Consider the following 285,496-nt stretch of genomic DNA (forward strand, 5'->3'; position numbering starts at 1 on the left):
TTTAATGTCTCAACTACAGGAATTTTACTTGGAAAGTAGTATTTTTATATTTTTTCTATTAAAGATCTGAATATTTCTACTAAACTTCAGAGTTTCAGCGTCGAATCAAATCTTTTAGCCAAAGTGAAATAAAGATAATATAAAAGAACTTAATTATCCTTGATGTCAAAGGTCAAGTCATTTGTCACCACGACAAAATGGCCTTCTGGATTATTCTGAATGTTTTGTGTGGGAAGTTATTGCCTTTTTGTTCCTAAGATGCATGTAGCTCGTGTTGTTACAATGTCAACCTCTTTTAAACAATCCTCTCCGGTCAAAGAGGCTGTGTGTGTGTGTTCGTGTGTGTGTGTGTGTCTGTGTTTGCACCTCTGTGAGCAACTGTGTAAGGCTCATTGTCAGGGCTCAATATATCACTTGGCATTTAGTGCATTCACCCAGACAGCTCGTCATGGTAACCGAGTGTCCCGAACACACAGAGGAGGCGAAACCACGTGTGTGAGCCGGAGCCGGACAAAACAGACAGTAAAAACAGAGGCCTCCCGCTCCGTTTAATAAGATCCTGCTGTGTAACGACACAATGAATGACAACGCAGTAATTTTACTCATCTTAAAGGACAAGTAGAATTTATTGTATTTTGACACAGATCCTAATAAATATTGTTTCCCCAAAAGTTATTACACCTGGCAGCTTTACTTTTGAGAAACCCCATAGGACAATCACTTTAAAAATCCAGGCTAAACAGCTGTTTGCTACAAAAGCTCAAACTTTTGAATATCACTGGTCTTTATCAGCAGACGGTGTTTACCTAGTAATGATGGAAATAGCCTTGAAGTGCAAATTTACAGTTTTTCTGAGCACTTACCCTGTTAAACCTGAGCAAATTGATTTGAAGGCAATGAGCAACTTAACCAGACATGACCCAAAAAAAAGTAAAAAAAAAAACTGTGAGCAACTGTGTAAGGCTCATTGTCAGGGCTCAATATATCACTTGGCATTTAGTGCATTCACCCAGACAGCTCGTCATGGTAACCGAGTGTCCCGAACACACAGAGGAGGCGAAACCACGTGTGTGAGCCGGAGCCGGACAAAACAGACAGTAAAAACAGAGGCCTCCCGCTCCGTTTAATAAGATCCTGCTGTGTAACGACACAATGAATGACAACGCAGTAATTTTACTCATCTTAAAGGACAAGTAGAATTTATTGTATTTTGACACAGATCCTAATAAATATTGTTTCCCCAAAAGTTATTACACCTGGCAGCTTTACTTTTGAGAAACCCCATAGGACAATCACTTTAAAAATCCAGGCTAAAGCTCAAAGTTCATTTAACAGCTGTTTGCTACAAAAGCTCAAACTTTTGAATATCACATGGTCTTTATCAGCAGACGGTGTTTACCTAGTAATGATGGAAATAGCCTTGAAGTGCAAATTTACAGTTTTTCTGAGCACTTTAACCCTGTTAAACCTGAGCAAATTGATTTGAAGGCAATGAGCAACTTAACCAGACATGACCCAAAAAAAAGTAAAAAAAAAAAATGCTGAGAAATTACAAGACAAATTAACTAATTAAGCAAAACAAAAACAAAAAAGAAAAAAATAAGAAAAACAAAAACCAAACCAAAAGAAATTACTTGGAAAAATAGGCTGAAAAATAAAAAACAAAAAAACAAAAAAGTTGATATTTTTTCCAGTAAATATAATTAGAATAATTCTAAATATAGTTTTTTTTGTCATTTTGAATAAACTCTGTGTTTTTCTGTAGGGATCACAGTTGAAAGTTAGTCAAGTTGGCTAAACTGGCACATTTACAGAAACGTGTGTTAATGTGTGCTGTTCATGTAATCACAAACCATATCAATTAATTGATTAATAATTAATTAAAGCATCAATGTTAAATACATCTATTTATTTATTTATTCATTTATTTATCAATCAATCAAATTCAGGATAAAAAAGCAGTAATTTCTTGTAAATTCAAAAATGTCTACCTGTGAATAAATATATTTGTCCTTTAAAAAAAAAAGAGTGGATTTACTTTGAGCTTTCTATTTTCAAAAAGTACATTTTTCCTGTTTTTTCAAAGTCTGAGTCATTGCCCCATTAACTGTGGGGGAGAAACGTTACAAAATCATCACTATTTTGAAACTATTGTCTATTTTGAGAAATTTTGATCACGCAGAAACTGCAGTTAAAGCTATCAGTTATAAACTATTCTGTGTGTAGTTGTTATGTGTAAAAGACACACCTAAAAACGCCAATATCTACACCTCACACTCACTAGTTAACCTGGAGAGGTTTGGTGAGAGATCCAATTTCTCTCGGCTGCAACTCAGCACAATTTTAGACAACCTCTATCAGATGCCACCATTACCTCTAATCAAACCCTGAGGTGCTGTGTTCAAGTTTTCCAAAGGAATAAGACAGTTTGTAAAAGCAAGAAGGATGGCCGGTGCTCTGTTATCCACATAAAAACCTCTTGATTTAGACATTTGGTCTGGAGAGTTTACAGTGGAGCAGTAAAGAAAAGAGACAGATGCAGACACACACACACACACACACACAGTCCAGCACATAATTTGAAAAGAACTTGGAGGAAAAAAAGTTCACATTTCTTCCCTCTTTCCTCCAAGTGTCGACAAAAGCGACATCTTTCAGCCGGAGCCCGGTCTCAGCCTGGTGCTGTAATTAACAGAGAAAAGAAATGCAGATGGGCCCAGAAGGTTTTTTTGTTTGGGACATTCCTCTCTCCTCAGGACAAACTTGGACTCTGAAGTTGGTGGAATCCTGAATATCTTATTTTACAAGTCTCTGCAATTAGACAGCCTCTCATAAAAAAAAAAAAAGGAAAGAAAGAGAACGGCAGAAGGATGCATTTGCATTTGAAAGAAGGCAACACTCGAATGAAATGGCTGCGGTGTCACACTGAGCATGAACCCGCTCAGCTTGATCACGAAAAGGCAAGAAAGTCTGTAAAGTTCAGTTTCTTTAGGGGTAGATTATATATCTGTTTTCCTTTCTTTATACCAATCAAAATGCATACAAATAAAAACTATATATTTTTTATGTGTGTAGATGGAAATGCGTTCCCAGGACCAAGCTCTGATCCGGCAGCTGATGGAGCTGCACTCCGGTATCCAGGAGCTCAAGCAGGAGTTGTCTGAGGAGGAGCAAGAGGACGAAACAGACGAGGAGGAAGAGGACGGCAGCTACTGGGACTCTGGTTCTCTGACTGAGAGCGACAGAGGAAGTGGCAGCGTCTACTCCGGCTCAGGGGAAGTGGGCTTTTCCGTTTCCTACCTGAAGACACCCCCGCGCCTTTACTCAAGAGTTTTGTCGAAGAGGGCATTCAGCAGGAGGAGCTCTGTGCCGTGAAAAATTCAGTTATACTAAAATAAATGTAACTTTTAAAGCTGCCCCTCAACTTCCTTCCTTCCTCGAAAACAGACAACAAAGACAAGGTGGAGCAAGCTAAAAAATAATTGCAATTTCCCACCATGAATTATTTTAATGCCAGACAAGAGGATGAATGAAGTGGAGGGTAAAAAGGGGAAAGTTTTACCATGTTGATGCAAAAGTAATTTCATTTAAATACTTGCACAAAACACAGTATATGTCACTCTATAATAATGCCTGCTTAAGGTTATGATTTCATGTTGTCTTTCAAAAACATGATATAATAAATTAAAACACAACCATTTCTGACAGATTGCTTTAAATTTAAAAGAAGTGTTTCACTATTTGGGAATACGTTTATTCGCTTTTTGCCGAGAATACGTTTGGATTCGGCTAGCTTTGCTTAGCATACAGACCAGAAACAGTGAAAACAACTAGCTTGACTCTGGCTCTTTTCACTTTTTTTTTTTTTAACACATTACAACATCTATTAGTGACATTTAATGGTACTGGTAAATTTTGTTTCCATTTAAACTAACCCAGTTGCTATGTTGGCGTTGCACGTTTCTGCAAAACACAGATGTATAGTCTAACGAATGTTCATTATTTTGTAGCAGATAAAAAAATGGAAAACATGTGGTCGGGTTTATACACAAAAAAGCATTTGGGTATGGTTGAGAAAAGATCATGTTTTGGCCTAAAATACTCAATTTTGGTGCCACAATCACAGTGATGTCTGTGCTTTTTGTAGCACAACGCCCAAACAGTGTTTTTATAAGGTAACGTTTTGCAAAAGATTTGTATGTACATCAAGCAAAAGTGGTCTTTGTATGATCTACTTAATATTTTGTATGTAAGAAATACATTTTGCAAGTAAAGTCAGCGTAATTTTTCAAGTTAAGTCAACTTTAGTAAAATCAACGTAAATGTACTTGTAAAATTAAGTTGACTTTACTTGAAAAATTAAGTTATTTTACCGGAAATATTAAGCTGACTTTACCTGCAAAATGCATTTCTTGCAAACAAAAGTGCAAAAAGTTGCCCTCATTTTCTTAAGCAGATTAATGTTTTATGTGATATATCATGGCAATCACGTTATGACATTTTTTGATACCTAAAGACTAAATAACATCTTTATGCTAAGCTAAGATAACTGACTGGTGCCGTTGCTAAAGCTTCATATCTCGCTGACAAAAAAAAAAAAAACAGACGGTGTTATCAATCTTCTCATCTAACTCCCAACAGGAAAGTGAAAAGGTTATTTCCAAAATATCAAACTTTGCTTTATGCTAGCATAAATTGTGTGACAGAGGATAATATAAGTCCTGTACTAAATTTTGACTTAAAGGCAGTGATTGTTGTCTTTCTGTAGTATTTTGTGTGTCAGGAGGCGAGAGTTTTCTTTGCGTGGACACACAGTGATGTTAACAGCTGGTGAGAGCTAATTTTCCAGTGCAAATGTTGAGTTTTGTATTTCCTGATATAAATATGTATGTATGGATTTTATTTGTGTATGTGCGGCTCACTGACCTTTAACAACAGTAACCGTGTGCAGAACGGACTCAATGCAGCAACAGGACAGCCTGGAGATGATTGCATCTATATTGTGCACATTCAGAATGACATTATTCCAAGTATTATTGTTAAAGGTCCAGTGTGTGCTATTTAGGGTCCAGTGTGTGCTATTTAGGGTGATATATTGGCAGAAATGGCATATAATGTAATAAGTATATTTTCATTAGTTTACAGAGTTATTTTACGGAAATATTAAGCTGAGACTTTACCTGCAAAATGCATTTCTTGCAAACAAAGGTGCAAAAAGTTTTGCCACTCATTTTCTTAAGCAGCCATTAATGTTTTTTCTGTGATATATCATGGCAATCACCGTTATGACATTTTTTGATACTAAAGACTAAATAACATCTTTTATGCTAAGCTAAGATAACTGGACTGGTGCCGTTGCTAAAGCTTTCAATATCTCGCTGACAAAAAAAAAAAAAAAAACAGGACGGTGTTATCAATCTTCTCATCTAAAAACTCCCAACAGGGAAAGTGAAAATAGGTTATTTCCAAAAATATCAAACTTTGCTTTATGCTAGCATTAAATTGTGTGTGACAGAGGATAATATAAGTCCTGTACTAAATTTTTGACTTAAAGGCTGTGATTGTTGTCTTTCTGTCAGTATTTTGTGTGTCAGGAGGCGAAATTGAGTTTTCTTTTGCGTGGGACACACAGTGATGTTAACAGCTGGTGAGAGCTAATTTTCCAGTGCAAATGTTGAGTTTTGTATTTTCCTGATACTAAATATGTATGTATGGATTAGTTTATTTGGGTATGTGGCGCTCACTGACCTTTAACAACAGTAACCGTGTGCAGAACGGACTCAATGCAGCAACAGGACAGCCTGGAGATGATTGCATCTATATTGTGCACATTCAGAATGACATTATTCCAAGTATTATTGTTAAAGGTCCAGTGTGTGCTATTTAGGGTGATATATTGGCAGAAATGGCATATAATGTAATAAGTATATTTTCATTAGTTTACAGCTGAAAATAAGAATCATTGGGTTTTTGTTGCCGTAGAATAAGGCAGATGCTGCCTCCCATTTAAAGTCGGAAGTCGAGATACCTCCTACTACAAAAAGTAAAATGTAACTCGGGGCAAATGCATATATCCCGACCTCTGCGTTCTGACGGCACACCACAATGGCAGCATACATGGAGGCCACCGAGGTGCAAAATAAAGGAAGGCGGCTCCACTGACGGTGCAATTGTCCATGAACACGCCACAGAAACATCAGTTTGTCTCTGTCTCTCATGTATTTTCTTTATGTTTGGTGTTGTGCACCTAGAAGGCTAAAAGTCTGAAGTTGTAAGTTAGAAACTTCAACTGGAAAATTACGACCTCCGACACTGAATGGAGTGCAGCATGAGTCCTCTTTCACGGAGTCTGCCATGTTGGTCTACAGGAACCCAGACAGGACAAATAAAAAACTGGCTCTAGAAAATGGCCAACTGCATTTCGTGTCGGCCACTACAAGGTTGGCACATAGAAGAAGTTTCAGTTTTGCAACCTCATGGCTGATACCATAAATTATACACACAGAGACCTTTAAATATGTCTTTGAGAAAGTATTATTAGGTTACCTGAGTTAGTACAATGAACCATTACGTAACATTCATGTTTTAAAATTTAACTGGCTGTGTGTATTGAACATATTTAGTAGAGTTTAGTAAACTAGCAATGTTTAAGAGTGATACATGAATGCCCGAACTTCTGTTCAAACAGGTACTAAACAGCAGTAGTGCTGTACAGTATGCCAGCACAATAAAGACATAAAATCCCTCATGGTTCACATTTTATTTTTGTCAAATCACAAAACATGTCAACATAAAAATTGTGACAAAAGCTCATTTTTACATTCATTATGCCTTGTTTTCTGACCTAGCAAAGAAACAAAATATGTACAAACAAGTTTCTTTAGGAAAAAAAAAGTGCAATAATATCTAAAAAAAAAAAAAAAAAAAATCACACAAAAGATTTTACATGCAACTGGTTTTTGTTTTTCACCATGACACATTGATATGATAATGAGCCAGTGTTACAAGCAAATCCAGTTTATCTTTTCTGTTGCATCTGAGTCATTTCCTCGTCCACTGTGGGTTCCAGTAAGAGCATTTTACCACCTGCTCTCCCTTTAAGTGCCTCTTAAAGGGATAGTTCGGATTTTTTAAGTGGGGCTGTATTTATAGTCAGTGTTTTATGTACAGCAGATGTCTTTCAGCACGCCCCCAGTTTGGAGTCCGACATGGAAGCAACAAAATATATTTTAACCACCTAAAATATTCCACCCTAAAACAAATAAATATCAGTTGAAGTGAAAGCTATATCTGGAGAACTTTCACCTCTTTACCGTTCGTCCATCGGACAACCTGATCCGTCGGAGAAGCCGTTAATTGTTTCCCATCTATGCTCTCTCCAAAGCCACCAAACTCCACTGACAAAAATAATCATTCAGCTCTCTGAGCACAGACGCTGCCTGTCTAACTGCTCCATCGATCAGTTGTTTTGTTTGTGTTACTGTGCGACTTTGGTGAATCCCAACTTACTCTTTTTCAATGCGAAGCTCAAGCAATCACACAAACTGATCGAGGCAGCAGCTGAATCACAGTTTTCCTAAATGGAGTCTGGCTTTGATGAGAGCACTATAATTGCATCATTTTATCATTAGAAATCCATGTTGGAAATGAAAGTAAAGTAGTGGAAATACTCACAATATAGTGTACACTTAAATTTTGTTGATTTTTTTTTCATTGGGACTTTTTTTAGGTGGCTAAAACATGTTTTGTTTCGTGCCTCCACAGCTCTAGATTGCTTAACTTCCATGTGGGACTCCTGCCTGCTTCTCCAAACTGACATTTAAGTGCCGTACTGTCTGTGGATAAGTACTCCAAACAACCCAACTTCAAAAAATCTGATCTATCACTTGAAGTCTTTACCCAGAGGAAGGGCTCTCTACTGGTTACTGCTGATCGTCCCCCTCTACCTCCACACCTCCGAAACTCTCCCTCCTCAGTCTCTGGATCTCTGTGTTGAGTCCCAGTAGCGTCTGAGCCAGCTGGAGGTCCTGAGAGCGCATCTCCAGCTGCAGGAAGACAATGAACTGACTGGATCAGCATGTTTGGATGCAGAGACACAAGAGACTTTCCTCAAAATTCTCTGTGCATTCATGAACCAACATCAAAAAACAAAGCAGAGACATTTCTGAACATGACAACTGTTGCAGACTACAGAGAAAAAAAGTACAAAATGTCAAAGCTTACCAGCTCAGACCTCAGCCAGGTTATCGCTCCATCTATCTGCGCCCTCCGCAGCTCCTCATTGGCTTGGTAACTCCTGCCGATGCTGACCGGTCTGACAGTGGAGCCAGAGTCCTGAGGGTTTTCTCTTGTCTCTCCTGTCGCCCTGAAGGCATGAATCAGTTTGTTTTTGATGTTCTCCAGAACCATGGTGGACAAAGTGTCCTCGCTGTGACTGTCCCGGTCCATGCTGGGAGTGTATGGATGTGAGGGCAGGTACAGTACAAGTGTGTGCCTCTCTCACGTGTTTCCTCCCAGGATTTTCTTTGACAGGATCGTCCACGCTTTATCATAAAACTCTTGGTTTCTTCTCGTTTCTGAGATGTCCAGCTCTCCGAAAAACGTCCTCCTATGTGAACAGAACTCCACAGCACAAGTGTGTGTGCTTCTGTCCCGCAGCTGCAATCATCCCTTTTGCCTGCCTGCTGTTGAACTGGCTTGTTTTGTCATTGTTACTATGGAGAAACAGCCCTCCGCCTGCATGCCCCATCTCCTCCTCCTCCTCCTCTTTTCGGTAACCCTAATAAGAATGGTGGAAGATCTCGGACAAAGACTATTGTTGCCTCCAAAAAGAACTGAAAAGACCCCCCCATCCACCACCACTGCACCCTCCCTCTCTTCCCCCCTCTTTTTTCTCCATCAATCCCGCCCCCATACAATTGTAGTGTGAGAAATGTGTTGTGAGTGAGCTCTCATTTGGAGTGTAAACCTGTGTGTGTGTGTGCCCTGCGTGTACACACGAAATCCATCACACCCCCAGTGGACTTTCTCCCTAAATAAGACCTGCTTGTCAGCTTAGGAGACAGACAGGTTGGACGAGGACGGAGACACAGCCTCAGTGTTAGTCGATTCACAGGCACAAAGGCCATCCTACGGTGAAATATAACCAGGCCCTTTGTGCACTAGTTAAGCCCGTCCCTGTGGGGTTTGTGGGATGTTTTTTTGGCGGCTGTTAGGAGTTTTTTTTTCTCAACTTCTGTGCAGATGAGACAGGGGGCTAGTGTATTTTCTGTCCGACTTATGAGGCCTGGCTGTGAAGAGTGAGAGGGCACATTTGGAGGGGACACCAAACTCAGTCAATGCTTTTTTTTTTTTTGCCCAAGGGAATTCTTCACTTTGAGGAAATGTTTTGCTCTTTTTAAGTGCTTTGTCATAGGAAACAGAGAGAAGTAAAGTGTGTGAGAGACAGAGTGAGACCTTGTGATGTCCGGCACCATATTAAAAAACCTCTCTGACCATTACATAAATGGCTTTGATCTGCAATTCTGTCATAGAGTAATCTGTAAAGACGGATGGATGAGAAAGTCGGGGAGAGAGACAGAGGGGTGCACTTGTCAGAGCTCATAAGATGTGAGCTATGACTCCATTTGTGCAGAGGTCTGTGGAGCGTGAGAGGAGGTCGGAGGGATTTCTTGAAGGTCAAGGAAAGCAGGGCGACACATGACAACAACGACAGGGACAAACAAGCTGATAAATACTCAGGCTGAGCCTCAGGTGGCGGGACAGAGGGATAAAGCAGTGATGTCATTGCTTTAAGATACCACCACTGTATTACAGTCATTATTTTTAGAAAGGGAGACAGGGTTGGTTGGGGCAGGGGGACAGTTGGGACAGTCCCTTTTTAGCAAGCTAGAAGGCATTTATAGGCCCATTTCCATTGCAGGAACTGGGGGGTAGTTTAATGGGGTATCGCCCATGTCTCCACTGCAGGAACTGGCCCCGTTGGACATTTTTGAGAACGTTTACGGGGGCGACACAAGTCCCTGTCTCGGGGTAGGCCTTGAAACATTGCTGGGTGGGACATCTCATGTGGTCTCATGTGTGTGCATGTTAGAAATAACTTAGCTATTCTCTTTTACTAATTATTTATTTATTTTATGCCATTTTATTCTTTTTGCGCCCCGCTCAGGCAGTGCAACTGAATATTGTTGTATTCACCTGTTCAATGACAATTAAAATATTATATTCTATTCTGTTCATTTTTATGCTGCGTTCATGTGATGTTGGAATAATCCTAATGACGACTTTCCCACTGGGGAATTTCACATAAACAGCTTCATGTCAGAAAAACAACTCTGCAACTTTGATATCATTTTTCCGACTTGACGTCACAAATGCATAAACATGGCTGGAAAAAGTCAATGTTTGGCCAATTGTGAGAAACTTTGTATTAATTCACGTATAGAAACTATCAACCTCTTGTTTAAACGCTCATTAAAATCCAAACATTTCTTTGTGGCTTCCACATTGTTTCCACTTTATGACGTCAAAGCACATGAACGCAACAAAGTCGGAAGAATGACTTCCCAGCACGGAAACTACGAGATCAGATTAACGCAGCATAAAATACAGCAGAAGAAGACTGAATACTCAGCACATTATCCATATTATAATTTAAATACTCACATATTGCTTATTGTCTGTTACTGTATTTCTTTACATTTATATTATTACACACTTACATACTTAGCATATTACACATACTTTATTTTAAAATATTAAATTATTTACATTCTAGTGCTAATTGTTTACTGTATTTCTATTTTTATATTTCTGCTTTTATAAACTGTGCTTGTACTTATTCTACTTGCGATAATTCTCTATGCTGGCATCAAAGCGACTGTAACAAATCACAATTTCTCCCCCGGTATCAATAAAGTTTCTGATTTTATTTTATTTAATCTGCCACGGTCTGGTGATTTTTTTTCTCCACTGAAGAACACTGTACAATTTTTACACCTGACCTTTCATAAGCCTGCCATATAAATGCAGTCCTGATGGGCTCTGTGTGGGATATGAGTGGTGATACATTTTGGACATCTTTGCTGCCTCCTGGTGGCTCTCTCACCCACTGGCAGAGTGTCACAAGTGAAGCCTCGAGTGGACTGCTTCCTGTGTAAATGTGGTTAAATGTGGCGTAAACCTTTGAAACTCGAGCACATCGGTTTGACTTTTGTCAAAAAAAAAAAAAGCGATTATGAAACTGGCAGAAATGTCTCAGAAATGACAAAAAAAAGACAGAAAGAAAAAAAATACAAATAGACAAAAGACAAAATAACGTGAAATTTATTTAAATTGGAAAATTATCAAAAACTATGGAAAATATCAAGAATACTATAGTTACAATTATCATAAATATATATAAATGTAAATTTAGTTAAAGGTGGCAATTAGTCATTCTCTCAGCTACAGTAGGTGTTTCTGTCAAGTAAAAATATTTACCAAAATTGAGTACTTTCTGTGTAAATGTAGTTAATGGTGTAGTAGGTCATTTTGTTTGGTGGCGTAGGTGACTCTGTCAGGTACAAACATTTATCAGAACAGAGTACTTCCTGTATAAATGTAGTTAAATGTGGCGTAGGTGATTCTGTCTGGTGCAGTAGGTCATCCTTTCAGGTACAAACATTTATCAGAAAAGAGTACTTCCTGCGTTTAAAAAGCTAATTTACTGCAGTGAGATTAAGTGCAAGATCAAGTTGTCATAAAATGTATTATAGAATGACAGTTTTTGTCCACTCTCCGTGGACCATGGGACAGAAACGAGGTGGACAGACTACAGAGGAAATGTGAGAGGAAACCACGAAAAAGGCCAGTGCATTTTAAATATCATCAAAAGAAACTGTCCGTCAAAAGAAAATAGGAAATGTGGGGAAATAAATGTTGCTCTTTTTGTGCCTGACTCATTTTCCTGGACTGAAAGCCACAGTGAAGAGAACAGTGTTAGCTTCAGACTGAAACTGGGAGGTAAGGAAATCATGTTATTAGATTTTTAAGCTCTGAATTGAGGTGTAAAAACTGATTTATTTTTTAAGTGGGTTTGCTCCGGCAGCCTGAGGTGCTGCTCAGCTGTCTGTCAGCTGATCTGGTTCTGTGTCACATGAGCAAACTGCTGCTCTCTTTGCTCTGCTCCCGGCCTGATGTGGCCTGATAAACCTGCTTTACAGAACAGAGCTGTTCACACCAAACACAATATTTGCGTAAGACTTCAGTTCAAAATTATGCAAGATTAGGGCTGAGATTTAAAACACAGAGAGAAAGAGTGCAAGTAAGGACAAACAACTTTAAGAGAGCCTTTACAGCTATAGATGGTTACTGAGAGGGTTCATATTCAACAAACGTAATATATCAGCTTTTTTATCTATTATTGTAAACTATATTACCCAAAGAAACTCTATTAGGCTGCTGTGATATAATAATGTAACACTTTGAAAGGATCATTCTGCATAACATGAACTTTGGTCCTTTAAGTAGGCCAACTTTTTTTCTGTCCTTCTTAAGCAATCATTTGAAGGAATATTAGTAGGACTTTAATACCGTGGAAGCCTATTGCTGTACCCCTGTTGAAGTATTTGATCTGAATACCAGTGTTGAAGTAAATAAGTAGGCCTACATTTCACTGACAATTGAGGTACTTGTAGCCTACTTTGCTGGAGTATTTCCTATTTTTTAATGTCATAAACCTACTACTATTCCACTACAATTCAGTTTAAAGACTTTACTTTTGGTTCAGCAGCTAAAGTTAATAGTTAATTTGATATTACATATAAAATATATGCTGAAATGATAAAATATGATGCATTTTTACAGATGAAAGGCCATGCAAAACCTACTCATTATGGAGCTGTGCAAAGCTATATATGCTCACATTTACATGATGTCACCATGTTACTGTAATAAGAATAAATATGTTACTTGTTTGACAATAACATTAACAAGAGAGCGGGCTGTGCAACAGGAAATCAAATATTATGAACATTACTTTTACATGGGTACATCTGTATAACGAGTACGAGGCTACTTTTGGTATTTTGACCGTTCGAAACCTGAAATAAATTGGTTTGATTTCTTTCAAAAACATGAGAGGATGGCGCAGGCAAGTTAATAAGAAACAATATAACAAGAAATGAGTGAAAAGTTACCCAAAAAAATAGACAAAATAGTTTAAAATTAGCACAAAGTTACAAGAAATTTACCCCAAAATAAGCAACAACAAAAGAGAAAGTTTTAAAAAAAAAAGGGGGGGGGGGGGGGTGCTTGGAAAAAATGTCCACTGAACTATATTAATTATTATGTTTAAAATTATTTTACAGAATTATTATAATTTTTTAGAGTTTTCTGCAATTGTCTTGTACTTACAAAATTCTTGCTAACCTCATGAATTATTTCATTATATTTCCATCTTTGCTGAGCAAGTTTTGTGTGAAAGGAAATAAAAGCTCGTCCCAAATATGAGCCTGTCAGAGATTTAAACTAATAATAGCAAGGGCTAGTCATTGAAGTGTAGGCAATATTTTAACCCTTTAAAACCAAATTGGTTTGATTTCTTTTAAAAACATGGGGAGAAGGCAACAAGCACATGGCCCGAAAATGAGCAAGAAATTAGTAAAAAAAAAAAAAAAAAAGAAAGTCCTGCATGACAATAAGCAAAAATTGATTATAGAATAAAAAAAGTTAAAATCAAACAAAAAAAATGGCCCAAAAAACTGAAAATCCAAAAATATATGTATTAATTTTATTATTTTTTCTGTAACATAATTTCGAATCTAAAATGGTCATATTTTATAAACATAGTTTTCCAGACATTTCTCTCTATTTAAAAAAAAAAACATTTTCTGATAATTCTCCCCTCTTTTTAAAAATCACTTTCTAGGTAATTTTCTTGTCACATTTTAATTTTTTTTTAGCAATTTGCGTGGCATTTTTTTTGCCAGGTTGGTAATCGTGTATTTCCCCCCCCCCCTTATTTTTTGGAAACAAAATAAAAATAAAAATCGACTTGCTCAGGTGTCAAAAGGTCAAATAGCTTAGAGCACAGCACAAAAAAACTGATGTCGAACCAGGTTTCGAGGGGTTAACGCAATATTTTGTACTTTTACTCAAGATTTTGAATGCAGGTGTATTCTTTCTCTGTAGTACACTGCTATGTTTACTTGAGTAAAACGCCTGAATGTTTCCTCCACTGTTGACGGTCCGCAGGTAAACAGCTCAGCATCCCTGCCTCCATCAGCAGCACTCTGCGTCCTGCTGAGGTGTTCAGACCGTGCGGTCCTCCAGGCGGGGAGACGGAGACACAGCGCCATCTTGTTTGTTTTAGTCGGAGGAGGGGTGGAAAACAGCCTCCACCATCACCCGCAGCAGCAGCTCCACCACGGCCGGCTGAACGAGAAAAACCCCAAACGGCTCACCGGTGAGTCGATTAGCCGCATGTTTGACGTGATTTTTACTCAGTTTGTCGGTGTCAACCGAAACTCGCCGGTGGCTCTGCGGCGCTCCGGTGGTTTTCTGAATGACAGCGGCTAACGGTTAGCTTGTCCGCAGCATCACCTGTTGTGACCCGGAGGAGAGTCGACCGTTACTGCGGTTTACCGGGACTGTAACGCCAATCACGGCGATGTAACGGTCGTCTCCTTTGAACGACGTTAACGGATAGAAAAGCCCGTGTTGTTGTTTTCTCAGGACGCTGTACGGTTAACGTTACCGGCGTGTAACGTCTCCGTGGACGTGTTATAGTCAAATCTAATGTCTCGCGGTGATAACAGTTACCGTTACTATCTGCGGTTGGTGTAACGGTAACGTTACAGGGGACGTTACAGTTACTCTGGTGCAACCAGCAGCCTTTTTTTGGGGGAAAAAATTTTAACTATCTGACGTTACTTGATAAATATTTCCGTCCACAGTGTCTGGGAGTTACTAGTTACATTTAACGTAATTACAAATACATTTGTAATCAGTTACAGTTACTCTTTCCATCTTTTCTTACTTGATTTAAACTCAACACTTTCTTTTTTGGCTCTTACAAATAAAATAAAAAATAAAAAAAACATTTTCAGACTGTATTACATAAACTTATTTGGTGAAAGGCCCTAATGTGATAAATTACTTTTGTTTTTGTTATTTTTTTGTTATTTTTGTCTTTTGTTTCTGTCCCTGTCAGTTCTTTTTTTCATTATACGTTTTTTATTGATTTATGTATAAATATTATGATTATGTATTATTATTATTATTGTTGTTCTTATTATTTATGATCTGTGTAGAATGACAATTTTCTGTGCTCTCATGTATGTTTTTGTCTTCTTTTTTACCTGACATATTTTGTACATATTTTTGTTAAATAAAGCAGTTACTGAGAAAAAAATATGTAATTAAGTTATACTTACTAATCAAAATGTTGGTGGTTACAAAGTGGTTACATCTGATTATTTCTGGACATTTTTTAGCTTTGTCACTCCGTTTAAGACATTTGTTGGAAATGTAATTAAAAAAGTAATCACATTTAATTAGTTACATTACTTCAATGAAGTTCACTCTTAATTTTTTTAAAGGGTAACTAGCACAGTAATCTGTAACCTATTACATTTCAAAGGTAACTGTCCCAACAATGTCCCTCGCTTAGAGATGTATAAAAACCACATATCCTACATCCACAAATGAAATAATGTAATGTTACAGAAAATGTAAATTTACAATCATCACAACACTGTGCTAAAAACAAAAACACATGATGTAGCCTACAGTATGATAAGGTAGTTAGAGCAGAAATAGCCTAATCTGTTACAAGTAAAAGTCCAGCATTCAAAATGTTTGTTAGGTAAAAGTACATACAGATTAACCTCAAGCTTTTCACTCATTTTACTTAATTATTTACTTAATTGCTTTTTAAAATACATATAAAAACATACTTTATAAGAGATATGTGTATGATAAGGCAGTTTCCAGTGGTGGAAGAAGTAGACTTCTTAGATCATTTTACTTGAGTAAAAGTTGCAGTATCACAGTGTAGAGACAACCTTTTTTTAAATTGTCACATTTACATTGTACAGCAAGTAAGTAAAGTAAAAGTCCTGCATTTAAATTATTTAAGTAAAAATACAAACAAATCAAGCTTGTTACTCATTTTACTTAATTACTCTGCTTTTAAAATACTATTTTGAAAATAAGTACGTATGAAAAGGCAGTTTACAGTGGTGAAAGTAAAAGAAGCAATACCACAGTGTAGAAATACTCTGTTACAAGTAGAAGTAATAATATCTGTAGATCATTGTACAGATAGTGTACAGCAGATTGAGGAGTCTCACCCAGCCTCATCACAATCTGCAGGGCGATGTCGTCCTGATTGGAGCGGGGTTTTTTTCACACAAAGTCATGGTTTAGAAAAGTCTCAATTAATCAGCGTGCACCCTGCTGTGAACTGCTGTCAACACTCCAGTCTAGATCGACAACCATGTGTGCATCTTCAAAGAGTCTGCTCGCAAAGGCTTTAAACCACACACTGAACGCGTCTTTTCAACTGTCATGCTTTGTTTACTTCTTCAGAGCTGTGATTCCAATCATAAACAGTGTGTTGTTTGTGTTGTTTCCTCTCTCCAGGCCTCCCCCTTTCCCCTTTCCCTTGAAGTGAGGAGGCCCTGAGACGATGTTTTATGCCCACTTTGTCCTCAGCAAACGTGGGCCGCTGGCCAAAATCTGGCTGGCGGCCCACTGGGACAAGAAGCTGACCAAGGCGCACGTGTTTGAGTGCAATCTGGAGAGCAGCGTGGAGAGCATCATCTCACCCAAGGTATTCTCTCAGGGTCTTCACTGTCACAGGACAAGATGGTTTTACGTGTCCTCTCTTTATTACTGCGTGTTTATCTATCTTCAGCCAGCCACCCTATAACTACAAAGTTTTGTTTGTGTGTTTTGGAGACGTGATTAGTATGCGAGTGCTGTCCTTTTAGGTCTCTCATGACTGATTGTATCCTCCAGCTTTCCATACAAAGACAGTTTTACATCACCGAGCGGAAAATTTTAATTGATTTTGTCTAATAAAATATATTCTCATAATTTTGATCATCAGTGGCTGCTTATTAATCCTTTGAAACCTGAGTAAATTGGTTTCTTTCTTTGAAAAAAACATTTGGTAAACTGCATTGACCCACCTGGCAAGAAGTATTCCACAAATTAAAAGAAATCAGTAAAAGGTGACAAACAAATTACCTGAAAATTGGGGTATTAAAAAATGAGGGGAAAAAATATGGAAAAATGTCCAGAAAACTATATTTATAATTGTTCTAATTTTATAATTTTTAAAAGATATACATATAGGATTATTTCTTTAATTTTCAGTAATGTTCAAGTCATTTTCCTTTTTTTTTTGACAATGTTCAGGTGATTTTCATTATACGTTTTACTTAAATAAAGCTACCAAGCAGTTGGTTATATTGTCTCAAAAATGCAAAACATGAGAAAATCTGATAACTTCAATATCATATCTTTATAAATACAGTATTGAGTCGTACCTGCTGGTTTTATCCAAGTAGGCAAATTTACAGATAATTTATGGCCTTTTTAGCAGGTGACTGTCATTGGCTTTGACCTTTATTTAAACATTACTTATTGTTTTATAAGTTAGTAAAATAAAATAACTCTTGGTTGCTGCCCCTAGCTTCTCATTATCAGAGTTGTATTGCATTGCTTTTGTAACGTAATGTCAGGACAACATTGATGAGAACACATTAAACATTTTATCAATTGTACGACAGACAGAAACCTTGCAATAGTGGTGGTGATTTGGACTATGGACACAGAGTTTATATAAAAAGCTGCAGATGCATTTTACAGTAACATCATGGATCGTTTCTTTTCTGCACGTACCTTTTTTATCCTTATTTTCGCAGGTAAAAATGGCTTTACGGACATCAGGGCATCTGCTGCTGGGGGTGGTGAGGATCTACCACAGGAAGGCCAAGTACCTGCTGGCAGATTGTAACGAGGCCTTCATCAAGATCAAGATGGCATTTAGACCGGGTCAGTTCATGCTATGTATTCATCTACACAAATGCATTCACACATGCCAACATTTTTAAAAAAGTCTATTGTGTAATTATGACAGTGTGCCGAGTTTTTACATATAATATATTAAAGCAACTCATTTTCACTTCTAAGTCTGGTTCATCCACGTTCTGTAACGCTCCTCCTACATTGTGGTGTTTCAGGTGTGGTGGATCTTCCAGAGGAGAACAGAGAAGCAGCCTACAACGCCATTACTCTGCCAGAGGAGTTTCATGATTTTGACCAGCCACTGCCAGACCTAGAGTGAGTCCTCTGTCAGTCTGTCTGTCACTGAGAGAGCAGTAATGTCAAAATGTGTCGTCACACCCAACTAGAAAAAGGGACTGGGCGTTTAATTGGGACTAGTCTTTTATTTGAAGTTTTGCGGTATTTAGTTAGTCAACAGTAGATATCACAGGGGTGAGCGCAAAGCGGCAAGAAATACGAGCAGCGCACACAGGAACAGTTTGGAGACTAAATAATAAAATAGAGATATAGCTTACTATGATGTGAGCTTAATGGCATAGGTAGAAGAGCCCAAACAGAAGTTACAAGAGTCCGAACTGGATCAGGGGCCGGATAAAGATTCAATTAAGGTACAAGTGTCGAGATTCAGGTGGAAATCTGGCAGCAACAGCCTGTGGGAAAGGGAGGTGGTGTGTGTGCTTCAGGGCTGATGAGGGGAAGTGGAAACAGGTGAGCTGACAGGGGTGCATCCTGTCCCGCTAAAATGTAAAAAAATGTTTATTTAAACGGAAACGATGGTGCGTTAAACACCTTGTTGCTGTGTTACACAAGCGCACTTTTACCATCGCAGGTTTTAGATAAATGCGCTGCTAATTGGTTAACAAAAGAGAGAAAACGTACCTCAAAGCATGTTGCACAAGTCGTTCAACCCAAAGACCGTAGTGAAATGGTGCACACTGTTTACAGATTGAATGTGCCTCAGGTGACAGGAATGGCTGAGAGGCGTTACTGCAGGGCAGGACGGAGTGGCCGGATGTGAGTCAGGTGACCGAGCAATAAAGGCACCTGGGGAAGTGGAAAAATGAAGATAGAGAGATGACAGGGAAAAAAAACATTAATTTAAATTTTCTTTGCAGTTAGCTCAACTCAATTTAAGTTATTATTCTCTATTTGTTTTGCAGCAAATGTAAAAACCTAATAAAAACACAAAGCACAAAAAATATGACACAGAAACATACAGTTGGCATCAATCTGTAAACAGGCTGACTTGCACCTTTGCACATTCAAACTCCACAGGAGCAGATTAATAAGTGTCCACCATAACTTCATAGGGCCTATAATAATTCAGTAGGTGTGAAATATGACAAATATCTCCTAATAACGTAAATCATTTCATATACTGCACCTTTAACAGGTCATGAGGGTCACAATAATGCAGCATCAGGACCGGCACCATAAAATATGTATGTGCAATATAGCATACAAGTACAATATGTACTGTTACTGTCACTCTCACATCAATACTACAGTCAATACTACAGTTACAATATGTAAAGCTACTGTCCCCCAATCACAGTCATCAGCATCAACATTATTAATACTACAAGTACAACATGTACTTCCTGCCTATTATGTTGATTCCTAAAAATAATGATTGTAAATACCGTAGAAACATCCGTTGCACTGTGCCTACACATATCACCAATTCAGATATTCTGGGAAATGTTAATAATCACTAACAACTGTGTTAGAAGACTGACAGGCACTTCATCACAAAATAACTGCTTGAAGGCCTCGAATAAGCATCAAAGTACAGAAATGTTTGAGCATCGATTTTTTTTTCTACTGTGCTTTTTCAGATCCATAGAAAATAAAAACTGAATTGACTGTTTGTGTGGTTTGTACAGTGATATTGACGTTGCCCAGCAGTTCAACTTGAACCAGAGCAGAGTGGAGGAGATCACCATGAGAGAGGAGGTGGGCAACCTCAACCTGCTGCAGGATAATGACTTTGGTAAGCACCTGTCCTCTGAGCAGACGTGCTTTTCTACACTGATCATTTTCTTTAGGTTATTAGTTGATGGTGTAGCTCCCTTCACTCGCCAACATTTCTCACTATATACATTAACGACACACTTCTTTGTTGCGCAGCTGACTTTGGCATGGACGACCGGGAGATGATGCGGGAGGAGAGCGCTTTCGAGGTGGACATCATGGCAGCGTCAGCCTCCAACCTGCTGCTGGAGGCTGAGGGCGGAGCTAACGCCATGGCTGACAAGTCCAACCACCTGGAGTACGACGACCAGTACAAGGACGACTTCGGAGACAACCCCATGGAGAGCAACGAGGGAGGCATGCTGGGTAGGATCCTGTCAGTATTATGGACAGTGATGTTGGCTATGTTGATGATGAGTGCTGATAGTGTCGACGTGTATATTTGAAGTGTTGGTGTTTAGTTGGACTGTTGATTGAAGTGAGTGATCTTGACTGTAATTACCTCATCTCTCTGTGTAGTGGACAAGCTGCTGAGTAACGAGGATGGAGGCGGCATCTTTGACGACCCTCCTGCAATCGCAGAAAGTGTGATGATGCCTCAGGACCACGGGGACGACGACGACGACTTTGATGCTCTTTCAGGTCAGTCCCATAAATGACCTCAGCACCACATCCTGGAAAAAAAGCTTCATTGTTTCATTTTGCAGAATCTCGGCTGAAAAAATCAGGAGTCTGGACTGAATGCCATTCATTCTGTTCTCCATTTCCTCCATCGGTCAATGTAAGACCTAAACATCAACCAAACTGAAAGCAAAGTAATACGTTAAACTATGATTTGTTCACACCAGAATATTTGCAAAATACACAACTAAAAACTATTAATTAGTTTACTTAAATATCTTGCATCTTGTTTGTCTACATGTTAACATTACTGCAGTGTTTACCCTTTTTTTTTGTTATTTACATGTTACATATTGTCTACTGGCTCTTGAAAATCAAAGCAACCTCGTGTTCATAGAAAGCAAAAAATAAATGCATAACAAATACAAAACAAATGCAAATTTAACACTTGAACTGCTGTGTATTGGAGTTATTTACACAAATTGTGTAGCAATAATTTTGTTTATATACAATTGAGAGTCGTCTAATGTCATGACACGTCTATCTAACGTGCTGTGACTGTGTGTCGTTAGCGGGGGCCCCAGATAGTCCGGACTCAGGCCCCACAGAGCCCCTACCAGCCATGGCAGACCAGACTGAACAGACCACGCTGGTTCACAACGAGGAGGAAACCTTCGCTCTGGAGCCAATTGACATCACAGGTAATGCAGATGATTTTAAGACCTGTTGATACCTGTAATTTACATTTTTACACAAACAGTACTAGATCCCTTTTAATGGTTGTCCATTCATGAACAAATTATATCTCGGACATAGTCTTATGCCAAATTGCACGGATGGCATAAGGATACAAAAATCTGAGACGAGCAGCAGATAGAAAAAGTAAAAAAAAATGTGTTGAAAATGACGAGTTTTGTGATAATCGTATCATGAATTCAAAAGTCTTTTAACATTTCTCTTGATAAGTTATGAGTAGAAATCAATCAATGATAACACATGAACACACCAGCAAATTTCCAAAATAATAACTAATAAGAGAATTTTACACTTCTGTCTGCATAAAAACACTGTGCTTATATGGAAGGGCCTTTTTGCTCCAAGTATCAGAGCGACTTTTGTTTACTCAGCTGATTTGTCTCTGTCTCCCTTTGGACTGTGCAGTGAAGGAGACCAAGGCGAAGCGGAAGAGGAAGCTGATTGTGGACAGCGTGAAGGAGCTGGACAGTAAAACCATCCGTGCGCAGCTGTCTGATTACTCTGACATCGTCACCACCCTGGACCTGGCGCCTCCCACGAAGAAGCTCATGATGTGGAAGGAGACCGGAGGAGTGGAGAAGCTTTTCTCTCTCCCTGCTCAGCCTCTCTGGAACGCCAGGCTGCTGAAGGTAACAGAATGTAAAAGATGCGCCTTTTTCAGGGATAATTGTACAAAAAGTGGAATTAAACTACTGTATTTTTCTCAATGTTTCACTCTCTGTAGATGTTCACAAGGTGTCTGACTCCTCTGGTGCCGGACGAGCTGAGGAAGAGGAGGAAAGGTGGAGAGGCTGACAGTCTGGATGAGTTCCTCAAGGATCTGGAGAATCCGGAGGTGCCCAGAGAGGAAACAACAGGACACCAGCAGAGAGACATCATGGGTAAGAAATGGGTCTTTGAATTTGAGCTTGATTTATCTGTGGAAAGTCATAACAAAAAAAAAAATGTGGATAATTAGATTTTCATGCATTACTTTTTTTTTCCTTGGCGTGGGATGAAGTTGTGGTAGTGCTTGAATTCGGTTTGTTAAAGGCTTGGTATCACATTCACAACATTGCTTTTAGAGAATAGCATGCGTTTGGGTTGAAGAAGTGGTGATTACTTGAAATGCAAAATAAAACCAAACTTTTTTTTTTTTTTTTTTTTACGGATGTCTGTTTTCGAGCCACAACAAAGGTAAAAATGTGTCCTGTAACAGACATCGGGCTTGTTTTTTTAACAGAGACGATTTCCGGAAAACATGCAGCCCCTAAAGATAAGAAGTTAGCAGTTAATCATGGTATGAAACAGTCAATTAAACAGATTTTTTCAACAATTTTGAATCACTGCAACCATGAGAGATTGAGTACACAGGCATACATGTGCACACAAATAAATAGGCTAATAGGTCCAGTAGTTTGAGGGATAAAGCGCAGACAGACACTAAGGCTGGAAATGAACTTAACCTTGTGTTTGCGTACGCGTCCAGCTGCATCATGTGCATTTTGGCATATATATACTTGCCTATACATAACGTGCATTTCTGGATTATACCTCTAGAGGCCACATGAGAGAACTCAGGCCGTATACATCTACTGGATGTGTGGGATGTAAACAACAGACATTGGGACACACATCTGCTCTGCCTCTACACTGCCCCTGCTGTTTACATTCATACTGCATCTTGTGTCCGCATTGCGTTAATTTTGAGGACATGCACAGCCGACGTGGCATGCTGACGTAGGGGTCATGTGGCAGCCATCATGCGTACGCAGACGTGTAGTTAACAGCAAGTATATCTCCAGCCTCACGCTCACCGTAAGTTACTAATTCTCCATTCAGTAGGAAAATTACAACAAAAAAGGTTGTGTTATTGTTAATGGCCACAAATCAATGAACATAAACATTCAGCGTTCCCATGTCCCAAAGGTGTTTTTTATATTGTGCTGTATGTCCACATTTCCCCTCTAGACCAGACCATCATGGAGGAGGCCAGCGTTCTGGGTGCTTCAGCTGTGGAAGGCAGCAGGACGACGCTGGACGAGTCGGTCATGCCCCCTCCATCGTCCCAACGTGGCCTCAAACGTAAAGCCCAGGACACAGAACCAGCCCTGCCTGTGAGTACAGATGTCTGTATATACTGAATAAAATGCATCGTTATATTCACAACGCTTTCCCAAATCTATTATCACCAAATATTTGATGTCAGGACTCCAATAACTGTTTACTATCTGCTTTTTTTTTCTCTTGGCTTTCCTCTGTAGTTCTGTTTTTCTCTGTCTTCTCCACCAGCTCCACTAACCGCGCTCTGTCTTTCTATACTTACACTCTTTTCTCTAGATGGGAGCTTTGGACCAACAGCAGCAGCAGCAGCAGCAGCAGCAGCAGCAGCAGCAGCAGCAGGCGGCCCGAGCCTCTGATGTGCCCCAGCAGCTGGAGGCAACTAACGTGGAGCTGCCTCCAGAGGAAACCACCACCATCAGCCAGCTGATAGAGCTGGACCTGCTCGGAGACAAAGACAAGAAGAAGAACGATGACGAGTCTGATGAAGAGGTGAGACAAAGATTCACAAAAACGTGTTTAATACACTTTTACCTGTGTGATTCTAGGTGCTGCATCATAGGCAACTGGACTTGTTTGAGTTTGTTGAGGACGTTTCACCTCTCATCGGAGAGGCTTCTTTAGTTCAGAACTGAACTGAAAATCTTCACTAACACACAGGTTTTGTTTGGGGTTTTGGGGTTTTTTTACACACATTTTTTTGTATTTATTCACAGTAAGTTAACAAATCATTGACACAGATTCATATTTCCCAGAACTTTACAACACAAAGCCTTTTTTTATTGTTTGTGACTGTAACTGTTTTTGTGTGTCAGGAGGAGGAGGCGCAGGGAGGAGACCAGGACCAGGAGGAGAGGAGGTGGAACAAAAGAACCCAGCAGATGCTCCACGGCCTCCAGGTATGTATCTATTCACATCTTATAGAAGAAACGGAGTATCAGGACAATATCTTATAACTATACATCACTCAGAGTTCACTCACCAACATGCCCACTTTTTTGGGGAAAACAATCAAACCCGAGGATAGACGGAAAAAAGCACACTGACGAGGTTGAAACAAATTTCTGCTTTAAACAAACCAGTTGAAGAGTTGCAGTCTAGTTTGTTAAACTAGAAATAAATCCAAATATGCTGATTTCCAATTATTCTAGAAAAAGATAGAATATTGCAGCTCAGGATTTGGCTCTGAACTATGGGCCTATGGGTAACCTTTCACAAGCATTTGAACCTCTGAAATATGAGCAAATTGGTTTGAGGTCTTTTAAAAAACGTGGGAAACGTGTTAGCAACTTGGCATTAAATGTCCCACAAATTGCAGAAAAATAGTAAAGGGTGACAAGAAAGTGACCTGAAAATTATCTTTAAAAAAAAAAGTGAAAATCATTACAGAATGATCAAATAACTAGGAAAAATATCAAGAAAATGATATTTATGATTATTTGAATTATACAGTATAGAGTATGGAAATATATACATTTATTATTAATATTAAAATTTAGTTATGTTTTATTTTACCAATTTTTGGTTTTTTTTTCTTATTTTGTGCTAATTTCTTGCTAATTTTTCAGTCATTTCTTGTTAAGGTGCTCATTGCCTTCTGTCCATGATTTTTTAAAAGAAATCAAGCCAATTTTCTCAGGTTTCAAAGGGCTAACAAAGGGTTTCACACTGTGATTTGACACATAAAATAACACATAAAATTCCTATTTGACTGAATATTTCATCTCCTAACTCCTGTCTCTCACCTTGCCGCAGAGGGTGATGGCCAAAACCGGCACCCAGTCGGTCGGCCTGCTGGAACTGTGCAGGAACAACAACAAGAAGCAGGCGGCCGCCAAGTTCTACAGTTTCCTGGTTCTGAAGAAGCAGCAGGCGGTGGAGCTCGTCCAGGAGGAGCCTTACAGCGACATCATCGCCACGCCTGGACCTCGCTTCCATATCATCTAGAAAACACAACTTTACAGTATGAAAAAGAAAAACAAAAACTCTGCAGTTTACACACTGAACAATCACACGGTCCGTTAAAGGTGAAGTCTGCAAATCTACTCCAAAACACTAATCTAGCTGTTCGTTCTGTGTGCGCTAAAAAAATGCAGGTTTCGTACGCAGCTCTTGCTCTGTATATGGGAAATAAAGACTGAAAACACAACACTATGCAGGCTAATCTCCCTCCTCCACGTCCTCGCACATGAGGCACGGAGCTACAGCATTAGGAGCACTGACAGCTCGGTGTATTTGTTTAGGTGTTGAGTTCAAATACCAACAATCTTCCAACAGATTCGCAGACTCCACCTTTAAGTTTTGTTTATTTATTTGAGTTTGTTGACTTTGTTTTGTGTATGATGTGGAGTTTTATCTTCTGTCTGCAATATTTTAATGTTAAGCAGTGGTGGGAGGAAAGACGTCCGAGCAACATGGTTAGATTGTAACGAGGTTTCTTCCTTAACAAAGTCCACATGGACTGGTAGATAGACATTTTCATACGCCTCTCTAGTCTTCCGATCCCAAAAGCGCTTTTTACAAGTGTGACTTCACACACATATTCACACATCAGTGGCCGAGGCTACCGCACAGGGCGCCACCTGCTAATCACTGAAACATTCACACACACACACACACACACACACACACACACACACACACACACACACTTTGATGGCACATTCGGTCGAGACGCTAAAATAAATGTATCCACTGATTTACAGACATCTTTCCCAATGTAAGTCTTTAGGGGAAAGTCTTTTTGAGACCAACAGCATCACGTGACGGACCCGGAGGTTATAGTTACACTGTTTGGCCACAACAAATTGACTTCAAAGTCCAGCGCACTCTCCGCCGGCTCGGCTCTACCTCGTGAGCCACAGCCGCCTTAAAGTAAGGATGAACGCAACGACAAATAATGAGGGTTCCCGCACATTTTCATAGACAAAATATCCATGAAAATGTAAATAGAACATTTTTTTTTTCTCCAAATAAGAAATGCAGTAATAGGAGAATATCAGAAATTCTGGCATTCGTGACATTCACATCATTATTATTTTTTTCTTATTCAAACAGATCAAACTATTCAAACTTAATTCCAGCTAGCTGCCATACATGAAGACAGAGAGACGTAACGCGTTAGAAAATGGAAAAACGTCTAAACTAAACGTCACATGGCCACATATTGGAGCTAAGGTGACAGCTACAGAAAAATAAATTTGCTTTTATGTCACATTATGTAGAAGGTTATCCTCTATAACAGCTGATGTCACTAACACTCATGAGCCGTTCTTCCCTCGTGAAGCTCTTGTGGTGAAAGGAGTTTGTTTACAGTGGGAGTGATGACTCATGTCACTCGGAAACTCGTCCGTCCCACCACTGCGGGAAAAGAGTTCTCATGTACACTGACACTAGCCAAAAGGAGCATGCACGATATCCAGAGTACATTTTAACAGTTACTACAGTAGTGATTTACAGACGTAACCAGCAAATCATGATTATACAACTGTAGTGTAGCACTTTAAACATGACAAACTACCAAGCTGACGTTTTTGCAAATGCGTTGTTTGCATCAACTGTTTGCACAAAACTAGCTGTGTCCCAAATCTATAATACTCACGAATTCAATGCATTTTTGCTGCCATTGCACACTGTTCTTCTACAACGTAACGCACAAAGAGAATACAGGAGATGCTCATTCGGGCTGCAACTAATGACTTTTTTCATTTTTAAATAATCTGTCGATTATTTTCACGATTAATCGATCAAGTGTTAAAAATGTCCTTGATGTCCTCAAATGTCTTTTTTGTCCAAAACTCAAAGATATTCAGTTTTTGGTCACAGATGAGTAAAGACACCAGAAAATATTCGCATTGAAGTATGTGTAATCTGAATTTTGCATTTTTTCATAGAAGATTTACTAAAACGGATTCATCATTCATCAAGTACCAGTCGACAGCTAATCGATTAATCACTGCAGTTCTAAGTTCTCCACAAACACTCAAAAAAACAAACACCTCACATTTCTACACAAACATTTTGCTATCTTAAGTCTACAGTAGCATTAAAAGGCTGCAATTTAATGCCCAACACCGGACTTTCTGTATCACTGTTACGGTGATTTCTCGTACATACACTGCAAAATTATACTATAAAAATAGTATATAGCACATACAGTATATAAGTAGTATGTACTATGGAATTGGGACACAGCTTCTATTTAAAAAAAGCTTCAGTTTCAACCTATAAATCGTGTAAACATCAGTGGTCCACCATACTTGCATGCTCTGTCCTTAAATATTTCACTAGAGTTGAATTTCTCCAGAAATCATTTTGATTGCCGTATTACTCTTTTATTCTCAAAAGATTTGAAGTTTGTGACACAAACTCAGCGTATCCAGTGTCTCTCTAATATATGGATAATCATTTAGTTACAAGTAATGAGTTACAGTAATGTATGACGGTGAAAATCAAGTAGATACTCTGTTCAATATTCATTTGTTGATGTTATATGTATCAGAAGAATTCACTTTTTTTTATTTTAAAGCCTGTTTTTTTTTATTTAAAGAATGACTTGATAACACGATCAAATGAAGTCTGAATGGACGTATTTGTTATGAACGCTGTTTGGACTCTAAACTCATTGTAGGAGAAAATACTACAGTTTGAACTTAGAGGACATCGAAAATGTCAGCATACAGTAAAAACAGACCACCGAATCATTGTGACCACACTCCTTGTGCTTCTGCAAAGACCGCCGGATGCATCGTTTTTGATATCTTCTTCCATTTAAACTGTATATTATGTAACGTCTGAGTGCATCTTATATTCTGAACTATGTGCCTGTAAACCTGCTTTTTTTATTTTATATAAAAGCCAAGACAAATCTTCTCGAGCTAAAAAATATTGCTGTTTCTGAGCAGTTTCAGTCTTATGCCTGTTAGTCCTGAGTCATGAAAACTGTTGCAACATTTTTCAAAATAAAACAAACACAATGAGCAGTATTTTAAAATGTAATTTGTGTGATAAACATTGACTTATTCGATGCTGTAATGTCGGAAAAATGTACCAAAGTAGTAGAAGTCTCTGTCTTCCTGCTGGACTATGTATTTGTGACCACAGGAGCAGACATGTCTCCTCCCTCCGTCCTTCGTTTCTTGTGTCTACTTCTTTTCCTCTTCTCCCCCTGCTCCGCCGTCTTCTTCGGTGGTGTCGGCCCCGCTTTCTTCTTCTTCTTCAGGCAGCTCAGAGGGTTAGGATTGCTCTGTTTCCTCTTCCTCTTCTTGCCCCGCCTCTCTCCGTCCTTGCCGATGCCCTGCTCCTCCTTCAGGCTGCGGATGCTCTGCTGCTGAGCCGGGCTGACCAGCTCGCCCAGCTGGACGGCCTGGACGTGGTCGAGGGACGTCTGGCAGGGCTTGTCCAGCACGATGGTGTTGAGGATGATGTAGAGCAGAGGGACGCCCGGGATCTTCTTCAGGCCTGTGGTCACCGTGTGGTCCTGGAGAACACACACACACACACACACACACACACACACACACACACACACACAGTAGATTTGTGTGAGGGAACGCCAAATGTATACATCAGTTACATCAAAAGCAGCTGCATCAAAAGTACTTTATTTAGCAATAATTCAGTTTGTCCTCAGAGATTTGTCTTCCTACACTTGCCAGTAATTAAGTGGCAGTTTATTAACATCTTCACACTCCTACAGTCCAAAAAATATTCAGCCTGTTTAGAGGTCAAACTGATTATATTCATTATTGGTTTTTTTGTATTTATATGTCATGTTATTTACCTGTGTGGCAACAAAGTAGTGGTGTGGGTTCGTGTCCCCCAGCATGGACAGCAGACACTCTGAAGCGGGGACAGGCTCCTTGAAATGTGGACACCTCCTCACCTGAAACCTCTGCAGGATGATTTTAGCTCCGTACAGCTCTTTGCCCAACGTCTCCAGCTCCTTCAGGGCACAGCTGAAAATAAAAAAGACACATGAGCAGACGTGATGAAACTATTAATTAACCCTTAAACAACCTGAGCATATCAGGTTGGTTTTTTTTAAAACATAGGAGGAAGGCAGCTTATCAAGAAAAGATCCAAATACTAGCAACAAATTAGTAAAAAAAAACAAAAAATGACCTAATACAAAAAAAAGAAAGTAAAAAACAAAAACAAGCAAGGCACTTAGGGGTCGACCAATATAGGTTTTTCAGGGCCGATACTGATTATTAGCAGTTAATGAGATCGATGTCTAATATTTGGAACCAATATCAATTTGCAATAAAAATTTAAATATTATTTAAATATAGAATTTGTTACCAAAAAAAAAACATCAACACAAAACCTTGATTAAATGCCTTTAGCAACAACTTCCAACAGCATAAACAGCAAGTTCCCAGCAACTTTTTTATATGATGATTTAAATATAAAATAGCAATAAATGAAAATAGCAACGGAGCCAAAGCAGCACGCTTTTTAAATGATTTTATCACAGATTTTTTTTTTTTTTTTTTTTTTTTTTTTTTTACAGATAATCGGCAAAATGCCAATTATTACTCAACCCCTAAAGGAAATAACCTGAAAAAAAGTTCTTAGAAAATTAAAAATGAGATATTCTGCAACATATTCTGAATGTATAATTCTTATGGATATTTATTATTATTATTTCTGGATATTTTTATTTATTATTGATAATTTTCTAATATTTTTCTTTCTCTCTCCCTTGCTTCTGACATTAATTTTCAGGTTCTTTTCTTGTCACCTCTTACCAATGTCCTGCAGGTTATTGACATTTAACCTGTCCGTACATATATACAGTAGGCGGAGGAAATGCACTCACCTGGTGGTGCAGAGCTGCACCTCTCCCATCAGGTATTTGGGCATCTGCTCTTTGATCTGGATCTTGTTTTTCAGAGCCGCCTGACAGAAAGTCCCGTCGATGAGGATCTGAAACGGCTCTCTGAAGCTGAAGTTGTATTTGTAGAAACTTAAGGTTTTCTTGGCTTGTTTCTGTCGTTTGATCTTCATGGTGGCTGAGAGGCGAAGTCACGGGGATGAAAAGTTGTTTTCTTTTGGTCGAATAACCGTTTACGTTTGCGACGCACCGTTAAAATGTCCCTTACGTTGTTCTTCCGGTCACATTGACTCGTTTTATGATCGCCTTTCGTAATTTTTTTTCTAAATGATCATTATCCGACACTTAAGCATGGCAATTTCTAATGTACACACAGCACGCTTTTAGTTCCTACTTCGTACGACTCCGGGCGGAAACAAGATGTACGACAAAGGTTCCGAGTGTCGTGGTTTTAATCGTCATGCAATAAAATATATTTACAGCTGATTTGTACCCTGAGGTCAATTAACCCTTTGGCGCTTTCCATTATTTTTTTCCTGCAATATTTCTAAATACACTGTGTAAACAAACTTGTTCCATTCGTACTGTTAAGTGGAAAAAATGCACCACAGAAAAAAAAAGCAAGAACTATTTACCTCAAACTGGATGATTTATCACGTACACTTCAGTATAAAGAGTACAAATCCATTTTTACAGGTCAGTCTCTTTATGAGATGAACAGTGATGGGTGGACATTTGATTAATTGCACCTCAAGAGTGACCAGAGATAATCACCAAACAAGAAATTTAGAATCTACTAAATAAATTCAATTGGGGCCACATTTACACAGAAACCCATGACCCATTTTTGATCCCACAGCCATCAAATCATAAATACATGCATTGTATTAATTCTGGGAGTCATTCTGGGCTTTGTAATTTATTTATTTTTTTATTATTTTCCACCTGATCACATAATTTTTATCATATCCGGCATTTGGAGGAAACACCTGCTGTTGTTTTTATGTGAACTATCACAATTGGTGTAGCTGCAAACCATTCACATATCCCAGGCTGTGATAAAACATTTAATAATATATATATATATATATATATATATATATATAATATATATATATATATATATATACACACACTCTGCATGTAGTAGGTCATAAATTGATTTTTTTTTTTTTTTTAATTTGATACTTTTTTTGGCCATACTTTGTTAATAAATTGATTTATAAACACATATTTTGAAAAATTAATTATTATAATTGGTAGTAGTTTTGTTATAATCATTAGTAGTAGCTTTATTATTATTAGTAGTAGTGGTTGTTGTTTTTAATATATATTTATTTTTGTCAATTCTTACTTTTTATAACTTTTTCGTCCGTATTTTTGTTCATAAATTGATTTATAGCTACTTTATTTTGTTCATTATTATTAGTAATAGAAGTTTTGTTATTAGAACTAGTAGCTGTTTTATTATTATAATTATTATTATTGTTATTATTATTAGTGGTTGTTGTTGTTAATATATATTTATTTTGTCAATTCTTACTTTTTATTACTTTTTCGTCTACTTTTTCTGTTTTATTTTTATTATTTTTATTATTATTATTATTATTATTATTATTATTATTATTATTATTATTATTATTATTATTATTATTAATATTATGGGTTGGCGTTTATTATTTTCCCCGCCCCCTGCTCAGTGTTTTTCCCGGAAGCGGAAGTCCTCACTCAGGTAGAGCGACAGCAGCAGCAGCCTCGCTCTGGTGTGACACTTGTCGTCGCCTCTGCCTCGCGGCTAACGTTAGCTGGGGTCGGGCCCGGTAGGGTTGGGTCGGGTCGGTACGTTATCTTCCACACTCGCACAGTAAACACCATGGCGGCCGCGGATCCCCGGTCCTCGAGTGACGGCGGGCCGGCCAACAGAGGAGGATTCCCGGCCGGGGAGAGCAGCAAGGACCGCGACGGGCCGGGCGGCAGCAGCAGCGGCGGCGGCGGCGGGGAGGGCGACCGGGAGCGGGACCGGGCCACCTTCGAGTGCAACATTTGTTTGGACACTGCCAGGGACGCTGTCATCAGTATGTGCGGCCACTTGTTCTGGTATGAGGCGGGGGAGGGGACAGTTTGATTTGTAGAGGAGGTTGTTGTTGTTATGTTGTTATTGTTGTTGTTGTTGTTGATCAGACTGTAACGTTAGTTTTACCGGCTGTGCGGCCTCCTTTAACCGTCAGTTTGACTTATTTAACGGCGGAAAAAACGCCCCGAGACGGTCCATTATCTCCTCAGTGTGTAGGACAGGGACAACCAGCTCGCTTTGCTTGGGGGCCACTTTTACAAAATGACAGCAGGTCAGGGGCCAGTCACAGCAGCCCTTTACATGCTTTAAGGATTTTCGGACGTTTCCGGGACTTAAGGACATTTGTAGGATTTTAGGACGTTTTCTTGAATTTGAGGACATTTCAAGGAATGAAGGGCAATTCTAAGTATTTGGTACATTTCTCGGACTTAAGTGCATTTCTAGGATTTCAGGACAATTCTCGGACTTCAGGCGGTTTGTCAGACTTAAGGACATGTCTAGGATTTCAGGGCATTTCTAGGATTTTAGGACATCTCAGGGATTTTAGGACATGTCTAGGATTTCAGGAAATTTCTAGAACCATGGGATGTTTCTAGGATTTAGGTATATTTTTTTGTTTTTTGTTTTGTTTTTTGAATTTAAGGACATTTCACAGACATTAATAGGATTTCAGAACATTTCTAGAATTTTGGGACGTTACTACGATTTTAGGACGTTTCTAGTAGTTAACATTTCTAGGATTTCAGGACATTTTAAGACTTATGATGTTTCATGGATTTTAGGACATTAGGGGCTTAGTTAGAACCTCAGCCAGGGTTTTTTGGGGGGGATCCTCCACTGGTATATTTTTTGTTAAACAAAAGCTCTGTTTTGTTGCTGCTTTATGCACTTTGGCACCTTATTTATACTAAAAGTAGAAAAATAACTCTCAGTGTGAATCATTTTTCTTGTGAATCAGAAAATGGTTGGTGGCCCAATCACCACCCTATCGGAGGGCCAGATTTGGCCGCGGGCTGTAAGTTGAGTGTCGGTATTATAGGTGATGACAACAGCCAAGATGACTTAAAGATATTTGGTGAGTGTGTAGTTTTTGCTGTCAGTGATGAACTTTAAACCTCATTATGAGCTGTATTTGTGGTCCTGATGTCTCGGATGAAGGCGGATCACCGTATTTAGAAATTACTGGTGAAATTACTCTGCTCTGATCTTCAGAGGCGTTAAATCATTCATATCATATGGGTTCATGTAGGTCAGAGGTCACAGTTGTTCTCTCTCTGTGACACATTAACTTTCTGTCTGGTGATCATTTGCAGCTTTGAGATCAAGTCCACGTTCACGCAGTGAAACGTGACTCCACACGTGTGTCACAATATAATATTACTGCAATTCGTTGCAGTATTGCAATTACAAATATTGTGATATATTGCCATATAATACCTTTTATCACAGCAGATAATGTGCCCAATTGAAAACTTTGTCATCATTTTTTTATCTAAAAAGATAAGATTTTAAAGATAAATTTTCTCACTTCTTTTTCATTTGCAACAAAATGTATCTAATAGACTATTAGATACTACTACTAGTTATTCTAGTAGGTTACCAAAATTTTAATTTGTATTTCTAATTTTAGTCATTTGTGTAATAAAAAAACATTGCAATACTCTGCTGTATCGATCCCCCCACCCCCCCACCCCTATTATATACACTTATGAATGAATTGCTTAGTAAAAAAATATATATCAGATATAATGAAAATAACTTGGCTGTAGCCCTTTTAAGTCAAACTTTTGAACAATAAATTAGTGTATCTGCCAGGATTTGCTTAATGCGATTATACTGGTAAAGCCTTATTAAGGGACTGTTAGTTATTCTTGAGAGGGAAGGAGTTAATGCAAAGTTACGTTTTATGCTATGTTTTCAATTTGGCTTAGGGGAGGGACATTCAACTTTGAATTATCATATTTTGTATTTATCTGAAATACCCTCAGAACCCCACAACCCACAAGTTGGTTTGTAAGGTAGGTTTTTAAAAAAAAAAATCTCCAAAATCACACCATTTAGGTTAAAAAAAAAATTGTAGCTCCAGGAAAGGTCATAACAAAAAAAAAATGAAGTCACACTATAGCCACCTCCATATTTCAGAAATTACAGTGCAAAAATGCCAAAAATGCAGTATGTTTGAGGTAAATTATAAACAGAGAGAAGTCACACATTTATTTTACAACTGTAAAATATCCCGCTCAGTATGTATCGTTAGGTCAGTAGATGAGCGAGTAATGAAAGTAACTAACCAGGTTACACTGTCACTGTAATTCTGGTCCCTACTATCACCGTTTTAATCAAGACTTGTGCAACACTCAACCGTCAAACGGCTTTGTGTCGAACGTCTACGCATGCACGCAGTGACGCGTTTCAAGGCTCATTCATGAGTTGTTGACTGATGGCCGTGCACGCTCGCAGGTCGAGGCTAATGTGAGATTAGAGCCAAGACGCCGGGATTGGGGTCAAGCCTAAGGGCATTATAGTCGGTAGTAAAAGTCGTATCACAGAGGAAAGAGTAACGGCTCTTTACCAGTTAATGACGCATGTTTTGTTAGTGATAAGTATCTGCGTGAGTGTGCACGTGTTGTGGAAACAGAGGTGGAGTTTTAGGATATTCCTGCTGCACTTTGTGTACAGAAATCTCTTTGTGACTACGGATGTTTATTCCTCCTCAGCGTTAAGGTTTTTTTTCAGTGGAGAAACTCTCTGTGGAAAACACACTAAAGAAGACCACAAAATGTTTTCATGAACAAGATGACGCATATCTTGACCCAAACAGAGGTTTCAAACTGCCGGCCCTGCATTTTTCAAAATAAGTGTAAGTGCAAATTAAACACTTTTGTGTTTTATTTTCAAAATAATATTAAAAAATATATCGTCTGACAATAAAAAAAAATGTTTAATTTTATTTTTTTTTCTATAATTTTTAATTTATTTACATCATCTGATAATGATTTGATTATTTTAGTTATAACAAAGTTTATTTAACTTTAATACAGCAGTACTTTATTAAACTTTATACTTTAACATTATAACAGTATTTTATTAAACTTTATTTTAACAGTAGTTTATGTAACTATTTTATGGCAGTCGCTACTTTATTTGTAACTAGTTCATGTAATAACTGTGTTTTTTAGTAGTTTACAGGAGATATAAAATATTGGAATATTTATCGTGTATTGTAATATAGCCTTAAAAATATTGCAATATTATTTTAAAGCCATATCTCCTAGCCCTATTTTCATATAGTTATCATATTTTTGTTGAGGCTGCAAAAATCAAAATCAATTGGATATCATTTTTTTTTTTCCAGTTTTTAAAAATTAACAATTAATCTACAACCAGCTGCAGCAAACCTGACACCAAAGTCTCACTTTCCAAACCTAAATTAAACATTGTCTTGGCGGACGGACAGCTTTTAGCGATTTGGGCAGGAGGGACGTTCCTAACGACTAATTTTTCTGACCTTTAGTCGACGGGTCTGAAAGAAACCACGCAGAAAACAGTCAGAACTGAGCACAGTAAAATCTAAAAGCTTAATAAAGATTGTCAGAAAAAAATATTGCGTGGCTTATAGGAGCCATTTGAAATTGTTAATCACAGTTTTTAATAATTAAATTGTTTTTTAAATGTCGCCAAAATGTGTGGCACTTTGCACCCTGCGTTATGAACATTTCACATTATCGTACAATACATGACAACTCACTAAAGAAAAGTAAAGAAAAGTAAATAAAAACAATATTCTTTGTAAATCTTTAGTACCTGATTATTATAACAGCATTTTCATCGAGTGAAAACTGAAAGGCGATCGCATTTAGGTTTAACTGACTCGTGTTTGTGGTGCTTACTCGTGGGAACAACGTTTAATTGACTCGTGGATTAATTTATTATTTGAACAAATACATGTTCATGTAATAAAAGCAACATTTATTTACCAAACCTACAGAGCAGTTTTCGATGCACAAAGGAAAATAAGTGGTTTGTTTAAATTTTGTAAATTATATTTACTATTTATTTTTGTTCTAGCCCCTCCAACCAAAGTACACAGGACCACAGTGCTGGAGGCCTAGAAAAACCTTGTAGGGAATAGCGCAGGAATCTTAATATTGTATCAGCTGTTGATTTATTTCATATTTAATCTGAGAAATTTCCCTCACAGTTACATGTGCGGTTGCGTTCAGGCTCCACTGTTATGGGAGCTGATGTAACTTAGTTGCTATGTTACCTGCGTCCCCCCTCGTCTCTCTCATGTTCTGAGTAACGTGATGAAACTGTGATGAAACTACCAGCAAGGAAGAAAAGTGCTGATGTCAGACAACTGTTGCAACTTCAAATCAAAATTGCAACTCAATGGCATCTCGTCATTTTTTCTAGAGGAAATTGTTTTAAATCGCAGTCTGTCACATTCATTTCGAAGACGTCCTCACTGTGAGTTCAACTCCTAACTCTGCATCTGTTCAGCTTTTATTTAACTTTGACACAGTTTGTCTTTGAACCAACTTATCTGGCTTTTCTCCACTTGTCAGCTGCAGCCAAACAGCTGCACTTGTTGCCAAAATGCTCACAAAGTTTGCACAGCTGAAATGCTGTGTTAAATTTAGCTAGAGAAACTTTTCTCAAATGAAAAACCTGTGATATTCACAGGTACTAAACTTGCATTTTACCCTCGTTAGCGTTGACATGTGACAGAAAAACTGTCCAGTTTCTCGTAAATCAAAAGTAAACTGAGAAGCAGACCTACAAGCAAGCTGAGCAAGAGACTCTAGATGAATGAGGTGTTAAAGAGACGTTAACGTCACTGACATTTTTCTCTGACATCTTTAGGTTAATGAGCAGAACTAGTGTTGACTTCAACACTGGCTGCGGTGAATTGAAGACTGAATCAGAAATGGAGACGGGTGATATCAAAGCATGAATCTGCAAAATGATACCATCTAACAAACCTCTGACTTCAAGGTTTAGAAAAAGAAGCTTTTTTCAAAAGTGTGTACATACGTGAAACCTAAAGAAACATAAAAACAGGTTTAAACAAGTGGTTCCACTTTTCCTTGTAACAACTTATGTCTGATACATCTCAGTGTTATATGTACGTCTAAAGACAATCTGAGTTTTTATTCACACTATAAGATTTTGCAAAGGCGGAGGATCTTGCAGGGTCACTTTTTTCAAAACTACAACTAGATTCCTCTCGAGATTATTTCCCATCCTGCCTCCTGGTGGGAAAAATTACACCAAACCCCCTTTAAGAAATACAATATATTGACAATTAATTACATGTCTGTGAAAACACAGAACTCCAGAATGGCGTCATATGTCAACAGTATTCTTGTCAATTCGGTGTCAATATAATCCATAAAGATAAACTTATTTTTGTTTAAACTTTATATTTTGGATTTTTACACCTCAACTTGCCAACAGCCTTTTGCAGTAGTTTGCCCAGATGTGGGCAAACTACTGCAAAAATTACGATTAAGTGCTGGTTGGTGGATCAGATACACAGAGAATTAAAAACCAACTTTTGTCCACCGCAGAACTGGACCAGCTTCGTTTTTCACGGTACGAGAGAACCGAGACTGACTCATGTTCTTTCACCTCCTTGTTTACTGTCTGGTTTGTGTTTGCTGGTTTTCATTGTCCTATGTGACAGTAAAATATTGTTAGGGTTTGGACTTTTAATAGGATGCAGGAAAGCAATTTGATTACCCTACCTTGGGCCGCAGGAAGTTATAAACAGGTATTTTTCACTATTTTCTGTTATTAACATTTGCAGCATCAACCACATGGAGTAGCAGAAGGTGGGCAACTTCTCTGCTCACTTCTTTTTAATGAAAACGGATGGGTTATTAACCATTATCGATTGACTCCCTAATTCAGAGTATAGTAAAGTCAGAAACTATCTATTATACAGAAAAGAAAAATAATACTTAGAAATACACACTGTGCCGTTAATACTGGCTGCATTTTTTTGCATCCACAGGAACATGTTGTCTTAGCTAATAAAAGACTCTGCTTACCTCGTGGAAACTCTGACCTTTGACATTTAAATCTTCTCTAGTGGCTGAACTGTTTTATCTGCACTGTGCTCTAATTAACTGAGGTCTTGAGGAGAAAAAAACTCATTTATTCACGCAATTAATTTATAATTCACTAAAGACTAAAGTGTGGGATTAAGTACTTCTTGCAGATAGGGCTGTATGATTATGGGCTGCATCATTATGGCTAAAATGATAATCACAATTATTTTTATCAATATTGAGATCATCATCAATTTTTCGCATGATTATTCATTAAAATGAACAGAGCACTGCTTTCACTCAACTTGTGCTTTATTCCTGCTAATTAACCAATCTATGCATCAAAATTAGACTTAAAATAAGTTTCTTCTCTCCCTGAACTCAATGCATCTGCTAGAAGCAAAATATATGTAAAATTCTGCCCAAAATATAGGCCGACCAAAACTAAATATACCATTACAGAATCCAGCCCAATTAAACTTAATGAGCAGAGCAAACATTAACGTAAACATTGCAGTCGGTGATGTTTATTTAATTGTGGGAAGATAAATTTTAAATCATGATTAATGTCCGATTAATTGTGCAGCCATACTGGCTGATTAGTTTTGTTAAATTAAAAACAAACTTTGCTTGAGTCCCTTTCGCGCCAGTTATGTTTGTCTTTAAGTTTACCCTGTTTAAATAACTATTTCACTGCTGTAAAGATGTTTTTCCTAAAACTGAGCTGCCTATGCAGTACAAAGATGCAAATACTTTGAAGCTGGTGCTACATGACCAGAGAAAACAGACAGTTTTGGCTCAAGAGGTAGAAAACCTGCAACTACCAGAATGCACTGCGCCACACTGAACCAATAAACACTTCCGCTGATGGATGACATTAAAAAAAAAAAAAAGTTACATTTTAATCAAACTACAGTAGAATCTGTAGTTTGAGCAACAGCGTCAGAGCCAGCAAATTTGTTAGATCTGGTTAGATAGAGGAAGGTTTTACACAGTTGATTTCCACACACTGCTGCCCATTGTGCAGCTTCCCCCCTCATAAGTAACAAACAGTCCCTAACCTTAACCACCGAGGAAGAACATGACAGAAGTTCGACTTCCCGTCGCATTATCTGGGTGTGTTAGTCCGATTTCAAGAAATTTGATTCAGTCCGACTTCAGTCAGACTAACACGTCTGCACGTATTTCAAAAGTCCAGTTTTAGTCGGACTAACAATAATTCATCTTTTCCTCACATCATGTAAATGTATTGATTGTTATGATACAAAGCTGGTTGAAAATTGGCAATGTTTAAGTATCCATTTATATAAAGGTTACACTAATACACTTCACCAGTTTGTCTATTATCCTAAATAAATCAAAGTCGGAACAACAAATTATTCAAACTTTCCAGAAGGTACTTTTGAACTGTCGTGTAAAATCACCTTTTTTTGTGTCACAGTTCTTTTGTAGTCACCTGATCTATTTTGTAGTTTGTTCATCATTTTTAACACCGTTCCAGACGGTAACAGTAAATCATAATTAATTTTATTGGTTATATGGCCCTTTGCATCCAGTTTGCTTAACCCTCTGAAACTTGAGCAAATGTGCTTAATTTCTTTCAAAAACAAGGACAATAGACAATGAACACTTTTGGAAATGACCCAAAAATGAATAAGAAATTAGTAAAAAAAAAAAACAACAAAAAAAAACGTTACAAGAAAATTATCAGAAAAAAAGAGCAAAAATCAAAGAAGAGAAAAACAAGGAAATGTCCTGGAAAAAGGGTAAAATAAAAAAATCTTTATGTAACATAATATTAAATAATAATGATTGTTTTCTGGATATTTTCCCTAGTTGTTTTGATAATGTTAATAATTCTATCTTTCCTGCTCTCCTTTCTCCCCTTTTACACATTTCTTGTTATTTGTGGGACATGTTTTTTAAAGAAACAGAAGTTTCAGGGGTTTGAATGTTTGTGAAAGGCAAGAAAACTGATGTCAATCCAGGTTTTAAAGAGTTTAAGCGGCTATGATGGATATTTTTATTTTAAGGTATAAAAATGACAGTATGAAAGTGGTCAGTCATTATGATGAACTAACAGAGAAGCATCGCCTGAATCCACAGAGCTGTGAGGTGTGAGAGACGTAGAAATACTCACCTCCGTATCGTCGTCCATCTCCTGAAAAGCCTCCGTGTTTGGCACCAGCTGATGCGGCGTTTCCTCAAACCTGCATCCTGCTCTCCCACAATGCAGCAGCAGGTCGGCCTGGCCGTCAGCCACGCAGGCGAGGCCCACTGTTGTCGCTATCTGCTGACAACAGATGGAGCCAATTAATACTAACGATGGGGAGCGGGGACGAGATTAATCAGCCACCTCGTTAGGAACAGGTTTTTCTGGCCAGGTGGGCTTCCATAGGTGTGAGATTCACAGGTGACAAAGAAAAATCTGACAAAAAGAGTAATTACAAAACGACTTTATATTCAATCTGTGCATTGAGATTTATATAATTCATATTTTTGTAATCGTTTTCAGGAAAGTCGGTGTCGTTATTGAGGCGAGCTGCTGACATTTACAGAGAAAGGAGTCATTGTGAGAATGCAAATTAATCTTTTGTTTCTCTCTGTGTCTCCACAGCTGGCCCTGTCTCCATCAAGTGAGTATTTCCGCTCCTGTCAGCCTTTGTTTTGTAGTGACTCGTTGAACGGACACACAGGTGTTTTAAATACTCTGTGCTGATGAGACTTGTGCTTCAGGTTGGGGCATCGAAAGGTCAGCTGACTCTCTGCAGTAATAAATGGATCTAATGGATGATAATTTGACTGATAGAAGATAAAGCAGCAACAGTTTTCATCACTGATTTAGGGGCCTCTTACACAGCAATGGTTCCTGCATGAAATGTTAACCCTTTCAAACCTGAAAAAATTGGTTTGATTTTCTTAAAAATAGCACAGAGAGAAGGCAATGAGAAACTTAACAACAGATGGCCCAAAAATATAGAAAAATTAGTAACAAGTTAGAAAATGACCTAAAAATAAGCAAAAGAAGTAAAAGAAAACAAAACCAATCAGAAAATGACTAAAAAATATAATAATTATAGTGATTATAGATTTCTGGACATGTTTTGCTAATTTTGTTATTCCCCCTTTTTTTAAAAAAACAAATTTTCTGATCTCTTCAACACCTTTAACATTTTTTTCTTGCAATTTGTGGGACATTTCTTGCCAAGTCAATCAATGTCTGACTCAGGTTTCAAAGAGTTAAATAGCTCGTGACAGGTATCCGAACGCAGTACAAGAAAACTGATGTCGAACCAGGTTTTGTAGGGTTAAACTTTTGTTGCAGTGTGGCCTTTCGTCCACACAACAACAACGTAAACAAATACAACTGCAAAAAAAATAAATTAAAAAAAATAGATTTTCAGCAGCTGATGCAGGATGAGGTACGCACACGTGTAATGAGACATAAACAAAAAAAGAACTTGAATTGATCAGCTCCAGTCATCAATACCTGACTCGTGTGTTTAAGTCAGTTTTGGGCCAATATCAGTGTCAGATCGGTGCATTTGTAATATTACCTCCACCTCATTTCCACTGAAGCCTGCAGAATGGATTAATTACAGATGTTTTTGCAGGTTTCTGTGCGAGCCCCAGCAAGCTCAGACCGTTTCACGTGTCAAAACGTACCTGTCGTATCACGTGTTTGTGGCCGAGTCACAGATTCAGGCATTGTCCCATTAACCCTTTTTTTTTAACACACTACGGGACTGCAGCAAAGCTCTGTCTTGTTTGGTTGCATGATGCCAGTCAGCGTGGTCTGAAAACATTAGGACAGTGAGCCTGTAGCTGCCCGCACAGTCCTGAGAGGAGCCTCTAATCAGAAGTGAAAACACCTGTGTGAGTGAGCTGTCACTGAGACTCAGCAGCACGTTAACCTAAATGTAATCAGCAGCAGGTAGTGATGTCACCTCAGAGTGGAAACCACACGAAACACGCTAAAGCACTCAATGCTTCTGTCTGCTGCTTTTCTGCAGCTTTCACTTTTCTGCTTCTCACCAGTTAACCTCATAAAGAGCTGCACATCGCTCTCAGTGCAGCAGCATGAAAACCACATAGATTCTAGTGCAGGTTCAAAACCATTGCAACCATTTGTGGAAAATCATTTTTTGTTTTGAATTTGCTGCTGGTAGCTGAGATCTGTAACATGCTCCAGGTCACTGGATGAAATCTGAAGTTTTAGGCTGCTGCAGCACAAGCTTTTCCTATAAAACTGTTTTTTGCTGCTGAGTCCAGTAATTAGACAGTAGATAAAGGAGGTATATCTTACTGGTTACTAACACAAAAGCTTTACGAGGGGTCAAAAGGCCTTCTTTAGTTTAAGTAGCATAAGAAAACTAAAAAAAAAAATACAGTGGGCTTATATCTCAGCATTCATTTGTTTTGGTAAAGAAAACTAAATTAAATTGTTGTATTTAAAGTTTAGATTACTATTTAAGACATAAAAATACCTTGTCCTTGTCACAAAGGCCGCAGCTTTGTCTCAGACCTTTGGCCCTTTGCTGCATGCCATCCTCTCTCTCCCTTTCACGCTTTACCTGTCCTATCAAAGAAAGACAAAAGAATAAATACACAATATGAACAGAGAATTGTACAAAAAGTTTCTTAAAAATATCAGCTCAGATTTCATCCATATTGCTTGTTTTTAAATAAACTTCCTGCAGTTATTGCGTTCACAGTTTGGGTTGATTGTACAGTTTATCACTTGATCTGTGCTGTTATTGTTATGCACCTAATATAATGTGAAAAATATGTTGCACTGTCAGGGGTCATCCATTTACTCCATGATAAAGAAGGGGTCTCTTAAGGAACCACAAGTATATCTGATCTGTTTTATGAATATTTTCACGTCTTTGTTGCTCCTCTCAGTGGTTGGAGACGCGGCCCAGCAGGCAGCAGTGTCCCGTATGTAAAGCGGGCATCAGCAGGGAGAAAGTCATCCCGCTGTACGGCAGAGGGAGCTCCAGCCAAGAGGACCCCAGGTACACCGAGAGTCTCGTGTGTGTGTGTGTATTACGTGTGACGGCCTCATGGTTTTACTTTTACTGGTTTATCTATTTTTTTTTTTGTTGGATTTACTCATGTGTATTCATCTTTTATTGGTCTATATATGTTACTTTTACCCTTTATTTGTAGCATTTTTTTTTTAACATTTATTTTTTGCCACTTCTGACTTGCATGTCTTTGTATCTTTAACGGGTTTACTCTTCATCTTATTTATTATTTTATGAGGGTTTAACAGCAGTTCGGTTGCTTTGTTCTCTGCCTTCAGTTTGTATCTTGCACTTTATGCAGCGAATTGTTCTTCCACCTGGAGTAAAATGTGCTATACAAAAAAAAGAGATTTGCCTGTTTGCTTGTTGTGTTACGATTTTATGATCTGATGTTTCTGCGGTTGCTCAGGTTGAAAACTCCACCTCGGCCTCAGGGACAGAGAACAGAGCCAGAGAGTCGAGGAGGAGGGGTGAGTCCGCTGATATTATTCTAAAAGTCAACACATCGCTCATAATCAACAATGTTCTCTTTTATGTTTTTATAATTTAAACTTTTTTTCTGTCAGATGTTTCAGGGTTTCGGAGACACTGGCTTTCACATGTCTTTCGGCATCGGTGCTTTCCCTTTCGGCTTTTTCACAACAGTCTTTAACGCCAACGACCCTTTTCACAGAGCAGGTAAACGCAGAAAAATACACACACCGTTTTGTCAAAATCAGTCAGAAGGTGTTTGATAAACGCACAGTAAAGTACTAAAAAGGTTATTGTGCTCTGGTGGTTGCTGCATTTCTATCCAATTTTGAGGCCCTGTTTTATAGAGGGTTTGTCATTGTTATTGAGGGTTTGTTTTTGTTTCTGGAGTGAACGTTCCCTGTAAATTTTATTTTGTGAACACTGCAGAAACCCTGTAAGTGGATTATTTTGATTAATGGGTTAAAAGCAGCATATAAACACATCTGTTGCCTTCAGGCGACATAATTAGATTCAAAGACACTCTCCCATGAGACACTAATAACCTTTCCTGTCCACCCGTCAGACCAGTACGCAGGTGATCACCAAGGCAACGGCAACCTCAACAATGGCAATAACAACTGGCAAGACTCCCTCTTCCTCTTTGTGGCCATCTTCTTCTTCTTCTGGCTGCTGAGCGTGTGATGGAGGCCGGACATGATGGACGAGAAGACGGATGAGCAGGAAGGAGGAGTGCAAAAAGAAAAAAAAAAAAAAAAGAAAAACAAACTCACACTAAACTCAAGCCACAGACACACACTCATTTTACATTTCTGAGCAGGTACTAACTTGGGAGAGAGCGGAGGATTGTGTTTGATCCCATAACAAGAAATACAGGATGTATACTGTATATTTGGTTTTCTCCTCCTGGCGAAGGCAGATTCACTGCAGGATTCTCAGCCCCACCCACCTGCTTCGCTGATTTTGTTTATGCAAAAAGCACTCGCTGGAAAGCAGTAGTGTGTGCGAATCCCCAAAATAAGTCCCTCTCTACACGCACCTGTAGATATATGCACACAGAAAAACAACTTCAGAGACAGTATTAAGGGATCGGTAAGCTATGTAAAGTTTTTTTATTGCAGAAAAGAGGTGGGTGGAGGATAATTCGGGGTAGTTCTGTTTTCACATTCCTCTTGAAGGTTTACTCCTTAAACAGAGAGAGGGAGGCACGTTGTGGAAAGTTCGGTGGGGTTTTAAGGCCAAAGAGTAGCAGATCAGTCACATGGGGGGGTGAAAAATATAACTGAATTATGTTCCTGTTTACAGTTTCCTCGTGAATTGAACAAGTCCTCCTCAAAAACAGACGGACAGATAGGAATAGCACAGATGGATGCATTTTTTTTATATACATTTGTCTTAACAAAACCTGCCATTGCACTGTGAAGTCATTGGAGCTGGTGTGTGTGCTGGTGTTTAACCACTTGTTGTGTCTTTCCTCACAAAGCTGTACAAACATGGATGGTTGTGCCGTTAAAGGGCCACTTCGGGAGATTTATGAGCAACTTGAGAGAGTAAAAAAAATAATCTGACACATACACAGTTTGTTAATTATGGAGCAATTTAAGAAGAGAGAAAGTTCTGGCTAATAAAGGAGCTCGACAGCAGATCGACGCAGCGTATCGAGTGCGGAGAAAAAGCTCAGCACGCTAAGAATTTACAGGAATAACAAGCAGCAGTTGGACGAACTTTCTGTCACAGTTTTGTTTTTCCCGACTGTATGTGTCTGTGTGTCTGAGTGAGTGTGTAAACATTATATATTTGTACATATGAATATTGTAAATGCTGTTTTTACATGTTTTTTGAGTGGATGAGCAGCCACAGAGGGCAACAGAGGACGAGATGAGCGTGTGGGCCTCAAGATGCTTTTGTAAAGCGAGGAAACGATTTGCGATTTTTCACAAGGATGTTCAAAAGAGGCTGAGACACGATCTTTGACTCCGCGGGAGCTCGGGTGTATGACACACGCGCAGTGTAACGGTAGCTGTGAGGTTACAGCAGATAGTGCAAGACATAAAGTAATGATGTCGCTCTGTGCTCTTTGGGTGGCGCTATTTTTGGCCTCCTTAAGTGCGCTCGGCCTGACAGAACATTTAGGTACAGTACATTTACAGTACAGCGTTTTCATATAGAAAGTATTTGTTTGTGGTCTTTTATTACAGACTTTTTTGTTCTATAACAGTGAGCCAGCTGTGCAGCAGCCGCAGACCAGGTTTCACTGCGCAGGTGTCGTACCTCAATGCTGTGACCTCAGTTGAGACCGCGACTTTTCCTCTTTGAACTTGCTTGGTTTTTCATTAATTTCTCCCTTTTTACTCGAGAAAAAAAACTTGCAGCACAAATTAATTACACTTCTGCCAACCTCTCTCTTTAAGTCAAGGGGAGACACCCCAGGTGATTTTTTTTTTTTTTTTTTTTTTTATGCACTGGCAATTTTTGAAATTTTATCCTTTTTCAGACTAATAGAAGGAAAATCGACAGTATACAACTTTGAGTGCTTAATTTAGTAAAGATTTCTGTTCTTGATTTTTTTTTGTTGTTGTTGTTGTTGCAAACAGTGCATAGTTAATTAAATGCTTCAATTGCATATGTAATCATTAGACTTATGAAACCTTGTAATACAAAAAAAAAAAAAAATTGTAGTAATATAAGTAATCAACTGGGGGAGTTTCGTGGTGATATCTGTTTTTGTTTTTTCTACCTTTACCCTATTCACCTGTAGTGTCTTATTTTTGGTTTAAAAATGTATATAATTTATTATTATTTTTATTTATAAAGCGCTTTTCAAAACAAAGTTACAAAGTGCTTTGAATTGTTCATCCCTGATATAAACAATACAGGATTTAAGCAAATCAAATCAGGCACTTTCAAGAAATACAGAGGAACAGGAACTGCAGCAATAAAATAAATACCACCAATAAAGCAGAGAAGCAAAATTGGCCTTTTACATTACATATGTTTAAAGCAGGGTTCCCACGGTCATGGAAAACCAGAAAAAGTCATGGAATTTTCTAATCTTATTTTCCAGGCTCAGAAAAGTTACGGAATTAGTAAAAAAAAAAAAATTAAAGTTGTGGAAAAGGATTTTTTTAAAAAAAAAAATGTATTATTATTATTATTATGGGTCATTGAAAAGTTATGGAAAAAATGTTTAATTTTGTCTATAAAAATGTGTGGGAACCCTGTGAAAGGCCATTTTCTCAAAATTACTTTTTTTTTCTCAAAGTCTGAGCCAGAAATCTGCAATTAGCAGCACTTACAGACACCAAACTTTCTATATTCTGACGGGTTTTACAGAGGGATCCATTCACATGTAGTCGGATTAATAGAACATCTTACTCCTAAAACATGGCAAAAGTTGATTTTTTTTGTTGACAGTATTTTATAATTTATAGAGTGATAAAAGAAAGATATCCAAAATCCCTTCTATAAAAGCTTTATCGCTAATATATCAGCAAAACTAAACAACAATTTTGAACCTGGCTTTATCCAATGTCCAGATTTACATTTTGTAAATTCATGCTAATCCATTATTCTCTTTTACATAATTAAACCGTAAATGTCAGAAAACTTGTAATAACTTGGAAAGTTTCATTGTGATTTATATGTTAAAAATGTTACCCTATTCACCTGGGGTGTCTCTTAAATAAATCTTAAGAGCAAAACAGTTCGTCCTTCCCTGCTAATGTGATTTAATCTATGAGGATATTTTCTCTCCTATAACTGACACAGCGCACACTTCAAAAATCTCCCTTTTACTCCTCAAATTGTTTGTAATGTTTGAGCAAAACTAAAGCAACATACACTGATGTCACTTCTTTCGTCCTCCCCAACACCTGTAAGAAGACTTTGCTGTGTTAAATCGCTGCGGTTCAGCTGAACTCGATGAAATGAATTGAATTTTTGGCGCGTAAACGTTCAGACCAGGGTCAGAGATGAAACTGGAGGTGCTCTGAGGGACGGCTGACACGATGGCTGCTGGGGCTCGTCATTTCTTGCATACTTGTCTGTTGAAGCTACACTTTGTATTATAAGGCTTATGTGACACTAAAACAAGTGATGGAAGTCACGATTTGACAGACTTAAACTGGAGACGTGCAAAACCAAATGATGTAGGAGATTAAAACTTCATTAAAACATTGACTTGTTTTGTGTCGTCATTATCTGTGTTAATCTTATCAAAGGGTTTGGGTCCGTGTATCGTCAGTTCAACGATTTCATTGAATACTGGAAACAAAAAGAAAGAAGGTTTGAAAGGAGAAACCCACCTAAATTAGGAAATCCACTATATTATTTCCATGGCCCAGAAAAGTACAAGAAATATTTGTAAGCACAAGCTTCTCTCTCTAAAGTATAAAGTTTGGAGCTGTCCCATTGGCAATAAATGGGAGCCTGATTTTGTGGATGCACCACTGTTTTTCTTTTTATACCCAAATGAGCTTTATTTTATTGTCGAGTTCTCAGTTCTGAAACAGAAAGTGTTCCCGTTTCTACTTAAATGTTGCTCAAATTTTAACCATATTTTCAGAAAACTGGCAAAAGTAAAAGCAAATATATCTGCTTTTCCTACTGTTACTATTGTATGTGGCGTTAATTCTCCAGTCAGATAAGGTAATTTAGAGCAAACTTTAAACTAAGGAAAACAATGGATGTATAATGACGGAGCGCGCACCAACAAAGAGTTTTGCACAACGAATATTATAATAATGTACATCAGGAAAGTTTTAGTAACAACACTATGTGCATATACTAAAAGCCATTCAAAGATGATGATGAGAACTCGCAGTGGCCAATGCAATGATGGTACGTCATCATCTCTTCACTGAATCTGTTTCCATTGCACTTAATCGCATTTATCTTTTATCAGTATCAGTCCAACTACAGATGGTTTATTAAGTTTGTTGAACATTTTAACATCTTATTAGCTGAGATAATCAGTTTTGAGATTTGCTTTGTCTCTAGATGGTACTCCATAATATCATTTAGTTTAACTTATTATTACTATTTACTCAGCTCATGCTGCAAAAGCTGAGTAAATAGTTCAGGTTCAACTAAAGTCTTCTGAGAAGATGTAGCAGATAGTCATAACCTATAGAAAGTCTACTAATTAACTAAAGATAATCTAAGTTTACATGTACGGAATAAAGTCAGTTTAATGATAAATAAAACAGTTGAATTGTTGAATCTCAACTAATAAACTATTAAAAATATGGGAGAAGCTATCAGTAGGTGGACTATGCAAATAAAGTGTTTCCAAACCTTTTTGTTATCTTTACAGATTTTTTTTTGGAGCTTCATGCATTTCCTCTCGAAAATTAAGAATTAAATATGCAGATAAAAAAGGGGGATAGAAAAGCAGATTATAAAATCTTTCCCAGTTAAGTGTCATTGGAGCATACCCAGACTTTTTACTTGATGAAATCACAAATTTGAGTTTTAGATTTAGGTTCTGGATTTGAGAAAGTTTTCTTGTATTTTTGGACTGTCTGATATCAGGGGAATAACGTATGAATTTTGAAAATGGACGTAGTTCTCTGAGGGAAAAAAAGTAAAATGTGGAATTTTTTTTTGTATTTTTGTATTTTGTTCTGAAATGGGTAATCTAATAACATTAGAAAATGATTCCAAACATGGTAGTTTACTGATGGGTTATGTACAGTCATATTTACAACATTATTACAGTATTTTCAATACAATCAATATCATGGTCATAAAAATATGTTGTATTTATAAAACTTTTTTTTTACTTTGCAAATATCTACTACTTAAAAGAAATTTTTTTTTTGCAATAGTCATTTGCCATTTTTTTTGTTCTATCTGAATAAATCACATTCGAGTCCTTTACGAAGAAATCACTCTAAAATTTCTGAAGTGTGCAGCCTCAATGTTAAGTCATATGAATATATATGAATAATAATATTTTGGGACTCTCAGTCATTATAAGACAAATTAAACATTATTTAAGCAAACAAAGAAATAGGTCACGTAGGGCACCTTCCAACTGAAAATGTTTTCATTACCTGCATTCACAAGCTCAGTCCTTTCATGTGCACGATCAATAATACTACATATATACATACACAGTAAAAAAAAACCCCAACAAGATTTAAAAAGTGCAAAATCAGCATATTGGTTTTGGTAAACATTGTGGAAAAAATGGAGTGTTGAGAGTTTAAAAGATGCAAATTTAGGTATCCTGAAAATCTTTGACACCTTGTGTGTTTGGTTTCATGAGGTTTGGATCTTCAGTCTTTCCCTTTCCCCTTTTTTGGTGCTTTGTTGGATTTGTTGAGGATCTTCATGAGGTTTTTGGACATAAAGTACGGCTTCTGTAGAGATCCGTCGTTACGCTCCAAGTCCTCCACTGTGAGAGTGAGAGCCGAATTGAGTGAAGTGATGTGACAGGACGTGTGTATTGTTGTATCATTCAATTAAAAATCATCCAATTTAAACTGTTAGCTTCTTAGCTTTAGATTGACATTTAAACAATTTAATTTAGTATATTTTCATGTTTCAAAAATCTTTCCCCACAAAAACATTGATTTCTCATGTTGGCAAGTATCAACACTAAAAGGTACTTTTTGCTCATATGTTGATAGGTGTAGATATCAGTCTACGGTGACTGATAATCCGTGAATTCAATCTTATTTTACTCAGTACTCCTGTGTCAATAAAACATTACATTTTGGATGTATAGGATTTTATGAATACTCAGTAAACTTTAAATGTGTACTCACAGAAGCAGAGGAAGAGTGTGTCCACACACATGTTGTACACACTGAAGAATCCATGAGCTATGAGATAGCTACCAAACACCACCGTCTACAAACAAACAGATTTGGAGAAACGGGAAAACCAAAATTATTCCGATGTATCTGAAGATTTATATTAAAACAGAGCAGAATCATTAGTAACTTACAATGATTGGCATCCAGTAGTAGTTAAGGGTTTCAGCGCGGAAAGTGTCTCCTGGTAGCAGTATTCGACCAGAGAAGAAGAAGAAGGACAAAACGCCTGGACAGAGATTGAGATTTCAGTGTCTCTGGTCTTTTCTGATCAGTTCATCTAAATGCTACCTTGGCTTGTTTGTAACAAATCTTTATTTAGGGAAATTAATCCAAATGAATGCTAAAGCTTCTCTATATCTTTTGGATGTGTAAATAAGCAAATTTTTTCTACACAATTTTGCCAAAACGCACACTGCACCCAGGTAGCCAAAAAAATAAGTTCATGCTCTTTTAAACATACTGAATAAATTTATTGGGATCAACCTTAAAAACTTCTAATAAAAAAAATTTTTTACTCCAAATAACTATTTGTATATCAATTACTCGCCCCATGTTACTATAAATTTGTTAAAAACTGTTTTTTTCCGCATGCCTCCACAGTGAAAGAAGAATCCAAAAACAAAGAAAAATGTTGATGAACTGAAGTCAAAGCCTGGAACCAAGATTTGAAGAGAGTACAGGAAAGTTTGGAAAGTACTGAACATCTGGCTAAATGAGACTTCGATTATACTACATGAGTTGTGTGAGAGTTTGTGAATAGATGTTTTGATGTTTTGATGTTATCAAACGTGTACCCCTATGACTTCAATTCATCAACATTTTTCTTTGTTTTTGGATTCTTCATTCACTGTGGAGGCATGCAAGAAAAGTAACTTTTATTAATGAATTTTACATAACACAAGATGAGTAATTCATATGCAAATGTTCATTCTGGGGTGTATAAGTATTCCTCTAAACCCAGCATATGCACACATACACTGTCAGCAACTGTATCATGAACCAGTCCAACAACGCTTCTTTGACAAATTCTCCTAATTCATGGTGTCATCCTTACCGACTCCTGCGACCACCAGGAGCTTCCCAAAGAACAACAGCAGGTCTGTGACTTTATCAAGCACCACAACCCTGAGAGACACACAGGCAGAGTCAGAGAGACACGACATTTGCTGATTCTTTCAAACAAATGCAAATACATTCATGTTAGCAGCAGGTCAGATAACTTGCAGTTGGCTCTGAAAACACAGATAAATGACTTCAGCACAAACCTTATTACATTCCTCATAAGCAGCATGAAAGCATTTTTGGCGGAGACGCAGAAGTTTTTCCCATAAATGGCAATCTGTCGAGAAAACAAAATCAGCATCAAGCATGTTTTATGGTTTTTGATAGTACTCTGGCTGATTTCAAAATAGGGATTATTACTACAATAATGATGTTAGTGGTAAAGACAGGAAGGACCAATAACATGTGCGGAAACATGTTGTGCTCACCATGATGTAAGCGTTCCTGTTGAGGAACTTGATGAACTTCTCCAGACACCAGAGGCAGCACTTCATGCAACACAGCACGAAACGTGCACATGGATTCTGCGCCGCTGGAGACAAAAATCCAAAACATACATAAGTACCCAATCATTTATGTGACACTACTGAACTAACAGTGTCTGATTACCAGATGCAGACAGCCTACATGTCTTTAGTTTTATTTTTTCCACTGAGAGATTTGGAGAATAGTTCTAGAGGTGACATAAAGAGACATAAGAGAGAAAATTGTGGCTTGATTCACTTTTTAATATAAGTTTTGATTAACACAAGCAGAGTGCCATCGACTTCCATTATACTGGAGAGAAGGCCGACATCTCTACACTCTGTAACTCACACCAAAAACTACCTTGACTGAGTATTTTTGATATTTGGGTGAACTGTCCCTTTAAAACTAAAATTTGCCCTCGATATTGTGCATTTTGATCCACTGTCAAGATTTATTTACACTGACACACAAGTACAAACAAATTAAACTAAGCAGATAAAACACATTCAGTATTCTTTAACACAGACAGATAACGTGAGAGCGTACGTCAATCTTACCTCTTGTTTTGTGGTCAATGTACTCAAGAATGATCCTCACTAACTGCACCAGCGTCAGAATCAAAGCACCAAACGCCAAAGAGCCCACATGGTACCTGAAATGTACAAAATGATAACTTCTGAACGTCTGGCCCAGGTCTAAAGCGCCCTCCACAAGCCAGAGAGGGAACTGCAGTCCACAAGTTTGATGTTAACTTTTAGTTCTCTTTCTGCATAACCCTCTGTGGGATATAAAAAAGGGGTTGACCGATATTCATTTTTCAGGGCTGATACCAATTATAAGTAGTTAATGAGACTGATAACCAACATTTGGAACCGATATGCATTTACAATAAAAATGCAAATATTTCTGTTAGAATTCAAACTTTGAGATATGACAAACTTTGTTTAAATGCCTTTAGGAAATGTTAAATTAAAACTGAAACTTTTAACATCCTATACAGCAAGTTCTCTGCAACTTTGTTGTGATTAATGTCAAGTGAAAATTAAAAAAAAATAATAATAATACATAATTGCTCACTGAGGTTTTACAAAGTAAAAGTTCCTCCCATACTGAAACGTTCTTTGCATGTATTGCAGACTGCCTCCCCTGGTGTTAGTTGAGTGTAATACAGTGTAAAACAGACCAGAAAAGGAGAGACAGCTGCACCGGAGCCAAATTAGTGCACTTTTTAATTAATTTTATAGGTGATCATTAAAATAAAACAACAATACAGATAACCGTCAAAATGCCAAATATCGGCCCTGATAATTGGCCAGGTCGATAATCTATCAACCTCAAATATAATGTAAGCATTGCGCTACAATTACTGCACAGAAATCCAGAACTTGGGACTGCAGGTCTTCAGTATTTCAGACACTTTTGACAGGGATGACATTTATTATTGCAGTTTAACCAATGTGGCAGCAGCTTGTTAACATACCTGAGTGTTCGTATGAAGCTCGCAGACAAGGGAAATGTTGGGATATCGCCCGGTTTGGTGAAGGCCCAGTAGTAGGAGGCAAAGGCCCCCGCCAACGTACACTGCCCCAAAGCGAGGACGAAGTTGACACACCAGAGAAAAGCCACCACGTTGTAGATCTGCAGGTTAAAAAGGTTCCTCTGGAAGACGCCCTCGCTGTTGTATTTGATGAAGATGCAGCTGGCTGAGGGGCAGTCTGGGTAATCTGAGGAGTTGAATTTCTGAGAGGACGGCAGAGTGAACGAGTGGATAACAGAGAGTTAGAAAAGAAAAAGGGCAGTGGGTGAGAGGGTGTGTCTGAGCATCAACAGTATAACTTTCACTTCCATTTATTTTATATTTACCTTTTCTTAATGGTTTGTAATTTAGTTTTACATGATGAATATTTTTATATTAGTATTAGTTAATTTACAGTTCTGTTCCTGTGATTTCTCGGCCAAATTACTTCTAGTTCTGCTAATTGCACTAAAGAGAAAAATGTGAGGTTTCACTTCAGGTCACAATTTTTATCCACACTGAGTTTTGCCCACTCACCTGTGGGTCACAGTCCACGGTGCCGTTAATACTCCCACAACCATCAACACTGGAGTTGAGAGCCACCACTTTGTAGACTGGGCCTCCTGAAGTAGCCAAATATCTACAATTATCAATTTAAGAGAAGAACAGATACTCTGGACTGTAGTGCATATAATAAAGACACAAACACACAGCCTCATAAATGTCTGAACAAAAGTCTGTGCCTGCATTGACCTGCTTTATGCACATGCTGCCTCAGTCACCTGTATGTTTTTATTTATGAATGAATGAATTAAACCTTAATGGCCCCAAGGGGAATCACTGTGTGCACAAATGAGGTAAAGCTATTCTTCTAAAACTTATCTTCTTTCCTGAGTGTGACATATGAAATCTGCAATTTCCATTTGCATGACCTTTTTTACATTTTGTTATGCCTAATGTCTGCAGAATGATCTTAAGCTTTACGATTTGGTGGCCTTGAATGAGTTTAAAAGCACAGTGAAATCCAGGCTGTCTGCGTGAAACTGTTTTGTCTGATGGTATTATGTTATGCAAGTCTATGTGCTCTTATATGCTTTCAGGTAAATTTCATTTTTTAATTGTTGAAACTTTGCTCTCCTTTGCCAGGTCTGGCCGGTAAAAGAGACATAGCTAAATAAAGGTGAAATAAATAAATGGCATGCAGTGACATTAACAGCCTGCATACAAAATATTGAAGGATACAGAGCAGTGGCGCCCCAGTAGGCGACACACACCACGAGGAGAACAAAGGTGACCAGAGGGTACAGCAGAGTGGACATCATGTGACTGATTGCCCTGTGGAGTGAAAACACACATCATGAGTTTACAGGGTGGCTAAATGCAGTCTTCACAGAGAGATAATAAAAACCCAACATTAGCCTGATATCCCTTTAAACGAACTCACTTTAGGATTAAGATAATCTCATGGGTTAATATGAGTTGCAATTAAAAGTAAGTAAACCCTAAGGACAGTTTTAGTGTACGGTATTATGACTGACTTGCTGGACTCCTGGATGAGGGCGATGGCTATGAGGATTCTGGTCCGCAGGAAAATGATCGTCAGGAGAATGATCGCCTCCGCCACAGATATGATTATTACTGAGGAGTGAGGAGAGAAAACTGTCACAAGTAGAAAAAAATGCAACCTAAGCATAACTTAAAATGAGAACTCAAAAGACAAATATCCAACAGGAGCTACACTTACAGTCACGGCAAGCAAAAACCCTTAAGGGAATATTTCACCCCCTAATTGATCATTTGTAGATAAAGTACTCACTCTGTGTTACACTGAATTTGGGTAAAACAATCTTGTTTTTCCTGCATGCCCTCATGGTGAAAGACAAATTCAAAAACAGAAAAAGTCTGCATGAAGTGAAGGTTAGGGGGCTGCACTTAACAGAAAAACTACATCAAAACATCCGTTTCCAAACTGGCACACAACATTTGCAGAATAATCCTGGTCTCATTCACCAAGTGTTCTTCCCAAACACATGCATTTTTCACTTAAACATGATGATTAAAACACTTTCACATAAACAGTATTATGCACAGATGAGCAGCTGCCTGAGCAAGCATGTGTGTTTGAACAGAGTATGTGTGTCTGCATGAGCAGAGTTCAAATGCATGCATGCAGAAGTGCTTTAAACAGTAACGTTTAAGTAAAAATGCAGGTGTTTAGGAGTACTGAGCATACCACTGGATAAATGACATTTAGATTATACTGCAAGAGTTGTGAAAGTTTTGATGCTGTTGTTAAATTCAGTTCCCTTTCACTGCAGTAAATCAATAATTTTCTGTTTTGGGGATTTTCTGTTCACTGTGGAGGAATGCAAGGAAGACAAAGTTTTCTTTGTATTTGTATTTTCATGTATTCAGTGTAACATGGGGTGAGTAACTGATAAACAAACAGCCATTTAATGGGTTATGTATTCCCTTAAATCTGGGTTATCTTTTATCAGAAGCATTTTACAATGTCATGAATCAAAAGGTGTTGTAAACATGACGTGTGTATTTAAATGGTTTTATTGCATTTATTTTTGGATGTGGATGTCATGTATGACATCATTGGTTATTTCCATTCAGCGTTTCATTTCCTTTGTACTGGTATTTGCCTCTGTAAAAGCTGCTGTGGCACAACCAGTGTCAGGGATTAACTAGTTATTAAATTACAAAATAAATGTAATTGTAATCAATTACTCAGAAGAATACATCATTAAATAACAGTTACCAATCAAAATATTGGTGATTATAACGGGGTCACATATAAAAAGAAAAATCTTTTCAGTAAAAAGTTAATAAAACATTCACTTTGTTGCTTTACATCTTTTTGCCTTCTTCTGACATATTTGTAGTTCAGCAAAGCTGTTGAGACAAATTTGAGCGCAAAATTAATGCACTTGTGTTTTTAGGTGTTTTCAGCTTCATGGACCTGTTTCAAACATTTGTAGGAAAAGTAATCAAAGAGTAATCAAATGTACTAAGTGACATCAGTTATGTAACTTATTATATTTTTAATAGGGTAACTTGTAATCTGTAATCTACTACATTAGAAAAGTAACCTTCTCAACACTGGTCACAACATCACCAGTGCAGTCTATTTAAATATTTCTTGTTCATAAAGATCTTTTTCTTTTTTATTGTTCTAATCTTTGTATATTGCCCATGACCTAATTAGACACCCATACCTTTAAAGATGCCATAAAGTCCACGAGAAAACTAAAAACATAAGATTCATCACCATGAAAAGAGTTTGGTGATGTTAATGAGACTCACAAAAGGCCAGCCAGGTCTCTTTGACTTGCAGGTAAACATTGAAGTTAGTGGTGAAACCAATGTCAGTGATGGAAGCGGAGGCCTTCCTGTAGTTCTCGTACTCCCAGTAGCAGTGATATATACCTGCAAGAGAAACACACCAACGACTCAGAGGCTCCTTCAAACAGATAATTTCTTCATAACAAATAAACTGCTCTTGGTAACGTTGTGTTCAAAACAGAGTGAAACACAGCAAAACTTTCTCATTGAAAGGGAGTTGGATCTGCATCTGTTGTTTTTTTCGCCAGCATAGGAATTGGGCTGCAAAACAACATTTTATTTATTATTTATACGGCCTTTATGATCATACGTGCAGACTTTCACGTTTTCATATGATCTTCCAAGCAGAAAGAAATGAACAAAATTGTACATGTTAATATTTCCTTAAAAAACTGCAGTAGTGTTTACCATACGCCCCGGCACCCAGGACTCCTATGATGAGCACCCACACCATGACTGGAGCAGTGAATCTCAACAGCAACAGGAACAGCAGACTGAGCACCATGGCTATTAGCAGACCGCTGAGAGGGGAGAAGAAACAGTAAGGGAGGCAGAAAACAAAAAAAGAGAAAATTAAAAAAGGTTAAATGTAAAACCAGGTATGAAAGTTTAAAAAAAGGATAAGGATGTGTATGAGATGGAAGGATCAAATATTAAATTATAACACTTATAAAATGTTCTGTAAAAAATAAGGATTTCATGCTTATTTCATACAACTAGAGGTTCAGCTCTCTATTGCTGAAGTGATAGTTCGGATTTTTTAAAATGAGGTTGTGTGAGGTTCTTTTCCTCGGTCAGTGTATTACTCACAGCAGATGGGGGGTTGGCGTGCACCCAGTACCACCACAGAGGCTGAGCAATGTACTGCTGTGGACCGGAGCAGCAGCAAAATGTATTTTAGCCAACTAAAAAGTCTCACCTTAAAGTTTAAGTGTACACTATACTTAGATTATTTAAACCTTTTAAGCCTTCAGACGGCCCTTTCCGGTGAGGAACAGAAACTGATATTATCACTCTATTTAAGCCAGACTCCACTGATAAAAACAGTAATTGTAACTCACAGAACACAGGAGTTGCTGCTCCACCACCAGCTCAATTTGTTATATCGTTTGTAACCTTGTGAGATTTTGGTAAATCTGAACTAAGCCTTTAAAACACAAAAGTCACACGTTACAACTAAGTGATTGAAGCAGCGGTAGACCAGCAGCTCCAGTGTTCAGTGCATTAAAATGACTACGTTTCAGTTTCATTTCACTTCCCTCTCAGAGAGGGCTGTCTGATTACAAGGTGTCCCAAACTGGGAGCGCGCCAACTGCCATCTACTGTATGTAATACACTGACTATGGAGGAGTACCTCAAACAACGCCACTACAAAAAAAAAATCCAAACATCCTTTTAATCTTAAGAGTAGTTTCTATCTGTATTCATGCCAAGAGGTAGCAACGTATATCTGGTTTAAGTTCTGCAACGCAACTCACAGCAGGATCCACGGCCATGACGATGCAAAATCCTCAAAGATTCGGACGCCAATCTCTCTGGCATTGAAGCCTCTCACAATATCACTAACAGAGACACAAGTACGGACAAGCTGCGTTGGTGACAGTTCTCATTTCAAACAGTAAAAGTGAAAAGTGAAGGGTCGGGAAAAAAGAGAAATAAAGTAATAATAATAATTTCACTTATATAGCACCTTTACAAACAGAATTTACAAAGTGCTTTGACAAACAAGGCAAAGCAGAAAGGAGGGGAGTTTTTTGCAGACATAACATGACAAATGCAGCCAAACAGTAATACCGAACTAACGCAAGACAAAAGAGAGACAGAATCAAAAATAACAACAGCAACCCCCAGCCGGGGAAGAATAAAAAATAAATAAATTAAACGATAAAATAAAAAACTAACTTAAATTGATGAATAAAATAGACAAATCAAAATAGAATTAAAGTAGAATTAAAAAAAAGTCAAATTAAAATAGATGACATCACATAAAAGCAAGTCTATAAAAATGGGTTTTAAGAAGTGGTTTAACAGATAAGCTAAAAAGATAGAGCTAAGCCCAGACACTGAGTGGAGTATTTTTCAGCATGTTGTAAGAGTTATTACTCTAACTCTTTAAGTCCCAAGAGAGCGTTTCTCACAGCATCTAAGGCTACAAGAGCAACTACAACCAGCTGCTACACTAAGAGTCAACACACAAACTCACGACACCACCGACCCTGTGCTGGTAATGAAGAGAAGAAAGAAACACGTTAATTAAAAATGTGTGTGTCTTCATATGTGCCGTTATCTCTGATTTAAGAGTGTGTGCTGAAATTAATGGAGCAGTGTGTAGGATTTAGAGTTATCCAAGCATAAATTCCCTGTTAGGATTCCTTCAGGGTTCATTGTTCAGGTGGTTTTTACCAGAAGCTGAATAATCCACAGAGGCCTCCTTCTCTCCAAGAGAAACTGACCAGGTGATTTAAACTCGTAAAAACACTGAAAAAAGCAGTTTCATGTTAAAAAGTCACTTTTTCCAATGCTCTTCAGCTTGTCGTGGAGAGGCTGCCAACTACGGTGGCTGACGTGAAAACACAAAATGCCAATGGGCCTACTTCATCTGATTTTAAAGTGACAAAATGCAACAATTCTTATTATACACCAGGGTTCATATGGACACTTTTAAGTTAGTTTCCAAGCACTATTTTTAAATTTCAAGGATTTTTTTATTTTCAAAGCAACTGACTTTTAAAAATATTTTATTAAATACAAATAAATTACATGATCAGTGTCAACTAGTTAGAAAAATGAAAAAAATCCTCATTAAAACAGCACAATCTGTAGCACAAGGAAACAATGCCAGCTGGAACTTAAGTTGTATTTTCATGATATTGGAGCACTGCTTAATAGAGAGGGAAAAAAAAATCATGGTCAAAAACCGGCTCACTAAGTTCAGTCATGTTAGGTTTTGCCATGTCAACATTTGCCTACTGGCTTTGCTGGAGTTTTATGAGTAGAGTGAAGTAACAATGAACTACAGTGTCAGGCAGCAAATGATAAATGTGAGGGAGATAGGAGAGGGTGACGGCGCCGGGGTCCAGACAGACACGTCAGAATAACATTTTAAAAAAGAAAAGAAAAAAAGAAAAAGCATAACGATTTCTAATTCTGAGCAAATTAATTATAATAACTTGATAAACAAAAAAGCTTTGTTTAAAAAGGTGCTATTTTCAAAGTATTCAAGAACTTGATTTTTTCCCCCTGAAAATTCAAGCACTTCAAGGACCATGTGCGAACCCTGTTAACACTAAAGAAAACATACCTATTATATAACATTCCATTTCTGCCAATACATCCCTCTAAATCCTACACACTGGACCATTTGTTTTCGACATATAATGAGGTCATGAATCCACTGTGTCTTACCCAGTGCCGTTCATGATTAGGGAGGATGTTTCATTGACAGAGGAGGGTAATCCTGGAACTTTGGAAAACTCTGCAGGGATATCTGCCAGTTTTGTGATATCGGGTAAACATCTCCCCAGCACTAACAGAAGAGAAAATTACATCAGCTTGGAACTGAATTATACTGTATTACTAATTTTACATTTAAGCACAAGCCATCATCCACTGGATAAAGATGGATACAAACAAAAAGTAGTGGTGTAGTTCCTGTTCAGTCACAGTTAAATTAACACTTTTAAATTCCTTTAAAATTATGTGGAAAAACTTAGTTGGAACAACTTAATTTTTATGAGTTCTAAACTTAAAAACTTGTGTTTATACATATGGTAATTAGATACATAACACTTTAAAATTCCATTTAAATTATGTGGAAAAATTAGTTGGACCGACTTAATCTTTATTTGAAATTAACCTAAAAACTTGTGCTCATAATTATGGTAATTGGTACTTAATTACTATATTTTATGAACACATATTTATAAGTTGATTACTCATAAAAATAAAGTTGTTCCATCTAATTTTCTATTTTAAACAAATTTTAAGGTGTTATGTACTAAATTAACTGAAATTATTATGAACACAAGTTTTTAAGGTGATCATAAAAATTGCAACTAATTTTTCCACATTATTTAAAGGGAATTTTAAAGTTTTGTGTACTTAATTATCATATTTATGAACACAAGTTTTTAAGTTGATAACTAACTCCAGCAACTACTTTTTTGCACATAATTTTTAAGGAATTTTACAGTGTTGCCACATGAAGCTTCATGAAACTAATAACTAGCCTTTTAACGAGAGCAGTTTCACCTACCAGAGGTTGTAGGCATTAAGAAGAAAGGACACAGCTCCTTGTCCACAATCTCTTTAACACTCTGAAAAAACATCACGTGGTAAGAAAAGAACAATACATAACATCTTCCATAAACCAAAATGATTCCTTTACCAAAAAATATTTTTAAAAAATGTTACATTTGGGAACTTTCAGGGAAACGCCCAACATGCAGTAACAAACCGGGACTCACCAGTTCAGTAGTTGCCAGGTCTAAGTGTGGCACACAGAGGCTTTGATTGAAAACTTCTGCTGGCTTTTTGGTATATTCCAGTATTCCCACAGCCCAGAACTCAGAGGGACAGGTTGAAACGCACACCTTCAGGTAGTGAAAAAGATGACTTTTTTTTAACATTTGGAAAATACAGTAAATGGTAAAAAATAAATAAATAAAAAATCAAGCAGCCTTTTCTACCTGTGTGGTTGGACACTGAAAACCGTTGAGAGCAGTTGCCATAACATTAACGGATGTGGCACATTTAAGAATGTCCATGTAGAGCAGGCTGGGTCGGCCTCTGAGACAGAAAGAAAGAGTTGATTTTGTATCAGTTAAATGCATATTTATTATATTAAGTGCATGTAAAAATATATGAAAAAGTAAAAAAGAGTAATTACTGATTTGGTGTGATGCCACAGAACCACCCGGTTGAGTTTCTTGGATAAAGAACATGTCTTGGATCTCCATAGAGCCAAGCTAGTAGACAAAACCATACACACATTCAAACAGAGATAAGAAGAAAAACTGATGACGCAAAACATAATGACAAGTTAGTTACGCTCCATTATGTCCATTTTATGTTTGGCACTGACAAAGGGCATGTAGGGATAGGTGTGAAAAATATACTCTATGTAGACTGGCTCACAAATTACCAATTTTTTTAGCACCTGTCAAAATAATGTATGTTTTCAACTATGATTGTCTACGACATCACATCTATCTATATGTGTTACATTAAAACACATGCTTGGGACTGTATCTCTGTACACTGCACTTGTTCTGTGAACCTCGGACCTCGGCTCATTCCTTGGACAGTTAAACATATTTTTACACAAACCACCACTTCTAAAAACTGCACTGCTCTGTCATTTTAATTAAGGTATATTGTATATATTTAAAAAAAAAAAATTCTAGTTCTGTTATCTGATGCCTTTCACAATCTATTTCTAAGTTCCCACAAATTGCAAAAAAAGGCCTGAAAATTAGTTAGTTTTTTTTTTAGTTTTCTGGTGTGTGTGTGTGTGTGTGTGTGTGTGTGTGTGTGTGTGTGTGTGTGTGTGAGAGAGAGAGAGAGAGAGAGAGAGAGAGACTCAGAAGGTGCTGAAAATTTAAATACATATAATTTTCAGCACTTTTGGGGTTTTTCTTTGTCTTTGTTTTGTTTTTACTTTTTTTTTTTTTTGCTTATTTTCAGGTAATTTTACTTCTTTAACTTCTTTATATTTAATTTTCTTTTTCCAAAGTATTTTTTGCCTATTAAACAGGACAGCTTATTTACGGTGAAAGGGGAAGTGAGAGGGGACAACATGCAGCAAAGGGCCATACGTTGGAATCAGGTGAGCTACTGAGCGCCCCTTTAATTTTATTTTCTATTAATATGTTTATGTTATGCACCAACCGATCAAAGCAAATTCCTTGTTTCTGTGCAAACCTACTTCTGATCTACTTCTTTTGATTTTGAAAAAAAATGTGGTGGTAATATAACTCAAATGTCCTATTCAGGTCACAAAATTTGGTGTTCTACCAGATGTTCACACGTTATTCCAGTCCAACCACAAGAGGGCCCAACAGTCTCTCTGACAGGATGATCTTACAGTTCTGATCTCTTTTGTCCCGCTAGAGTTTTCTTTGAGTGCACTTATTGTGAGTCACGTTATTTAAAGTGTCATCTACTCTCTTCATCTTAGTGACACACACACAATTTTTCACTAAAGAATAAATCCAGTGATTATGTATCAACACTGACCTGCAAATAACTACAAAAACAACTTCACCTAAGCTGACCAGTGCTTTTGAACTGCTTCCACTGAAGGAAATAGCCGATAATTTGGGACACGGTCAGCCGCTGACACACATATTACGTATCAGGCTTTTGTTGACTCTAGATAAGAGGGCCCTGAGTGTTGGAATGAGTTTGGTGACGGGGCAATAAAGAGCCGCTGACTGGATGTTTGCAGGGAAATCAGCTGTTCGGACTTTAACACATATATTGTAACACTCTTTTAAATCACTTCTTAAAACTCACTTTTACAGACTTGCTGATATGTAATGTCACCTTTATTTATTTATTCATTTTTTAATCTCTCTTTCTCAAACCATTTTGCTGCTCTGACTCTAGTTATCCGTTCCTTATCCTTCTTATGTCCTTTTATGACCATCTTTTCATGTTTTAATGAACTTACTTGTTCATTTATCTTTTATTCATGTTTTTACCTTCTTATCTTTGTTTTATCCCCACTGATGTGATGTTGTCTCCTTATATTATTTTTTACATAGTTTTTATCATTTTTTACTGCATTGAAAACAAATAAATGTATTTCTTAAAATATTTGTTCAGTTCCCTGCACAAAAAAGTGGAAGAGAAGGGAAAAGAGAGGAGACAGTGGAAAACAATGACTGATTATGTAGGTAGGGGAATAGGGGACTGTGTTGGTGTCAGGTTACTCTCACCTAAAATCCCGACTGCTATGTAGCCGAGGATGACAGCCATGAACAGGATGCAGCAGATTATATCAGTGCATCCCCTGATGAAGAGAAGAGAGACAGCAACAGGTTAATGTGTGCTGGCTGAGCTTTGCATGAAAATTTGCCTGGTGGCTGACAAATGTGATTCTGTCAGTCAACATAAAGTCAGCGAAATTTCACAAGATATTTATACTGAAACAGCAAACAAACAAATGAAAGATTCACCTTTTCTTTATGGGTCCATTGAAGTTTGGGTCAAACTGAGCAGGTTCTCCTGGGAAAAGAAAACAGGATTAAAAAGCTTTTAATGCAAAGTCAATTAATCACAGACTGGTGCAACGTTATCATGTGACATTAATCAGCAAGTGTGTTTGGTTTCACAGAGATTATCAAGGACACATTAGTTTATCGCTAAGTTCTGTAATGGCATTTAACCCGCCTTTACACTTCAAGGAAACACACTGCTGATTAAATCTGTGCATATGGTCAGTAGCTGAAATACTGTAAATATGAGGAAGTTGGTGCTCTTTAAAAAAAAAAGACTCTTGAGGGGAACGGCTAATTTGTTCATTTTGACCTGAGCTCATTTTTAACATCCCAAAGGAAAAATTTGCTCCTCACAGCAGTCTTTTCTTTGTCTCTGAGAAATAAATCAGCGTCTTATATCAAGATTACTAAATTCTGATCTGCTTCTTCCAAACCCTCCCTTAGGAGAAATAAGGAATAAATAAAAAAGAATAAATCAGTAGGAGTTCTAGCTGTGTTGATAAGCTTTTGAGAGTTTTCTCAGCTCCATAAACAGAAAAAATAGAGTTGAGACTTGTTCAAGTTGTCCAGGTTTTCTTTTGTATCTCACTGGTGTCTCAAGAGTTGACAATTAAAGAGAGATACAAAAATTAGTGTAGTGAGAAAGAAAAAAAATAAAAGACAAGAGGAAGGCTATTTCTCAGAAATGGAATTTAAGAAGTAAGAAAATGGTCAAAATCTCATACTTACATTATATTAACCATTTGAAACCTGAAGCAAATTGGCCTGATTTCTTTCAAAAATATTGGAAGAGGGCAAATGACAGCTGAACAAGAAATTACCGTTAAACGTAAATGTTCAAAGAAAATTACATGAAATCAGCAAGAAAATAAAAAATGAACACAAAGAAATTACTTGGAACATTTTTTTTAAAAAAAACAACATACTTATAAATATGTCCTATAATATAATTTGAAGTATATAATTACAATAATCACACATATATATATATATTCTCTTTTCGCCATTTGCAAATTTCTTGCTGATTTTTTTCTTGCATTTTTTGAATGTCTTGGAAGGATATTAGATTTTGCTTTTGAAAGGCATATGAAGGCAGCACAAGAACACTGATGTCGATCCAGGTTTCAAAGGGTTAACTTCAGTTATGTCTTGGAGAGAAGGCTGTACAACGTCAAAATTTTATTTTGAATTTTCCTTTCCTTTGGTAAATGAGTTTCAGGATAAGAAATATATTGAAGTTTGTCCTTTTCTTGGAGTTAATAAATTACAGTGTAACTGAATGAGGAAAAACTTTTATAGACAAGAGATTTTATGGGTTAGTTGCTCACGGGTGCTTTATAATGACATGACCATAACAGAGGTGACACGTATTACAGGAAAGAAACGTCTCATTTTTGTTTCCTGGAACAGAGAGAGAGAGAGAGAGAGAGAGAGAGAGAGAGAGAGACAGACTGCCAACAGGAACAGACATTGATGCCTACATGGTGTTGTTCAACTCACACAAGCTGCTTTCCATTTGAACTAAAGAATAGTTTGATCACCATAGTTCCCTCATTTGCTGCGAGAATAACGACAAAGGGATCAGAGTTGAGGCACGACAGTGACACTCGCAGCTCAGGCTTATTTGAATACAATTTGAATTCAAAGTATGGCTTTTGGAAGAGAAAGAGTCACAGATGTTTGATCATTTTAATGGTTAAAATTGATGATCTGATAAGTTGTTTGACGAGATCTCAACGAAAAACATTCCTATAATGGGAGTCAAATCTGTGAGTCTTAATTAGCTTTCATTCCTTCATCCTGTTGGGCAGGAAAAACACAACAAACAGCTTAGAGCATGTGATCGTAAGATACACCTGACACCATTTGGCAGGTATCAGATTGAAAAAAAACCAAAACAAAACAAAAGATAACCATGCACGAGAATAAGCATTTCATATAAGGTTGTGCTGAAGATTCTGAACATACAATGTGACAAAAAGTGTGCAGGAGTTCCTATGGTTATGTGTGGGATTTCTATCTGATACATGCAAATATTAAAGTGCTTTCTGAATTTGATTAGCCCTCAGGAATGGAAATTTTACCATGCGGCTGATCATAAATATTTCTCTCAGCAGCTACAGCAAAATGATCTCCACTGACTGTAATTTGAAAAGGGGTGAACGGAGACTGTGTCAACACTACAAGCACACTCTCAGGACACCTGAGTATGATGCAAATACTCAAACAGGATGTAATAAGGTTGTAGCCTTTCAGTCGGCTCCAAGATTTAACACAGAACACATACATTTAGGATGCTGGTTTCACAAACTTCTACACAAAAGCCAAATTAAAAATTAAAAAAAAGAAAAAAGTCCATGTAGCAGTGGCACAGTGAGAATAAAATTCCATGTCTTACATAAATACTGTCCTCTAAACAAACTCTGATGATACAGTAATATCTAATATGGATCTTATGTAAACAGCATGTGAATTTGACAGACTACTCATCCGTGTCATTGCCTTTAAACTGTGTCATAGACCTTCATTAGTGAAAGAAAAATGACTGTGACAGTGATATGAAGTTTTCTCAACAAGGGAACCTGTTCATCAGCCTCTTGTAAAGCCATGAGTGTCATATTTCACCTGTGCCAGGACACTGCTGTGTCTGGAGTCAATGACAACAAGGAAAATGTCTCACTGTGACTGTGCAACACATATAAAAATGTACTTTTCAGAATTTATGCCCTTGTAAAAAGCTGAGGGAAAGCTTTAAAGCTGTAAACCTTGGACACCAGACAGGATGGCTGTAAGACGATGGCTGTGAGGGTCATCGCTTGACCTTGGGTTTCTAATTTTATTTTGTTTATCAAAGAAATGTGTCACTTGAATCAAAGAATATCTTTATTTAAGTAGTTGTGATGAATATTGTAAAGATCATTGGTTTATTGTAAACTTCACCCTTCTCTATGTTTTATTGTTAAAAGAAATGACAACAAGAGTAATTGGCAACTTGCAGTGTGCACAGACCTATCGTAAGAAAACGTAAGAAAGAAAAAGAAAAGAAATAGAGTAATCATTACAAAGGGGCGTATCCATTTAAAAGTGTGGTTGATATAATTGTCAAAACTGTTATGTGACTCCTGAATAACGTCATGGTTAAACATGTCAGCAGCAGAAGGGACTCTTATCATTACAAATGCTCAAGAGAACATGGAGAGTATACGGTTGAAACTAAAGATCACTTTCATTATGGATTGATGAAAATGATAAATGATTTAGCCAATAAAATGTCAAAAAATAGTGATGGATGCCCATGATAGTTCTCCAGTGCCAAAGATGAAAAAGTGCCAAACCCAAACTGCTGTTGTCAAAAACAATGATTTATCCATACATAAGGACTCTAAATATTTAAAATGATTTCAATACTCATTTTTCATAGTATCAATATCACTCATTCTTGCTCTTTTTTATTGTAAATGTTTACTACATTCTGCTTTTTTCTACTTTTAACCAAGTTATCCTTATTTTATTTTGCTATGAAAATGTCTATTTTTGCCTATGGTATCAAAAATATATTAAAAATTTCTAAAGTGAAGTTAGAAATTGCTGTATCATGACAACTCTAATCCAAACAAATTCAGTTTAATAGCATAAATATATGACAGAGAAAAGTGTCCTCACATTTGTGAAGCTGTGAACAGCAAATATTTGGCAGATTTTCTTCAAGTTTAATAAAATAAATCTACCTGATATTAGAAGGCTGACATGGTATACACTATATCTTTAATTCTTCAAAATATAACGTTATATAAACATAACATGACATCCTTTTTTTTCATTTTCTGACATCTTAAAAAAATATTATTAAATTAATATTATATTTCAGTGGATATTAGTAACTGCTGTTTTTTGTTGTTTGTTTTTTTTATGACATCTATGTAAGATTTGCATTAACCGTCAGCACTTTCATCCCGACTGTTTGGCGCCCACTAATTTATTGTTTTTATCTAAAGTATTATGACCCATGGGAGAGGAATTATTTAAGTGTATGAATGTTTGTGAAGTTTTTAAGTGAATGTGAAGCAAAAAACAAATTCACATGTGAGTAGACAATAAAGATGTCTATCCTATTATATTATATTATTTCTTATTTTTGGGAGGAATATTGTACTACTATGTGATGAATTTTAGACCGCTTTCAAAAACAGACACTCCGCTTTTCAAAATAAACCCATTAGTGACTCTCCAGCTTAATACATTACCTACATTAACTTGGTTGTGATTTAAATACGACCTGAGTCTTTTCCCCTTGTTGCCTCAAGCAGCTTTAACAAACTTCCTTGTCAATGATTTGCAGCAAAAAACCCTCGCAAGTCACTCATTTCCCAACACTGAGTGTCTTCACAGGAAAACGGGTTGCATTCAAAGCGTGTAACTGCTCAAAGACAGACAAAACCCAAACATGTTGTACAACAAAACGACCAAACTTAATTGGGCAACAACTGGCACTCTGAATGCAAAAGGATTTCTACTTCCTCATAAGAGAACTAGCAGGAAGCTGATTCCTATTTGCCGAAACATTAATTTATATACAAAGGCTTTTGAGAACAGAGACTCAGTAGATGTCACTATGATTAGTAAACTGTTAGCTTGGACATTTGCGGTCATTTCTTCTGTTTTTCTCATATTCTCTAGTGTTATTGGAGGAGAGATGAAATCCGATGGGATATTTACCTCCAGGGAGGGTTTATTTACTGTGGCCTTTGAAAACCTCCCTGACTGTCAATAGACGTGTGACACCATCAATTCGTCAAATACCACAAAGAGTAAACAGGGATGCAGAGATCCGCTGACAGAAGGCTGAAAAAACAAACAGTCAAAGGCAGGTCTGAAATGTGTCAGCAGACAGTCAACTTTCTCTACTCCACCCCCCTCAGTCTGCATATACCACAAAAAAAAAAAAAAAACATTTAAAGATTCAACTACATAAAGGGTCAGCTTGTCTGTTATGTAGCTTGGGGCCAGACACAAACAAGCTTTTAAAAGTTAAATAAAATGAATAAATATCCTCTGCATGACAAGCAAAAATAAATCTTAGGTTCCAGCTTTACAACTGACATTATTTTAAGTTTCTCTGAGTCTTAAGAAAAAGTAAACAGGATTTTTTGGGAAGGGGTTTTGGACTGTTGGTTGGACAAAAGAAAACATTTGAAGACGCCGCCTTCAACACCGTGAAAAAAAAAAAAAAAAAAAAGATTACGAAAGGAAATATTTGGCTAATTAAATGACAATGAATATAATCTTTAGCCTCAGGCCTTAAGTCAATGATTACAGTCACAGCCCAAAGCAACAAATCAACATTTGTTTAGTGTGAAAAAGGTCCGTGAATTAGATTTCTAAATAGCCATGAATAGCTTATAGCTCACAACAAAATAAAGACAGCCTTCATGACAACAACGCAAACACAGACTATTTTTTATATCTTTTTATAAGCGCTGCTCAGTTGACAGTGTGGTTGTTTTAATGCATTGTTTCCTGACACCCTGAAGCCTTGTCAATGTGCTTTTTCATTTTTAAATTTATCTTTGAGGATTTCTAGAGGCCCAAAAGAAAAAAAGTATACAATATTTTAGATAAAAACATGATTAACACCAGCCAAAATAATAATAATAATAAAATAAAACCTAACTGATTTAAAATATGTTTTTATTTTCTGACTGGCAAACTTTCCTGTTTATTGTAAGCCATTTCCTCTTTTGTAGGTCAACTATCTGGGATGTTTTGGCTCAGCAATAAATATATTAAAAAATTCTGACATCATTTTGTTGTATGTAAACCATTAAACCATGTTTATTGATAGCATGTTGGCACACATAGGCCTACATGCTGACTCACAAACACATCAGTAGACACATTTGGCCCCAGGGAAAGATTTTAGTTTGTCTCTTTGGCACAATTTAAACTGTAGAAGCTGTATTTAAAAACAAAAAGTAAGAAATTTACCACTAAAGATTAAAATAGGTTGATAATTGCTTATGAAATGTAATATGACCTAAGGTTAAAGATAGCTAACACTAACAAACAAAGGAATACGGTAACAGTGAAAATAATTCGGTAAAATTACATATCACAAACTTCTCTTGCAGACACAAAATTTTGGAAAAACTCAGCATGAGACTAAAAATAAACACGACTTTCTGACTTGTTAAAAGTAGTTGTTATTTAACGTTAATTAGCTAGTTAGCTGAAGATGTTGGTGTTAACAGTGAATGCTCTGAGGTAACGGGCGATGTCGACTCACCGTACTCTGAGTCCGGGTTTTCCTCCTGTTTTTTGCCCATTCTCCGCCTTTAACCTCCACCTTTTTCTGCCTCAACTTCAAAAATTAACCGTAAAACTTTGCTAAAAACAAGATAAAAGCTCTAAAACAGCGTTTAAACCGAGCTCCACCGTGTCTGAGCGGACCTGGTTACTAAGTTAAATCTTTTTCTTCCTGGCGGTTGTAACTAGGCAGTGACGGCACGAGGGCACCTGCTGAGGGATGCGCACCTGCGCGCGCCTCCGAGATCGTTTATTGACATAGTTAGGAATCACTCTGATCTGAATATGATTGTGTTAACCTGAACTTTTAGGGTTAACTAATTTGGTTTAATTAGGGACTGTTCTTTATGTATCAGAGGAAAGGGTGGCTGGAGTGTGACTTTATGATTTTTTTAATGTTTGTTTGTTTTTTTTATTCTCATTATTATTATTTCTGATTTTACTTTGAGCCTCCCAAAGCCACAAACAGCCTGTTTTTCTTTGAGCCTCCCTGAGTGACTTATAGAAATGCATGACCCTCCCTCCACAATAAATTTGGTATTAGATTTGATGGTTGGAATTTAGAGTTTGGGTTTATTAACATTTGCAAGAGAACTATACTATATTTATATATTAAAATTAAATAATGTCAAAACTACAGCAACATTGATGTGTAACTAGATTAGGTTTTTTATGTATCATTATTATTATTATTTTGTTGTTATTATTATTTAAAATGTATATCTATAATTGATACATGTTTGTCAAAGTTTTTGCCTTTAAAGAGATATTGCTATGAGGGATGGAGTTTGTGAATGTTTGTTCTGTTTATTTCAAATGAACAAAAAAATTCAATAAATACATACAATGTATAAAAAGTGATTTTGAAGAAATAGCACTATTTTAGGCTTGGATTTGGTTGTTTTTTATTTGTCTTTAAGTGTCACGTGTCCAAGGACAGTTGTAAATTTAAAAATCCATCAATTATTTCTGTTTTTATAGTTTCTGGCAATGATGAATGGAGTGATTTTGCATTTTATGAACTTTAGCCCTAAAATTTAGGACTGCTATATGTTAAAATGTAGTTTTTACAAGTTTATTATCTCAGTTTATGCTGTGTTTGAGCTTAATTAAGTTAAAACATGCTAAAAACTAATATGTGCACAATTTCAAGTGGTTTGAGTTTTTCATGGTTTTAAGATTTCCTGAAAGTAGCTCCTCCTTTGACAATAAAAATATAAGTGGATCTAAAATGGTGAGCAAGTTTTAATCTGTAGACTTGAATATAAATCAATGACAATGGAATAATTTACCAACCTTTTTTCTTAAGTAAACTGTTTCCCTGTCTGCAATTCGAAGAAACGCGTGGACACTGAATTATTGGCAGAGTGAGACATCTTCCTTTTCCACAGCTCTCTCACTCTCTTAGCCAGAATACAATAAAAATACAATAACCCCAACAGGTAACTGTATTGATGAGAGCTCACCTCACTTGACATAATAATGTAAATACTGTATACACACACAAAATTACTTTAGAATAAAGGGCAGAATTACAGGATTACTTGTGATATTGTAGTGAAAACAGGTTTAAAAAGAGAATCACACTTAATACAAGAGCCTTAAGATCAATGAGCTAATTTATTAGACTAAATTTGATAAAGAAAACAATGTGTATAAAAATAAAGAAAATAAAACTGACATAATCATCCAACACTATCCCTCAGGTCCTTAGTGAGTCCAGAATTGGGCTAAGGGTTGACCCATCACTGTACTGTATCAAAAATGCATTGCGTTTTTGGCACAACAGAAAAAATATAAGTGTATGACAGTTACATGACGACAGACTCACTAATGCACAACTTCATGTGTCAAGGCAAACAAACATAGTGATGTACAATTAACAAACTGCATGTATAGACTCATAAATTGTGTTTTATATCCAGAAAAATATGTTAAGGCCCAAACCACAGGCGGAAATAATCAACAGTAAGGTAGCGAGTTTTGGAGGAAAAAAAGGACTTTTCAAGTAGAAGAAACAGCACCATGCATCAAAAACAACATTTTAAACATGATAAAACCCTAAAAGAGTATATCCAATGACACTGCGCGCATGTGAAATTGACAATGTTAATCCTAAGGCCCAATGGTTAAGTGTTTTAAGAGTTTCCCATCATGCTAATCCCACAGTCTGTTCCCGTTTCTGGACAAGCCTCCAGTCGAGCCAGTCGGCTCTGCTCCAAGGCGATGGCCTCAGCTGAGTGCTTGCATTTCTCTGATCCACACTGGCAGGTGAAATACTTGCTCTTAATGTCCCAAAAGCGGTCTCCATAGTCGAATCTAATGAAACAGAAAATATTAGCAAAGTTAAAACTATTTGTATAGTTCTTAATCAAAGTTACAACCAGGTGGGCTTCATGCAGATATGTTATAAATACACAGAAACCTTAAACTTAGTTAGAAAAACTCATCAGAACAAAGTGATTCAATGAAAAATATTAGCCAAGATTAGACGACCAAAAACAGAAATACAGATGTGGGAAAATTACATAAAGATAAGAGGGTTAATATGTAATTGAGTAACAAATAAACAACATAGAGAAAATAAGATAAGAAAATCCTTTATTAGTCCCAAAGCTGGGAAAATTGCATTATAGTAGCAGCAAAAGGATATCAAAGGAAGGTATGTACAAGATAAATAAAGCAAAAAGAACAATAGAAATAGTATACACAAGACGCAAAACTCAACAGTTAAAAAAATATTTACATCAATCACATATGGATAATATCACATTGTGATAAATTGCAATTTACTTAATAAAATCTGTGAAAATGAAATGATCATAACGTCTCAGTTTCTCACCCCAGCTCTTGTCCGCTGAGGATGTCTCTGGAGCTGAAGAAGGCGATGCGGGGGAATCTCAGGTCCTGGTGCAGCATGAACACCCGCACTGGGATGAGGTTTGGGTCGCACAGGTGGTTGATGAAGCGGCTGATGTTGCCGTAGTAACGGGCGTCGATACAATACACCTCCCCATCCTTTACGGAAAGTATAAAAAAACATACGAAGCATTCGATGAAGACTTTGACAACAGATTTGTTGTAATACATTAGTGTTAGAATTAGTAAGCGCTCTTATTTATTCTGACAAGTTGTTTTTATAAGTTTTATTATCAACCTTTTCATATATAAAATAAATCCACATATTTTATTACCTTTAAGTTTGGCTTTTTATTGTTTAATTAATAATGGGTGAATTCTAATTGTTTTTAGCTAATGTTGTCCTGTTCTTAGTTTGAAGCACTGTGTCAAAGTACAGCCTCACAGTCACGTGGATGATTGTAGACTCTGATCCCGGCGTTCCCACAGTTATCAAAATTTGGCACTGATCCATTTAACATCAATTGTTTCTCTGTAGTACTGAACTGCCCTGCACTATACAAATAAAGCTGCCTTGCCTACTGATGTAATATTATTACATCTATTAGGCTGGCAACCTTAAAAGTACCGAGTTCAGTACCCAACCTTGCGTCTGTTTTTTGTTATGCTCAAAATTTACTATTTGAACTAATGGTAATGATCAGAAAATTTTAATCTGCATATGCATATGATGTAAATCAAAAAAAGACACAATAACCTCCATTTGTCTTTTGCAGTGCAGAAATTTACAAAAAAATATTGTTAGATGTCACAGATTTCCAGTAAAATTTGACTCAATAGCACACTATGGAAAACTGATTTTATAGGTTAGCAAAGATTGGTTGTTTGGTTTTGTTTGCATCTCGAAATTCAGGAGGGGATTGACTTATGAATATTAAAATTATAAGTGCAGGACATTTACAAATGTAAACAAGGCTAAAGAGTTTTTCTTTCCATAGAAAATGTTCCCTTAAAGTCTGATGTAAGCTAAAACATTAGGAGGTTTTTGTTTTGCTGAGCAGTTGTGGATGTATTTTGTGCCGCTGACTGCAGGATTAAGGTTTGGCTAGTTGTTTATTTTAACAGTTATTCATTATTGCTTACACTGGAAATCTGCCAAAAACCCTTTCCTGTGTTTTTTCCATCACAGTCAACTCTTTTTTTGCCTTTACTACACAGAACAAAAATTGGAAAACAAAGCACATTTTCTAAAGGTTCACCTTGTTGTCAAGGTCAAACAGGTAGGAGTCGTCTTCTCTAACATCGGCCTCTGCGTCAGAGATCAGCTCCCCGACGTACCTGTGTGGACAGAGGAAAGGAGCTTAATGTGTAATGTCTGATTTTTCATTTAAAAAGGGACCCGTCATGTCTTCTCTTACTCGCAGATGAAGCTCCCCTGAGGAATATCCTGCAGCGCTCGAACTCCCCAGCCCATCTTCTCTGTCCTGTAGAGCTGAAGGCGAACTCTGGAGGAAAAAGAGGAAATCGTGAGGTTTCGACGCCTCGACAATATACAGCTTTTATCTGCCAGACACAAAAAAAAAAAAATCACAAGGCAATTCCACAGCTAATCAGTGAAATCTGTTGCTGTAATAACTTGTTTAAAAAGTTGCATGTGGTTGAAAATTTTCATTCTTACTTGATGCCGGCCTGCACCACCCTGTTCTTGCACGTTCGGTAACAGGAGCATGCCATGTTGCATTCAAATATAAGCGGAGGCTCAATTTTGTTGAATTCTTGAAGCAGCCGCTGGTCCTAGAAACATTTTTCAAGTTGAAATTCGTTTCCTTAAGATTCTCCTGAATGTTATGAATCCTCGTCATTGCAAAATGTTTAAATGACTCTCAAACCAAAACCTCCTTAAGTTCTGCTTTAAATTAACCTTCTGAAACCTGAAAACATTGGCTCGATTTCTTTTAAAAACACGAGAGGAAGTTACAAATTATGTGTTCCAAGAAAACGACCTCAAATGAAAAAGGGAAAGAAAAAGGTAAAAGACAACCAACCAAAAAAATCTAATATAAATATATAGGTAAAATAGTTAACAATAATTATATATTATTAATATAAATTATTTGATGTTAATAATTAATTTCTATTTCTAATCCTCTCTCTCGCTCTTCAAACTGATTTTCAGGTCATTTTCTTGACCCCTTTTTCCAATTTCTTGCAATTTGTGGTACATCTCTTGGCCACTTGCTCATCGCCTTTTTAGCCATGTTTTCAAAAGAAATCGAACCAATTTGCACAGGTTTCAAAGGTTTAAATGTATGTGAAAGGTGTCTTAATGTAGCACAAGAAAACTGATGTTCCATGTTTCAAAGGGTTAACTAATCAACTAATTATACAAATCTTATATTTATCCCATTGGAAAACTCTTCTTTCTCATTAGTCAAGGCATTTTGATTAAATCCTACATGTTTTCTGAGCAGATCGCTTTGTGAGGTGGCTGTAAAACAACATCTCTGTTTACCTTGTCGTACCAGCAGCGGATACTGAGCTGTCCACAGAGGCAGTTACTGGACGAGCAGTCATCTGTGCAGCTGCAGTGCTGAAGTAAAAAAAAAAAAAACATAAAAGGCATGAGATGCATTTTTCATTGCTGATAAAATAAAAGAAAATGAACGGTGAAGTTGAATCAAGAGCCTGATTAATATTTTACCTGTAAGTGAGTAATATTCCGGTCTATGTTCATCGCTGAAGTTTCACAGTTTTCCGAAACGTATTTGTAGTCTGAAGGACAGCCCTCGTCGTCCACTGCGTTCACACAGGGAATTGGGACATTCTCGTAGCCCTGCGCAATGTCACTGGGACAGAGAGGAAGGAGTTAAATCAGTAAGAAAAACAGGAAACAACGAGGGAAAAGAATATCTGCTTATGAAGAACAATTAACATTATAATACCACAACACCTACCTGCAGATGATTCTCTCAGTCCGAAGCATGCGATTGGTTATTCCCCTTCTCAACTTCCTGTTGATCTGGAGCGCCACCCACACCGGCGTGTCGGCACGTGCGAGGCTGAGAGGTGTGTCTCCTTCCCTGTTCATGATGTCGATATCGGCCCCTCTGGACAAGAACAACCTGCAGAAAGAAGAAAAATATGTATATGTGCAAGCTGAGGCAAAGGATGAATGTGACTTGTACATTAAGGCTACAGCTCGTGATTGACTTTAACTCACGTAACACATTCGAGGTAGCCCTCTCTGGCGGCGATGTGGAGCGGCGTGTCTCCGTGCATGTTAACGGAGGAGAGGGAGCAGCCAGAGTTTAACACCAGCTCTGCTATGTCCACATTCCCGGCATACGCTGCCCAGTGGAGACACACGTTCAGCTCCTGAAAGGAGAGAGGGGACTATTTAAAGTAATAACCTGAAATATTTTCATGCAACTCTACATCCATATTGTCTCATTTTGCTACCAATTGTTACAAAACAATAAAGCGGAGACGGCCACGGTGAGAAGTTAAAAACACGGGATGTCTGCAGAATCACAGAGCAACATACCATATTTCCCTCCTTTGATTAAAATTAAAATATAACAGCAATTCAGTCTGATTATAACATTTAAAAAAAAAAAAAACAACAAACACAAACACACACACAAAATGTTCTTTGCTCCACTCCAGCTTCTCTTTGGTATGCAAATATAGCACGTGTAATCAGAGGAGCTGCTACAAATTTAACAAAAAGACAAATCTTTCACGTAAAATGTAGCAGTCTACAACCATCAGTGTTCATTATGGGCCTCTAAAAGGTTTTTTAGGGAGTCCGGTTCATTAATAGAAACGTACCTTGTCATTAATGCTGACATCAGCTCCTCTGTTCAGCAGCGCTTTAATCACCTCTACGTGTTTGTGCTCTGCAGCCCAGATGATCGGCGTCCAGCCACCGCTGTCCTGAAACAAACCAACAGGAAGACTCAGGATTATACTGACGTTTGAATCAGTCACCTCTTGTAAGACAGACGTGATGCACAAATCTGCATTAATTACACACAAAAGGTGATATTTTGGCTCATCCTTTACCTGTGCGTTTACATCAACCTGCCCCGTTTCCAGAAGCATGTTGACAATCTCCAGGTTTCCCAGCTTAGCTGCATGGTGAAGGCCAGTATATCCATCCTCTTCCTGAAAATACAAACAAAGACAAAAACCCAAGTCAATCACACCCCTGAAACTTCACATTTATGTTTTTACTTGAGGGGCACTAACAGACACTCACAATATGATAGATGCAGGCGCCATTCTGGATCAGGTAGCGAGCCACCTCAATGTGATTGTTGATGATCGCTTCCAGCAGAGGAGTCCTCAGGTCTTTGTCCTGGGCGTCCACCTGAGCACCGGCCTGCCAGCATACAATCAAAATAACCCCACCAGAGAGAGACTTGTGGAGTTAGCAGCAAGCAACAAGTTCTTTTGTCAGATTTCATTCTACTGTGTGTGGCGGAGGCTTCTGGGTAGCATGTTAACGCTGGCGTGCAGTAACGGCGAGCTCTCAATGGTCTTGCACGAGTGTGCATGCATGACCGCAACTCCCACACTAAGAGCTACAAGCTACAACAAGGCCAAAAACAAGGCACCAGTGACATTTTTCAAAACAACTTGGTACGCTGGGGCTTCAGGGCACTTGGATTACTTCAGACAAGATGCATGGAGAAATTTTGTGCTTTTATTCAGTTTTGGTTTTTTTAATGTTCACATTCTGTTCACCATTTGCTTTAATTGTTTGGGAGATGAGTTCAACACCTTTTCCCACTTGAACTCCGGCAGTGTTTCGTGGACTATAAAAATTCATCTGACTTTCCATCGGCATGAAGGTGAGTTGATAGTGACTGAATTGTCATCCCTTTAATGTGAGGCACAAGTCCAGGACAGACTAAATGAATACAGACAATATTGAGCACGGTGTTTTAAGTTGTATTTTGCTTTAAATAACATCAGCAGTGACCCTCAGTGCAAGTGATATAGGTCTATTTTATCCTCGACGGTGCACTTTTACCCAAATTTGTTGATATTATTTAAAAAAACAACTTTTTTGGCCACTTTTGGAAGGAGCATCATTTTTTCTTACAAAATGTAGATAAGTGCTTTAAAGTACATCTATTAATCAGAGAAAACAAACCAACAGGACATATTCAAATAAAGAACTCGATGTCTCACCTGTATAAGTATGTAGCAGACTTCCAGCAGTCCTCTCTGAGCTGCAGCATGGAGCGCAGAGCGCCTGTTCTGAGAGTCAGGCTGGTATGTTGGATCTATGCCCTCCACTGTGACACACACACACACACACACACACTTTTAATACTGAAATCTGTAAAAATTCACAATAATCTCATTAAAATATATTAAAACTTTGAATGTATGCTCAAACCCAGACACTACATATATATAAATATTTATACTGACACCACTCAGTCATAGACAAAAAGTGAAAGCCCACTCACTCAGCATGAGCAGGACTCTCTGCACCTCTCCTTGCTTGGCAGCGGGGTAAAGCTGGCGGGGGTGGAACCGCAGTTTCTTCCTCCTGGAAAATCCAAAACAAAAATCAGTAATTTGGTCAAAACATGTCAGATGTCGTCTCGTTAACAGCAGATTTTAAGAGATAGTGGAGAGGCTGTAGAGAAGGCTGGAGAGAAGTATCCACTGCTGCACATCACATAGTTTTAAAATACATCCGATTTCAGAACTGCTGCCAGGAAAACATCTTCCAATTAGTAAAATGTACTGTGCAACACTCTTATTATTGATTTTTTAACCTATTTTACTCATGCATTTATTTATTGCTTAGTTGTAGTACGATGCACATATTTGTATTTCTTATATTTCTTGTGCTCATATTTTCACTTACTTTGTATATTTTATTTTTTTATATACATAATACATTTCTTCTACTATTTTCTTTACATTTTCTTAAATGTTTAAATTCATACGTGTATATTATTGCATAATTTATACTTTTTCTAGAATACATCTTATTCTATTTCTATTTTCTTATAATTTATCTTTGTCTAAACAATATAAGAGTACCTGTAAAATGTCCCAACAACAAACAAAACAACAAACACAAGCCTAAAAAACACTAAAGGGCCATAAAAATCTGCTTCACGGTTTCAAAAGTCACAAGTCATTGATGTTGAAGTCAAAGTCAAGTTGCAAACTTTCTTTAATTTTGTTATATCGAGTTGAAAGTTACTAAATTTGCGACTTGAGTCCAACTCCAGCCCACACCTTTGATATCTACTCGAGAGTTCAGTCCTTTAACTGTCTGTAGTTGAAAACGGTACATTGTAAACTCCCACCTCTCGGTGTCCTGTGTGAGAATGGCCTTCTGCAGCGCCGCCCTGCTGGGCCCGGGTGGAAGTGCACTGGGGCTGATGGGTTTTCCATTTGGCATACAGAGAGAGGGTCCCACACTGTCCACCCCCTCCTCTGCTGGGGGGACAGTGGGCACAGTGGCTGCAGAGGCGACAGGCTGAGGAGGCTGCTGCTGCTCCACTGTCAGCGTTATCAAGCCGTGACTACGCATACGAGCGCTGGAGGAGGCAGTGAAGAAGAACACAGGTGAGAAAAAACATTTTACAGTTTAATGTAATTCTCTCATAAGTCATCCAGTCTCACCTGACAGGTCTCTCGGGCATCTTCCCGTCCTTCATCCCTCCCGTTGAGGCTGTGAGGGAGGGCGCAGTGGGGGTGGAAGGCGGCAGAGATGGCGTAGTGGTAGAAGAGGCCGACATGGTGACAACGGTGGTCGCTGACGCTGTGGCCGAGCTGAAGGAGGGGATGGTGACCTCCTGGGCCTCGGAGGCGTCTTCTCCGCAGTGGGGACAGAAAAGCATGCCGCCACCATTTGACCTATTGCGCCCGCCACCGAGCACCGTCACACAACCCCGGTGGAAACGGTGAGCGATACGCTGGTCCGGGCAGCACTCAAGAAAAGTGCCCTGGAAAAGGAGATGATGAGATATTAGGAGGAAACGGAGGAGAAGAAAGTAGGACATCGAAGAGGAGAAGAAAGTAAGACATTAAGGAGGAAAATGAGAAAGAAAGAAGGATAATGTGGAGGAAAAAAGGAAAGAACGAATCATATAGGGAAGAAAGTATGATATTAATGAGGTTAAAGGGGAAGAGAGTATGATAATGAGGAGGAGAAAGAGGATATTAAGGAAAAGCAGAAATGAAGGTCGGTAGGAGAACAAATAAAAGAGAACAGGATACTGAGGAGGAGAAAGAGGAAAAGAGAGTACGAATTTAAGGAGAAGAAAGCACAAATTAAGGTAGGATACTGAGGAGGAAAAAAGGAGAAAAAGTAGGATATGGAGGAGAAAGTGGAAATGAAGGTAAGATATTGAGGAGGAGAGAAAGTAAAATAGAGCAGGATAGTGAGGAGCAGAAAGATGAAAAGAGTAGGATATTGAGGAGGAAAAGAGGAAAAAAGGTGAGAAAATGAGGCGGAGAAAGAAGCAAATACAGGAGGATATTAAGGAAAAGAAAGGATATTAAGGAGGACAAAGGGAAAGAATGCAAGGAAAAAGAAGAGGAGAAATTAGGATTTTAAGGAGGAGAAAGAGAAAAAGGGATATTGAGGAGAGGAAATTGGAGGAAAATGTTGAAACGACGGAGAAAGAAATGAAACTCTTTACCGCTATGCAGAAGTATCCGCAGCCAGGACAGCAGTGGTGTTTGACCATGTGTGAGCGATGGGCGTCACAAAGCACCATGAGGGGAACCCGACTGGACGGCCGCATCGTCTCCCCTTTTATAGTCCGATTGGTGCAAGCCCTCAGCTGACAAACAGAGCAGGAGAGGCAACGTTATCCGTGAGCTTTATGAAGTACCAGAAGCCAGCAGAAACACTGTCCTGCTGTCCAAATCTGCAGAGACAAACCTCTCCATTGATGCTCTCGGTGGCCATACACTGCCTGCTGATGCGGTGGCTGGTGCTGTCGACCCGAGGAGCCTCCATCCTGCAGCTGCACAGAGGAAGCTCCTCCAGCCGCTCTGTGTCTCCTGCATCACTGCCTTCTGAGAGAGGGAGGGAGATGAAGAAAAGACTTTATTTTATCGTTCACCAACCCTGAATGCTGTTATATTTCAACTGAAGGATAAGTTGATTGTTTGGCAGAAAATTAACCTGTAACTTGTTTTGATAACCAAGTCGTCTTTTAAATATTTTTTAATACCAAAACGGCAAACCTTCTCTGGCTGTGTCGTGAGGATTTGCTGCGTTTCTCAGTTAAAAATATTGTAAAATAATGATGAAATACTTCACCTCTTTGTACCTTAGACCAAACAATTGCCAATTAATTTACAAAAAATAGTTGTTTTTTCATCTCATCAATTTGTTGTTTCGTCTATAAAAAAATAGTAAAAATGCCTATTAAATCAAATCAAATTAAAATTTGACAAAGAAAAATGTGGCATCCTCAAATTCTTGTTATATCCATCCATCAGTCCAAACCCCAAAAGACAAATCAGTTTACTATCATATATCATTTATATTTGAGAGGCTGAAATCAGAGTTCTTTTTTTAATTACTGAAATGATAAATCAGTGACAAAAAAAAAATTTCAGTCTATCGATTAAATCATTTCAGCTTCAGATAACACGAGGTCAACTGTCCAACAATTTCCTGGCAGCAGTAATGACGGTTTTAAGTAAAAATAATAATATTAAAACAGAATTAATAATAATATTAATAGTAATAATAATAAATATATATTTATTTTAATTATCCGAAAGGAAAAGGATTTTCAGATTTATAATCAGATTTTGGGGACATGTATGTATTATAAACGCACCATGATGAGGCGAAAGTGTCAGACTGTCAGCAGCAGCGATGTCCAGAGCGCCCAGGGGAACTTCTGTGTACTCGGTCGACCGTCCTGCTGAGGACAAACCACGTGACAAACTATAAGCACAGATGTACATGCAGGAAAATTACGCAGTTTAATGAAATACACATACTGACGATACAACACTGATAAATAACAATCTCTCCTCTTATACCGTCTGAGGTTTTACAACACTAAATCGAAAGTATTTTAACAAAAAATACTTTTATAAAGTACAAAAATCTCTGAAAATAAAAATAATTGCATGAGCATTCACCCCCTCAAATCAATAGTCAATAGAGGTTTTCTGGCAGCAATTACAGCCTTAAATGTTTGTGTTCAGGTTTGAATCAGCTGCACACATCTGGACACTGCAAGTTGTCCTTCCTTGCAAAACTGCAAAGACAGTCAGGAACAATAATTTTGGAAGTCCTTCTGCAAATTTTTAATTTTCAAACTCTGTATCGCCTTTAGAGTCCTCACAGACCTCGTGGTGACCAGCACCTGCTTTTGCTTTGTAGCATATTCTTTCCATTTTTTCAATAATTGTCTTAACTGTAAGATATTATGCACATTAGAAATTTTCTTGTATCCTTCCCCTGACAGGTGCGTTTTATTTGTCTCCATGATGTTTTTTTTGGTAGGAAATTGGAAAAGCAATGGTTTGAGTTTCTAGACAGAGAAGCTTAATTCACTTACCACACCTTGATAAGACACAGGTGATCTTTATTGAGCTCATTATGTGACCAAATTGGCTGTACCAGCAATGACTTAGGTCACAGTAAAGGGAGTGAGCGCTTGTACAATGTATTTTAGATTGTACTTCATTTAAATGTATTTGTAGAGGTTAGTTTTCACTTTGACATTAAATGTTGTACAGTGAAATGGAAGAAAAGCTTTTTTGTTTTGTTTTGTTTTGTTTCAAGAAAACCCACCAATATAATGTCACTCACCTCCTGCTATCTCCACCACATCAGCCGTGTTCCTCTCTTTTTCCTGGTCTGACTGCGGCCACGAAGACTCCTCGCTCTCGTTTTTGCTCTGAACAGCTTTCTGTGATTCAGACTCTGAACTCTGGAAGGGAGAAATACCGCATGCATATAAAATTGTGACGTCTGTAAAGGTTAGAAAAATGGATTTAAATTCTAGGCAGAATATTTTTGGATCGACTAAAGCAACTTTCACAGTAAGCGACTATTTTCCGACCACTGTTTGCACGCTATACAACACTTTGTGGAAGTAAAAGTGCAAAGAAACAGAGCAATGTAAAGAAAAACAGAAAGAAAAAGACTGCAAGCTGGCAAACATGGACGTAAACGAAGCATGGTTTGGAAGAGGACCTATTTTACTTTCCTGATGCTTGCTAAGATTGTTGTTTCTCTGGTTTCAGATCATATTCCTGCTACAACATGTACATTTGTGTTTAGAAGCTTTTATTGTGTTTTTTACTGCAGAAAGTGCTGCTATACTCTGTTTCAGTCACTCCCCAGCTGTAATGAAATATGAAAGAACTGGAAACACTGAACAATAACAGCAGACTGGGCATTTTTCTTTCACCTCAGTATTCTAGTGGGATATAATCTGCGTCTGCGAAATCCTCACTCTCCAAGTATGTAAATATAACCCAACTATGACTTTCTGACTGTTGCCTGGTGTGTAGGATTTAGTGGCATCTTGCTGTGAGGTTGCAGAGACTGCGACAACACCTCCTGTGTACAAAAACTACAGTGGCTGACACAAAAGCGTGAAAACACAAAAGCGTAAAAACACAAGTGGTCTTCTTTACAACCAGGGTTTGGTTTGTGTATTTGGACCACAAAATTTCTTATTTTCAGGTGATTATAAGCTAATGAAGCCACATGAATATTATATTCCATTTTTGCCAATAGATCCCCCTAAATCCTACACACTGAGCCTTTGAGCTACCGGTAACTAAGAAAGAAAGTAATAATCAAGCTAATAAAATAGATCGAATCACTCACATGATCTGACATGTTCACTGACCCCTCCGTATCTTTAGTTTGCTGCCTTGTTTCTGCACCACCATCTTCCAACTATAAGTTGAACAAAAGAAAAATTATTGCCATTCAGTTTTTTTTTTTTATTAAAAGCACATGTATATGCTATGACATTATTCTTAATAATGTGTGTATTTGCTGACAATGAGTGATTACTTTACGTGGACAATAAATAAATCTCAGCATCACACCTTTTCTGACTCTCGCGTGGACGGACTGGAAATCTGACTCTTCTCTGTTACCTCCTCCTCAGACTTCTCCACGCTGTTGTTGCTCTTCTCTGGAGCCGTCTTTGTGACAGGTTCCACCTTCTTATGGAATAATGTTTTTTCCTGAGTTTTGAGAGAAATCAGAAAAGACAACATTGACAACTGAAACCCTGGCTTAGTGAAATGCAAATTATAAACCAGCAAAAGCATTATCTTACCACAGTTTGAGCATTTTCTGGAACGTTCTCGGACTTCACAGGTGAGCCGTCAGATAAGTGACCCAGTTTTCTCTTTTTTGCAGCTTACAAAAAACATGAGCAAAAACCACGACAGAGTGAGATTTGGCTTAAACAAGACACTAAATAAAAAATATATTAATATTGATTTGATTATTCACAAAAGACAATATTCTCACCGGTTTCAGAGTCAGAGGATCCTGAAGGTGTCACAGGCGCAACTGGTCGCTCAACATGGCTCATCTGTCAAACAAAAACAGTCAGTTGGTCACAAAAAGGTGCAACACACACCTTTTCAAGAGTGTAGCTCAGTCCAAGAATCAAAAATGGGCTCACCTGCCCTATTGGAGGCCTGTTCATGGTCTTGCGGGCTCGATGGATCTTGGGGGGGCCGGGGGAGACAGAAGGAGACGAAGAAGCTGTAGCAGAGGACGAAGAAGAAGAGGAAGAAGAGGAGGAAGAGGAAGAAGAAGAGGAGGAAGAGGAGGAGGAGGAAGGAGCAGGTGCCAGGACGGATTTACTACTGCCGGGTCCGGAAACGCTCATCTTTGCTCGGCCAGGGGACAACGTTGAAGACGTGGAAGGTGAGGACATGGAAGAGGGGGGCGTCAATGAAAGGGACTTTGCTGCGTGTCCTGTAGGAGGAAGGGGAAAATTTGAATTGCATGAAAAACTGTCTAAATGCTTATTAATAATTAGTATAATAATAACAATTTTATTTATTTATTGTTTAAAGAGCTCATTTAACAACAGAGGCCAGATAATAACGCTGAACTAAGTCCAGACAAGAGTTAAGGAAGAAATTAAGAGTTTGGAGACAAAAACATGTTATAAAAATACAATAACAAAATAAAAGCTGTATACACAGAAAATTAATATTAATAAGGATTAATATTAATAATAATAATTAAGAATTAATATTAAGCAGGTTCAAAAGAGAATAAAAAGGATACATTTAAAGATGACATCACAAAAAAAGCAAATACAAAAATGGATTTTAAGAGGTGATTTAAAAGAAGTCCCTGATTCTGCAGGCCTTATCTTAGCAGAGCGGATCACATTCATATATGAATAGCATTGTTTCTGAGTGAAATCAAGGAACATGACGCCCAGCGTTAACCCTTTGGAACCTGAGAAAACCAGCTTGATTTCTTTTAAAAACATGGGAAGAAGGCAATCAGCATCTAAAGAAGAAATGACTACAAAAAAAATGCAAGAAATTAGTAAAAAGTACAATGAAATTAGAAAATAACTTGAAAAATGGTGTTTAAAACAACAACTCAAAAAAGAAAGTTAAAATATACAAAACATTTTTTATGGAAATTACCTGGAAAAAGTTCTTAAAAAATCATGATAAATTTGTAACAGAATTTTAAATATTTAATTATGATATTTATAAATAGTTTTTCCCGCATAACATTTAAAAAAAAAAATAATTTTCTGAACCTGCTAATTGCTTGCAAGTTGTGGAAAATTTCTTGCCAAGTAGCTCATTACCATTTTTTCATGTTTTCTAAAAAAAATTGCACCAATTTGCTCCAGTTTCAAAGGGTTAATATAATATTACCATGTTTATCTTCCTCAAAGCAAAGTCTGCAGGAAGATCAGTTACTGATTTTTTGCTTCAGGATCAAATCTTATCAAATCAAATCAGGTGACTGAGAGAGAGCCATCACTCCAATGAAAGCCGACTGGAATAACGTCTTACCTGCAGAAGGTTTGTTTGGGGAGGAAGCAGGCGACCATTTCTCTCCCTCCTCTGCACCTCTGGACGCATCCTTTCCAGGTTGCAGTGATGACAATATTGATGGCATACCACCCATGGGCTCTGTCTTCTTGGCGGCAGCAGCGGTGGTGGAGGCTGCATGATCTGGAAACGTTTAGAGCTCTCTGTGAGATTTTTTTTTTTTAGAAGTAGTTCTGACAAGAATCACACAATAATATGTTTTTTGTAAACCTTAAAGGCACATATTTTCAGTGATTTGTATATATCTCCAGCAGACATACCTTCCTTCACTTGACTTGGTCTAGATGATGACTCTGCTGGTGTTTCTGAGTCATTTCCTTCAGGAGGCTCCTGGCAGAGAAACAATAAGTATCATGTTAGAAAATATGTATCTCTCATTTTTAAAACTAATATTCGGGATTCCATAGTGCTTGATTTATTAATTCCAGTCAAGCACAGCCAGTGCTGATAAAACCTGTAGAAGACTACTTGAGCATATGTGAAGAAATGTCCTTTTGTTGCAGTTTTCCTATTTGAAATGTGCACAAAGTGCAGTTACCTCTCATGGCCACACGGTGCCAAAGTTGTACATTTAATGTGCTTTTCACATGACTGTTATTTTACTGTGTATGTAAAAAGTGCAAAGTGCTGCTGTTTGTTATGTTTGTGTTTAATACCAAATTAGGTGAAATTATTTCAGTAAGTGTATCAGTAATTTTATGAAATTTCCCAGCACATTTCAACAATATCACAATAATATGGATAATTTTGGTCACAATAATCATGATATAAAAATTTCATATCGTTCCATCTCTAGAAACAATTTAGGTATAGTTGGAGTTGTGTAATGATGTGCACACAGTAGCATTCAAACTACAGAACTGCAGATACAGAGATGGCCTGTTACAAAAATAATTTGCCAGAAATGGAAACATGCTTGTTTGGTACAGACAGAAGCAACAAATAAAATTAAAGATAAATATATATATATACATATATATATATATATATATTCCATTGAAATGAAATGCAGAAATTACAATGCCCTATAAAACTTTGTCTCATATCGCAATCAAGTAGTTTAAAGCATATGTATCGCTATCTACTGGAGACAAAATAATCAAGCAAACATTTTGCAAGTGAAAACACACTTCCTAGAAAACAAGGTTATTACTGACTCAGAGGTGTGGGTTTTAGTTTGGTTGTCATAACAAGTAAATGAAATGTAATCAAACAAAGCTTGATTTGAAGTTTGTTTTTCCAGAGTAAATCTACATGACTGACAACACACACAAGATGTGACTATAAAGGGTTTTATGACACGAAATGTGGAGACTATACTCAACTACATGATATTATATCAAGTCACCAGCTACACACTAAATGATTATGAGTCGATGAAAGTCAGTTAAACGAGCATCTTATTAATTAATTCTGTTGATGTGTTCAAAATTGCACGTTTAGTGCATCTACGTGACCACTTATCGTTTCCAAAATAAATCTATAGCCTATCTTTTAGGATGTAACGTCAAGTGCTGCCAGTCAGTCACCCCATTCATGCTTTTTGCACAATTCAAAGATACACTGGTCCGTAAAAAAATAAAAAAAGGGGGAATATTTTACACAATGGCTGTTTAAAATAATCCATTTTGGCTGATATTGATTCATGACTTTAGCAAAGTACAATAAGGAACTGTTTGGCTCAATATTAGCTTTGAAAATGGGAATAAACTGAGCATACGACAGACAATGTGCAATACAGACACCATATAGTGTGATAAAAGCAACGCAAGACTGTCATTTAACGGGCAATAAACTGAAAAAAATAAGCAAAACATGAACAACATTAGAGCAATTTAGCTAGTCAATACAAAACAGTCACAGGCTAACATTGCTAGCAGTGTAGCACAGCCTGCAACAAAGAGCTCCTACAATCGATAAATAAAGACTTTTTGCATTTTGGCAGACTTCTGTTTCACTGACATGTTTGGCTATATTGGCTTAAGCGTTTAGAAGTTGTTAAAATGCGTTAACTTCATATTTCAGGGCTTTTTTTCTACCTTCGTCGTTGTCTCAGATGCCGACATGTTTGGTGGACGCACACTAACGTATATGAACCTGCCGCGTCACCGCCCGGAGCCCCGCCCCCCGATACGACGCTGAAGTTAGTTTCTGGTTCATAGTTTCTGTTTCAGCAGTAAGGGGGGAATTAAGGGGAACTGTCTGAAACCCACTTTCAAATATGTGAAATTTTTATTCTACTTGTAAAAATGCAAAAAAGGGAGATTCCAGAATTCAGTATTTTTAGATGATACTACACTGAGACCATATCAGAAACCACTTTACTTTGACGGGTCAAATCTGGACTAGATTATTTCAGAAAGGCTTAAGGTTGATAAAAACACTGTTTTAGATTTAATTTCTGAAACAATTTTTTTCTATTTGTGAAAATGTCGAAAATTGCATTTATTTATTCTATAATGCACGTGCAAAAAAATGTATATGTACAATGGAAGTTGGAGAAAGACCCATGGGGAAGGGGCAGGTTATGGTTAAATGGGCAATAGGTCATAGACCACAACAATAAATGTAGTTAAGAAACATCAAAAAGATGGATTTTTTTGTTGCTACTTCTCTGTACCTGTGTTGTCTCTGTGATAATAATTGGGCTGTATCACATTATGCATGGATTTATTTATTTAATTTGTTAAGCAACTGTGAGATAAGCATTTCATTTGTTATGTCCAATGTGGTTGCTTGGTTGTTTTTATTATTATTATCATTAGTAGTAGTAGTAGTAGTAGTAGTAGTAGTAGTATAACATTAATGATAAAAATTCAATTTATTTATGGGCATCTTTCAGGACACTCGACCTGACAGATGCAACAATAATAAAACAACAATATATCAGGACAGGAGTTGAACAATATGCAGTTAAAAGCTACAGGAAAAGTAAAAGTTTAACAGTGATCACACAATAACTAAGAAATAAGACTTCTTTTTTTTTGCATTTTCACAAATACAATAAAGGTACCTCAAACTTGGATTTCAGACAGCGTTGTGACTTTACCTAACATTTCTAACATGCTTTTGCAACAGTAAGAGGTGCAAAAAAAGGCTTTAACAACGTGAGTTACTTTTCCCTTAACTCCCCCGTAACTGCTGAATCGGAAACTAACTTCCCCCCGTCACCATTGATTTGAAAACAACTGATCAGAAGTCAGCGTGCATACTCTGGTTTTACGATTGACCGCGAGGGGAAGCTTTCCACAAAAAACCGACTCAAAGTCAGTTTAGTGGCGAAACACCAGCGGGTGCGTTTATTGTCACGGGATGCGCTTCCTCCAAAAAAGAGGCCAAAAGTAAACAGATATCGAGGTAGTAACGTTAGCTAACGGCAGCAGGCATGAGGAAACACAGCCAGCTAACACTAACCCGCACCTGAATATCAACGCCTGTCCCGTCGAAACAAACGCTGATTTATTTCTGGAGACATTCAACAAAAGGAAAAAAGGTGAGTAGAAGTTTGACGATAACTGGGGAGCTTTTGTTTGTTTCTGTGGTTGGTCACTAGCAGACACCAGCGAGCTAACTAAAAGCTAACGTTAGCTGACGTCCACACACATCAGGCCAGAAGAAAAGGAAGAAAACAGCCGTTTTATTATCGTTTTTTTAACCTCTTAACGGCAGTCTATGATCGTAAAATATCCTCGTTATATCATAAATTCCACTATCAATGTTTAATCTTGTAGCTTTGCTCACGCTAACCTTACAGTATTTTCGCTAACTTTATCATCAAGTCAAAACTCATCGATAAAATGCCCATATAGTGATGTGAAACTTGATACTATCCACTTGTGCTATATTGAATTACATTAATATCACATGTGGTAAGTATTAAATTAGTGATGCAGCTTAAATTTACGCTTTTTTTGCTCGTAAAATTGCATAACAAATGTCAATATCTTCTAAACTTAGATTACTTTTAGGGGTGAAAATCACCAGAGGCCCTACGATACGATATTATCACGATACTTAAGTAACGATGCAATATTATTGCGATTTAAATCGTGTTGTGGTGTGCTGACTATTGAATAAAGTAATTGCCATATATTGCAACTTATACTTATTGCCCTTTTAAACTGCAAATTAATGTAAATATTTGTTATCTGTATTATCTGATAAAGTAAATATATCAGTCGTTACATCTCATTTTTATTGCAGTAACATGTATTTACTGGACTGAAAAAGCAATTAATTATATTATTCTAGTAGATTACCAAAAGTTTAACTTGTATTTGTGGTATGATAATTTATATAATAAAGAATAGAGACTCTGCGTCTGTGTGAAAATACAGCATTGTCGTGATACTATGCTATATTAATATTTTTCCCTCACCCCTATTTTTGTTGGCAACCACTTTACAGCAATTTCCCTGGGGTAACTGTGTAATACCATATATCGTGGTACCCTGAAACCGTGATATTTACAGAGACGGTTATGATACCGTGACAATCTTGTGAATTGCAACCCTAGCTGCAACAAACAATTATTTTTATTACACAGTGCATAAATCTGCCAGTTATTTCCTCAATTACTCGCCATGTCAACAAATTTCAGAAAACAAGTGAAACACGTGCATCACAATTCCAAAGAGCCCAAAGAGACATATTTAAATTCCTTTAGATATCTGACTAATAGTCTTAAACCTGAAGATATTCTGTTAACTATCATTTATGACAAAGTTATGCAGCAAATTTCCACGTTTCACAAGGTGAAATGACTGATTTACAAGTAAGTTTGCAATAAAAGGACTAATCATTTCATTTCTAAGCTCCAGACGAGATGATATGAGTCACAAGTTCATGTTATACAAAGCGTCCGTCAGTTGATTTTTCTTTTCAGAGCTCTTTTTTCAGGAAGTATATTCATGTATGAAAGTCTGGTTTATTCCAAAGTGCACCGAGCATTCGGGTCTTCACTGTCCCAACATGAACCCGTCTGACTGCATTCCAGGTTCAGCTACAGTGCACTCCTCAGTTCATGTGGGGTTAGACAGGCCTGTGAACAGTCTCAGATCTGAGTGTATTTCAGGTCAGGAAGCCTTGTTTTTATATTGAAAATGCTGTTTGAGTGTCTGCCTTTTTATCTTTAATTTAAGGATTTAAAGACCAGCTCACCTACTTATTTGTAATTCCTTGTTTTAATTTCTCTTCAGACAAGATGGAGATGCTGTGTTTTCGGTTACCGGGCCACGGGGACACGACCTTGAAGCACCTGAACTCGCTGAGGTCCCGCCAGCACTTCTGTGACATCACCATTGTGGCCAGCAACAACCAGACGTTCAGGGGTCATAAGGTGGTGCTGGCGGCCTGCTCGCCCTTCTTAAGGGACCAGTTCCTCCTCAACCCTTCCCCCAAGCTTCAGGTAGGCCAATGTCAACACAAACACACCTGTCAACTCTGTCAGCGTGTCTCAGTGCTCAACAGTGCGTCTTTATGTTGTTTGTTTCACATTTTTACACAGGTGTCGATGCTGTACAGCTCCACAGTGGTTTGTGATCTGCTTCAGTCTTGTTACACTGGCATCCTGCAGTTTAATCCAGAGGAGATTGTCAACTACCTGACCGCCGCCAGCTACCTGCAGATGGAGCATATAGTGGAGCGCTGCAGAGGAGCTCTGAAGAAGTATGTGCAGCTTAAAAACCCCAGTCCACCAAAGGTCAGTAATCCACAACAGTCATTTTAAATGGTTGTCCTCATAACATACGTGTTTTGTTCAGCGATGGAGAAATGTTTACCCCTCTTTGATTCTGTGGATCTTTCTGAAGTAAATTGGTCATAAATTATAGACTGTCTGGGGAAAAAACTAATTTTTACATTTTCTACATCACAGTCTCATCATGTTCAACGCTTGCAGCAATGCAGTTTTTTAAAATAAGATTTAAGCAATCTCATGTTTCCTTGCGTCCTCCTTACCTCCCTGTAGGTGACTCCAGAGGAGAGCCAGTCTCGAGCGTTGATCGTCAGCGGTAGCGTTTATTCCGTTGCATCTCCTCCCACCAGCCGACCCTCCCCGGGGCATCCACACAGCCCTGCAGTGCGCTCAGTGGAGGAGAACAGCGGCGACATGCCTGCTCAGGGCAGCAGTCAGCACCAGGATGGAAGCCCCATGCTGGATGATCCATGCATTAAGGTTTGTGTGTATGAATGTGAGAGACCTTTTTAATCCACATTGAATTTACAAAACTACAATATTCATGTCATAATAATAAAAAAAGTTACTTTTAAAGAATTTTAAAAGCATGATGTAAACAGTGAAAATAAGATTACAACAAGAATAGTACAACACAGAATAAAACAGTACGTGAAGTATAAAGAGTGAAAAAAATAATCCCCCACCAGCATGAAAATGACTAAGATAAAAGTGAATTTTAAGAGGAGACTAAAAACACACTATAGAGTTGTAGTACAAGAATTAATTGAATAAATAACATTGGTTAAAAGTGTTGGGTTACCTTAAGTTTGGGTTACCTGAAGAATATGCTGCTTTTTCCACACCGTTTCTTTCTGGTGCTGGTGGCCAGCTGTTTACAGTCCTGTAGCGTTCTCCCCAAATTTTGATCTGCATATATATCTGTTTTTAGATATTTTATATACTGAACAAACCTTTCACAACACACTTTTCTCATTTCTGCTACAGGTTAATGGATCAGACGAGGAGGAGGAGACCAGACAGGAGGACTACGATGTGTTCAGAGTGTACATCTCCGAAGAGGAGCAGGCAAAAAGAAACGAGGAGGAGAGAGGAGCTCCATCTGACGGACCTCAAGATGTGTGTTTTCCAGAGACAGAAGGAGTTGTGATTGGAGGAGAAGGCGGCGAATATGACTTGAATCCCGCAGAAGAAGGTCTCAGTACCGGGGTACTTTCAGTTGACGAGCTGCGTGCTTTCAGGCGCAGGCTGACGGACGCTAAAATTGGCCCAGGCAGGGGGAGGGGCAGGGGGCGGGGCTTTAAGAGGAGAAGGTGGGTGTCGTCACAGGAGAAAAGAGCTCCAGGCTTGTCTCAGCACCAGGATCTGTGGTACCTGTCGACTGCTGGGATGGGAGGCAGTTTCGGTTTGGACTACAGCCAAGAAGGACTAAAGACAGGAAGTTATGTCCCAGTCGAGCTCCCGCAGTTGGACTTCAGCATGGGCGACGCTCAGGGAGAAAAAGTGTCGCCACTGGGTGCTAACAGTTTGGCCCAGTACGCCCTGGAGGAGTCTGGTGCTGGCGAGGGGAGTTCAGGGATGACGACTGTCGGAACAAACGAGGGGGGGGATGAGTCTGTCGCCGTGGTGGGATCCACCTCCAGTGTCGCCGGGCCTGTCATCTGCGAGCACTGCGGCATGACGTTCCCCTCAGCCCACTCCCTCGCCATCCACTCCCGCTCCACTCACCTGCTGTACGCCTGCCCCTGCTGCGGCAAACACTTCCACCACTCCGCCAACCTCACTCGACACATGGCCGTGCACCGAGGTGTCGGCAAAACCCACCAGTGCCCCCTGTGCTACAAGACGTTCACCCAAAAGTCCACACTGATAGACCACATGAACCTCCACAGCGGCGAGCGACCACACCGCTGCGCGTACTGCCACGCTCGCTTTGCTCACAAGCCCGCCTTACGACGCCACCTGAAGGAGCAACACGGAAAAACCACGGGGCAGAACTCCCTGCACGAGCAGGAGGAGAGAGAGAGAGCTGGAGGACGAATAAGAGAAGAGGAGCAGGAATGTCCTGTCACTGAACAAGTGTCATAGACCGTTAGAGACGGTCTGAACGTCTCTGCAGGTCAGTCTGAGGCGCGTTGGTCTTGTGGATAATAAGCGCCAAGTGCTGAAAGCTGACTGCGAGGCCTTTTTCAAATGTCAGACTGTGAAAACAAAAGCTTTTTCACATGAAGTGTGTTCCAAATTTGCATAAAAATAAGAAATGGATATGAGTAAAGAGACTGTCGCCCACCCTCTTGCACTAAGACAAGAGGCCTTTTTCACAGTAGACATTTTGACTTGTCATAGTAAAGGGCTGATCACGCCGAGAAACATCGCGCCAGGCTCAACTGCTCCAAAAATGCCATCTGGGAAAACAGCTTGGAGCGCCTGTGGAGCAGGTCTGCACATAAAGTAGCCAAAAGTGACACTGACGAGTGGTGCGACTCTGCACCTTGAGCTGAAAAGTTGAAAATATTTAAAGACAACGGAGAAAAGAAAGGAGCGTCCAACAGGCACGCTGTATCACGGGGAAACAATGGTTTTGCTGGCGGCTCTTTTTTAGCAACGTGTCTCGGTGTGATCGGCCCTTAAGAGAGACACAGGTTTAACTGACAACATTAGCGATGGCTCCGTCGTATTGAAGTGGTCCAGCAAAGCTTAACAGACACTAGAAGACCTTGAGACTTCTGACATCCTCTCTCTTCAAAAGACAGTATGAGTTTTTAGTCTCATTTTATCCTGATCCTGGTGTGACGTTATATGCCAAACTCCCTTTTAAACATTTGACTATTTAACAAAACACATTAACACTAGAAACACAAGATAAAAGGCTTCATATCACAGCAGTATTTTTGTCAAGCCGCCATCAATAAAGATGAACCGTATTAATGTACAGAGTCAACATTTTGGATTTGGTTGTCTTAACTCACCACCAGCCTCTGTTGGTTAGCTGGAGGACACTGTTGAAATGAAAGGTAAACCGTTTCAAAGATTTTGTGTTATAATAAATGCTGGTTGGAGGATCAGACAAACGCCCAATTAAACAGACGTGTTCATGCACAACTTCACTAGTTTCTCTTCATTTTCCAAAATCCAAGAGCACTGAGACTTGTTCACGTTCTTGTGCGTCACCAGTCTCCTCCATTTTTACCGTCTAACTGGTTTGCTGCTTTTTTGTTTGGCGCTGTAGAGAGCACAGATATTGGTTGTTGACAAAGTTCATGCTACTGAGCTTCATTATTAGCATTAGCCAAAACTAAAAACTTCCTTTTGTCGGAAAGACGAGACAAGACGACACTGCACCAACTGATGTAAAACTCATGAATTTATTCCAACACTGGAAATTTGTCCACAATGTGAACTTGCTTGAAGTGGTTTTGTGTGAGGCCTGCGTAAGTCTTGACAGTTTGCCAGCATGCAAAACATAAGGACCCTGAAACTGAAGCAGTGAACTGGAACTCATTATTTTTTTATTACTGACACCTGTTACTTTCCTTGCTGTGACAAGTCAAAATGTCCTCGGTGGTTTTCATGTCTTCAAGAATAGTTTTTCGTTTGACTCAGAACTGTAAAGCTGAATAAATGTAATACACGTTCAGTATGATGACCGGTCACAGTTCACAGAAAAGATGTAAATCAGTGTAAATAAAAGATTTGCAAGTTTCCTGTCAGTTACATGAAAACATTCAAACGTATAAAATACTGATGGTGTTGTCCTCACTGAGGCTGAGTGGCATCTCTGTTACTTTTGTTGAGCCTGTTCAGACTGTTGTTTAAAATTTCTGAAGTTAAATAGTTAATTCCTCTGTTGCAAAACATTCAGAAAACACATGTTGAAAGTGGGATGATTTTGCGTTTATTAGACAGGACAGCTGAATTGGGGAGAGAGACGGGATGACATGCAGCAAAAGGGCCTAGGTTGGAGTTGAACCTGCGGCCGCTGCAGCGAGGACGTAGCCTTTGTACATGGGGCTCCCGCTCTACCAGGTGAGCTCCTGGGTGTCCCTTGAAAGTGGAATTTTGAAGGATTCACTGTTACTTTACTCCGGCTTCTGTGTGATCGATTGCAGTTCAAGTGTTAGAAAATTCGTCTCACGTCTTCCGTGCCTTTTTGTTAATAAACATATGATTACACACACCTCACAATATGGTCTCTTAGGCCTTCATTGATCAGTAATTTTGCACTCTGACTGTAACTCATTGATATAAAGATCATGGAAATTTCACTCCAGTTAACATTGTATGAATACTTTTTTATTAAGCTCCACCAAACAGAATCTCACGAGCTGCACAAAGCATCAAATACCAACCATGTGGGGCAAAGTGATCTAATCCAAAAGAAAACAGATGATTTTATATTTATGTTTCAACACAGACATTAAGCAGCCGTCGCCAAAACAAAAACATGAAAAACTATCTGGCAAAAGAAAACAAATCATTTGAGGAAATCTTCACTGTACACGACCTGATTCCTCTTATCCCTGTAGGAGCCTTTGGTGCTGTTCTGCACAGCTGTGAGAGAAGAGAGACATTGTTGAACGTTAATCCACGCTGTGCAGACTCACGCAGAGACACAGTCTGATCATCGTCTAAACAAACAATACGAGCGTCTTGTTTACCCAGTGAAGCCCAGACTGATTTGCCGGTGGCGGCATCCAGCATGGGCTGCTTCCTGGCGATGCTGACTTTGATGTGAACGTCTCCCACCGTGGCTCCGTTCAGCTGTGAGACACAAACAGCGAGGTGAGTTAAAAGTGGTCGTCTGCTCCTTGTAAAGACTACAGGAGCAGGGAATCCCCACAACCTCAGGGTGTCTAAACTAAAAGAATGACTAGATCTCATAAATATTTAATGACTGTAGGTGGACATCCAGGGATCACAAGACTTCACCTGAGAAGTGGAGAAACAGATCAAGTCTGCCTGACTGACTCGCCCTCCTCAGGTGGAATCACTTCAGTCTAATCAGCCGCATTAAATATTGCTCTCCCCCCTTTAGTCTGTCTTTTTCAACTCTGCTAAACTGTGTGCGTCCTGTGAGTTGAATTCCTCATTTGATAGGCATTTAACTTTGTTTACCTCACAATGCATACTTTTTCCATTGAAATTTTGAAGTCATATTTATATTTCTTTTCTATATTTCTCTCTGCAGAGCTAAAACCACACATGAAAAAGCACAAGAAAACCACCAACAAGTGAAAAGAAAATAACTTTTGTCAGCTTTTGAACTCAAAACTTGCACTCTTGTCTCCTCTGTGGTTTTAGGAGTATATACGTATATGAATGAATTAATGAATGAATATTTTATTTACGTGTCTGGTCATTTGTATGACCCATCCCGCATGGGATTATTCAGACACATTAACTGAAAGTACAATAACATCATCAAGTAAACATGAACCACCTCCAGATAAAACACTCCAGGATGTAAGACACAACAAAATATATACTGACCAAATATATATACATGCATACATGCATGCGTGCATGATAACACAAACCTCGGCTACAGCCTGGTCTGCAGACTCCATCTTCTCAAAAGTGATAAACGCGCAACTAGAGAAAGAGAAAAATTGCAATCACAGCCTGATCAAGAACAGGAGCAGGAGGGGACAGTGTGGTCAATGTAATAAGACAGCAAAACATTTATTACAGTAAGGCTGCACAATATGAGGAAAATGTGATAATACTGAATATTGCAGTAACAATATTATGATTTAACATAATTTAGTATATTTGTTAAGTACAAAAAAGATGGTTACATTAAAAAATGAAAGAAAATGACTTCCAATATTCATTTGCTGAACAAAGTGAACACTACTGAACATTAAAAGCAGCCATAAAAAATAATTATAGTCACATTTTAACCCTTTAAAACCTGAGCAGATTAGCTTGAATTCTTTCAAAATAATGGTAATGAAGGCAATGAGCATCTTAAAAAAAATAGAAAAAAGTGGAAGAAATATAACTAAAAATTAGCAAATAAATAAGATAAAATAAAAACAGAGGGAAAAAAGCAAAAACAAACAAACAAGGGAATAAACTGGAAAAAATGTGCTAAAAATAATAATTCTGTAAAATATTTTTCAAAATATAATTAAGAGAATTATGTAGGGGTTTTTTTTAGACATTTTTCTTTGCTTTTTTAAAAATAATTTTCTAAATCTACTCATTTCTTGCAGTATTCTGAACACTTCTTGTCAAATTGCTCATTGCCTTTTCCCAATATGCTCAGTTTTCAAAGGTTTAAATATCTGTGAAGGCGTCTGAACGCAGCACAAGAAAAGTGAAGTCGCTCCAGGTTTCAAAAGGGTTAAAGTGCAGTTTTCTACTAATACTCTGAACTAACTCAAAAACATCACAATGGTGATTAAAAAAATATTATATATTGTGCAGCCCCACCAAACAGTAGGTAGAGATTACCGTCATACGAATACAGAGTTGTTGAATGGATCCATACTTGCGTGGGTTGTCCATGGAAAGATCGATGATGTTTCCATGTTGAGAGAAAGCAGAGCGCAGGTTGTCCTCGACGAGCCCGGAGCCGTAAACATACACCGTGTTCCCCTTTCGGACCCCTCTCCGCTCCGGGTATGAATCTGAGCCTGAGAATAAAAACATGGGCGAAAAATCCTTTATGTTTCCCAACACTTCACAACCAGCACCACACGACAGCTATAACTTCACTCTGCACAGAATTATTTCAATGTACATTAAAAACCTATCTTTTTTACTCTGGATTTTATGTAGTGTATTACTATCATAATTTTATCATTTTTTGACGTTTTTTGTTTCTTCATTCAAACTGAAAAACACTTTGAATTCCATTTGATTTGTTTGAAAGGTGCCATATAAATAAAATAATTTTATTTATATGGCACCTTTCAAGCTCAGTTAATCAAATTTTATTAAAATTTGATTAACTGAACTGTGATTACTATGTCAAGAGAATGCATTTCTGTCCTCCCTAAGGATGGATTTTTCTTTTGTTGGTTACTCACGTCTGAACGGTCCGTCTCTGTCTCTGTCCCGCTCCCTGTCACGGTCTCTATCCCTGTCTCTGCTTCGGTCTCTGTCTCTTTCTCTGTCCCGCTCCCTGTCTCTGTCTCTGTCCCTGCCTCTGTCTCTATCTCTGTCTCTGTCTCTATCCCTATCTCGGTCTCTATCTCTGTCTCTGTCCCGCTCTCTGTCCAGCTCTCTGTCGCGGTCTCTGTCTCTGTCCATTTCACGGCTGCTTGACATGCCGCCTCCGTCCTCCTCGTCTCGGTATCGGTCGCTTGAACTGACAAAGCTGCAGGTGGCAAACAGGTGAAATTATGTTACAACCACAGATACACACTAACAGTGTATTACACGGGTTGTTTTGCTTATTCATCATTGTTTTTGAGACGTTACCTCTCATACAGAGACTTCCTTTGGGCTCTTTTCCCAGACTAGGAGAAGCACAAACATGACAACATCAGAATGAGCTGTGATTTTGTTTTCTGTTCCAGTGCTTCAACCTCTATAGCAATTTTCAGACCTTGTAATATGCAAGTGTGCATAATATGGCATCTGTGCCTTTTCAACGCTGTCACTAAGAGTCAACTTTAACAGAAATTCTACTAAAAGGAATTTAACTCTGAGTAAAAAACACTAACTTGAAAGTCTTGTCAATCACTAGAGCAGGACATTATTTCATTAATTGTCCAATAATATTCAGAATTTATTGACTTACACAAGAAATAAGTCTCTAAAACATAATATAGGAGACACCAATACCAGCCTTGTTTTCCTTAATCATGTTTTTTTGTCGTCTGTACCTCAGGTTGTTCTTCATCTGTGGAGACACTCCTTTGAAATGGTAAGAAAGCAGGAACTGGGCCTTTCTCAGGGTCCTGTGGCAGATGAAGAGCAACAATATTAAAAAATGAACAAACAAAACAGTTGAACATCAGTGCAGTCTAAGGAAGGAGAGCTCACCTTGAGTTTAATTTCCAGCATTCGAGAGCGTTTAAAGCCCGAGTTCTTGTTCTCTGATTTGATGGCGCTGATGGCACCCGACTTGATCAGCATCTTTGCTTGCTCCGTCGCAGTTGCAGTGTCAACGACAGGCTGGTCCGACAGAGCTGTTACGAAATAAAAGTTTAAAAAGTATACCCAGTGTTGAGGTAAATTAAGGATGTGTAAAGTAAAATACATGCTGCTTTTACAGAAATAAAAATGGGGCCTCCAGATAGCCTGAATATTTAACATGGGTCAATTTGAGTAAGTATACAGGTATTCAAATAGGCATGCAAATCATAAATATTTTGTCTACTGAGATCAGTGATGTGTTTGTAGGAGTACAGAAGTACATTTATTATTGACCTTTACTATTGTGTTTACTCTTGACATTGTGTTTTGATCGCTCTTTTTAAAAAAAGCACGCACATCCAGACAATAAACACTAGGTGCTGGACTAGAGACCATTCAAGAGACAAAAAAAACCCAAAACACACACACTCGACTATAATCCCATAAATATTTAACTAAATTACCATCGAGCTTCATGATCAGTCTGATGCATGTTTTTCATGTCTTTCATTTTGTCTTTTTCAGTCCTTGTGAACAGAATATATTTGTACATATGATCAGAGTCTCAGCAGGTCACATTGCATAAATTAAAGTGAGTCAGTGAATGAATTTAATTAAACACGCTGGCGATGCTGATGGGGAATAAACACAAGGTTTATTGTAGTAAAGTAAGAGAGGACAAATGCTGAAGTACCCGTATTACTTTGAAATGGACTCAAATGCACTTACTCCGTTTTAAGCCACTCTGGTTTGTCTGGTTGGTTGAACTCTGCTTCTTTAAGGCAAGCAGCGCCTTTTTCTGAAAGGTAGTGAGGGAAAAAGAGTTTAGCGCTAAAATAATAATAAGGGAGAGGTTGTTATTTATGAAGGGAGGGGTTGGTGCAAAGATATTTTTAAGCACAAGGGAGGGAGCAATGGTTTAAAAAAATTATATATATATATTTGGCTTAGAGGATGGGTATTCATTTTATTTTGAATCTATATCAAATACTCCCATAACCTCAGAACCCAAAAGTGTTTTTTAGAGGCATGTTTTCTTTTATAAATCTCCAAAATCGCATAATTTATCATCGCCAGAAACTTAGAGGTATAGTTGTTTATAGTGAAGGGAAGTTCATGCATTTTCCCCCAGTAACTCTGGGAGGCTCAATGAAAAAACGTGTGGCTCTAGGTTGGGTCATGAAATATTACAAAACAAAAACTCAAGTCACACCCCAGCCACTTCCATAGTCCGATAAATAAATAAAACACACATTTCAAACTTGTACTCAACATAATTCACCCCATAACTACAGTAAGACAACACGTGCCACTAAAACAGATGAGGAATTGTTGCAAATTCACACCAGTCTCACATTGTATAGGCTACCATGATGTTATGACAACAGCGAGCTTCTGTTTATTTACCTTTTTCTTGAGTTTAGCGTATTTCTTTTGCAGAGCCTCCTCTTCCTCCGTCAGGGAGCTTGGAAACACCACCATGGTGGCAACAGCTACAATACAGACAATTGCATAAACAGCTGTTAACAAATACAGCAGGTGCACTAACACAAAATAGACACTTACAAATTATTTATTTTCGTAGTTCACAGCTGCTACCCGCTAAGCTACTGAGGTTTCAGTCAGAAACCAAAAAACGACTTCCTTCCGGTAATATATATGTAGTTTGCTATTTAGGACCATATAAAAGACAAACTACCATCCTGCTAGAATAATAAATCAAGCTTAGTTTCTTAAAACTATTTTATATAACAGTTATTATCTTTAATTTAATTCATTCGCTCACCAAATTCAAACGGGGGTGGCCAGACAAAAACACAGACGCGTAAATATGACGTAAGACTGCTCGTGCTGTATAGTTTTTTTTTTGTTTTTTTTTTTGTTTTTTTCAACAAACATATCAGCAAAATAATTTACATACAAAACGAAAACCTTATGGAATACAACAACGAATCATATATTTTTTTCAGGTGTACAGTTTAGTTTTGTTATTCCTGTTAGCTAGCTTAGTTTAGCTAACTCAGTAGCCACTTCCGCTTGTCAATTTTGGCAACTTCCGAGGCGACAGCAGCAACTATTTGGTGGCAACTTTTAGCTTTGTCTTTACAGTGGGGACATGGACAGAATAAGTAAGTTGTGGATTATTAAATGTACAGCTATATTGCATTTTTATAAGTGTATTGAAGCGCGGTTAATGTTGCTAACACCGCTCTCGGGTGTAGCTGGTGTGAGGATGATGTGGCTAATAGCTGTCAAATCTGTGCATCATCCAGCTTCCTCATGACTCATATATTTACTACTCAGTTAAATAACTAATCGCAGTATCAATGTCAGTCTTTCTTGAACACATACGGACAATAAAAGCGTTAAGTTAGCATTGTGTGCATTTGGATAATCTTCCTGTGTGGCTGTGAATTAGCCTCATTGTGTTTGTTGAGTCCTTTCTTTGTGTTGTTGTTGTTGTCTCGCGCCTCTCTGCAGATGTGCCCCCTGCGGGCCCCGCGGACCTGCCGCTGTCCCTGCTGGAGATGGGATGCTCCGGCAGGTTTGAGCTCATCACACACCCTTTACCTGACCTGCCTCTACCTCCACAGAGCACGGTGAGAGAGCAGCAGGATGCATTCAGTCAACATGTTGGCTGTTTACATGTTATCTTCTGTGCAACTCTACTCCAGTATGCTCAGAAGGAAATAGTATGCATGTGTCATTTTACAGTTTTTATAAGGGATATTGGGTTTTTTTTTTTGATATGCCGATATCAAATCATTTGGCCAATAACTGATACCGATATTGATATTAGTGTCGTAGTCAAGACCATTTGGTCTAGACAGGTCTTGATTAAAATTCCGCTATGTTTGATCTTTTTTGATTCTGAGACCGAGACCCTCTAAAAGTGGTCTTGAGACCAAGACCGATCTCGAGTACTACAACACTGATCAATATATCCACTTTTTTGCCACCTAATTTTAGTGAGCAAGTTTCGTCTGTAGTGGAATTAACATCATATTATTGATACTCTTATCACGATGGCCCACCAGCAGATGGAGACATAAGATACAATGATTTTCGGTGTATGTAACATTCATTCATTGAGCAAAATATGACAAATACTTCAACTTATATATTTCTTTATTTAGACGGGGAGGGCTCTTGAGAGCAATCTCTCATTTGCAAGGACACCCTTCTAACAAATAAGATAATTACAAAATCATTACAAACTTAGTCATATAGTATATACATACAAACATATTTACATACACACATGCATACAAACACAACAGATAAAAGACTAACTAAAACAACTACAATTTATGGGAAATGTGTCTTTAGGTTTGCAGTTTTATACTTGTTCACTTTGTAAATTAAAAAAACGAATACACTGATGTGTGATTTTGGCAGAAGTTAGCATGTTGGTCGATTACAATATTTCATTTTTAAAGCCAATGTCTGCTAATACCAATGACGTGTTGATCTTATCGTGCATTCCTAGTAGGGACACACAATACAATCGGCACGTCATCGGTTGTATCAGTTAAATCTTTTTATTATTTTAAATCATCTGATATGCATCTGTAGTTTTGTGGTTATAAATAAATGTGTTCGCATGTAAAATAATGCCACCTATTCACATGTGTGTGTTTCATTCACAAATGTCTTTTTCTCCTTAGAATTTTATTATTTCTGTGACATTTTGAAGACGGAGAGATGCTTCTGAATTGATAGTTGACAGTAATCATGAGGGAAAATGACAGGAGTTAATGTATGATTTAGAAATCAAACCTGTGATTCAGCTGTTAGCTGGTGTCCATCTGCTGACTCACTGAGTTGTTGAATATCAGAGCTTTTCTTTTTCCTCCGCAGCTCCCTCATGGGCTTCCCCCCACCAGCCTGAGCCTGGAGACAGAAGTAGAGAAGCAGTTTTTACAGGACGCTGCCTGGCTTCCAATACACGACACAGACTTTGCCTTCCAGAAGTTTCTCAAGTACGTGTTCCTGTAAAGAATATGCACCAAAATGTGCTTTTGATTCATCCAGTGGCAATATGTGATTTGTGGGTTTCAGTATTTTAATAGCAAATCACAGAATGCATTAACCCCTTAATTTAATTTTAAATTAGCTACTTTATGAGAAACAACAACATTTTTGTCTAACTTCATAGAATCTATTTGATTATGAAAGCAGAGAAATTCTGTAATAAATTATTATCTGTAAGACAAATATAGCAAACGATTTAAAATTAAATGTCACCCGATAATAAACTACAAAAAAACAGAATTATAACCAATCCTAAGCAGATACAGTAAAGATTCATTATTTTATAATTTTAAATCAGATTTTATATAATTCAATTTGTTTTATAGGATTTTTTTTTTAAAATGACCACGTGCATCTGAAGAAGATGTAACTGTCGTGTTGTTGTCTTCATCAGGGTCACTCAGAGAGACGTTAATGTCGACTCTCTGATGAACTGCACGAAGTCTCCACTTCACTCCGGTCTGTCTGTCGTCAGAGATCCGACCACAGGGATGCTGCTGGACTTCACAGAGGTAGCTCACAAACACACTGTTATGTTATTATTTTCATAACTTAAAGGATAATTGCATGTAAATCTGAAGCTCTTGATTGAGTAGTCGATCGACAAAATGTGAATCTTTTGAGAATCGATTAATAGTTTCAGTCATTTTTTTAAAGCAAAAATTACAATTAATTACTGGCTCCAGCCTTTTTAATGTGAATTGATGTTTCTTTTTTGTTTTTCCATGTCAGTAAACTGAATATCTCAGGATTTTGGGACTGTGTGTTCGATAAAAAATAATGATTTCAATATGTAAACTTGCTCTTTAGAAAATTGTTGTTGGTATTATTTTTCTATAGCAACAATGAAATAATTAAAATAATTATCAGTTGCACCCCAAAATGCCATCCAGTTTTAAAAACTGTGACAGAAATTCGGTATGTTGCGGTAAAACTGTGTTACTGAAGAATCCGTCCTCGTCCGTTCAAATGAAAGAGGTTTTGTGTCTTTTTTATGTTGAGATTTGTAGTTTTTATTATTTTTTCATCGAATGACGTACAGTAGATACAATGTAGGCAGGGAACATAAAAAGCAGCCCCTTTAGAGAATAAAGCTTTGAATTATACATAATAATCAAAAAGCCAATAACATAAATTAAAAAAAGACAAAAAGGGGAAACCTTAGAAGGATAAATATTTTATAATGGTACACAAAATAAAAAGAGGAGAAGGGAGTTTACGGGAAAATCAGGCTTCCATCAGAACCCTTAATGTGGGTGTCCCAATTACTCCATTTATGCACGAAGAGATCCACTTAATTCAAGAGTCTGAGGTTTTATGACTTTAAACAAAGTAAAGGTTAATTCAGCTACATTTCGGGTCTGTTCTGTCTTAAATTCATCCTCAGGTGTTACTGGAGAACACCGGCCTGTCAGCAAAGAACTCTCTTTCATTACATCGTCAGCCCGGACCGCCGTCAGAGAGCCTCCGAGGAAGCAACACTAACTACCCTTTCCTCCCCGGTGAGATACACCAGATTCCATCAAAACATTTTCTCCTCAGCTGTTGTCCTTTAGTGACAAAATGTTTTCACTTTGTCTTTATATATGTTTGTTGTGATGGTGCTCTCCTCAGGAGGAATGGAGGAGCTCACTCTGGACCAAATCAAGAAGAAGTCCGAGCTGGAGGAGGACATAGACTTTCAAAATGGTGATTTTGTTTTTAAAAAAAAAAAAGTAGTTTTATGCAGTAAAATAATGATGACAATGTTTCAGCTCTTTATGGCTGAATTTGATCTTTTTGTCCCTTCATAGATTTACTCAGAGTTCCACCTGGACTTAAAGCTGGGATGGACTTCACTGACAAAGGTTAGATATTAAACTTTCCCATAGAAAAAAAATCCTACAGAGCTTAAAAGATAATTAAAATAATTTGAACATATATATATTTGTATCCTGAAGATGCCAAGATAGCAAAGCCACAGGTCAACCTCATGTCCCTCCTGTCCACACTGGAGGACATCACTGATTTGCAGCCTGAGGCAGAAGAGAAAGAGGAAGGCAAAGCAAGCGAAGAAGTTTCCAAACTACCAAGAACGAACAGCCTCGAAGACCTCGGCATCAAGGTACCGCAGCGTGTTTGTTTTCTCTGCTCTGAACTCATGAATCAACACTGAGATGGTCTTATTTCTTCTTTTCGGATATTAAATTTACTTCAGTCACTGTAAAAATGTAGTAATACTGCATTTCAGTTATGTGTCACTTAAATTGAACTGTTTTGAAAAGAGAGCTGGAAACTTGATGGCTGGTGGTTGAGTTATGGCGTCTGCGGTCGTTAAATGCGCAGTGTGTCTCAGATTTACTGAAACTGCAGAGGAAACATTAGGTCATAAATGCTCCTAAGAAAAAGGACGCGTTGAAAACACCATCCATAAAATCTTGAGAGATAAAACACTGGGCTTTTCTCATTAGTCTGTTTTGTGCCTCCTTGTCTCTCCTCTCCTTCGTCCTTCTGGCTTTGACCTGGTAATCAATCTCAGCACGCTTTCTCGAAGAATGTCTCGATTCCTAAAATCTTTTGTAGACCGGAGGCTTTCTATGAGCTGTGTCTTCTCTCGGATCCTTTAAAAAAGTCTTAAAATAAGACCTTAACTGGTAATCAGACGTCTTAAATCAGCCTTTCAATAGTCTTAAAAGTTCTTCATGGGGAATATAATTCTAGGATTTTTTTAATGTTGTATTGTAAAATCTCAAAATAATTGGTAAAATCATTTTTTTAATAGAATTTACTGCATTTTCAATTATTTATTTATCTATCTATTTATTTCAATTTTGGATAGTGTAATATTGGTATTAAATTTCATTGCCAGTGGCATTTAAAAATCTAACTTGCCTAAAGCTTAAGGAACCCTGTTGAGGCATCTATGGCCGATAAAAGAGGCACAATAACACAGCTGATAATGCAGCTGTGTCATACTTCAAATTTAATTGACATCGCTATAAAATGATGATGCTTTAAAATGATGACGCTTTAAAATGATGACGCTTTAAAATAACTTCTCTAAAGTATAGACATCTTATTTTGTTAAATGTCTGTGGAGAGGAGGCGACAAATTGAGAAATGAGAAAAGCCCACTGTCTGTCTTCATCATGCTGTTACAGTAAGTCTGTGTGTATTAATTCAAATTTACAGTTGACTGACATATTTGAGTATTATTTATTCCAAATGTATCAGAATATGTACAGTTAATGTTTACTGAATATTTATGCATGGTGAGATGAAAATGTTCATGATTCATGTTTGTGTCTCTTGTTCTCAATCACTGCAGATAATCTACTTGAGTAAAATGATGCAGTACGGGTTATAAGCTGGAATCGATCGTAATTTTAGACAGTCCCGCTTTTCCCAAACTATAGTAATACTGTAAAGGCTGCAACCTAAATCCCGACGCTGCCTCTGGCTGAGCGTTAACTGCACTGAAATCTGTTTCTCCTCCTCTGTCTCCAGGACGTTGCGTCATCCTCGACTCCCTCGGAGAAAGGAAACGATGAGAAATCAAAGCCAAAAGAGAATCCACCGGAGAATAAGAAATGGGCCATCCCTGTCAACATAACTTCACCCTGCGATGATTTCTATAAACGCATCCCCAACCCAGCTTTCAAGGTTTGTATTCTAGAAATCATCCAAAAAATCTGGTATAACGTCTCTTTTCTTGTATATATGCAGTTAACTCCCCTCTCTGTTAAGTTGTCTCTGTGTTTCTCTGTATATGAGATGACTCATGACATCAGCGCCCGGTGATGACTGATCTGTTTCTCTGCCCTCCTCTCGGCTCCAGTGGCCGTTTGAGCTGGACGTCTTCCAGAAACAGGCTGTGCTGCGGCTGGAGGCTCACGACTCTGTGTTTGTCGCCGCGCACACATCAGCTGGCAAAACAGTGGTGGCCGAATACGCCATCGCCCTCTCACAGAAACACATGACAAGGTGTGTATCTGTTGGCACAAATTAATTTCCCCCTCTTGCCCTCGTTGTGTGTGTGTAGGAGTGCAGATTTGCAGCGAGATAAACACATATCTAGTAAAATTTGAGGAGTTTGCGTTTGAACTTTTACGTTTGGAAAGCATTTGTGATATAAAGAGCTTGGAGAATTGCTACTGTCTCACAGAGTTGCAGGTTATCATTCAGCATGACTAAATTAAAGATATGATGTGAGGTTCATGTGGAGCGTGTGTACTCAGACCTGCAGAGGAGGTGGGCCCTCAAACTTCATGATTTCTCTGGAAAAAATGGGGAGAAGACAACAAGCAACTTAACGAGACATGGCTCAAAAATGACCAAAAAATAGTGAAAAAGTCACAAGAAAATTACCTGAACGTAAGCAGGAAAAAAAACAGTAAAAAACAAACAAAATAACGTGAAAAAGTACTGAAAATCAAATATGTCTTTATTTTAGATATTTAATCTATTTTTCTATAGCATACATTTAAATCTAAAATTATTTTCATTATGACTATAGTTTTCTGGACAGTTTCCCTATTTTTGGGATAATTATCTAAAAATCCTCCCCTCTTTTCTTGTCATCTTTTACTGATTTCTTGCAATTCACGGGATATTTCTGGCCAACTTGGTCACTGCCTTTTTTTCCATATGTTTTTGAAAGAAATCTAACCAATTTGCTCAGTTTCAGAGGGTCAGGTAGCTTGTGAAAGGCATCTGAACGCAGCAGAAGAAGACTGATGTCAGTTCAGGTTTCTAGGGGTTAAGCATAATATGATGATTGTGGATAATATCGAGCATTGCGGTCTTTTTGGCCAGTATAATCGTGACAAGAAATTTTCACAACATCCTATACGTGCTTAACAGTATCATTTTTTTCCTCTTTTGTCTTTATTTTCTGTATTTTATGTATGTGAATATCATATTCTGACTTTTCATTCTGGTGTTTTGACAGGACCATCTACACGTCTCCCATCAAAGCTCTGTCCAATCAGAAGTTCAGAGACTTTAAAAACACCTTTGGAGATGTCGGACTGCTGACGGGCGACGTCCAGCTCAGCCCCGAATCTTCCTGCCTCATCATGACCACGGAGATCCTCCGGTACTGTGGCTGTGTGTTATAAATATTAAATTCATATTTTTAATAAAATACAGTTTTTTTTTTAGATTTATTGCTATTGTTTTTTCCCTTCAGGTCTATGCTTTACAACGGCTCAGAGGTCATCAGAGACTTGGAGTGGGTGATCTTTGACGAGGTTCACTACATTAACGACGCCGAGGTCTGCAACCGTCCCACCTGCTTCCTGCATCTTTCATTTACATAATTTAACTGTTGAAGTTAAAACAACACGTTTTCTCTCTTATTTGTTTATCCTCAGAGAGGGGTCGTTTGGGAGGAGGTTTTGATTATGCTTCCTGATCACGTCAGTATCATTCTCCTCAGCGCCACAGTGCCAAACGCTCTGGAGTTCAGCGAGTGGATCGGGTAGGTGCACTTGGAGAGTGTTTCGGTGTCTAATGCTATTTATGTATCTTTTGAACATTTCTCACATTCATTTTTCTTATTCCTAGTCGTATAAAAAAGAGGCATATTTACGTGATCAGCACGATGAAGCGACCTGTGCCTCTGGAGCATTTTCTGTACACTGGAAACAGCACCAAGACTCAGAAAGAGATGTTCCTACTGATCGATGCAGCAGGAAACTTCCTCACTAAAGGGTACAGCTTTTTTCCAGTTTGCAGCTGTGTTTTTCTTCTGTAGAGGCAGTTTCTCATACAGGAAGTTGTGCTTGTTGTTCAGGTACTACGCAGCCGTTGATGCCAAGAAGGAGCGCACCAGCAAACACGCCCAGTCATTTGGCACGAAAAGTACTTCTCACAACACCACAGCTAGTCAGGTAATTCCCTTCACCTTCTCTTCTTGATTTTTATCAAACAGCATCTTCTTGTTCTCATCCCTGTCTGTGTTTTCCCTGCAGGACCGATCCGTGTGGCTCACTCTCCTACACTTCCTGTCCCAGCGGCAGCAGACGCCGGTGGTCGCCTTCACCTTCTCTCGGACGCGCTGTGACGAGAACGCCCGCTCGCTGGACTCCATGGACTTGACCACCTCCATAGAGAAGGCTGAGATTCACTCGTTCTTCCAGAAGAGCCTGAGTCGCCTCCGAGGAGGAGACAGACAGCTGCCTCAGGTCAGTGTTGTAGACCTTATAAACCAAGACAAGACCAAACACTGAAGGGTTGACACCAAGTCTCGACTTAGACCAGACCAGTGGAAGTCCCACACTGCATGACACACTTATGATCAAAAGATGCAAACCGCACAGCAGCAGGTATAAGGCTGCTCTCGTCTATATGTGTATAGATGATATATGGTTCTCTCAACAAGACCAAACATATTTGCATTTACTGTCGATGTGAAGTGAGTTACCACCAGAATATATCGAGTATCAAATACCACTTGCTGGCACAGCGCAGAGCTCTCCTCCCCCCTTGCCAAAGGCAGAGTTTGCAGTTGACCTGCACTTTATGCAGGTAGCCAGACAGCCAGACGGTGGGACACTGAACATAAAGTCAGCACAGCGACCACTGATGCAGCAGCCAGGCAGCTCCCGTTCAACTGTGTGCCCTGCGTCGCACAAAGCCTCAACCAAGCCATCACAGTTTCTCTGCAGAAATATGCTGACGTTTCTCTTCCAGCATATCTTTGAGCATGCAGTACCTTTGAGGATATTCTGGAGAGTAATCGTCATTGTTCTGGATTGTTGCAATAATGATAATATACGTACATGTGCATAAAGCAAGCATATTTGTCCACTCCCATATTGAGGAAAGTAAAAAAACTTGTTGTTGTTTGTCTGTTTAAGGTACATATAGAACAAATAAAAAATGTGATGTTAACAATGGATGACCATGCAATTAATCGCAATTAAATATTTCAATTGATTGACAGCCCTAATATATATATATATATATATATATATATATATATATATATATATATATATATATTTAGACACACACATATATGTCTAAATATACCTATATATCTGTATCTACCTATCCGCACACCTACTGCTGTTTTGGAAACCAACCTCAATGAAAGAACTGGAGGTGGCGAATTACCGTTACAGGTGTGAAAGCAGCCGTTTTTTATTTTTTGGTGACCTGTCCCTTTAATGCTGTATTAATAATGATCATTACAAATTCCATGTTTAGATCTTGACGATGAGGGACCTGTTGAAGAGGGGAATAGCGGTCCATCATAGCGGCATCCTGCCGATACTGAAGGAGGTCATTGAGATGCTCTTCTCCCGAGGCCTCGTAAAGGTGAGTCACACCAGAGGACAAGAAGATATCATAAAAGCACATCATTAAAAAAAATTAAACTAACAAACCTTAAAGCATAATCTCCATCAGTCCACAGATGATTAAAACAATACTCTCTTCATATCCCAGGTGCTTTTTGCCACCGAGACGTTTGCGATGGGAGTTAACATGCCTGCGAGGACCGTGGTGTTCGACAGCATCAGGAAACACGACGGGACCGGCTTTAGAAATCTGCTGCCAGGTTTGGTGCTCTCTCTCCGTCTCCCGTGTGTCTGCGTTCCCTCTCTTTCATCTGAGCCAACATTTATTATTCTCTTTCATCTCCGAGGATGAATCGGAGTCGAGGGAAAACAACAGTAGTTTTGATTTCTCTTTAATGTTTTTGAACTTTTACTTTCAGGTGAGTATATTCAGATGGCGGGCAGAGCAGGCAGGAGAGGTCTGGACGCCACCGGCACCGTCATCATTCTGTGCAAAGCCGGAGTTCACGAGATGGCAGATCTGCATGTCATGATGCTGGTGAGGCCCTCCGTCTGCTCTGTGATCGTAAATCTCCTTCTGCAGGTCAATATTGCAAAATATGTTTAATCGCTCAAAGCAGAGCCTCCTGTTTACTTTGGCCGAGTTTCAAAGAAAGTGCTGCACGCCGGGTTATTCATGAAACATTTAATAACACAGTTGAGTGGGCTATTTTAACTCTCTTTCACTCTGAGAGGAGTGTTTTGATTCAATGTGCTCTTTAAGAGAAATTATTCTCCTTCATCTCTAGCTTTATCTTAAAAATCTGTTTGAAAAAGTTATTGTATCTGTTTGCTATAAAACAGCCAGTGCTCTTTCCTATTCCAATTATTTTTAAGGAATGTTTACACTGGCAAACTTCATTTTAAGGCATAGTTTGGGGTTTTTGAAGTGGGGCTGTATGAGATAAGTGTCTATAGTCAGTGTGTTACATACAGTATTACATACAGGAATTTATTTTAGCAACTTCTTTGCCAACTTCTGCCTCCTCTTCCTTTATTGGGGTTCTTTTTTTTATTTATTATTCTTTTTATATTTATATAAAATATATATATATAATAATATATAATATAATTATTATATATTATATAATAATAATATAATATATAATAATATTAAAATATAATATTTTATATTTATATATCTTTGCAGAAATTATTTTTTTGTTGTTACTTTTGTTAAATTTTTTTTATTAATATTATTGATTTTTTATTTCTTACTTAATTGCCTGTATTTTTTTTATGTCTCTGCATATTCATGTAGCTTAGTCCATCTGTTCAGTTTATGAGCGAAATCCAATTTCTAAAAAAAAACAAAACAGTTAAAACAAATATTAAGGGAATTACACCTCGTCTGCCAAAGCAGCAGCAGGAAAAGTGAAAAACAATCCTCCTTTTTAAATTGCTGGCACTGAAAGAAATATCTGGTTGATATTTAATATTTTTAAAAAAAATATATATATATATATATATATATATATATATATATATATATATATATATATATATATATACATATATATAGTTTATAAACCCCATGAAATGACTATAACCAACAATTAATTAATCCTAGAAATGAAAATGGATTCAGAAAATGAGTCTTTATAGCTGCAGACTGGAAAATCTCACCACTCCTGTTTCAGGGTAAACCCACCACCCTCCAGTCCCAGTTCAGACTCACTTACACGATGATCCTCAACCTGCTGCGAGTCGAAGCTCTCCGCGTGACCGACATGATGAGGAGGAGCTTTTCTGAGAGCCACAGGGACACTCAGGTAACAAACGCCTGCAGAACAGCACCAGTGTGATTATATATCTTATACAGCACAAAGGTAAGTTAAAAAATGTACGTAAATGACAGAAAATGTCAAAAGAAAGATTTTAAAATAATGTTTCTCGTCTATAAAGCACTAAATGGTCTCGGGCCTAAATACATTTCTGATTTACTTGTACACTACAATGCATCCAGACACCTTTAGGTCATCTGGAATAAGTTTGCTCAGCGTTCCCACGATCAAAACCAAGAAAGATGAAGCAGTTTGCGGTTTTTATGCTCCCCACCTGTGGGACAAACTCCCTGAATACCTGAGGTCTGCTGAATGTGGCTTTCCAGTAACATCTTTTGTCTTGCTTTTTCTCTTTGATTGTCTGTAAGTTTTTAATACAGTTTTAAAGTTTTCTTAATGGATTGTTTTCTGTTCCTTTGTAAAACACTCTGAATTGCCTTGTGTCTGAAAGATGCTAAAAATAAACTTGCCTCGCCTCATCGAAGCTCTTCCTTCTCTCTCTCCTGCTGTAGGCTCACGAGAAGAGGATCAGCCAGCTGAAGCAGTCGCTGTCCTCTCTGCCTCCTCTGGACACAGAAGGTCAGCTGTCCGACCTGTTGCCTTACTACCACACTGTGACGGAGCTACGAACCACCACCGAGGCCCTCCAGGTAAACACACACACACACACACACCAAAGATCACATTCTTGCTTCATGCTTTAATCGGCTGCATTTCCTCGCTGCTGTCTGTGGTTTCAGCGCGCTATCCTGGAGTCTGTCAACGGGCTGAAGGCTCTGTCTGTGGGTCGCGTCCTGGTGGTGAACAACAAGCGGCATGTCAACGCTCTGGGAGTCATCCTACAGGTGGGAGCGTGTCTGATAATGTCTGTGTAACACGTAGCAGCAGATGAAGACATAAACATTCCTGAAAACTTAAATGCTCATCACAAAGTGCAATCGCAAAGTGAAAATATGTAGTGTGGCAGCCCGCTGTGCTGAATCCAAGGCTGAAATTATATTTAATTATGTGATAGAAACATTTAAAGTTACCGCACTGTCAGGCTGTCTTCAGCTGGTGTACAATAAACTGAAATGTTTTTGTCTGTCATTAGTTATTTTAGTTTATCTTTATTTAATGTCCCTCTTTTGTAAGGGTTGAGATGGCTGCATAAAACATTGTTAAGTCACAAAAATGAAAAAAAAATAACTAGACTATTCAGTGCTGCTGTGTTGTGTCTAAATAATTAGATTTAATCTTAAACGTAAATCCTTTGTGCGTTTTATTTTCTTTTTTTCGGTTGTTCTGGCCTTTTTTTCCCACAAATATCACCAAGTAATCAGACAACTAGAGCTGTAGATCGCTTTGGAGTTTACTCTGATGAAGTTTTAGTTTCTGTAGGTGGTGTCTGTGATATTTGTTTTAAAGAAACTTTAAAGTACAGCATATAGATAGAAAGCATGTGGGCAAAAGGTCAACATGCACAGACAGAAAATGTAGAATTTAATAGTTTGATAATTGGGTACAGGATGTAATCACATAAGTTTCACAACATAAAAAGTAAAGTAAAGCTTTGGAAATCACTGCAGTAGATCCAGTATTCTCAGCGTTCAGGGTCGAGTAGGTCTGGAGCCTCTCCCAGCATGCAGTTGGGCAAAAAAAAGCACAAATAGATATTAAAACCTGCAAGAAGTTTAGGGTTTCTATTCCACCCTACCTGCATGTCTTCAGAATAGGGGTGAAAACCAGAGCATTCAGTGGAGACACACACACACATACACACACACAAACACGGGAAGAAACTGTCCCTTATTCCTACATCCATCTCTTGACGTCTCCTCCTTTATGCCAGGTGTCCAACGACTCTGTGAATCGCACCTTCACGGCTCTCATCATCTGTGACAAGGGCAACGAGGAAGGCGAAGGAAAAGAAAAAACAACAACAACGCTTTCCCTCACCTCTACAACACCGCGCTCTTCATACCTGAAGGTTGGCTGACTGACAGACAGACACAGACACACGCTTTCTTACATTTCTACCCCCGCACCTTTTATATATTTACTCAAACCAACCGTTGAGTTCAACAGAAGTGTAAATGACGGTTGTTCCTTCTGTTGTTGTCAGGCCCGTGCAGCCACACGGTGCAGAAGTTGAAGCTTCACGAAATCTCTCAGGCATCACAGTGAAAACGCTCAAAGTGATTCCAGACAGGATCATCGACAACTACAACAAGAGGCAACAGCCGCGGTTCAAGTATGTGAGAAAGAGCTCAGCTGATCTCAGTCAGTTTTTGTAATTTGCTTCTTATAACACAGTCAACGCTCTTTCCTTTCCCAGTTATTCTGAAGGAATTTTTACATCGGCAACTTCATGTTGATTTAAATATAAAAGGGAATTTATTTTGGCAACTTCCCCTGTGTCACTCCCTTCCCTCTTTTTATTAGGCTTTTAATTAATTTATTTATTATTTTTATTTATTATGTCTTTATTTTTACATATTTACTTTTTCCTTCTTACTTATTTTTTATTGCTGTTTCTTTTGTTATATATTTTAGTATTAGTGTTATTGATTTTTATTTTCATTTCTTACTTTAATTAACTGTATCTCTTTTATTTCTGCATACTCATCTGCTTTTATTCATCTGTTAAGTTTACGAGCAGCAAACCCCCCCCCCCCCCAAAACAATAAGAAAAAAAAAGTTATAATAAATATAAAGGGAATTAAGAGGTTTTTAATTATACCTGGTCTGCCAAGGAAGCTGCAGGTAAAGTAAAACAAATCTAAAAAAATTAGGGGAACTAATTATCCCCTCTTTATTAAAAATGATAAATATTATACCTTGCAGTGTATCAGGGGATTTCAAACCCCATAAATACCTTCTGAACACAAATATAGCCTTTGTGTTAATGCTGCTAGGGCAGTAGCTTTATTTTCCTTATGTACTTGCATATACCCGCCCAAAAAGACATAACAAAATCAAGTATAATTAACCTCGCATGAATGAAATGAGTAAAAGTAGAGTAAAAGACATAAATTTAAGTAAAAAAGATAAAAGGGACTCGGTATAATGGTTTGGTTTAATTAGTCATCCAACTTCTCCTTTCCTCTCTACCGTGTAACGGTGTCTATTTGTCTCTTTTTGTTCCTGTTAATTCATAGCTCTGTATCAAACCGCATTTTTGTCTTTGTCTCTTCAGGTTTGACCCTCCGGGCCAAGCCATCTCCACAGCGACCCAGGAGCTCCTGCGATTGGCCGAGGCCAACCCCAGCGGCATCGCGACCCTTGACCCTGTGAACGACCTTCAGCTGAAGAACGTGGACGTGGTGGAGGACTCCATGAGGCTCCGTGTGCTGCAGGACAGCCTCAAAGAGTTCAACTGCATCCACTCGCCCACCTTCGCAGAGCAGGTGTGTTTTTGTTTGTGTGTGTGTGTGTGTGTAGGTGTGTGTTTAATGGAGGCTGTCCTTGAATGAACTCTTTTGTTCTGTATGGGAGTTATTTATATTTTTGAGCTTCACTATGCAGATGAATGATGCCGAAAGTGTTTCATTCCAGTGTTTGTTTAATAAAGACACCAAATTCTTTTGTGCAGCAATTGAATATTTATGCAGCTAATTAACATCATACCCTTACATAACACACTTTACAATTGGCCCCCTTTTTGCTGCCTCCCCTCATTTCTCCCTTTTCATCCCAGCATCAGCTCCTTTTTATCCCCCCGTCATTTCTCTTCTATTTTCCACAATAATAACATCAAACTACGCCACAAGATTTTTGTGTTTGCGTATCCTGTCTTCCTGCCAGCCTTGTCGAGGAGATAAGATGCAAAAATCGGAGCTGGCTGTTTCTATAATTACCCATATAGGCTCATAGCCGCAGCTCACAGGCGCGGCGTGTCGTTTGAGTCGTCTCACGCACACACACACGAAATCCTTCATTACTTTGCAAGATAACAGGCTCTTAGTTGCAGTATCACAGTCTCCTCTCATCACTGTAGATTCACGCTTTCTTGTGTCTTTATGAATTGTGGGTATTATAAAGCGGTGGTTAATGCAGTGTGCTCTACAGTGGAAACTGTTAGTACGGAGTAATTGGCCTCAGTGGGTTTATGTAACATGTTGAGCTACAGACTCCTCTGTGCTGTCAATGAGAGCACAATAGGAAACGTTATCCCCTCCGCTAGAACGCAGAGTTGGTTTATTTGATGCACTGAAATCAGGTCAAGTGCTGCTGTGCTGCTGATGTATATTCAAGTCAAGTAACTGTGTGTGTGTGTGTGTGTGTGTGTCAGTTTGCTCGGGTTCAGGAGAGGATGAGTGTGCAGGAGGAGCTGGACCGGCTGCTGTTCCTGGTTTCTGATCAGTCCCTGTCTCTGCTGCCTGAATACCACCAGAGGATCAAGGTTTGACTCGCTGTCCTGGGAAATCATTACAGATAAATGTCTTAGCTACTTGTCCTATCTCAAACTTAGTTTCAAAAATAGGAAAAAAAATCCTATCTTACCATTACAGAAATACTTCCTGTGTCCTATTTTATCTCAGACTTATCTTATCTTAAGAAATCCTAACTCAAGCTGTAGATTTGATTCTTTAATCAACACTCGTCTTGTCTTGCCTTTATCTGTGTTTATACTTCAAACAAGAAAGAAAGATTAGAAAGTAAAAGTAGGCTTATATTAGTTTTTTTTTTAAATGATCTACATTCACATGCTGACATCTGTTCATAGTGATTAGCCCAAATGACCGGCACACAGAAGAGGAGGTCTTGGTTCTGACGTTCGCACTGAATCGGCCCAAAATATTTGCCCTCGCCCTCAAGATTGGGATGACTCTGTGATGCCTAAATTACTGAGGAAAACATGAACAAAGTACTTGGAAACATGCTGCTGTAATACTAAAAACCCTTCATGTCATTCTAAACTGAGATTAGATTTTTAGATTAGGAATTTTTCTTTTTAATTTTTTTGTTTTTGAGAAATTGAAAATCTAATTTAGGTCATAACTCTTAGATCATCTCCTTCAGTACTACATGTCCTGCATGTTTTAAATCTCTCCCTGCTGCTACACAGCTGGATTAAATGATCAGCTGGTCATCACACAGTTAAAGGAGTTCATAACGAGTTGATCATTTGAACCAGCTGTGTTGCAGCAGGGAGAGATCCAAAACATGCAGGATGAGTGGTAGTCGAGGAGAGGTTTGGGGAGCACTGTCTTAGATAATTATTTACCACTTTAGCATTTACATTTGTATTTTAGAGCTTTTCTTAGATCCTGAACAAAGACACTCAGAGGTTTACTCCCCTGCTGTTCTCCCTCAGGTGCTGCAGTCCCTCCAGTACGTCGACGGCAGCGGGGCGGTGCAGCTGAAAGGCCGCGTGGCGTGTCAGATCAGCAGCCACGAGCTGCTGCTGACTGAGCTGCTGTTCGAGAACGTCCTGAGCCCGCTGGCGCCCGAGGAGAGCGCCGCCCTGCTGTCCTGTCTGGTGTTCACGCAAAACACGCAGGTGGAGCCGCACATCACCAACACGCTGCAGGAGGTGAGGTGCTTCAGTCTTGTTTGTATCTCACAAAGAGCACAGTCATTCAAATGACAGCCGTGATGTGTTTGTACTGACATACTGTACAGACTTTCCCTCCTGCGTGGGTGACTCACACACACAAACACACATCGTACATCCTCGCCCCGCAGAAAGGACATTAAGGGCATTTCACCTGACTCATCCCAGTCACTTGCTCACTTATGAGTTCACTCGTCTGTCTCCATCAGACTCTCCTCTGCTGTGTCAGTGTGTGTGTGTTGTTAAACGGTCCTTGATACATGAAAATGCTTTATGAGCGCCTGAATTAGTGATGACCTGAGTTCTGTAGACCTGCGATAGCAGAGCAGACGCATCACGGTACGGTTTGTAAAACAGATTTCTTTAACATCACCAAGAGGCAAGAGAGAGGCGCAGTTAAGAGCCTCCTGTAAAAAAATAATAATAATAAATCTCTGTCTTTCAGGCTTAACTTACACATTTCCATCTGCTCCACAATCTCTCTTCCTCTTTCTCTCTAGGTTAACCCTTAACATTGCACAAATTGAAATTACGAATATAAAATAGGCCTAATGGAAACACGTCAATATTGAAAACAAACTTCCATTTATTGCAAAAAAGTTTTTTGGTTTGCATGAGGTGGTATTTCAGGCCTTTTGAAAAATCCATATTTTGCAAAACTGCAATGGAAAAACTTTATTGACTCTCTCAGGCATGATGCAGCAGGAGCTACAAGACGTGTTACTGCATCGCATAACTCTTCAAAGTTGAGCGGATCATCTGGAAGTATTGAATCCACAACTCCTCTGTGAAATCTATCACCTCACAGAAATCCCTCATACATGGCCGCTCCCAAGTATAAAGGTCTTGCCTTTCCATTATCGTTCGCATAACACGCCAACGTCGCTTCGATTGGAAATAATGACGGCTAACGCGGTGGCTGCAATAGAAATAAACCAGCTAATGTTTTGAACATCCATCGTCACGCCTCTTGGATTGAGAAGATCATCTCACAACCGCGTTTTATCTACCTTTCGAAAATATCGCCTAAGTTTTGCAGAATCTGTAATGGAAACCCGCCTTACGTCTCTCTCTGTCTTTTTCTTTCAGGGCATTGATCGGGTGCTGTCAGTGGCCAAACGTATCGGAGAGCTGCAGAGGGATTGTGGGATACCACAGACAGCTGAGGAGTTTGTTGGCCAGTTCAAGTTCGGCCTGACAGAGGTGGTGTACTGCTGGGCCAGAGGCATGGTGAGGGTTAACTCCTTGTTGTTGCGCTTGATTTTGACCTCATTCACACTGGTAACATGCAGTCTGTACGTGGATGAGAAAAAAATGGCCTGTTAAAGGTGCACTCAACCGATTTTACATGTCAACATGTAGAGAACTGCTCAGCCTGTGAAAACTTGGAGATGTTAAAGTCCAAACTGGAGTTTTTACAAGGCATGGCAGCTTTTATGCTGCCTTCACGTGCTCCTCAGAAATATCACATTTACCGTATTTGAAAGTAAGGAGCACACGAACAGCTCTCCAAAGTTGTAATTATGAGTGGGAAATTGGGAAATTTCGATGATACCCAAGTTGCGGAGTTGAAAGTGACAGTTACGTGACGTTTGCATGCATGGAAACAGTGTCAACAGCCAATTTTCATTGCAATTACCTCAGCAACACCTTGAGCCCTTTATTCACTGAAACAACAGGAACACAAAGATAGCTAGCTATGCAAATATTAGCTAATTATGTTATTTAAGCTTATAAAGAAATTAAAACGTCAACCACATACCTGATGCACACTCTATGTGCTTGGTTCTGCTGCTGAAGCACAAAGGAGCTCTGTGCTACTTGCTTTTGGTAAAACGTCAGCCACAAAAAATCAACCTTTTTACTTCTAGTAAATATGTGTCATGCTTTTTAAAGCACTTCAATGAGTGTATGTCATTATTACTATTGTAGAACTGGGAGGTGCAATATTTTCATAGGAGCATGTGAAGGCAGCATAACAAACAATGTCATTATGGGAATTATAGGATTCTGGACATCTTTGCTGCATCGATTTTGAGCTTTCATTATTAATGCAAAGCTTGTGAGGACCCAAACTTTATGGACGTGTAATATTAAATTGCTCTAGTGTCTCAAAAGCTGGAGTGCAGGACCTAAACGTATAACTGAATGTTACTGATTATTTTCTCAAGTTGATGTAATTAAATCACAATGAATGAGATCTCAAAGCTTGAATTAAGGCTAGTTTTAACTATTTTATGACGCATTTATTAGCAGTTTAAGTGGTTTTATTGTTTGAAATTTAAATTATGTTAAAGGTCCAGTTTGTAGGATTTAAGTGGACATATTTGCAAAAATGAAATATGATATGTATGTTTTCTTTAGTGTGCAATCAGCTGAAACTAAGAATTGTCATGTTTTTGTTATCTTCGAACGAGCCGTTTATATCTACATATGGAGCGGGTCCTCATCCATGGAGTCCGCCATGTTGTTCCTGCCCTGAGAGGACAAATCAAACACTGGCTCTATATTAGGCCATTTGAAGTTTGGTGTCAGCTATCGTAGCTCTCCTACATGCTTGGCACACAGGAGAAATTTCCGTTTATTACAATCTGCAACCTCACTGCTAGATGCCACTAAATCCTGCACATTCAGCATTTAAGATACATTCAAACACAGTTTGCATTTCCTTCTTTATTCACTGAATTTACTCTCTTAATTTCTGCGACTTTTTTCCCCCTTGTGTTGCATCATCACCATCTCACCCTCCTCCTGTCTCACTCCCGCCATCTCATCACAGCCGTTCGCAGAGATCGCCCAGCTCACAGACGTCCAGGAGGGCACGGTGGTCCGCTGCATCCAGCGCCTGGACGAGGTGCTGAAGGAGGTGCGTCAGGCCGCCCGTATCGTGGGAGACTCCGTCCTGGGGAGCAAGATGGAGAAGGCCTCCCTGGCCATCCGCAGGGACATCGTCTTCACCGCCTCGCTCTACACCCACTGAGAGACGAGCCTGCAGCCGAGCGCTTCTTTGTGTGAAAGGTGTGAGAAAGATGTGGGGGAGGTGAGGAGATGGTTTAAGTGCTGTATGTGCCTATAAAACATGTTTACAGTTCCTGACAATGAAGAAGGGAATGATTTTAACCAACAGACCAAAGTAGAGACTGTGGGAATGAACATGAAATCTGTAATTTATTGTACAGTAATAAAAATCTGTATTCCCAAATCATGTTTGTCTCAGATGTTTGTAAATGTTTGATTGCACATGCATCACTCTCCTGGTTGTTCTGACCAGTGGTGGAATGTAACTAAATACATTTACTCAAGTACTGTACTAAAGTATGAATTTGAGGTACTTTACATGAGTATTTTCTTTTCATGCTACTTCATGCTTTTACTCCAGCACATTTTAGAGGGAAATATTGTACTTCACTACGTTTATCTGACAGCCTTACAAAATAAGATTTTTGAATTAAAATGATAATTTATAAAATGTTTGTTGTAAATTAAATTTGCAAACAGTTTACGCAAGTACTGCAGCAACAATTGTTGGTTAATCTGTCAATTCACAGAAAATGAATTGCCAATTATTTTGATGACCTTTTAAGTCTTTTCTTTCTGTAATTAATTCAGAGTTTAGTTTAGAGTTTATTTTCAATTTTGATTTAAAAATGTTAATGTTTTTTATTCTTTTTAGGTAATTTTTGAATATGTTATCTTTTTTTTAATTTTGAAGTTTTTGTTGTTTTTTTCTACTATAATTAAGTGGGGGGTTTTAATGTTGTTTTTTTCCTTTACTTTTTTTGTAATTGTTCTGGGGGTGTTTTTATTCTCTTAATTTTGAGTCTGGTATGTTTATTTCTTTTTTGTCTTTTTTTGAATAATGTTGAGTTTTGGGGGTGTTTGTTTTTTTTAATTATAATTTTGAGGTTAGGGGTATGTTATTCTGTTTTGTAATGTTTGTTTGTTTTTGTTTTTTTGTTTTTTTTAAGATTTTTCTTAGTGGGTACTTACTTCAGATGCATTTTCCTGATTACAGTTATTCACTTTAACTTAAATAATTTTTTTTAACACAGGGCTTTGTGAAAATATTTTCTAATAGTACTTTTATCTAAGTAAAGGATCTGAATAATTCTTCCACCACTGATACTGAAATCCTGTAAACACCTCCTGAAGGAAAAAAATCTGCCATGTGAGGACAACATACATGCATGAGAGAGAGAAAAAACGGAGGTGCTGAAATGTCACGCAAGGAAAGAAATGCGTTTGTTGAGCTGTGATGGGACGCTCCTGCATCGTGCATGTGCAGCTTCAACAGTCCGGGCTGTCGCTTTAAGACAACGATAGCTTTGTGTCTGATTAATTCAATGTACGGCGACGCGTTAGTGGAGAAACCTTATTAGAGCCGCGCAGAAAGCGAGAGGAGGAGAGGAGAGGAGGAGCGCTGCGAGAGAATTGGGTTAACTTAAATAAAAAAAAAAACAAAAAACACTTGAAGTTATCATTATAATAAAACCGTGGGTGTTTTTAAGATGAAGACATCTTGAGGATGGGTTGCTGGGTGTAAAAGTCTGCATCATCGCGCACTGAAAGGAGGGATTTTTTCCATCACCAGCTTGAAGTGAAAAGACATCACAGGAGATCGGAAGGCATGTCGTCGGAAAAACACGGTAAGGTGTTTTAATTACACTAAATGTGGCGTATTTTGATGCCTAATTGGCAGCCTAATTGAGCCACTTCTTCCGAAACCCCCGTTGAGATGTGAGGATTTGGTTCTTTTTTTTTTTTTTTAAGATGGACATCGTTTTGTTTGATGCACATCAGGCTGAGGGGATCTTTTCCCTCAGCTCCCCCTCTTGTCAACATCTCCATCCGCTATTTATCTGCACGGCGCTGTTTCTGTGGGATGATGCACCGCTGTGTGGGTGCAGCCTGGGGGGAGAAAAAGCACCACAGGGCCTCTTATTACACCCATAGAGTTTTAAGTGACATTATCAGACTTTATGTGATTATATGTGTACCTTAAGTAGGTTGTTTTGCTCATTTTCTGCTTAAAATACATCATGTTCCTGGGCTGTTTAATATAATAGGCCACTTTACAATTTATGATAGGGTTATTGTAATTTTTTCCCCCTTTCTCTGTCTCATTATCATCATTACGCACAGGCCTACGTACATCTCTGCTGACTATTACAGACATCAGTGTGGGTGTCCTCTGCGCGTGCACGCCTCCACTTGCGCGTGTATAATAGCCTTAATTAATAATAATCCTCAATGTCTGGTGCACCAGAACAAAAAAAATATCCGTCCATTCTTTTACGATGTTAAGTTGAGCTCAAACAGCATCCTTATAATAAAGAATAAAGGTCATAATGAATAAAGTTGTCATTGATACTGTAAAGGGCAGGCTGCACAGGAGACTGCAGTTTGGTCTGACTGTTGTCCTGTGTGTTAATCAACCCTGTGTGGGCCATAATAATCCATCAACGACGCTAATAAAAGAACAACAGCAGGCCTACAGTGTAATGTTACTAATGAGAATGCATGACATTCACCAATTTGACTACAACAGGGTTATGATATCTTGTAGATGTCTGAGTGGGAATGATTTGTACAGCTCAGTATTGTGTATTTGAAATTATATTCTTTCAGTTGTCATGGTTCACCCCGGTTAACTCTTTAACACCTGGATCAACATCAGTGTTTCTGTGCTGCATTCAAGCGTTTTTCCACCAGCATTTAATCCTCTAAAACAAACAAACTGGTTTTTATATCTTTCAAAAACATGGAAAACAAAGTGAGCAACTTGGTAGGAAATGTCCTGCAAACTGGAAAAAATAGTAAAGGGTGACATGATCTGAAATAAATAAATAAATAATAATTTAAAAGAAGACGAACATAGGACAGTTTTTCTTAAGGTACAGCTCATCCCAGGTCTACCAAGGAAATGATCTGAAAATAGGATGAGAGGGGATTATTAGATATTAGCCACAAAAAAGGAATGGAAATTGTCCAGAGGGACACAGAAAAAGGAAAAAGGACAACGAAAATATATACCGGTATGCTATATATACAATATTTATAGCCCTTGCTTGGGTCTCTTTCCTTATTTTTTATTTTTTTGTTTTTGGTTCTTTATTTTGTTTGTTTGTTTGTTTGTTTTTTTACTATTTTGCTATTTTGCCAATGTTTAGGCCATTTGTTAAACTGCTCCTCCCATGTTTTTGAAAGAAAGGAGGCCATTTAACTCAGGTTTTTAAAGGGTTAATTTACACCTGCACTACCAGATGAAAACAGTTGGTGAGATAGAAAACCGGAAATACAAGCACTAGGACGTCATGTCACCACACGGTCACTGTAAACAGGTATGGCTATCTTTAAAAGGTTATTACGAACACATTTTTTATGACATTTCTACATATTTATTATTAGTAAAATGCCTTTAATCATGTTTAATTCCTCACCACAGTCTGTTTGGGTTGTGTGAGAGAGAAAGATGGCGCCCGGCTTTGCACACAGTGACGGGGCTAACTGTTAGCACAACACCGCTAACGTTACCCAGCGGTTAATCACGGGTTTAACGACAGAGTGGAGCCGTTTCAGTGTCGGTATGAGATGTTTGGGACCGTTTAACGGCTCAGTGTCGGACACGCCGAGCAGACGTTGGGCTGACCGTTAGCCTGTGTTGTTGTGTTGAGTTTTCCTGTTGGTATGTATCCCCCAGTGCTGTTTGGCTGATATAGACTAGAAAACGAGTCTGATTTTGTTTTACTACCCCTTTTTATGTGAAACAGCGCAAAATTTTAAGTAATGTAAAAACAGATAACGATTTAGTATGATATATAGACGGTGCATAAAGATTAAGGCAATGATATATGTATTATAACATTTAGACTAGTTTATTATCTGGAGAAAGCGGGAGATGAGAACATCTCAACATCAAGAAAGATGAAGATTTGTAATTTTTTAAAAATTTTTTATCACTGTGTAATTTATTTTTTGCAAGGATATTGGTCATATATTCTACTGTAACTTAATTTATTTTGTATACCCACTTTTGCTTTTTGCTGATATCTAAAACTGGAAGATGAGACATGTTTTGGATATTGTAATGGTGTCTTGTAATCCCGTGTGGGATAGGCCAGAAATGACATGACACAGAAAGAAAAACTAACTGAAGCACTCACATAATTCTATCTTAAATTATTTTTATCTTGTATATATCTATTCTCTATTTATTTTTTAGATATTTATTTTCCTTTATTTTCTGAAATATTCATATTACATATGTTATGTTATATGCTACATTTTAGGCTATATGATTTGAAATATATAGCCCCTCACAAACCTAACACTCACTATGCATTACCGGGAAAACACTATTTAATTGGGGAACATACTTAGACACAACACCTGTTGGCTGGTGGCTGTGGAGAGAAAAGCACCAGAAAAATTTTGGGAGGTCAGGATGGTTCAGGATCAGACCCTCAGGTGCATAAAGGATCAAACACAGATTTGATAGAAGTTTTTATACTACTCGGTGCTTGGTTATTTGTGTCGATACCAGAGTTGAAAATTAGCAATTTTGTCCACCTGCCACTGTGGCTGACAGGTTACCATTGTTTTTTTGGCTGCTGGTGAGTGAATGTAGCAGCTACTTGCATATTTTACCAGCATTTAACTGGTGGCTGATGGTAGTTTCCAGAGAAACTCTCACACGGGGGACATAACATGTCTCCATCTGTGGACTCGAGCCAGACTTGATTTACACATTCAATGACTTAGGACAAGTTGATCTCACTTAAAATAATCTTGGAAACTGATTGCCTTGAAAAATGTAAGAAAATGTAACTATTAATATTACTATTAATCTTCTTTCATGTTCACTTTATATCTCAGTGTTACATTTACTTAAAATGTAACTATATTAACTTAATTTTGTTGTTGCAACTTAAAAATGACAAGTGACATTACTTTGTTTTTTCTTAGTGTTACCAGCTTCTGTAAACCAAGTTAGTCTGACTGAACTTGATCATCACAAAGAGGATTTTGCAAATAATGAATTAAGGAGATCTGCCAGTTCTGTTTTGTTAACATGTTTAAGAAAATACAAATACGACTACTTTGCAACCAGCAGAAAACAGATACAGAGCACAGTAAACTGGGTTTACTGAAGTTGCTAAAATTTGGAAAAAGTTCTTCAATTAAACTTGTCATTTTATAGTTTCAACGTCACAAAATTAAGAAAATATGACAAAATTTTAAGTAAAATTAACATTTAGGTATAATGTAAACATATATTAAGTCTAAGAGTTATATTTACTTAGATTTTTCAAGGCAATGAGTTTCCAACATTTCTTGATGTAAAATCAAGTTTTACAGTGCACCAATACCACAATATACTGTATTCCCTGGTGAAATTTCAGGAAAGTATAAAATATTATACCACCCAAGCCTACTGGGGAACCCTTGCACTTTGAAATGCCATTGCTCATGCTTTTGACCTCGCCTTCAGCGAGTCTACATTAGAAATAATGGATTTGAGAGGCCAAAAAAACAAGGCATGTGTACGACCCCTTGGTATAGTTTTGCTGTCATTGACTGAATTCTGATTCATCAAGAATTTTCTTCATTTGCGGATTCTTTGTTCCCCGTGGAGGTATGTGAGAAAAACATTTTTTAAATAGCCTTTCTAATTACTCTCTGAACTTTTCTTTTACAGTTACATGGTCCGTAAATGAAATATTGAAAAACACCTGTTTTTCACTGAAAAGCGCCTAGGATAACCTTGTAGTATATGGCTGTAACTTGCTGAGGGACGGCGAGAATTCATTTTGAAGTCCAAAACATCTAACAACTTTCTAAAATTAAATTAGAAAAAAAAAAATCATTATCAGACAATGCAAGTGTAAAATTCTGACTCAAAATGAGCCGGACAGAAACTTGAGGTTCTTCTGAATCCGGTGCTGTATGGCACTGGATGCTGACTGCTCAAATGTGTTAGAAACAAAATTGCTCTAGGTCTTTAAGGGTTAAACCAAAATTTAACATAAAAAGAGGTTAGTAATTAATACACAAATGGTCATTTAGGGAGCTGAGGTTTTCTTTCAAAGCCAATATTCTGGATTTTTTACTGTCTCGTGTAACAACCACTCCTTTGCTTCTTTCCTATATTTAGTCTTGACATCATGATATCTTGACAGATTTCGGCCTTTAAAAGGAGAAACACCAACATGTGTTTTTGTCTCTCATGTTTGCCAAGCTGCCCGTCACGTCACATCATGCCCTTTTAAAGGTGTCCCCTCCCTCGCGCTCGCTCCTTTCCCCTCCTGTCTGTTTCTGGTCCACTTCCTGCTTGTGACAGAGTCGGGGACTGTTATGTAAAGCCGGTCCCCGAGCACAAGTCGTCATCCCTCATCACTCAGCTGCTCCGCTCTCTCTCCGGCTGCCTCCTGCTCTCCTTTCTCCGTCCCATCAAATCTTTACTCCTCCGTCCTCACCCCCATCCATCTCCATCTTCCCGTCCTCCTCCCTCCTCATGTCGCTGTCAAACTGGATTACCTCGGCCACTTCCCTGCTGTGAACGCACGACACCCCCCGTCAGTCATGTTCAATGTTAAACAAACACAGAGGGAGCAGAGGTGTGAGCATGAAAAGAAGCTTCAGACGGACCATCAGATGAAGTTATCCGTCTCGGAAATGCCACATCTTTAACCGCTAATAAACTGCGTTTTTGAAGCGAGGAGGAGAGAGAAAGACATTTTTTTTCTGTGGAGGTGAAAATGTCAATCACTGTCATCATTAGCACACAGACCGCACAGGTTTCCTTTCTTTGCGGAGGCTGTTTGAAGTCGTGCTGAGGAGCTGTGGTCTGTGTAATTATTTCTCTCCCTCCTCTACAGCGAGATAAAACATATTATATTCAACACGCGGACAAACGTGTAGCAGTGAGTTAGATAACATGCCCTCACTCTTATATCTGTTTCTTTTATTGTTCGTCCTCTGCTTTTTCTATTTATGATTCCTCTCCTACCTGCTTTGTTCTTATCCTCCCTCTTCTTCTTCTCCTCTCAGGTCTCGATGACTCTGGTCGTCAGACCATGCAGCCTCCACCGTACCTCCCCGGCCCGCAAGATCCAAACGTGCCCCAACACCCCAACATGCAGCCTGCACCGGGCACCCAACCCAACTACCCTCCTCCGCCTCCTCCTCCGGGATCAGAGGGATATCTCCAAGAAACCCAGTTTCACTGCGGCCCGATGGGACCGCAGGGGGCCCCGCCGCAGGGCTACACGGTCCAGACCCAGGCCCCCGGGGGCACCATGCCTCACCCACCTGTAGGATACCTCGCCCCGGGCTACCCGCTTCAACTGCAGCCCTGCACGGCTTACGTACCTGTCTACCCCATGGCGTCGGTGAGTCAGAGACAAGCAGAGTGTTTTTAAAGATTTCACAGGTCTGACATCAGGCTGCGGCAGAATTAGTCTCTGTTCAATATAATGTGTTTTTCCTTCCACCTCATATCGCAAGTAATGTTTCTCTGTTTTCCATCCTACGTACTTTATTTTAAAGGTCCATTAGTTTCCTCATAATTTTCTTAGAGGTTTCTCGGAAATAAGTTTGTAATTTGGCACTAATTGTAGGGAAAATAGAGAGAGTCTTCTGTTATCTCAGCTGGTCGTGTTGAGTTTAAGTGTTGATTTTCAGATGAAGTTCGGTGATGGAAAAGCTTCATTGTTTACTAGTTAAATGTATCAGTTAAACACTTATCATTTCAGACGCACAACGAAATTTAACAGACTAATTTAGAACACTGAACACAGGTTATTGTAGGCCAACTGATAACTTTCTAAACTTTACAAACTATAAGTTATCACAACTGCTGACAAGCAGTCGGAGGAAACTGTCGGGGGTCTGGATCTCCCTCACCTCCCTTATCCGTGAAGCGCACGGCCTCACTCACCTTTCAGTGTAACTCTGGGGCGCAAGGTGTCTATCCTCCTGCCGACCGAAGCTCCGATTATTTGCTGTTAATTAATGGCGAAGCTCTGTAGCCTAGAAAATGGTATTCGGGACATCCCTAGATAAAAGTATCATCACTCTACCTTTAATACTCAGCCCAATGCAGCCTGTTAAAGACAGAAATGTCAGATTGCCAGTGGCCCGGCAGCTCTCATGGGGTTAAACAAGGGGTTGGAGGTCCTCTTCCAGAAAATTTTAAGAATCAAACACTTCACTTCCTGCATTCTGGTGAATTTTTATGCCTCAATTTGAGTCTTTTCTGCATCATTATTTGGTGGAAATGCAAAATAAAAGATAATCTACCATTTTTTGTCCTTATCCCTGGCCCTTATTCATACACAAGACTAAAAAGTAAAATGACGTAAATCACTTTTATAATTCTTAGTAAGAAGAAATTATCTGCTCAAGTCCTCAAGATCAGTGGTTTGGGATAGTAAGATCGCAAATTAAGCCAAAAAAAAAAAAAAAATCCCACAATATATATTTTTTACTTTTAAAAATGTTTGTGTTTCAGTTTTTTTTGTGTGTGAAATGGCGACCTCTAGCTCACTTGGTAGAGTGTACCCTTCCAGCAGACCTGGCTCAATCCAAACCTTAGGCCCTGTGCTGCATGCCATCCCCCCCGCTCTCTCCCACTGTTCCTGTCAATTTGTCAGCTGTCCGATCAATAAAGGCAATAGCAGCAAAAATAATCTGCAAAAAAAAAAAAGATACTGGAGTTTTACCTGTTAGAGATCTCTAAAAACTAACAACATTTTGGTTGCCTCGGTGCCATCTTGGTTAAAGCACTGAACCAAAAACCACACTGTCCCTGTTTCACATCCTTTGTTGCATGTCATCTCTCTCTGTCATCATCTCTTGTTATCTCTCTGCTGTTGGCTATCTATTAAAGGCATAACATCACAAAACAACAATAAAAAAATGAGATAATTTGAGATGGAAAACATCAGTCTTTGGCTGACAGTTCATATGCAGTCTCAGACAAAGGAATGTGAGCTGGCAGTGGTAGAAAAACAGGATGTGAACCAGTGCTCAAGGTCCTTTGTAACCTTAATTTATCCATTCATTTTGTACAGTATTTTTGAAATACAACTGAACATGTTTACACAGTAGATAAAACCATTCAAGCTATCCCCGGAAGTAAAATGAAAGTGGTGAAATTAGACCCTAAAATGTGACTCATCCAACAACTGAAAGTGCTTTCATGCCGCCACAAGTCTCACAATCACTAAGTGCACTGAATTAAAAAACAAGAGCTGGGTTTAATTTTCTCCACTTCACCAGGCTCTTCTAATGAAAATAAATATTTAAAATCCCCAGCAGTATATAATTTATCATGTGCATATCTTTTTGTGTGTGCAGAAAAATCTGTAGCATCTTGCAGGCTCGCTGCAATCTTACAATTTAATCAGTTATTTCCTGCCACGCTGCTGATAAAGCTCAGACGTGCACGACTTTAAAATACATGCAACAGTGACTCATGCAGCTGTCCTTTTCTCTGACTGTCTCACCTTGTTCCTGAGTTTTGAGTGGAAAGTGCTTTGTAAGCTGCAGGTACTTACTCTCTGTCTGTCTGTTCAGGGTCAACCCTACATGCCGGCCCCCGGAGGCCACCCAGGAATGCCACCGGGCCAGATTCATCCCATGCAAATGCCACCAAGCATCACCCTAATGGACCGCCGACCGCCACACGACTACCTGCCCATCGCCGTGCTCACAACCGTCTGCTGCTTCTGGCCAACAGGCATCATCGCGATCATCAAAGCAGTGCAGGTTAAATAACACTCTATTATGTCTTTTGATCTCTGATCTTTATTAACATAATGTCGCCCTCGCCAGAGAGACTTTGTTATGTAAATGCGCCCTAAAGTCATTAAATCCCTCGTTTTATATTTAGAAATGTACCTCCCCGTTGGAACGACACTATGAGATGCTATAAATCACACTTTAGTCACATTTAGTTTTTTGGAAAAACCTCTCTGGCTCTGGGGATGGCAGTGTCGTTCGGTACACCACTTTCAGACTGAAATAACTGTAACTATGTGATGGATTGCTATGAAATCTTGTGCAGGCATTCACGGTGTGAGATGAATTCTACTGAATTTGGTGATCCTCTGATTTTTCCTGAAGTGCCACCCTGAGGTAGACATTCGTGTGTATTAGTGAAATGTCTGGACAAATTTAGGATGAGTTTCTATACAATTTGGTACACAAAATCATATCCTAAATTATTAAATATTAGAATGCTAACATGCTGAACTGAGATGATAAATGTGGTAAACATTATACCTGCTGAGCATCAATTTCGGAACCAGTCAACTCTCTGATGATAATAAGCCTCTTCCAATATTTTTTAAGATCCAGTGAAGCCAGTAGGTATCCAGGCCAAGACTTTCTCTTCCTTGGTCTGTCCATTTTCATATGGATGCAGCTATGTTTTTCAAAAAGTCAATATAAATTAAATAATCAGACTGCATTTCGGACATTAGGATTCATGCAGCAACATTCTCTTCAATTTCTCGAAAATTTTCTCTTAATTTCCTGGTGAGAGAAAATAGAAGTCAACTCCGGAAGCGCCAAATGCTCTTAACCACCCAAATCTGCTCTGACCAGGTGTGCTCAATGATGAATCCCACTATTAGCAGAGGTAATGCCTCCTAAACACTATATAAGAGCAGGTGCAAATGTGATTTTGAGGAAGATGCAAACAATATATATGAGATCTGGAACCATGAATTAAAAAAAAAAACATTGCATGACAAATTACTTAATTTTCTAAATAATTGACTAATTGTTTCAGTTGCACTTAAATATTTTTGGTCTGTGTGAAAAAAAATCTTAATTTGTAAATAAGTAAATAATAATAATAGTGGTGGAGTAAAAAGGACACTATTTCCCTATATTTTGGGCCTATAGCAGCGGGGCTCGTTTTCTTTTGCCAAGTAGAGTTTCCACAGTTACTTCACTTGTTTCACCATCTGCCATTTCTGCTACTGAGGATAATAACCAGACAGGACCTACAATGATACTCTTTGGTATTTGGGAGCAGCTACCGATAGCTACCGGGGAAAACAAAACTGTTGTTCCTCTTCCTGATTTGGTTGCGTAATGGCTGTGGCACTTCCACTGTGTTGTCATTATTCTAAAGCCATTACATTGTGCAATCATTTACTTCATAATCATAAGTTAAAGCTAAAAATATGTTTATTTCCACTTTCACACTATGTTTTTTTCAGTAATTTTACTTTTAAATTGTGCAGAATCAGCAAAAATGGGCAGAAATGGTAAATTTTCTTTTCTAGTCTTCAGACCACTCAAAGCACTTTTACACTACATGTCCCATTTACAAACTGATTATACTGCTTGTCCGTAACCAGTTACACGCATTCACACACCAATAGAACAGCCATTGGGAGCAGTTTGGGGTTCAGTATCTTGCCCAAGGAGCTTGGGATCGAACCGCCACTTTTCCAATCAGTGGACAACCCGCTCTACCTCTGAGCCACAGCCGTTCCTAGCAGAATAAAACTGTTGTGGCAGACGTCTGGATTTACATAAGACATTTAAAGAGAGTTTATTTTGGGTCAGTGCTCCACCATTACACCTACAGTCCACACTTTCATCTATATGACTCCGCATTAAAAGGCACAGTTTGCTCTTTTACACGCCATTTACTGATGCTACTTAACACAAAGGTTAAGTTGAGCGTGATGTTAGACATGTAAAGGCTCAGTCTGGTGGCTCTCGTAACTCATGACGCCCGTTGTTTGCCTCTGTAATGGCAGCCCGCGCTGACCAACATGCACACAACAGACCACATTACGTAACTGCACCATTGTCGGTGCAACGGGATAGAATGGATTTTTTCCTCTGGGGCTGCTCAGCTGGCTTTGAGTTAAGTTGAGCTGACAAGGCATGGACCCACCGGTCTGAGCTGTATATGTTGTTATGGTGTGTTAACGCTGTGTGGAGTGGCCTCTCTCTGCACATTCAGGCTGTGCTGCAGTGAAATCGATCCATTCATGGTGTTTTAGACTGCTCCCACTCGTGCATTCTCGTTACATAACACGTTTTCTAATTTCTCCTCTCTCCCACACACCCATCTCCTCCCTGCTGCATCACTTAGGTGCGCACGGCGATAGCCAGAGGGGACATGGTGACGGCGGAAATAGCCTCCCGCGAGGCACGCAACTTCTCCTTCATCAGCCTGGCTGTCGGCATCGCCTCCATTGTGCTGTGCACCATCCTCACCGTGGTCGTCATCATCGCATCGCAGCACCACGACGACGACTGGGAGCCGTAACTCCACGCAGCGTCAAACAAATGGGAAATCATGGCATATATTAGCTAGCTAAATACTCTCAATCGTTTTGGAGGAAATAGGAGCTCTGAGATTTGCTGCTGCATTGCTGGCCCTCTGAGTACAGCCACAGACACACACACACACACACACACACACACACACACACACACACACACACATAACCTGCTGCATCAAACACACACCAAAAACAACCAATCACAGCTGATGTTCAAACGCCAAATACCAGCAGCTGTCAAATGAGGCATGTTGTTGCTGTTAGCACAGCAGCCGCTTAATATTTACACTCAGATATGAGCTGCAAGAGGGACACAAAGCTCCCTGTATTAACAATTCATTTGACGCTGATTAATTCATACAGATGATGTTGTTAGATGAGCGGATAGGTCACCGCTGTGTGTTTCAGTTTTAAATATTCTAACATCTACTAAATGGGCCCATGCAGAGTTATTTTAGGATAGTTAAATGCACATTTTAGTCTTACAAGTACACGTTTTACTCTTTAAAAACAAAAAAAGTGTTGATTTACAGAGTAGTATTATTGCTGACACACTCCGATAAGAGACTGTCAAACTGATTGAAAGTGTTAGAGGCGGTGATCAATACTCATTTAACACACCAAATGGAGACTGGACTGACAGTGTCTAATGTAACCAAACAGTATTTATTTAAGATTGGTTTAAATGGACATTTTTGCCGGATGAGATGATACATAACTTTTGAATTATATGTTTGTTCATTTATTTAAAAATGTTATTTATTAATTTATTCAATATCTACCCATGCATTGATTTGTCTGCTATAATTTAAACTAGTTTGTCGCAGCTATCTGACACTTTCAAATTGGCTTAAATTTGATATCTAATGCACTTTGTAGTAACCGGACAAGACGACGCAGCTGCTTCATAGTTCTTATAGTGCATGATAAATATAAATTTTAAGCTAATGGGCGTCTAGTGCAATAATAGCTTGTCTCCTGGCTGTTGGTCTAGAAGTGTGTGGTACAGTATTTTCCAAACAAAACAAGAAAAGGAGACATTTTAGATGATAAGTATTTGAATCAATATTGTTTTTTCGCAAGTATTTTAGAAGTGTTATCGGCCTATTTTGTGTTGCACATCTCTTAGCTATTTAATCTCTCAGACACCGTGTGTGAAATTTTAGTGCAACTTATGAGGCAACATAACCCTGCATGTCATCCTCAGTTTGTTTCCATTCGTCGAGGCTAGACGTGCAGCTGTGAGCTCCTATAACGTCGTTTCACTGTTGTAACACAATCAGTCGGGGTTCGACACATTAATATGGTCTTCATAATGTAGCAGCAGGTGTGCTGTTGTTCGTAAGAGCCAACATGGCCGTATTTTAACGTTACTGTATGAACTGTTATGTGAGGTGTTACAGGAGGAACTGAAAATGAATGTTTCTTATAGGAGAGAGAGAGAAAATATTAATGCCTATACTGTATTGTAGCACTTTCCGCTCTATGAAATCTTTCCTCCGGTCTCTTTCCTCTCTCTGTTTGTCTTTATCCTGTCCACATGAGTTATTGGACCTATTAATATTTCCCCTTTTTCCTCTGTTGGTTCCTATGATGATGCTATTTTTAAAAGAAATATACAGAGATATTAAAAAGTATGTTTGTTGACAATGAACACAAATAGAGACAGTATAAATACAGTTAATTCTGTAGTTTATATATTATTATTGTTCTTATTAATATTATTATTGGCATCTGCATTGCATTTGATTATCACTAATGTATAATATTAAGTACATCAAGGCATGTATTTATCAAACTTCTAAAAACTATTCTTAATAATCCTCCTAAAAAGAACTTAGTAGTGAAGCAAGTTTTACAAAAGTCAAATTAGGGACAAGGATTTAGCCAACAATGGCCTTATTTTTTTAGTTTATTATTTAAAAAACAATCCATACATTTCAATCAATTATTCTTACGGTGCCAGCTCCACTATACCGACCACTCCCATATTTGCTGCAAAAAAGCTTGCAGGGATACCTGCTATGCGGACCAAGTAGGCAAAGCTTGCCAAACTTAAAAATTCGAACAGTGCTCACATCAAGACAGTTAAGCAAGCTGCAGCCACAAGCGACTGGTGTGATAGGGCAGACACGAGTTTATGCAAATTGGTCGCTTGTAATAAGACTGGTTTGTTTAAGTGTCACATACGAGTGTAATTAACCTTGCTTAATATTCGGCTCCTGCTTATTTCCATTCAGCGTGAGCTAAGGGACAAATAAAACATTCACTTCTGGTGGCAAAGCAATTTTGTATCTTTAACATAACTTGTAACTTTGGTGAGTTTTGGCCATTCAAGTTGCAGTAATTAGTCCTAAAACATGAAAAAATAAATTAGCATTTCAGCACCTCTGGTACCCTCATGATTAAGTCAGTGCTGGTGGTTGTTTTTATGTGTTTTTGGTTAGATGCCTGAAATAAGGTCTGTGGTTGATAACAAGTGGCTAAATGAGACTACAGAGCGTCATCACGGAGAACGTGACTTTGTTGTGGTTGCGACATCAAGTCATGAAACTCTGATGTAGTTCGTTTACAGCCTAACGTTATCTTTTCATTATAAAGTGGTGTTCATTTCTGAAGATTGTCTTGCTGAAAACACAAAGTGCAAGTATCCTATTACACATGGTTGTTAAACAAAAACTTATTTTCTGCTGTAATCCAAAATGAAATGGAAATTCCCATAGGCTTTTGATCAAGGGAACCATGGCAACGTTAACATCTACATCGGCCTAAAAACACCATCCCAGCAGCACTCTTTTGCTCATTATCTTTTTACATTTTACTCAATGATGAGTATTTCTGCTGAAACATTGGTGATTAAATAAAAACGAAATTACTCTTACAGATTCAGATAACATATTATTCATTATAAACAATGATATTCAGTACAGTCAATCCAAAACATGTCTCTGAAGGTGTGTCACCAACTCTGTTTCTTAACCTACTTAACTCTTAAATTTAAGTGCATTTTAAGTAATAAGAATTTTGATAAATAGCTTTTATTCTAAAAGCAATAGTTTGACAGTTTGGGAAATACACTAATTTGCTTTCTATCCGAGAGTTAAATGAATTGTTCGATAGTATACCAATCTCATGTCTGTGCGCTACATACGAAGCTACAGCCAGGAGACGTTAGCTTAGTTTAGCCACAGCTAGCCTGTCTCTGTCACCTTTAAACTGTTGTTTCTACACTTAAGTCTTTTCATGTATCTTTAAAAAAAGAGATATAACATAATTAATGACCCTTAAATGTGCTAGTAAGTGGATTTTTTTATTACTTTTGGATAAAGTCAAACTAGCTATTTCCCCTTGGACCTAAGCTAACTAGCTTGTAGCTGTTACTTAATATTTATCATATTAGTATTGATCTTCTCATTTATCTGATGGCAAGAAAGTATGAATAAGCCTCCCAAAATGTCAAACTGTTTATTTAATAAATAGGAATAAAAATGAAGGATTTTTTAACCCCAAATTTTTACCGTCAGCTAATAAAGTAGCTTTTAGCCGTTTGATAAATACAGGCCCTTATAGGATTGACTTAGTGATATTTCAGTGTTAAAAGAGTAAATGAAGCACAGTATTGTTTAGTATTATTATTGTACAGAGGGCTCTGGCAGTGAGTGTGTGTCTACTGAATAGAGTCACTATCTAGTTTGTACAGCGCTAGGCTTCATCTCCCCGTGTGCTCTCTGATGGGACTCGTATGTGCTAGCTGTTTACCACACAGCTGGGAGATGTATTCTTCATTTTCATTTGTTCGTTTTGTTTTTTGAGCTTGTAAATGCGACGGGGTTGCTTGTTTCAAAGAGCCAAAAATTACCTGTGTACATGTGGTTCTCTTGGGGTTTATTATTATAATTATGTTCATGGCTGTGTTGCACATGGTTGTTTCTGACTTCAGTTGTTTGAGTAATGAATAAAAGATTCATTTTTGGGTTGTGAACGATATGTTGGTGAAGGCGGTGTCTCATTCTTCAGGTTTGTTTTGTCTCTCCATCCTCTCGTTGTCTCTCCATCCTCTCTGTGTCTCTGTGGCTTTTCCTCTCTCCCCTCATCAGGTGCTATTTATAGCTGCCCCGGTTTTCTCCCTCTCCGTCTCTGTTTTTCCTCCCTCTGTCAGAACATGAACTATAGTATCACTCACTATCTTCTGTTTAATCACATTGTGTTTTACAGCTGCTCATGTTTTCACTTTATATTGCACATTATGGTGGCAGTCATTGTTTTTGTTTGTTTTGCTTTATTGCATCATAAATTGATGCTCGGACCATCAATTTGGTCCTGACTAAAATATCTCACATATCAGATGGATTGCGATGAAATTTCGTACAAACAGCATTCACATACAGTGTCATCATCTTTTACAGTGATAAGGCGAACGTGTGAGGAAACAACTCAATCGCAAGAATAAATGTTGGCATTGTACTTTTTTTGAAAACCACTGATACATTACATTATTACCTCATTATGTAGCCAATATGCTGAAACTTCATATTTCAACAACACTGTGATTAATGTGTGGTTATGTTAAGCCACACAAACTACTTGGTTAGGATGACGAAAAAGATCACATGTAGTCTTAAAATATATGGTTTTGTTGACATTATTTCCAGCTGGAAACACAGCGATCTCTTAGTAAAAGAAAAAAAAACAACCTTTTTGTGGTACTATCACCAGTCGAAAAGCAGTGATGTCTCTCTGACCTGAAAACTACTTTTTTCTAGTTTTTAAAAAGGAGGCAGAATTGCTAGAAAATCAACCCCAAAAACAGAAAACCTAGGGAAAATGTCCAGAAAACTACATCCATAATCATTATATTTCAGGGGAAAAAAACATATATTTTTTAAAATTTTCTGCACTTTTTCTCATCATTTCTTGTGTTTTAGTTAAGTTTTTTTTCTTTTTGCTTATTTTCAGGTAGTTTTTGTTTAACCTTTTACTGATTTCTTTCTAGCTTTTGGGCCACATGTTAAATTTTACTTTCTCTCCATGTTTTTGAAAGAAATCAAACAAATTTGCTTAGGTTGCAAAGGGTTAATTTCATCACTGTGAGCGACCTTGTTCTTGTTTTATCTGTTTTAAGTCACATCTGTAAAAAAGGTAAAGTATGGACCCAAACATTCAGGCTGATGGAAAAGAGGTTTGAGGGAGGAACTAAAGGTGGGAGTGGAGCCAGTGTGTGCGCAGGATCACAGATGGCCGTTTAGCCTCCTGAGGACAGCCAGCGTCTCTGAGATCATTTAACTTGGCCTCACGCTGCACGCCTCTCTCCTCCATCACACAATCCCAGCATCCCTCGGGTCAGCCATGCTGGCTGTCTCGCTGTGTGTGTTTGTGTCATCCTGCAGCTCTCTCGCTGGGCTGTCATCTCAGCCGCAGCGCCAAGACTGATGGGTAATCGCTGGTAATATGTGAGAAACACAGTACCCTGCACACACGGATAACTAATCCACCTACACACATAAAACCAAAGGTGTGAGAAAGACAAACACACTGTGTCCTGTTCTGTTGCTGCTGACATTTGAGGTGATATATCCAGGAAACTAAATCCAGTGATTCATGTTAACCTGCTTTCAGCATCATTACACAGCTGCATCAAGAAGAACCTCTCCCTTCCCCTTCATGCTTTCTTTGTCTCTGTCTACACATCATTTGTCAATCCTCCAAGCAGTGGTGCAAGACGTAGGCTGCTAAGTAAAACTACCAATCAAACAATGTAAAAATAGTCTATTACAAGTCCTGCATTCAAACTCCAGCGGTGCAATTTAAGGGGACAGTACTAATTTTGCCTTTTACCTGTAGAGCTACTAATTAGTCTAGATTGTTTGAGGGGCTGCACTTGTATAGTGCTTTTCTAGTCTTTTCGACCACTCAAAGCACACTGTGCCCGGTGCTCCATACTACTCAGTAGCCATTCACACACACTAACACCCCGATGACGCAGCATCAGGAGCAATTTGGGGTTCAGCATCTTGCCCAAGGACACTTCAACATGTTGATTGGAGGAACCAGGGATCAAGCCACTGACCTTCCCATCAATGAAGGACACGTGTTACTCCTGAGCCATAGTCGCCTCCAGCTGTCGAGATGTTTACATTCTCTCCAATATAATGGAACTAGAGAGCACTTGGGTTGTGGTGCTCAAGTTGTGGACTATCACCTCCCAGTTTTGCCCACACAGCAGCTCCCACATATAAGGGGCTTGCCTTCCCATTATCACTCGCATGACATGCCTACGTCACCTTTGATTGGAAATAATGACGGCTAGTGCGGTGGCTGCAGCAGAAATAAACCTGATAATATTTTGAACATCCATCTCCATGCTTCTTGGAATATTATCGAGACAGTAGAAGTTGCAACAAGTACATGCACAAGTACAATATTTCCCTCTGAAATGTAATGGAGTGGAGCCATACTGTAGCATAAAGTGAAAATACTCAAAGTTTACTTTAACACTGTAGCAAAGTACAGAACTTGAGAAAATATACTCAATAACTTTCCATCTTCTGTTCCACCACGAAGACAAATACTGCAGAATCTACTGCAAAGAAAATAACAAGAATCTACATTTATTACTGTGCAAATAATTTAAACAGCAGTAAGGAAGGCCGTGATTGTCATGTGTACAAGAGTGCAAATATTGTTTTACAGCAGCTGGATCAGACAGTGTTTGGCAGACATAGTTGGGACCAAACAGACGAGGATCCGTGTGGAGCAAACACAGAGCTGGCATGAGGACAGGTATACAGGAGCTGCAGGCTGGAGACTTAAAAACTGAAAAAAATGAATGAAGCTCCAAACAGGTCCTTCATTTGATCAAAAAGTCCTTAAACAAGTATTATAATCCATGTTTGATCCAAAGAAAATACTGGAACACATCAGTTTGTCTGTTCAGGAGCACAGGCACAAAGCAGAAGTCTGCTATAGGAGAATCTTCTTTTTGATGTACTGGCAGAGGCAGAGAGGGGCGGTGGTGCAGTGATTCCTCCGGGAGCGTAGGTGGTGGTGTGACGATCCCGACAGCCTGTCAGTAACCAGCAGCTTCACATAAGCTGCACTGTAGGTCATCAGAAGCTGGTAGGCTTTGGCCTGCAAACAGGTACAAGAACACTGAGAAGTTGTAGAAACCTGCTTTCAAGAATGAAGAGAAAAGGCGGAGACTGGTGGTGGTGATGAAACTATCTAACTAAATGTGCAAAAGAACAAACTTCAAGCACTCACATGTAGAAGAGTTTTGGTAAGTATTTCCTGAATGACACTCTCTTATCTCCCACCTTTTCTTACAATCATCGTATCAGGACAAACCAGCTGCATACTGATGTTTGAGATCAACAAACAGTAAAGCTGGTTGTATTTTAGCAAGTCATTGATATGTTTCCACCAGCTTTTTGGACTCCAATGGGAGTATTTTGTGGCGACTTTTGAGGCTACAATCAATCATGAGTGTTTTGTAGCAAGTCATTGCTATATTTCTGAAAGCTTTCTGGCCTCTAGTCATGGGTGTTTTGTAGCAAGCGGTCTGTGTTTTGCCATATGCATTTTAGACTATAATCATGCATGTTATGTACTGACCTATCTGTTTTTCCAGTGACTTTTTAGGCTCAAATCATGGGTGTTTTGTAGCAAGTCATCACTATGTTTCATACAGCTTTTTGGACTACAATTGTGAGTGTTTTGTTGCAACTTGTCTATGTTTTTCCATATGCTTTTTAGTCTATAATCATGTGTGTTTTGTAGTGAACTGTCAGTTTTTCCATTGACCCTTTAGGCTCTAATCATGGGTGTTTTGCTGTAAGTCATCACTATGTTTCCAATCACTTTTTAGGCTACAATCATGGATGTTTTGAAGCGATCTGTCTGTTATTCCAGTGACTTTTTAGGCTCCTGTCATAAGGCTTTTGAGTGACTTGTGTGTGTTTTTTCCAGCGGCTTTCTAGACTCCAGTCAGAGGTGTTTTGTAGCAAACCATCTGTGTTTTTCCAGCAGCTTTTTAGGCTACAATCATGCCGGTTTTGTAGTGACCTGTCTGTTTTTCCACTGACTTATTAGGCTTCTATCATGAGGGTTTTGCAGCGACCTGTCAGTGTATATCCAGCTGCTTTTTAGGCTACAGTCATAGAGTTTTTCATGTTTTTTTGTAGAAACCTATCACCGTAGATAGAGATCTTTTCCTAAAAGTAACCAGACGGTTTATGTGCCTAAACCTAACTACATGTTAACCACCGTGTTGCTGACACATAAATCACACTCTCAAATCTTTAGTTTGCAGCGAAAACACAGTGCCATCATTTTTTCATGTGATTGGCTGGTAACTGATATACAAATGATCATTTTAAAAAGATGAATTGATGAAGTTTGTATGCTGCAATATATTTTTGTGCAGATGTATACTGATAATTAGGATGCATCTGTATGAAAGCAATGCAGTTTATATATCACTCAGGCTCTAATATACATTCCCTCAGTGTGGGAACACAGACGTCATGTCTCTTTACCTGAGCAGGTAACGATGCATCAGGGACAAGGCTGTAGTTGGTGGTGATTTTGGCGCCCTCCCGCTGGCTGGAGGCGGTACTGCCTGTGTTCTCATTCCTCAGCAGAGGTCTCTCTTCATCCTGCTCCACATCTGACTCTCCGACCTCTAGGTCTGCAGCCGTGTCCTCGACCACGAGAACCAGATGCGACATTTTCCTCTTTATTTTGTTCTGGTGAAAGTATGACATTGATCCCTTTAAACTTCCCTCACACTGCAAACGCTGCAGTAATGAAATGTGATGCCACACTTTGAGGACTAAATTTCTGTTTTCCAGAAGATTTAGATATAGAATACCCTTTCAACATTAGCTGGAATTATGTTTCCATTGATTTTTGAGGGAGGACTAACATAGGAGCACAGGAAAGAATCGATAAAGCAGCAGGAGAACAAACAGAGGGACAGATGTACTCGACTCACTCACCTGGGTGTCATGTGCCACAAAGCTGTGCTCCTCTAAAGTTTCAGTCAGTGCCCTCAGACAGCGGGACATGTCCCAGTACACAAAGTACAGCTGCAGAGAGACGAATACAAAAGCATTAGTGACTGCCAACACAAAACTATTCAATTAGTTGTTTGTTACTGATGAACCAGCCTGATTCCAGACCATTAAATCACCGTCCAAATTTCAAAGTTTGGAAAGTTAAAACATTTTTTTTGATCATCTGAAGGTCTTTACTCCTACATGATCAGTGGAGACGCACTCTGCATGTTTTTATTCCTTTCCTTTTCTTACTGACCTCCAAATTTTCCTTTTTCTATAAATCAGTTTTTAATTTGCATATATATTTTGTTAGTTTTATGTCAAATTGCAAGTAAAATAGACTTTTCTCCCTAGATTCCTTCTGGACAAATCTTGAAAATGAATTGTATGCTGTTTGTTGTGAGCAAACCCTTAGAGTTGCAGAGTTTTCCTGTTGGAGGCCCTTTGAGTGCACAGCTATGATATCAAATATATGAATACATTTTAGATAAACATTTGAAGTACAGTGCAGCCAGCAAGAATGGTATATTGACTTTGATATTTTTTAGACTAAGAAGGTGACTGGTGTGTATTTGCTTTGTCATGTTTTGTTGTTTTGGCTGCTGAAATGTTTTAATTGTCATCTTGTTGCATCAATAATGAAACCGTTTTGTCGTATGATTCTTCTGTCCTTGTTGCATTCCTCTAAGTGTCACAAAGATCTTTCAGTAATCTTTCTTTTTCATATTTGTGTTGTTCTCCTTGACATGTTGTTTCCAAAACAAGAAAGCAACACAAAAAGATGAAACTAAGAAATGAGACACACTAACAGCTGTTTATCAGCTGAACAAGAGTAGAAGTGGATGCATGTGTTGCACAAAGAACTTATAAAACATCTGGCATATAATGAACTTGCTATTCTCACAGTTTTAGTGCATTATATGAGAACAACCTGCATATTTCCGGTGCAGGACTGCACCCAGTCAACCACGGCCACAAGCAGCTTGTGTTTCACCATCCTCTCATTCACTTGGATTAACCGAACGTCCAAGTTCATGTTGATCTGACACAGAAACAGACAAAGAAACAAACACAAAAAAAGTGTAAAGGATTCCTCTTCGGGTGAATCGAAATTCAGGTAAGAGATCATTAAAACAAACATGTCAGTATTACTGAAAACTAATTTTATTTTAACAGATCCCTCCTTACCTCCTTGTTACTGTAGTGGAGGATGCAGATGACGACGGTGGTGAGGAAGATGGAGACCAGGCTGACAGAGAGGCAGAGGACCCAGTAGTCAGTGACGGTGATGTAGAGGTGGAGGGTGGAGAACACAGCGCACCACACCACCACATACAGCACCTGGTGGAGGGAGAGAGAGGAGGTTAATAATATTTCATTCATTTTTCATTCATTTTTCTTTCATTTAAAGCCTCGGAAAACACGAGGGTGAACCCTCATTTTCAATGGTGCCGAGGCACACACAACATTCAACTCAAAACAATTATCAATACAGAAAAATACAAGGCTTTTGACAATATACATATAAAAAAAAAAAAATCTAAAAACAATGACAGTCACAATCAATGTGGTCACAAATTAAACCTTGGAATTCTCTTAGTGTTATCATTGAGGACAGCTTAAGGAACAACTATTTAAGATATTTTGAATGAAAGCTAATGATAGAACAACTGAAAAAAACAGATTAAAAAACACAAACCTAGAAAACAAGGACTGAAACCTAAGAATAAAAATAAAACTCAGAGGGCAAAGGGTCAACAGCAGAAAAACTCAGCAGTAAAAAAAGATTCTCAGAAGATTCAGGACAAAGTGCATCATAAGTGCTTCTTTCTCGTGAAAATTAGCCTAGTTATGTGTGAGGAATTAAAAAATGTTTTTGCCGTTGGAAGAAAGGACTTCCTAAGGCGTTCCTTGCCACAGTGCATAGTTATGAGTCATATCCACAAAAACATCCCTTTAAATGCTCTTACACAACTCATGCAGTATAATCCAAGTCTCATTTATACAGTTGTAAACTCAGTACTTCCCCAACACTTGCATTTCACTCAGTATTCAGTATTTAAGTCTGACTTTAAAGTTTCACTCACAGTGCTTGAGTTGTGTAATCAATATGTTTACCGTTTACTGTGAAGGCATGCGAGAAAAACTAAGTTTTCCTCACTAATTCAAAGTAACATGGCGTGACTAACTGATTTGCAAATGGTCACTTCTTGGGTAAAGTTTTCCATTAAATTAAAACAATCCTCAGTTTCTACAGGAGGCAGAAGCTGTTCACAGCTAACAGCTGTACACTTTTGCATGTGATACTGAATAAGATTCTTACTTATGGCATCTTTGACATTAGAAATTAAGCAGTTTCGAACAGATATACGTGAGTATGTAAATACTTAAGTGTACATATGTATATGTGTAAGTAGGAGAGTACTTGTGGATATGGAAGTATTATATATTTGCTTTTTCTTTTAACAAAAAGAATGAGGAAAAAAAACAAAAGTAGAGGAAAGAAAAGAAATGCAAATACACTGTAAATTGTACTATATCTGCATTACACAGGCATTATAATTGTAAGTATTGGGGGGAAAAAATCTGCATTTTTGAAGATTTTGGTGTAAAAGTCACAAATAAAAGGTCCTAAGAGTCCTAAAAGATCCTATGAATGGTCTTAAAGGGGCACTCCACATATTTTACATATCAAGATCAGTTAACTGATTGTGTGGAGAGTTACCCAACATCTGAAAACAATATAATGTCAACTAAAGTCTGAGAAAATAAGCCCCAATGATGCCCTACATTTCAGACTTTAATATTTGACCAGGCAGCTTGCATTACAGCTGGAGGCATGAAAGAATGTCGGTATTTATCAGACAGGAAGAGTCCATATAAACGAGCCGTTATGGGAATAGCTGCATTTTTCTGGAATGACTCAAATCGAAAATACAAGGCCAGATATTTTGACCTCCTCTGCTTTTGTTTTTTGTTTTTTCCTCTTTTGCAAGTATCCAAACTAAATTACAGCTCATTTGAGGCAAAACATAAAAAGTATAAAAGCTTGAGGAAGAAATGATAGCAAAGTGATGAAAGTTAAAACTGCAGATTAAGGAGCAGAGAGGGATATGATCAGAGTAAAAAGTTTGGACAGAAAGCTGGATGAAATACCGGTGCCAGTATGAAGTGGAAGATGGCTGAGTTGAAAACCATGTATCTCCTGACTGCAGGAACGTCCAGGACAGTCTTCAGAGGAGCCTCCAGGTCTGCGACTGGAATCTAAAAAACATTAAGTAACAACATGAATTAAAGGCAGATTAAAATAAATGATTTAAACACAGATTTAAGTAAAGATATCTGAACTTTGCAGTGCCACAGAAGGTTGTGTGTGTGTTTGTGTGTGTGTGTGTGTGTGTGTGTGTGTGTGTGTGTGTGTGTGTGTGTGTGTGTTGTGTGTGTTTTGTGTGTGTCTGCTGACCTGAAAGCCATCATTCTCCAGTTTGGCGCGGCACAGAGAGAGACCAAAGCTCGGGTTTAGCATCGAACTGCTCGGCATCGCCACAACACACTGACCTGAGAGCGATCAAGAAAAAAAGAGTAATACACAATATTCATCATCATCATTACATATATTATTACTATTACTACTACTACTACTACTACTAATGATATTAATAATAATAATAAGAAGAAGAAGAAGAATTAAAAAATTATAAAAAATGATTATACAGTTTACTAATATAGCACTTATCAATACCAACGTTACAAACTGCTTTACACTTAAAATCACAAAAAAGACACATATATTACACAAAATATAAAAATAACAGGAAACAACACAAAGTAAATATTTAAAAACAATGGTTGAATTTAAACTCAAATAGAGGTATCAAATGTGAAAAGGAAAATAAAAGGAAAACTGTAGTACACTGCATGTCAGCAGCGGAAAGTGGCTGTTCTGTCAAACACACACAAAAACCACAAAATCAGGGCAGTCAAATATAAATAACCCCTCAAATCTCACTGACCTAACCTTGGCCTGTCAGTACAAACTCATGCTGTGCACACAAACATTGCTCAAACCTACTTAACTTTACTTTAAATTCTTATGGCGACCCCAAATTTGGCTTTTTAGGGGGGTAATGTGCATAAAATGATACCCAAAACATCTGATATATAACCTCAAAGAAGAGCTGGAACAGAGCTGATACACAGTTTATATATGGTTCTGCCAGACAGACTGAAATAACATGATTGCCTCCTTTCTAAAGCTGATGTTATGGTACATAACATGTTGATAAGGCCTCTTTTATGCTGTAGAAGTATTGGTGCAGTACACAGTAGGGTCGGTCATGTGGTAATCTAACAGTGATTTGTCATACTTTAGCGACACAAACTGAAAAAAACTAGTTTCTGAAACACGCACTGGGTTATGAGGCATCACAGCTGTAACGATAGCAAGCAGTACTGTGAATGGGATTTTGACTGGTGCTTTACTTTTGGTTCGAAAACAATTTCAGGATTTACTCAGGGTGAAAGTGAAAGCCAGAGAGAGCCAGTGATCTTACCTGCAATTTATGCCATTTGTGCAAAACATTTACTATTAATTGTGAACTGTTATATGTTTTGCATTAGCACAAGGGGGGAAAAAACAATATCATTCCACGTAAAACACCAATAAAATATAAGATAGTGGATCCATAAGCTTAAAAAGGAGTACTTTACTCCAGCTGTATCCTTTAAATGCACAAAAACATTATACAATAACAGCATTTTGGCACAAATGGAATATACTATCTAATATTAACTATATTATATGACTGTGAGTAATGTATAGTTGTTTTTGCAGTACAGTTTACCAAATAAAAACTAATAAAAAAAACAGCTGGTCACCATTTGACCATTTAGGTCGGTTGTTGTTGGCCTGCTGCGGCTGAGCTTTGGTTTCTCTGATCTGCACGTCCACATCACTCTCCTCCATCGTGTGACAAACTCCGTTCTTATCCTCCATCATCTCAGAGGTAACCACATCCTAAAGACGACACAAAGCGTTAGTTAATCTGACATTTAACTCAAAGCAGAACATTTGAACATATGCTGACTAAGCACATTTCCCAATTTGTTTTCAGGAATTTCTGAAATACTGAAATTTAAAAAGTTCCTTATAGCTCCTGAAGATCCTAAAACCTTTGTCCAAACATCCCTGAAACTTTTATTTCGAGTCATATAAAAAGAGGATGTGGTGGTTTTCTGTGTCAGCAGTCACACACTGGGCGTTAACATTAACCCTTTGAAGCCTAAGCGCATTGGCTGTTTTTCTCCAAAAACATGGGAGGAAGGCAATGAGCAACTTAACAAGAAATATCCCCAAAATGAGCAATAATTTTTTTTTTAAAGCTACAAGCAAATTACCCCAAACAAGGGAAAAAAACCCCCTAAAAACCAAACTAAATATAAAAGAATTATAGTCATGTAGACATTTTCCCTAGTTTTTTGATCATATCTAATAATTTCCCCACTAATTTATTTATTTATTCATTCATTCAAAAAATGAAAATCATCACCTTTTACGTTTTTCTGTTTCCAATTTGCAGGACAAGTAATAAAACAATTTCTGTAGTTTTAAGGCATCTAAATGCGTTACAACAGAATTGATTTGATCCAGGTGTTAAATGGTTAAAAACAATGGAGTCTCTAATGAAAGGACTGCAACCAAATCCAAAAGCCTGTTTATGTGAGAAATCTACAACATTTCGAAAGCAGTAGCCTATTCATGCGTCTATGACTGATATGCAGCTGACTGATTATTCAGTAGCAATGTCGTTGTGTAAGAATTTGGAGGAACTTAGATAGCCGAACATGTCAAATAAAGTAGAGGGATTAATTGACCTGGAGGCGTTTCCTGGCACAGTTATTCCCAACCACAGGTGCACCTCGGGCCGTAGGAGGCTCAGGTAATTAAGTAGTTAATCTGCTATCAATAAAAGTTATCCATCAACCTGAGAGTTGAGAGTGTGTGACAAAAGCTAACGTTAGCAAGCGAGCAGAGAGGTTTAAATAGTTAGCCGAAAGTAATGATAAATGGTTTAAATTGTTAAACAAAGGCAGTTGAAAAAGTAAGCCCAAGATAAAAGTTAGTTATGATAAAACAATTAGCCAAAAGTAATGGTTTAACAGTAAATATTTAGCTAAAAGTAGGTTAAACACATGAAATACTGATAATAAGCACTATTACTAAAAGCTCTTAATATCAGATTAACGGTTGAAATAGTTAGCTAAAAGTAACAGAAAAACAATTTAAAAAGTGATGGCTAAACAGCTAAGAGTACAAATAAAAGGTTGACAGTTAACTAAAAGTAACAGATAAATAGTTGATATAACTAAAAAGTCAAAACAGAAGAAATAGTCAGCTTAAAGTAACAATATCAGGTTGTGTTAACATAGCGTTAGTTAGCTAAGAGTAAACAGATGAAAACGTTAAAATTAGGCTAAAAAACAGATAAAATATCAGATTAACAGTTGAAATAGCTAAAAGTAGCGGATTTAAAAAGTGACGGATAGATAGCTGAAAGAGCTAACATTAGCTAAAAGTAAAAAGGTTGACATAGTTAGCTAAAAGTAACAGATAAGTAGCTGAAATAGCTAAAAAGTCACAAAACAGTTGAAACAGTCAGCTAAAAGTAACGGATAAAATGTTGAAATTGTTAAAAGTAACAGATAGGGCCACAAAAATGATTGGCTAATGCATAAACTGTTGAAATAGCTAAAACGTCACAGTTGAAATAGTTGGCAGACTATTACTATCTTTTACTACTTTTTGCTAAATGTTAGCTAAAGTAATAGTTGGATTAGTTGGCACAAAGTAGTCTAAGGGATGACAATTTAAATAGTTAGCATTGGCTAAAAGCAGTGAATTAACATTGCTTTTTCATGAAATAACTGTTTGGAGTGAAAACTGAACCAAAGCAACTTAAAGACACTTATTCCATTATATGAAAAAAATATTGCAGGCTATCTGTAACATTACCTTATAATGTTATATACGTAAGAATGATTTTACTAAATTCATTAAAAACCATTAAAAATGGTAACAGTGAAGGGTTCTTGAGCTCTGATATGTGGGCACAAACTGTCCTAACAGATATGTTGCATGTCATGCTTAAAGAAGCACAACAGCCATGCCAGAGGAGTTATCTCTTCCTAAAAAAGCCCTTCACATAAACCACGGCCGTTATCTCTGACAAACATGTTCACAGTTTATTTACGGACCAGCAGAAAGTCTCAAAACCTGAAGTAAACCAGCTCACTTCTGCTTTCAGCTCTGACGGCCTTTACTGCAACAGTGACATGGTGACGGTGTTATCTGCTGGCAGAGGCAGAACATTAAGAGGCCATGACACTCTTATTGGGTAGATTCAGTTCAGAGGAGTAGATTTAAGTGAATTTGCATTTTTATGAGCCTTCAGAGTTGCTGATATCTGTGCTTTCTTTAGAGTAAAACGTCCTGAACGTCATGTTTTATCATGACAGTGTGGCTCAGTCTGTTAACAGAGGATAAGAAGTTTAGTCTTGTGATGAAACTAAAGAAATGCTACTTATAGTCCAAGCTGGCGCTCTCTGGTTCTCTGTCTATCACATACTCGCGCCACATTTTAGCACTTGAGTGTGAAAACTCAACACCGCAGTTGTGATATCACCTTCCCCCCTCAGTCTAACCTCTTTTTTTGCACATTTCCCTCCGCCTTTAACTACACTCTAAATTTCATTTCCATGCATGTAAATAAAGTTATACGTCTATAGGCAAATTTATCAATGTCTGTTTACATTGCACCTGAGCAGAAAAAACATGTTTTTCACACGTGCAAACATAAGGTAGCAGTGTTTCACCACTAAATAGAGGAAACAACAACGATGTCTTGAGCTTATTTGCAAAAACTCAACTTGCAATCTCTTATCTTAAATTTGCATCTTGTTTTTACACCCATATGTGTTATGCTGCATGCTGCTCAACCTAGTAACTTTGCATTTGTAGTAGTTAATATGTTGACCTTTTGAGCAGTGCTACATGTTTTCAGATCTTATACTTCAGTTAAAGTACTAATACCACACTGTAAAAGTACTCAATTACAAGTAAAAGTCCTGATGTTACTAAGTAAAAGTATGTGAGTTTAATCAGGAAATTGTATTTAAAGTGTTAAAAGTATAAAAAAAAAATGTCCCCTGTAACACTGTTATTGAGCAATTCTTGCAGAAAGGCTCAGTTATATTTATACACACAGAGCAGGGATGCCATAATAACAGTAATATATCTACATAATATCATTATGCAATTAAAAGCTCTCATTGGACACAAGAATATACCAAAAGAGGTAGCCATGTCACATTTTGTTGTGTATAAATAACCATTCAAAGAGCTTTTCTGTGGCTACCCATGATTCATTTCAGAAGTCTTGAAACCAAAACCAGCTTAAAAGGAACTAACGCCATATATCAAATGATCAAGCAAATCTTACCTGCATTTAAGATTAAAGTCCATCACGTCAACAAGACTTTAATGATAGTATTCCCTTTTTAGTCCACATAGTAAATCCCTCAAGAGCAACAACGTACATATTATTGCACACACACAGACTGTGGCGTATGCAACTTTCACACTCAGATGAGTCTCAGCAGAGTTTCTTTCTCTCTCTCTCTCAGCGTGACTCAGATCAGCTCGGCCTCATGACTACAGGAATGTGGTTTGTGGTTCTCAGTAAGGAGGTGAACAGACGTTGTTGTACATGCAGAGGATGATTAAATGAAATGAAAGCTTATTCAAGTTTAATTTTTAAGGCAGGACCTTTGCCACTGTGATGTTGTGACATAGACTAAAGTCTGTCTTTCACTGGTAATTATGGAGAGGAGCCAAAGCCTGATTTACTGGAACTGTCACACATTAACTCATAAAGTCCAAGGATAGTTGAGGATCAGTGGAGGGTCACACAAGAAATACTAATTCAAACACGTTTCTCTTGCAAATTTTGGATTCAAGTCTACAAATAAAATTGAAATAAACTACTTTTGCTTAAATGTGAAACTCTTTTTGTGTCAACCTGCTGTATTTAATTTCACTGAAATTATACTTTACATTTTAAACAATTTTGAGTTGATTTTAAATGTATTTTAACAAAGGCATTTCTTCAATTAAAGTGACTTACTGCATGGTTAGAACTTTAAAATTCCTTTTAAATAATATGGACAATTTGTGAATAATTAACTAAAAACGTGTTTATAAATATGGTAATTAAGTACATAACACTTTATCGTAACACATTATCAACCTAAAAAACTTGTCGTCATAATTATTTTTAATTACCAGATTATTTAATACATTTTTAACTTGATTCCTAATAAAACAGAACTTTTTCACATTTTTTAAAAGGATTTTTTAAGTGTTATGCCCTGTTACCATGATTATAAACACACATTTTAAGTTGATTATTAATGAAAATTAAATTGGTCTGACAATTTAAGGAATTTTAAAGTGTTAAACTGCACTATAATATTGTGTGCTGTGCATGACTTAATGCTGTAATACTGAAGGTGGTATGTGTGTTGTTTTAGAGAAATTCTGCCCCCATGTGGGTACATGTTGTTGTTGTGCTCTTTTGAGCATAACCAGAAAATTAAATGCATAAATCAGCTGAAATTAATGACACATTGTGATAACAACCATGATGAAATGAGGAAAAAGTAAGACTAACAGTGGTGTCTTGAAAGATGATAAACAACAGTAAAAACAAATAAGTAGTTGATGTGTGTATATATATATATATATATATATACATATATATATATATACACATATATATTTTATTAGAAATGTAAAAGCAAACATTTAAACCTAATTCATTGACTGCATAAGGTACATTTTTGTGTCAAAAAATAAATAAAAAAAATAAAAAATGTCCAATATAACTGAGCATAACTATTAAAAAGATAATCATAAAAATACAAAATAAATCACAAGTAAATAATAAATGAATTACAATTGTACATAAGACTTTGAATAACTTTTCTTTTGTTAAAATATTTTTGTTAAAATGCTATTCATCTGGTAAAAATGAGTTCCACAAACATATATAGATTTGTTCAAACAGTGTGAATCACTATGAAAAAAATGTATATATAAATATTTTTGTTAACAGTGATAATCAGTCATAGAAATAACAAAATGCATAACTTTTAATGGAAATATGCACAAGGAAAGTAAAGAAAAAAAATAAAATATATACAGTATTTTTTCACAAAATAAATATTATTTAATAGAAACAAATACCAATTGTGTTCGAAATCATTCTTTTATTTTATTAAAAAACTTTATATAAATTTAACGTTTATATTTTTTATTTGCATTACTTCTACTTCAAACAAAACATTTTTAAATTGTAGTTTTTATAGTTTCCTTGTTTTATTTTGGTGAGTGACGCTAGTCATGTGACCGCCCGCCTTGGTCACATGACGTAGATAGACGCCGAATGAGCAGAGGGGAGCATTTCCGGCTTATAACTCTGCCTGTTTCTTGATATTTTGTGTATTTATTCCTGAACTCATCGTCTCAAAAGTAACTTTATCGCGGTTTCTTTGTCGGAATAAAGACAACGGTGTCAGGACGTGACTGAAACATGGAGACAGGAGGCCGGCTCGCTGCTCTCTCGTTACTTGTGTCCGCTGTGTTTTCTGCCGGTGTTTATACTTTCAGCCCTGATCAGGTACAGTCAACAACATATCAAAGAAATACGCTACAACCCTGTGCAGTATCATTACTGCGGGTACATGTTAAAGCTGTGAAAGGCGTTAAGTGAACTTAATTTCAGTGATAAAAATGGATTTTGAGGCGCCAATATGTTTCTGTTGTTTTGTCAAGCCTGTGTACTTTTTATAGTAAGTGGTGGAAGAATTACTTAAATCATTTAGAAATAGTGTCACTAAAAAATCAAAATTTCACTTAAACAAAAGTAAAAAAAGTGTTATCAGTACAATATACTCAAAGTATACAAAGTAGGTGTGAGTATAATAATATAACTGAGCCATTATTATTTATGACTGTAAAAAGTACTCAAAAGTTAAAGCTGGTTAAGGTAGTACTAATTTTAATTGTTATATATATATATATTTTTTTTTTTTTGGGTGTTCAAGTTTCATGGAAATAGTTATAAAGCGTTTAGTTGTACAGTTAAAATAGGCACTCATACATTTGTTTTCAAAGTTTTATGTAATAAATAGACTAAAATACAAAGTATTTGACTATTTGACGTTTTAATGGTAAATGAAAAAGAAAATATAAAAAGAATTTACTAATGAAATCCATCTTTAAACAGTTTAAAAGGGATTTACAAAAACACAATGTAAAACAGTCAATAAGTGCACAATTCAAATATAAACAGATGAATGATGAATAAATTATGGGATTTAAAAAATCTTTTTCAAAGGTAGTTAAATCTTAAATGTGTTATGTACTACTGATCATGCTTTGTTTGTAAAATCTTGATCTGAAAACTGGTAGCTATAGCTGTCAAACAAAGTGCCTCTAAAATGTAGTAGAGTAGAAGTATAAATTAAAATACTCAAAGTACAAGTATCACAAAATCTTCTTTCATCAAAACACAATTGTGTACTAATACAATAACCTAATAATAATAACTAATTACATATAACCTAATGATAGGTTATATGTAATTAGTCACATTCCAAAAGGTTCAGACAGTCATGGAAAACCTGAAAAAGTCATGGATTTTCTAATATTCCAGGCCTTAAAAAGTCATGGAATTAGTTAAAATCATTTAAAGTGTTTAAAAAATCAAAGAATTTTGTTGTTTGTAATGATAGTAATTGTTAAAATAATCATCCAACCATAACCAGTTATGAGAGACTAGAAATTTAAATGATAAAGTACTCCTTGAAAAGCTATTGAAATTTTGAAATTCGGTACATGGAAATGTGTGGGAATCCTGATTCCACCACTGTTTTATAGTGAGAATGATTTAGAGCCTTGAAGTTTGGAATAGACCAAATAAAACAAGTGCTTCCTGAAATGAAAGCGTGATCATCGCCTGCTTGTGTCACCTGACACCTGATGCATCCTGCAGATAATTCATATGACCGGTTCTCCCAGCAGATATTTTAACTCTTTCCCTTTCCCCCAGTCAGTCAGCCTCTCTTCATTTTCTCGTCTTTCTTTCTCTGCCGTCCAGATCGACCCTCTGCTGTATGAGGAGCAGCTGCTGTGGGTGAGCGGAGCCATGGGGCAGGTGAACACCTACAGGATCCCCCTCCTCACCTTCACCCCCAAAGGAAGCCTGCTGGCCTTCGCAGAGGCTAGAAAGTCATCGGCCGCCGACATAGGAGCAAAGTTCATCGCAATGCGGAGGTCCACAGACAAAGGCAAGAATCGTCACCAGACGGTCATGAAACAGTCAGACGTAAAAAACACACTCAGCCTGTGCGCACTAACAGAGTGGGCGCACCTAAAACAGTCACACATGGATGCTCCAAACAGTAGTTAACTATCACTTCACCGCGCTGAGCTTTCCGGTTTCTTTTTGTGTCATAAAGAGACGAATTGGACAAGAAACGCCAGTGAAAAACTTTAAAGGGATAGTTCACCCCAAAATCAAAAAAATCAGTTTTTCCTCTTACCTGTAGTGTTATTTATGAATCTAGATAGTTTTGGTGTGAGTTGCACAGTGTTGGAGTAGAGATGTCGGCGCCAAAAATACATTTGAAAAACTCAACAGTGATGTCTCTTTGCAGAAATCGCGACTCGGTTACTGCAGAGAAGCCAAAGACATTGTTGTGAGCAGTTTCATGTATATTTTCTATATGCTGAACTGCACCTGATAACCAGAGCAGAAGGAAGTGTGCAACTACTGTGAGCTCACCTGAGCTCGTTAATGTTACACTTCAGCCGAGGAGGACGCCATTAATGTTTACATCTCGCAATGTCACGAGCACGAGCCTCTGTCCATGAGTCGATGCACACTTCCTTCTGCGCAGTGATACAGTTGGAGGGTGTAGTTCGGTAGAAAAAAAATTGCTCATAACAAGGTGTGTGGAGTATTTTGAATAACTGGGTCATGATTTAAGGAAAATGTCTCAAATAAGCAAAGAAGAAAATGAATTTGTGCACAACTTGATGCCAGGTTTCAGTACTTGTTGTTGATTCTCTGCTTTATGGATGCGTTTCGGGCTGTGAAAAACAAACGGTTCAATATTCAGCCGTACTTATTACAAAATACGTGATGACACGCAGTGAGGTTAAAGTTTATGTTTGTTTGTATCTCAGCTCTTTAAGATACGGTTAAACAGAAAAAAAAGGAGTAGAAAACTCACAAAACCTCAAAACAAGACATGAAAGCATAAAGATAAAAACATCAAATATTTACATTAATGCTTTTTTGAGCTACAACTAACGTTAATTTTCATTGTCAATTAATCTGTCAGTTATTTTCTGGATTAATCTATTTGTTGTTTGGTCTATAAGATGTCAGAAAACTAAAAAAAGAAAGAAAAAGTTGATCACTTTTTCACAAAGTTTTAAGATCATGACCTTAAATGTCCCTTTTCATCCACAACTCAAAGAAATTCAGTTTACGGTCATAGAAGAGTAAATAAACATACATTCTTGCATTTAAGAATGTGGAATCAGAGAACTTTTTTTCTTTCTTTGAAAAAATTGTCAAACCAATTAATCAGTTTTCAAATTATTTGGTGAATAATTTAAAAGTTGACACTTGATAACTTTATTGATTAATCTTTGCACCTGTAATACATTTCTCCAAAAACTGACGTACAAACAAATGGAATATTTTAGTGGTATTACAGAAAAGATTTTATACATCGTGCACACATTCGAATCTTTGCATTTTATGAGACAAAACGTACAACTGCTTGACAAGATAAACTCTCTGAATTTATACACATTTATTGCTTTGAAACAAAAAGCTTGACGCTCAAAAGCAGAAACAGAAAGAGACAAATGTAGAATTTTAAGTTTTGTCAAGTTGTGGTCCATGAATGGAAAGTTTAATATCCAAAAATAGCTAAAATAATGTCTTTTTTTAGAATAAAATCAGGAGTAAAAGATTAAATTAGTCTGAATTTGTGCCTGAAATGTCTTCTGCTCCGTCCCTCCAGGAAACACCTGGTCCCCGACCGCCTTCATAGTCGATGATGGGGGCGCAGCGGGACGGCCTCAACCTGGGCTCGGTGGTGGTGGACGAGGAGGTGGGCTCAGTGATTCTGGTCTACTCGGTCTGCTTCCACCTCTACAACTGCCAACCGTCCAGCACCATGATGGTGGAGAGCAGGGACGACGGCCTCAGCTGGAGCCAGCCCCGAAACCTGTCGGTCCAGCTCGGAGTGAAGAACTTTGCTCCTGGGCCGGGCTTCGGCATCCAGGTGAGAGAGAATGAGACAGCATCATGTGATGACTGCAGCTGTCTTCTAGCTGTAAAGTGAGATAAAATGTAAGCTTTATTACAGTGACGCTTCATGCATGTGACATTGTTTTTCCTGTGATTATAAGATCCCGTCAGATGAGTCATTCACATCACGTACATGATGATTAAAGGTGTTAAAGTGAAATTATAAAGGCAGAAATCTTTGTGGGTTTGAAGAAACATGAAGTCACAAAAACCTCCCTGCAGCAATAATGTGATCATCTTGTGCTACCAGGCATAAATATCTTGTTTCATATGCCTTTATGCTTTAGGAAGCATTAGATATAACTGTGGTTTTGGATTCCATTGATCTTTCAATGATATTCTGTCAGCAATATTCAATTTTTAAATAATAGAGAAAAAAACGGTATCAGACTTGGCTGGAGCTGTAAACTATTGAACTGTATGAAATCTGCACACTCGTATCTCTGCAGAAATATTTTTTTTAGCAAGGTTTCAGTCAGATGCCTTCCTCAAGGCATGAACTGGATCCTGATAAACAAACGCATTTTTAATTTCATGAAGCTTTATGAACACAAATGATCGACATGATTTGGTCAAAATAAAGAAGTGAAAACTGTCTTACTTCTAGTTTCGAGCTTGCCACATATTTTTCTTTAAAATTAGGAAGCATAACAGCTCAAAGTAAAAAGGGTTGGCAAACTGTGTAAACTCTTCAAACTCTGAAACTGCTACTTGGCAAATGTGCCAAACTCAGCCGACCTGTATCCATAAAGAGGAACAGCAGTCACAAGTTAAAACTAACCAACAGGGACATGATGGACACTGATATTCACTGGGTACGGACAGATGCAGTTAGAATAACACTTAATAATAATAATAAAAAAAAATAATAATAATAATAATAATAATAATAATATAATTAACCTTAATAATATGTTAACCTTAATATTAAGACTACTAAATAAAAAAACAGACAATATGTACAAAATACAATAAATAACAGAAAATAGACAACTATACATTGTGCGACTTTGCATATAAAAGACAAATACTACTAGCACTAATACTAATAATAATTTTATGGAGCACCCTTTTTTACTATTAAATTAAGCCTTTTTTTATTCAATTTTGTTATTTTTGTCATGCATTTTTGTGTGATATTTACCCGTTGCAGATATATTGGTAATATATGGGGGAAAAAATAATGCATAATGTTAAAAAAAATGTTTGAGATCACTGACAAACCTGTTATATATGTATAATGTGTGCCTTGTTAAAAAAATTCAAAAATAAATTGAAGCTTTTTGTTTTCGGCCTGTTAAAACGAGCACACTGAACGCATTATGAACTGACAGCAGTGCATGTGAAGTGTTTGCAGCAACAGAATCATTATATAATTGGAGGGTTTTTGTAATCGAGCAAATTAGTTGCTTATCCCTCTCCACAGTCTGAGTGGAGCATCTGTACGGCTGTTATGAGTTATTATGTTTCTGCTGATTTCCGCCAGATTTTAGGACACTAAACCTTCTGTTCGATTGCAGCAGATCGGGCACTATGAATAATTATTATGATTTGTTTCATGGGATATTGTAGTCTTTGTAGACGCCACATTACTTTTAACTAATTAAATTAAGTGTTGATCACATGAAGCAACCTTTTGTTTTAATTTTAGATCCCAAACATTATTATACTATAATATATTTTGTTAATATGTTATACTGTATTATTAACATCATATGCTAATATAGTGTGTTTTATTATATTGTATACTATATTGTTTCTATTATATTTCTACAGAAAAACATAATTTACTTAATCATATTATTTATTATTCTTGTGTACACTGTGTCATACACTATACCTTGCTGGCAGTACGTCACTCTCTTATCTTGTTATTTTGATTTTAATTACTTTTGTGTTGTTTCCATTTTGATTTCTATTCTGATTTTTAATTTAATTACTTTAAATGATTTATTTTGTACTATTTGTCTGCTTTTTATTTCGGTCCCCGTACTGCTGCAACACCTGGATTTCCATTCAGGACTCAACAAGAATTACATGTAGTTTAGGTTTTAAAATTGAGCTGACATCTTTGTTAATTGTGTGCTGAGTTCACATGTTTTTGTATCTTTGCATTACAGAAGCGCTATGAACCAGCTAAGGGGAGGTTTGGTGGTGTGGTCATGGGACGCTGATGGGAAACGGAGTCTTCTGCATCCTGAGTGACGACACACGGGCAGAAATGGTACAATGGCGCCGCACTGAAGAGCATCCCCTACAACCAGGAGAAGAAAGCACAGGACTTTGACCCTGACGAGTGCCAAGTATGTTTGCTGACGTGTGTGAATCGCGCCATGATGACCATATTTTCTGTAACAGCTCACTGTAAGTTAATGGTGCTATATGTGGCATTTTAGCATCCTATAATATCATTTTTGTCCCTTTGCCCTCTTGAAGATGAGACTTCATTACATCAGAAAGTGGTTACAGTTTCTCACAACAGCCCAAAAGCATTAAAATATCTCAGAATTATGAAGTTTTCCACACAGAGAGTCCCACTCATCCAGTCATGTGCTCATCATTAGTCTGCATAAACATCATTGTGACTTATGAGCAAAACTGACTTTCTTTTACCTGCTGATGACCCCTTCAAAATGACCCATTATGTCCCCATCTTATATTGGAGACATTTATGTGAGTTTTATTTTGTTTCTCTCGACTCTAATTAAAGCGTGTTGTACTATGATAAAATTATTATTTATTCAAATGGAGTCTGGTGGGTTTGCTGTGATTTTGGGGCTGTTTGTGGTTAAACAAAAAGGATCTCACTCTTTAACAAAAAGGATGGCCTCTGTATGGATCCTTTATATAATGTTGTCAGAGGTTTATAATAACAATCTGAGTCTGTCATTGGCAAAAACAAACACTTTTCATGGTGGTAAACTGATGGTGCACAAATGCCCCAAGTGGTTACATTGCAGCCTTTTTTCTCCAGCTGTCAGCTGCAGCCCGTCGCTCAATAGTGGCCCAGATTAAAAGATTATTGTCTTCATTAGTCACTAAGACATGCAAAAACATGGACTAATAGGTTCCAGGTTAAAAATATTTAAGTTACACTTTAACCTTTGTGTGATTGCCTTCACTGTAACGATACCAAGGTGTATCAACATTATCAAGTTTAAACCCTCTTGCTCCTCTGCAGCCGGTTGAGATGACGGACGGCAGCATCGTCATCAACGTGCGGAACCAGAACAACTACCACTGTCGGTGTCGCATTGTGGTCCGCAGCAATGACGGTGGATTGTCGCTGCCGATAGACGATCTGTTCTTTGACTACGAGCTGAAGGATCCGGCAGTCGCAGCTGGAGCTCTGCAGAAAGACGGCGTGCTCTTCTTCACCAACCCCTCCAATGAGCACAGCAGTAAGACTCATCACATCTTCTCCCTTCCAATGTCCTGTCACTGATTCAGTGGTGGAAGTAAAAGTAGAAAAATACTCTGTTAAAAATAAAAAAGCTGCATTCAAATAGTCAAAAGCAAAATGTACTAAATTTATCAAAAGTATTTGTTTGATAAAAATACCCCTCCTTTAGAATGTTTTGCCACAGCTGGTTGTGGTTAATTTTACTTATTTTTTAATACTGTTGGGTACTTATATCTATACCAGCGCTTATACTTCGTAACTTGACATTGTGTTTTATGCCTTTGCCCTGGCAATAGCCGAGGCCAAGAGGCAGCATGTTTCCAGGTTGTTTGTCCGTCCCATTCTGGTGAACGCAATATCTCAAAAACACCTTGAAGGAATTTCTTCAAATTCAGCACAAACGTCCAGTTGGCCGCAAGAATTAACTGATTAGAATTTGGTGGCAATGAGTCAGAGGTCAAGGTCACTGTGACTTTGCATATGTATATTTCTTGTCAATGAAGAACACCTTAAGAGAACTTTTACAAATTTGGCACAAACATTTACACAGACTCACCATTGGACTGATTAGATTTCGGTGGTCAAAGGTCAAGGTCACTGTGCTCTTGCATCTGTTTCATTTTCTTGAATGCAATATCTCAAGAACAGCTTGAGGGCATTTTTTTCAATTTTGGCACAAATGTCCACTTAGACTTTAATGAACTCATTAAAATTTGGTGGTCAAGAGCCATTGTGACCTTGCATACGATTCATTTTTGTGAATACAATATCAAATAAACGCCCTTTAGAGAGTTTCCTCAAATTTAGAACAAATGTCCACTTGGGCTCAAGGATAAATTGATTAGATTTTGGTTAGATTTTGGTGATCAAAGGTCACCGTGACCTCAAAAAATGTGTCTGTGGCCAAAGCTCAAGAATTAATTTTTGCTGATTATGACAAAATTTCACATAATAGAATAAATTGATAAAATGATAAAATTTTGAATTTATAAAATGATCAACTTCACTTTTATGAATGTTTTATACCCAAAATGGCCAGATACAAAGGTCTTAAAACTTCACTGTGCTGCCGGCATTATAATGTTCTGCTTAAAAACACTTCTGAAGGCCATGGCACATTTGGACAGACATGGATGTAAACTGCAACATCACTGGTTCATGGAGGCATGCAGCCATGAGGCAGTAATTCAAGTTTTATGTTAAATCTTAATATGGTAAGTAGGTATATCTATAAAATTACTTGAGTAGAATTTTGTAAAATATTTGCCTCTGAAATATAGTGGGGTACATAGTCATTTAAAATATAAATACACAAGTAAAGTCTCTCAAAATTTGACTTTGAATTTTCAAAGTTGAGTTAATGTATTGAGTTACTTTCCACCACTGCTGCTGATTTCCTTCAGGCCAAAACAGTCTATCAATTTCACTTTGCTTCAGATCGTCATCAGCTATCCATACTAAAACTTCTTGCCCCATCTCCCTCAGGAATCAACATGACCTTGCGTTGGTCGTTGAATGATGGCAAAACTTGGGAGAAAGAAGCTGTGCAGATTTGGGCGGGGCCCAGCGGCTACTCCAGCATCACGTCACTGGTCAGCGGCTCTCCAGAGGACCAGAAGTACATCTACGTAATCTACGAGAAGGGCCACAAAAACAGTGTCGAAACTGTCTCGTTTGCAAAGATCCACCTGTATGGCGGCCGGTAGAGCATGTGAGACGCAGGTAAGCAGACGAGCATTAAGTCATTAATATCAGCTAGTACAATGTAGGAAAACTGTTAGTCTGACTGCTGTTGTAATTTCATCATGTGTTTTGTCTCCCAGATTTAAACGTTGGAAGGAAAGGGAAACAGGAATCTGTTATTTACTCCCACGACTTTCTCAGGAAAAAATGAAACACTTTTTCACACTATAATATGGACTAAGGGGGATGGGAGGCACAACACCATGAACGTGGAAACGGTTTGTGCTCAGTGTGTGATGATCTTAAATGCAATTTTGTCTTTACTGACCTTTCTCTTCTCTTAAATTCCCACATTTGATGAAGTTACAGGAACTCTTGTGTCCATTTTTCTGTGTTCAGATATGTTGCCAAATCTATGTATGTTTTTTTTGTTGCTAAAAGCATTTGCACAGCCACAATATTTTTTATTTTATATCCTTGACAGAACTAAAATATGACCAAGCAAGGGACAATTAAATGTAGAAGAATATTTTTAGACCAAATACACCAGTTTCTAAGCAACTTAAAGGGTAACTTACTTATTTTTCAACGCGGAGCCTATTTTCTCATGTTTTAGTGTCTAGGTGACGAATGGAAACAGCAATTTCTAAAATTGGTCCAGTGTTGAGTGAGACTTCTGTAGCTGGCAGCGGCGAAACAGGCTGCAATGTAACTACTCAGGGCATTTTGCACAGTCAATTTACATGTGCTATAAGTTGTTGTTTTTTTTGCCACTGACAGGCTCTAATTTTTATTCTTTGTCTATCAACATTATGAAAAGCTTCCCAATGTTGAAAAGTAAGATCTTTTTTGTTTAACCATAACCAGCCCCAAAATCGTAGTTGTTAAACCGACCAGACTCTATATAAATAAACAGTTATTTTAGCGTGTATAGAGCGAACATATTTCCATATCTAACTGGCTGAATTAAGGGTTTATTTCAACCAAACCGGAGTTGGTTATTGTTGGTTAAGAGGATGGCTTCTCTGAGTTTTATTTTGTTTTTGTCAACTTTGAATTAAATGTTTTTAATGAAGATAAAATAAATGTTTGTTAATCAAACACTAAGGATCTATGGGGATCCGTAATGTAACATTGTCAGAAATTTATAATAATAATCTGAGTCCGTCAGTTACAAAAACAAGCACTTTTAGTGAACATAAGTTGACGATGATCAGTCACCCCCTAGTGGTTACATTGCAGCCAGTTTTGTTGCTACTCGATTCAGTGCTTCCTCAATACTGGACCATTTCCAAAAACTGTTGTCTCCAAACATGTTTTACATTAAATGTTGATAAGGTCCTAAAAATATCACACTTGTGTCTCCCTTAAAGAGGAAAGCTTAAGACTTTTAGCAGTTTGAACATGGTGTTAATGCAATATAGATTTCAAACACCTCTGACATCTATCACTAATTCACCTCACAAACTGACAGTCACTGTATGTAAATCACTGTTGTGAAATGATTCCTATTTGCTCGGATGAAAGAATTTAATGCTGAAGTAGCCTACCTTTAATTCTTTTATTTGGATCTGTGCTTGTAATTATAATTAATGCCTTTACTGAAATGCGAGTGTGCCATGAATACATGCTGATTGAAAATGGCTCTGCCTTTATAAAACCTGAAATTGTGTGAAATAATGTGAATAGATATATATGGGGTTTGAGTGGGTTTAGAAAAACAATATATAGATAGAGTAAAAAAAAAAAGTGTGTGTGTTTGCTTGAGTGTGAGTGAAAAGATGAGAACATAATGTAGCCAAAGTACCCTTTTTTGTACTTGTGCAATTTGCACTTGTGCAAAATGTATTCTGATGTTTTGTAATCAGCCTGAAATTCACTCTACTGTACAAATTTGGATTCTCTTTTTTCCAAATCAAGTATCCATTTATGCCCTGTATTACCAGCACTGTGCATGGAGCTACATTATTATGATGCAGGACATTAATTGATCTGTACAATCTGTAAAATAAATAAATGATTTCTAACAATAATGGGCAAAGCTGAGCTGATTTGCAGAGACATTTGTGATTTAGGTAAAGAAATCATACAATTTCCCTCCTGGGCAGAAAGTGATGCAGCAAAAAGGACCTGAATGTACACATTATTATCGCCATAGACCCTTCAAAACTGACATTGTTTGTGTTCATCTGATTGTGGAGTTTATGGAGACGTTTTTGGAGGAACTGCTTCAACTCCCCCATCCCCAATCTGAAAACAGAAAAATGATTATAATGAGAAAAATGAAACTGCAAAAAGAACCAGTTAGGATAGCTCATGTTATGAGATACCATGACATTTTAAATGTTATATTAAAAAAAGCAAACCATGAGTTGTTGCTCATCAAAAAGTAAGGAAATTGTGCAATATGTGACCTGAAACGACCCTCTTTGTTTAATAATAATAATAATAATAATAATAAATAATAATAATAATAATAATGATTATTATTATTATTATTATTATTATTATTATTATTATTATTATTATGCTTGCACACACATAAAACTGCATAAATCCAGATGAGAAATGTGTCAGAAGATGTCAAGAAGCGAAAGGGCTTACACAAACAAAACAAACAATTACTTAAAAAAATAAAAAGGAGAGACTATCCAATAAAAAAACAAGAAATACAAAGAACACAATGCTGAGAGAAGAACACACCTAAAAAAACATTAGGATATTTTTTCATGTTTACAGAGACCATGAAATTTCAACAGTGGTACCAAAGAAAAGAAAATCATCACTTGTCTTGCATCATTTGTGACCTGAGATAACCCTCTTTGTCTGAGACAGCATTGCTCTCTCTCTGCTCAGACAAACATTTCTCTGCAGCCTTAATTTTGTCTTTGTTCGCCCAAATACAAAGTAAATGTTTACAAAGCACCTTTTTATTTTCATCCCTCATAATGGTAATCTCTAATTATTACAGCGAAAAGTGATACCAAATACTTTTGGTAAATAAAAAAAAAATGTGATATTTGATTTTCTCCATATCTAAACAGCACATCCATATAACTTTATAAATGAGATCCAAAGGGCATGCAGAAAAATACAACGGCTGTTTTAAAAGGAACAACACAGCTGAAAAGACCTAAAAACATAAAAGCATAAATTAATGCTCAAATTTATTTTAAAGCTTTTCTGATTAAAATTATTTCAAAAGAAGGCATGCATGCATGACAAAATGATGTAAATCAACAGAAAAAAATGTTTTATTCAATATATAGGATATTTTTTTTATTTCATATGTAAACCCTTTGTTATCACCAACATTTTGATTAGTAAGTTATATATATCGTTACATATTTTTCTCACTAGATATTACTGATTACAGTTACATTTATTTTGTGATTCAATTGCTGTAACTAGTTACTTCCAAACAGTGCAAAATAGGAAATTGCACAATATGTGTGACCTGAGATAACCTTCTTTGTTTTGTACAGCAATGCTCTGTAGTCAGAGCCACATTTCTCTGCAGCCTTTTTTTCTCTCTTTGCAAATACAAAGCTAATGTTTGCAAAGCATCTTTCACCTTCACTCCTCATAATTATCAGTAAATATTACAGCTGAAATAAAGTGGATAAATCAAGATTCTCAAGCGAGGGTATTCTACGCTTATTTAAATGCACAGTCAATGCGTAAAACAATACGAATTATTATGTTAACGTTTATTTCAACGCGTTTTTTAAAAATAAAAGTCGCATTTGGTGCCGTTACTGTAACGTTAGAGGTCCCAAACGGCTTCCATCTCACGGAATCACTCAGTAGCCGTTGACGGCTCTTTAGGAGACGGATCGAGTCCAGTATTACAATTTTATTTTCTCCCTTTTCATTTATTTTTTTGGAATAAAAAAAAGAAAAGGAGCGCAAGTAAGCCGAACACCTTCTTTGTCTATACAGTACTAACTCACTGTTACTGGGTGCAGAGACCTTTATGTGTTTGACTATGCAGCAGGATAACGTTGCTTAGCTAGCTGGGTCACTTGCTAGAAAGCTACGCGATAGCATAGCTAACCTCATTCTGCGATACAACCTCGAGACAAGTCGGGACAAGACCAGGTCAGTGGCCGGAATATTTTGCATGTTTTATGCAAAAACAACAAATAGCTGAATTGTATTGATCAGAAATGAGCACTAATATCCTTGGACACGGCTTACTTGGCTTACCGGAGAGGATGTTTTGTGAAGGGGCAGTCTTATTTTTTCTGGCTAATGTTAGGTCTTGCTTGTTAGCATAGCTTGGCTAAGTGGTTAGCTAGTCATATTAAATGGTCGTTTTTTGGGAGTAAAGATAGATATATACATTTTTTGAGAATACTGACTACTAATTTAAGTTGTTGTTGGAATATATGATAATGTTTGTTTGCTAAATGTGCGCAACTAGTGTTAGCGGATGGACGTTAGCGCAGGATGTGTAGCTATAGCTAACACAGTGTCAGTTCAAGATACAGTAGCGTTAGTGAGCGCTACAAATCAGTGTTTTTCAGGCCAATTAACCCTGCTTTGCCCATATTGCCAGTGTCTTTACATAACGATTATGTGTTGACAAGTTGGCTTCGTTAAAACTATGCTACACAACCGGTTATATTAACGTTAATATGCACCGGGCCTGTCCGCACCGCCATTTTGTTTTGTTCGCCTAATAAAATCTTTTTTTTCTGCGTTGCCCTGTGCCTCCCACGGACGATGCATGAGCAACAACATCGACGAAAACGTCCAGTCGTGATGTCTGTGTGTGATTCAAAACGTAGCACCTCACAGGGCTGAAGAGCAAGAAGCTAATTGCTACCGCAAGGTGCTGAGAATACATTATGAAACATCAACGCAGTCCCCCTCCCAACGCGAACACTGAGGCCCTGTGTTAGCCGGCTAACCTCAGCTAGCACTGCGATAAAATGTATATTTATGCGACTGCAGCCTCAGCAGTTTTTACTTTATATATTTGATGTAGTTTACAACGTCAATTGCCATAGCTACATGCCGACTCTTCCCAAATATTCTCATGTTTACCGTTAGCTTTAGCTCTACAAGGCCCCTTTTGTGGTATACGTTACTGCAGTTATGGCTCGGCAGTGTAGCTGCTGGCCCCCGTTAATCCCCCTACAACATGTAGTTGACCGGCCATCCCACGACCTAATTTCCTAAATCTCATCTGGCTATTGAGGCACGGTGCATTGCTGCTTTTCATCCCGTCTGTATGGTGTGTTTATTTTTTTCAGTGATGTGTATATGGGGAGATAGATTTGTCTCAGTATTATTTGTGTGTACAGATCCACAGTCTGTGTGTCAGTGTGTGATCTGTGAAACGATTTTCACAATATGAGAGAAAAGTAAATATAAGGGGCAGCTGCAAATACACAAACAAATTCCAAAAATAAAAAACAAATCTGAAAACATTCGGTTTATATATAAATGGAAAAACATTGTATTTCTTAAGTGTGTATAAGGAAATAGATTTGTCTCAATATTATTTGTGTTAACAGTTTGACATTAAATATGTAATCTGTATATACAGAACATCTTCCATAAGAAGCTCAAAAACTATTTTCCAGATTTAAAATGCAGCTGCAAATAGAAAAACAAATTCCAAAAATAAAATATGGAATCTGTGAAAACATTTACTTTACAAATAAATGTAAAACTTTTGTGAATATCTTTCTAATATCTTTATAATATTTCAAACAGATATTTGTAAATCTAGATTTCATTTGTTAATCTCAATTCTAAGATCACTGAGTTGCAGTTTAGGCACTGATTTTTTTCATTTTCATTTGTGGAATTTCTTTGTGTATTCGCAGATCTGTTTAATTTTTGCAAACTACTTTTTGTGAATATAATTAGAATCAGAAATACTTTATAAATCCCTGGGGGTAACTGTGGTTCTTGACAGTCGCTCTGATGCCAAGCATAGAGAATTGTACATGGTAGAAATAATAAGTACAAGCACAAAGAATATAAATATAGAAAATAGAAATATAGTAATAATAAAAACCAATTAGCACTAGTATGTAAATAGTCAAAATTATAAATATGCATAATGTGCTGAGTGTGTAAAGTGTGTAAAAATATAAAACTATGTGCCTCATTCTATGATACAATGTATAAAACTAGTATGTAATAGAAATAGAGCATATGTGTATGATGCAACAATGAGCAACACAATGAATACATTAGCAAGAAGAACGATAAGAATATATGGGCTACAATATATTCTACATATACAATATGTGTAACAAATTGCAAATTTAAACTAACATATCTTTTTTGTATTTGTAAAAGTTGTTTGATATTTATAGGCTACACACTGAGTGAAGTTACATGTGCATGAATAACCTGTTCATGAGGCTTATCCTGAATATGATCCTATTCGGTATATGGTGTTTACATAAGCACAGAGAAATCGGTTATTCATCATCTGCATATACATCTTATTTTCTTTTGGAGTACTCCAGCCAGCATATTCAGGTTTCTCATAAATAGAATACATGTTTACATGCTTTAACACAAAGTGGATACTCCAACAACCCGATCATAAATAGGTTATTAATGTCCATGTAAATGCACTGAATAACACACAGATTGTCGATCTCCTTACACAATAATATGTGTATTATAGTCATTGTGGGTTTTGTCAGGATTGTTAGTGTGCAGTAAAAAAGCAGTTGGCTTTACATTTGAGCATTTTAGCGGTGTTTTGATTGTGGTTTCATATTCATCTTGGTTTGAATCAACCACTCTACTGCTGTTCACTGTGTGGTTGGTATGAGCTTTGTTGCAGTCATCTGTTCGGGCCGACTTGTTTTTCTGGTATAGTGAAGACTGATGGAGCTTTTAGGACTCGTGATTCCATTAATTCTTTTGGTCGTGTACATATTCTTGGGTCAATATTATGCAGAACAATATAACAATGCCATTGCTTGAAGTCTTTGGTCAGCTCCAAAATCGCTCCTATGGTCATTGACCATGTGTATTGCCTTGCATTATTTCACCATAGCCTCCAAAGCAAGTGTATAAAATACATATAAAACAATGACAAATCCAATCTTTATCCTTCAAAATGAGATCCATGAGATTTGTAAACAAAACCACTTACAGAGAATAAACAATCCCACTATCTATCAAAATAAAAGCACTAAAATTCAAATATTTGGTTGACTTCAATCATGTAAAGAGCAAAATATCAACTACTGCCTCATAGTTTCCAAAATTTGTTTAAATGAGGGTAAGCTTACATGATTTGAGTGGAATTTGCATATTCAAGAAACAATTAGTTAAGATGCTTAGCATCATTGTATTACGGTTAAAGGTGTTAATATACGAAATCACTGTAGTGTGGAAATAAAAAACACATAGAACATTTAACTATTTGAAATAAATTCAGAAAAAAACAATATGTTGAGGTGATATGAGATGATTGAACAGAGAGGGGAATAGGCATAGTAAGACAAGGTGCAAGATATGTAGGTTGTTCCTGATTGTGTAATTTGTGTTTTTGTTGTAAATGTGGGTGTTTCATTTTGATCTATTCTTGTTTCATCTTGAATGTTTATTTTTTGTTAAATTTAACTGAGGTATGTCTGGTGAATACTGGGGAGGAAAGTGGGACTTCATATTTTTTTATTAAATTGAAAAAAGTGGTAGGATTTGATAAGTATTCACTCTACCACTCTACTACCCTTCTCCTTTTTCTAAATGAAATACATATGTTGTTACGGAATATGTCTGTGGTGTTGTTTTCTCGCCTGTATTTTTATGTTATTCTTTTTTTTCCCCTTCGTTTTATTTTGTATGCTCCAAATAATAATCTAAAAAATACCAGTGTTATTTGTAGCATAATAATCTGCGGAGAATCATTCTCTGTAATTGTTCCTAATGGGAGTTGGGTGGAGTGAGGGCAGCTGTTTAACCTGCTGCATGCAGCCAAATCACTCTGAATTGGACAGATGTCAGCGCCGTGTGTTTTATTGATGTGCTGTAAAATGAGTTCAAGCTAAAGGCCTGGCAGTTGCCATGGAGCCAACCCTGTCTCAAGGCAAGGCATAGAAGAATATAATTTATAATGTGTTGCCATCGAGACCTTGGTTCCCTTCTTTTGTACAGTATTTTCTGGGATGAGGTGTGCAGTCATCTGCCCACAATAATGTGTATTTAGACTGGCATGTGTAATACCTGCAACACAGACAGTTCCTTAGGCAATGTTATATTACTGATACTTTTTAAGGATTGGTTTGTTAACCTAATGAGCCAGATCCATGGGATGTTGTACAGGATATTTTTAGATGTATGATTTAGCTGATTTAAAGAAGCATTTCACTTATATGAAGAAGGTTCTTACATAAAATTAGGCCATCAATTAACACAAACACTTTTGAAATTGGTGCTACGAGACTGGAAAAAATATAAAAAAAAAGGACTGTGGCATTTACTTTTGCTCGAGGCAGAAATCATACAACTACCAGATTGCAGTACACCATACCAGGCCTAGAAGTGCTCCTGCTGGTGGGTGACATAACGTAAACTTGTCAGTTTGACAAAATGACTTATTACAGTTAAATGGTAAGATAAAACATGTTTCTGAAACATTTGGGGCGAGAAAACGTTAACAGAATTTTGGTTTTTATTTGATCAGTGCAGCTTAGTTTTACAATTTTTTCTGTCTCTGTTTTCACTGTGTAGGAAGCAGTGTGTTCTCCTTCGCAGCTGAATGTCACTGCTGAGGTGGATAATTGATCTGTTGATACGTTCACAGCTGATCAGATCGATAGATGAGAGGAGGTATTTGCAGATTTTTGTAAGTGAAAGACAGTTTTAGGCCCAGCAGAATGAACGGTTCAGTTTATCTTTTATGCTCCTGATGTTCTGCTGCTTGTCTCTGCTGCTACTGCGCTGCAAATACCTCAACTGTGTTTTAATACGGCTCTTAATTAACAATCCAGCTCCAGTGACACCATGGAGAGAAAAATTAGACTAAGGCGGCCCGCCATAGTCTTTATAATTAATGGGAAATGCTGGTGGGGCTGGCGGGCGGACGGACTGCGTGCACTGTAAAATCCCATTGTTGATTGGAAAAAACAGTGGAATTCGGATTTTATCTTCATGGGCAGGTCTCAATTTATCTGGGCGGGCCACCCAGGAAGGTTATATGTATGGGAAACACTGGTTTCTGACATGATTTTAGGCAAGAAATAGGCAGCGCATGAACATATTCTTGATTTCTTTTCAATCAGCACGGCCTAGTTGTACCGTGTGGTCAGATTTCAGTCAGAGTTTGAGAGAGTTCGAGATCTCTTTGTGTTTGCAGTGGTGGCACGGCTGACGGGTATCTAGGCACTGGTTAGATGAAGCGAAGGTTACCACAGTTCATTGAAACATACTACCTAAACAAAGCTGGTTAAAAATCAGCCAAGTGTCATGAAATTGTTGCAGTAATCTTCCGTTAATAATTTTCCTCGTCATATAACATGACGACAAATTTATTTTCTGTAGCTGCCAACGTAACTGACCTGTGATGTTTTGTTTACAATCACAATCAATTTTCTCCCTGCACTGCATCTCTCCGATGATGTGTGACACCTAGCTGAAATTTTGGTTGAGCAGAGTTTGAATCTAATATGTTTGAAAAACACTTGGCAAGTGCTGCAAAAAGTATGATTAAATACATGATTAAAAAGTAACTCAACTTACTGGGAATCCTTGGTTGGATTTTAGTTGTTCAGAAGTGAGATGTGATCTGTTTCAGTATTGTCTCTTAGGCTTTTGGATTTAAGCCACATTGCTTTGTTGTTTTTGTGAAGAACGTGCAAACTGTAAAGTTGTTGAACTTCCTTTGAGGCTGAGTTGTTACTCTGGAAAGCCAAAATGACCTAAATAAACTGGCAAACATTGAATGCCACAGTTAGTCTATAAAATGTCCTAAAATATCTTTTAAAGGAATTTTTATTGAGGATAAACCTTTTAATTTGGCTTCCCTTAATAATTTTTTTAGCTTATTTAATATATTTAACTTTAACTGTACAGAATTAAAGTGCACGGTGGCCAACAGGAAATTTGTATAGTTTTAGTGAAAACTGAAAAAACATCTGTGAAAAACAGCATGTCATATATTGCTACAACAGTTGCTGCAAGTTTCTCTATGAGTTCTTGATTATATAACCCAAATCCAGCTGTAACATCCCTCATTTAAATATTTGAGGTCACATGTTCAGAAGGTTATTTTGATGTGTGTGACAGTTTCTGTTTTTTTTTTGTTGTTTTGAATGCATGCTTGAACAATCTGCACTTTCACCCTCACTTTCTATGTACGCCAGGTGTCATATCTGTCTGTTTTTGCCTCCCTCTCTCTCACCCCACAGTCTCAGGGCTCACCATACTCAATGAGCGGACAGCGCAATGTCAGAGCGCTCTGGGCAAACTGCAAAGGGGAAGGAAGGCAAAACCAAGTATGCGTCTCTCAACCTGTTTGATACATACAAAGGAAAGAGCCTTGAAACACAAAAGCCTGTTGGTGAGTATTTCGCTCCTGTCACATCCATGCTTTCATTGTCACAACATACAGTATATCCACGGGTTGTCCTCTCCATCTTTCTGCCCAGGGTATTAGTTTTCAGTATCGCTTGCCTGTCAGGCTCTGTTTATGTTCAGCCACTTTTGTTTTGTCACCAAGGATGTACGACTTGTTTTGTAGATCTGCTACGCACAGTAGGATTTACCCGCTGGCTGTGTGATTAAAAGTGCATGCTTCTGCTGTGTTGTCTCCTGACACCATGTACTGCAACTGTGATGCATTAGTCTACTGTCTCCCTAATAGCTCTGGTGCTGATTCTCAGCGCAGGAAGTGGATGATGTGCTGCATCTCTTAACCGCCTGCCAACCTGGTTTTGCTGATGCTGTTAATATCATTCAGGCATCAAGGATATTTACTACTCTTATTTATAAGGGCTGTGTATTGGCAAGAATCTGGCAATAGCTTACAAAATATAGGGCTTATGATTCAATATATTGCGCTACTTTAAGCAAGGTGGTATAATGCCACTTTTTGGATGTCTAATTTTAGGAAAACAGTTATAATATAAAGAACACACCACCACATGCATAAAAAAGTTAGCTTTTTTTAAAAACAATTTTGAATCCAATCAGAACAGTTGGATCTGTATGAGTCCTGCATCACGTCAGATGACCTGCAAAAAAGTGGTTTACAGATGGATTTTTGTCTTAATTTTATTTCCATGATTAGTTTTGGATAAAACAAGAACATCGGGGTTGGTTTGCAGGTTTCGGATGATAAATATATTGAAATAGAATTATAGTAAAACATTATAATTCCACAGGGTTTTTAACATTTGAAAACTACTGACTGTGTGTCGGCTTTGTCTTCCATGGCACCTGAAATATGAGACCCGCTTCAATCAGGCGAATTACTAACAGGCACGTTAATAATGGGAATATGCTGCTCAGTGTTATGAGAATAAGCAAAAAAGTAATAATTTAAATTGGCTTTCTGGAATTAGCATCTGTATGAAATGGCCCAAAATCACCGCTTTAAACATGATGGGTCGGGTCAGGTTGCAAAACTATGCTAAAAAATACACCAAAATTGGCAAAGAGCGGCCTGCAGCAAGCTGCCATGCAGTGGTTATGGAAAGCTGAAGCAGGCACTATAGATTCTGTGGCGAAGTGCAGCCTAAATAAAAGTTGCTGATAATTTCATTTGTAGCAGCCAATCAGTACATGTTGACTGACGTTATGAAGAGCATATGTGACAGTGGCGGGGATGGTGCGGTATTGCGTGTTATGCTACTGGGGCAGGAGCAAATTTTGAAAAATCAAAAATCAGCATGACACGTACCTGTACTTGTATCAATCACAGTCCTTTCAACATTGCAACAAAAAATGTAAACAATTAAAAAATCAGTGCGCTCTTTTGCGCACCTGGAAGAGTGTGCACCACATATAGGCTGTGGCCTTTTACTGCATATCATTCCTCCCCTCTCTCCCACCTTTACTTTCAATCTACAGCTGTCCCGTCAATTAAAAACTGTTTTTGAGAATCAATACAGTATCACAAAACATAATAGCGTGAATCTGAAATGTATTGATATTTTCTTAATACTTATAGGCCTTAACACCTGTCTCAGAATGTTTTCCATCTGAGGCCATACTATAAGAAGGAGGGTGAGGGTGACTGTTTCTCCAGGCTTGACGTGTCAGCTGAGCCTGGGAGCCACTGAGCCTGACCTGAGACAGAGGCTTACTTGTGGACGCTGTTTGACTTCTGTGCTGAGTCCCCAGTCGATGTTTTATTCAGAAGCTCCCCACTAGATCTAAGCAGCTGTCCCCGTTTCCAAACTACAGACTTCCCCCTCCTACATAGTGAGGCCATGCACTGCTGTGGTTTCTGAGTCTCGAGGAAACAAATAAGGGATTTATATTCAGCACAGCTTCACTTTTTTTAGAATTAGAGGGCTTTTCCATGCTTCTGTGAGCATCAATATCCTAATACTTTTCTATAAACTGTAATTGAAGTGGGTTTGCTCAGTGTTTTTAATAACATCTAGAAGTTTTTTTTTTTTATAATCCTCATTCATCAGAGTCACTAGACTGAGACTACCGAGCCTCAAGCCTTGTTGGTTGTTCAGCATCCTAATTGCGCATCCAGTAAACGCCACTCTGTCATCAGGCTGCTCCCTGCACCCAGTAGATTTAATTGGTGTTAGGTTTCAGTCGTCCATCTGCGCTAATGACCTCCTTTCTCTTCTTCATATCAGTTCCCCCCCGCCATGGCCTGCAGTCTCTTGGTAAAGTTGCCTCCGCACGGCGTATGCCACCCCCTGCCAACCTGCCCAGTCTGAAGGCAGAGAACAAAGGCAACGATCCCAACGTCTCGCTCGTTCCCAAAGACGGCACAGGATGGGCAAGCAAACAGGAACAAGCGGACCCAAAGAGGTAAGCTACCGCTTTAGTGACTACTATAGGAAGGAAATATTACTTTGAAGTTTTGTCTGTGCTGAGGCTGTCTGTTTGCTGGCTATCAGACAGAATTGTCAACTTCTTACACTCTGTTTTCACCTTCAGTCTGATGTTGCGTTCACTGTAGCTGATTTCTGTGGGGGAGGGGGATTTAATTTTCTGTAACCAATCACTAGAGGCCACATATCTGCTTGAATCTAATGTCATGTGAAGTCCACTTTGGGTCTGCAACATTACATCACTGGCGTACGCTTATGGTGCACCACGAAGGAGGAGCCTGCACGCTATTATACACTTAATTGCGGCCGGTTAAATTTCATTAGCAAGAGTGGCGTGTACGTCACCACGACTTCGTCCCCCATACAAATACAAGTCAGTAGAGACTGATAAGACAGAGAACTAATGACTGTCGTTCTGGCTGAAACAAAATCACATGATGAACATAACTTATGCAGGCAATTACTGCAAAACTTCAATTAATAACTTGGGCTATTAGTTGCTTAAACCACTGAAGTCAACAGGCTTATATTTGGGACAGGTCTCTGTATGGGAAGGGCTTTTAATTCTTTTCATACAAAACTGTTGCTCAGCAAAGATAGGAAATGCACTGAAATTGTTTATTCAAACCTCTTTTTTGCATCTCTCTTGTTTACTCTGCGAGTATTATAGTCTTCTTAGGTGCTCATGGTTTCAGTAAAATGAAATAAATGATTGAATTGTAGAGAGTCTTACCAAGCTAACCTTGTGTGTAACATATCTATACTGACAAAAGTTTATTTACATTACATTTACATTTATATCTGTATGTCTGATGTAAGCAGCTAAACATCGTAAGCTCCAGCAGGGGGTCGCCACACCAGACTGGTAAAAGGGACTGGACGATAAATTATGACAGCCTTGTATTTAAAGTTGTACAGTATTTATCTACAAGGAAAGCTACTATGGTTTTTGCCCCGTAGACAAACATTCTTTTGTCAGCCGACAGTTTTGTGGTTGCTGCCACTGGCTGACCGATTACACTCCTTTTAAACAGCTTTCCCGAAATGAAGCGGATCCACTGATTCGTATTCATACCAAGATACCTGTTTTGCCAGGGTTAAAGGAGTGAAGCGGAGTGAGATACAACAAACCACAATGTCGGGTGATATTGAGAAGACGTGTTGACTTGGAAAAGCCATGATGTGGCGTCTATATATCTTGTCTCACTTGACATTGTTGTTATCACTCCTCATTGGTTCCAGCACACTACTTGACAACAGCATGAGATGGCACAATAAGGGCATTAGTTCCGCCCATTGCGCCAATTGGCCGATTTTTTTAAAAAAAATTTTTTTTAAACTAAGTACCTGCCGTTTAATTTCATGATGCCAGACCAGAATCAGTCATCTCAAACTATGTGGATCTGGCAGATTCAAAGATGTGGATCCAGGCACTCTATCTCGTCTAATGTCTCCTGTTTGCGATTTGTTTCTTTTTTTCCTCTCAGTACCGATGCATCGTCAGCACCGCAGCCGGAATCGCAGCAGCCTGTGGCTACACCGACACCTGCACCGACCCGCCCGAGAACCCCGCCAGCTTCAGAGGTACAGACCAGCCCGAAACATGACTGCAAAGTCATACGCTTAGTTGAAAATGTGTTATGGCAGCCATAGTTGACATGTATCATATGGTGATTTTCTCTTTGTGTGTGTGTCCCTCAGGCTCTGGCCCCAACTTCAGCCCAGGCCGTAGGGGCAAGGTCCTGGGCACAGGCCAGTGTTACACATGGAACACAAGGGGATGGTGAGTAATACTTTTTCTATATGTCTTGTATTTAATTTCTTTCTATTTCTTTTTATCTATTTTACCATTTAAATTTATGTTTTATATCGTTTATTTCCTTTTTTTTGTGTTTTTTTTGTCTTCCCTTTCTGCAGGTGGAAAGGCATCAAACCTACCGTCGCCATTCTCTCGCGAGGAATTTCCCACCCTGCAGGCGGCTGGCGACCAGGACAAAGCTGGCAGAGAACAGGGCACTGCAGATCAGTGGTATGGGCCCGGACCAAGCCTCCGCCCCCAGAGTGAGTGATGACCACTAAATCTCATATTATTGATCAAACAGTCCGTTAGTGAAGTCAGTGGTGGTTGGAAGACTTCTCTCAGAAGGTTATTTTGGTGTGGCGGGGTTCAGTTGATAACAGGGCAAAAAGTCAGTGAGCTTTTTCCTATTAATTATTCATTCGGCCGGTTTTATTGGTAGAAAAGCAAAACAAGATTGTACATAATGTGTTTGTATTAGTAAGCTTCAGTTTGTGTTGCAATGTGCTCGCCAGCACCAAATTTAATAGGTAACGAGAAAAAACAAAAAATAGTTTCCCATTTATTCACTTCAAATGATATGACAAAACTTTAATCCATTCATAATATTAAGTAAGAAGTCTTAGCTGAAAGGATGTGATATATTTCTGCAGTAATGGCTTGTAATTTTTGACCTTATTCCATTAAAGCCTATAAACCACACTGACCGCTCTGTCCTCTCCTGTGTTTTGTCCTCAGACGTTACAAGTTGGCGGGACGGTGGGGGCCGAGCCCTGGCGCCCACCCTGTCTGGGGAGGGGGCAGCGGAGGGTGGCACTTGTGGGGCTCTGGTGATGGATGGGGCAGCTGGGGTCCCCCCTCCGAACTCTCAGTCCCACGGGCCACCTAGGAACCCTCCCGCAGGCAGCCCCGCCTTGCCCCTGCCCCAGCCTCCCGTGGGGCCCGGGTTCCCACAATACCGGGGGATCATGCCTCCCTTCGTAAGTTTTCCTCATTTTTCTCTCTGTTTCATTTCAAATACTCAAGTATATTAAGTTTAGATATTGTTTTTCTATTGCGACACAGTTGTTTTGCAATACATTTTCAGGGCCCGTAAATAATGTAACATATGTCTGTAGGTGAAGTGCAGAGTTTGCCAGTGTGGCACTTTCTTTTAGAGACATTTGTTATTTTAATGTTATTTCTGTATACATTAAAGGAGCTACATGCATCATTCAGAGCACATGTATCATTCAGATTTTGTGGCTGGGATTGTCTGCTCACGATTGTCAACATGGAGGAGGCTGAGCTGGCAACTAGGAGCTAACGGTGCTAACTCTAGAAACACAGCTAACAGTATTACCAGGGGGAAACTGCAGGGTGGGCGCTGTTTATCTTGACAACACCATCCCAGTATCAGTGGTAACTGCCTTATGAGCACAGTGTAGAGCGACAGCGGTGAGTTATCCAGTGGAGCATACTCACATGCTCATGTGGCCAGACTGTCTACCACAGCAACCCACAGAGAAGCTCAGATTACAACACACTCAGAGAGAGCATGATTTCACTCTCTGCTCAGGACACCATTACTCTGCTTTATCTTTACATGGCAGATAGCTGTTTGCTGCTGTATTTATGGTCTGAATGTCGCATACAGCTCCTTTAAAGGCTAAAAACTACTACAGATACTGTTAAGGCAGCTCTCCTGATTAAATAGAATTTGTTTTTTGTTTTTTTCAGATGTATTCTCCCTACCTGCCCTTCCCGGCCCCCTATGGCCCTCAGGGGCCCTACAGGTACCCAGCACCTGGGGAAGGGCCTGCTCCAAGGTAAGTTCCCCACCAAAATCAGTTGGGTTTTTTTCTACTATTAGAGTGCTATTAGAGTTTATTCACATGGTCTTCTTTCTTCTATTGAAGTCCAGTTTTCTTATCAAGACTCTCTCACCTCTTTCAGGTTCTCTCGTGGGCAGGGGGGTCCTGACAGCAGGCCTCAGGGTGGCCCACGTGACGCAGGCGGAGAGATGGTGAAGCGACCCTCCATCCTAAAGCAGGATGACCTGAAGGAGCTAGATGAGCTGGACCACGATGGAGATGAGGGCTGGGCAGGTAAAAATGGAGAACTTGATTTGATTTGGTTTAGCTTGTTTTTATCCGTAAGCACTGGAAGACAAATCTGGATCCACACAGAATGTAGAAAAATATAGAAATGAGAAAAATCTTTACAATCAGATTGTCCTTTCTTACAAGCAAGAAAAAACATTAATACATTTGTGTACACATCAGAAAAAAGAGAATCACATTATCTCAAATGTAATCATATTTAATCTTTGTTAAAGACTGTTAGGGTTTTTATGTGTTTTTCTATTCAAGTGGAACAAAGATGGAGTTTGTCCTTTTTAGTGAAGCATTTTCAGTTAATTTAGATCTCTGCTATAGTAAACTAGAAATGCAGTGGCTTTCATTTTTGCTGATGTGGTTCATGAGAGCATCCAGCCCAATTTAATTGTGACATTAAAGTATCCTAACATATTTCATGTTGATTTAGTGCGTGTGTTGGCAAATGATTTAAGGAGGCGATGACACAGTGGTAGCAGGTCAGATTGATGCTTTCTAACGTTACAGATGTTTCTGCATATCATATTTTCTGCTGATCCAAGCAGAGGTGTTCCAGTCACTACAGTCGGCTTAGAGGAGCAAGCAAGAGGGAGGAGGGGGGAGGGTGAGAGGGGAGTGGAAGATCCGGTTTATCAGAGTGAAAGATGATGAGTAATGTGTAGATGAGCTTTATGAATGTTTGTCACAAACATGGTTGAGATTTTTTCTGGTCTTTTAACAGGAGCTCATGAGGAGATCGATTACTCCGCCAAGTTGAAGTTCAGTGACGATGAAGGAGACGAAGAGGTTGAAGAGGAGAGAACCGAGAGCAAGAATGACTTGCGGTATGTCACCTTCAGTCTGTACCACTTCAAATTATGAGTTTTTTGCCTTAAATGTGTGACAGTATTATGCAAACAAAACATTTGTTTGATGAAACCTGATAATTTCTTGTTCTCAGTGAGCAGCAGAGGTCCCAGGATGCCCCTGCTGCAACGTCTCGCTCTCGAGCCTCAGACAGCGGCGGCGACACCCGCCGCACTCCTCCTTCTAATGCTGACAATGGCCCCCAACCCCCCTCCAGCAAGCCAGGATGGGCCGAGGAGGGAGGCAGTGGCTGGGGGGGCCAGGGAGCACCATCCAACTATCAGGTAGCACGCTGACCGCAAGCAACAAGGCGTTGCCCAGACATGCTGCACTTTGGCTGTTAGAAGTTAAAATTTATAACGTGGGACAATTTGGGCATTCTTTTTAGTGAAGACTTACTTGTGGGCAGCGCTGTGTTAGTGTGTGTGTTTGTGTCAGTGTAGATTATTGTGGTGGAGCATGGCTAACTGTGTCTGCCTGTATACAGGGGCGTAGGCCTGGATTGGGTGGTTCCCGGGAGCAGCCCTCCCCCCCACCTGGGCCGCTCCTTGGACAAGGGCCTTACTCCTTTTACCGACAGGTAGCCATCCAAACGGGGCCTCATAGACAAATCATTTTTATCATTATCTCATCCACCGCCCCAGGTCTTATGAGTCATCCTCAGCTTTAAGTTTGCGTTTTGCCTCTTGAGTTTTGTTTCGGTTGATTATAATCATTTGTACATTTCCTCTCAACAAAATTGTGGTTTTGTCATCTTTAGAGTTGAAAACTGCATAATAGAGTGTCATATAACTTTTCAGGACCGGTCTCACAACCAGGGTGCTTCTCAAGGCCCAGGGAAGCCTGTCCCTGCCCCGCTCCAGCCAGCAGCAGGAGGCCCCTCTCCTCCCGCCCAGCCAGGCCTGCTGGTCCCCGGACCCCAGGACAATGATGAGGATGAGACTTGGCGTCAGCGCAGGAAGCAGTCCTCTACTGAGATCTCTGCTGCTGTGGAGAGAGCACGTCGACGCCGCGAGGAGGAAGAACGTAGGATGGAGGAGGAGAGACGCGCGGCCTGCGCCGAGAAGCTGAAGAGGCTGGATGAGAAGCAGCAACAGCAGCAGGGCAGCAACACAGGAGGAGGTGGTAGCAGCAGCATAAGCCCCAGCCTCGATGGAAACTCTACAGCTGCCACGGCAGGCAGCCCCAGTCCATCTATTTCAGCATCTGCATCCTCGCCCAACATCAGCCAGCCCCCATCCCCCTGTGTGGACCCCGAGGAGCCTCCGGCGCTGGTTGTCCAGCCGGGTTCCAGTCCAGGAGTCAGCGACCGACAGCGAGCAAGCAGCAACAGCAGCTACGACTCTAGTGCTGGTGAGTTTCACGATGATATTTGCATGTCATTGGTATTGGAAGATGACAGCTTTAAAATGAAATATCAGCCCGACAAGAACATTTCTGCCAATATGACAGACCGTAAGATGACACTTTGATTTGATTTGGATTTTAATCAAGTGTCATTACCGACCCTTGAATGAAGAGATTTTAATTATTTGAAATTGATCAAATTTACCTGGTTTTGACCATCATCAAAACTGTCTCACGGAGAGCATCATCCAAACTTGTTGAAGCAGATGACTTATGAGGAAAAACAAAAAACGAAAATATCAGCATATCAGATATTGGCAAAAATCCTAGATCCTGCACCCGTACTGATGATCACTAATGTGGTCTAATGTGTTTAATATGACAGTTTTTAATAAGGCCTCCATTGTTTGATTATAGCCCCTAATTCAACCCTTCAACTTTCCCTCTTGGTTCAGAAGCCCAACAGTGTCCGCAGCCAGCTGTGTCGCAGCCACAGCAGCCCACGCTGGACGTACCTTTACCAGGAGAAATTAAGGAAGAGACCATGGTCGGTCCACACATCCGTGCAGGAGGTGGAGGTGAAAGAGGAGTCGACCCAGTGAAGATAGAGAATATTGGAGGGGGAGCAGGTCGTCAAGCTGGTGGTCCTCCCGGCCAGGGTTACTCAAAGTACCAGAAGTCTCTTCCACCTCGATTTCAGAGGCAGCAGCAGGTTAGGATTTGTACTTGTCTATTTCCTCGAGTACAGATTTTTTTGAATGGTTGTTGCATTTTAGATAAATTTGGCTTGTATGTTATATTCAGACACAAAAATTATTTCCCAAACAGGGCTTTGTATTTTGCTACCAACACTGGCATGCATTTATAGATATGTCTGATATTTTTGTTCTTAATTATCCTGGGTGTGATCATTTCCGTTTCACGTTTATTTCTCTGTAGGAGCAGCTCCTGAAGCAGCAGCAGCAGTGGCAGCAGCAACAGCAGCAGCACAGCCAGGCATCACAAAGCCAGCTGTCCCCCCAGCCCCAGGCTCCACAGGGTCCTTCACCAGGTTCAACACCCCAGCCAGGACCTGGCCCCAAACAGGGTGGAGCCATGTATCAACCCAGCAACATGGTCCGACCTCCGCCCCTGCCAATGAATTTCGACCCTCGCTGGATGATGATGCCCTACATGGACCCCCGCATGATGCAGGGCCGGCCTCCGCCTATGGACTACTACTCAGCAGGCATGCACCCGTCAGGTGAGTGGATGTAGTTCAAGTAAACAACAAGACTTGTTTTGTTGACAGTGTCTGTTTGGATCTTTTTTTAATAGATAATTATTCACTATCGCAGGGCTCATTGGACGTGAGCGGTCTGATTCAGGGGGATCTGGTTCAGACCCCTTTGACAGGCAGCAGCAGCATCCGGGGCACCCACACCGCGGGACCCCCCCAATGGATCCTAAGCTGGCCTGGGGGCAGGAGGTGTTCCCTGGCGGAGGGGAGGGCCGAGGGCTAACTTCCCCTCTCAGGCAGAAGCAGGCGTTGGAGGATGAAGATGTGGCCAAAGGGCCGAGGTATGGAAACACAAGTCAGTTTGGAGGAGATGTAAAGGGGACATATAACGCTCATTTTCAGGTCCATGTTTGTATTTTTTGTGTCTAAAGGGACATGTTTACATGCTTTAATGGTCAAAAAACACTATATTTTCCTCATATTGTCTGTGCTGGAACACCTGGATTCACCCTCTGTCAGAAACGCTCTGTTTTAGCGACTGTCTCTTCAAGCCCCCCTCCTGAAAAGCCCAGTCCCGGACTTGTTCCAGAAATATGATCCAAAATCGTGGAGAAATTAACAACATCTGCAACCAAAATTACACATTTGCCTGATGTTACTATGTAGCATGAATCAGTGTATGTAGGCAACGTTGGATTTGTGTGCCTGGAGCAAATGACCAAATGAAAAAAATCTGTCATGATCTGATGTTGGCTATTCTTGAAAGTCTAAAAAACACTGGGAAAAGCATTCAGAACAGCCTTAAGCCTGAAATTGTTGCTCACGATTATTACTTTTTTAAAGATTATTTTTTGGGCTTTTTGCCTCTATTTCAGAGGACAGTTTTAAGCATGAAAGGAGGAGAGCGAGAGAGTGGATAACATGCAGCAAAGGGCCGAAGTTGAAATCGTAACTGCGGTCGCTGTGGCAAGGGCACAGCCTTTGTGCACGGGGCGCCTGCTTTACCAACTGAGCTACTGGGTGCTCCCACAATGATTACTTTCTGTACATTTACCTCATTATTTTAAAACTTTGGCCAAATTTTATATGAACATGTGTCATTGTAACATTGCATATATGACAAAATAATGGAAAGCATAATAGGTCCCCTTTAAATTAAACATATTCAAAGTAAATTTTTTTAAAAAAGTTTATGGATGCTATACCTTTACAATTTTGCAGGAAAGTTTATGTTTTACTCTCTCTTGTCAGTGCTTTTCTGCTTTAAAATGTTTGCTACAACAATTGTTATATGTACTAAGAAAAATGTTTTCTAAAGGTGCTATTTGTTTCAGGGCTCCTAAATTGGATTGCTGTAGATTGTATGGGTGTTTGAGACTCTATCCTTTCTCTTTATTCTGCATATGCTCCAAATACTCAAATTGTAGGGGACAAAAGGTTATTTTGTAATACAAGTTAACCAGCCCTTAAATTTAATACATTAACCAATATTTTTTATTCTTTCTATCTTCTTTATCGTAGGAGCGACACTCCTCCACACCGCATGCGAGAAGGTGGATTGGGACCCATCCAGCAGCCCAGCTCCACCTCTGGGACTTCCAACCAGACTCCACCTCCTGTTGGCACTCAAGTTGGGGCGCAGGGTGGCGGCCACCACCCTCATCACTACATGAGTGGGCGGGGCAACTACAGCAACTTCCCTGACCAGGGAGCAAGGATGCATCCCCACCAACAGCAGCAGCAGAGGGCGGAGAGGGGGAACCAGCCGCATGGCTACACCCACCAGGATGACGGGCCTCCACGTGGGTCTCAGCAGGGACAGATATGGGGAGCCCCGCACCCTCACTACGATCGCAACGGTCGTGCTGATCACCCGCCTGTTGAGAGCAACTCTCATCTCCACCACCACCACAGCCACCACCCTCAGCAGCCTCACTTCCCGCTCCACCCTCATAAGGCAGAGAACAGCCGGGACAGGGTCGTTGAGGCCCCCGCAAAGAAGACAGACTCTTCTCCTCCAATCCACCAACCCTCCCTCTCATCCTCATGCTCCTCCTCCTCCTCATCCTCTGCCAGGGAAGATGGGAACGTCAAAGTCGCCCTGCATCATCACCCATCACAGAGAGAGGGTGAAGTTGGTGTCGGGCACAGTCACAGTGAAAGAGGCAACAGTGGTGGAGCCGGCAGTAGCAGCCATGTGAAACAGGAGAAAACAGGCCCGGCGTATGCTCCTCACTCCTCCATGACCACGAGCCCACCTCCCGCTCAACATGGCAGTCACACGCAGCAGCAGCAGCAGCAGCAGCTGCAGCAGCAGCAGCAGCAGCAGCATCCCCATCCCAAAGCAAACCAAAGAGGGGGCCGGGAGCACAAGACAGAGACCCAGTGGGGCCCACGCCCCGGCAGCAGCAGCACAGGTGGAGGGTCTCATGGTAGGAGGGCCAACAATGCAGGAGGTGGCAACAACCCCCGAGGAGGGGAGGACTCCTCCAACACTCCATCGGACCACAAACCCTCCAACCAGACAGGAGGCAGCAACGCCAACAAGAGGGCCGGCCCTATCAAGAAGCCGGTGCTGAAGGAGATGAAGAGAGATGGAGGGGAAGCTGATGGAGGAGAGAAAACAAGCTTTGGGAAAGATAAAGAGAAAGATGGAGGCCAACCCATGTCCATGAAGCAGGAAGCCTCCTCCACCTCCCAGAACACATCAGCTCCATCTAAAGACGAGTCAGCTCAGACATCCAAACCCAGGAATGGAGGAAAGGAACGATCCTCAGGAGGAGGAGGAGGAGGAGGAGGAGGAGGCGGGGGCAGCTCAGGCAGAGGGCCCAAAGACGCAGACACAGCTGTAGGATTTTCGGGGTCCTCCTCCAGGAGGGACAGGGACCGCTCTTTTGAGAGAGGAGGCGGCGCCTCTCACCACCATGGAGTCCCCGCCAAAGGCAACAGAGCCAGTCGTGGAAGAGGGGGGGAGTTTTACGGCCGTGGGCGTGGTTACCGCGGCACCTATACTGCTGCTGCTGGGCCCACTGGTGCCAGTCGGGGCAGAATGGGTGGCAGGAGTGGCAGAGACTACCGCTCATCTGTTGGGAGTGGCCACCACCATGAGAACAAAAGCGAGGGCGGTGGTGGCAGGCACGGTCAGGATCGGTCCCAGCATAACCCGGCGAGGGCCAGGAACCGGAGTGAAACCCGTAGCGAGGGGTCAGAGTACGAGGAAATCCCCAAGAGAAGGAGGGAGAGAGGCTCAGAGACTGGCAGTGAGAGCGGTGCGAGCGATCTCGGTCACTCAGACAAGGAAGAAAACCAGAAACCCAACACCAAGAACGGCTCCGATAACGCCAACACCACCGGGAGTGGAAACATGTCGTCTGCTCCACCCAGAGGCCCCCAGGCCCGGGTCTTCACCCCCAGGGGCGTGCCCTCCAGGAGGGGAAGAGGTGGAGGTAGTGGAGGAGGAAACATCTACAGGAGTGGTGGGAATGTTGGAGGACCACCTGGGGGACACAGGGTCGGACCCAGCTCAGCGTCTCACGGCGGGTCCTCCAAGTCGTCATCTTCAGCCCGAAAGCAGCAAGGCCCGCCTCAAAGCTCGGGACCCAAAGACACGGGCCGCGAGAGAAATGGAGGAGAGAAGAAAGACAAGATAGCTGATGCAAGTCAAACTCAGAGTCAGGGGGCCAATCCCCCGCAGCCGTCTTTACCGGCTGCGCCTCCGCCCACTTTGGGTTCCACTGAAAATGGAGGAGTTGTGACTCAGCAAGCTTCAACCAACGCAACGCCAAACTCTGGAGGGCCAAATGCGCTTCCTCTTCCTGCTAACCGTGGGTTCCCTCCCAGCGGGTTTGAGCGACCACCTAGACGTCGCCGTCACGGGCGGTCCCAGCACCAGCAGGACAAGCCCCCCCGCTTCCGGCGACTGAAGGAGCGAGAGAACGCCGCACGCATCAACGGAGGAGTGGGGGTCATCGGAGGAGGAAGGCCCTCCTCTCCTTCCCTGAACTCAGTTCAGGACAGTAACGGAGCCCCCGTCTCTGCTCCCGTCACGGCCAACGCCCAGAATGCTAACCACAACCCCACACTAACAACCAACAGTAACAGCGGTGGCGGCCATCTGAGCAATGCAAACAGTCACCACCATCACCACTACAACCAGAGCAACGCCGGGCAGCCCCACGCCCAGCACCACCACAGCCACGGTGCTAAGTCCCCCGACTTCACCAACCAGAACTCGGACCAGGCCAACGAGGAGTGGGAGACCGCCTCCGAGAGCAGCGACTTCACAGAGTTCAGAGACAGGGAGGGTGGAGGAGGGAAGTCCTATTCCTCTCACCACCCCCACCACCTGGGGAGGGGCGGAGGGGGTGGCGGAGGTGGAGGCGTGGTCGACCGTGACATGACGGGAAAAGAGCCCTCTGCGAATAAAAGAAGCTTCTCGAGCCAGCGACCTGGCATGGAGCGGCAGAACCGGAGGGTCAACCCTGGAGGAGGTGGAGGCGGAGGGGGAGGCAGAGGCCCACGAGGCCCGCCCGGTGGCGGCTCCGGCGGCCCCGGGAATGGAGGCGGCAACCGCGGGGAGAAGCGTGGCAACTGGCCCTCCCCTAAAAATAGAAAGTGATGAAATATTTGTAAAACATTTCAGATGAACCCCACCCACATTAAAACCATCCTCTTACATCTTAATCCCCTTTTGATAATTACGTCATGGCTTATCTGTTGGCATCCCAAAACATATTAGTGCATTGTACAGTACATGGAGATGGTATTCACACTCACGTTAGCGCCTCAACCCGCCCCGGTCACCTCTTTCCCTTTGCATCAATCTACTATCTACCGTCCGTTATTGTAAATTTCTCCATTTGTTCCGTCTTGCTCTCCGTTCAGTTGTTCCCCCCCTTCCTCCCCTTTTACCTCCCCTCGAGAGTCTCACCCCAGTTGGATTTGACAAGCATGTGGTTCTGCAGATGGGAGGTGCACGTCGTTTTTGACCGAAGACACTCACACACACACACACTCACATATACAAGCACAAATATGACATCTTTACACAGAACACATGCGGTCATGTGGGTGCAAAATGAAAACAAAAAAAACCAAAAAACAGTGGGATTAAAATTGGCAAAAATGTTTGGATCGGGCTAATTTTTATATTTATGTACCTGTGTATATTTCTACCACACTTTGGCCTTGGGTGGTATTCAGTAGTGCAGTTCTGCATTGCTTCCCTCACAAAGGGAAAGAGTGCAGCAGCGTCATCTTTTAACAAGAACAATGTACCATAAGATGTTTTCTCTTTGTGTCTTTTTTTTTTTTTTCGTGTCAGTTGAGTTTGAGCCTCTGGGAATTGTTAGGGGTGTGTGTTTTTTCTTCTAAAAAAGCAGGTCATTAAAAATACCTTTTTACTAAACCCCCCCAAACTCCTCCTTTTGCTGACTTTTTGGTCTCCTGCAAACTCTGTCTGACTACTGTGATTGAAGTACTACTGCTCAGTGCTCACCTACACTTTGATCACATTGTCTTTAATATCAATGTTTCTGCTGCTTGTTCAGATAGACGGTGTGGTTTTTCTTTTTTTTTCTCCCCTCCGCCCCCCACGTTGTTGACCTGCTCTGACATTTCATTAGCTCTTGATTTTTGGGAAATAAAGGCTTTTTTTTTAGCCTCATCGTAGCATCCTCCTCCTTACCTGCATAAATTTTCCCAAAGTTTTACTCTCATTCGTGAGTTTTGTTTACCCTATGAAGACTGTAATGATAGCTTGATGGCTTTATTTTAACAACCATTATTTCCTCAGCGACTTACATTTTTTTTTTACAAAAACACTTTTTTCTCTCTAAAGTTGATGAATCTTTTCAGGAGGGGGGAATATGTTGAAGGGAAACTTTGGCATTTTTCAACCTGGAGTTTATCTTCCCACGTTTTTGTTTCTGTGACCGATGTGAACAACAACATCTGAAATTGGTCCACTATAGAGAGATACATCCGGCAGCGGCAAAAAAGGGTGCACTGTCACTGTGCGTGCATTGAAAGTGGTTCATTTTGCCACAGACAGGCTCTAATTGTTATTCTAAGTGTCTGTTTACTTTAAGCTTGATCTGGTCTCTTGTTTTTGTGTCAGTGGTCGCTCAAGGAGAAGTCTCGATCTGATAAGCAAATAAATGTGGACAGTCATTAAATTCAAAGGCCTCATTGACATTGTCGAAATCTGCAAAATAATCATCCAAGACATCCACAAAAATTTTTAAGATAACACTAAACTATACATAATTTACTCCAACACCTTGCTGTTCCTTTGCGTTTCCAGAGTTTTCTTCCTGCAACAAGTCACGTCTCATGAGATTTTAGAACAAGACCTCATCTTTAGCGAGACTTAAGCCGAGACCAAAGATTCACGAGAAGACGAAACCTTTTTAGATCATTGCAGAGAGAAGTTGCAGCTGAGTGAACCGGCCGGTCCGAGCTCGACTCAGGCCGGCTGATGGAGTCACCTGCAGCTCAGCTGCTCGAATCACCAGTTTTTAGAACATTTTCACCTGTTTTAACAACTAAGCGCCTTGTAGCACAGTCAGCTGGCCGAGTTAAAAGAAAACAGACTCAGAAGGCGTGTTTGCCTGCTGCTACATTCTCTGTCCCTGCTGAACCGTCCGTCCTCACAGTGTGCCGGACAGCGGGTCGCTGCTCGCCGCTCGCTGCTCGCTGCGTGTGCTCATGTCATTCACATTAACATTAACTGATTAATCAGCACTGCTTATTGGAGTCATTGTGGCATATTTATAATGAATCCTGTGAAGCTGATGCTTAGGTCATTTTGTTTATGTTGGTGTTTCATTACTGCAAGAAATGCAACTGTAGCAAGTATCTCACTCCAGAAGCTACACATTATATTCAGTCAAAAAATGAGCCTGAAAAGCTGGAAATCAGAACAAAAAGTACCGAGTTGTTGGAGATGGTGCATCGTTTTGTTGGTGTGAAGCAGGATTTGAGAATGTTGCAGACTGGTGCATTGCAAGTCGCTGAATGTTTCAACTCGTCTCGGTGCGAATCTTTGGTTTGAGCAGAGCTTTAGACAACGCTTAACAACGCTGTCTGTACTCAAACAAAACGCGCTGATCACGCGCTCGTGTTTTTAGCGTTGTCTTCTTGCAACAAGTCACATCTAAGCAAGACTGAGAGAATAAATCAAGGTAGAGGGACTCGTTCTAACGGACGTACCATGATGGTGTACAGTTGCCTTATCTGGTTACACTGAGAGCCTTTTGGCTGCATCTCTTTCTTAATACTGGACTCTTTTTTTTTTTTTTTAATTGTTCCCGTCAGTCGCTTAGCGAGAACAATGTGGGAAAATATGATCCAGGTTGCAAAATTTCAAACTTACTCTGTAAATGAAAATGTAGGTCGTGATTGAATTAAGAAAAAACTTTCATAAAAATTGTTTATGCTTCAATAGGTAATTGAATATGTAAAGCACTCCTTGTAGTATAAAAAAAAACATGGTTGCTGTTTTTTTTTTTTTTCCTTGTGTTTGGTTTTGGGCAAGTTACATGTGATGCAACAGGACAGGTACTCTGTCTGGGCCCAGAGTACAGAGCTAGGCTGAGTATTGTACTATTACACCCCCGTCTCTCTCTGTGGAGACTCCTCACACCAAGAAAGGACTACAACCAAGAGCTCCTTGTCTGAGGAAGTATTTCGGGATGGCTGTTTCAGTACACGGTGGCAACCAGAAGCCCAAAAGAATTGAATCCAGGACAATGCTGTTAACACGGTTTCAAAGATTTCACTCTATAGCGCCGAGCCGGAGCGTAGAGGAAATATTGGATTGATGTAGGATTTCACACGTAGTTTGTATAAGAGACATAAAATGGCACGCGGAGGACGAACTAAAATTCATGCATCAATTCTGTCACTGCTGTAAGTTGGGGTTTGTTTGTTTACTGACAACAGTTTGAAGATCGTCTCTGGGATGTCGTGCGTAGGGCATTGGATGATTTGTGTGCGTGCTTGTGTGTGTGTGGCATGTGTGCGTTTATCGGTGTTTGTGTAATAACTTCGGGGACGGGGTGGGGGACCAGAACATGAATGGCAAGCACTTTCTGCCTTGTTTGCCCCACACTTGATTTAAAACTGATATTATTAAGACAATTCTACTGTTTTCTTAAATACATCCGCATATATACATTCAGCTGTGTGTATACGTTCATGCAGTGGAGACATCACCCGTTTATTTTGTGTGTGTGCGTGTGTGTAATTTAATCATACATTCTTCAACAGGCAAGCGAAGTTGGACATATTTTATTTTCTCACTTCTAAGCATGAACACACGCCCATGGGTGCAGCTTGCCTTGCCTGTTAACTGGTTTATACATTGATAGCTGTACACTTAACACTGGCTCAAAGAGTCCTTCATCCCTCCTTAACTCTTAATGTTGATGTGCGCATTATTTTATGTACCCATGTTAAAAGAAAACAAAAGTAGTGTATTCCAGAAGAAAAAAAAGAAAAAAAAAAGAAATACGCAAAGATTGTACTATGTTTCCAGCATTACCAAGGTACCTGGAGTGGTTCAAACTGTTTTTTAGCATTTATGGTTTTATTAATGGAACCGTAATATACACACATGTATGTATATTGGTATGTATCTAAGTTTTGTCTACCCCAACTTACATTCCCACAAACAAAATGTTGCCATTTTTAGTTCAAGGGAGCAATGTACAAGCAGAGAAGTGTCTTATTATAATAAAGTTATACAGAGAAGGCAAAGTTAAATAAACTACTTTTGATTTAATGGAAAATGTGAGCGCACGTCTCATTCTTCTTTAAATATTGTGCAGAAAACTTGAGCAGGACTGGATGAATAAATTTTTTCACTGCACTTTTTTTGACTTGTCATGGCTTGAAAATCAGAGGTGTAACTAATAATTGGTTTTATTATGTTTATAGGTGTGTCAGTGAACCATACCAGTGAGCAGCATCGTAGGAATGCAGCCATAATTAATGTTATTAGTTAAATCTGTTTCACAAAATGTTCTCTGTGAAAGAGATATAATGATTAAAAACCAAACCAGACTGGAAATATTTATCATTACTGCAGTAAATATGTTGCAATATATATAGTTAATTTTTGGTAAATTTGTCACCATCTTAAAAAGGCTGTTACTAGAATATCTTCTTAATGAAGTTTTTGAAATATGGAAGAAGAAGAAAGTTCTGTAAATTGTCAGTTTTTAGTTTAATACGGCTTCAAAATCAATCAAAAGTCATTGAAGTGATCTAATGAAATTAAATCAATACTTAATGTCAACAAAATGGGACTTAAAGGACCCTGCTGGCATTTCTTGTTTGCTTTTTAGATTATGTTTGCTGTAAAGTCATACAGTTCATGCTTTAAGCCACTGGCTCTGCACCACCCGAGACGTATGCCCATATCTCAGTATTTCATTTATTTCTGTGATTTTTTATTTTTTTAAAGTTTCAATTATTATTTAAGATATACATTGCACAGGTCTGGTTTTGTTTGCATGATTGTTGACTTTTTCAAAACTCAACAACAATCAACACAAATAACTGCAAAAAAAATCCTACAAATAAGAGGCAATATTCGAGGAAAACAATCTGCTCAAAATGAATTCAAATTGTTTGTTTTACTCAAACTTCTTACAGTTATTGCATTCACTATTTGAGTTAATTGTACAGTTTATAAATTGTTCTGTATACTGTTGTAGTGATGCACTGAATATAATATAAAAAGGTAATTTCCTTTAAAAAAAAAAATGGCTCTCTGGAATGAAGATGCTAAAGGTAGAGAGCACAATTATCTTCAAAAAAATCTGTTACAGTGAAAAGGTTTAGATGCAAATGCAGGAAGCTAGAATAAGTTCTGTCCAGATTAAGATTAGGGTTTAAAGGGTGTGAAGATAAATTGTATGTCATGAAAAAGGCAGGGTCAGATAACTGAAACATGTAGACCTATCTGCAGGGAAACCACAGAGCACGTACTGACTGAAGGTAGCAAGTTCAGAGCAGAAAGAAGCAAGTTGAAAGATGTGGTGGTTGAATTTGGAAGAGAGTGGAGCATCAAAGGGCTATTAGGAGAGGAACAATAATGGGTTTAATAGGCATTAATTAAATTTTTGATTGAAACAGGTTTAATTTCCCCAATAGAAGCCCCCAAAAGTCATGATGATACACACTCCGGTACAGTAAGTGGCAGCATGCACCTTTAACAATGGCTTGTAGCCTGCCAGTAAACTTAAATAAGAAAAAAAAATGTCTGTAAAATAAATACAAAATACAGCAATTTAAGATAAGATAGAACTTTATTAATCCCGAAGGAAATTGTTGTGCCAGATTGCTCCAGAAATACAGTAGCAAAAAAGAATACAACAGGCATCAAATAAGTGAAAATAAAATAAAATACAAAGTGTCTGAAATAAAATAGAAAGTGTATTTTAATAATAACATTTAAAAGTAAATAGTAAATAATGTTTAAAAGTGAAAAAATGCACATGGAGTTTAAAATTGTTTGTTAACATAAGTAGATAGATAGATAGATAGATAGATAGATAGATAGATAGATAGATAGATGATAGATAGATAGATAGATAGAGATTCAAGATTCAAAGTGTTTATTGTCATATGCACAGTATGGAAACATGTTTCCCTGTACAATGAAATTCTTACTTTGCTGTCCACAGAATGCCTAACGTGTAGCAAATATAAAAGAAATATGAAATAGAAATTTTAAAAATTTACAATAGAAGAAATTTAGAAATTTACAATAGAAGTAGAAAGAACAGTGCAAATAAAACAGTACAGTGCAAATTCGAACAGTGCAATTGTGCATGTGCAAACGGAATAGTAAACTGGACTAGATAGATATACTTTATTGATCTCAAAACTGAGAAATTGGGTGTAGCAGCGCCATACAGTAAGAACAAAGAGAATAAAGAGCAAACAATATTAATAGAATATAAAAGGAATATGCTTAAAAAACTAAAAACTAAGAGACTATACATATATACAAGTGTAAAGTGCAGAGTGACTGCAGTTGCAGAGGCACAGTATGCATACAGTACTATTGCACAAAAATTTAAATTTAAAGTTGTATGCCCCTTCCCAAAATCCAAAATAAAAAGTTCCTTCACAGTGCTTAAATTTTTTTTTCGACATGCCTCCCACTTCTTGCACCCGCCTCTACCCCATCATAAATAACGAACAGTCCCTTAGTACATTTTTCGATAACATGTAGTGCTCCGTGTAGCCGGTGGGCGGCGGCAGAGCACCGCCGGCGCCGTCCGCAGCCTCCGAGTCTCCGCAGGAAGAGGAAGGACGTGTTGGGTGAACTGGGAGGTGGTGTCCATCTTATTTACACCGGTGAGATTGCTAAATTTTTGATCTGTCGGATTTTTTAAGGTGCTTAAAAGTTGAAAGCCGGGTAAGTGGGCCGAATCGCTAACGTATCAATATTGAGACGTGTAAAGTGTGAGGCGGAGGGATCTCCAGAGAGCGCTGATCTCCGTGCTGAGGCCCGTTTTTAACGATGCGCCATATTGAATTTCAGTTTGTGTTCTAGCCGTTAGCGGGGTTAGCTCACCGAGCTAACGGTGGCTACATTAACCGTTTATCGTCGTTTGTGGAAAAAAAGCAAACATTCAAGGTTGAGTTTCTCACTAATAACAAAAGTTTTTGGCCTGACTCAACGCAGTAAATGTTCTACAACGACGACTTTAAAAGTAATAGTTTTGAGAAGATAACGCTAGCTAAGTTAGCCAGTTAGCCTAGCCTTCATTAGGTTTGAGCAGCAGCGATTTCTTCACACAGCTTTTGTCAAAGCGGATACTCTGACTGTTATTTTTGGTAAAAAATTAACATTGTTTAAATATTGAGAAAGAATATGACAATTTAAAGATGTGAAATTGACACTTACAGTTGTTATTGATGTAGTTTTTACATGATAAAGAGCGTGAATTGACTGGACAGGGTTCTCATTCATCCCGAAAATGTAAAAGTCATTGATTTTATTCATCTTAAAATAAGGCCTTAATTTGTATTAAAATGACTGTAATCAATCTTTCAAAAGTCTCAAGAATGGGCTGATAAGTTAAGCAGGATTTTATAAATCGTAAATTTTAAAAATCTTAAAATAATTGGTAGCAACTATTTTGTGTGTGAAATTTTTTTTTTTTTTTCTTATTAAACTTGTCATGATGTAAATCCAAGCCGTGTAATCTCACATGCTGAGTGAGAAACACGAAATTATCAAGAAAACCAGCCTGATATTCCCTACTGCTTATGGTAAATAAATAGATATGTTTATGATAATATCATATGTTCATTGTCTTTTATGTGTTACACTCTTAAAATGGATTTTTGAAAAATATTTGACATTGATAATCTTTACTAAGAATGTCCTTCAATTTTGATTATTAGAAGTTTGATCATAAACTTCAGTCCGAGGGGCATTAAAAAGGTCTTAAAAGCTTTAAATATTATTTTTTAAGCTGCAGGAATCTTGCTGGATGATACTGAGTATTTTCACCTCTGTTTTTCAGGTTTTCAGAGATGAGCAGTTCAGAGGAAGTGTCATGGATCTCCTGGTTTTGTGGGCTGAGGGGAAATGAGTTTTTCTGTGAGGTGAGCTGCCTTCCTTTCCATCTGTGTCTGCTTTATTTATAAAGCCCAATTTAACATTACAGCATGATATGACTGCTTGAGTGAAAAAAAAAGTAAAAACAAGTTCTCCAACATTGTCAACATTACAGGGAAGGTGACTGGCAAGTCTCAGAAATAAGTCAGCAATAAATTTAACAGTGCTATACGCAGGAGGGCCAAACACATATCCAGGGTTTCCACGAATCCTTACAAAGCCTTAAAAGGCATTTATTTTAGGCCTTAATCTATTTCAAAAAAGCCTTAATTGGTATTAAAATGTCTCAAATCAATCTTTCAGAAGATTTAAAAGTGCTAATACATTGGAAGTATGATATTAAGAATCACATTTTCTCTGATGTTGCATCATAAAAAAATTCAAAATAACTTGTAATATTTATTTTTTTAAAAAAATTACCACATTTAACAACATGTAGCTCTGGGTAGTGGAACCACAAACACTTGTGGACCAGGTTCTGCTTTTTTCCAAACCTGAAGAATCAAAAATGCTTGAGCTTATCGACACTGCTGTCGAGTCCTGTGGATCTTATAACGTAACGTCACATCTCGAATTAAGTCACGTCATTTATCAGCATACATAGACTGTATGACATCTAATCAAACCTAAATGCAGTACCTTGGACTGTCAGCTGCTGCTGCTGTGGCGCAGCCGGCACAGTCTTCATCATCATCCACTCAAAGCAGCAGTGGTAAGCAAACCCAAAATCTGCAAGTGTCGTCGGTTAAAAACAGTAATCGAATGTTGAAATCGGCGTTGAAATCGGCAGGATAAGAGTTAGTTAGCTAAATAAATGAGGTTGCATAAGGTTTCATTGTGATGTGTGCAAGGTTGGCATGCAAAAATAAATATTAGGCAAAGGTAAATAAAACATCATGTTCAAATGTAACATCAATAAAAAAAGAACATGTAGTTTTTGGTGAGAAACTTGAATAATACAGTTGTTTCGGTGAAAAATTTGTTTTCCCAGCAATATCAAAGAAACATTCGCTTGTTAAGCATTAAAAGCAAAACCTGTTTTATTAAAAACATATTGTCACCTCGTCTTTTCACCAGATAATAGAAAAGTATGGATAAAGACTCAGTTCGTTAAGGAGTCTTTATAATGGTATCGATATCAATAAATATTAACCATCCCCATCTCTGGTAATGTGTTGATTTTAAACCATATCTCTTAGTATCACATTTGAAAAGGATCTCTTTTCTGTACACAAGAAAAGACTACAGCAGCTAATAACGTCTTCAGCTTAACTTTTCGGCATTGACTTCAAAAATTGTGAACCTATCTTGCCAGTTTTATGCAACAATAACTTCTCTTATGAATAACAACATTTTCTCACCTGGTTTCTCCCCACTAAAGGTGGATGAAGACTACATCCAGGACAAGTTCAACCTGACGGGGCTCAATGAGCAGGTTCCCCACTACCGCCAGGCCCTGGACATGATCCTGGACCTTGAACCAGGTCTGTATGTTATGTTCATGCCTCCGTGCTCTTAAATGTAGTAAAGTGCGGTGGAAACAGTCAGAATTTTCTAGATTGGAGAGAAAAACCATCCCGGACATCAGCAGATTCTTTAAATAGCTGTTAAAACTGAATGCTGAGACCGAATGGTGTTTTCTACCTTCACCTGAGAGTTGCTGGTGACGTATTCGGTGAACTGTTCATAGTGATCCTGACTGTAACTTAATCGGCTCTTTAAATCTTTCATGTTGTACGTCGTCTACTAAATAAAAACAAACATTTTATGTCAGCATTCTTTTTAAAATAATATGAGAAAAAAAATGTTGGAACAACTGAATGTTCATGAGTAATTGAATTAAAACGTGTTCATAAATATGGTTATTGAATACATAACACTTTCAAATTTCTTTTTCCATAATGTGGAAAACTTAGTTGGAACAAGTTAACTTGTGTGGGTTATTAACTTAAAAACTTGTGTTCATAAATATGGTAATTAAGTATTTAATAACCATAATTAGGAACACACATTTTTAAGTTTATTGCTCATAAAACACATATTTTTGACATTATTTAAAAGGAGTTTTAAAGTTTTACGTACTGTTGTTGTAATTATGAACACATATTTATAAGTTAAGTAAAAATTACATTGGTCCAACAAATGTTTCCACATTATTTAAAAGGAATTTTGAAGTGTTAAGGATGTTAATCCTGCTCAGCTGCTGTGCAGGTGACTCCTCTCCTTGTCAGATTTCAGCACCCAGCAGTGCAGGTTATTACAGCTGCTCCTCGGGCTCCCTCAGAACTGCTGTTATCTTTGTTTTATGCCCGTCAGAGATCAGAAACGTTTTGACAACCGTTGTGTCCCAGTTCTCCTTTTAAAAACGTCTAATGAACACTTTCTTTGTTGTATTTTTGGTATTCCCTGTCCTTTTGAAATCATTCTCAGCACTGTTTTGCTTCTCTGTAAACCATCAAACAGAAATGTGAACACCAACAATGTTCTCTTGTTCCCGTCTGTCTTCAGATGAGGAACTGGAGGACAATCCCAACCAGAGCGACCTGATCGAGCAGGCGGCTGAGATGCTGTACGGACTCATCCACGCACGCTATATCCTCACTAACCGAGGCATCGCACAGATGGTAGGCGCCAGCTGCATCAGCAAAATCCACTATCTCCCGTGTCCATTAGCAAAGCTGTTTTTCCAGTACTTTCGTCTTGATGGGGTGGAAAATTTCGATGTCAGATGAAAGTTGTCAGTTTGAACACTGCAGCTGACTTAAGTAAAAGAGGTGATAGTGCTGAAAATGAATAAGCATCGGTTGGACTTGATTACAGTGGCTGTAAATAAAGCAGGTATTGTATTTACGTCAGTAAATATCTAAATTTAAAAAAACATTAAACAAAACAAAACATCTAAATATAAAATGCAGAGCTGAAGATGGACAAACAAGTTTGCTGAATAGTTAAAGGAATGTAAAATATTGTATCACCGAGTGTACACACTTTTTGTAAAACTCACCTGTATTTATTTTGTACTGTAATAATATCTTGTTTTATGCCTTGCAGTTGGAGAAGTATCAACAGGGAGATTTCGGCTATTGTCCTCGGGTCTATTGTGAGAATCAGCCTATGCTTCCTATTGGTGAGTAAAAAAAAAACACATTCAAAGGACCGGGTACAGTAGCACACGATGGCTGATGCGATGGAAATGTTTTGGCTTTTAGTTCCACATTGTCCAAATACATTGTGTGAGGTTTTCATTCACCATTACAGTGAACACAAACTTTTTGCATAAAATGTGTTGCACAAGAGATCATAGACTGTTATTTTTAGCTGCAGCCTGTCCACAGTTTTGCATATGTAAACTATGTGCAGCATTTCCTCGCTGCAAGGCTGCTGTCTCACAGAGATCACTGAGACTGATGTATTGTTTTGGTAATTTTGGGGAAATTCTTAATGGTCCTTTTTTAGAAATTTATTCAGGATGCACGGGACATGGCGGGTTTCCTTTCAACTGGTCTTTACAGACACCGATCTTGTCTGTTTAACTCTAAATGTACATGATCTGATGATAAAATTGACCAAGAATGAAAATATCGACACAGTATGAGGAAGTTTTTTTACTCTGCTGGCAGCATCCCAATGCTGTAGATTAGACTGACTCTCATATATGATATCTGAGTGAGTTTCTTCCTCCTCGTCCTCCACAGGTCTGTCAGATATCCCAGGAGAGGCCATGGTGAAGCTGTACTGTCCTAAATGTATGGACGTCTACACACCCAAGTCCTCCAGGCACCACCACACAGATGGAGCCTATTTCGGCACTGGCTTCCCCCACATGCTCTTCATGGTTCACCCTGAGTACAGGCCCAAGAGGCCCGCCAACCAGTTTGTCCCGAGGTGAGTACGACGGGTCGAATTTAAAGGTGTGCTCGCGTAGATGAGGACTGTGCTGCACTGCAGCAGTAATTTGTCTGCACTGCGACCTGTCAGTGTAAGTTTTGGAACACGCTGTGTCATACTCTTCTCACTATTAGAAATATACTTTATGAACACGTCATACGGGAAGAGTCCACAAGTCAAAGCATCATTAATAGCTTGTTTCCAGTCACGTGATCCAGATGACGATGAAGTCAGATGGAGGGCAAGAAGGGAAGAACTACTGCCCTACACGTTAAGGAAAAGGGATTTTTGCCACATGTTGACCAGTTTGCCTTGTGAGGAGGCGATCGATATCACAAGCGACCTAGTTCTGTAGACCTCCTGCCACACAGCCAAATTAAGGCATAAAAAAGTCTTGAGGCTTATGACTAATTTGTGTATGGCTGTGTCATCGGATCGAAAGCAGCATCGAATGACTGCCGTCTTGTTTTCGCCCGGGTGAGTGTGTTTGCTTGTGGATTACTGTCTTATTATATCGCTATTTCAACTCCAAAGTAGCTTAGGCTATGTGCTAGCTGGCTAACTGTAGCTATTGTTTACTGTCTGTATGCTTAAGCTCTCAGAAAAAATGCACAAATATGGACGAATTAAACGGAGTACGGACAGAAGGCTCGGTCCGTCTCTATGCCGCGCCGAGCATAAAGGAGCACTTAACACCGATAACACAAAAACTTCTAAACTTCATATTTCATCACACTCCTAATCGCTTTAGGACAGTCGAGTTTGTTTCTATGTCACAATCTTTACCTGCGTCCTATTTCACTCTGTTTACAGAAGACGTCCCATGAGAGACAGTCGGAGGTGTTGTGGGAAACAGTGAGAGCTTAAGATAACACATCTCTGCTCTCTCCCTAAAAGCAAATACATCACTACTCTCAGTGTCATCGGCCCCATAACGTTTAGTTTGCATGTTTGTGTTGATTGTCTGCAGTTTTGTTTGAAGTTAACATTTGTGGCTTTTGTGCCGCTCGGGATTTTTTTGATCGTGTTTGTTAATCAACATTAAAAGTGTTTGGACGAAATGCTCACACACATGTTACTTTGTTCTTCCGCCAGGCTGTACGGGTTTAAGATCCACCCCATGGCCTACCAGCTGCAGCTGCAAGCCGCCTCCAGCTTCAAGAGCCCCGTCAAGGCCATCCGCTAAACAAACGAGGAGGAAGAGGAGGATGAATCGTAGAGAGAGAAGAAAGGAAAGAATTATCATCAGAAGGGGAGGAGTCACCTGCATTTGACAAAGCTTTTCAGGTGCCCCCTCCCCACCCTGAAGACTGTATTATTTTGGTTTAGACTAGGGCAAATGAAAAAGTGTAAAGATTTTCTGAGTGTGAACAAGACATAGAGAACGCACAGCCATGATCTTAATCACAAACACACACACACACACATGCGCTCATACACACACACACACACACACACACACACACACACACACACTTGGGATTCCATGCACGTACATTACCAAACTCATCAGTGCCAAAAACAGGAGGGTGAGGTAAGAGGAACCATACAGGGGCCTCATGCTGCTGCGGCTGCTGCTCACAAGCACGCTGATGAGAATAATCACTTAAGGGAACTTTTCCCCGCAGAAAAGGTTTTATGTCCGGGGCTGAAAGCTAAAGAAGGTGCAACGGCGGAGTCGGCTTCCACCTCTGGCTCTGCGTTTGTTCTGTATTTGGCACAGTTTGGTAAAAAGTGGTGGTAAACCCTCCATCATCGGAAGCCTCATTTCCCTGTTAGCCCCCCCCCCCCCCCCCCCCCCGTGCATGTACACTCAGGCTGGCACCCGCAGAGACAGTTTGGACGGTGGGTGTTTTTCCGTATCACTCATTTGTAAGAATTGGGTTCATCCGACGTTCTGTGGTGGCGTTGCACAAAGCTTTCTGTTAAATTTGCCTTAAGATTCGGAGAACACACCCCGGTTTGTTTTTGTTTTCCAAGAGGCACAAAAAGCATACGTTTGTTTTTGTTTCCTTTCTGCCGTCAGAGGACACAGACGTCGATGAATTTACGGATCGTGGAGACGGTTTTAATCGGCCTGTGTCGCACCTCCTGCTGTCTGTGCGCGTGTCAAACAACTGTCTGTATCGGTACCGAAGTGAAAATATAACCTGTGCTACATTTTTCTGAGACGTGTCCCCTCCTGCAGCAGCAGGCTTAGCTGCGTTTGTATTGTCACCCCCCCCCCTCCCTTCCCTCGTAGCTTCAGCTTCCTCAAACAAATTGTTTGACATTTTGGGGAATGTGCATGTTTGCTTTGTGGTTGACAGTAGAGGAGAAGACTCTTACAACTCTGTGGTGAGCTGCATGAAGCTACTGTCACCGGCTGTTTAGCTTTGCTTGGATCAAAGATCATAAATGGGAAAACGGTTTTCCTGACTAACTCTGTCCGAAGGTAACAAAAATCTCCCATGAGCACCTCTAAAGCTCACTAATAGACTTTTTTTAGGGGAGGCATTTGGAGCCTGTTAAGACCTACACAGTTATTACAATCTTTATTCTTTATTTGAAGCCAAGGGTAAATTAAAAGACACTAAAACATCATCTGGTATTAGAGTAGTATCAATACTGCCTGCACACTTTTGTTAGATGCGTCCGTGCAGCTTAAGATACCGCCGTCAGCAGAATTCAGCACGGCTCCTTCCATAGGGCAAAGCGATGCACCGTCATAAAACATCCAACTAAACATAAAATAGGCAAGCTAAAGAACGTTAGCGAGCTGTCACCAAAACAACCACCATGGACAAGACTGACGACGCAGTCCTTTTTAGGGCCGCATTAGCGTTTACACTACAAACGCTATGTTGTCCAATGCGACTCAGACCACCTCGGCGTGTGTTTGGAGTGATTGCATCACAATGCATCTTGATGGTTGTTTACACTCTTATTTAGTGCTGTCCACGCGTGATCTGATCACCCCAAACGCATGTCAAAAGCAGGTGTAAACACGGCCTTTGAATCGTCAGAGTAACATGAACATGAATGATAGCTGCATTCCATTTAGGGGAGGCCCTGACTGAGACATTTAATGGAACTGAGCCATTGTTAGTGTTATCAGTTTCACTTGTGTTTGTGCTGCTATGACGAGTCTAAATTTCTGCTGTGGAAAAGGTCTTTAACTCCGCTGAGGAGGTCATGTTTTCAGCACCGTTTGTCGGTTTGGTTGTCAGCAGGATAAACTACTGGTCCAGTTTTCAACAAACGTGAGGAAGAGTGTGACATGAAATTTGCCTTCAGGGCGTTGTGCCGTGAAGTCGTTTCTTGGTGAGGTTTACAGATGAGATAATGGTTTGGGATTAGTGAGCCCTGAAGGCAAACTTCTTCGGGGGGTTACTGGTCTCTGCCAAGAAATAGTCTGACCTGTGACAAAAATGCAAATTATTTCCAACTTTTGGTACATATTTACGCAAGGTCGCCACACCAGAAAAAAACAATATCAAGTAATAATGTGAAAAGTTTGTTTTTCACATTTTAACAAAATATTTGCAAGTTATTACATTATACAAACTTATCACATTATAACAAGAAACTTTGCTTGTTAGATGAGAAGAAACAAGAAATTGTTCTTGTTTTAACAATAGATTATCACGTAAAAAAATATCCTCTAAGTTTGTATGATGTAATATGTGAAAATATCTTGTTATGACAAGACTCCGCTTTAACAAAATATTTTCACGATATTATGTAGTACAAACTTAGAACAGTATAACAAGAAACTTTTCTTGTTAGATGAGAGAAAACAAGAAACCTTTGTGATTTTACAACAATAAATGATCACGTAAATAGCATCTTATTATACCCTTAAATTTGTATGGTATAATATGTGAAAATATTTTGCTAAAATGTGAAAAAATCTTGTTATAACAAGACGTTTTTCATGTTTTAACAAAATATTACAAACTTAGAACGGAAACTTTTCTTGTTATAACAATATATCATCACGTAAATAGTATCTTGTTATAGCCTTACGTTTGTATGGTGAATAAGAAACTTGTCACGTTATTATGACACTGATCAGTTTTTCTTTCGGTGGCAGCAAAACGCTTCTTTGCATATTAAAGTTGAAACCAGATCTGAGCTCATTGGTGAGCTTTAGAGGTGCTGGGAGGCCTGAACAGCTGTTTCCTCCTGTTCCAGTCTTTATGCTGAGCTAACCGGCTGCTGGTTGTAGCTTCATATTTAACACGCAGAAATGAGAGTGCTGTCTTCTCTTCTTACTCTCAGCCTGAAAGCAAATATTCCCCAAAATGTCAAAGTATCCGTGTAAAAGGTCGAGGAGGAGACCTGGAGAAAGAGGACTTTAGACAATCTGAATCCTTCAGCTCACTCCATCACTGCACTGATCCCACTGGTGTCTCCACAGCACAGTCTCATTATTTATGTTCGGCTTTAGAGACAGACCGACCACCAGCCGCTTACTTTTTTTTTGTTTCCGAAACAGTGGGGCAGACAGTCGGCTGCCCTCCCTTCTCTCCCCTCTTTACGTTTGTGTGACTGGAATAGATTTTGGATTTCATGATACAAGAGAAACGGTATTTATGTGTCCAGATTTTAACTAATGTTCGTCTGTGTTGTTGTTGTCTTTCTGCTACTGTGGAAGGGTGAGCAGGATTCAGAATTCTCAATAAACTTCTATTTTCTTTTCATACTCTTTTGTCCTTTACTTTCTTTAACCCTTTGAAACCTGAGCAAGTAGGTTTGATTTGTTTAAAAAAAAATGGATTAAGAGTTAGAGGGAAAATACTGGAAATTGAGTGAAAAAAAGTAAAAACAATAAAAAAAAAAAGGTTTAAAAAATTACTGAATTATATAAATATATACCTAAAACAGTTAATGATTATAAATTGAATTGTTTGAACATTTGTCTCTTTTATTATTATTATTTATTATTAACTTCTAATAATTTCTCTCTTGTTAAAAGAATTTTCAGTTAGTTTTCTTGTACTTTTTTCTTAATTTCATGCTGTTTGTGCAACTTGCAGAGTTGCTCATTGCCTTTATTCAGTTTGAATCAGTTTTCTCCAGTTCAAAGGTTTATACGCATGCGAAAGATGAAAATACATGTTATTAGTTACAAGAAAAACAGCTGAATTTTAGCACAAAAGGGAAAAAAAAAACTTATAATAGTACTTATATAGTTTTCTGTACATTTTCCCTATTTTTTATTAATTACAAGTTAAGTTGTTAAGTAGTTTAAGTTCCAAAGACTTAAATGCATGTGAAAGACATCTGAATGCAGCAAAATAAATTTTAAAAAATCAATGTCGGTTAAGGTTTCAAAGGGTTAACACTGCAGTTCTGCCCTCCTGCCACATAGTGTCAGCAGAGAGCTTAGTTCTGTGAAAAGCTTTATTTTCCTGCCTTTAAATATTTCTGAGGCAATATTACTGACAGTTTTATTTAAATCATAATTGATGTTGAAATAATGTAACAGAGCGGGGCCTTGAAATACGCCACAGTACCTGCATTGTTAGTGTTTCTGTTTGTTTTTGAGCTTGCAGGAAGGTTTCCTGTGGTGACAGAGGGAATGGTGGTTGCTGGAGTCTGGGTGTGGTTCAGTGACATCTCACATGACTCTGAGTATTTGCTTTGGTTAGAAAACTCATCAAAACAAATAACCCCCCTCTATCTGCAATGACAAGCTCTTAAGATCCCAGTCAGGCTTTTCTAATTAGTATTTGATTAGCTTTTAGATTTCCTTTAGCCTTTTATAAGCGAAACAAATGTATAATTTGAAGATTTGCCGCCCTTGTATCCAGGTTAAGCCACAGAAACACATCTTTGTACAGATGACTCATAGAAAGTGTTTTTTCCCCTCTGCACGGCAGCTGTCGTTGGCAAAAATGACTGGCAGGACTGAGTAGACTTCATGTGGCCAAGCCCTGTCAGTTTTTCCAGAGGGAGAAGAGGAGGAGGCTCCTTCATGACTCAGGATAACCTCAAACCACAGCTCGGGACCTGCCCTTCTCCCCCTTCTCTTTCGGCAACTCCTTTAAACTCTGTGAAGAGGAATCCCCCATTTTTGTAGCTGGTGAGTGTCTCCATACTTTACATAAGAGCACACCACCTTTTTCTGACACTCCACTAAATAATAAAAGCTGCCTGGGCTGGAAACAAACCCCTGAATGTGGCAAGAAAGCATCTCTGCTGGCTGAGTTCTAATCTTGTGAGTTCAGCTGCTCATACTGCAGTCATGTGAAATGTTCAGCCTCAGCGTCGCCACTCCCAGAAGCCACATTCCTCCATTTTCCCCTCATGGATTTTTTTTAATTTTCTTTTGGGATGCCTCTTTACAACAGATACAACTCTTAAGGACCAAAATGCCAGTCACAGACACCACGATCATAAACACACTCCATAAAACATGTATTGTTGATAGAAAATATGCGTTTTTTGTGGCTTCGCCCTCCACATGTGATGCTTCAGTCTGAGCTGAGGTTGGCAAAGACTGATGCAAATTCTGGTTGAGATTTTTTTTAACCCTCCAACTTGACAAGACAAGCTGATAAATAGCAGCCTGTTGGGTAACTTTGTATCCTGTATGAAAAAATATTCACACCCCTCTTTAAAGTTTCCATTTTTGGTTGTGTCACATCATTGAAGCAAAGTAATTTAATGTGTGTATATATATATATATATATATATATATATATATATATATATATATATATATACGCTGTATAATATATACGCTGATTGACAGAAAAGATCATTTAACCCTTAGGGCTTGCTTTAATGTTACACACACTCATATTGCTCTGTGCACAAAACACGCTTTTCAAAATTAAGCTTTAATAATTATACATTAATATGATTTTTTTAAACTTTCATTGAGTTTATTTTTTTAACCAACATAGGTCCTAATCATAAATATCAAGAATTTGTTAATTTTCAGAATATTAACCCTTTAAAAATTTTTTGTCATGTTGCCACTGTGCTTTGGGATGAAAAAAAACACAAAAGATGAAATATTTTCAATAAACCATATGCTCAGTAGATTATTATCATTATTTGATTATCACAGCCTGTGATTCATTAATAATTTGCACCAACAGTGATTGTGACAGTGCACCTATAGTGGAAGTAGCATGTAATAAAAAGATATCATCGGGTGGAAAATAATAAAAATGACAAATTCTAGCACAAAAGCACAGTCGGGGCCGATTTTCTTCCCCACTTCTGAGTGACACGACTCATTTTTGAGTCTAAATGAATTTTAACTTCTACAGTAGACGTCATGATTGTTCGTGTGGAAATTCTTCTTTGGCTTCACAAACATCTATATACTTAAAAACAAATCTTAATTGAATTTTAGGTTTGTTTGGGCGTTGTTTGCCGTGCAGCGTACCATCGACTGGTTGGCCGACTAACAGACTTTCAGATGACCTGATGTCAGAGATTTTGGGTCGGCTGTCGTCAGGCTCTCGCACAGCTAAAGCAGAGCCCCAAGATGCTTTTTTTTTTTTTAACAAACCTACAGTGTATAAACAGCTAGGTAGTCAGTGCTGGTAGTGTATGTGTGTGTGTGTGTGTGTGTGTGTGTGTGTGTGTGTGTGTGTGTGTGTGTGTGTGTGTGTGTGTGTCAGACAGCAGTAGAGAGAGGGAATCAAAACTTGCACTCATTTTTGCAGAAATGGACCATAAAGCTCTTTTTGTGACGTCTTTTTCTACATGTCTGTGAATCATATCTCTGCTAGCAAACAAACCTCGATGTTCCCGCATCCACGGAGCTTTTAAACTAATCTTTATTGACAACTGTCAATAGCCATAACAGTTATAACAGTCCGCAGAGGCCGATGGAACATTTTATTGTCTATTTTACATGTATCGTGTGAGCACTCAGGTCGAGGCGTGACGAGCATATAATTTTATTTATTTATTTTTTTACAGTTTATGCACACAGTGGGAGTTGAACTTTTCTAAAACAGGCTCAAATTGTACAGTTGATGCAAAACTTAATATAATATATAATATTAACATAGTGAGTTAATGCTTTGCTAACATTAAGCCCCCCTCAGGAACTGCCGGGACCTGAAGCCAATTTTCGTATAGGCCAAACAAAAACAATAATGTGGAGCTCCGTCGTTTGCTGCTGTTGTTTTATTTATCCTGATTCTTCTCTCAATCATTTTAAGTTTTATTTAGTTTGGTTGTTGTTTCGTTGTGCCTGTGCATATAGTGACAATAGAGATCCTTCATTTGTAAACAGTTCCGGGTCCGTCATTTGATGCCTTTGAGCCTAAAAATACTTTTCCCCAAATACTTTCATTGTGAAAGAGACGTTTGTAAGTCAGTGGATACATTTTTATTTTAGCATTTTTACATTAGCAGGTTTATTTCTATTGCAGCCGCAGCACTAGCCGTCATTATTTCCAATCTGAGGCGACGTAGGCGTCTTATGCAATAATGGAAAGGTAAGCCCCTTATATGAGGGAGTGGCTATGTATGAGGGATTTTTGGGAGGTGATAGTCCACGATTTCACAGAGGAACTGTGGATTCAAAACTTCTGGATGATCCGCTCAACTTTTGCGAAGTTATACGATGCAACATCACCTCTTGCAGCACCTGCTGCATCATGAGGAAGCCAGTTCCTCCTGACAAGCACATAGCCATCGCATCATGTGACCTAAAAAAGCAAAACAAATGTTTCCATTGCAGTTTTGCAAAATATGGCTTTTTCAAATTTTAAATTGACATGTTTCCATTAGATGTTTTTTATATTTGCAATTTCAGTTTGCACAATTTGAGGGTTAATGGAAACCTGGCCAGTGACTTGAACCCACCTCTGGAAATTAGTAGATCTTTGGCAGCAGTTACAGCCTTGAGTCTGCATGGATACGTCTTTCCCATTCGTGTCTGCAAAACTTCTCTATCGGCTCTATCGGGTTGCACTGGGATTGAGAGTAAACAGCTACAAATTCTCTCAAACTCTGCTTCTGCCACTCCAGGACATTAACATTGTTGTTTTTTAAGGTTGTTCCTGTGCAGCTTTGGATTTGTGCTCTGGCTCATTGTTTTAAATTTCTCCCAAGTTGCACGTTTCTGGCAGTCTGCGTGTTGTTTTTCTCCAGGACTTCCCTTCATTTTTCAGCATTTATTTTACCCTCAAGCTTTCCACGACCTGTTGCAGAGAATTAACCCCACAGTGTGATGCTACCACCACCACCACGCTTCCTCGTTTCTTATATACACAGCGACAAAGCGGCATAACTGCGGGATTTTCCCTCCTCGATCAGTTAGTATAAAAAGTTCTTCTCTAAAACCAGGCAGTGCTGATCAAATAGACTCTGACACTGTTTCTCACTTAAAATCTTTTCAGAAACCTATTTTTAGCTTACTGTTTAACTGTGATACAAGATTGTTTGTTGCCAGCTGGCCCCATACTGTTTTTGCACGGGCAACTTGAGTTATCCACCAACGAGAGCGTTTATTGGTCCGTTGCAGTGCAGTGCATTCTGGTAGGTTTTATACCTCTTGAGGAAGTTTTCTCTGGTCCTGTTGCACCAATGTCAAAAGTACTCGCGTCCCTCTGCTGCATAGACAGCCCAGTTTTATGAAAGGATCATTTTTCCAACACTGAGATACTCCTTCAGTTCAGATCCGTTTGCATAGATCAGTTTCCACTCCGATATTTACGGGGCTTTTTTCTGTTGATCAGTTTGTGATACGACAAAACATGAGAACTTCCACTTTTCTTATTGTCACTATGGTAATATTCAAACTTCCCTGCTTTTGCTCCCCCCTTGTCTGCTTCCCTGCAGCTCAGATTTTCAGACTCTAGCTGTCAGTGCTGTGACTGATGCAATCAGGATTAGTTTGGTGGCTTGCCTCTCCCACACGCCCGTTTTTTCAAGTGACATGAGTTGAGAAACTCTGAGGATCTGTGGGCAACACAATAGAGGCATTTCACCGGGCCCAAACAGCCTCCCTCTCAGCAAAGTATTTCAAAACCATGACTCTAAAGATCTCATTTCATAACTGTTCCCCCCTCCAGCACCAAACCAAATCATGCCCCTTTTTAAAAGCACAGATAATCATTAAACAACAAACAAGCCAACCACCCAAAAAAACATTTGTCCTTTTGTGACTGGTGTCAACAAACAGTCTGTGAAAATGTAAGTAATGGTTTCACCCGTGACTCCCCTCATCAGTCATTCACTAAATGCTTTTGTTGTCTCTCCCCGAGGTTGTTTGCAAACACTGTGAGACACACAGAGACACAGAATAATGCTCGGGGACAAACTCTGGGCAAGAATGGACTTGCTTGTTGTAATAATTCATCTCATCTAAAGTCCTCTCTATGAAATGAAGAGTGCAGATTTTGAAATGCCGCATCTCATTTGTCAAGAATGACAAGGATGAGAGGAAGGAGCTGCAGAAACCTCCCTTCCTCAGTGAGATCTTAGCAGTATCGTAGCAGTTTTTTTTCACACAGAGCCATTTAAATACATTGTTGTCCAGAATACATTTGCATTGGTGACAACATCCGTTGTTTTTGGATGCTACATGCATGTAAACATGTAACTGTTAACTCTGTTTATAATTATTTTTGAGCAAAAGCCACATTTGATACAATTTTTGTTTTTCATATTTTAGCTTTGAGATTCCTCAAGCCTCACTTCTCCTGCTTTAAAGACCTGGTTTTATCGAAAATATTTGCAAAAAATGGAAACAATTGCAGACAGTGTAGTAAAGTGTAGTCTTTTTGGGGAAGGGACACACAACTTTAAATGGGTTTTGGAAAAAAATGTATTTTACTGCAGATTTTTAAAGAAAGAAGAATCACCTGATTTGCACCATTTATTATACCCAGAAACTCTCACACCATCTACACAGCACGCAACCTTCCTGTTACTGGCAAAACGACACTTGCCACAATATCAGAGACTCCTCTGAAATTCTGTACATGCACAATAAAATACAGGCCCCTGTTACAATACGCCGTCTGCAGGAAGTTCAACCCCTGCTACAAAAAAAAAATAAAATAAAATAAAATAAACAATACTGGAAAGAAAAACTAACGTTAGTTTAACTAAATCACAAAAAACAGGTAATCAAAGATAAATAATAAATGATATTTGACAAGGAACAAACTAGGGAAACACAAACAGCAGCAAAGTGCAGCAAAGCAAAGGCGGGCAGGGAGACGAGTGTTCCTCCTTCCTACATGAGAGGTACATCGACACATTGATGTTTTTGGGTTGATGTTTTTTTTTTTTTCTAAAAAACAAGCAAACAGTGGTGTACCTCGGCCCTCACTGTGATCACCCAGCACACACACCACTGTACTCATCACGCAGTGCTGCACAGATGACGCAGAAAACGTAAATGCTACCTTCTGTAACCTCCAGTCTGCCCACAAGTGGTGCCTGCAAAGACGCTACAGACACTAAACATTCGCACACGCACACTTGACAGGGTAACATGTTAACTGCGTACTTCATTCTCACTTCATTGCCCTCAGAGGATAGCAAACTCATGCGTAGCCGCACGTGGATTCTTTTGAAGGGACATGCTAAAGTGAACATGTCACTGCCTCTTAAAGTGATTACTAGGCGGGGCAACTCAGGAGCACTCACATGTTACATGTCCACAACTTTTGGCACTTTTTTTTCTGTAACTATAAATCTCTGCTTCACATTTATTATTTGCTTGTTTGACACATATTAATGACTGCATTATACCGTCGGTTATTATGTTAATGTACCGTGGCTTCAGTTGCAGGAAACCTGTCATCTGTGTACCGCCTTGAGGAAAACCTGCAGATGATTTCAATGAAATCTGAGACTGAGACCCGCGAAACTAACCCGGGGAAAAATCAAATATTTGTTTTTATTATTGCTTCCAGTCCTCATGCATATTTGTTTGTCAGGTGGAGTAAATACGGAGAGTTTGCACAAGAGTCGACTATGTGAGTAATTTAGGCATAATTTCATAGCAGTTTTAGTCTGTTCTGTAGTGGATCTCTTTAAAACATAAAGAGATGGTGTTGGTGCTTTAGCTGATGTGCACACTAACAGGTAAAACAGAGAAGAAATCCACCAATATATCAAGTTGTTTCTGCAAAACAACCACAAAGACACACAATGTGACTACAGAGACACAAGCATCTATAATGAGACTCAAAATGACCACAAAGAAGCACAAGAAGACATTAAAAAAACACGTAGACAAAAAATGGCATAAAAAAAAAAATGCAAATCAGCTGCAAAGAGATTTAAAACAACTTGAAAAAGGGCAAAACAACAATAAAGAGACGCAAAATGACCATGAAGACACACAAAGCCACCTCGAAGAGACGCAAAATGCCTACAAAGAGACACAAAAACAACTACAAATACACTTAAAATCATTACAAAAAAGGGCAAATCAATCACTGTAATAAATTGACAAAGTGACACAAAAATACCGTAAAGAGACCCAAAACCTGAGAGATGCTTAATGACTACAAAGAGACAAAAACAACACCAACAACAACAAAAAGAGGCTAAGCAGCTATAAATTTTGCTCTTATGTCGCTGAGGTGGTGGGGCCCGCTGCATGTCTGTGCCCATGGACTCATTTACTCATAATCCGCCCCTGTAACTGTTCCCAAAAAAGGCTGGTTTAATCTTTAACAACTGAATGTATTTAATAAGCTTATCATATCTTTTGTAATTAATCTTAATCTAAACTAAATAAATAAAAAAATTACTAAAAGTATTTTTTTTAAAAATGGAGTAGAGTCAAATGAATGATATTTACCCCTGAAATTAAATAAAACTATGGCTGTGGGATATGATGAGATTTATTTATAAAAATGTCTATAGTTTAATTTTATGCTATATCATTCATTTCGTTTACATCATCTGTTAACCCTTTGTGTTTCAATTTATGTAAGTGCTTTATTTAACTTTATACTTAACTTTATTTAAAGTTGTAACAGTATTTTATAAAACTTTATTTTAACAGCATTTATGTAACTTTATTTTATGGCAGTTGCTACTTTATTTATAACTGTAGTTCTTTAATAATTTTGTTTTTTAGTATTTTAAAGGGGATTTCAAAATACAGAGATATATATTGTGTATTGTGATTTAGCCTAAAAAAAATATCATATTATTTTAAAGCCATACGGCCCTAATAAGTAAAACTAAAGTATATGTAAAGTGACTTCCCACTGCTGATTAAAGTGGCTTACAAGGTCATAAAACAACATTTAAGTCTATTTTCAGCAACACCAAAACACCATAAAATCCATACAGGAATATTTAAATAATGCATGGGAGTTATTTGTTTTCCTAGTCTTCCCACATCGCGTGTGATTCAGACAGGTGGGAGAGTTTGGGAGAAACAACCTGGTTGGGTGTCCCAGAAGACCTCCTCTGATTGGATAACGGTGACGTTTGGATGGGAGGTGGAAGCTTATAAATGGCGGAAAAAAAAGTTTGTGATCAAACATAAAAAAGGTCTTCACAGGCACACAGTCTCTCCCGAAAGTTTAATTTGTAGCGTTTTTCCTGTCATTTATTTCCAAGATGAACAGAGTTATTCTGCAGCTCTTTGCTGTCGGATTCTGCATTGCAGCCGGTGAGTAAAATACTCTAAATAAATCAGGATTTATTCATTTAAAAATGCAGTTTAAAGCGTGTCACTACGAAAACTTAACCTACATCCAAAACATAATTTACTAAAAGTTAACATGCTCGCATTTTAGAGAGAGCATTTAATTTTCTCCCCCGATAAAATAGGTTTCTCTGCATGACGTTGATGTGGCTGTGGTTTGTTTGGGTTGGTTTCCCCTAAAAAAAAAACAGTGTTTTCTGCAGAATTGCGTTTGGATTTTATTTTTGTTGTTTTGCAAATTTACTGTATTGTGTTACATTTCTAGATTTTGTTTCTGCGCGCAGCTCTCATGTTTTCCGTTATCTTATTTTTAGTTTAGACGAGAAAAATGTACATTTTTTTCAACACAGATGGGATCCTGTCAAATAGGTCAATAATACTAAAAACTGTAATTGTCTTTCCCTGTTTGGATTTGTGCGTCACAAGTGTGTGTGTGTGTGTAATGTTTGTTTGGTTTTTTTTTTTTTAAGTCTGTGTGTTCAGTGTTGAAGGCTGCAGACCTTGGAGCTGTTGTTTGACTGGGTGTGTTCACTGCAGTGATGTCTTCACATCATTTTAGGGGCAGGGGGCCCAAAACAAGAAGTGGGCACCTTTTTGTGACAAATGGCCACCCTGTGATTTGAGATTAACTTTGTTCTGGTAACTGTTGTATCATGATATACCATCTGTCCCTGATTGTTTTGGGGTGTGTATCAGTTGCACTGATAACAATCAGAGCAATCATTTGACTGTTTCAGATGACATAAAGAACAGTGAAGCTCTTTGGAGTAAATGTGTGGTTAACTACACCGTTTGTTTATTCATGTAGAAACAAAACGCTCTGTGTCTTTGAACAACAGCTCTGTTGTTTTAGTGTAGAGTGTTAAATCAGTTTTGCGAACGCACCCCTTGTTGTAACATAACCTGTTGTTTTTTTAAGTTCCTGTCAGTGCCATCTGAATTTAAGAGATTTTTTTTTGAGTTTTTAATTTAGATCAATTAATTTATTTTCTAAACTATATTGAAAAAAAAAATACTAATAAACTACCTTGTACCTTGAAAAAACATTCATCCCAACTGATTTCAAAATAGTGAGCTTAAAGTAACGGGAAACACTTGTAATAGTTAGATAATAAACAGCTTAAAAAGCTAGCTAAAAGTTTCGGATAAACAGTTGTAATAATTAGCTAGTGTTAAAAGTCATGGATGGACAGTTTAAATAGTGCGCTAAAAATGGATTAATAAAATAGTTAGCTAAAAGTAATAAACTGTTGTTATAGTCAGCTTAAAGTAATAAATCATTTAATAAAGTTTGCTAAAAGTTGTGGACAAACAATTGAAATTGTTAGCTAACATTAAAAGTAACAGACAAACAGTCGAAATAGTTAGCTAAAAAATAAATAAACAGTTGAAATAATAAGCTAGTGTTAAAATTTCTGGATAAACAGTTTAAATAGTTAGAGAAAATTAATGCATTGACGGTTAAAATGGTTAGCTAAAAGTTGGCTAATGGACAAATAGTTGGAATATGTCTTGCTAAAAGTAATGAAATGGATGAAATATGCACTTAAAAGTGATAAAACAGTTGATATAATCAGCTTGAAGTGATAAATCAGTTGATAGAGTTTGCTAAATGTTGCGGACAAATGGTTGAATTTGCTAGCTAGCATTAAAAGTAATGCATAAACAGCTGAAATGTCCAGGTAAATATTAATTGTAATTGATAAATGGTTGAAATAGTTAGCTAAAAGTAATAAAACAGTCAATATAGTTAGCTAGAAGGAATAGCTAAACAATTAAAATAGCTAAAATTAGGCTAATGGACAAACAGTTGGAATAGATCTAGCTAGAAATAAGATGGTTAAAAGAGTTGTTAGCATAAAAAGTAACAGGCAAACGGTTGAAATAGCTAACTGTTAATCATAATGGATTAAAAATCTAAAAAGATGGATAAAAAAGGCTAATGGACAAACGGTTGAAATATTTTTAGCTAAAAGTAATACATTTGAAATAGGTAGCTAAAAGTAATTTTTAAAAAGTTAACGTTGTCAACTAAAAATAAAGATTTAACAACTGAATCAGAGTTTAAATAATCAGCTATTTACTCAACAGAAAAACTCTTGAACTCTGATTAATAATTTTAGTAAATATTCAAGCAAGCACTGACTATATAAGTGGACCATTGGTTGGATAAAACAAAAACAAGACCTTGGTATTTGGGAATTTATAATAGTCATGTTTTAGTAGTGTATGGTATTTCATAGTTTAATATTTCAAGTGGTTAATTGAGTAATTTAGTCTAAGTTGCAGCCCTAAAATCAAATGTTATCTTGTTTTTTAAGCTGAAGAGAGATGCACAGAAAGCGTAAGATTCACAGATGAAACAAAGTTGCCACAGAGTTGCTGTGTTTACCTCCATGCACATCCCAGGCTTTACTCTAATGCTGTTATTATGGGTTGGGGTGAGGCAGCCTGTTTGTGGTGCGGGGATTTTTTTTTTTCTTTTTTTCCAGACATTATTAAAAGACTGAATCATGTCCAAACCTGCCAGCCTTTGCATGAGAAATTCCTCACCCTGAGACAGTTGAGGGTTTGCCCAAGTCTCAAATTCCACTTCTATAGAGGATCTTTAGACTGGGCGCACTATAAGAGCCATTTGTTCCTCGACTATTGTGTTTTGAAGCTATTGTAGTCCATTTTTTTCCTCTGGATCCCCCTAGCCCTGTTGTTTCAGTCTCCTGTTTCAAACCACACCCTTCCTAACGGGAACTATATTCTAGTCCTGGCTGGTTTTTTTTATACTTTCAGGTGATAACTTCAACCTTTGGCTTGTGAATACTTTGCTTTAACAGTTATTTGTAACAGTAGAGGGATTCACAAATACAAATAATTACATACAAAGGTTTTACATCAACTTGTAAAAGTGACCAGGAGGGATAAATATGTGTGAGTGGGTGAAAAGTGGATGATTTCAGACGGCAGTCTGGTTTGAGTTTTGAAGTAAACATGTTACAGGCTTCTGAGAGGTTTCCCCAAGCACCAGATGCAAGTAAAAATAGACAAAAATGCTCGGCTTTTTTTAAATCCAGATGTCAGAAAATTTGTCAGGTTGCAAGATGAAAGTCAGGAGTAAACCTGTTATCTTAAACCCTTTTTTATTTGAACTTTTGAAACGTGAACAAACTGTCTTGATTTCTGTGAGAAGGAGGCAATGGACATGTAAACAGGGAAGGGCCCAAAATTCAGCAAGGAATTCGAAAAAAAATTATAAGAAAACTACTTGGGGAAAAAAAGTGTAAGTGCTAAAAAAAACAAAAAAACAACAACAAATAAAAACTGTAACATAATTTAAAATAATTGTATATACATTTCTTGAAAATATCTAATAATTAATTCTATGTTTTGGTCATTTTTTACCTTTTTTTTTTTTTTTTCAATTTGCAGGACATTTCTTGCCAAGTTGCTCATTATACTTTTCCCATTTCTTTGTCAAAGAAATCAAATTAATTTTCAATGGTTCAAATGCTTGTGAGAGACTTCTGAGCATGGCGAAATAAACTGATTTTGATCTAGGGGTTAAAGGGTTAATACAAATGCAAATTCCATTTGCATTTTTATGTTACAGTTTTATGTGTTTATTGATCTGTAAAAACTAATTTCAGAGGGGGACAAAAACCCCTTCAAGCCGAACATTTAATCCACCTACTCCTCCCATCAGTCTGGGTAATCCCATCCTTTAAGGATGTCTGCATCGTGACCTGTGGGCATATTTACACAACACACCCTGCCCGGTGTCTTTATCTTCAACTTTTAAGAAGCTAAAGGTTTGAGGATGTTCGTTATCCCAGCAGACACTCTGAGGGCACTCTTTGCATTTTTACCCTCACATTTCTTTTCATGTTTGCATATTCATCTCACGACATGTTGTCTCATTTTAATTTTCCGTGCACTGTGGGTTTGGTGCTGTAGCACATGACTCACATTGTGAATTTAATATTGGGCTTGTTGTTTTTCCACCATTTTGCTTTGCAGTTGTTCCCCACAGTGAGCTCAGACAGCTCTTAATTTTTAAAAAATGAAGTTGAATAGGACTTTAAAGAAAATGCAGATTTTTTTTTTTTTTTTTAGCCGGTGGGAAGCTGGATTTAGTCACTGCTCAGCTGCTTCTGTTGATCACACATGGATGAGTTAACGACTGACAACAGACACAAAATAAAAACATGTTTGAACTAGAAACAATCTATTTTAAAAGGATGCCTTCACTGCAAGTGCTGGGTAGTGACTCCTCCCAAAGCACTGATTACAAAAAAGACACCACACGGAGGACACTATCAGCTGGAGACGGGCGAATAGCAGCTCGTTGAACTCCTGTGACGCGCACAGCGTCCACACATCGTGTCAGCGACACCATGTGACTAAAGACGTCCAGAAATTCAAACGTCATTAGTGCTTCGGGGAGTGCTTCATTTAGTGTGACAGTTTTTAAAGTTATGCAATTTCTCATATGAAATGTTACATAATGTAAGACATGTGAGCACTCAGTGACACTGAGGATAAACTAAGTACTGAGGTTTTATATCAGAAAAACAGGCTTTTGCATTAATTCATGATTTTACTGAAACATATTGCACAATACCACCTACATTTAATGCAACACTTGTGATAAAATGTAGATTATAAACTTTACATTACACAGGATTGATGACGTTTATTGCACACATATGATTCTGAAAATATTAAAACAGAGGTGTTGTAGAGCTTTGCACAGGCATTGTAGTTTGATTTTTAATTTTATTCAGTTTTTATTTATTTTGTTATGAATTCAGAGTTCAATAGATTTATTTTTTACATTTTTTACATTTTTTTTTATCATAATATAGGGTATTTGTCAGGGGCAAGAGTTTAGAAGTTCATAATAGGTATTGATAACACTAACAACACTTTGTGAAGGCAATTGATACAGTCATGTAGACATCCTAGTTTAAATGAACGGAAACACCAATTTTATTAAATTGGACTAAAATTAAAGATATTTCCTGAACATTTTTATTTGATTTAGTTACATCTCCTCTGTTAGGTTTAGTTTTTTATGCTAAATAAACTTAATTATTCTTTTCTGTTTTTATTTCAGGAAAAATGTTATTTCCCTCACCCAGTCTTAGTTTTTAGTTTAATTTTAGTTAACTATAATGACTTTGGTGTTTTGTCCAGTTCTCAGCGACTGCTATACATCTTGTAAACCACAAGATGTCACTGCGTTTGCTGCGTTTAAAGCCTCAAAGACTTCTTTCTTTCATCCCCACCGTCCACTATCAAAGCTTTTATCCCTCTGTCATCACTTTTTTTTTTTTTTACTATTTTCTCTTTCCTGTGTGTAAGAATTAACAGGATTTTTGCTTTTTAAACTCATCATTAACCGTTAGTTCCGTTGTTATTTTTCTATCTGCCCTTGTGTTGTGAGTTTTAACATGTTGAGCCTGAAGGGCTGATGCTCTGTGATCTGCTGTTTTATTGACGGAGCAGCAGAGGGCAGCGCACGACAGAAACACTGATCAGTAATGTGCCACACCTCAGGGTTCACACCCTCCTTGCCATCAAACTGGATGGAAAAAGCAGCATTTTGCTTGATTATAGGCAGAATAACTCACTGTAATATAAAAATATCATCCTCAAAAGTCACTTTATGAAATACTGGTGCTCCAAGTATCTTAATTATTGATCTGCACTGACTTAATTTTGGATTTCTTGTTTATGAATTCTGTTATTTCTACATATTTAAGGCTGTAGAGTCCTTTTCAATAAGTTTAGATTCACTTAACAGCCTAAAAAATAAACACAGAATAATATTTCTTGTAATTTTAGTTTTAGTTTTTTTATATTTAGCAAATGTATTAATTTAATCCCTTAGAACTATAGTTAAAGTGAGTTTGAGAATATCATCTGATAGACTTTACTCTCCCATTCCCTAAAGATTTTCTAATTGAGAGTGAATTTTAAAATATTACATACTGTTTGTCTGTTTCTGAAGTAGAATAATCAGCCTGAAAACTTCAACTTCACAGTTTTCGTGGTTGCTGATCTCTGTCTTAGTGGGAAAGATAACCTTATTCAATGACTCTATCACAATTCTGGGCTATTTAAACGTTACCTAAAGGGATAATCAGATCTTTTGAAGTGGGGTTGTATGAGGTATTATTACATTGTCAGTGTATTATATACTGTACAATAAAAGTTAGTTGGCACCCAAAGTTAGGAGAAGTGGGCTCGATTTTGATGAATTTTGAAGTAATGTGCTGCTGTGGAGGAGTCAGCAGCAAAATGTATTTTAGGAACCTAAAACAAAGTCCCACCTAAAACATTTTTACTGCTTGATTTTGCTGTCAGACATCTATTTCTGATGGGAAGATGAAGCTGTTATATCTCTTTCTCCAAAGCCAGAGTCCATTGACAAAAACAGTGATTTAACATCACTGAACAGCAGAGGTGCTGCTCTGCCGCTGCCTCTTTAAGTTAGCAGGTTTATGTTACTGTGTGACTTTGGTGATTTCGAACTAACCATTGAAAACACCAAAGTCACAAAATAACACAAACAAACAAACTGATTGAAGCAGCGGTGAACCAGCAGCTACTGTGCTCTAAAAGCTTAAATTTCTGTTTTTGTCAATGGAGTCTGGTGGCTTTGAGAAGAGCAGAGATGGAGACCTGAAGCTGTTAAAGGCTTCCTCGTCCTAACAAACTGTCTGACTGAAGGATAAAGCAGTAAAAATACTCTCAATATACACTTATACTTAGGTGGGAGTTTTTTAGGTGGTTAAAATTTGTTTAAGCTTCTCCAAACTGGAGGCATGCTGACAGACATGACTGGATAAGTACCTCATACAACTCCACTACTTAACATCAAAGCTATCCCTTAAAGTATTTACATCTTCAGCAATGTTATACTTCTACTTCAACGACACGTTAGCAACAAATATTGTACTTTTTACTCCACTGCTTTTATATGACAGCTGTGTTTACTCTGTCACTTGCAGACGATTTTAAATATAAGATACCATCCACATATTCTAATAGTATTACACATTATAAGCCTAAAGATTGAACTACTCAAGACACTTAAATACATAGTTTGTTCAACACTTTGAAACCTGAAGCTGCATCACTTTTCTTGTGCTCCTGTCAGACGCCTTTCACACGAATTTAACCTTTGAGCACTAAGAAAAAACTTGGGAAAAAAGGCAATGAGCAACATAAGAAATGTTTCACACATTTTTAAAAATGAGTAGATTTAGAAAAATATTTTTAAAAAGCTGGGAAAAATGTCTAGGGCAAAAAAAGGAAAAAAACAAGGGGGAAAACTATATTTAAAATGATTAAAATTAGATATTTAAAATTCTGTCTTGAAATTGATATCATTTTTAAGCACTTTTTGCAGGTAATTTTCTTGTTTTAAACTTTCCTTTTTATTTCTTTTTAAAAACAATTTTCAGGTAAACAATTAAAAAAGGTAATTTTTTTGTGCGTATTTTTCATCATTTTGTTTTACATTGCTCATTGCAATGAGGAAATCAAGCTGGAAATCAAGACAGAAATCAAGCCATATTGCGTAAAAAGGGTTAATACATGTAGAAATATTGATATTGCAGTTGGCTTTCACCTTCATTATTGTAATATTGGGTTGAGTAACTCATAGTTTTGTTAAATCTATATCTGTATATTATTATTCTGTTGAGGTTTTTTTTGTCTTGCACTAGTTACACTTGTGTCTTTTTAGAGTAGAATATTGAATGCAGGACTTCTGCTTGTAACAAGAGTATCTCTACAATGTTGTTTTGCTACTTTTTCTTAAGTAAACTATCCGAGGACTCGTAGTACTCCGGACGGTTACTTTGACAGCTATTCAGGACATTTTTGAGCACTCCGGACATCCGGCAACTCGTCCTCATTAACACGTGTTTTGTGCTCATGTGTGTCCATGCTCGTGCACCTGCAGTAAGATTTGAAGGAGGTGTGTGGGGAGGTGACATAAATGCTTACCACATGGCTTACCAGTATAAGAGAAACTTTTTTTTTACCACATTCATAAAGACACAAAGTTCTTAAACTCCAGCAGCTGCAGAAGGAGTCATTTGCAAATGAATTCTGCAAATATGTAACACAGCGTCTCGCCTGTAAATCTCCTCTGCCTATTAAGTTGTCAGAAGTGATTGACTGCACCTGTATATGAATGTATACATACTTATTTGATCTTTTCGTCCCTCGAGCCTGCTCTGTATGGAAATATGTTGTGTAGGGAATCTTTTGCAATCAAAGAAGACGCAACCAATCACATGCCGAGACACTTTGGCTGCAGAGAACAAACAGTCTGCCGTAACTGAACGCATTTAGCTGTCCTGCAACCATGTGACTTCACCTCTCTTGTTTGCACAACTGAGTGTGTGTGTGTGTGTGTGTGTGTGTGTGTGTGTGTGTGTGCGCGCTTGCGTGAGAGAGATGACTCAGTAGCGTGGAGGATCAGGTCAGACTGGATTTCAGATGGTGACACATCAGTCAGCATTGCAAAGCGCTGAGGTGTTTCTAGGTGTGGTCGTGCTGATCTCACCACGCACACTTTGATTTGGACTTTTTGTGTCTGTCAGGCAAAGAAAAATGTTTTATCTCACAACAGATTATATTTTAATTGTATTTATGAGCTCATGTGTGAGCAGGAGCAACAAGAGAGGACATGAGGATTGTCAAAAGTGTGTAAATTTTTAGCTCTACTTGAACTCGGGTGTAACCGAAACCTGTGAGACAGGGTGTGGGGCTGTTAGAACAAAGGTGTGGCTGTTTTTATCTCTAAAGTGAAGAATCTAAATTATCTCATCAGATTGATTGATTGAAGTCAGGCCCTCCCATTGGGTCATACAGGTTTTTATTTTGTCACTTGAAAACCGAAGCATATTATTTATTTTTTCAAGTCAAACTCTGGTTTAATGAGGAGCTTAACAACTTTTTGTCATTTCTCCACCATTTACTAATATGTTCATCCTGGAAAAGTGACAACCATGTGTGCATGTGATTTTTTTTTTTTTTTTTTTGAGTGTGATGTAATGGGAGCTACTCAACTGGAAAAAGTTGTGCATGATCATGAGTCAGCTCAGCAAACATGTTAGTAAAACAGCAGCATCCATCCCCCTACATGAGTTACTAAGGTTAATGTTGTTTTTTGTAAATGCAGTGGGATACATAAATGTGAGACTGCATTTTAGCTGATAAGAGCTGCATCTTCTTGCATCATCTCACAAAGAGCAATCTGTCATTTAGTCCTCACCAACCTGATCTCATAATATTCAAGTCTGTAATTCTGCTTTTATTCTACGAGTGATAAAACAACAAGCTACAGATCATTTCCAGTGAACGCCTGACAATTGTTGCTACTGACAAGTGTGACGCACCTCAAATAGAATTTGAGCTGGCCTCAACTTTTTCAGCGCTTCGATGACGGGTGAAGCGTCAACCTTTGTTGTGTTTTTGTTTTTATGTTGTATGTCCTTTGGAGCGCGTCCAAGACAATGTTCAATCCAGTTTATAATGACAGAGGGCTTATTATGAAGTAGCTTTGTTAATCAGTCCAAGCAGCCCAGTTTACAGGTGCATGTTGGGTGTTCCTCCGCTGCCACTGAGATCATTTGAGTGTATGAGATTTACTCTTTCACCTCAGCTAAAATGAGGTCAATGTTCAGCCTCAGTCATTATGTTTGCATGCATTAAAAAAAAGTACAGGTTTTACCCTTATTCCAAAAAAGACGATATTCTTACTTCGTTGTTTACATGGCGAATGATAGTGAATATTCCTGTTGATGTGCAGCTGTGAATATTCCTATTAACATGCCCCAACCTGTCATTGATAATGTCGAAATATGGAAAACTTTAATACTGCAGGAAGTTTAAGCGTGCACATGTAGACGGCTGTCGGGACTATGTTGTTAAAATGTGATTTAGAATTGCATCTCTATAACTGTTACTCTGTTTAAGACTGGGGAAAGATACATTGAAAAAAAGAAGAAAGAACCTTTTAGTCCCTAACACGAGTCAAAAACTGGATCTTACTTTTCCCACAATTCAACTAAATGATGTGTCTGTTAGATCCTCTATTCCAGTGGTTCCCAACTGGTGGGTCATGGTCCAACAATGGACCACAAGTGACATGTGAATGTGGCAAGTTTGTAAAAAAAAAAAAAAAAATCCAAAACACAAAACAAACACTTTATTTTGACGTACAGTAAATCTTTGGCACTTAGCTTTTATTAAAGTGTTGTTTCTTTTCATATGTTGTTGGGTTTTTTGTCTTCTAAGCCAGAGCTGCCATAATTCCAGTCCAATGATTTAAAGCTACTGTGGTGACATTTGATTTGCTTCCAGGTTTTTATTTTTGCATGAGCTGTCAATCCATATACATAGAACAGGGTGTGGACAGCAGTAAACCAAAAAACAAAAAACAGTTCCAGGAAGTTTTGAGAACAACAACTTCCTCATGACAAAGCTTGAAGCGTGATTCAAAAATTCAGATTTGATTGACGTTTGTCTGCACATTGCTTATATCACCTGGGTTTATTTAAACACAAGAATGAGCGTCTTTAGTCACAATTTTATGAGACGACAGCTCCATAAAATTGGACTAATAATACAAACAAACAAACAGCGTACCTGGATTTTGATTCATCAGTCTACACTCTGTTGTGTTACAGTTGCATCACTTCTTGTTGGTGCACATTGAAAGTATATTGTTTTCTTGTTCTAACTGCAAAAAATGAAACTATATAAATGAGGACTTTTCATTTAAAGGGAGAACCCCAAAGCTTCTCCAGAGCCATAAAAGATGTTATACAACTGTTTTTATTACAAATAAACTGATGTTCAGGTGTAAAATCGATGGGAGTCCCCAATTTTTTAACTATGGTTATGTGTTTATTGTTGCCTTCTTTATAGCTAATCCTATTTATTGGATGTTATTTTGTGTGCCGTATTCTTCACTCCATGTTGCTCTTTGCATTCAGTTGTGAAAAGCGCGTTTCTGTCATGTGAGCTGATTCTCTGTGAGCGATCGGAAAACCCTGAGCTGACAAACGCACTCAGTTAATGACCACCTCTTTAGTCCTGTTATCTGTGAGGCAGGCTTTTGTCAACAAACCTCGACTATAAACTGACCTAAGAGTTTCCACTGTGCAAACTAATGGTTTGAATTTATAGGTTCTGCACTGTGTACAATTATCTGCAGTCTGGAGTCATTTTTCTATGTCTGGACACTAATCACACCTGTTACGTGAAACCGGTTAAATAGCTCTGGTTTTATTAAAGGTTTGTCATGTTGAAAGTGCACTGATTTTTCTTTTTGTCAGAAACTGCAAATATTGACACTAAACTCATTTAGTTTACTTTTGTAGCTTGCATTTAAAATAAAAAAGTAAAACTTGGACTATGTTATATGACAGAATATATTGTCTGATGATTTAAAAAAACATCTACTATTTGATATGTTGCTATATCTTTTATTTTGTTGACATCTGATAACCCTTTGTGCTTTGATCTATTTAATTATAACAATACTTTTTTTAACCCTGCTATACCATTACTTCATTTAACTTTATACTTTATTTAACACATATAACAGTATTTTATTCAACTTTATTTTAACTGTAGTATATTTAATGGCAGTAGCTACTTTATTTGCAACTGTAGTTATTTTGTTCTTTAGTAGTTTACAGTAATTTATAGGAAATATTGAAATATATATTGTGTATTGTGATATAGCCTGAAAATGTCATGATTTTATTTTAGAGCCATATCGCCCAACTATAAATAAAACCATGAGTACAGTTTCAAGTTTTCCACTTATGACAAGAAATCAGTGTACCAGTGGTTCAAAAGAAATACAGGAACAATGCACATAACAACATTATTCTAAATATGATAGCGATGTATTTTCCAGCCTTCTAATACAGCATGATGATTTTCTGAAAGTTATATACAAAACTTTTAAAAGATGCTGTACCTGTGGTACAGGTCAAAAGTCACCAGTCTGTCCCCTCCATGGTCACTGACTTTATGTCACTTGTCAGTCTTTTTGTTTAAAATGCCACGCTGCATCGTCTGAGTGGATGGGAGACACTGAAACAGTCTCAGCAAAGGCCTTCGGTCGAGACAAACACGAGATGATGTTTACTGGAGTGCTGACGCATTTATTAACCTGCATTTTAACCTCCTAATTATAGTCTGGTACAAACTATTTGTGCTAATTCTACTATTCTACTTCCTCTTTCCTCCTTGTCTCCCTCCTCCATCCCCCTCCCACTCTCTGCCGATACCAGTTCAAGCCCTGCAGTGCTACAAATGCGGCCTCGGTTTTGGGAACCTGTGCATAACCTCTAGAGTCACCTGTGACAGCGGGGAACAATGCTACAGTGGTGTCGGGCAGGCAGGTAAGGAGCTCAGACGTTAAAAATCTCACTGGACGACATTCTCCATAAAGAAGTGTTGTCATCAACATTTACATGAAACACAACAGGCTGAATTCTCAAAATACCTATAATGGAGATTACCTTTTCAGTTGTGAAAGTGTTTTCTTTAAAAGGTTGAGACAAGGACAATGTTTAATTCTTCAATCAACAGAAAGGTTTTGTAATTCCAGCCAATGATTCCCAATTAGGGGCTACAAGGAAAGATTGTGGAGTGGCTCAGCTAATTAAGTAGAGAATTTATAGTAATGAAGCAGCTGCCAATCAACCTGCTTTAACACATTTAAGACCAGGTGTTAGAGTGTAAGAGTGTGTGAAAACTAGATTGCAAGTGAGCAGAGGAGCTGAAATAAATAAAGAATAAATAAAAAAGTGGAATAAAGGAGACTTGTGGTGAACAGAGTGGTTTAAAAACATAACAATGAACCCAAATATATGTTTTTACATGAACTGAAAAAATGTAGGCAGTATGTGCCCATAATTAAAAAAAATACAAATGTTTCCAACAATTTCGACATACATACATACATACAATGTATAAACATTTGTTTTTACACCCATTTTATTTATCAATTCAAGATCTGATGGGCTGTCTGATGATTATATGAGCTAATATGGTAAACCTGGGAAACAGCATTTATGTATGTATTTATTTCTGTATACATATATATATATATATATATATATATATATATATATATTTCTGTAACATAGGGATAATTATAAATATATATTTTTTCCTAGCCTTTTTTTTTTAAAAAAAAAAGAAAGATTTTTTTCCCCTAGAAATTTTACCCTAGCTTCTTTAAAAATAAGTTTCTACAATATATTTCCTATCTATAATAATCTATAATTTTATTATTTGCAATTTGTGGAATAATTATTAACAAGTTGCTCATAGCTTTTTTCCACCACGATTTTGAAAGAAATTGCACCAATTGTATTGACTTTAACAAAGGGTTAAAATACTTGTGAAAGGCATCTGAAAGCAGCACCAGAAAAGTGATGTCGATCAAGCACCTTTTTAGTATTTAGTATTTAAATGATAGTTAAAACCAGAAAATCGCCAAACGTGGAGGAACACGTTTTTCCCCGTGTGCAGCCCACACCTCTCAAAGTCAAACACAGTGAACAATAGAAACTGTCAGTGACGATGTGTGTTTGTCGTCACTCCACAGCTGGCTTCTTGGATATCAAGAAGAAGGGCTGTCTAGCAGTGGCCAAATGCAACTCGACCGAACAGGTGAACTTCCCAACCAGCTCCTCCAACGCCACCGTCTACACCATGACCAAAACGTGCTGCAACACTGACCTGTGCAACGCTGCGCCCGGTCTGCCCGGGGCCTCCGGGCTGAGCCTGGCCCTCGCCACCGTCACTGCTCTGTTTGTGGCCCACGTCCTGGTTTGACAGAAAATACAGTAGATGACAGAAGACACAAAGAGCACACACACACACATAAAATGCACAACACATAATGAACACACATCAGCACTACAAGGATTAAATAATCTCTTCTGATTTTTTTTTTCCACATGGGTCTTGTGTTCACTACTCTTGAGGTGTATCGTCACAAAAATGTTAATACAAGTTCAAATTAAATTCCCTCTTTTTGTCCTTTTTAATTGTATCTAATTCTTGTCCAAATATGGTCATTTCTTATGCCAAAACGTCATAGATTGCGACAACCAATATACCAAACTCGGCTTCAAAACCTGAGCCCATAAACTAATGGGCAACATCATTGTAGCTAATTTTGGGGTCATTACAGCTTAAAGGAACAGTCCAACAATTTGAGAAATTTATTCGCCTTTGTTTTTTTTCAAGAGTTAGATGAGAAGATGGATACCACTTTCATTTATGTCCATTAAATGTGAAGCTACAGCCAGCAGCCGCTTAGCTTAGCTTAGCATAGCACAAAGACTGGAAACACTGAGAAACAGCTAGCCTGATGAAAAGTGAAGGTTAAAATAAAGACAAAAACATGGCTACCAAACAAGTTTGTAAAAAGTTTAACTAACAAGTTGTGTTTTTTTTACACACACATAATACAAATTTTGAGCTGTAGGCATGGTATTACTTTTGTTTTTTTTTCCACCAGTGGACGGAGCCAGGCTAGCCGTGTCCCCTGTTTGTAGTCTTTATGCTAAGCTACGCTAACCAGCAGCTGGCTGTAGCTCCATGTTTTTTACATATAAACATAAAAGATGTATTGTTCTTCTCGCTAACTCAATGCAAGAAGAATTTCCCAGTTTCACAAAATGTTGAACTGTTTCTTTAATTTATCGCCTTTGACCCGCTTATACTGTCATTTAAGAGTCTTAATATTCAAAATATTATAGATTTCAAATCTCCTGCGAACATTTCTATCTGTATTCATTCCATTTATTGCCATTTGTTTGCTTTATTATTATTATGTAGCTAACATTTTGTAAATTCTCTCTTGACTTATGTCTGGTTGTCTTTGTGAAAATCTTTCTTTTTGTTTAGCTGGTTCTGTTAATTTTTTACACAAATGGCTCCATTAATTCTGCGTTTAACCTGTTTTTATTTTTTGGTTTTTGTGTCAAATCCTCACTGCAAATTGTTGGGTAAAAGCTTTTGTTTATTTTGCTAGTTCTGAATGTAAATATGAGAAGAACGTGATTAAATTTATCATGTTTGCAGATATTGAAATGTAATTGAGGTTGCAGCAATACTTTCAACAATTTTTTTTTACAATTTCAGGACCAATCTTCAGATTATCTCTATTTAAGACAAATCATTAAAATTGATTTCTCAAAATTGTCACTTTTGGCATTATTCTTTGAAAAAGAAACTTGTCTAAATGTTGTTTCAGAATTTGATACATAGACAATCTGAAGAATGCAATAAATTTGTAAACTGGGAAAAGATTTCGTCCTGTGTGGTTTCACTGTTTTCATTTAGTTTCTTCTCTCTAAATGTCTCTCGGCTTGTTGCTGTCCCGCAGGGCCAACTGGTTCTTCAGGTTTTGATGCTGCCAGCCGAGACGGTGTGATGGCACTCATCTGTCCTGATTTCAGGTTTTGGCACACTGCAGACATTTTCAGTGTATGAGGAAATCTGCTGTTCAAACCAGAGCAAAGCTGCAATCAAAGAGCTTTTACACCATAAATCATTTGTAAATAAGAAAAGTACCTAAAAAAGTTTCTAAAATTATGCATTTTCTGAGTCAAGTGTAGCTTGTTTAGGGTCTGGAGGTTCTGAAGATGTAAAAGTTAGATACTACGTGTTTGGTTTTATAACGCAAACTGACTCAGATTTTAATGTTTTTCTACATCTCTTATTTCTTAAATTACTCTTCAGTAGAATCATAAAAATAAATATACCCATATTTTTCTACTTCACTTTTCACCTTGCAACAATAATATGTTTTAGAGCTGAAACACATTTAACACACTTTACACACATGTATATGTGAGTAAACTAAAACAGTTGGTTGACTAATTTATTAGCCAAAACTAGCAGAAACTATCAATTTGAATCATTTTTATGCCTCCAAACCGCCAACAGCTGTGGCAAGACGCATTATGTTTTCAGATTATCTGTACTTACAACTCCTGTCAACAGGATTTTTCAAGAACTTTAAATTTCTCCCAATTTGGCACAAACATTCACAGAATGTCAAGGATGAACTGATAACATTTTGGTATTTAAAGGTCAAGCTCACTGGTATTGCAGGTTTGTCTCATTCACGAGAGTGTGATATTTTAAGAATGCCTTTAGGGAAATTCGTCAAATTTGGCACAAACGTCCACTTAATGTCAAAGATAAAGTGATTAGGTTTTCATGGTCAAAGGTCAAGGTCACTGTGACTTTGCATCCATCCCAGTCTTGTGAAGGCAATACGCCTAGAAACACCTTGTTGAATGTCTCAGATTTGGCACCAATGTACACTGGGATACAAGGATGAACTCTGTAGATTTTTGGTTGTCAAAAGTCACTGTGACCTCAAAAAAATGCCTCTAATTTAAGAATTCTTACATCATTTGTTATGACAATTTCACACTAATGTCAGAAAGGGTCTAATGGTTAAACATAGATAGATAGATAGATAGATAGATAGATATACTTTATTGATCTCAAAACTGAGAAATTGGGGACAAAACTGAGAAATTGGGGTGACCTTTTATACTTAAAAGGTCAATTTCTCTCTTCATGATGCTTTTCTGGCCATTATTCATTGCTGTAACTCTATTGCTCTTCATGTTACATAAATATGTTTTATACATAGCCGATATGCTGAATGTTTACATTTCTTAATGTTTTAATTTTTTAGTTTCATGTTGTGACAACACTGTCTTTAAGGTTTGCTTAGGTTTAGACAGACAAAGTAATGATCAAAACCAGAGTGTATTAAGACAGAGACAAGACCAAGATTTTGAGGGACTGAGACCAAGTCAAGACCAAACCAGAGAAAATCCCACACTGCATGACACACTTATAATACAATGTAGAACATACAAACCATAAATCCAAATTTTATTGAAAAACGCCTCTTTTATTGCCATACTGTATGTGTGCATAAGTGTGCCATGAAAAATGTCCAAGAAAAACTAAGAAACTGAGATAATCTTCATTGTCTTTATTCATTTTTTGCACAGGCAGTTAAGTAATATCCCTGCAGTTGTGGTCTTGACTTGTCAAGAAAGTAAAAGTCCTCTTTGTCCGAACCCGAGACAAAGTAAAAATGCTGTCGAGTTTGAGACCAGACAGAGATCTTCAGAAGACCATTTTGGTGCACTACAAAAAAAAGTATTTGGTTAGGATAAGGAAAACATGTTTTTGCTGCAGAGACAGCTGGCAATGTGTCATCAAAATACATGCTCTTATTTGCCTCAAACTCCTGCCATCTGCTGCTTACCGGCCGCCTCGCCTCGCCTCAATCTCGTTATCCAACTTTCCATCTTCTTTATGATGAGAAAGTCATATACATGTAATCTTAAATTCATCACCAAGGAAATGTTAATATGATTAATATGAAATGCAGAAATGTAACATCTCTGTGGTTTGAATAACTTACAATGTGAATACTTTATTCTGGCCACTGGGCTGTTATTGTGAAATAAAAGGGGTTAACAACTAGTTATTTCACTTAAGTGTCGGGGTTTGGCAGTTTGTACTGCCAATTGTGTTCTATTAGATTTCCTCATTGCATCAATCGTTCTTCACATACCTCTGCTTCAGGTGACTCCTCAGGTAGAGATGAAGACCTGAAAAAAACCCTATTGTTCCCTCCCATCAACCAGTCTGACAGTATAAATATAGTCTGATCAAACAGGCTCATCAGAGTTCACGCTGAAATTATTTTTATTTTCCGTTGAGCAAAAACCAAGAACCAAACCGACAAATCAAGATGGGAAAGACCTTTTTTGGAATCATTGCAGTTCTTGCATTTTCCATGCTGGGTAAGATTTAATAATTATCAATCAGTCATCACAAATGCATTTTTGGAACTTTAGATATGACAAATCATTGACAAATTAAATCAGGAAAAAATTGAATTTGATTTATCATTGTCTATGACTGTTCTGTATCATGGTTAAAAATAATGTACAAATCAGTTTAATTTGGTAAATGGATTTGCGCTTGTAGCTCCTTTCTGGTCTTCTTGCTTGTCAAAGCTCTTTTATACTTCTCGTCACATTCATACATACATATTCATGAACTGACGGCCGAGGCCACCGTACAAGGTGTTACCTCGGTCAAACATTCAATCTTCCAATAAGTGGACGACATGCTTTACGTCCTGAGCCAAAGCTGCCAACATTTCAAAAAAACAACGTGTGTACAGTAATTTGTTTTGGTGAATATGGTGATATTGTACATGTTATTAACAAATGCATCCTCAAACTTCTTCACCTGATGTTTTTTTAAGACTTAAACTGATGATGCTTCGGTAACGTGTTGCTGAAGGTCTCTGAGAGAGACTTTTGTTCAATTTGTTCACATTATAGATTAAATAAAAATAAATCTGGCTACGCAGATGGTGTCAGTTTTACGTGTTTAGATTTTGTATCAAATTTAGTTTGTGTTTTCAAAAACAAATTACAGAATCTTATCATATCTCACCAAAAATGACTACATGATAATGGAATAATTCACTTACTTTGCCTTCAAAATCTTTGAAAGGGACTAACCTATTTCTTTGGAAGAAAAGTAGTTTCATTTAAAACATCTCAAAACCTAAGCAAGTGAAAAGGAAAAATTCAGTAACTATTTCCACTACAGGAAAGTGGAGACACGTTTTCTTCGTTTTAATTGGGTGAATTGACATTTCAAAAACAAAAGTGCTTTGTTTCCTTTTCAAACCTCCACACAATCTAAAAAAAATTAACAGTAAAATTGGTCTGCATGATGGTGTCCTGATATATCTGTCAGAGTTTGATTGTTTCTTAATCTTGGGATTTGAGATTTGATGACTTTGCTTGTTCCACAGTGCAGGCGATTGAGATGAATCGTGTCTCAAATCGTAAGTTCTTGTTCATTCATTTCTACTCAATTTAACTTTGTTTTTAACCTCGACTGAATCACGCTGCTTTGAGCTAATTTTTGTTCTTTGTTCACACAAACATTCATTGATTACTGTCATTATTCCACAGACTCAACATTTCATTTTTGTGCTTTCATTTGTGTGTTTCAGGGGCCCTGACCTGCAATACATGCTCATTTAATTTTGGGGGAAGATGCATCAACCCCTCTAATGTGACCTGCTCGACCAACACCAGCCTCTGCTTTAATGGGACAGTCAGTAAGTAACCTCATAATGGCCTAAAAGTTCACACCCTTTCCTGAACACACACATGCACGCACGCACACAGGCACACACACGCACACATACACCCAGCTGCCAAACCATTAACCCATCTGACTAGATATTCATGTTTTATTTTCATGTTGATTTAGTGCATTATAAATCCTTTCATGCACTATAGTATAAGATCTTTTATACCCACTCTTTAATATTAAAATACTCCTTCACAAGTACTCCATGCTATTTTAAAAGAAGCTATAAGCAGTGAGGAACTTATTTTAAGCTTAATTATCAGATAAAAACCTTGTATTTACAGTTTTGAGGGTTTTGGTTTCAGACAATCTGAAAAAGGCAGTAAAAGAAAAAGTCCAATAGGAAAGGAGGGGTTGTTATTTGTGATTTCTTTTTTTCTTTTTTTAACGTTGGATGAAAAATCCAAATCCGTTAAATGAAAGTATTAACATTCAAGCAACTTTATTATTTTATGTATATGTGGTGCAGTAAAAAGTTTTCAATATTAGTATTGCAGTAATTAAATAGAATTGCTCACTTAAGAACCAGTGCCTCAAAACTGTATTTGATTAAATGTACCTCTATAACTCTTAATAATCCCACACAACCCTTTCTCTCAAGGTTTTCCTGGACTCAATGACTTTGGCTTCACTAGTAATGGATGCCATGAGCCCATGGGCTGCAACAGCACTGTCAATGGCACACTGTTGGGTGTCAACTACCAGAAAACACTCACATGTTGCTCAACAGACAACTGCAACCGCATCTCGGACAGCGCCACCCTAACCACTGAGATGACCCTCAGCGCCACCATTGGTGTAGCCATCCTGGCCTCCATGTGGGGAGGCACTCTGTGATATACCACATGTTAAATTCAACCAGCTACTTCTAAAATCCATTTATTGTATGAAGAATTACACCAAGCTTTATCTTTAAAGAGATCAGTGGCACTATCCGAAATAAACTCTTTGGGTTTTCTATATCTTCATTTACTTTTCATAACTCAGGTCTTGCAATGTCCATGTTCAAGTTCATAATGATTAGTTATATAAAACCCCAAACTGAGGTGTCCATATCATGGAAGTTGATCAATGGGATGTTTCACAGAAACACTGAGCTCGTAAATCTTCCAGGCTATTGTTTTGCTTTGTATCGTTATCCTTTTAAATACAATGGACAAAAAAACGATGTGAAAATAAAGACAATGGCGAAAAAAACATCTGTAGCCTCAGTGACTTGCTCTTGTTTTAACATAAGGCATGCATCCATTCACTAGCTGTACCCGGCTGAAATTGGACGGGAGGCACTGAACACCTGCACAGGTCGTCAGTCAATCACAGGGCTGATGGAGACAGAAAACCATTCACACTTACAGTCACATGTATCACATGTATTTTAACATCATACAGTACACAATATTAGTTTAGTCCCTCGATCAATAATCTACTTCAATGATTCGCAACCAGGGGGAGGTCCGCCCTAAATGGCTGAAATAATTCAAAAAATGGCCAAGCATTTAAATAGTTTGCTACAAGTAACCGACTGCTTAATATAGGTTGTCAAACCCATCCCTTCCTGTGTTTCCCATGGTGCCTAATTTTTAAAAAATAAATACATAAATAAATTTTATATATATAAATATGTAGTCATGGGTAAGACTATATCCCATTTTAGTTGTGCTGCAAATTTTTTGTTTGTCAATATAAAAGAAAATTTTGCAAGTCATAGTTGTGGGTTTGGCATAGTATTATTTAGTTTTATGTGAAACCAAATTGTGAACAATATCGATCATCACATAATTTGCTGTGTTCTTCCTGAACAAGGGAAAAAATTTTTAAAAGTGATAATAATCACTACAAGTTTCGCTTTGGATTTTTTAGTTGTTCTTTTTTCTTTTTACCTTTATCTGACTTTTTAACCCGTATTAATAATTTTGTTGTAACATTTAAACTGAAAAGGTTAGCAACATATTAAAAACTAGCAAAATACATTGTTATATTGTGGTGTGGCTGGCTAATGTTAGCTAACATTAGCTTGCTATCTAACATGGACTAACATTAGCCAAAAGACGCAGGAGCAGGAAATGAGCTAACTTTTACTGAAGCTAAGGCTAGCCAGTTAGCTGTTACTGAACTATTGTACATGGATCTGTTGTTAGTAGATCATAACATCAGCTGTTTAAGTAATTTGCAAACTGTAAGCTACTTAGTGTCATGGAGCCTGATCCAAATGAGAAATTTTGTAGACAGTTTATTATTCTATAAAAGGAGCCTCAGTAACGAGTCCTAAAATCTAGAAATGTGTGAGCGTTTCAGCACCTCTGATTCCCTTGTCTCAAAGTCAATTAATTTATTTGAATGGCTTTTTGGTTAATTGTCTGAAATAAAGTCTGCATTTAACACTAGCTTAACAAAACTCACGTGTCATTCTTCGACATAAAACACACTTTGAAGCTTTTGTCCTAAAAGACAGTTAACAAGTTGCTGAGAGAGACTACAGAATATCATTAAGCCGAACCAACCTGAACATTGCTTTACAGCCTCGAAGTGTTGATGATGTGACCATTGTGAAGTCTAACAATATTTTGTAGCCTAACAATAGCTTTTTACCCCTGGCAATTACATGTGGGCTTCAAAAATATTGAAAGTGGTGTTCATTTGTCAAGATTATTTTGCTGAATAAAATGTGACAAAAGTAAACTTTGTTCACCACCATGTTATTTTCTGCAGAGATCCAAAATCCAATGGAAAATTCCCACAGGCTTTTCGACAAGGGAACCAGGGCGAAGCTAACTTCCTGGTCAGCTCACGGAAAAACGTCATCCCCGGGGCACTCTTTATGATTTAAATTTGTTTTCCAACCTTCTATCAACGTGTTTGACAGTATTTTAACCAATGCACAGGTGCTCGCCCACATCTACCAAGTACAGCCAGGTAGGGCTTACATAATGTAAACTAATGCTTTTCCCATATTTTCTTTAAAGTTACATCTAATACCTTTAAATGAGAAATTACCAAAAACTCACTTTATTGTCAATCCAGTTGCCAGATAAAATGTTGGGCATATTTGTTTCTGCAAACAAAGGATTTGTTACATTTGTACACTCTGGCTATATGTTACTGATATGCTTAGATTTTACATTTCAGTTTTCAATCTTACGTTGTGACAATGCTGTGCTTAACGGTTAGACACAAAAACACTTGGTAAGGGTTTGAAAAACACTGTGGTTTGGCTTAAAGTACCCTACTTTGTTGCCACAAACACAACTAGATATGTCAGCTTTTATTGGTCTTGAAAAATGGTCTGCTGCTGTCTGCTCTTTGGTAGTCACTGGTCTTACCAGCCAACGTGCTGGTGTTACGCCATCCACCATCCACCATCCACCATCCCCTCCATCTCTGGAGAAGAGACCCAGCTCGTATATATGTAAGCTGAACTACGTCAACCTAGATATAATACATGTGAAACTCACAAATGAATTTCCCTTATAATGCTAACACGTTATTCTGGTGACCTGACTGTTTTTAAAATACGTTAAAAGTGGTTAAAGACTGATTCTTTCACTTAAGTGGTAGGTTCAGGCAGTTTGTATAGCTCATTGTATTCAGGTAGATTTTCTTCAGTGTATCAATCACTCTTCACATTCCTCCACATTCAGTGACTCCTCAGGTAAAAAATAGAGACAAAAGACCTGAAAACCCCCACCTTCCCCCTCCCTTCACCTGCCTCACTGTATAAATATGGCCTCACCAGACAGGATCCTCAGTTTTTACTGCTCACAGTATCCAATTACTTGGGTGGAGGGATTTTCTCTTTTTTGTCTTTGAGCAGAAACCAAGAACAAAACCAGCACATCAAGATGGGAAGGGTCCTATTTGGAATCATTGCAGCTGTTGCATCTTTCATGCTGGGTAAGATTAAATCATTTTCAATCAATTCTCACAAAGGTTTTATTGGAAAATATGTGACAAATAAGCGGGAAAACAAATCAGGAAAACTCTCTGGCAGTGTTTGTTATTATAGAGACTTAAAAAGGCGAGGAAAACTCTTTTTGACTATTTTGGTAAAAGCTTGTCACACATTTTCTTGTTATTGTTTATCACTCAACTGTATCATAATTGAAGATAAAATTTCTCAAAGAATATAGTAGATGAAGCTATACATGTCTTCTTTAATTAAACTTCTTCAGCTGATGTATTTTTTTAAGACTAATTTAATTTGAATTAAATTCTTTCTGTGCTTCTGAAAACAATTTAAAAAATACACTTAAATAAACTCAACGTCAATATTTGTTAGCAGAAACATTCTCTTGATAATTCACAATCTTCACCTTTAAAAATCTAAAAATTATTATTATTATTATTTTATTTTTTAGAAGAAGGCAGTTCCTCTAAAATGTTGGTAAAAACTTACAGGCAGATATCTCAAAACTGAGAAAGTGGCATAGAAACTTTTTGTAAAGTATTAACACAAGGAAAGTGAGAGAATGTGTAAACTTTGTGTTATTTGGGTAAACTGACCTTTGGGTAAATCCCAGCCCTTTGGCCCTCCAAACACTCTAAAAAATGACTTTAAACAGTAAAGGCACTTCACTGATTAGCATCCTTTCACACCTGATATTTTCCCTGACGATAAGGATAAAATCAGTAATGTTAAAATCAGAGTGATGGTGTCCTGATATGTCAGTCAGGGTCTGATTGTTTATTTATCCAGGACGGGGCCTGACAACATGTGCTCGCGCCACAGTGCAGGGTGTGGCGGACCTGCAGAGTCCCCCAAACAATGTCCCCTAGAAATGGATATCGCCACTAACATTTGTAATGCAGAGATGTTTATTTTAAAAACAGAGACCCTTTGAAAGCTGCCGTGACAGTGGAGTATATTTGGGGTAAACTTTTAGACCAAATATTTGTGTCCAAAATATTTATGCTGATACAAACAATATGGATGACTGAAAATCAATTAACACTCTAAAAAGGTAAATAAGATGTTTGATCAAAAATAGCTTAAGTTTGTTTTAGCTTGTGGGACTTAACCCTCTTTGAGCTAATGTTCTGTTCCCTTCAGTCACATTTGATAACTACTGTCATTTTAATTTTTGTGTTTTCTTTGCGTGTTTCAGTGGAGTCACTGACCTGCAACAAATGCAGCTATGGCGTGCTGGGCTACTGCCTTAGCACCTCCGAAGAAACCTGCTCGACCAACACCAGCCATTGCTTTACTGGAAAAGTCTGTAAGTAACCCTCTTATGGCTTAAGAGCTCACACCCTTTCCCTTCAAACAATGAACCACAGCACAGCTATGATTCAGTTAAAATCACTCCCAAATATTTTAGCGTACACATACACTTATAGATCAGCATGCACACCCCAATGTTCCCAACTGCCAAACCAGCATCCCATCTGACTAGAAATTTGTTTTTCTTCACTCTGATTCAGTGTAGTTATTCTTAATTTATCTTTTTTGCATAATCTGCGAAATACTAAAATACTCCTTCAAAAGCCTATTTTAATAGAAGCTGTAAGCAGTGAATAACTCATTTAAGTTTAATTATCAGGAAAAAAAACTTGGATTTTAGTTTCAAAGTTGAAGAAGGAAAGAAAAGAAGAAGTCCAGCAGTAAAGGAGAGAATGTTGTTATGTTTTGTTTTTTAAAATCCAAATCTGAAAGTAACTTTAGCAGGTAAAGTAAATGAGGTGCAATATAATATAGTATTTCCATGAAGTGGAGTAAAAAGTTATGCAGTAAAAACTCAAATTAAGAACCAGTACTTCAAACCTTTATGTGATGAAACGTACGTCTGTAACTCTTATTAATCCCACACAACACTTTCTCCGCAGCTTTCACTTCACTGTCCAACGTGGGCTTTAACAACCAGGGATGCCTGGAGTCAAGTAGCTGCAACACCACCACCAATGGCACACTGTTGGGTATCACCTACGAGAAAAAAATTGAATGTTGCTCAACAGACAAGTGCAACCCCGTCCAGACCAGCGGCGCCCCAACCACTAAGATGACCTTCACCGCCGCCATTGGTGTAGCCATCCTGGCCTCCTTGTGGGGAAGCGTTCTGTAATTTGCCAAATGCTAAGTCACAAAAACAGCAGTAGCCAGCGACTCCTGAAATCAGTTTATACTATGATGAATTACACCAAGCATGATCTCTACAAGATCAATGGCACTCTCAGAAAAAAAACCTCTTTGGTTCTTATGCGTTTCTAAGAATTTTTTTCTATGCTCATTTATTTTCTATAACTCAGGTCTCATCTTTATAATAACGAGTTATATAGGCTAAAACTTCAAATCCACATCATGGAAGTTGATCAATGGGATGTTTCAGGAAAACATTGAGCTCGTAATTCTTCCATGGTTTTTGTTTTGCTTTGTATTTTTTAATCATTTTTTATTTATCCTTTATCCTTTTTGTCATAGCAGACAGCACATTGATGTAAAAATAAAGAAATTGTTGTAAAACCTCTGTTGCTTCAGCTCTTATTATAGCATCATGCATCCATCTATACATGAGTTGTACCCAGCTGACGAATACCAGCCAATGATAAAGCTGATAGAGGCAGACACTCATTTACACTAACATTTACACCTATTGTAACCACGGATTTATTATAAATGATTGTAACCAAACACAGATTAACCACCGGGGCCGATTGGGCCGGGGCCCGGGGGCTTCCGGCCTCTAGGGGGCCTCCAAACCCCACCAACTGTACCATCCAGCCTTTGTTTCTTCTTTAAAAAATAATAAAAAAAAATAATACTTAATTCTCTGATAGTGTCTGTGTTGAAATATGGATGAATTCGCTCTGTTACTTTATTTGATAACAACAAAAGTTTTATGATTTCTTTGTTACCGTGCGTGATGACGATGGGTCACGTGACCGCGAGGAAAGCGCAAAGACCGAACGTAAAAAATGGATTTTGAAAAATGGCGGACCAGTGGGACAGCAACGGGGAAGGCGAAGAGAGAAAAGGACAACGGGGAGCTTAAAATACTGTAAAATATTTCCTGTATTTAGGCGTTTTCCACACTCGCCTCTCTGGAAAAGAGCCAGAATGCGGCAGCGGGAAGGACGTATTTTTTGGCCTGATACTGATGTGGAGGACCAGCGGGACTCCGAGACAGATGGTGGAGACTCGTTAGCGGGTAGGCAAGGAGTTTAACAACTCCACAATTTGTCCTTTTCTTATCTATTTTAGTCTTCTTCGTCTCTGCTGCCTCTGTCAATTCTCCACCGCTCACGCGGGGCTTCCTCAAAAAACGCACGCGCACAGCTCGCGTGTTTAGTTACAGTTGGCACAGTCCATACATCCATGTCCTCACCTGTGTGACCTGTGTTTACTCAACATCCAACATGCAGCAGCTGGTTACAGAGTTAATACTGAAAATGCACAGAATAGTTACTGTTTTGTTTTTAGGAAACTGAATACAGACTGTGTGCCAGCTGATGGGTGGATCAGTGACAGAGGCAGAGAGACAGCAGGTTTTTCTGAATCTGAACAGTAAAATGTTCAGCGGTGCAAAGTGACTTCTTCAGACATTGCATTAGAAGACTTTGTTTTAGTCTCAGTTTAAGTCAGACTTTAACTATAATGATGCATTGCTCCCTGTCTCATCCAGCTGCTGTTTGCTGCTCTCCTTTTCGTCAGGGGCAGATTTAGTTTTTTGTAATAACATTTTGTAATATAATAAATCATTTATGGGTTTTTTTTCGTTTTTTTTCAGCAGTTTCATGTTTTTCACTCTGCATGTTAAATTCTGCAGCCTTATTTCCCATTGTGCCAAGTTTGAAAAACTCTCCAAAAGTGAATTCAATACATCGCAATCACCACCTGGTAACTGGCTAATGGATCATAAATCCCGCCCCGCCCATGTTAGCAAATGGGACTTTGGCCTAATTAAAAGCTCAAAGCATTCGTCAAATAAAAAAATCCTAAAGATGGCGGGAACTTCACCGAGGAGGACATCGCTACTGCTCAGACTCTGGCTCCAAATGACATCACCAGCGCACAACGGCAGCAGGCATATCCAGGGCATTTTGACTTCACTTCTGGGTAAGTGGAAACACATCGTCCATCTTTCATATACTGTCTATGTTTCTGCTGTCTGATCTGATCTGTGTGACATTAATGCAAGAAGCAATCTGCAATTACTGAACAACCAAATGTTACTATTTAATTTGAGATTTTACAATGCAATGTCAAAAAAAACAAGATTAATAAAATTCGACTCCCCATTTGTTAGCATTTTTAAGACTTTTAAAATGATTGATTTAAGATATCTGAATTTGAACAAATTAAATGCCTTTTTTAGACTTTTAGACTTAAGGATCTTTGGGAAACCCTTTGCTCAATTAAATGGAGTCCGGTGGGTTTTGCGATGGAGATTTTGGGGCTGTTTATGGTGAAACAAAAAATATCTTACTCTTCAGCAAAAAGATCTATCTCTGCAGGGATCCTTTTGACAATGTTGTCATACACTGAAAATAATCTGAGCCTGTTAGTGGGCGTAAATTGTGGTGCGGACATGCCCCAAGTAGTTACATTCCAGCTCATTCCTGTCAACTTCAGTGGTCTCGCCCAGTACTGGACGAATTTAATAAATTTGCTGTCATCGTTGTGTCTGATAAGAAGGGTTGGGAACCGCTATTCTGCTCTGAAGAACGTCACTGTACGTAATTGTTCAGATTCCTGTTTCAGAGGTGTGTCACCCCCCTACAAACTTACTCTTATCTCTATTGTTGGTGCCGCTTATCACTGATATGACGCCCCCAGGTATAAAAATGGACAGTGAGTCAAGGTTCCTCAGAGCTTTACTGCACAGCTTTCGGAAAAAGTACGATTTTAAAGTTAAAGATCCACCAACTCGTCTTTGTGATATTTTAATCAACGAACATCATGATGACTAAATTTCTGTGGAGCTCTGCCGCGCTATTGACTCTGCTTGTTACAGGTAGGATGTTTTAACCGTATTTTTAGATGGAAAACAGAACCTTTAACTTTGTGTATGGGCTCAAATAAGTATCCGTCAGATTTTGAATTTGTGAAATTTTGTTCAGAAATAATCACAAAGCCTGGGATTATATATCGCCGTTTTGTGAAACTGTGACAAAACTCTTTTTGAATAAAATCACACAAATATACATCTGTAACCCTTGACCAAATTGGTTTGATTTATTTCAAAAACATGGGGCTAAGCACTGAGTAACTTAACAAGACACGGCCCAAAAATTAGCAATAAATTAGTGAAAAGTTACAAGAACTTTACCTGAAAATAAACTTTAAAAAGAAAAAAAAAAAGATGATGAATCAAATATTTTTTGTCCCTAGTTTTTGATCATTTTTTAAATAATCCGTCAGGTGTCAAAGGTTGAAATAGCTTAAGAAAGGCATCTGGAAACAGCACAAGAAAAATTATGCTGATCCAGATCTGGAAACTTTATTTAGACAATCTAAAAACAGCAAATCTTTTTCATACATTTACATGCTAGAAATTCTCGTGCGTATTTATAGGCCTTAAAATTAAAACTATTGATTCTTCAGTGGTACTGACAGACCCCTCTTTGGGCTCATAAATACACAGGCACAGGGTGTCCGGTGTAATAAATAAAATGATTTTTTTTCAGATATGTGTCGTCAGAGCAGGACTGTGCTGTAATCTAATAGCCAATTTAATTTAAAATTCGTAATGTTTGAAGTGATTGTTGCAGAATGACTTTTAGTGAATTCCTCAACATAGAAAATCACAACTGTCTCGAATTTAAAGGGTCAGTTCACCCAAATTACAAAAAATAAAACGCTACTTCTTAGGCTACTTCTGGCAAAATAACAAGTAATTTGGGTTTAATTTGCACAGGTTTAGAGATATCCATGTTGTTTATGGCATGACCAGACACAGTAGTAGTTTTTAACAAAAAAACATTGTTTACAGTTTTTATGGTGTATTTAGAAAGAGAAGTAGTTGTTAAATGTAATTTTTAGATGCTTGAACATACACAGAAACTTTCACTCACGTCTAATGTGTTTGAGTGGAGCCATAAATCTCAGATATCTCCAAACCTGCTTCAAAGTCACACACGAGTATCCTGGATTTAATTCCACTTTAGATAACACATGCAGCCAGCATTCACCTTGAGAGGTTATGAAACCAACTCTTGACGTGTACTTTGTGATTACAGCAGGTGCCTGTGTGATAAAGGTGTGGAGTGAGATACTTGTGGCAGTTTTCCTTTCAATGTATGACAAATGATTGATACTATGAGATTAAAAAACATTCTTCTTTACAATTTCCTTTTCACTTGTCGTCCGCTTTCTCACAGTTGAGTCCCTCACCTGTAACACCTGTGAAGTGGGGATCCTCGGCTCCTGCATCATCTCAACTTCCCAAAATTGCACCAAAGCTGAGGACAGATGCTTCTCTGCAGTTGCCAGTAAGACGAACATCTAAATGACTCAGTTTTGCACAATTATGAAAATGCCCAAAGACTCAATAATAACTCTTGCTTTGACCACAGCTGTATATAAACAGGGCACAAAATGCATTTAAATTTGAATTTGTCGATTTCTTACTGTTTAAATTAGCCTCCGGGGGTTTGTAAATTAATAAATAAGTCTGCAAGACTGCCACTGACAAGGAGTGCCTTTGCAAAAAGCTGCTGAACCTAAAATAATTTAAATGTTTTTGGTTTTCAGTTGATAGTTTAAAATTTCCAACATGCTTTGAATACTTAGTCAGAGGACTTTGTACTTTAAATGTAGTAAAACAAAGAACGCAGAAAACTTGCACTTGTTACAGAGCCGATTATCAAATTAAAGCACACTGCACATCACCATGAATAAGTACACACAAGATTTGCTTAATCTAGTCCAAACATGAAACTAAATAAAATTATTTATTATCATTTTGAATGCATGGCTTGTATAGATACTGGGTCATGTGTTACAAAAACCCAACAAATGTAACCATATTTTGTCCAAAAATAACAGAATCAACTGTCAAAACTTGTGAACTTCTCTTTAGGTCATTAAAACCCTAATGGGGCTTTTACATCAGGGACCTGGACCTGGATCTGAGTACACTTGACCCTAATGTTCACTTGAAAACATGAGTCTCGAGTGCCGTGTGTGTTCTCTGAAACAATCTCAGTTTCGGCTAATTATGATGCCTTAATATCAGGCATCGCAGCCTGCTGTAGATTTTGCTGCGGCCTTCCACTGCATGCTCCCTATACTCAACCAATTCGCATAAATTCATGTCCGCCCTGCCCTGGCGGTCGCTTGTGGCTGCAGCTTGGTTGGCTGTCTTGATGTGAGCTCCGTTTAAAATGTTCAAATTGTCACGCCACCCACGTGGTCCACATTGCAGGTATTTCAGCATGCTTTGTGCAGTTACTTCCAATACACGAGGAATGGGAGCGAATTTCTGGTCGTGTAAAGTCTCATATAGCGGGCTCCACCTAGAGCCCCAGTGGGAGACAGAGGACGGGCAATTGACACCCTTAAATGCAACCTACTGTGCATTTCCTTCCTCTCTATTATATATAAAATATAATAAAGTTTAATTTTCGTAGTAAACATGGCCAAAGTTTACAATTGTTCCAATAAAAGCAATAAAAAGAGATGTAAGCAAAAACCTCAGGCTTTAAACCATTCTGAATACTCTGTTTTCAACGTTTTTTTCTTTTGAGACAAACTGACATCATCTCCTGGCACTTTTCTCCTGACACTGTGTTTGCATTATCCTGCATACATTGCTACATTAAATGACATGCTAATGTCAGGGAAGCGTGTAAACATAGTTGCCATTGTTAATTTCTTCCCAATTTCAAATCATATTACTGCTGAAACATGTCCAGTTGCAAAATCTTTAATTGGTGACTTTTCACACTAGAAATTGCTGCTATTTTCTGTTAAAGCAAATTGCTCTGCTGAAATGACGGTACAAAGACACCTAGATACGAAAGAAACACTTATCATCGAAGATTGGGCTTTGTTGGGAGGGGGGCTTAAAGAGACAGGTGCTAAAACGGAGCATCTCAGACAGAGGATGAATACAGGTGCATTCGCACATTGTGGACCTGAAAATAAGTCTAATGGGTCCCCTTTAAATCCCCAGTCATACTCAGTTCCAAGTAATTAAAAAAAGAATCACATTAAAGTGTCTCATCTTTGTTTTCTTCAGAATTTACTGCTGACTTTGAGGATATCCATCAAAGTGGCTGCACCACCAAAAACAAGTGCAACAACAGTACTGGATCCATCCTGTTTGTTAACTACACCATCACCAAGAGCTGCTGCAGCACCGACCTCTGTAACGGAGCTGCCCCCATCCAGCTGCCGCTTACTGCAGCTCTGAGCGCTGCTCTGGTGGTAATCTGGAGCCAGTGGGGCCTTTAAAGAAGAAAAGAAAAACAGGAGGACAAAAACGGGTTGCTGCACATTTTCATTTAAATTTCCAATATGTTTCTGTCCTTAAATTTCTTTAATATGTTTGAATTAAATTAAGTGTCCTGATGATATATAATGGAGGGATACTGGCTGCATGATTACTATAACTCTATAGTAATCATGCAGTGTAGATAACTCTACACAGCGTCATGTAGGTCTACAGTTAGTGTAAAAGCAAATTATAGCCATATACGTTTTATCAGGAGGAAATGTCTATGCTTGTCTATGTAATTCATTAGACTGTATTTCAATAACTTTCAAAACATGCATGTGACTGCTGTAGAGTCTGTGTGATGTGTTCAGTGCTAAAAGGCAACTAAATTCTAATTATTTCTATTTGTGTTTTCTGTGTTTGTTCAAAAACAAACTCCGAAATGATTCTCTCACAAGGTGGTTAGATGAGCTCCATCTAATTCTCAGCATCATAACATATCCTCACACAATGGTTCGTATGACATCGAAGGACTGCGCCTCATAAAAGGTATCATCATGTTACCTACTTCGCCTGAAGTTAGGTATTCTGCTACGTTAGGTTTAGGAAAATTAAGTATGTTAGGTTTAAGAAATTTAAGTTGCATAGGGTAGGTTTAGGAATGAAAAGTTCCATAGTTTACAGAAAAGACGTGGTTAGGCATCATTAAGTACTTTTAATGTGAAGTTACATTCTTACCAAAAAGCAGCATAGACCTGGTTTAGACAAGTAGCATAATGTTACATAGATTAGGTTTAGGAAAAGAAACGTGGTTGGACATTGTCATGTTAAAAGTACTTAATGTTAAGTCAAATAATTCACAGAAAGCTAAGTGGGTTCAGGTAAGCCAAGTTAAGTAGGTTGGGTTTAAGCATGTAAAATATAGCTTAGGTTTAGGGAAGTTTTGCAAATTTAGGAAAATGCTGTAATTGGACATCATTACGTTAGGTACTTAAGGTGAGGTTATGAACTTACCAAAAAGTTAGGTGTGCTGGATTTATACAAGTAAAGTGACAGAGTTATATTAAGTAAGTAAGATTATGAAGGTTAGGTTTAGGAAGCAAAACCTGACCATGTACTTTAAAATAACTTCAACTTTACTTGGTTTTATGTCGGACGGAGACACGGGTCTCTTCTGGGAAAGTCCTGTGTTTGTTTGACCCATCTACCACCCTGACTGGTATCCTTACACAGATTTTTGCTCATTATACCACTCCCTTGTTTATTCTGGTCAGAGAATTGGTCATATGATCACAGCTTTTAGGATTACATGGGTTATACACGAGTTAGTGGATCATGATGACATGGGTCATATATGAAAGTTGGTGCATTACTTTTGCTACGAACAGTCTTATGAGAACAGCCTGAGTAAGCAAATCTCACAACAATGTGATTTGCAGATGTTTTGAGATTTTTTCTTTATTTAGTTCACTGTTTAATTCACGGCCTATTTACATGTTGGTGTCTATTCTTTTCTACACCGGTGGACCTCCACATGATCATACGTTTCTTTAATTGAAGAATAAAACTTTCAGGATCATTTGCCATTATTCTTGAAGCTCCGTACCATAAAAAAGGGAGTTTCTCTTCATTGCTTAGCAAATAATCGTGTATTTGTTGAGGTATTGACTGAAGCTTTGTTCTCTATTGCAGTCTGAAGCTTTTGAAAATGAATGTGATCGTCTGAAGTTCACAAAGGTTCAAAAACACACAAACGTGCACATAAATTCGTACACACACACACACACACAACACACACACACACAAAGGCAGGAATGAGACTCCTTTTCTCTTTGTTTGGCTTTTTAATAGACTTGGCTCTCATCAAACAGCCCTCAATATTTTAGAGAATATGCCAGTGGTTTACTTATGAAAATGAATGTCAATATTATTCTATTTTCTAGATTCTATTTATTGACACACCTTTGACATAAAAAGCAGATGTTGAGCTGATGACACTCATTTGATTCCCACCTCAGACACTCACCTGGGCTGCTGGATCACTGAACTCTTTGACCGTTGCTGTTGCATTGAGATCTTTCTAATTGATTACTTTTTGATTAAACGTACATTTTTAAGTGTAAAAGCAAGATGGTAAAGTTAATTTGGGTCTGCGCAGCATTGATGGCCATGTTCGTTACAGGTAAGAGTACCACACAGGAGGCATATTTGTTTATTTTATGTTTACAAAGAGGAAAATTATCTCCAAATTCTACTTTAATGTAATCACTTTTAAATTGATATATGTGAATAAAATCAGAGCTGACAACTTTGAATGATTTTTGTTTTAAAAAAAGGATAGACATTTAACCTTGATGATCAAAAAGCAGACAAAATTATTTAGATGAATTTCATTTAAAAATAATGTTATTGAGATATTAATAATGTACTTTTAATTTGTTGATACTTTCTTTACTAAAAAACAAAACATGAAACCGACATTTTTCTTTCTGTTTATATATCCTGTTTTGTTGACAGATTTGAGTTTTACTTAGAAGGACACTTTCTAGGCTGCAGAGGTTATATATCAACTTTTACCCAAAGCTTATCAAAGCTGTAACTCCAACTGAGGACACCAAGGTCATTTAGGGGTTAAACCCTTTGAAACCTGAGCAAATGAGGCAGTGAACAATGATAGAAGAAATTACCCAAAATTAGCAAGAAATTAGTAAAAAGTATAGAAAATTACATGAAAGTTTGTTATACAAATAAATAAATAAATCATAAGAGGAAGGTTAAAAAAACAAGGAAATGACCTGGATAATTTTAAATATGTTTGTTATAATTGTGCCCCAAAAATACATTTAAGAAACTCAACATAAATGTTCAGTTTTAAAAAGTTCTGAAGTCTTTGCAAGAAATAATCACTCTTAACTATAGGCAAAATTCATGAAATCATGAGTAGGATTAAACGTGACAAATAGATTATCCATATAAAGCAATAACTTTTTTTTAAAACCAAATTATAGGAGTATATATATCTCAAAAGTATAAATATTATTATTAAAAAAACTCACATGCAAAAAATGATATTTCTGATTATGATGACAACTATGATGAGAAATCAAAATTATGACAATTATTATTTTGACATCATCTTCTGTATAGAAATTATACAGAAGATGATGTCATCAACACTGTGTTTATGTTGGTTTCATGACAGTTTGGAGTTTCGTCACTGTGGCTTTTTGACTTATGTTCCTCTTTTGTGCACTCACAGGTGAATCTCTGACCTGTCGCACCTGCAAATTGAGCATTGCGGATAAATGTCTGTACAGCGGCGTTGTGACCTGTAGTGACACTCAGCCCAACTGCTTCTGGGGAAAACTGGGTGAGTCAGTGATCATCTGTTGTCCTCTTAAGTCCATAACAACAGATGGGAGTATGCCTGCTGATGACTTTTTACACAGTTACCACAAACTGTTAGAGGATAAAGCCTGTGTAGAGGTGTGGTGACAATGATTTTTTGGCTCTCTATAGATAGACACGTGTAAATTTTTTTTTTTTTTTTTTTTTTTTTTTAATGTTTTAGATCATTTAAGGGCTAATTTACCACAAATATCATACACTTTACATTAGTATAGTAAGAGCTTTTGTTTAAAAATATGTTTTTTTGGAAACGTTATTTTATTCAACGCATGAGTTTACGTGCAAGTCAAAGGCTCCGACAACCACTTAATACAAATTTGGAAAGCACTAGAGTGCTCCAGGGATGACACTTTTCTGAAGATATAGGTTTGCCCTGGTTCCCTCGTCAAAAAGACTATGAGATTCTTCCACTGGAATTGGAATTTGGATCATTGCAGAAAGAAGTGCTAAAATGCTAACTCATTTCTGGGTTTTACTTTATACTTTAATACATTAAGTCCATTTTACTGTTACTTTCAAGTGCATTACTTTCAGGTATTTCTGCATTTTTACTTAAGCACGCGATCTTTATATATATATTAGACACAGAGTCAAAATGTATCAGTACTTTTTTATTCCCTAACAGCACCCTCTGATCTCCTTGTCCTCCTTCAGCGCTCAACATCAGTCATATTATGACCCTGCAGACTCGGGGCTGCATGGCCTCGTCTCTCTGCAACAAGACCGAAATGGGAGCCCTCCTGACTGCCGGATACACCTTCACCACGACCTGCTGCAGCACCGACTGCTGTAATGGAGCCACGTCCATTCAGCTCCCCGTCACTGCTGCTTTGGGCGTCACCCTGATGGCTGTTTGGAACAACTGTATCCTATGAAAGAAACAAAAAAGATCATATTAATGTCTGGGTGTTGTCTTTGTACACAAGCAGTAAAAAACAGACTTGTACTCTGCGATGCTCTCATTGTTGTAACCTCTCTGCTTGTAAAACAGAAGGGAATAAAGACACAGTATGAAAGATTAAAAACAAGTTGTGCTGTCTCATGAATATTTAAAAAGGTATGCATCTTTAGCTACCACTAAAGAAACTTTTAACTGCATAAAACCCTGTTCACAACAAAAGACGTGTTAAAAGTTGTTTGGGCTCAAATGTAGTGACTGTTACTTTTTTCCTCCAGGCTGTAAATGTTTCAGCTGTGTTTTTTTCAGTAATGACCACAGACTTCAACTTCACTGAGCTGGAACACAAAACTTGTTGAACCTCATTCTTGCACATTCCTTCCTCGTTGAAGGACATGAAAAGTTGCAAAGAAAACTTGTCATTACTTTGTTGCAAGCGCACTTGACTGACAAGTATTTAAACCTTTAATTACACATTTTTTAAAAACCGGAATCCATTGACTTGAAAATGATGGACGGAGTTTGGAAACCAGTGATTATCTTGAGTGTCTTCATCGCAGCAGGTAAGTTGAGAATATTACATAATGCCCTGTGGGCAAAATAGTACCTATTAGTAGACCCACACTTAAAGCTAATGAGTTCAACTTATTTTTTTTTTTACTTTACTAATTATTGTTATTGAATTAAAATGTCTTTAATATTATTTTTTTAATATTTAAACTTTTTTTTTATCTGATGCAGTGAAAATAAATGGCTTATGCAAGCAGCACGTTAGTACTATTGGCTCATTACGGTTAAAAACAAAGATAAATATGAGTTATTATTAGTTATTATGACGTCTCTATTAAAGTTTTGTCACAACCCAGCAGCCCACCAATGTTGTTAGACATTTGGTTGAATTTAGGTTGTAATGTTGGAAGACCAAAGTCCAGTGCCAACCTTAATTTGATGTAGAGTACTGACAACAGATGGCATTGATATTTTGTCTCTTTTAATTTGTATTAAGTAACTAAAAAACAACATCTTCCAATTGTCTCATACAAATGTCAACTTTACACAAAATAACGATACTCTTGGGGTATAAAGAACAAAACCCAACACCTGCAAAATGTTATAATGTTCACATCCACTCAACTCGAAATTCTAAAATTGTTAGGCATTTAAAATATTGTCAACAGGATTTTAATTCCAGCTGTAATGAAATGTAATTTGTCTAATGAAAAAGTCCAACATCATCTGGACGTCCAGTCCCAAGTACCTGATCCAGCTCTATTGCCACAGATCTATCAGGGTGTTCCTGTTTATGGTGTAATTGATATAGACAGTATGGGTATATGGGTATAGTAGTATGGGGCCACAACGTATTTCAAGGCAAAGTAAATTGTCTAGAGAGTATTTTGTTTCTCTAAATTTACCTCTTTAAAAAGGGTGTTGTGGAGTTGCAGTAAAGAAAGAGAAAATAAATTAAAAAACAACGGGCCAAGTATAGAGCCATGGGGAACTCAATCAGGTTTTGCTTTGGGTAAACCATTTTAAAACTCATCCCAGTGATTGATGTTTTATCACAAAAAAGATTGATCAGGAGGAGTTGTACCTTTAAAGGAGTAGATTGAAATATAGCTAAAAGATCCAAAAACAAGCACCTCTAAAAACTTTCAGTTTTTTCATTAAACAAAAGATATACAACACAGAGGTACTGGAGAAATTAGACACTAGCACTGATTATACCTGATACTATTGTACTCTGAGATGATAAGAAACTTGAAAACTATGTTGTAAAGTGAGTTGCTGTGAATCTGATTATGACATATTTTTTTATTTCTTTCCACTGAACAGCACAATGCCTGAACTGTCGTCAGTGCCCTATCAGTCTAATAGACACCTGTCTGTTCGGCAGTGAAGTCACATGTAGTAATGCGAATGAGAGTTGCTACCGTGGACAAGCACGTAAGTAAACCTCTGCAATATTCAAAATAACCTAGATAAGTTTCATGATTTTGTATATTTTCCATACAGTATTGTTTATAATTCTATCAAGATTTACCCCCTTTTTTGTCATATAATACTAATTTACATGGTAAACAGTTGCTTTAAGGTTACATAACCAAAAGCATACACCAAAAAATGTCTTTAAGTAATGTTTACTACGTTACCGACATTTCTTTACCAACAACTTTTTCCATAGAGGGTGTCGTTGTTTCTTAAGTAGCAATGATGTGTAGTTGATGAAGGAACCGCCGCTGACACCGACTTGGTTGCATAAGAATTAATTTATTACAACAAAGTTCAGCATCCACCAGGCACCATGGTCTGCCTAGGAGAAGATTCGGGACCAATGTGAATCTCTTCCTTACAACTCATGCATGTCTCTTATATAGGTACAAGCATCTACACATTCATCAGTGAACATTCCTCACCTATTGTATTTTAATCACAAAAATAACCCCCAAGGGCCACAGTCCATGTCATGTAAGCCTAGTATCAATATTCTACTCATCTGACTCCGAGACGTAATTATTCCTAGACCTCTGACCTCAAAATAAGACCCATACAACAGAGCATAATACACCTCAAGGGTTAAACTTTTAATGAGTCACTAAAAGAGGCCTGTGATTATTTGCTCATTAACAGATCTGAGAAAATGTTGATGTAACTACAAACAAACGGGATTTTTTCAGCAGCGGTTGCTATAGCAATGGAATGTTCATCTTATAATTTAGAACTCAGTTTGATTTACAAATTAAATTCCTTTAATTTTATTTTTTAGTTGTGCTGACAACCCTTTTCTGTTTCCAATCCTCCCAGAGTTCAATGCGACAGAATCAGTCACCCTGCACATCCGCGGCTGCCTCAGCTCACGTCTGTGTGGAACGACAATAAACAGCAGCCTTCTGGGTGCCGATTTCACCAGCAGTTTCCAGTGTTGCACAACAGATCTGTGTAATGGAGCCGCTTCTGTCCAGCGCCCTCTGATTTTGGCCCTCTGTGCTGCCATCCTCTCAGCTCTGAGGGGTTTGTGGGAGTTGTAGTTTTACATAATCGCCCTCTGTTCCCACAGTTCTCCGAGTAGATCTGTTTATTGTTTTTACTTACTCTGTCATGAAGGAATTAGTATAAATCAGAATCAGCCGCTTACTGTGATTTTTCCTTTTATCGTGTAATGAAGAGATAATTCTATAAAACAGAGGGGTTTTTTTTCACTTAATTTTTTATTGTTGATTTCTACATCCATATATTTGCATATACAAACCTTACGTGTACAACCCACATTCAAAACAATACAAAAATATGAAATACATGTTTAGGAGTCACATCACCAGAATCTATATCTGTTGTTTCTGTCTGTTGTCTTTGTTGATGTTTTTGGCTTTGAATAGTGTCCATTTCTCCCACTTTTCTTCCATCTGTGCTTGTTGTAGTCTCGGGCGATGTCAGTCTTTCCATTGTGTGGATTTCTTCTACAATCTCAATCCACTGGTCCTGACTGTTAGGGTCCATATAAAACAGAGTTTTAGGGCCACATTGAGGACAATCTGTTTTTTTGAGACTTTGAGAATAAAGTTGTAATATTTTGAGAAAAAAAGTAAAAATACTATGAGAAAAAGTCGTAATTTTATGAGAAATAAAGTCATTATAGCCTGTTTCACACACACACTGTGGCACAGTTTGGCACGGCACAGCATTGGGCACGACATCGGGGACAGCAGTTGTTAATGAGGTTGTCCGTGCTTTCACCTTTTCTGTAGTTTGCTGGCAACATGTTTATTTCTGTAATATAATATAATATAATATTATATATAATATAATGTCCCCTTTCTCAGAGAATTGAGACTTTATTCTCTCAAAATTACAACTTTTTTTCTCATAAAATTACAACTTTTTTCTTGTAAAACTAGTAGTTTATTATAATAAAACAAGTTTATTATCAAAATTAGTTTTCTATTCTTGTAATGTTAGGACTTCATTCTTGAATTCGAACATTTTTTTCTTTAACGTGGCCCTAATCCTCCGTTGTCTTTAAAACTAATTACATCATTAAAAATAATCATAATGACCTATTTTTCTGCCTTGTTATCTTCATAAATTATGATTTATGACTGTAGCATCAAACACATTAAGATCATGTCCTCAACATATGCATTACCATTCAAAATTTTGGAATCACCTGCCACAAAAGCTTGACTGGGTACAGTGAGATGCCTGAGATTAATATTTTGTATATTTTTAAACATCTTTCCTCCTAAAAATGCAACCCTACAAGGGGATTCCCTCAAATATGACACAAACGTCCACATGGACTCAAGAATAAAGTGCTTAGAATTTGGTGGTTAAAGGTCAAAGGTCGAGGTGACGATGACCTCACAAAACATGTTTTTTGGCCAGAACTTAAGAATCGATATGCTAATTGTGGCAAAAATTCACACAAATATCTAATATGATAGGCAAGGCAAGGCAAGTTTATTTGTATAGCACGTTTCAGCAACAAGGCAATTCAAGGTGCTTCACACAGAACATTGAAATACAACAACAGGGGGAAAGGAAACACATTTTAAAACATTATAAAAGAAGCATGTGAAAGGTGATTAAAAAAAAGCAAGTGGGAAAACAACAGATAAAACCCAAAAATATAAAAACACATATATTGAAATAAGAGTTGCAGTGCAGAGTTTCGAAGTAAAATATAAAATTTAAAAAGTAAAAAGCCTTTTAGTGAAAGGCAGCAGTGAACAAGTGAGTCTTTAACCTTGACTTAAAAGAACTCAGACTCTCAGCAGACCTGATATTTTCTGGTAGTTTGTTCCAGATATACGGAGCATAGAAACTGAATGCTGATTCTCCATGTTTAGTTCTGATAAAATGATGAAGTTATAACATTTTATACCAAAGAGGTCAAAGGTCAACTTCATGTTGACATCATAATGTTCTGCTAAAACACTTTCCTGTCCATGACTCAGCGTCATGATGACTCACGGAGAGAAAGGGAGACATTTGGTGAAATACTGAATCGTTGACATTAATCTCGGATGTCCACCTGTAAACTCTGCTGATTGTACTTATCTTCTGCGTGTAAAGCATCCGCGTTTTCACAGAAATGGATGTAAACTGTAACTGCAACTTGACGGGCGTGTGGACACATACAACCATGATGTAGTAATTCTAGTTTTATTAATTTCAAAATGAGTTTGAATATGTATATTAACCTATAGATATTGTATAATAGTTGAGAGAATCTTGAGTTTTTTGTCTGGACACAACAGCTGTGGACTATCACACAATAATATTAACTGCTTATATAACACTTTAAAAAAAACAAAACAAAACCAGGGAATCACCAGTTATTCCTTTGAAAGTAGAACTGATAAAACAATAATGATAAGCGAGGTGTGAATTAAAGACGTAAAATTAAAACAGACTAGTGACAGATTCAAGAGAAAACTTTTCAGAAAAAGTGTGTTTTTTCGAGATTTGAAAGAAGAAAATGAGCTCGCCTTAATTATCTCCTCCGGCAGGTTATACCAGAGTCATAGGGCCTCAACTCTCCTGCTTTTAGCCTCGACCTAAGAATTACTAACACACGTCTGTCGGAGGATCTCAGACTGTATTCAGGCTAAAGGGTTAGTAAGTCAGTGATATAATTTGGGGCCAACTCCCAGCCTGCTTTAAAGGTAATTATAGTATCGTCTATATTTAAGATCTGTATTACTTCATGAATATGTGTTTAGAAAGGTCCTTGTGACTGAAACATTAAATCTAAATAAATAAATTAATGCAGAGGTGAACATTAAATGTTTATTTTCTTTGGAGCCATAACTGCATCTGTAGAAATATGAGTAATGGGCTTCAGATGCTGTTATTATTGTTATTATTGACAGAGACACCGAACAGGTTTGTGTGCACGTCATGTGTAGGGCTGTTATTGTGAGGAGGGTCTTTGCTGTGACATTTTGTCTTTCCACTTTCCAGCAATAGTCGACAATTCACCATTGTTACAACAACCTGATGATCTATTCAGTCGTGTGTCATCACCCTACATGCAAGTCATCTCAAAACAAAGGATGCTCTCCACTGTTCAAGGATGAATACAAATACACCACAATGTGATTATCTGAGGCTTCTACAATATATTTACTATGTTTAAATGAGAAGTAGTTGAATACATAGGCAACAGTTAAAAAAATAATCTCTTCTTCATATTGGAGTGTCAGTTATATAATAATATAGCACTTTTTAGCAACTAAAATTACAGCTAAAAAACAAGCAAAAAGAAAAACTTTACAAAAAAACAAACTTTGAAAGGACATAAACATTTTTTCTACTGCTTTCTCAGCTAGGTCAGAAGTTAATTCTTTTAACACATGAAAACAGTGGTGTGACATAAATAAATGAAATGAAATTCAGACCATTTTTAAAGATTTTTGTCAGTCACTTTGTATGTGTGTTTTAATAACCATACAATTTACTTATTAATCCCAATAAAGGAACATTTCTGATTGCAAAAACCCCTAGGTGAGATGTTTTTCATCACAGTAAAGATTTACAGTCTTAAACTGTCTCTTGTGGGTTTCAGAGATTTAACTATTTAAACAGCACGTCCCTCAATGACTCCCTGGATGTCAGTTTGGGCCTTCATTACCTCAAACACTGTATTTAAATTAAGGTTTTAAGTGTTAAATGCTCATTAGACTGACGACCTACCAGGACTTCCCTCTTAATACTGATTTTCCAGATTTGTTGGACCAGACTCTACAATTTTCCATGTCTTGTTTTACCACTGAGAGCAGCAAACAATGTAAAGTTCAATATCTCCCTCTGCTGGCTCTTTACTAAACTGTTAAAAACACTGGACGGAGCATTTAAATACAAATGTTAATGTGTATATGTGGACATGCCAAGTTATTTGAATGAGGGCAGACACAAAGAAACATTAATACTGCAGACAGAAAGACTCGAAATGTCTTCATCCAACACACAGGAGACATAATGAAAAAGAATATATATATATATATATATATATATATATATATATATATATATATATATATATATATATATAATATATATATATATATATATATATATGTATATGTGCATTTTTTTTTTTTAAAGTCTCATTTTTTAAACTTTAAGCTTTTAAGCTTCATTTTCAAACATCAGCGGCCAGTATAAAATGTTTTGAGTCATGTGGACAGGAACCAGAAAAGGATGCAGAAAGGCATGACTCTGTAAATGAATATGTACAATCTATATGGAAAAACGTAATCAGTTACCAAGAATATATTTTTTAAAAATCATCTCTGATGTGATATTTATAGAAAATAGGGGTCATGGGTCATTGGTTTTCATGTATTTTTTTTTTCTTTTTTTAACAATAATTTTGAGTTTTGGGATATTTTGTGTTTTTTATTGCAAAAACAAAAATCATTTACTTATTTTCATTCAGTACATTTACTTTTAATATCTTCTGTTTCAAATACTTTATAGTTCATACATCAGTCATTTCTTTGAAATACATTGCATTTTATGTTATTTTACCACACAAGTAAATACAGAAAAAAAACCTACATCGAATGAATAAATTGCATTAAACTCTAAAGAAAAGGAAAAGAAAAAAACAGAAAAACACAACTTACACAACATACTTTTAATATCCTAACAACATTTCCTAATCATACTTATGTACTTTTACATCAGTAACATTTTCAAGCAGAGCATTTTCACACGTATTAAGTAAAGGATCTGAATACTTTGTCCACCGCTGCACGTTTCTCACATTAAATTTTAAATTTTAAACTTCTGTGAAGACAAGTTTCTTTTTTAATGACTCATTTTTGAGATGAAAATAACTCTGACCTCCTCTTCTTCTCTGACTTCAGAGCCTGTCAGCTGTTTTGGTCGCTGGCGCTCTTGAACGCCTCCTGGTTTGAACTCTCAGGTCGTCACGCACCAACAGGAAATGGAGGAACTGTGATGAAGATGATGGTGATGAGGAGGAGGAGTGTGTCGCTGCAGAGAGGCAGCAGAACTGGGAGGGGAAACTACCAGCAGGCAGCTACAGGCGACAGCGACAGCTTCAAACATTTTGAGGTAACTTGTGCAGACTCTAAATAAGCTACATTTTGATATTTTGTCGCTTTTAGGACGCTGAAGTTCGCCGTGTGTGAAGTTTCGGCCGCTCGTGAAGCTGCTACAATGTTTAATTTGTCATTTACCGACTGGAGTTTGTAGCGGAAGATGGGCTTGGCTGCCCGCGTTTCAAACTCGGTTTCTTTTTTAGGAAATGTAACTTTATCAGGTTTATTTGAACCTCTTGTTTGTGTTTGTGTCCTCGCGCAGGTCTCGTGCAGCAGCAGGCGAAAATGAGTGACGCGAATCAGCCCAAAGTTGAACTTTTTGTGAAGGTAAGTGATTGAATGATGCCTAAAAAAAAACAAAAAAAACACTAAGTGTCGACATAATGTATTCAAAGCTGCAGATAAGGAGTGTGTTAAGTTTGTTATCTTATCATTTCATCCGCATTCTCACTCTGTTGTCATTAAAAGCTAATAACTTATCTCGCCGCCTGTGTTTACGATATAAAGTCACCTTGTGCGTTTTAAATCACATTACAGTGTCATAATATTCATGTCAGTTAACTGCTGACTCGCCGGGTTTACACATGACAGTAATCTAATTAAATGCACGTTAACTCATTGTGCAGCCGACTTTAATCTATGTTTAGTGTGTCAGGCAGGTTAATCCCATTTTCTTTGAGTCCAAAAAAACATGCTCCAATATTACAAATATGGCCTCCCCTCATGGTCTCACACAAGTTAAAATAATGATTCCTCTGTATGAACATGTGAACATGTGCACCACCCTCTATTTTTTTTCCTTCAGGGGTGAAAGCTGCTGTTGTAACTTCTCTAAATGCTGGTTTTTATTCCGCCTCTTCAGTGACACTTGATATTAACAGAATATTTAAGTATAGTTTCACATTGGTTTACTGTTTTATAATAACGCTAAGTGTATGCTGCCCACTGTAGAAACCCTTAATGGGATATAGAGCATGAAATATGGTTTCCTGCAGCTACACAAGGAACATTTTGAAGCTGTATGATCATTTCCGTAGCAGCCAGCAAGCTCTACATGAAGACTAGAATGAATTATGTCGCTCCTAACATTAAAAACATCCTGTGCAGTTTCCTACTGTGCATATTTTACCAATGACTGTGCAATCATGTTAATATATTTCTATGTTTTTTAACAGTTAAGATAGTGTAAACTATACGTATACATGTACAACTATCAATCACAGACATACAGTATTTGTATAAATGAAAGGTGTTTGTGGTGGAAATAGATTTTATGTTAATCCAAAATCAGAGATACTCCATTTATAATGTCATAAAACAAAGAAAGAAGAACCTTAAACCAGCAAAAAATTGTAAAATTTTTTATTGACCCTTTGAAACCTGGAGTGACAGAACTTTTGTTGTGATGTTTTCAGAAGCCTTTCGCAGTTATTTAAACCTTTGAACGCTGAGCAAGTTTGTGCAATTTCTTTAAAATAATACTTTGTAAGAAATGTTCCACAAATTGTAAGATATGTATAGATTTAGAGAATTATTTTTCACAGTTATTGCTCTCTTTCCATGTTTTTGAAAGAAATCAAGCCTGTCTGCTCAGGTTTTAAAGGGTTAAATGTTTCAGTTCTAATCATTTGGTCTGTAAGAGCCTGTATCTACAGTCATAATCAAAAGCTGTTCATAAAACATTCGGTACATCCAGACCTAACACCTCCACACACTACTGACGTCACTCATAACTTAACGGCTCCGTAGTGGAGCTGGTCGTAACTTCGCTGTAAAGGTATGGCGTCATTATGTCAACATGTCGAAATATTGCCATTATCGAGTGAATTTTACTTCATCATATTAAAAACTATACTGACAATATGATACAGTACAACCCTACTATTGTATACATACAAACACATTTTTCAAATTTTTGCTTGAAAATATATTTAAATTTTATTAAGATTGTTGCGATGAATTTTCTGATGGTCGATCTATTAACGTTCATGGACGGCTGAAATTGCTTTTGTTAGTGCTGTTTGAAATAAAAAAGAAATAGAAACATGGTGATGATTTTATGATGCAGAGCCAGTAACCTTTGAGCTATCTTTTTTTTTTAGCTGATTTCTTTTCTTTCTTTAAAAAGTTTTTCCTCTGTTGCTTTTACTTCTTCAGTTTTGTCTCTGGGCTCTGCACTAAGTTTCCAGTGACTTAAAAGTTGGTGGAGGTTTTGTCGTAATAGTTCCGAATGCTGATTATTTTCATCACTATTTTGGTTTAAGAGTGAAAACTTCTGGGTGCTCAGTTTCTTGACTTTTACATATTTTTGCTTATTTGTTTCTAAGAGAAAAGAGAGAAAAAAACTGCAAAGTAACCGCCACGGTCCACATGTACCTCAACCACGTCGCACAATGTGAAAAAAACAAAATATAAGGGATATATGAAAAACATAAAATATAAAATGTTCTCTGTTTTTGTGTCCCAGGCGGGCAGCGATGGTCAGAGCATCGGAAACTGTCCGTTCTCCCAGCGTCTCTTCATGGTGCTGTGGCTGAAAGGAGTGACCTTCGACGTCACCACGGTGGACATGAAGAGGTGAACACACACACGCCTCAGTTTCTATTGGCACAGCAGAGGAGTGTCCACACACTGTTTTCATGCTCCCAGAAGGAGCAAGAGGCCGTTTCATTCAGATATGAAGTGTTTAAAGATACAGAGCTTCTCTGGCTTCGATTTTAGGGACTTTAGCCGGGACGTCTTGAGTTTGAAACAAGTAATTTCCTGTGGTTTTGTGTATTTTCCTTTTCCCTCTTTTTTTCCATCTCTTTCTGCTGCTGTTCAAACCTCTGTCTCTTCTGCTGGATGTCTGTCTGTCTCTCTGTTTCTGACTTTATTTATTTCTGTCCACCTTTTTTTTTTAGGAAGCCGGACATCTTGAAGGACCTGGCTCCGGGTGCTCAGCCTCCCTTCCTGTTGTACGGCTCCGAAGTGAAAACAGACACCAACAAGATTGAGGAGTTCCTGGAGGAAAATCTCTGCCCTCCGAAGTAAACACACTCTACACATCTGTTTCACAAATGTTGTATTTTGTATGTTTTTAAGGCTGAAACTAGTAGTTGATCGTCATAAAAAAAAAATATCACTGTTTAGTTTTTTTAGTAAACATCCTTCTCAGTTGTTAGGAACTGCTGCTTTTTTGTCTTATGTGATCATGAATTGAATATGTTTGGACTTTTATCAGACAAAACTAAACATTTGAAGATGTCATCTCGGGGTGTAGGAAATTTTATTTTATTTGTTAAATTTTTCTCTTTCAAGGACATAATATCAATCAGACACTTTATGTCTCATGTACATTTTTCTTCAATAAAATCAGAAAAATCATCATAAACTAAAAGGACGAACCCGATACATCTACATGAGTATATCTACGCTTCTCTCCCTATATGCCCTTATATGTGTACTTACACACAAAAATTTGTATACACAGGCTTTTTTAAAAGTAATTTTTAATTGATTTCCAACATTTTGGAGACCACAAAATCACTACTTGTACATACACAAAATATTCCGTTTTTTTCCCTTACTCCAAACAAGACAACATCCCTACGAAGCTGTTGACATGTCTAATGAAAATAGATATTCAACTAATATTTCTATTTACATGCAGACATGCATACTCAGATTATACCTGCCCTAACATGTCGTTTATCACGTCCAAGAGTGGAACAGCTAGAGTCGCTTCTTTCATTACAATTTTTTGCATCAGAATAGGGTTTTTTTCAAAGCCCCCCCCCCCCCAGCCCGGCTTGTTGTACCGCACAAACACAGACCATAAGAGGCCAGCGTTGTGGTATTTGTGCACAAAATCTGTTGAGTCTGTCAAAAGTCTGTCATGCTGTTTAAGACTCGGTGTTTAAGACTCTCCTTTGGACCAGAAAATTTGACTGTTCTTTTGGACGTGCATCTTTATCCCACAGCCTTGCAAACTTTTGGCAAACTGCAGTAAAAACCCCTGTTGAAACACATATTCTGAATGTTTTGGATACATGTTCGAAAAATGCTCCAAAAACAGAATAATCCCGGCATTTCTGACATGCATTAATTGGAAAAAAAAGCTAAATTCATAATATCTAAACATGCTGTATGCATGACCCATATCAAATTCAGCATATTTTCATATTTGGAATAACAGTGGAATATTAGTGTGCATGTAAGCACAGTCAATAAAAGCATTAATCTAAAACAATCATTAGCTGCAGCCAAAGTTGTTTTGTTGCCTCCTGCTTTGACTTTTTGCAGATTTCTTTTAGCTGTCCTGTATAAATGGTGTGATTTTATTATTTGTGGTGTGATTAGATCATGAGTAAATCATCGTCACTATCTCTGTCTGTTTAGGTTTCCTCGTCTGGCTGCTCGTAACCCAGAGTCCAACACAGCAGGAATGGATGTTTTCTCCAAATTCTCCGCTTACGTCAAGAACTCCAACCCTCAGTCTCATGACAGTAAGTAGATCTGATACTGTTAGAGGTCTAATGTGAATCTTTACAACAATAATCCAAGTTATCACATTTCTAATAAACCCGCTTTTTTATTTTTTGTGGTATTTTTTCATGACAAATACAGTTGAACTTGTTTGTTTCTCGGAGAGACAGAAAACCAGCAGGGAGCGTCCGAGCTAATAACATTACGGTCTGAGCTTTTCTGCCTCAGAGCAAACAGGTCACCTGCTGCTCTCTGTGTTAACCGTCTCTGTGTTGGGTGATCTCACCGAAAATGTCACTGCTGTTGGGTGAAAGCTGTGTTGGTTATATTCACTCACTTTTTTCTGGAAAATGTAATTAAATTAATAACCCTTTGAAACCTGAGCAAATTCGTAATCAGGCAATACAAGAAAATTACTGGAAAAAATGAAAAAAAAGAAAAATGCAAAGTTCAAAACCAAACATACAAACAAAAAATAAAAAATAAAATGAACTCAATAAAGTGCCAAAAAATTATTTTCTTCTTCTTCATTTTATGGCCATTCTTCTCTCCTTTGTCACATTTTACTTTAAAAAAACACCCAAAAGTATTTATTTATTTTACGGTTTGTGGGATATTTCTTGCCAAATTACTCATTATGTCTTCACTGAGTTTCCAAAGAAAGTCAAACCAATTTTCTCATGTTTCAGAGATTTAAATGTTTGTGAAAGGCGTCTAAATTGCAGCACAAGAAACGGTCCAGGTGCTAAAGAGTTAACAGTTTCAGCTATTTCATGAAATAAAAAATAAAAGTCATTTTGGGAGACACAAACCATCCCTTTAGCGTTGATTACACACTGTATTTGAGTATTTTCTGTGTGTGTTCAGATCTAGAGAGAGGTCTGCTGAAGGCTCTGAAGAAGCTGGACGATTACCTCGGCTCCCCACTTCCTGACGAGATTGACGAGAATAGCGCTGATGAGATCACTTCCTCGTCCCGCCCCTTCCTGGACGGCCAAGAGCTTACTCTGGCTGACTGCAACTTGCTGCCTAAGCTCCACATCATGAAGGTAATCTCCCGCTCTAATCTGTGCAGCGGGGGGCCGGGATGAATAGATTGTGATGTTTTGGGTCTGAAACTGAAGGCTCGAGTCCAGCGGTGATGTTGAATGTGTCTCTCTCTTTCTCTCTCGAGGTGGTTTGTTTAAAATACCGAAACTTCAGCATCCCTCAGCATCTGACAAACCTCTGGAGGTACCTGAATGCAGCGTACGCCAGAGAGGAGTTTTCCTCCACCTGCCCAGTTGACGAGGAGGTCCACTTCGCCTACTCCTCTGTAGCTAAAGCTCTCAAGTAGGAGCACAATAGGATGCACAAACACAAAAACACACAAATACTCACCCGCACACACAGTCCGCAAGCAGCTTGATCGATCTGTTTCTCAGGAGAATTTCGTTGCATCTGCACAGTCATTTTTTTGCAGCCTAAAAAGTCATAATGTCATAATGTTAGACAGCTGTGATGAGTCAGTATAGCTGGTTTACGATCATCAAGCTGTACTCCTTATGTTCATTGTGAAGGAGTATTACCAAAACCTGTCCATCAGCTGGATGTCCTTCCTGGGCGTCCTGGAAAAAATTGAAATATGAAGTAAACACGAGCGGGCCTATTCAGCTTCCTCGCCTAACGTTACGTGCACAGTGTGCATTCAGCAGTTTCATTCATCCTAACAATAAAAAATAATAAGTCAACAAAGTCTAAAACTGTAAAGCAAAGTTGAACAGGATGTAAATTTCCAAGTTTAATCACATAATATTCTGACTTTTTTTGTTTTTTTCCAAAAAATTCTGACTTGCTATATTTAGACTTTTTTCTTGAAATAGTATGACTTTATTCTCATTAAATTTTGGCTTTATTCTCGAAATACTCGAAAACATTTTACAACTTTTTTTCTTGAAACGGTATGACGTCATTCTGATTAGATTCCAACTTTATTCTTGTAATAGTCCAGCGTTTTTTCTTGAAATAATATAACTTAACTCCCAATAAATTAGGACTTAATTTTATTTTTTTTTTCTTGACATAGTGAGACTTAATTGTCATTAAATTCTGACTGTATTATCTTAATATTTTTTTCCTGGGAATTCAGGTGCTATTCAGACTTTACTCTCACAAAACTTTTTGTTCCTCTCAGTGTGGCCCTAATACTGCTTTTGTAGTTTGACCTCATGGATCAGTTTCCATCAGGAGGGAAACGAGGAGGCACAAGAGACAAAAGGACGGTGTAAAGAGAAAAAAACATGAGATGTGTGAAAGTTTATTCTGAGATTTCCTGGACATTTACTGATTGATAAGGTTGCTTGCAGACTCACACTCACACACACACACACACACACACACACACACACACACACACACACACACTCACACTCCATGTACATGTGCACACACTTACACAAACATTTTTACACACTTCAAACTACCGCCTTGCTTGTGTACATATTCACCATCAGTAGATGCACACTGTAAAGTTGTTTCTTGTTCCCTTCTTGATGTTTTCTACAGTATATCTTTTTTTTTTGCGGGAAAGTTCAACAGATTCAAAGCTGCCTATCAGATCAGACTTTCACTATTACCTTCACACAAGCTGAGTCAATTCTTATTTTCAGTCTTGGTATTAAGCAAGTGTGTTTTTAGGTGACTAACATGCGTACCAGCACCAGCTCACCTGCCAAAGTGTCTTTTGTGGCTTTTGTTAACGAGGGAACAAAGCCTTTTACAGTAACAGATTACACATATTTTTTTATTAAATAGATGTTTCTCATTCTTCTCTTCAGAGAGGAAATGGCGGCCTGCAGACCGGGTCTCGCTTTAGAGAGGCAGAGCTGAAAACAGTCACAGAGAGACAGGAAACTATTTCAATAGACCTGGGCTTCCCCTTTTCTGCGCTCCCACAGCAGGCGTGAAGGATTATTCAAGATTACAGAGCTCGTTCGTTATCTGCTGTAGGCACCTCCTGCCAATGATTTATTTTTTTCTGCCTGTTATGTATGAAGGATCGCCTTTAGTGTCGTATGAAAGATTGTGTTGATGCTGTGGATGAAGACGTAAAAGATGTTAACAGCCTAAGTGCTGCAGTGAGAGCACGTGTCCTGCCTCCTCTGGTAGCTCGAGGCCTCTTCTGTTACATGGGGAAGTTCAGTGTAAACATGCACAATTTTTTAAAATGGAAAACAAAACGCAGTTGCAGCTTTAGTTTGCCGTCCATCAGTAATTTAAGGATAAAGCTGGCAATATTATTATCTCATTGTCAACAAATCCCAAGAAAAGACCACATGACTTTGCTGCTCAATATGTCATGAACTTATTTGTCAAATGTGTGACCTCAAAAATAAGGAGGATTTAAAAAAAAAAAAGAAGTGTGGCAGGGGTCAGAAAATATTTTTCTGCATTCTGGTGACTTAAAACAAAGAAAATAACAAAATAATAGCACACTAAAATTAAAAGTAGGCCTGTTTCTGCATTTCACACAAACTATTATTTTAATTACAAAGAGGTTTCTTAGAGGGCACTGTAGTTTTTTTTGGGGGGGGGGGCAAAAATTACTCTAACAGGAGTAAATTGTGTATTTGTTAGGGACTATTTTCAGTATTAACAGCAGAAGGACACATTATTTGGGAGTGATTTAAAATAAGCTACAGTGCTCATGCTCATTGTGATAAATGTCACTTAGAGTTATGATGTGGCCCATTAATGGGTTAATAGCTTTCGGGATGGTTTCGCTCTTGTCATGGGATTTGTTGACAGAAAGTGTTTAATATCACTAGATTTATCCTTAAATTAAAAACCTTGTGTATTTAGCGATTGCTGGCTGTCACCTCACTGTCGTGTGTCACCAGCAGGATGAATCCACTCTAGTTAAGTTTGTTAGTCTGAAATAATCGTAAAAAATGACTTGAAATTGACCCGCTGGGAAGAACTGGAACCAATAACAGCACGCCTTCTCCGACTGTAGCAGCGGCTTGTGTAGACGTTTTTATTAACTGCACTGCAACTATGCAATTTAACATTTTATAGAGGCTGTTTGCAATTAAGACTTTGTCGATGTGGTAGGTTTGTTGTGAGCTCAAGTTAGCCTCACTATGTGTCATGTCTGTCAGATCAGGGTGAAGCTCTTTTAAAAAAAAAAAAAAAAGTAAAAACCTAAGTGCAATTTAAGCCGATGAAAAGACAATCTTGTACACAGACGTCCAGCGTGAGCAGATTTTTTACATGATTTATAACACAAGTTAAATCCTTCCATGAAGTGTCAGTCAAAGAGTTGATACTGTATATTTTATATTGACTGAATTGTTGTGGATTTTCTAAAAATGGACCAGCAATTAAAGGGATTGTGTCTGGATAATTTCAGTGCTCACATATTTTAGTATTTCTCCCAAGTGTGGAAGAGTTTTTATCTCCTACTGTCGGGCTTGATACAATTTCAGGGACCATTTAACGTGATATATTAAAATGTTACTTTTATTAGGTTTTTTTTTTTATGTCACTGTTTTTATTTTTTAGTCATGTTTTTTCTTTCTTATTGAACCCATATTGTGCTTTTTTTTTCTTTTTTCTTTTTTTTTTTTTTTTTTTACCCCTTTTTACCCTCTGTTCTCCTACAAGTATTTCATTTTTAGCAGCACTGCAGTTGCACTTAAAAGTCCACAGGATCAAAACAAACAATGGTGTGGACACTAAACCAGTAGAAATATACCATGAAGACAATCAAACTAATAGCACAACTGAAATGTATTTTGTACTTTTAAGCCCCTACAAAAACACTTTTATTAATATCCCAATAAAAAATATCTTTATAATGATGCAGTGATGTTTATTTACTTATTATGGACGGTAACAACGTGATCAAGAAGATGTTAAAAGAAGAGTTAAATGAAAACATTCCTGTCTGTACAAGCTGTAGGTTCAGAGCTTCGACAGCAATGATTGTAAACAACAATGCAAAAACAAATTTCTGTACATACACAGAAAATGCATATGAAATACAGCAGAACTGCAAAAAAGGCATCTCTTCAGTGTTTATTTAGCCTAAGTTTTAATAGTTTCATAACTGGGTCATTGTCATAATGGAGATTGAAGTTAAAATGATAGATGCCAGAACAAAACAGCATGCATTTTGAGTTTCAAAGCAGTCGACAACTCAATTCACGTTGTTGTATGATATGATATGACTGAAAGATCCAGAGCTGCACCGAAGTGGAAGTTAAGGTGAGATTGCTTCATCACTAGTATATATTTATTAGTAGTATATAAGTATATATTTTGATATTTCTGCACAGCTGTCAAATAGTTTGTTTTAATTTAGTCTTACTAATTCATGGCTTTGTTTAGAAGATAAGTGTTAGAAAATATGTGCTAATATTGGCCTTTGAAAATCACATCAGAATACAGGGCCTGTTAATTATTTATTAAAACAGGAATATTAGAAAGCGTGTTGTCTTATGGCTGCATGCTCATGTGCCTGTGAGTTTTCTTCTTTCCCAGGTCACCTACATATTCAGAGTTAAGCATGAACTCGTCCAGACCTCCGCCGCCTTCTCCTCCGAGGTTCAGGCCAGCAGCAGAGCGAGCGCCGGCAGCAGGCTGAGAGCCGCTGCTCTCCAGCTGAGGGCAGCAAAGGACTCGGCTCCGTTGCACAGGTCAGTGTCACAGCACACGTTGGTGTAGTTGAAGTAAAGGCCTGAGGCGTATTTCTGTCCGCTCACACCACACTGAGACTGGATGGCACAGCTCTTCTCGTACATCGTTATCTGTAGAGCGCCTGAGAGAAAAAGCAGAGGAGTTTATTTTGGTGCACAAAGAGACCATGAAAATGATCATTTTAAAAGCAGATGTATACCGACTATAGTGAGTTTTTTTTCTCTCTGTAAATTTCATTTGAAAAAGTCAGGGATGTATTTTTATACTTGAGCTGCATTATGTGTTGATTGGAGCTTAAATTTTGCAGGACTTGTTTATAGTGTATCACTTGTAGTTAATCAAACCTTAACGTTTTTATTCATTTAAGTTAAAAACAAGAGTTCAGCTATGGGCACTGCTGGTTTGAATTAAACAAATTGATGACTAAAGACAAGTGAAAGCAATTACCATAATTTTTTTCCCAAAAACTAGACTATATATAACAAAATTATTTTTAAAAATATATATATTTATGCCATTGCTTTAATCTCAAAATTTAACCACCATTTAAACAATCTGAATGTATGTGCTTTTAATTCTTACATTTTTTTTAAAGGCCAATTTTAAGTTTTAAAATCTCAGAAATGTCCTAAATATACTCAAAAATAAATTACTAAATACTAAATATATTATTACATGTCAGGATTAGAATAGAAAAATCAATTGTCTATAATTTTACACATCCACTAGAACTTAATATGATATTAGTATCTTATATCACCAGTCCAATTTAAATTGATTGAATTTAAATATTTTATACTTGACTTGAATTTTTAGATCAGGAGAAAGTGATGAATTTGAGCAGTGGAATATATTCATTTAAATATTGGAAACTTGGATGATATATGTATCATCAATGACGTATTAAGAATTTTTCATAAAGGGGGAAAGTTAAGTAAATTAAAATCAGATTTTTTGCAATTGAGTATTTTGAATCAATAAACTCAGTGCTGATTTTTCAAATTCAGCAGTGATTCATTTTAAATAAGGAATTTACAGTAGATATTTTTATGACTCAACTCCTAATAACCTTTTTTTGCATCTGTACAAAAACCATTAAATTTGATCCATTCGGTGATGTTTAGTGAAGCATTAATGATGAATGCTACTGCTTCATTCCTCTCACCTAATTTTATGACAGGCAATAGATCTGAAATCACACTCAACATTTGTGACGACACTGATGACAAAAAAACAGCAAGAGAAGCTGCTTTTCATCTCAGTCATTTACCAAATGATCCCCCTTAAAGGTTGGTAACACTGATTTACCCACATGGTGCTGTCGCTGAAATCTGTCGGAGTATTCACAGGTTAATGTGCAAGTTAAAAAAAAAAAAAGGTTTTAGGCTCTGATGAGATACAGTAACATTTCGCTCCACCCACAGAGCCCAGAGAGCTATTTTTAGAAATAATTTGATGGCATCACAGCATTAGTGGTCTGACAACCGGCCTGATGAGAAACGACATAGATCTGATTCACTGAGTCACTCTTTCGTTTCATTTTGGGGTTTTTTACACTTGTGTTTTTACACTGATCTGGTCGTGAAAACAATCACAATTTTTTATTTTAGTATCCATAGCAGGGACTCTGGTGTGTATGGACCAGGGACGACAGCCGGTTGTGGGTCCCTGTCGTGCGTGGTACAGCCTCTCCTCTTGGCACTCTGGCAGAGTACCAGGGCCACGAACCCACAACTAAACCAAATTAAATGTATTTAACATAAAAATGGTGATAAAATGTAGTTATTATTTTCATTCTTTAGAAGTCACCAGAATGCAGCAAACAGAGTCACTGAAACTCACTTTTTTTTTTTTAGGTGGACCAATACAATTGATTTCAAAATCCAACCTATTTTTGAGGTCTCAGGGCTGGCAAGTATAGCTGGCGTTGCTAGTAAACGGTTACCATGGCCGACAGACGTCACAGCGACGACACTGTTTGGATCTGAGGGAAGTAAGATCCACCTGAAATTACTGCTTATCACAAGAGGTGCTGCCAAAGAAAACAAAACCGAGATCTTGGAAATAAAAACTAATAGTTTCCGCTTTATTTTAATAGTCACTGTTTAATGTTTAGATCCAGTGGACTTATTACAGAACCTAAACAAAACTGTCCCGGACGACGTCCCCCCGCTCACTCCCACCATGCTTAAGTGAAGCTAAAATATCCCGGATACGGGTGCTGCCATCTTGCACTGGTGATGTCATTCAGAGCTGCATTTTGCGCAAAGAACTGAATTTTGTAGAACTGAACAACTTATGAAACCGAACTTATTATAAAAACGATCCCTTGAACAAACATTGAGAACTACCTTCAGTGACCTTCGACAATCTTTGGTAAAAATGTATTTCGTGTGCACTTTAAGTTTTTATTTTGGCCCATGTGCCATTACTAACATGGCAGGGCGGGCTTTATGACCTATACTGCAGACAGACACCAGGGGGCGATCCAGACTTATAAGTTACACTGAAGCTTTGTATGACAAATTGTGACTGTCCTGCCCCAAAATCTCAGAAGATAATCTCATCTACAGACACAGAAGTACACACAAACACACACACACACACACAGATCTGGAGCTCACCCCGTCTCCCCATCGCAGTACTGGACAGGCAGCGCTGTCCGGCTGGACACTCCTGAGGAAACTTAAAGCAGTCGAGAGGAGAGATGGCTGGAAATACACAGGTGTAACAGTGCAAACTGGCTGAAGGGGAAAAAATGGAAAAAAATATTACAAAATTTACTGTGAAATCTACAATTTTTAGGCTAATACTGACTTTGATATCTGAGACTTTAAAATTCTGGCAATTACATTTTGACTGATTTTGCACTTAATCAGATGAACAGTTTTGATAGTGATCATTAAATTTGGTTATAAAGGTACTGTGACCAGGATAAGTATCGAGCAGGACAGTTATCACAGCTATCACAGATAAATATAAACTTTTCAGTGCTTTCTGGTGACGAATTTTGTAATAGAGACATAGTTTCTTTATGCACCAGTTTATAGCTGATATGTAAATATTGCCCACTGACAGACTTATCGGTGCACAACACATTCTGCAAAATGGAAAAAAAAAATGTGGGATAATATTTGATCTTGAACTCATTCCAGTTTGATGGACACACTGCAGGAATAAATCCTTATAAATTTATTTTTGTTAAATAAAGATTGACACCCAGTATCACACTAAACACCAAACCTTACAGTCAGGAAGTCTCAGTTTTGGGGCTGGACCAACTTTTTAAATCTTCTGTAAGTTTTTCTAAATTGTTTAAACTTTTCTGTTTTGCCAAAAAACGCAACAGAAATTAGACATAGTTTAAATGACATGACCCTAGAAACACACTTTTTATGATAAAGTAAACAGTGTTTTAATGTCCTCTTATAATTAACCAGTTGAATTAACTAAATTACATACCTGCCAAAGGTAGAAAACACAGGAGTGCAATCATAAGTTGTGAAGGAGACATGATGCTTCCTGTCCTCAGTTTGTTTTAACTATTCAGGCACGTTCAAATAATCCTTTCTTGGGACGTTACAACTCTCTTATCAATCTAACCGCTGATCCGTTACATCCCACATTCTCGTTCCTAAATTAAATTTGTCTTTGAAGTCCAAGTCCACACCCTTCGCCTTTTTCTGCTGTTTTTCTTTGGCTTTATTTGCTGTTAAACTGATGAAGTTGCACCTCCTTAAATGTTTATAGTCCGCCACCTCAGTTCACCTCTAAGTTTTTCTCTGAATGTCACTCTTCCTCTTGTCTCCTGTCTTTTGTCGTGAATACTCAGTTTTACTCTGGCAGTCAGTGTCGCCTCTCGTAAACGTCTAATTTAATTTGGAGTGGTAATTATTATCAGCTGACGTGGCTGAAGAAAGTCTGAGATTCAGCTTTATGTTTTGCATTTGATTGGTGTTCATTCATTTAGAGAAAACATAAAGAAAAGGAAGTGAATGAGATTATCTCTGACCTCAAAGGAAAGTACATCAAGCAAAAATAACACCAAAAACCTGTTTTCAGTATCATCTGGAAATATGTGGGTTTAAAAACACAGAGTTAAAATGCTATGATAAAAATGCAAGGCTGATACTTTTTGACATTAATATGCGACAACAAAAATTTCCCTTTTGGAATAGTAAAGATTAGTAAAGTCGTTTAAACTTTTCATAAAATGCCACTGGAATTTCTTAGAATTTGGGACAGACTAGGAATCGACCGATATTGTTTTTTCAGGGCCGAAACAGATACCGATTATTAGTTGTTAATGAGACTGATAACTAGTATTTGGAACCGATACGCATTTTCAATAAAAATTCAATGTTTTTGTCAAGATTAAGAATTTGAAATATAACAAACTTCAGTGCAAAACTTTGTTTAAATGCCTCTAGCAAATGTTTACTCAAGACTGAAGCTTTTAACCTCATGTACAGCAAGTTCTCAGCAACTTTTTTTTTATGAAGTCAAGTGAAAAATTAGATAAAAAATGAATGAATAAAAATAGCTCCCTGAGGTTTTACAAAGTAAAAGTGCCTCCCATGCTACATTTTCTTTGCATGTGTTGCAGACTGTCATCCCTGGTGTTGGTTGAGCTTAATATGCATACTTTTTCATTAATTAATCTGTCCGCCCGTAGTACAAACGTCCACTTGGACTACCAAGAAGACGTTTTGAATTTGGTGGTAAAAAAGTCACTCTGTGTATAAAGATGAAGGTCAACTGTGACATCATAATTTTCTGCAAAAACACTTTTTTTGACCATTATTCAGCATCATAACTCAGGAACAGAAGGGGAGACGTTTAGTGGATATTGACTTGGCAACACGGACCTTGGGTGCTTACATCTAAACTGTGCTGTTTGTACAGATCTTGTGTGCTGGGGAAGATGTGTGTGAAGCATCTGTGTTTTCACACACACGGATGCTAACTTTAACATCTTGACTTGATCTTGCGACTTGGCTAATGCACAGGCATACAACTGCGGAAGCGTGATTCTAGTTTTATTTCCAGATCAAGTGGCAATAATTTAAACTTCTTTAAAGTACTGATGCGCTGCTTTACCTGTCTGATTTATGTCCGTCGACCATAAAAAAATCACACTTTCAGTGATTTATAGACATATAGTATATAGACTTTAAATTAAAAACAAGCCCAAGACATTAAAACCACTTGACATGTAACACACTGTATTTTAGTTGCATTTCTTACCATTTTTCTGCTGTATTTGTATGCTTAAATAGTGAAACAATATTATTTTTAAATCCTTTATCATAATTTTTAGAGTAACTATTACAAAAACAAAACATTTTTATAGACATAAGCAAAAACTGTCCATAAGGTTTTGACTTGTAAAAACAACTACTGCAAAATCAGACGTTAGGTGTTAATGTGTGTTTGGGTGAGACAGCAGCTAGAAAAGACAGACAGCAATAAAGTCAGCACTGTGGACAAAGAGTCAGCGTCTTAGAGAGAAACGGAGAGAGAGAAAGTCAGCATGTGAGAGACAGAGCGTCAGTGAGCTGGAGAGCGAGGCCGTTTAACTGAATTATCCTTGAGGGCGTAATGGGAGACATGAGGGCAGCACGCAGGACGGTCTGCTGACAGCAGTCTTGTGATGGAGCGAGCTAAGCAGGCTCAGACTGAATAAGCTGTTTACCAATCGATTAATGACACAGCACACAGCCAAAAACATGAAAAAGTGCCTTAAAATACTCACAAACTCCCAACAGATTTAGACTGTATTTACAAAGCATTTTATTTGATTTCTCTTGCACTATAGATTTTTTTTAATTGCGTTGTATTTTATACCCAAATGAACAGTGACAAGTTATAAATGTCGTTAAGCATTCATGACTCGTCATGTTTTTGAAGTGTGTGTGTGTGTGTGTGTGTGTGTGTGTGTGTGTGTGTGTGTGTGTGTGTGTTTGTTTGTTTGTTTATTTGTTTAGTGTGCACATCTGTCCCCATCCCATAAGTTTTGGGTTGTATTTACTTAAAAAAACTTTTAAAAATTTACTAAAAAAAAACTTTTTTATTCATTAAACACATACAACAAAGACAACACACAACATAGAGATGTTTACATTAATATCCACATACATGTCCAGATTCAACAATTATAAATACATATAAAGTGGTGATACTGCTTTCCAAATTACACCTACTAGATCAGCACATAACGCGCTCGTCACCATTTACAATCACATGAAAAGAGCACAAGAAATATACATATATTATATATACATGTACACAACAAAATAGAAATAAGAATGCAATTGAGAAAGAGAAGATTTTTTTTTTAAAGAGGTGACTAGAATCCAGCAACACTCGTATTAAAAAACAGTTTGACATTTATTTTCTAAAAGAATTTGAACGTTGTTTTTTTTTTTTACAAAAAACAACTTTCGATCAGTTCAATACTGCTAGATAAAAGTGTTTTATTTTCATATTTCAGCTTTGCATGAGCTAAAAAATACTGCCTGTTTGTAGGTTCACATATAGGCAATTTTTACATTTTGTAGTGAAATTGTTTTATTTAAAAAAAGAGTGCAGTAAAATAATGTAAAACTGTAGCTGCAAGGTCCAAAACCACTAAGATAAGAGATAAGTTGGTAACAAAAAGAGCTAAAAATAAGGTGAAATCAATATAAACAATGCAAAATATAGTGTATATTATACATACAATGACACAAAAAGCACTATAAAACAGTATCGCCACCTCTGCTTTCCATTGAGCCTACTTTCTAAGATATAAAGGGGAAAACTGACTTGATTGGAGTAAATTTCAACGGAAGTAAATTAAAAATCCTCAACTGAAGTAAATTTTTTGACTTTATGTCATTCACGCCAACTTCAGCAAACACAGTTGGTAACTGTTTCTGCTGTTTTACAATAAAACAGGTGTGAGGACAGAGGTTTTTCTAGTTTTTAACAGTAAGGGAGTGGAGGAGAGTGTTTCTACAGACAGTGTGATAAACCAGCTGATTCTGTATTTGACTGCGATGTTTTGTTTGCTGGCTGAAGGATCTCAGCGGACAGATGGTGTTCTTTAATCCTGTCTGTGTCCTCAACCTCCCATCCTCCCTCCCCCCGCCATCCATCCACATTTCCCTCCACTATTACATCAGCATCACATTTCCTGTCTTTTTTCCCTCCTCTGTTTACAGAAATACAAAGATAATCCGTCTTTTTTCCGTCTTTGTGCGAGTCGCCTCTGTATCTCTAACTCTCTGTCGCTGATAAACAACCAGCAGCTGCAGTAACTCAGTTTAGTCAGTAGAAGGGAACATTGTGCTGCTTTATGAGCCAAAAAACGTGTTTATGCGTGTTTAAATCACTGCTGTGCAAACCTCCAAATTCCTTTAAAAAAAAAAAAAAAAAGTTTGCATACTGGATAATATTTGTAGTTTTAAAGAGATGCAAAGGTTTATTTTAGTGTCTGGTGTTTATCCAAGAATCTCAGCAGTGTCCAATATCATCTGACCCACATTTCAGGATTATGTTTTTTATCATGTCACAAAGACAAAAAGCAGACAACAGCTCAGTAGGTGCAACATAGGCCTTAATCTATCGTGACTTTGAACAGAAGCAGAGGAGAAATAAACCTGGTGAAATAAATCAACTGTGAAGCAGATGAGACTTTAATGCAGCCATTTATTTAGGCTTACTGTAGAAGTGAGAAGAATATTGACTTTTTTGATTCACAGTTTATTTTTAAGTCAGATACGAGCATAGAGGCAGTATCTGACCGTGCATAAACAATTCATCAGGATTAACAGGGAGAATATTAAATAAGAGTCCTTAATCCTAGAAAATCTTATAGAAATACTCCAATCCGTCATTAATTCAGTGTGTCAATACACAGAAGTGTCAGAGTAGATTTATATGTAGCAAAAGTAGAGATTCATCAGTGGGGCCAAACTTATGCTAGAATTTCCCAATAAACCAGCCAGCTAATGTTAAATTAAACTGCTCTTTATTATTCCAAGTGACCAAAAACATTTTTTTTTTCAGTAATTAAGTTATTAACACAGTTAATAAATTTGACTTTTCTGAAAGTCCCAAAATTTTCAGTTACTGTTCCTAGAAATCAGCCTAAAAGGTACCATTAATATTAACTTAATGGGTTAGTTTATCATGGAAACCAGCTCCATTTTAACCCCAAAAGTTAATGCTAAGTCACAGTAGAGCTGATGTTTATAAACATTAATGTTAAATCTATTACTTTTTTTAGTGTCTCAAAATTCTCAGTTAGTGTAACATTATTCTTACTAAAGTAAACTTCTGGATAATACTGCCTCTGATTAGCTTTAAGATGAAGTTAATGATTACTGACGGTTTACTTTAAACGTATTACTGTAGGGACGATAAATGTTTAACAACAACACATTATTGATTTTCATCATTTTTGATTAGGCTTAAGTAACAGATTGATTTTTTTTTTTAATTATTAAGGGACTGTACTTTATTTATCAGAGGAGGTGGGATGGCTCATGTCTGACTTTATTTACCCCTCCCCCTCAAAAAAACTTTTATTTATTTATCGCAAATTCAGTTACTTGGCTTGTTGTGTATTATTAGATTTTAAAAATGTATCCTTTGATGTTTGAAAGTTAAAAGTTAAAAAAAAAAGACTTTTTCACTACCATTATGCGTTCAGGAGCACAGAATCTAATGTGTTTACAGGATTTGGTTGGTGCAAAGGATTTATTTTTTGGCAAAATTTAATGTAGAATTAAATGATTTTTAACTTTTTTAACTTTTTCGATTACATAGAATTACAACATACAGTTACAGTGTAAAAAATAACACACATGTCAATGTAAAATACACTTACAAGTGTACTATTATTAGATTTTAAGTTAAAAAACGTTCACCTCAAACGTTCAGCCAACCTTTAACACTTTTTACAAAAATGTTAATATATTGATTTTTATTTTGGTTGGTTCGGTGTTCCAGGTTTTTAAGGCTGACTGCTCTGAAAAGGTCTTAAGATGTGCAATTTGCAAATACTTTGCAATTTTGCCTGCTAATAAATTTGTATTAAAAAAAATGGTGCTATCCATTTTTAAAGGCATTTAAAAATCAGTTTTGATCATTTGCAAATTGTACTGCTTCAGTATGTGACATTTATGCCATCTCATGTTTTTTTATCCATTATTTTTAAAGTTATTAGTAGCCTATTATTAATATTATTATTATTTATTTTCCTCCTCAGTCACAATGTTGGCCCAGTTGTATCAACCTTACTGATAAAGTGTAACTCCAGACACCAGTTTCTCAAATAAAAACTAGAAAATGTTAATGAAGTTGGAGAAAAACGCTGCTCTACATTAAACTTATTACTTTAATAAAGCTAAATGTTTCAGCAGCAAAACGTTATTGATTTTGCACTCTCCGTTATTGATTACTGTAGTGTGCAGCTACATTCAACAATTATCGATAATCAATTTATCAACTGATCAGGACAGGACGTGTGGGGGGGGGGGGGGGGGGGGGGGGGGGGGGGGGGGGCAGAGCTGGACTTAAATACTCGAACGACCGGAAGTAACGCGCTTTTGCTTTAAAACAATAAAAGCATAGAGCTCGCCACATTTTAACGCCGTAAACCAAATGTAGCGTTTATTTACAACTGCCTTGTTTTTGGTTCTGCCACTGTTTTGAGCGTATTTAAGAATTACGCCTTTTTTATCATTATTTTTCGATGTTTTATTTTTTTAGAAAAATTTATTTTTCGACTTTTTTTGAAAAAAGAATGGACACGGACAGAAACAAAAAAAGCAAATAAAAATTATTCATAATCATATCATATCAGACTTTTGCCAAATACGTTTTTTATAATAGTCTTAAAAATCATTTTTTAAAATGTGTTAAAACAGGAGAGGAAAGTGTTGAAATCACTCAGGAAAAGATAGAAAAATGGCTGTCAACCTAAAAAAAATGCCTATGGATAAATACTTTCTCCATTAAAATAATTTTAAAAATCTATAGTTAAAATTACGAGTTCCTCGTAGCCGTCATATTCTGAAATACATAAACGGAAATGCACGTGTTCACAACCGTGGCGTTGACGTAACTTGTTGGCCAGCAGAGAAAGACAACGGGAGAGTAACGGGAACTGGGTCGGTTTGGAAATTAAATCAAACGGAGGGAAAAACGGCCAAACGTGGGAGCAACGACGCGCAAAAAGAGGTAATATACAAGTCTGCGTGTGCTTTAGTTGTTCTTGCAGCTTGTGTGAGTTTTGGGGACAGTTTCCTCTCTGGAAAGATGTGAGACATCATCAGAAGTATTTGGGAAGGAGCAGTGAGCTGCTGGGCGGCGCGCTCCTGCAGCCAAGATGTTTGGCTCTGTTTATGGCTTTGGTTCATAGTTATTGTTGCAGCTGGATAACTCAGAGCTGCGCAGTCAGGAGGGCTGATTACACTGTCGAAACAGAGAAGAGTGAACTTAGGGACTGTTCTTTATTCATCACAGGAGGGTCGCTGGTGTGTGACTTTGTTTTTGCAGCAAACATTTTTCTTTAAGCCTCCCTGAGTGACCTGGGGAAATGCACGACCCTCCCTTCACCATCAGTTATTTATTAGATTTATAAAACTTTCATGTTTGAAAGTTAGAAGTTGAGGACGAAACCTTTGAGTTGGAAAAAAAGCCTTGTTTTTTAAGTTTTGTTGTGCATGCCGGTTTGTAGGTGCAAACTGTGTATTTTTTGGAAGATTTTAAATTAGACGTTTAAAATAATAATTAGGATGAAATATCACTTTTTTACACTTTTTTCTGATAGAACCGTTCCTTTTACATTATGTGTTAAAGGACTCTCAGAAATGTTAAATTCCAACGATAATTGCTGTTTATGCAGTTTCCGGCTATGATAATGGTGTATATTTGGTGGTTTTTATGTATTTATTTATTTTTAAGAAAACATGCCAGCAGGTTTGGAAGGCATATGTTTCTAAGGCATGTTTATATATAAACAGAAGTCCCTCCATAGTGCTTAAAAAATATTTAACATATATCCCCCCTTTTTGCACAGCCCCCTCCACTCTTATAAATAGAAAACAGTCCCTAAATATAGCAGATTGTACCACATAATGTGTTCAGGGAAATTTCAAAATCTAACAATAATTTCTGGCTATGATATATGGTGTAATTTGATTGCTTTTGTTTTGTAGGCGTGTTTTCTTTAAAACTGGTCGTAAAATGAATACAAAATATAGCCATTCAAAGTTGTATGCCAGTTCCATAAGCCAAAAAAAAAAACATTTGACATGCCTCCCCTTTTTTGCACCACCCCCTGTTCCCTCATAATTAACAAACAGTCCCTAAATATAGCAGATCATAAGAGGGAAATACTGTTCTTCTACAAGCTATCACTGCACAAAAACAGTTCATTGAAATATTGTTAACTGTGATTTACCTGAGCTTTCATCTCTACGTGCTGCCTTCATAACAAAATGAAATAAATATCAAAGCTCGGCATTTGTTGCATAAGTTTTAAAGCAGATTAAGGAAACATCCTGTGTGGAAGTCCCTCTCTGCAGCCTCACAGTGGGCGACCGCTGTGAGTTACAGGGAAGATGATGAAAGGACAATTGTCCTGAGTCAAACCCACTGCCCGTGCATGGAGAGGCTTTACAGCATATTGCAGGGCTACTGAATAATGTTTCTTTATAATCTAACCTTGGACAATGCTCCTTTTTGTCTTCTCTAGACTGTGCTATCTCTGTATGTTATTTCAGCTTCCCTTGAAGGCTTTACTGGTGATAATGTGTCCTCGTACAAAGTAACAATCACCAATTCACATAGATAATTACATCTCGTGCCTCTTTCTTGGCCTTGAAATGTGTGTATGGGATACAAGCATTTGTTTTCTTTTGTATTTTGCCTTTTAATGTGTCCATCTCTTGTTTTAGGCTCGAATCTTCTGCTTCCACTTCCTGGCACATGGAGGAGTAGCTGTTGGACGAGGCAGAGATAGAGGGATGAAGATGCTCTCCACGTTCCCCCTGGCCCTCCTCATCCATCCTTTTAACTGAATTTAGAGTTTAGCTGGGTTTTTTTTAGACCGTAAAACAGTTAGTCACACTCATCTTTTTATTATTGCTCACTGCAGGCACATTTATTGGCATCTTGGCACAACACTTGCTAACACTTTTTATAGACACACAGTATTAGTTATTGAAATCATGGCAAACATGTGCCCATATGGCCGCTTCACCCACGCCGTGGTGCGGGGCATCCCAGAGACCTTTGGGAAAGCGCCAGGAGACGATCGTGAGAACGGGGAGACCTCTGTGGACCTGGCTAAAGCTCAGCGCCAGTTCGGATGCCTGACAGGAGCCCTGAGGCAGAAGGTGGGCCTGCAGCTGATCGAGATCCCCCCCGACCCCGATTTGTCAGAGAGCTGGAGGATAGAGGATGTGGCAGTTATCCAGGGAGACACGGCGCTCATCACCCGGCCCTTCAAACAGCAGAGACGCAGCGAGGTAACACAAAGAAAATGGCTTTAGTTTAGCCATTTCTGCGCTCTAATCCTCTGTGCTTAATCTTACTTTGTGAGATAAAGGCACTAAGTAGGAGCCGTTTGTTTCTGGTCATTTCAGTTTGGAGTGAGAATGAACTTAAAGCTGATATTTCACTTGTTTCGAGTTTAGTCGTGTTTTAAGTGACATGATTCTCACGTGGTCACGCATGTTACTTGTTGGTGCCTTTTGGAAACATCTGAGATTTGACAGTAGATAGTGGAAAACCACATTTTAACACGAGAGACGACAGAATTTAACTCAGCCTTCATCATGACGCCCATGTTGTCTTTTATTGTCTTTGATTATGCAAAGCAATATAATGCTTTTTGGCATCTGACAACACTTAAATCTGTCAAAGATTCCATCAAAACTTAATTTTAGGAATCCGTCATTTCCAAAACCCACTAATAAGAACCAAGTTATTTGGTACTAATTATAGGGAAAATAAAGGTATCAATCCACTGGTACATGGTCAATAATAATGTAATATGTTTCACTTTACAGGGCTGTAATATGATAATTGTACTTCAGTGAGAACTGTGTAATCTGGTCCTCATAGACCTTTTCTCAGACATTTTTACATGTCATGTTAGAAAAAAGCATGGGTGTATTTAACAACATTAACGTTAGCTGCACTCCACTTTGAGGAGGTCCTGGTGTGCATGCTGGCTCCCGGAGAGCTTACTGGAACACTTAATTGAAGGTCTGTCAAACACAAAGCAGGATTTGCCTCGAAAGATTGATTGTTGAAATGATTGTTTTTGTCAATAATAGTACCAAGGTCAGTGTTCATCCAGAAAAACACGCATCAGTGTGTTGATTTCTCCTCATCCATCTCTTTACTCCTGATTTCTCCAGGTGGAGGCGGTGAGGAGGGTGGTGTCAGAGCTGAACCTGACCGTAGTGGAGATGGGGGCCGAGGAGGGGGATTCTGGAGGGGCCACGCTGGAGGGCAGCGACGTCCTCTTCACGGGGAGGGAGTTCTTTGTCGGCATCTCCTCCCACACCAACCACAGAGGGGCGGAAGTGCTGGCAGACACTTTCAGGGTAAGTAAGAGGCGCGGAGAGAAGATGAAGCGACTGAAAAAGACAGAAAACTTTTTCAAACAGCTTTTTTTGCTTTGGGCCTTTTGTAAATAATGTATGTGTCTGTATGTAAAATGAGATGACATGTTACAAAGATACTTAATCTGAAACCACTGCCAATAAATAAAATAACCATCAGAGTTTTCAGCCAGTGCAACAAAGACGACCCGAGTGCCAGGATACTCGTCAGGAAACAAACGCAGCTGCCAAAGTGAGCAGGTGGCCGTTTGCTGTGCTGCATTTGGGGAATTATAGTCTGTTAACGGTGATGAATGAGGTCGTACTTTGGCCAAATAATGGAGGCCACACAGCGGGCCCCTCAGGCTTGACACGACCCACCCATTAGTATTGATGACTCCACTTCTCTTAAGTGCAAATTACACACTTCGGCTACTCCTAAAATACACACACACACACACACACTACACATTTACTCATGTTGAATGCGTGTGTGTTTTTGTGTGTGTGTCTGGTATGAATTAGTGTAGGTGGGAGGGCTCATTCGGTGGATGAAAGAGGAAGTCCAGCAGACCGTTTAAGTCCACTGTATCCCGTTTCATAATTGTTACATCAGCATTATGCATGCTCTGCAATTGTCATTCATAAAATTCAATATTTTGCAAGTGTGTTGTACACGCAGTATTAATCGCCACACATCACTCATTATAATAATTAGGTTAAGTAGTATTGATAGTGCAGCCATGGCTTGATTCGAATCTTTGCTTTTTTGTCAGGGAAGGAAATGTTGGTCATCTGGCTGTTTCACGACATACTAAACGATGACTTTTTAATGACATTTCTCATCACATACTATAGTATGGCATTTTTAGGACATTATTGATAACATACTATTTGGACTTTTTTATGTCATTTTTGACCACATACTATACTTTGACTTTTTCTTGACATATTTGTCAACTTATAATAGTTGTGACTTTTTAATGACTATTTTCATGACTTTTTCATGACAATTTTGACTCTTTATGACATTTTTGATCACATACTATAACTATGACTTTTGACGACTTATTATATGATGACTTTCTCATCAAAATTTTGATGGCATACTATACTATGACTTTTTTATGACATTTTTGACGACATACTATTCTTTATAATTACTACAACTCTAAATAACAGTGGAGTTTCCTTTATCACCTACCTGAAAATCAAGTACAGGTCCAGACTACATATGACAATGACGTCCCTCCTCCTGATGACCTCCGTCCCAGATTTTTCAATACAATTTTATTCAATACATGTCACCTTTAGCTAAGGGGGCCTTGGCCTGAAAAACTTTGAACACCCTTGCTTCACAGGAATCTCCAGAATCACGCAGATCGCTTCTTTGTGTCGAGCTACAGGTTGTTAGTAACACTTGTGCTTTTCTTGCTATGACAGAATTTCACTGTGAAAAAAGGTCTTTTTCCACAAAACTAGATGAACTCTCATTTGTTGTCGAAGAACTTGTCGGGACAGTTTTTGTGAATGAAACCTTTCAACCTCCATCTGTTCAGGACTTTGCTGTGTCCACCGTCCCTGTCTGTGGTGGAGCGCGACTGAAAAACATCTGCTCCATGGGAGGCCCAGACACCATCATCATCAGCAACAGTGACGGGGCCAAGAAGACGCTGCGGGTGAGTGTTTGTATTCACAGTGTTTGTGTGAGTATGCGGTGTAAAGAGATATAAAATACTATGGTGTTTATTGTTTTATGCTTTTATTGTGTTTTCAGAAGAACAGAAATGACAAAGCAGGGGAAAACAGACAGGGTCGTCAGAGGTGGAATGAAACGCTTGACATTGTGTAAAACGAAGAATTAAAAGAAAAAAAGCAGGATTACGTTGCAGTATCAAGGACTGTGGGTCCTTTATGTCCGTAATTGTCCTTTAAGATCCTAGAAGGTCCTTATGATCTAAAAAGTCAAGGTGTTTTTATGGAGGGTGGAGGCTTCCTCTCATTCATAAGCTAAAGCCGGCTTAAAATACAATGTTTGTCATAATAAAGAGAGGATAAAACAAAGTTCTCCAGAGCAAATAAATGCATGTAATAAAACACTCACTTCAAGTTTAAATGAGATTTCCATTTTCCTCCAATATTTTTCACAGTTTAATGGCATGTCTGAAAGAAAAAAGTCAATTGTTCCATAACATTATTAACTATTATTATCCATTCAGAGGTTTTTGGAGACTCTTTACTGAGTATATTTAAAGGAATAGTTCAACCTTTTAGGAAAAAGGCTTCTGTTCACTCTTTAACTGCGAATTAGATGAGATCATTGATACCACTCATGATTAATGGTGTTTCCCAAAAATGTTGGAGCGATTCCTTTAACCGAAAACTATTGTGGTTAATCTCTTCTGATTAATAAGACATAAAAAAATCGTGTGTTAGTCAGTGTGTGTGTGTGTGTGTCCAGAGTGGTGTACAGTGACATTAAGTGTGCATGTGTGTTTGTCTGCAGATGATGGAGCAGCTGACGGATCACCACTATGAAATTCTCACTGTTCCCGAGGAATCAGCAGCAAACTGCATCTACATCAAAGGTCCGTCCAAAATGGACTTCCTGCTCCACCGGCCCGCGGAGGAATGTCCTGACAGCGTCTCTGTGAGTACCGCTGAGGTTTACATTTTTATTGCAGGCTTCAGGTTCAAAGTGAACCCCATCTTTGTCATATTAAAGGATTATGACAGCATGATTTTATTTTGTCTTTGGCAATTTAATATCATGCAACCCTAAAGCTGCGGGACTCACAGGAGACAGATTTAAAAAAAAAACAAGCTGCAAAGGTCAACACATCCTGACCTTTAATTTCTTATTATCCTTTTTTATATTAGACTTTCTAAACACCCACATCTGTCAAACTCTCCAGTCCAACATAACACGGAAAACATCATTCATATAACTTCTCCAGAGCTACAGAAGATGTTCTTCAGCTGTTTGCAAAGGTTGACTAGTGCGAACCACATCAAGTAAACCGTCCACAGAGAGTCTAAACGCACTATTGCATTTGCCACAGAGAGCATTTCTTGTTCTTCTTTGCTTCAGCTCCTGCAAATTAAAGCCTTGCATTAAAAAAACAGCATTAAAATACTGTAGGTCAGCATTAAGTTATTTCTGACCTTTATCAGCTTAATTATTGATAAGAAGAAAGACTGCAGTAGACCTCTGCACTGTGATTATGAAGATAAGTAAGACCTCGGATAGACTTTTTTTGGGGATGATTTATGTCTCTGGCGTGATTTTCCTTAACACATTCGAAGCAGACAAGACATTTGAACAGAAATATTAAAATTTGAAGCTTGCGTGTAAAAAAATGAATGCTATGACAGTTGCATCCTTGAATCCAAAGGCTGAAATGCAGTGAAGCAGCTCTCACTCACAGCAGTGGCCTCATTGTTGAACTGTTAAAAATGTGGACAGGTGGGAGGACAACAGGAGAGACATCTCAAAAATTGTATGCACTCGGGAGTTTCTTTTTTTTAGCGAGTTAAATGTTGACTTTTGTGAGAAAGCTCATTTCTGCCAATTTTATGGGAATAACAAAAAGATCCTGTAAGTCGTTAGAATATAAACTTTAGCAAAATATTGACTTGGAAACTCAAATTAATGAGAAAAGATGCATTATTTTAAGTTTGTCATTATTTTAAGATTTAAAATCATTGTTTTTTTAAAGTTATTCTGTATTTTGAGAGAATAAACTCTCAAAAGAGAAACAGATCTATCTTAGAATAATGGCTTTTGGATAAGAAGTATTTTGAGATATTAAGTCGTTATTAAAAGATAATTGTAAGTTTATTGTTCGGAGTCGTGAAGTTATTATTACACTTTTTTTTCTTTTCAATTTCTTTTCACTACACCACCCACTCGCTCTCATGTTAGAGCGGCTGCCACATGTACAGATGATCTGCCGTCGCCACAGTGGCAGCAGATTCCAGCCTCGGACTTACAATGCGTACAATAGTATGTTATCAAAAATGCCAAAAGAGTTTAGTATCATATTCATTCATTGTCCATAATATGCCATCAAAAATGTCATAAAAAAGTTATACTTGTCATAAAAGTATTATAAAATATCATTAAAAAATGTTTTACCACCTCCTGGTAATATGACATTTTTACGCTATTTTGAACAACATGCCAGTATTACTTTTATATTGTATTTTGAACAACATGCTTAAGTATGACTTTTTTATT

General features: G+C 38.0%; 21 protein-coding genes and 1 long non-coding RNA gene across 31 annotated transcripts in view; 14 read left to right on the forward strand and 8 right to left on the reverse strand.

The window, feature by feature from the left end:
• Nucleotides 1–7,069: 7,069 nt before the first annotated feature.
• Nucleotides 7,070–8,805, reverse strand: si:ch211-153f2.3. The gene is made up of 2 exons (XM_042507224.1): nt 8,224–8,805; nt 7,070–8,045 (listed from the first exon to the last, which is right to left on the reverse strand). The coding sequence occupies exons 1-2, from the start codon at nt 8,446–8,448 to the stop codon at nt 7,923–7,925; spliced, it is 348 nt and encodes a 115-aa protein (XP_042363158.1). The 5' UTR covers nt 8,449–8,805; the 3' UTR covers nt 7,070–7,922.
• Nucleotides 8,806–14,032: 5,227 nt separating this feature from the next.
• On the forward strand, nt 14,033–25,395 carry LOC121957552 (double-strand-break repair protein rad21 homolog A-like). Of its 3 annotated transcripts, XM_042506180.1 has the most exons (14): nt 14,033–14,446; nt 16,627–16,816; nt 17,916–18,045; nt 18,234–18,333; nt 19,944–20,050; nt 20,188–20,397; nt 20,551–20,673; nt 21,225–21,353; nt 21,814–22,037; nt 22,133–22,289; nt 23,359–23,504; nt 23,728–23,940; nt 24,264–24,347; nt 25,204–25,395. In XM_042506180.1, the coding sequence occupies exons 2-14, from the start codon at nt 16,673–16,675 to the stop codon at nt 25,393–25,395; spliced, it is 1,959 nt and encodes a 652-aa protein (XP_042362114.1). In that variant the 5' UTR covers nt 14,033–14,446; nt 16,627–16,672. The 3 variants fall into 3 exon arrangements, with proteins under 3 accessions (XP_042362114.1, XP_042362116.1, XP_042362115.1); XM_042506181.1 differs by lacking the exon at nt 14,033–14,446 and having other exon boundaries at nt 16,187–16,816; XM_042506182.1 differs by lacking the exons at nt 24,264–24,347; nt 25,204–25,395 and having other exon boundaries at nt 23,652–23,893.
• Nucleotides 17,802–20,618, reverse strand: LOC121957554. The gene is made up of 3 exons (XR_006106788.1): nt 20,534–20,618; nt 18,937–19,101; nt 17,802–17,993 (listed from the first exon to the last, which is right to left on the reverse strand). It is a non-coding gene; the product is annotated as an uncharacterized LOC121957554 (long non-coding RNA).
• On the reverse strand, nt 25,316–31,304 carry utp23 (UTP23 small subunit processome component). 2 transcript variants are annotated; one of them, XM_042506184.1, is made up of 4 exons: nt 30,272–31,304; nt 29,231–29,405; nt 28,499–28,927; nt 25,316–25,391 (listed from the first exon to the last, which is right to left on the reverse strand). In XM_042506184.1, exons 1-3 carry the CDS (start codon nt 30,457–30,459, stop codon nt 28,532–28,534), a joined length of 759 nt encoding a protein of 252 aa, XP_042362118.1. In that variant the 5' UTR covers nt 30,460–31,304; the 3' UTR covers nt 25,316–25,391; nt 28,499–28,531. The 2 variants fall into 2 exon arrangements, with proteins under 2 accessions (XP_042362118.1, XP_042362117.1); XM_042506183.1 differs by lacking the exon at nt 25,316–25,391 and having other exon boundaries at nt 25,506–28,927.
• Nucleotides 31,305–31,986: 682 nt separating this feature from the next.
• On the forward strand, nt 31,987–45,489 carry rnf5 (ring finger protein 5). Its single transcript, XM_042506882.1, has 6 exons — nt 31,987–32,383; nt 41,034–41,052; nt 43,322–43,434; nt 43,856–43,916; nt 44,013–44,124; nt 44,483–45,489. Exons 1-6 carry the CDS (start codon nt 32,160–32,162, stop codon nt 44,599–44,601), a joined length of 648 nt encoding a protein of 215 aa, XP_042362816.1. The 5' UTR covers nt 31,987–32,159; the 3' UTR covers nt 44,602–45,489.
• A 4,000-nt stretch (nt 45,490–49,489) lies between these two features.
• Nucleotides 49,490–70,866, reverse strand: slc44a4 (solute carrier family 44 member 4). Of its 2 annotated transcripts, XM_042506880.1 has the most exons (22): nt 70,645–70,866; nt 64,320–64,368; nt 64,080–64,153; nt 62,027–62,105; nt 61,827–61,926; nt 61,605–61,730; nt 61,394–61,454; nt 60,544–60,664; nt 58,617–58,700; nt 57,547–57,659; nt 57,100–57,222; nt 55,326–55,425; nt 55,030–55,122; nt 54,325–54,427; nt 53,752–54,011; nt 52,829–52,923; nt 52,232–52,335; nt 52,007–52,080; nt 51,796–51,866; nt 50,873–50,967; nt 50,691–50,775; nt 49,490–50,317 (listed from the first exon to the last, which is right to left on the reverse strand). In XM_042506880.1, the coding sequence occupies exons 1-22, from the start codon at nt 70,682–70,684 to the stop codon at nt 50,199–50,201; spliced, it is 2,169 nt and encodes a 722-aa protein (XP_042362814.1). In that variant the 5' UTR covers nt 70,685–70,866; the 3' UTR covers nt 49,490–50,198. The 2 variants fall into 2 exon arrangements, with proteins under 2 accessions (XP_042362814.1, XP_042362815.1); XM_042506881.1 differs by lacking the exon at nt 58,617–58,700 and having other exon boundaries at nt 49,491–50,317.
• A 1,399-nt stretch (nt 70,867–72,265) lies between these two features.
• Nucleotides 72,266–88,697, reverse strand: ehmt2 (euchromatic histone-lysine N-methyltransferase 2). 3 transcript variants are annotated; one of them, XM_042506743.1, is made up of 28 exons: nt 88,646–88,697; nt 86,867–86,936; nt 86,568–86,729; nt 85,196–85,494; nt 85,039–85,102; nt 84,842–84,924; nt 84,606–84,746; nt 84,379–84,450; nt 83,350–83,470; nt 82,364–82,447; nt 81,451–81,587; nt 81,206–81,349; nt 80,184–80,506; nt 79,865–80,098; nt 79,007–79,089; nt 78,723–78,829; nt 77,785–77,907; nt 77,589–77,690; nt 77,355–77,459; nt 76,744–76,916; nt 76,478–76,645; nt 76,225–76,369; nt 76,036–76,113; nt 75,202–75,317; nt 74,942–75,028; nt 74,783–74,861; nt 73,507–73,682; nt 72,266–72,983 (listed from the first exon to the last, which is right to left on the reverse strand). In XM_042506743.1, exons 1-28 carry the CDS (start codon nt 88,670–88,672, stop codon nt 72,803–72,805), a joined length of 3,684 nt encoding a protein of 1,227 aa, XP_042362677.1. In that variant the 5' UTR covers nt 88,673–88,697; the 3' UTR covers nt 72,266–72,802. The 3 variants fall into 3 exon arrangements, with proteins under 3 accessions (XP_042362677.1, XP_042362678.1, XP_042362676.1); XM_042506744.1 differs by having other exon boundaries at nt 76,744–76,898; nt 82,364–82,450; XM_042506742.1 differs by having other exon boundaries at nt 82,364–82,450.
• A 1,109-nt stretch (nt 88,698–89,806) lies between these two features.
• On the forward strand, nt 89,807–96,003 carry LOC121957724 (zinc finger and BTB domain-containing protein 12-like). The gene is made up of 5 exons (XM_042506469.1): nt 89,807–90,099; nt 91,805–92,013; nt 92,113–92,307; nt 92,575–92,781; nt 93,289–96,003. Exons 2-5 carry the CDS (start codon nt 91,810–91,812, stop codon nt 94,387–94,389), a joined length of 1,707 nt encoding a protein of 568 aa, XP_042362403.1. The 5' UTR covers nt 89,807–90,099; nt 91,805–91,809; the 3' UTR covers nt 94,390–96,003.
• Nucleotides 96,004–96,572: 569 nt separating this feature from the next.
• Nucleotides 96,573–102,211, reverse strand: nelfe (negative elongation factor complex member E). Its single transcript, XM_042506471.1, has 11 exons — nt 102,179–102,211; nt 101,800–101,885; nt 101,122–101,191; nt 100,300–100,445; nt 100,140–100,214; nt 99,733–99,770; nt 99,339–99,628; nt 98,798–98,942; nt 97,839–97,893; nt 96,960–97,062; nt 96,573–96,852 (listed from the first exon to the last, which is right to left on the reverse strand). Exons 2-11 carry the CDS (start codon nt 101,872–101,874, stop codon nt 96,776–96,778), a joined length of 1,074 nt encoding a protein of 357 aa, XP_042362405.1. The 5' UTR covers nt 101,875–101,885; nt 102,179–102,211; the 3' UTR covers nt 96,573–96,775.
• Nucleotides 102,212–102,435: 224 nt separating this feature from the next.
• On the forward strand, nt 102,436–122,277 carry skiv2l (SKI2 homolog, superkiller viralicidic activity 2-like). The gene is given in 31 exon segments (XM_042506772.1): nt 102,436–102,521; nt 102,874–102,992; nt 104,254–104,375; nt 104,822–104,939; nt 105,815–105,929; nt 106,042–106,116; nt 106,221–106,274; nt 106,368–106,531; nt 107,914–108,069; nt 108,245–108,390; nt 109,358–109,504; nt 109,598–109,682; nt 109,782–109,888; nt 109,975–110,121; nt 110,204–110,300; nt 110,382–110,594; nt 111,622–111,732; nt 111,862–111,973; nt 112,133–112,251; nt 113,393–113,524; nt 114,049–114,186; nt 114,277–114,381; nt 115,368–115,448; nt 115,451–115,505; nt 115,641–115,684; nt 115,687–115,769; nt 116,715–116,925; nt 117,810–117,920; nt 118,836–119,054; nt 120,165–120,305; nt 121,855–122,277. Coding segments are annotated over 31 exon segments (3,741 nt in total). The 5' UTR covers nt 102,436–102,508; the 3' UTR covers nt 122,056–122,277.
• A 1,022-nt stretch (nt 122,278–123,299) lies between these two features.
• prrt1 (proline-rich transmembrane protein 1) lies at nt 123,300–139,082 on the forward strand. Of its 2 annotated transcripts, none has more exons than XM_042507058.1 (4): nt 123,300–123,721; nt 129,126–129,466; nt 131,655–131,846; nt 134,200–139,082. In XM_042507058.1, exons 1-4 carry the CDS (start codon nt 123,703–123,705, stop codon nt 134,374–134,376), a joined length of 729 nt encoding a protein of 242 aa, XP_042362992.1. In that variant the 5' UTR covers nt 123,300–123,702; the 3' UTR covers nt 134,377–139,082. The 2 variants fall into 2 exon arrangements, with proteins under 2 accessions (XP_042362992.1, XP_042362993.1); XM_042507059.1 differs by lacking the exon at nt 123,300–123,721 and adding an exon at nt 125,356–125,416.
• A 1,772-nt stretch (nt 139,083–140,854) lies between these two features.
• On the reverse strand, nt 140,855–152,205 carry LOC121958246 (transmembrane protein 268). Its single transcript, XM_042507130.1, has 9 exons — nt 151,947–152,205; nt 148,327–148,465; nt 146,912–147,006; nt 146,605–146,712; nt 144,637–144,789; nt 144,380–144,490; nt 143,389–143,478; nt 142,927–143,136; nt 140,855–141,520 (listed from the first exon to the last, which is right to left on the reverse strand). The coding sequence occupies exons 1-9, from the start codon at nt 151,950–151,952 to the stop codon at nt 141,353–141,355; spliced, it is 1,080 nt and encodes a 359-aa protein (XP_042363064.1). The 5' UTR covers nt 151,953–152,205; the 3' UTR covers nt 140,855–141,352.
• A 1,745-nt stretch (nt 152,206–153,950) lies between these two features.
• LOC121958301 (sialidase-1-like) lies at nt 153,951–163,233 on the forward strand. The gene is given in 10 exon segments (XM_042507196.1): nt 153,951–154,184; nt 155,667–155,856; nt 157,609–157,646; nt 157,648–157,872; nt 160,019–160,046; nt 160,049–160,107; nt 160,109–160,201; nt 161,080–161,299; nt 162,787–163,023; nt 163,125–163,233. Coding segments are annotated over 9 exon segments (1,161 nt in total). The 5' UTR covers nt 153,951–154,097; the 3' UTR covers nt 163,008–163,023; nt 163,125–163,233.
• A 3,569-nt stretch (nt 163,234–166,802) lies between these two features.
• prrc2a (proline-rich coiled-coil 2A) lies at nt 166,803–192,089 on the forward strand. 2 transcript variants are annotated; one of them, XM_042507104.1, is made up of 16 exons: nt 166,803–166,896; nt 173,379–173,530; nt 175,791–175,968; nt 177,479–177,575; nt 177,693–177,774; nt 177,909–178,052; nt 178,528–178,769; nt 179,509–179,597; nt 179,725–179,876; nt 180,607–180,709; nt 180,826–181,015; nt 181,532–182,084; nt 182,534–182,790; nt 183,018–183,321; nt 183,416–183,638; nt 184,819–192,089. In XM_042507104.1, the coding sequence occupies exons 2-16, from the start codon at nt 173,416–173,418 to the stop codon at nt 187,913–187,915; spliced, it is 5,826 nt and encodes a 1,941-aa protein (XP_042363038.1). In that variant the 5' UTR covers nt 166,803–166,896; nt 173,379–173,415; the 3' UTR covers nt 187,916–192,089. The 2 variants fall into 2 exon arrangements, with proteins under 2 accessions (XP_042363038.1, XP_042363036.1); XM_042507102.1 differs by lacking the exon at nt 166,803–166,896 and adding an exon at nt 166,964–167,085.
• A 2,520-nt stretch (nt 192,090–194,609) lies between these two features.
• Nucleotides 194,610–204,518, forward strand: csnk2b (casein kinase 2, beta polypeptide). Of its 2 annotated transcripts, none has more exons than XM_042506646.1 (7): nt 194,610–194,670; nt 195,849–195,930; nt 197,325–197,427; nt 198,452–198,567; nt 198,995–199,070; nt 199,639–199,828; nt 200,927–204,518. In XM_042506646.1, the coding sequence occupies exons 2-7, from the start codon at nt 195,859–195,861 to the stop codon at nt 201,015–201,017; spliced, it is 648 nt and encodes a 215-aa protein (XP_042362580.1). In that variant the 5' UTR covers nt 194,610–194,670; nt 195,849–195,858; the 3' UTR covers nt 201,018–204,518. The 2 variants fall into 2 exon arrangements, with proteins under 2 accessions (XP_042362580.1, XP_042362579.1); XM_042506645.1 differs by having other exon boundaries at nt 194,626–194,731.
• An 8,786-nt stretch (nt 204,519–213,304) lies between these two features.
• Nucleotides 213,305–228,839, forward strand: LOC121958322 (sperm acrosome membrane-associated protein 4-like). Its single transcript, XM_042507226.1, has 3 exons — nt 213,305–213,440; nt 225,803–225,913; nt 227,128–228,839. Exons 1-3 carry the CDS (start codon nt 213,389–213,391, stop codon nt 227,355–227,357), a joined length of 393 nt encoding a protein of 130 aa, XP_042363160.1. The 5' UTR covers nt 213,305–213,388; the 3' UTR covers nt 227,358–228,839.
• Nucleotides 228,840–233,948: 5,109 nt separating this feature from the next.
• Nucleotides 233,949–239,460, forward strand: LOC121958241 (sperm acrosome membrane-associated protein 4-like). Its single transcript, XM_042507122.1, has 3 exons — nt 233,949–236,645; nt 237,857–237,967; nt 238,575–239,460. The coding sequence occupies exons 1-3, from the start codon at nt 236,594–236,596 to the stop codon at nt 238,808–238,810; spliced, it is 399 nt and encodes a 132-aa protein (XP_042363056.1). The 5' UTR covers nt 233,949–236,593; the 3' UTR covers nt 238,811–239,460.
• A 7,726-nt stretch (nt 239,461–247,186) lies between these two features.
• Nucleotides 247,187–249,408, forward strand: LOC121957462 (sperm acrosome membrane-associated protein 4-like). The gene is made up of 3 exons (XM_042506037.1): nt 247,187–247,307; nt 248,385–248,495; nt 249,188–249,408. The coding sequence occupies exons 1-3, from the start codon at nt 247,256–247,258 to the stop codon at nt 249,406–249,408; spliced, it is 384 nt and encodes a 127-aa protein (XP_042361971.1). The 5' UTR covers nt 247,187–247,255.
• A 403-nt stretch (nt 249,409–249,811) lies between these two features.
• LOC121958306 (protein Bouncer-like) lies at nt 249,812–252,747 on the forward strand. The gene is made up of 3 exons (XM_042507204.1): nt 249,812–249,994; nt 251,268–251,378; nt 252,237–252,747. Exons 1-3 carry the CDS (start codon nt 249,940–249,942, stop codon nt 252,458–252,460), a joined length of 390 nt encoding a protein of 129 aa, XP_042363138.1. The 5' UTR covers nt 249,812–249,939; the 3' UTR covers nt 252,461–252,747.
• A 4,685-nt stretch (nt 252,748–257,432) lies between these two features.
• clic1 (chloride intracellular channel 1) lies at nt 257,433–266,354 on the forward strand. The gene is made up of 7 exons (XM_042506302.1): nt 257,433–257,516; nt 257,766–257,830; nt 259,971–260,080; nt 260,407–260,532; nt 261,884–261,990; nt 262,838–263,019; nt 263,145–266,354. Exons 2-7 carry the CDS (start codon nt 257,789–257,791, stop codon nt 263,304–263,306), a joined length of 729 nt encoding a protein of 242 aa, XP_042362236.1. The 5' UTR covers nt 257,433–257,516; nt 257,766–257,788; the 3' UTR covers nt 263,307–266,354.
• Nucleotides 266,355–266,520: 166 nt separating this feature from the next.
• LOC121957618 (prostate stem cell antigen-like) lies at nt 266,521–271,442 on the reverse strand. Its single transcript, XM_042506303.1, has 3 exons — nt 271,112–271,442; nt 270,274–270,393; nt 266,521–267,770 (listed from the first exon to the last, which is right to left on the reverse strand). Exons 1-3 carry the CDS (start codon nt 271,161–271,163, stop codon nt 267,559–267,561), a joined length of 384 nt encoding a protein of 127 aa, XP_042362237.1. The 5' UTR covers nt 271,164–271,442; the 3' UTR covers nt 266,521–267,558.
• Nucleotides 271,443–277,802: 6,360 nt separating this feature from the next.
• ddah2 (dimethylarginine dimethylaminohydrolase 2) overlaps nt 277,803–285,496 on the forward strand; it is a 13,882-nt gene continuing 6,188 nt past the window's right edge. The window contains exons 1-5 of the mRNA XM_042506829.1: nt 277,803–277,879; nt 279,601–280,173; nt 281,071–281,259; nt 282,816–282,935; nt 283,763–283,906. Coding sequence (XP_042362763.1) covers nt 279,874–280,173; nt 281,071–281,259; nt 282,816–282,935; nt 283,763–283,906 — 753 coding nt within the window. The 5' untranslated portion in view covers nt 277,803–277,879; nt 279,601–279,873. The remainder of the gene's footprint in view (nt 277,880–279,600; nt 280,174–281,070; nt 281,260–282,815; nt 282,936–283,762; nt 283,907–285,496) is intronic.

The sequence above is a fragment of the Plectropomus leopardus genome, chromosome 18 (genome assembly GCF_008729295.1).
Source record: "Plectropomus leopardus isolate mb chromosome 18, YSFRI_Pleo_2.0, whole genome shotgun sequence".
In the NCBI taxonomy this organism is placed as follows: Eukaryota; Metazoa; Chordata; class Actinopteri; order Perciformes; family Serranidae; genus Plectropomus; species Plectropomus leopardus.

Excerpts from the sequence above, each read along its gene's own strand:
- clic1 (XM_042506302.1), top strand. The coding sequence starts at position 257,789 with ATGAGTGACGCGAATCAGCCCAAAGTTGAACTTTTTGTGAAG. Across the intron at positions 260,533-261,883 it reads GAAAATCTCTGCCCTCCGAA|GTTTCCTCGTCTGGCTGCTC; the intron begins GTAAACACACTC and ends CTGTCTGTTTAG. Across the intron at positions 261,991-262,837 it reads CAACCCTCAGTCTCATGACA|ATCTAGAGAGAGGTCTGCTG; the intron begins GTAAGTAGATCT and ends GTGTGTGTTCAG.
- LOC121957462 (XM_042506037.1), top strand. The coding sequence starts at position 247,256 with ATGGTAAAGTTAATTTGGGTCTGCGCAGCATTGATGGCCATGTTCGTT. Across the intron at positions 247,308-248,384 it reads GATGGCCATGTTCGTTACAG|GTGAATCTCTGACCTGTCGC; the intron begins GTAAGAGTACCA and ends GTGCACTCACAG. Across the intron at positions 248,496-249,187 it reads CTGCTTCTGGGGAAAACTGG|CGCTCAACATCAGTCATATT; the intron begins GTGAGTCAGTGA and ends GTCCTCCTTCAG.
- LOC121957552 (XM_042506180.1), top strand. The coding sequence starts at position 16,673 with ATGTTTTATGCCCACTTTGTCCTCAGCAAACGTGGGCCGCTGGCCAAA. Across the intron at positions 20,674-21,224 it reads CGACTTTGATGCTCTTTCAG|CGGGGGCCCCAGATAGTCCG; the intron begins GTCAGTCCCATA and ends GTGTGTCGTTAG. Across the intron at positions 23,941-24,263 it reads ATGACGAGTCTGATGAAGAG|GAGGAGGAGGCGCAGGGAGG; the intron begins GTGAGACAAAGA and ends TTTGTGTGTCAG.
- rnf5 (XM_042506882.1), top strand. The coding sequence starts at position 32,160 with ATGGCGGCCGCGGATCCCCGGTCCTCGAGTGACGGCGGGCCGGCCAAC. Across the intron at positions 43,435-43,855 it reads TCCAGCCAAGAGGACCCCAG|GTTGAAAACTCCACCTCGGC; the intron begins GTACACCGAGAG and ends GCGGTTGCTCAG. Across the intron at positions 44,125-44,482 it reads CGACCCTTTTCACAGAGCAG|ACCAGTACGCAGGTGATCAC; the intron begins GTAAACGCAGAA and ends TCCACCCGTCAG.
- LOC121957618 (XM_042506303.1), bottom strand. The coding sequence starts at position 271,163 with ATGTCTCCTTCACAACTTATGATTGCACTCCTGTGTTTTCTACCTTTG. Across the intron at positions 270,394-271,111 it reads GTGTTTTCTACCTTTGGCAG|CCAGTTTGCACTGTTACACC; the intron begins GTATGTAATTTA and ends TTTCCCCTTCAG. Across the intron at positions 267,771-270,273 it reads TACTGCGATGGGGAGACGGG|GCGCTCTACAGATAACGATG; the intron begins GTGAGCTCCAGA and ends TTTTTCTCTCAG.
- prrc2a (XM_042507104.1), top strand. The coding sequence starts at position 173,416 with ATGTCAGAGCGCTCTGGGCAAACTGCAAAGGGGAAGGAAGGCAAAACC. Across the intron at positions 178,053-178,527 it reads ACCAAGCCTCCGCCCCCAGA|ACGTTACAAGTTGGCGGGAC; the intron begins GTGAGTGATGAC and ends TTTTGTCCTCAG. Across the intron at positions 179,598-179,724 it reads GGGGAAGGGCCTGCTCCAAG|GTTCTCTCGTGGGCAGGGGG; the intron begins GTAAGTTCCCCA and ends CACCTCTTTCAG.
- LOC121957724 (XM_042506469.1), top strand. The coding sequence starts at position 91,810 with ATGGAGATGCTGTGTTTTCGGTTACCGGGCCACGGGGACACGACCTTG. Across the intron at positions 92,014-92,112 it reads ACCCTTCCCCCAAGCTTCAG|GTGTCGATGCTGTACAGCTC; the intron begins GTAGGCCAATGT and ends ATTTTTACACAG. Across the intron at positions 92,308-92,574 it reads AAAACCCCAGTCCACCAAAG|GTGACTCCAGAGGAGAGCCA; the intron begins GTCAGTAATCCA and ends ACCTCCCTGTAG.
- nelfe (XM_042506471.1), bottom strand. The coding sequence starts at position 101,874 with ATGGTGGTGTTTCCAAGCTCCCTGACGGAGGAAGAGGAGGCTCTGCAA. Across the intron at positions 100,446-101,121 it reads CCAGAGTGGCTTAAAACGGA|CTCTGTCGGACCAGCCTGTC; the intron begins GTAAGTGCATTT and ends ATTTCGTAACAG. Across the intron at positions 100,215-100,299 it reads TGCTGGAAATTAAACTCAAG|GACCCTGAGAAAGGCCCAGT; the intron begins GTGAGCTCTCCT and ends CATCTGCCACAG.
- slc44a4 (XM_042506880.1), bottom strand. The coding sequence starts at position 70,684 with ATGGGCAAAAAACAGGAGGAAAACCCGGACTCAGAGTACG. Across the intron at positions 58,701-60,543 it reads CTAATCATGAACGGCACTGG|TGATATTGTGAGAGGCTTCA; the intron begins GTAAGACACAGT and ends TGTCTCTGTTAG. Across the intron at positions 52,336-52,828 it reads CATTGACCACAAAACAAGAG|CGGCGCAGAATCCATGTGCA; the intron begins GTAAGATTGACG and ends TTTTGTCTCCAG.
- prrt1 (XM_042507058.1), top strand. Across the intron at positions 129,467-131,654 it reads CTGTCTACCCCATGGCGTCG|GGTCAACCCTACATGCCGGC; the intron begins GTGAGTCAGAGA and ends CTGTCTGTTCAG. Across the intron at positions 131,847-134,199 it reads CGATCATCAAAGCAGTGCAG|GTGCGCACGGCGATAGCCAG; the intron begins GTTAAATAACAC and ends TGCATCACTTAG.
- LOC121958322 (XM_042507226.1), top strand. The coding sequence starts at position 213,389 with ATGAACAGAGTTATTCTGCAGCTCTTTGCTGTCGGATTCTGCATTGCA. Across the intron at positions 213,441-225,802 it reads CGGATTCTGCATTGCAGCCG|TTCAAGCCCTGCAGTGCTAC; the intron begins GTGAGTAAAATA and ends TGCCGATACCAG. Across the intron at positions 225,914-227,127 it reads CAGTGGTGTCGGGCAGGCAG|CTGGCTTCTTGGATATCAAG; the intron begins GTAAGGAGCTCA and ends GTCACTCCACAG.
- si:ch211-153f2.3 (XM_042507224.1), bottom strand. The coding sequence starts at position 8,448 with ATGGACCGGGACAGTCACAGCGAGGACACTTTGTCCACCATGGTTCTG. Across the intron at positions 8,046-8,223 it reads CCTGGCTGAGGTCTGAGCTG|CTGGAGATGCGCTCTCAGGA; the intron begins GTAAGCTTTGAC and ends GTCTTCCTGCAG.
- LOC121958241 (XM_042507122.1), top strand. The coding sequence starts at position 236,594 with ATGGGAAGGGTCCTATTTGGAATCATTGCAGCTGTTGCATCTTTCATG. Across the intron at positions 236,646-237,856 it reads TGTTGCATCTTTCATGCTGG|TGGAGTCACTGACCTGCAAC; the intron begins GTAAGATTAAAT and ends TGCGTGTTTCAG. Across the intron at positions 237,968-238,574 it reads TTGCTTTACTGGAAAAGTCT|CTTTCACTTCACTGTCCAAC; the intron begins GTAAGTAACCCT and ends CTTTCTCCGCAG.
- ehmt2 (XM_042506742.1), bottom strand. The coding sequence starts at position 88,672 with ATGTCGGCATCTGAGACAACGACGAAG. Across the intron at positions 84,747-84,841 it reads CAGAAAATGCTCAAACTGTG|GAAAAAACATTATTCCATAA; the intron begins GTAAGATAATGC and ends CTCAAAACTCAG. Across the intron at positions 81,588-82,363 it reads GACACTTTCGCCTCATCATG|AAGGCAGTGATGCAGGAGAC; the intron begins GTGCGTTTATAA and ends TCCCTCTCTCAG.
- utp23 (XM_042506184.1), bottom strand. The coding sequence starts at position 30,459 with ATGAAGATCAAACGACAGAAACAAGCCAAGAAAACCTTAAGTTTCTAC. Across the intron at positions 29,406-30,271 it reads GTGCAGCTCTGCACCACCAG|CTGTGCCCTGAAGGAGCTGG; the intron begins GTGAGTGCATTT and ends TTTTATTTTCAG. Across the intron at positions 28,928-29,230 it reads ACTACTTTGTTGCCACACAG|GACCACACGGTGACCACAGG; the intron begins GTAAATAACATG and ends TGTGTTCTCCAG.
- LOC121958246 (XM_042507130.1), bottom strand. Across the intron at positions 147,007-148,326 it reads CCGACCTAAATGGTCAAATG|GTCAGTGTGTTGTGGCGATG; the intron begins GTGACCAGCTGT and ends GATCGCTCTCAG. Across the intron at positions 141,521-142,926 it reads ATGCATCGTTACCTGCTCAG|GCCAAAGCCTACCAGCTTCT; the intron begins GTAAAGAGACAT and ends ACCTGTTTGCAG.
- csnk2b (XM_042506646.1), top strand. The coding sequence starts at position 195,859 with ATGAGCAGTTCAGAGGAAGTGTCATGGATCTCCTGGTTTTGTGGGCTG. Across the intron at positions 195,931-197,324 it reads GAAATGAGTTTTTCTGTGAG|GTGGATGAAGACTACATCCA; the intron begins GTGAGCTGCCTT and ends TCCCCACTAAAG. Across the intron at positions 197,428-198,451 it reads GATCCTGGACCTTGAACCAG|ATGAGGAACTGGAGGACAAT; the intron begins GTCTGTATGTTA and ends GTCTGTCTTCAG.
- LOC121958306 (XM_042507204.1), top strand. The coding sequence starts at position 249,940 with ATGATGGACGGAGTTTGGAAACCAGTGATTATCTTGAGTGTCTTCATC. Across the intron at positions 249,995-251,267 it reads GAGTGTCTTCATCGCAGCAG|CACAATGCCTGAACTGTCGT; the intron begins GTAAGTTGAGAA and ends TCCACTGAACAG. Across the intron at positions 251,379-252,236 it reads TTGCTACCGTGGACAAGCAC|AGTTCAATGCGACAGAATCA; the intron begins GTAAGTAAACCT and ends CAATCCTCCCAG.